At 40.4% G+C, this 288,358-nt stretch overlaps 10 protein-coding genes and 3 long non-coding RNA genes across 14 annotated transcripts; 11 read left to right on the top strand and 2 right to left on the bottom strand.

Annotated features, from left to right (window-relative positions):
* Positions 1 to 4,859: 4,859 nt before the first annotated feature.
* Positions 4,860 to 28,945, bottom strand: LOC145438294 (uncharacterized). 2 transcript variants are annotated; one of them, XM_080315685.1, is made up of 24 exons: positions 28,408 to 28,943; positions 27,884 to 28,064; positions 27,566 to 27,795; positions 26,964 to 27,143; positions 25,929 to 26,033; positions 18,361 to 18,544; positions 18,157 to 18,301; positions 16,241 to 16,336; positions 16,027 to 16,178; positions 15,324 to 15,430; positions 14,930 to 15,089; positions 14,310 to 14,495; positions 14,112 to 14,240; positions 13,855 to 13,986; positions 11,580 to 11,795; positions 10,310 to 10,559; positions 9,039 to 9,628; positions 7,722 to 7,943; positions 6,883 to 7,112; positions 6,502 to 6,674; positions 6,081 to 6,356; positions 5,885 to 6,011; positions 5,238 to 5,342; positions 4,860 to 5,161 (listed from the first exon to the last, which is right to left on the bottom strand). In XM_080315685.1, exons 1-24 carry the CDS (start codon positions 28,597 to 28,599, stop codon positions 4,985 to 4,987), a joined length of 4,545 nt encoding a protein of 1,514 aa, XP_080171811.1. In that variant the 5' UTR covers positions 28,600 to 28,943; the 3' UTR covers positions 4,860 to 4,984. The 2 variants fall into 2 exon arrangements, with proteins under 2 accessions (XP_080171811.1, XP_080171812.1); XM_080315686.1 differs by lacking the exon at positions 5,885 to 6,011 and having other exon boundaries at positions 5,025 to 5,161; positions 28,408 to 28,945.
* Positions 28,946 to 36,515: 7,570 nt separating this feature from the next.
* Positions 36,516 to 40,244, top strand: LOC145438301 (uncharacterized). The gene is made up of 6 exons (XM_080315694.1): positions 36,516 to 36,672; positions 36,734 to 36,856; positions 37,016 to 37,265; positions 37,794 to 37,995; positions 38,151 to 38,289; positions 39,053 to 40,244. The coding sequence occupies exons 1-6, from the start codon at positions 36,522 to 36,524 to the stop codon at positions 40,129 to 40,131; spliced, it is 1,944 nt and encodes a 647-aa protein (XP_080171820.1). The 5' UTR covers positions 36,516 to 36,521; the 3' UTR covers positions 40,132 to 40,244.
* Positions 40,245 to 52,272: 12,028 nt separating this feature from the next.
* Positions 52,273 to 56,759, top strand: LOC145438341 (uncharacterized). Its single transcript, XR_013914918.1, has 2 exons — positions 52,273 to 53,590; positions 56,512 to 56,759. It is a non-coding gene; the product is annotated as an uncharacterized LOC145438341 (long non-coding RNA).
* Positions 56,760 to 59,148: 2,389 nt separating this feature from the next.
* LOC145438332 (uncharacterized) lies at positions 59,149 to 60,818 on the top strand. The gene is made up of 3 exons (XM_080315730.1): positions 59,149 to 59,705; positions 59,764 to 59,883; positions 60,400 to 60,818. The coding sequence occupies exons 1-3, from the start codon at positions 59,639 to 59,641 to the stop codon at positions 60,639 to 60,641; spliced, it is 429 nt and encodes a 142-aa protein (XP_080171856.1). The 5' UTR covers positions 59,149 to 59,638; the 3' UTR covers positions 60,642 to 60,818.
* Positions 60,819 to 93,145: 32,327 nt separating this feature from the next.
* LOC145438315 (uncharacterized) lies at positions 93,146 to 241,018 on the top strand. The gene is made up of 9 exons (XM_080315711.1): positions 93,146 to 93,253; positions 224,302 to 224,497; positions 226,191 to 226,315; positions 226,804 to 226,981; positions 227,044 to 227,177; positions 237,821 to 237,988; positions 239,087 to 239,257; positions 240,129 to 240,244; positions 240,938 to 241,018. The coding sequence occupies exons 1-9, from the start codon at positions 93,193 to 93,195 to the stop codon at positions 241,016 to 241,018; spliced, it is 1,230 nt and encodes a 409-aa protein (XP_080171837.1). The 5' UTR covers positions 93,146 to 93,192.
* LOC145437963 (uncharacterized) lies at positions 113,834 to 126,351 on the top strand. Its single transcript, XM_080315333.1, has 9 exons — positions 113,834 to 113,838; positions 113,935 to 114,057; positions 114,120 to 114,253; positions 122,310 to 122,354; positions 122,412 to 122,534; positions 122,693 to 122,942; positions 123,537 to 123,738; positions 123,860 to 123,998; positions 125,161 to 126,351. Exons 1-9 carry the CDS (start codon positions 113,834 to 113,836, stop codon positions 126,237 to 126,239), a joined length of 2,100 nt encoding a protein of 699 aa, XP_080171459.1. The 3' UTR covers positions 126,240 to 126,351.
* On the top strand, positions 140,402 to 147,538 carry LOC145438305 (uncharacterized). Its single transcript, XM_080315697.1, has 6 exons — positions 140,402 to 140,517; positions 140,576 to 140,695; positions 141,229 to 141,466; positions 145,044 to 145,245; positions 145,898 to 146,036; positions 146,160 to 147,538. The coding sequence occupies exons 1-6, from the start codon at positions 140,451 to 140,453 to the stop codon at positions 147,221 to 147,223; spliced, it is 1,830 nt and encodes a 609-aa protein (XP_080171823.1). The 5' UTR covers positions 140,402 to 140,450; the 3' UTR covers positions 147,224 to 147,538.
* On the top strand, positions 156,801 to 162,494 carry LOC145438299 (uncharacterized). Its single transcript, XM_080315692.1, has 7 exons — positions 156,801 to 156,952; positions 157,017 to 157,136; positions 159,247 to 159,381; positions 159,513 to 159,744; positions 159,806 to 160,007; positions 160,249 to 160,387; positions 161,315 to 162,494. Exons 1-7 carry the CDS (start codon positions 156,886 to 156,888, stop codon positions 162,385 to 162,387), a joined length of 1,968 nt encoding a protein of 655 aa, XP_080171818.1. The 5' UTR covers positions 156,801 to 156,885; the 3' UTR covers positions 162,388 to 162,494.
* On the top strand, positions 171,758 to 187,655 carry LOC145438297 (uncharacterized). Its single transcript, XM_080315690.1, has 10 exons — positions 171,758 to 171,879; positions 171,945 to 172,064; positions 172,533 to 172,632; positions 172,707 to 172,909; positions 176,125 to 176,244; positions 181,054 to 181,182; positions 181,312 to 181,498; positions 181,555 to 181,756; positions 184,138 to 184,276; positions 186,394 to 187,655. Exons 1-10 carry the CDS (start codon positions 171,813 to 171,815, stop codon positions 187,452 to 187,454), a joined length of 2,328 nt encoding a protein of 775 aa, XP_080171816.1. The 5' UTR covers positions 171,758 to 171,812; the 3' UTR covers positions 187,455 to 187,655.
* On the top strand, positions 192,143 to 195,916 carry LOC145438304 (uncharacterized). The gene is made up of 6 exons (XM_080315696.1): positions 192,143 to 192,295; positions 192,357 to 192,479; positions 192,639 to 192,888; positions 193,479 to 193,680; positions 193,835 to 193,973; positions 194,739 to 195,916. The coding sequence occupies exons 1-6, from the start codon at positions 192,232 to 192,234 to the stop codon at positions 195,800 to 195,802; spliced, it is 1,842 nt and encodes a 613-aa protein (XP_080171822.1). The 5' UTR covers positions 192,143 to 192,231; the 3' UTR covers positions 195,803 to 195,916.
* A 19,950-nt stretch (positions 241,019 to 260,968) lies between the features above and the next one.
* On the top strand, positions 260,969 to 261,260 carry LOC145438023 (uncharacterized). Its single transcript, XR_013914791.1, has 2 exons — positions 260,969 to 261,051; positions 261,118 to 261,260. It is a non-coding gene; the product is annotated as an uncharacterized LOC145438023 (long non-coding RNA).
* Positions 261,261 to 267,115: 5,855 nt separating this feature from the next.
* LOC145438022 (uncharacterized) lies at positions 267,116 to 272,730 on the top strand. The gene is made up of 5 exons (XM_080315385.1): positions 267,116 to 267,128; positions 267,430 to 267,679; positions 268,482 to 268,705; positions 268,829 to 268,966; positions 271,664 to 272,730. The coding sequence occupies exons 1-5, from the start codon at positions 267,116 to 267,118 to the stop codon at positions 272,728 to 272,730; spliced, it is 1,692 nt and encodes a 563-aa protein (XP_080171511.1).
* A 4,182-nt stretch (positions 272,731 to 276,912) lies between these two features.
* On the bottom strand, positions 276,913 to 277,880 carry LOC145438336 (uncharacterized). Its single transcript, XR_013914912.1, has 2 exons — positions 277,620 to 277,880; positions 276,913 to 277,135 (listed from the first exon to the last, which is right to left on the bottom strand). It is a non-coding gene; the product is annotated as an uncharacterized LOC145438336 (long non-coding RNA).
* Positions 277,881 to 288,358: the final 10,478 nt, after the last annotated feature.

Genomic DNA, 288,358 nt, shown 5'->3' with positions numbered 1-288,358 from the left:
ACGATTAAAGCGTCAGTATAGGATACTTCAGCATTGAGACATTATGTCGCCCGAATCGTCGCTAGGTATCATGTACAATCTGTACATTATTGTAGGCTATCATTTCATTGAAGGATAGGGTTGGAATTAGCATTATGACGTCACGTGACGTCATGAGGTTCACGTTCGTGTTCACACAGAACCTTTCAAAAAGGTTCGCGTTCACACGAACCTGAACCTTTCAGAGGTTCACACCATCCCTAGTGCGTACCCTGTCATGCAGGGTTCAAATTCGAACAGAAGTCATATTCGCTGTCATCTTGGGCTATTAGACATCACAAAATGCAAACCATTGACTGCTATAAATCGCCGTTGACATAACAGCGTAACTGTTGGCCCAAATGTCTGTCCACCTTCTGTACCACCTTCCATTCTATGTATTATGATTCACTGCTCACAGTAAGGAACCAATTACAGCTCTACTGGAGACTAAAGTATCTAAGGCAGTGGTTATCAACTGCCGGCCTGTGTATACCGGTGTCGGCCCGTGGAAAGTTTCCTGCCGGTTCGCCAGATATATTACAAATTTCTATCTCCATTCCAAAATGCAAGAAGTTGTAAGCTTGTCCATTGATTAGAGAAATAAGACATCAAATTGTAAATTGATTTGATGTTTGGAATGTATTTTTCTGTACGGTGTCATAAAAGAGAGTTCATGGTCTACTTTGGCCGTACGCTACGTCACAGCCGTGCAGGCGTTATACGAAACAGTTCAAAAGTAGCCTACTACACGGTTTGGGTTAGTTATATGTGAAAGCTACGAAAGAAACTTGGACCTTCAGAAGGTACAATTAAGCGACGCTTTACGGTATATTAGACTCTCTAGAGGCTATTGCAAACAGTAAAGTCATATTTCTTTTCTTATGTGTATATGCAGTAAATGCGACACTTCAGTGATCGCATTGAAGTTTCTGCAACGCGTAGCTCGCAACGTATTGTTAAAGAGCATAAACTTTATTTCTATTGTTCCGTGGGGTTAATTTTGAATTTTGAAGGTACACCGGCCCGCAATATTTATTTGAGGGTTTTGCGGATCCGCGAGGTCACAAAGGTTGGAAACCACTGATTTAAAGTAAAGAGAAGAAATGAAACTGCACTCACCGAACTGCTACTATGAATGAGTTCGAGGACTCACGTGGCCAATCTTTCAATTCGAGAACAAAAATTATATTCGTTCATCGTCACAATTACTAATCAACGGGACGTTGAACAAAAGCGTATTTATATTCGCAATCATTCGTCAAAATGCGGCTCGGCTCGCTTTTTGCTGTATGGCAGGCGTTGGCAATTATTCTTCCAGGCGCGGCAAATTATGCAGAAAATAACATTGGCGGGCGCCTCAAAAAGATTAAACTATACTCTATAGCTTGAGATGTGTGAATTATGTTGCTAACACAAGCTGCTAAATGGATGTGTTAATATTACCTAATAACGAGAACGCAAGGATCTATTTACAAAGAAATATTCATGCTTTGCCAATGTTTAAAACAATGATAAATATGAAACACAATTATGTTTTAATCATAATAACTCCCAGACAGCACTTTACTCTATAAAGACACAACAAAATGTATTTAGAATGTTACAAAGCTGGCCTTGGTCGCTGCATCCCGATCTGTGCATGGCTTGGTAAAATAGCCTCAATTGTTGTTTTTTCTAGTTTTGTTAGATTCGGGCTGTCGCTGCCTCTGCCTAGTGTCTGTATTCCACTGATTATTATTCATCATAATGTTCACTCACATTATACCCGGACACCTACTCACTTTAATCTAGCAAGACTGGTTTACCTCTGACTTCAGTAAAACATATTTAGTGATCCAAATCTTCTTGAAATTTTTTGACATGCCCGTTCATCGTTCATCGGTGACTAATGACCGCGAATTACATGTACTGATTGACTTGATACACAGATTAAATTTAAAGAACAGACCTTGTACTTAATGGAATGATGGAAACATACAAGGTTGGAATGAACTACTATGTATTGGAACAATGACTAGTCATTTTTGACTCTAACTGTTACGGCAGGCTTCGCCATATTGGTGTTATTTTGAATCTGGATTACGCATACGACATACGTAGGGTATAATACAAAAATAAACAGGATTGAATCCTATCACATTTTCGGTTCAGGTTATGTAGCAGGGATGAGCAAACTGCGGCTCGCGAGCCGCATGCGGCTCTATGCCTTTGATTGCGGCTCTTTGGTGATTGTACAAGGCACATGCCTTGTGAGAGATTCAACCAGCTAATAAGTAGATTCCTTCTCCTACGTACTAACACGTTGTTTCACGTTGTTTCTTTCCTTATGGTTTACGTAAGACTTGTAGATTTAGGAGAAGGTGACACTTCACGGTCAGTAATGTATAAGGGGTAATAATTTACAATTGAAGTCTCGAAACGACTTCACAAACGTTTCACCTGCAACAGTGGATGCCTGGTAATCAATCAATGATAAATCATTGTGTTAAACAATGGGCTTGATAATTAATTACTCAAGCGCAGGTGACAATCATTTTCGGGTAAGCAATGGTGAATACGTCTCTTCTCTTCCATATGTATTGCAAAGGATTGCGATAACTGCAGACTTTGACCTGGAAAATGTCGTCGAAATTGACGAGCTGGAATTTTCTGAAATTCACATCAGCACTTGAAGAAACTGCCCGCACTGCTTAAACGTCCTTTGCGCCCAGGTGGGGGGCACCGTATCACCACACAATAAATTAACATAGTTCGATAGCCTACATTCCATTGTAACGTCATAAATTACTGTTTTTGATATGTTGCTATCGCATGAACCAAGTCTGCACACGCCTGTTATATATAGCCTATGGTTTTTGTCCACTCATTAATTCCAGGCAATTCCGCAGGTCGGATTAACTATTATTAAATATAGGCCCGGTGTAAAATGACCAATGCAGTCATGAATACCACAAACAGCAAGACGCAATTTAGCAACTGGTCGGACGTAAGTAACTGAAACCGATGTTGCTCAAGACAGGCGTATCATCACAAATCATATGCGTGAGTTGAAAGTGTGTCTTGGCCTCCAGGGAGCCCTTTATGTGCGACCCATGAAATTTTGCGTCCCAGTGTAATTGGAAATATATGGCGGCAGATCTAAGTTTTCATACGACTGGATGGTGTGTGCCGTATATACTACACGGTATAGCCTAGCCTACATACCGAAAGTATCACAATGCAACAATGGCGAATCGCCTCCACATGCCTGAAATCGACTCGATTGCAGCACAAAAAATCGAAGGCCAGTTCACGAAGGACTGTGATGTCTTAGATATGATACGATGACTTGATACGTGATTTCAATATGAATAGCCTACATCTTAAGCCCAGTACATGATAGGCATCCGGATTAGTGATAGGGTTCTTTTCGAATACTGAGTTGAAGCTACGGGGACATCTTAGAAAAATATATAATGATAACTTATACCTTTGCAGACATAGAAGAACAGAAGTCGTGCCTTCTACAATGAGATTTTAATAGGAGCTTACCGTAATGATAAAATATTGGCGATTACGCGCACCGCTTGGAAATCAATTAACAATAGAGTTAAGGACCTACCTAAAAACCTTCATGTATAATGACTAAACAAAAGATCAATGTTGCTGCTTATAAAAAAGATTTATGATAATATCGACTGCGCGGTGTGGTTGTATCGGCGCAAAGGTTACTTTGAATATTCGTATAGAAGCGCTGGAATCTAAAATGAAACATCACAGTATACTTGAGCAATTATTGCTTGCGAAGGTGTTGCAGGCAGCAGAAATCAATAAGTTGCAATGTCGAGCGCCCGTGCGCTGCATACATGAAGAATGGTACGGTCAATGAAGAACGTAGTCAATGTGTAACTGCATGCTCAAATAATATTTTCTGGCGGTTGTGAAATCGTCGACCACAGAAGTTTGTATCCTTCAACATTTGCAATTGCCGGTTTATATGACAAGCAATGAAAACGCCAGAATGTGTAAGCGAATGTTGCACGTCAGCAATTTGGGCTGCCGGGTGGACGCGACATGGCTTCGATCGGCCTTTCAAACAGTTGGAATTGTGAAGAATGTCACGATCGAGCGAGACCAGCACTTGCCCGAACTACGAAACAACGCCCTCGTCCTATTTATCAGCAGTCCCTGCGTTGAACTTTCGTTGATCCGAGTCCGCGACTTCAGGATGTTTGGAAAAACGCTATAACGAGTGAGCTTGGAACCGCAATAAAACCTCCGTATAGAAAAGCACGGAGATTCAAGCGATAGATATTTCGCGACAGTTTCGAAGAAGAAGGAAATGAGAAGAAAACATTGCGTCCTGTTCATTTTATCGAAAACGTTGCTTCGGCGATGCTAGGACAATGTGTAGTGTTTGTCTTGCAACAACTTCCGCAGCGCGGAAACTGCTCCTTGAACTTTTAAGATCGCGGCGTTATACATTGTGGTATAGTATCTGGAATGATACGTTGTTTTTCTTAAAATATATAAGCGTATATGCATGGTTTGTATACTATATACTGTTTTTCAATAAAATATTATTTTACCTTCTGTCTACGAGCCCGCGTGAGCCTGATATTATGGGAAACCCGATGACATTGTAATCGGAAGTCTTTCAAAATTACTTACAACTTACTGTATGCTGCAGAAAATGGCTTGTAAATCTCGACGTTTGTCACGGTTTGGCCGAGGCTTAACAGAAAGGCATTGTACGCAAACATGCAGCCAAAACACTGCACTCTTCGCCTAACACTCATTTCATCATGCATGTGAACATTGCAGAGATGAACTATGTGGTAATTGTAATAGCGTTTCATTTAACAATGAAAAGACAGATTTTCCTCGATCCTTGAATACATTGTGGTTATGTACAATGCAATCTACAACATCACTGGCAGCACTAGACGAATCACGAAACATATCATTCCAAAAGCTAATATCATCAAGTGACGGACCGGACTGTTATAGGTCCTGCGGATACCATGCGATCTGTTCCGAAATAGTCATCTTGAGCCGCAGCAATTGAAATCAGCGGCTCATCCCAAACGGTGGAAAATAGAATTGGGTATTGCTTGAATTCAGCGTTGGTTATCTTCATTCCATTCACCAGAGTAGATTGCTTTCAAGAAAAAGGTGGTGTATATAACCATCGTTATAAGTAATAAGCGCTCGTAATAGATGATTGGTAGTAGCACCTTATTTATAATTTCTGAGTGAACGGCTCTTTTGCTTCGCGACGTCGGCTGTTGCGTGCAGTCAGGCACGCATTCGCGAGCGTTCTGTTTTTGACATATTTCCACCTGTGATAAAATACGTAAAAGTAAACCCCACATGGGAAACATGATTTTAATCGACACATGTCTAATAAATTCTATACTATAGCCGTATAAGACTGTATGAAAATACCCTAGTGATGGTGAAGCAATGTTCAGGTTGAGGATAGCGTATTTAACGTCGACAAAAGCATAGTTGGATATCTATTGGTACGGTGAACGGCAAATAATTAACTGAACTGCAGAGTGACTGTATGGATGGTACTAAGATAGGAAACTATTAGCAAAATGATCGAGCTTTAATCAAGCCTGCTGTTATATCCGATTGCCTCGTACCAACAACAATGATTTGCGAGAGCATACCCCATATAATTTGAGATTTGGGATTCGGATCACACAAACTAAGAGAAATTACGTTTTCCCTTGTATATCAGCATACACAGTCTGACTATATATGCACTCAAATATGTCAATGTGACAATGTTCTATAACATAAAACGCCGTAAAACCTTTATCTTGAAAATATAATGTGCTATAAACTGAACAGAACCGCGTGGGATTAGACTTACAGTGCAATGTAAGTACAAGCTGTCCGTGGAAGTGCTTTTTTGACTCCACCCGAATATTCTAAGCGACAATCTTCCCGATTCGCTTTCTCCATTCGATATGACTTTGACAAATGGGCTGGTAGGACATCTTTAGTTTGAAACGGATATATGTTCAATATCTTACAGGACTTCGGAGTGATATTGAGATATCTCTTACCTGTCTTTCAACAAATACAATATCGGAACGTGTAGACCTTGTTTGTCACGTTTTTTGTCCGGTGCAGTCACGAAACACGTTTTCATAACGAGTTTAGCGCCGGTTTCCACCCCAACATTCGCATCCACCAAAGTCACTGACAGATAAACAATCTGCCCTTCCGCCAATTGTAAAAAGTTACCGAGCGTGCGGCGTAGAGGCTGGGAGAAATTGGGATCTCGGTAAAGGTTTATTTCCGCGTTGAAGTCCTTTGTTCCATATTTGATACCGACTGACCTAAAATAGGTAGCTCTTTATCAAATAAATATAGAGAGGCTATACAGTTGGTGATTTTCGAACCATAGTGCAGAATTTCTACTACTTTTGCGATGTGCCAATACATAAAAACTAGCCATACATGAGAAACGCAGTCAAATTATACCTTTTGAATGTGGAGACTTTGAGAGGTGTTTCGTTCGCTGCGCTCATTGCAGTTTCCGTGGACGTGGTTTCGTAAATGCAAGTGAATTCGAGAATTATCACTCTTGCTCGTATATTACCATTTTCCGCGACCCATTCAATACGGTTTTTTATTCGTATGTCATCTTCAGTGATCTGTCATTCAAAATGAAAAATCCAAATATTGCTTTCTTGAGAGCGCAAATGCGTGGAATTGATAGGCGGGACCATCAACTTTTCGGTCGAATATATATTTATGTACGCCGGTTGGCAGGGAATTCATATGATGAGACAGTTCGTAGCATGAGATTTTTTTATAATTTATAAAGTAACCATTATAAAAACTATACAATTATATTCTTACCGTCATATCCGCGCCGCATAAGCGATCCAGCGGCGCCGGGATGGTTAATTTGAATACGGTAACGTTATTTCCTGGCTGTCTCAAATAGGTCGAAGAACCACATTCGGGCGTGCCGGTGTATCCTGACAGTGCTACGTATTTACTTCTCGCAATCAGCATTTCGTCAGTGAGTGCTCTTCCATCAAATTCAATATCAATTTTGTCTTTTTCACACTTTATTGAAGGGCCCTCTGACAAAATAACATTGGAAACTAGATAATGCCACAGGATTGCGGTTAGATCGCTCATGGTAAGTCTGATAACAAAATGGTCCAAGTATCTAGGCTACGTGTCGTCACTCAACGTTTGACTATCAGTGACTATCAGTGATTAGAAATATACTTTGTGCTACATGAAGCGTTTAAAGACAACATCTCATTATGCGTATATATTCACCGTAGCTATACAATCAAGTTTATATGTAAAATACCATACATAAAATACTAATATTTTGCATTTTGTGGCAATGGTGCTTCGACTACTTAGGCCATTTTACACCAGGACGATAGACTTTCTTATGACCCGCTGATCCTTAGCGCAGGTCACTTCCGTCAGGAATAAGCCTTTTCAAGTCACAGTTTACACATGTTCTTAATTTTCCACAATCCTAATGCGTAAAAACAATAGCTCCAAATCTTTACATCAATCTATCATAACAATGAGTGATCACTGATTATATTAAATACGGAAACACTTCCTCGCAATCACTCTAATATAATGACAGTATAAGCTACAAAAAGCAGACATTATTCTTCCGCAACTATATTTCACGAAATCAATGACATCGTGTCGTATCGTACCGTAATCGCAACGCTTCCCAATCCATCCTTCCTGACACTCACAGCGGTACAATCTCGACAGGTAGGGTGCGTACCGACACCTGCCACTGTTGTTGCAAGGCTTGATTTCGCACTGCGGAACGCAATCGGCAACATTACACGTTTCAACTGCATTACTCGATCCTTGGCATGTTTCAGCGATATCGCCTTCGCACACTCTGGACCGATTCCAGATTCCATCACCTGAAGTTAAATGAGCTTGAAATCTCGAAGATGTGCAGATTGTGCACGTAACGACCGAACGGCTGTTTAAAATAACTTTTATTCCGGATTCCAGCAATTCACTGATTAAATTGTAATGTTGCCCTAAAAAACGCTGCACACCAAATTTGGTTCAATTCTAACAAGTATAACCCGCCGTAGAGCCAATAATTTCTTTTTAATTTATCAGAAAAATCAAAAATAAATTCAACTTTTTCTGTCGACCCCATGAAGTTGTTAAGTTGTCTTCAAAGATTTTCGTTAATAATTCTCCGGTTATCCTTGATTGGTGGATAATCCGAGAACTATCAACGAAAAACTCAAATAACTCCGTTTCTACTGGTTGGAATTGAGTCAAATTTGTTTTGCATCGTCTTTGAGGACAACTCAACAATTTCATGGGGTCGACAGACACATCTGAATTTTTTTTAAATTTTCTCTGATAAATTAAAATTTTTAATTGGCTCTGCGCCGGCTTATATTGGCCAGAAGTGAACCAAATTTGGTGTGCAGCGTTTTTCGGGTAACCTGACAATTTGATCAGTGAATGGCTTAAATCCGGAAAAAAGATATTTTTGAACAGCCCTAGTGTGCAGTCATTATTCCTGCCCGAGCGTAATATTGTTTGGCAGAGGCTTACGCGCAATCGGGCATATCCACTAACAGCAGTACCAAGTAGGGTTACCATATGTCCTCGTTGAGGCGGATTTGGCATTCTTCTTTAAGAATCGAAATCGAACTCAATTTTTCTTTCTTTGCTCAATAAATCAGTATTTCTTGTTAAAAATTCCATATTAACCGTTTTTTTCGTCCGATATTAAAGTTTTGTAATTTGTAATCTTTTCCGGATCTCAAATTATGATAACCCTAGTACCAAGTGATGGATGCGGACCTCTCGGTAATTAAATTAAATCAAATCTATTATCGTTGATTTGCAAATTCAAAGTGCCAAAATGGTCAATTCTTCCGCTAGTCGTTACTAGCCGTTAACCAGCAACAATCATCTATTTGTACTTTCAAATTTGTACTAAGACCTACCTCGATACATGGGTGCATCCGTTAAGCATTTATACCTACCGCACGAGGTTGAACACATTCCCCAAGATGACCAGGAGCTCCAGACTCCGCACGTTCCGAAGCTGCATACTCTATGCTCCAACGGTTCGCCAGTAGCAAGGCAATCTTCCGGAAAATCCCCATGACATGTCCGTAATCTTTTCTGGCGGCCAGTGTTGCAGGTAGTCGAGCATGCTCCCCACGTGCTCCAATCTTTCCAGTAGGAACAGATACCCTTCGTACAATATGCGGTATGCTCTCTGACAAATTGCCCGTGGCCGTGGGTAATGGAAACATTTATGTTCGATTCTGAGTGGTCATTATAAGTAGCAGATTGTGCGTTACAAGATGTTAATGTAGCTGCGGAACAAGTTTGAACCCTCTTCATGTTTCCATCACCACAGGTGTTGGAGCATTGAGACCATGTAGACCACTCTAACCATGTGGGACACTCTTTAAAACTTGAACACGCCTTTACTTCACTGGCGTGCTCTTGGTGACATTGTTCAGGAAAATCTCCACCACAATCTCTAGATCTTTTCCTGATTCCGTTGCTGCCACACGATACCGTACAGGCACTCCAGTGGCTCCATTCCTGCCAGAACGCGCAACTAAACAACATATATTAGAAGTCTTGTAAATGTGAAAAAGGTTTTTTCGATGCGAAATGAAACATGAATATTATGAAGCTAATAATATACAATTTCCTAGCGTTCCAGTTCCAATCACACAAAGCAGTAGATTATGTATTATGTGTGACATGAAACTCAGCACTGTTCAAACGGCGGAATGCGTTACCGTAGTACAGCAAAGTCCTCCCTATTAGCAATGTCAGACGATATTACTTTCCATTCCAAATACAGATAATCACAAATTGAATGAAGACAATAGTCAAGCTCACGTATAGCTAGGAGAAATATCGATGCGCTGAAGCAAAGCTCGTCATTTTGAATCAAGATAAAGTTCCAATTCATATATCAGGAGACTAATTATAGGATAGGTCTGACACTAAAGAAAATTATCTGAATGATGAGAGGGGATATCACAGAACTATACACCCTGTACAGTGTTTACAGACTATACCCGATGTACCATTGGGTCTTAACCGGTGTGGAAACTGTAATGTGATAGATATTTGTTTTCGTTACTCAGCGAATATGTGGGGTTCGCTGAAGGCTGCAGATTAGTGGAAGGGTTTGCCAGATTTGTAAAAAAAAACATTGCTTCACGCTCTACCTATATACACACTCTTATTCTACAGTCAGATTAAAAGGCAATCAATTCACGCTTACCTTCCAAGACTGCAAGGTTGCGTTTCACTGCTTGGTTCGTCACCCGGACAGTTGAAATCACCGACACACTGTCTTGTTCGTATTCTATTTCCACTATCACATGTTTTATCGCACGAGCCCCACATCGTCCACTGTCCCCATGTCGGACATTTACCTCTGGAGCACAACCGGATCTCCGTTCTTAGATCCGGTAAGGTAGAACAGTCGTCGCTATAGTCATTCAGGCATTTCCGTTCCCGCCTTCGTATGCCTGAATGAACACGGGTAGAGTGTTCATGACTAGGGCTGGGCACAACGATTCGAGTACTCGAATCTGAATCGAGTATTAATTTTAATGATTCGAGTCGAGTAGTAAAAGACGATTTTTTCGAGTACTGAAATTATGCGGTCCTCGACACTGGAAGTTAATTTGTCAATGAGAAGTATAGTTTCGAAACTAACTTTCACTGCTGAAGCCTTGAAACCTTAATTGGCGGTATCGTAGAATACAAAACATATGGTACAAAGCTACGAAGGTTACTGGACGCATTTCCGAAGTCATGATTATCCCCCAACTTTTTCACCAAGTGAAATGAAATCGGTACGGTATGGTCGAAAAAATACCAAAGTATCATTTACGAGATGGATAACAGGCATTATATTCTTTGTGGTGGCATAAACGGTACATATTTGAACTTTGACGTATTACATTATGTTATGACGTCATAATGGGTGATACTCGATTACTCGACTCGACTCGAAGCATATTACGTGATTCAGAATCGAATCACTCAGGTACTCGATTTTGCCCAGCCCTATTCATGACCCGGTATTATTGTGTATATGTGCTAGTTCATTTGCGATGATTTGTCGTAGCTATTGTGTTGAGTATGCTACCTGCAGTCAGAAATGTGTTTGATGCAATAGGGGAAGTATAGATAATGTTGTTATGATGTATTTGGGGCATATGATTATTTCACTGCTATGGACCCTAACGACTTGTATGTCTAACCTTTTTTTTGCTGCCGTGTTAAAGTAGGAATACGTAGGCATTGACATCTTTTGTGATTGAATGATATCTCTTCCGACCTGTATAGTGATTTTACTGAAATCTCGCCATTATACAGGTCCGGTAAGTGGGAACTATGATCTTGGAGCACCGACGGCGATAAGGTATAGCACTGCATATTCTCTTGCGGAAAAAAAGTTATTAAAAGTTTCTTAAAAATTGTTCGGCAAAACCAATCTTTGTCTGTTTGGGTCTGTTAGAACTGGCACCTACAGGGCCTACCTTCATTACAAGTTGTTGAGCACGGCGACCAGACAGTCCATCCTCCCCAGGTTGGACACGGCCCTAAATCACACAATGTGCTCTCTTCGTCTGCTCCCCGACAAGCTACCGACCCTGGTTTGTCCCCGTCACAGAATCGGCTCCTATGCTTCGCACCTTTTCCACAAGTCACAGAGCACGAATACCATGTCGACCAATGTGACCAACCTCGCCACTCTGAAATCAAAGCTAATGATTGGAGTAGAGATGACTTCCACAGGTTCTATAAATTACTGCAAAGGCGGAATCTCTCATTTGTGATGTTGGTGACTTTCGGTTGATCTCATCATTTAAATTGTCCTGCAACTGGTTCAGATGTGGGCGTATATAGTAGCTTACTTTCCTATTCGATGATTTATTATAATTATTTATTTAGGTAGGAACATATGATTATTTAATATTAAATTATTTTGCATGACAACGAAAACCCTAGCCTAGCCTGACTGTAATCACATTTATAACAAGGCACAATACACGAATAGTGGGGTTCCCAATAGTAAGCATTTTACCCTACATGCCTACATTGTTCCAATTTTCACATAACACCTATATTCAGGCCGTGTTATTTTTGGCATTTCAGGAGCCAGATGCCAAAACTGCCAAAATTAAAAATTTGAAAATGCCAAAAATAAGCAATTTTTGGCATATGCCAAAAATAGCACGGCCTGCCAAATAGTGTATTTCGTTCATGGTGTTGTGTTAACAGGACCGCGTTACAAGCGAGAAGAGCGTTTGTGAAAGGCAGGTTTCTTAATCTGAGTCCAGCCCACCCATTAGGGGTGAAAGCATGGTGTCCTAAATGGTGTGGGCACAGCGAGATTGAACGGCTGACTGCATTTGGTTTACGTCATACTTTCTATTTGTCCAAAGGCAATTTTAAGACCATATTTGGCCGGCTTGTCGAGCGCTAAATTTGATAAAACGGGTATCAATGAGAAGCTGCCGCTGTACTGATTATTTAAATATAAATTATATTCTGCTCATGGAACTGGAACCCCCAAAATCAACCACGATTTTTGCATTGTGATCGAGTTGAACATTGTGACGCAACAAACTGTCTGGCTATTTCTGAGCTGCATAGTCTCGTTTTGCCAGACAGTCTTGTTGCGTCAATGTTCTTAAACAAGCTAACCTTCCCAGGACTCTTCCATGTGAGTTGGTAATATTAAAGCCACCTGAAGTGACAAAGGTCCTCCGAAAATATATCGGTAGACTAAAGGAGAAATGATAGTCGGGCTACTAAATAGAATGTGTTGAGAGACAACATAGGAAACTCCTGGAAAAGGATCGGGAAGAAAATTCTTTCCGCGATGAGATCGATGGCACTGGCGAAGTCATCTCTTTTCATGATGCATGGAAGCCGGTTAGGCCCTCCAAAGATTTTGAAGCTCTGAAAATCTTTTGTGGATGACTGGCAACATTCTTTCCCTCAACGGCTATTGTTGAAGCCGATATTTCCCAGATTCTCTGGGCGAGAAATGAATTTAGGAGAAACTTAACTGACCTGAGTTTGGAAGCACTGTTACAGTGCAAACGATTTAAGTCTATTCAACAGCTGTAACAATCAGCTGTGGAGCGTGTTTGTTAGGCTTTTCTCTTTTTGTTTTGCTTCTTGGCACCGATTCCGATGGATACTGCACATTTTGTGGTTTCGTTTGATATTATTAACCTATGAAATCGTTAGTTTTTTTTTCTTCTTATTGTTTGTTGGCACTGATTATCCGTGGATGCTGCACATTCTGTGGTGTCTTTTGACAAACTAGCCCAAATAAAGCGTTTTTGTGACTAATTCGAGGCTGAAACTATCTATTTAGAGGACGATGCCAAAACTGCCAAAAATAAAAATCGAAAAATGCCAAAAATAAGTTATTTTTGGCAGTTTTGGCATATGCCAAAAATAACACGGCCTGCCTATATTCCTCCATGCATCAAACGGCCGAGGTCCAGTAAGGCGGTACTGCAAAATATTCGGTCGAGCTAAAAGAGATTGGACGTCAAGTTCTCCTGAATATATCATTGTATATTTATCCATCTGTTCCTGCGAATTACAGTCTCTAAGTAAAATGCTACCACGGTCGGGCAACTCAGAAGGATTTCGATTCATAAAGTGCTATACACGCGAAAACAATCATCAATCGCATCTTAAGTTCAAAGATTAGAAAATCCATATAAAGCGGACATTTATAACAAATGTTTATTATCCTCCTTGCAAGAGTAGATTTTACTAGAAAAATACCTGAACATTCCATTCGCCAATCCTCCAAACGCGCCTCCCATCCTACTTCGTCATGATGCGATTTGGTGCTTGTTTTCAGGACATAAAAAGGAAATTCATCTCTGTACTCCAGAGCGTATCCCCAACAAACACCTTTTACACGAAAACAATCGCATTGTGTAGTTACCCATTGACTAAAATATTTTAGTAAGGATTCCTCCTGATCCACACCAATCTCTGTAGAACGTATTTATCAGCGAAAACATACAGGAACCTACTTCTGAGCAGTTTGCACTTTTCCTCAGCTTCGCGCCTTGAATAACCAAACTGTATCTCCTGGTTTACATAGAGATATCCGATCAAATTCTTGTCAGGCGTAAGCTTCGTGAACTCGCATACTACGGGTACTAACGACGATTCAAGTAAACGTGAATATTTAATTTATTGTGTAATTCTTCCCATTATGAATACCTTACCTTTGCATTTTTTCGTATTGCAATCAGACACTTGAATATTATCCCCGGTACATTTAGGTGTCTTTTCTTTATTGTGTAAGCAAGTTCTAATTCGAGATTTGATGCCGCCGCCACAGCTAATGCTACACATCGACCAACCGCTCCATAAACTCCACTGTCGTCCCTGCCTTGCCGTTATCGGAGATACTGTCACAAATTATCTTCATATCATTATTACAATCGTTAACATTAATAGTTGAGCAGACCATGCACTAATAAATACTGTATGGGAATAGGTTTGACTGTAGACTGGTATGGGACTGACGTTATGGGAATACCCACTGAAATAAAGCCATGAGTAAAGAGAGTCCAACCGCTATATAAAATTTCATAAATGAACGCAATAACAAAATAAGATTAATTTACGCGGCAACGGGATATTCTCAATAAATATTCTTGCGTATCGATCGATACCAATTGTTGAGAACACCCATCGGAGGAAACGACTAACTTATAATGCCTAAAATGGACATCGAATGACCGGGTCAACAACTAATCATCATGATTATTAATTTCAATAATGTTTAAAATGGGATTCGTAACTTAACGCTCACGTAAACTAGACTATTCATTTAGCTGACCTCGATGGAAAACGATAGATGCTGACATTGGCTCTGCAGACACCCACCCGACTGATCCGTCTGGGAGAGTTCGAAACGAATCGTCTCGATTGCCCCATTTGAGACAGTCACCGGAGCATTCGAAAGATTTGTTATAGACAGCTACACTTGATAATGGACCCTGAAAGAGTAATTACATTTATGGACTGAAACTCTGGGCGGTCAATATAAAATAGATTAATATGCTCTCTTCGTATTGAAATAATTAACCTGGTTATTTCGGGCTCACACTCGTCAACGCTAATCGTCAGCAACTAGTAGAGAATATGAGAACATTGTGTCAAACTTGAAAATGGCATTCTACATGTATATGTATCAGGTCTGCTACTTTTTATCAGCTATATCCAAACCTTACCTCAATCACCCTTCCGAACGTATCAATTGTTGCGATGAAGTACAGATTCAGTTTGACGTTGTGCCACCCTATAAGGTATCTTTCTCTGGCCCTTTGCTGAGGTCCGTCTGAGACAAGATTGTAATGGACGATTTGTCTCGAATACCATTATTTCTTGAAATATTTCAGCTAAACAACTTGAGTCACGTATAGGATTGCTGAACATTGTCAGCCAAATCGCCGAAAAAAGGCAGATTAAAACGCCAAGTATCACCCTATTGAATTATATCAAAAAAACTGCACTGTAAATAAAAATGGAATATTTAGCCGATTCCACAACAACGTATACATGCAAATCTTGTAAACGGGACCTTTTTTTGCACAAAATTATTCGTTCCGGTCCATTTCAGCGCATGTAAACGAGTCAAATACATGAATTGTCATGGTGATATCACGGGGGAGTGTTTCTGTTTTCGTGTAACACAGCATAATGAAAGCGACAAATAACGTGGTGCGCGTAAAGAGAACTCACTGACTAAACCCATGAAATAAACATCCCTTCGGATCGCTGTAATGTAAAGCAAATATATTTACACATTGTCTCCACCCATGTATTTACAGTGTATTCTGACAGGCCTACATATTTTGGAATATTATCGAATCGAATTGCTGTAATCCTTGGTGTGGGAGCTCAATACCAGTGCTGAATATATTATTTGGATACCTGGGTAAAACCTTGCAATCACAGGGTCCCTTTCATGCTTCCCATTAGTCTCTGTTATCCAAACGACATCATCAAACGATTGGTCGCCAGTTATATCGTCTCGCTCATTGTAAATGCTGATTATACCGACGCCTTTCCCATCACAGCATTTACTGAAAGCAACTAGTATCAGGAACTGCTTAAGAGGGAATAGTATCGCACAGTAAACACTCACAAATCCATTGCGTTGAATATCAACTGCCAACCGTACTGCGAAGGTGCGATCTGACCTATTTGCGCCGAAGTATACCCGTAGCCGCTAGCTTTAGCTCTAGAAAACAATTCATAGGTTTCGTTAGGACAGCTTATAAATACACACACGCACACATACACACATCCTGCTGTATAAGTTCTATCAGATTATAGATCCGTTCAATCAGTCATTCATTCATTCATTCATTCATTCCATTGAAGCAGTTGAACAGGCATTTTGTAGCCAATATTGTGCATTACGGGAAGATAATGTACATGTGCCTATATAGGAGTGGTCGGGAACCTATTGTTCGCGAGCCATATATGGCTCTTTTGAGTATAAGATATGACTCTTTGCCAAATATTTATTTTTGTATTGTATTGATCAATATTGCAACGACTTGTTGGTAAATTTTCATCACGGCCAAAATAATTATTCACGTAGAAGTATAGAATGTCTTTGAGAGGTAAAGACAATGTCGTGTTCAGGTTTAGGGGCTCGGACCCCCTCTTTTCAAAAACATCAAATTTAAGTTACTGTCACGCGGCGGTCTCTATCACTCGCGAATTCTATGAACCCGACTCGAAATCAGGAATTGTGCGATATACGTTGATTAATCAAATAGCATAGCAGACACGGCGCCGCCCATTTCAAAACGCAGTTTTCAAATACGCATTTTCTTCTTGATCTGCGTCGCGAAATGAACTGTTGTGAATGTGACAATTACAAATTCGAATTTCAAACAAGAACTGTTGTGAATGTGACAATTACAAATTCGAATTACAAACAACGCCATAGCTATCCACGTTCTTGATCGATGAGTATAGCTCTGTGTAGTACCGGTGATAAAAATGTAGGCGTGTAGCGCAACGTTATGTTACCGCCGAATACTTTGAGAATTCGATAAGTATTTAGATTTCCGTAATCAATGTGACAGTCATATTCGATGAATATCAGTTATAATCAATGTTCCCTCTAAGCTGCACACGTACGCAAATGCGCATTGCTGCCACGGTCTCTGCGCACAGAAAATGTAAGTTGCGCACAAAAAATCCGAAGTGATGACCTTTTTTTCAGTCGTTGCTGTCCAAGGGTCTGCGCAGCGTGTTGGTGAGTGTGCGAAGACTCGTCAAAAATTAGAGGGAACATTAGTTATAACATATTCTAAGCTACATATGAATTGCGTTATCAAGGGTGAGGCTTGGCCCATCCGTTCTATACCTCTCGTTTCGACCTTTATTTCCCAACAATAAATACCCCATTTTACAGAGAAAATATGGGGCACACGAGTAATCCCGTGTAGTGAGTTCGAATGAGTGGTACCATGACGTCATGAATTTTCAATTGTGACGTAACAGTTGAATGGCATATATGGCTCTTTGGGAGCTGTATATAGCTACCATGGATGAAAGTCATCACTGAGAAGTCAATTAAACAACATCACCTCTATACGGTGATGCAGAAAACATACACGACCTCACAATATACATTATTATTTCCCTTTTTCTCTGAGCATGGAGCATGAATGCTCTCTAACCCTGGCTATACTCTGGTTTAGCGTAAACTTAGTAGAACAAGCATTTTTGCTTGAAAATTGGTTTCGAAAATTTTAGCTTGATTCGGATCCGATTTGTTCTTTTGACTTTTACGAATCCAGCGTAGACGTATAGGTTTGATCCTGTAATTTTTGTGCAAAGTTTGACCGCACATCATTGAATCGCAGGATCTTGACTTCATCCCGTCATCTCTAACGCATAATTCAGACATGGCATCTTCATGCCGATAGTAACGGGAACTCATTGAAAATCAAATCGCATTATATAGAGTGGTCCATCAGTCACTAATATTCCACAAGCTTATTACCTGTAGCGATATAATACATGTTGCATGTAACTCACTCAAACAGTAACGTGCCGTCGTTCGGATCACCTGTTGCGACGCCGTTCGGGAACAAATCAGACGCGCAAATTCTGAAGAACTGATTGTCAATCGGATGTACATCAATGAGTCCCCCAAGAGAGTGAGAGCATCCCCATCGAAATCCTATAATACACAAAGTAAAATATATTCTGCACATATACTAACTACTGTCACACATTTACCATTACGTACGAATTCTTGACCGTCGAGTTTGAACGAATGTATCACCAGTTCTCCTCGTTCGTTCACAAACGACAGCTGTTCACCGTACGTACCGTTTGCGAAGTTGGAAGTTCCGTAGATAGAAAAATACACTGCGAAGTATCCTTCGCCATACGTTAACCTAAAATCACCCACGTTCCTCTCCTGGTAACGGAAACAGAACTATTACGGATACAAGTAAAGAAGCTGTTGTCAGAATTACGGTATTGGACAAAAATATACTTGATATCGACGCGTCGGTATATTACCAATTCCCTGAGAGAATCCAACTTTTACAGCAGTGTTGGGGTATGTTATTGTTGCAACGTTATATTTTCTCCATCTCTATACAAATCATGTTATAAACAAGTGACTATTTAACAACATGATCCCCAAGTAGCCTACCACAGTGCTCTTCAACCTTTTCCGACGTGGTAAAGCCTTTTAACGTTTGCTCAAAACTCGTACACCCCTGTTTATATAAAACACCAAGTCGGTAATGAGCCTAATCACCACAAGGATTAGCAAGCTACAGGAACCGCTAAATACTAACCAGGGCTCGAGATTATAGCACTATCTAACATATCGATAAAGCGTAACGCCACATGCCTGTTCTGTCACATTTAAATACATGTGTTGTACATGTTTCTTATCAAAATTTTCTTGGCCAAGGGGTTGCATTATAAGACTACTCGCAATCTTGTGGCGTTTGTAATTGATGAAAATGATTATATAACGAACGAATTTGTGGCCCACGGTCATACAAATACAAAATACTGCAATACAAAATAATGCCAGACATTTAATGCGATCGTTGCTGCTGTATTTCGTATGCCAGCTGCGCGAAATTAGGCAGTATAGCCTTTTTTCGAGTGCCCCTCTTATAAGCATATCAACATTCTTGATGTAATTTCTTTTTTCGATTTCATTTGAACAAGTGCACAAAATCGTAGGTCGCAACGATATGTCGTAGGCATGCGAACAAGAATCGTAATCGCTTTTTGACTCAGATTTTGATACACCGGAATTTTAAGAAGTGATACCCAGAAATCAGTGTATAGCTTTTGAACTGTTTGAGCTTTGCCTTTTGAACCAAATCTAATCATAGTTCAATAAGTTTACCGGTCAAGTTTCCCATATCCAACCTTTCATTTATGAACAGTTGCACGATCCACAATAAAGAGTCAAGATCAGTTTAATCGTCCTCTGGAAAATAGGCTTCAAAATTCTGCTACAGCACGTCGAGATGCTGATGTACGGTCGAATTTACTTTTGATTCAAGGCTAGGGTTTTCGGTTTCCCAATTACTGTTCTTGATGAAATTGTTCAAGCATTTAAAATCTGTATAATCACATTGTAAAACATTGTTCTGCCATTACTTCAACTTACAATTAAAAGCTTGAACTTTGCTGGCAACCTCAAAAACATCAAATCCTCTGCCTTGCATATATAAATTAAACTGATTGGTGCTCTCTAATATTTCAGTTAAATAGGACAGATTTGCAAGCCAAAAAATATCTTCAAATTTAGCAGCCATCACATGCCCTTCTTGAACCAGAAAAAAATGCACCTTTTTCCGCAGTTGACCTTTCCTCTTGATAACCAGCGTACCTCGGTATGGTATAACAACCTTATTACTTCTTTTCCCATGTATTTGCACAGATCTGAAAACATTCTATGTGTCTTGAAATGTGAACGAATAAAATTTACAATTTTGACGACATCATAAAGAACAATCTCCAGAGGACATCTCGTCTTATTTTCTTGGTTTAATTTCTTTACTACAAGTGCCTCGCAATGTATCATGCAGTGATTTGACACACAATCAGGTGCGACTTGTTTAATTTTCTGAACAACTCCATTCGTACGACCTTGCATGGCTACTGCTTCATCAGTGGTGACTGATCTACACTTTTTCCAATCGAGAGCATGTTCCTCAGCGAATTTATTCAACGTACCAAAGATGGCTTGAGCTGTGGTACGAACTCCAACTTTTACACAGCACAAAAATGCTCGACAATAGTTTTGGCTTCTGCATCAGCGAACCTACAATATACAATCAATTGCGCTTCATCTGAAATATCTGTCGTTTCATCAAGCTGTATGCCATAAGTAGTGGCATTCTTAAGCTTTATAACTAGTTGTTTCAGCAAATCCTGCGAAATATCATCGCTTCTCCGTTCAACTGTAGTGTCTGATATTGGAACGGCTCTTACTTTTCTGAGAGCTTTTTCATCCCATGCAAATGGTCAGCTGCGATTTCACGATAAGGAACAACCACAGACTCCAATTCTGTGTATTGAATAGCATATTGAAGTTCAGTACCTCCAAGAAGCACTTCAACTCTGTGTATGGCCGCTTTTTCTTCAGTAGAACATGGGTCACTTTTAGGGAAACGACTACTAATTCTTTTTCCACTTGTTTTCGAAGCAAGAAACTTGCTTCCGCTGATGACGCAGAGATTCCTCAAAAAATACATTTGATTTGTTTTGGGGAATAAGATGTTGTGTTTTTAAATGTTTGTTTAGATGCACCGGGGCCAGGTTACTATTACGGAAGACGACAGGACAAAACAGACAGCGTGCTGAAGGATAACGGTTCAGCATTTCTTTTTTTGTGCGATAAAATCCATACCTGATGTAATCATCACTCTATTTGCGTTTCTTGGCGGAACCGGACATTTTCTTTCGAATGGTTTTCGTTGAATCAGAGCTCTGCTGCTGCAAGTTGCTGTTGATACTTTCAGGACATGGTTCTGCATTTTCTCAGCATATGTTTTCCCAACATTCTCTGGCTTGCGTGATTCAATAGAATTTTCACTTTCACTTACACTGGACTTCGTGAAGAACTTACGTATGTCCATTTAGATTTAAATTACGGCAAACAACCACGTGAAAACGGTAACTTGTAATCTCTTTCAAATTTACCAATATAGTTAAGTACACGCCCAAACGATGACAATACATGGATCAGACAATATTACTCGTGTTGGAGAACTGACATATTTATATATAATGTCCACTTTCGCACGCTATGATAAGCGCACAGCGAGTTCCGCAGCGCTGTCAATTCGCGGGTTCGAGATCTCTAGGTAATACGCAACGTATTCACTATTCGCCAATGCCCTGGCCCAGGCATCGGTGGATGTCAATCACTCCATTTCGCGAACAATTAAGTACACTGCCTCCGCGACGGCGGATTATTTTCACGAATCAAAATTTGCAAGTCAGGCAATTTAAGATGATACAGATATTTCCCATCTTTTGCTATCTCGACCCTTGACACACCTATTCTGATCTCTATGTTTTAGTAACAGCTCAAATCAAGTACATGATTCAGAGCCTGTTCGCAGCCAGTTAAGACGCCCGCTACGCAAATTGGAATTTATTTCGTGTCAGCCCAAAGACAGCATGACATTACGAATGCTAATCAACCTACATTAACGGTATTGGGGAGAGCGCAGGTAAAGCTCCCTGCTGCAGAAGCGATAATAGCAGGCGCATCGGCCTACTGCGTATCAGGCCTGCTCCACACACAGTCGATAGTAGCACACGGGCTGCAAGAGATGTCAGTAACCTCAGATCGTATGCCGCTATACACAGTCGATTGTCGCTAATTTGCATCAATAATAACAAAATACTAAATTGCGAATGTATGGCGGAATATTGGACATATAATCGGCATTTCAAAAGAATAGGGTTTCGATTTCAACATGGAAGCTATTTCGACGGTGGCTGGCTACGCCACTTCATTTATGCGCATTGCGGTATTTAATAACGTCAGGTTGGAAGTACCGATTCAAGAAGTCTCAGCTATCGCGGCGGTTTCCTCAAGAATAACTAAAAGACAAATCGCTAGCTGAACACACGTTAACTGCATCCTTTCCAACTTTAAAAGGAACCATTGGTTCATTGCAGACGGCCAAATGAATAAAAGAAATATTTGCTTATGACATCACAATCTAGCGATGTACAGTATTACCATAGTGTCCTATATGGTGTCGACACAAGCAAATCGCACGGTTCAATGAAATTGTATCACGTCACAGTTTCCATTTGGCTACAGGCAATTTGACGGTGATTTTTGACCGGCTTGCCGAGCATTAAATTTGATGAATCGGGTATCAATCGAAAGCTGACTCTGCACTGATTACGAAAATATAAATTTTATTCCGCTCGCGGCCCTGGAACCCCCACAATCAGCCCCCGATTATTCATTGTCGAGTAGATTGACAGTGTGACGCAACAATGCTGTCTGGCGAAACGAGAGACTATTAGATTATTATGATATCGATTGCCTTAGCCCGCTTGTTGCGTAGGGCTCCAGAGACACGTCGCGCTGTTGATGGCGGGTGTTGATACTTTCTATAGTCGCTTTTATGGTTAAGTGTGAGCAAGGAGCATTGAGCATGAGCATACATTACAAGCTTTTATTTGATCCGTATGGGTAGGACTTGGTCCGCGAATGCAGCAGGTAAAATGTTGATTGTTGAATAAAGTTTAACAGGAGTGTCGAATTAAACTGGTATCGCTGTTCGGATTCAATCCGTTACTAGAAAGCTTGCGGGCCATACCTGCCAAATGATTCCAAAATGTTACCACCAAATTCATACCTTTGTTTTCACTGGAATATATCTGATATCACTATAAACGTTGACGTTGGAATTTGGTTTAGCATTTTTCGATCACCAAATAGTTTTTTTTGAATGCCGGGGACCTTTTGCGTCAAAACTAATACAGTGGTATCACAGATATTTGAATTATATTCATTCTGTAGCCTTTATATATATTCCTAATGTAACTTACGTAAAACGGATTTGCTGTATTTTTTTCGCATCTGTGAATAACTGAATGTCCATTGTCCATTCGGCCCAACATAGTTTGCACTTTTTCGCCTTCTCGGAATTTGGCAAGGTCACCGACGTGGTGCTTATGGGGACTAGAGTGAAAACTCAACACTGTAGTTGTATTACTACAATATGATATATTTACATTATCTAAATTTGCTGTCTTGAGTGAATCTTATTACTTGAAAGTATATTTTTCTTACTAGAAATATCTCTAACAGCTGAAGGATTGCGCGAAAATTGGTAGGGACCAAATACATTCTGTGGACCCAGTTCTACCATTACAAGTCAAGGAAAGACTGGTGTGTGCTCGCTTTTAGCGAAGCGCATAGAAAAAGTATCAACAGCGCCACATATCTCTGGAGCCCTACGCAACAAGCGGGCTAAGGCAATCGATATCATAATAATCTGACATATGCAATGTAGACTACTTAGACGTAGCCTACATATCTCTATCAGCTGAAGGATATTGCGCGAAAATTGGTAGGGCCCTAATACATTCCGTGGACCCAGTTCTACCCTTACAAGACAAGGAAAGGCTGGTGTGTGCTCGCTTGTACCGAAACGCACAGAAAAAGTATCAACAGCGCAGCGTTTCTCTGTGGCGCGGTTGCACATTGCTATTGCCGCGACGTCAGCTGATCCCACTCTCGCCGCTCGGCCGCATCCTTGCTCTTGAGCTAGTCTCTCGTTTCGCCATACATCATTGTTGCGTCACACTGCCAATCTACTCGACAATGAATAATTTGGGGCAGATTGTGGGGGTTCCAGGGCCATGAGTGGAATAAAATTTATATATTCGCAAGCAGTACAGCGTCAGCTTTCGATTGATACCCGATTCATCAAATTTAATGCTCGGCAAGTCGGTCAAAAATCACCGTCAAATTGCCTGTAGCCAAATGGAAACTGTGACGTGATACAATTTCATTGAACCGTGCGATTTGCTTGTGTCGACACCATATAGGACACTATGGTATTACCCTTGAGAATGAATACTTTGTTGCGCCGATAGCAGACGATATATATAAACGTAAGACCTTGATAGCTTTCTCACTCTATCGCAAACCAACTGACTCTGGTAAGATTTTAAACTACCATAGTTTCCGTCCGTTACACTGCAAAAAAGGAATAGTCTACAGTAAAGCCCTTCGAATTCACAAAATCTGTTCGAAGGAAGAGGATAAAAATGATCATCTGGAAGTTTTGAGACACGAACTGACCAAATCTGGCTACGACCAGCTAATAAAGAATCAAATAAAAAGGGCCCTCAATGTGCCACGTGAAGAACTCCTTGACTGCAGTCGGAATAACAACGAGAAAGCACGCGATCGCAGAGTGCCGCTGGTCACTACTTATTTTCCGGGAGCAGAAAAGATCCGTAAGATTTTGCGAAAACATCAGCGAAAACTTGATAATGACCCAAAATGCAATGAAGTGTTCCCGAGAAGGCCTATTTTAGCCATTCGGCAACCACGCAACTTGCGTAACATTTTAGTTAATAGCAGACTGCCCCGGTCAAAACAAAAAAACAGCGTGGAAAATTGTGGACAATCGTCATGCAAGACGTGTGCTATTCTCGATAAGAATACCGTGATCACAAGACGACATGCCAAGCACAACACCAAAGGCCATTTCACTTGCAAATCAAGTCATTTGATATACTTGATTCGCTGCCGGAAAGGATGTACCAATGCGTGGTACGTTGGGGAGACCAGTCAACCTCTCCATAAGAGAGTAAATGGACATCGACATGACATCTCGAAAGTCAATAAATCGAAGCCTGTCAGTGAACATTTTACTTCGGCTGGACATTCGGAGAACGACATAATAATCAACGTATTGGTCGGAAACATTGAAGACTCTACCCTACGCAAGGCTACTGAACAAAAATATATTGACAAATTTGATACATTCCGACAAGGGCTCAATATAGATAAAGGGTGCATGTCTCACTACACCATGTAATACTTCACTTGTCACCTTTCTGCATGTGTATTATACTACAAACAGATTATATCGTAGCCAATTTTGAGGAGTACAGCTTACTTTATGCGTTTCTAACATATACTAGATCTTAGTGCCTATGACGTCATAAAGTACACAACTTTGAAATCTGGAAAGTTCTTACCCACTATGATGTCACAATATGTATATGTTCAAATTCAAAATCTTTTTGCGTTGCTCTTTTTGCGTTACTTTCGCTTTAACACCTGATGAAGGAGCAGAGCTCCGAAAGCTCGTGTAACTAATAAAGTTATATTCATACAAGTGGACGTTAAATAGGGTGTGAAAGCTATCAAGGTCTTACCTTGAGAATGAATACGTTGTTGGGCCGATAGCAGACGGTATATATAAACATAAGACCTTGATAGCTTCTACACCCTGTTTAACGTCCACTTGTATGAATATATCTTTATTATATTATTTATTATATTACTTGAGAATGAGATAAACATCGTACAATATTGTTCATGAACCAGCGCGTCAACCTGTACTGACCCATAAACCTGCATTTGTGATAGCTAGTCATCGGCTGATTGTAATGCAGATGTGGTACACTCCTGTACACCCCATCCGAGTGGTACACCCTTTGCAAATTCTGGTACACCCTCGGCCTAGGGTGTACGAAACACCCGGTTGAAGAGCACTGGCCTACCATACGACGTTTTCCATTGCTATGTCGAAAACGAGATTTTTACTCACCGGCACTCCAATTGCTGAATGAATTTCCGTGACCCATTCCACACTCGAATCGTTCCGATACATCTGCAGGTACATTCGTCTTTTCTGTACGATTTCATCAGGAACCTACGAGCAGTTTTTAAATTACTGTAATTTAACGATTGTGCATATAAAGTATGCATCGCTGCTGAACAGAGTGGACTGCAATTATCCAAATTATTAGCGCTAGAGCGGTAGTTCCCAACCGTTTTAGTCTCATAGCCCACTTACCAAGCTCGACACAAATTTTCGCCCCCACATTTACGGATTCGAAATAGAGGACATGCAAACGGAAAATTTATTCACCGAACTCTGATCGCTGGTGAATTGACTAAGACAATTAGGATCATATTTCTGAGACAGTGCTAAGAAAACCAGTTTCCACGACTATTTTCTGTTTGGTTGACCTTATTTTTCATTCAATTTTCGCGTCATATGCCGAATAAGCCGTCCTCACTTGCATGTTTGGCCGTGTTAATTACCTATATCTCACTGGACGTTCCAACAATTTGGCCTCCTACCGCCCCCTATCGCCCCTTTGATATTTTCGTCACCTTGTTTCTCAAAATCACCCACGTTGGAAACCACGGTGCTAGAGGATCGGGTACCGAAAGAGAATGACCATTGTTTTTCAATGTCGCACTGAAATTGCAAATCTGCGAACTGAGTTATAGAAAGTGGTTCTTTTATGCAGGCACGACTTTCCCTTATAACGGTGCGATCGGGGAGCTCATAGTAAAACCTTAATTTAATATTCAAAATCAAATATACCGCGGCAATTAATGCAACAAGATGGTGCGAACGACACTTTAGGCCCTCCGAGAATGTCAATCTTCAGAATAGTAACGCCACAATACGTTGCGACTGCGATCTTGTGCCAATCATTTTTTGCCTATATATATTTTTATGTGACTGTAGTCTTGTTTGAGAAAGTAGTAATGCCGTGACAGAGTAGGATACAAATGCAAACGAAAATCTTACAGGTATTCAGCAACCAGCATAGATACCTATACTTACATACACCGCGACAGCAAACTTGCCATCGTGAAATCCGTAGATCCCGGCGACCTGGCCGTGCTGGTCCGCAATTTTTGGATACAAGACACCGGATATTTGCAGTGATCCATTTAAAAGCAGTAACGTACCGTGTCCTTGATCGTTGGTAAATCCAACAATCAGCCTGTCCGTGGCCACAGCCTGCAAATGTAATTGTTGATACTTTCGCAGGCTTGCTTGAATTGGTGTGGACCAACGACTGCCACACCAAAGAATTTATAATCAAACGATCTGCAGGAAATGAAAGCTCCGATATCTTTGATACCAGATGCTAAGCTATGTCTAGCGAAGTATGTGTGGTACAAATAAGCTGGAACATCGGTGAAGCATTCTTTTTCTGCATCCTTGGTCATGTCCAGATTGAGGCAATGAGAGTAGAGGCAAACCAACGTAGAAATTCCAAAGAATGTTAGCTTAACGTACGTATACAATAATCAATCATTGATTTTATCCATGATTTAGCAATCGACACTCGACAGTCTTTCATGATCCACGAAATGGAATATCACGCACAGTTTAAGAAGCCCTGATAGGCAGCCCATATATATCCCCGATATACTTACATGGAGATATGTTCTTGGCGAAATAAAGCAATCGCTATAGGTACACCAACTCCGCAGTCTACCTTCCACTGATTTTCTATGCGGCAGTGCTATGCGCCGCGCAGATATTGCGTAATTATGATGCAAGCGTTCAACTCTATTCCTCGGCAATGCAGTCGAGACTTTAGACTTCCCTCCTCCAAATATATCGTTATAGTTTCCCTCAATTGTTCCCGATTCTCGCAAACTCTCTGTAAATTAAATAGTGATCGCATTTTGACTTTTAAGTTTTGACAGCGTTGGATTTTCACACCACAGATACAGCAATGAAGGGCGTACCTTCAAATACCGGTTGATAGTATGCACCCTGTCCTGTGAACTCCGTATTTGTGTATGATTTGCCATTGGCACACACTCTCATCCATAGGTAATCAGATCGCTTACTTCTTTTTTCGACAGCTAGCAGGAGATTTGGATGAGGCGCTATATAATTCCCCTTCCCATTCGCATGAATGATAATCTACGAAATATAATAAGACCATAGCATCACTATTTTACCAAAGTGCAACCGCTGTCTGTCGAGTCTCAGTTATAAAAAGATCATCACGAGAGCTTCATTTTATGGTCGCGAGGTGGCAATATAGCGCAAATTTTTGATGAAAAATATTGTTTCAACCGGCAAAATGAGTATCACGAAGAAATATGGTTTAGGAATAGTCCTACATAGTGAGTGATGGTCCGGATCGTTGATATTTAGCTTATAATCGTCACCTTTTTGTGCATCAGAGACAGCCCACATTTCTGAGCAATTAAAGAAAGTCAACACCTAAAATACTTTGTAACGATGCACCTACGACAATTACCTTGCAGTCGTAAAGATCTTCACATATCTTCTTAGCCACAGTAGTACTTCCGACTACCTTAATCAAGGCGCTGCGGTTGAATGAGGGTATCAGACCTGTCCCGGGATACTTTAACCATTTACAGTGTTCTAAACGCGCTGCCGTGGTCAGGATGCAACCCAACGTAGCTACATTTAAAATTCGACTTATCATTCTCAATCGACATGTACAATTGTACTATGTACATGCACCGTAACAGTCAATGTATGAGATGGGTATTTAATAAACGAATGTATTCACAACCGTTCGTAATAGCTTTGGTCAGTCCGTGGCGCCTGAGGGGTGAATTATCGACATATTAATGGGATCTTGTTGATAATACAATGCGCAACATCTTTTACAAGGGTAATCTACGAACAAAGGGCATAATTACGGTTAGTATAAATATAGTAGAATGAAATCATTCTAGAAATTAATGCGAGATGGTAGTCAAAATCAATGTCATGCCAGAAGTTACACCAGAATATTTTATAGTCCTATAATAATTGCGACGGTCATAGCCTCTGTGACTTGATCTTATGTTCGTTACATTGTTGTTATTGTGAATACGGTTGTTTATTAAACAAAATATTTGTTGCTTGTCGCATATTGTCTCTTCATACCACTGCCAATGTGAATGCTCATGAATGATCATATGCTCAATCAAGAGGAATAGAAGTCAACCGCACTTTATGAATCCGGCGCAAAAACTCGTGTGCAATTATTATCCGTCAGGTGTTGGTGAAGAGCTGAATACATTCTTCGCAATTCAAATCCGTGGGCGCGTACGTGAAACTAACCACTAACCAGTGCCGCTTATACTTTGACGGTGCAGAAAGTAGTAATTAGTTGACTCGCAGCCGAAAAAAAAAAGTGGAGAGAGAAGCAAAAGCTTGATCAACTGTAACTGCACAAGAAAGTTATAACATGAATCATGAATTTTGATAATGTCGCAAGGATAAAACTAGTTTGAAGCCGAATATACAGACAAAAACATCCGATTGTAAATGCTACATTTAGAGTAGTCTGGTGACGATTGATATCATACGTGCATATGTTGCATTGACTCAAAATATCTTATAGAAAAACGGATATTTTTGCACCAGCAAATATTTTGCTCAACCCGATGTTTTCGCTTTAATCCGATATAAAATACGTGACATAGTACGTGACTTGTTTTTATGAACACCGTGACCTCATCAAGTGCTCAAAATTACATTCCATCCCCTACGGGCAGGCCGCTCTGCTTTCTGAGTACTTTCTCTTATCCGCACTTCGTTATTAGTCGAGATTGAACCCGGTAATTAGCATGACTGTGCAGTCGTGACACAATGCAGTTAAATGTAACACCGTGGATTAACGTACTGCATCGTGCGAGCGTGCGTACGTATTTCGCTTTTTTAATCGTAAATAACTCTGTTTGGCGAGTTCCTGAACGATGGAGTTTATTTCTGAAATTAAAACTTATTCGGCATTGCTCGCTTTTCGCGAGTTTATGGAAACTTGTATAGATCAGCGATCTTCATCAAAAGATCGTAAGCAGATTTTCGATATGGATATGGATAGTTTCGTATGCAATTGCGATTCGCTGGGTTTCCAGAACGCACATACTGTATTCTCCAACTCACACACACTAAGTTGGGATGGATACTGGCATTGTGTTGTTTACGAGAGATGTTGCGATGGCGTGCGTCTTTGTATGTGTGCCTTTCAACTGCATTTAATTACACATCGTCCTACAAAAAGTGTGTATATTCACATCCCTGTACCAGAATTAAGCTTCGACTTGCACCCCGGTATAAATAAAACACAATATTACAATCCATATGATGCTTGCACGTATATGGTCGTAGGAAGGTATGCAGTATGCATGTAGGTATATATGTAGGATTTTTAACTGCAACATAATTTTGAGTTAAGTTCTGTCTCCGTGTGCCATCTTTTGGGTATGAAGACGCAGTATTTTCGTTAAGAGTGTACGAATCGACATGTTACACCATGCTGAATATATATACTTTACTCATATCGAAGACTTTATCGAAGTATATGCTACTCAACTGTATGCGTTGAAGTGTGACTGCAATGCTGCATTCATGTACAATAAATGATTATTTATCAGTTCAGACAGAAGATTTAGTGAAACAGGATGAAATTTATGCAGATGACACAAAAGCATCTTTAAGAAAACCCTTTAGATTCGATGCTGTACACCAAGATTGTAATAGTGTAGCTGTATTTTATGCAAAATCAGTGTTCTAACTTCTAAAATGGAATGTGACAGTTGAATTAAGGGAGTGTGATGCAAATATACTGAAATAACAGTGATAATGCACCCACTTACGAGAAAAAAGTAAAGTAAGTCATGGAGTATAAAGACACCGCATAATCAAGAACTATACCCCGACTATTCGTAGACCAATAGACTACATTTGGTTGGGGGATCTACAATTTCAATTCTTTATTCGCACGGATCCGAATTCATCAAAATATGGTTCCGCGAGTCACACACTAGACAAAGTGTATGTGTACGCAAGTCACAAGTATCGTTTCACAATCAGCAATAAACCAGCATGTATTAAATTCTGTTCAAATTTTCATCTGGTTGAGGTGAATTAGTATCAGACAGGCGAGTGACATGTAGGATGTATAGGATACCAGATGACGCAACGTTATCGATATAAAATTATACAGCCCCCGGGTCGACGTTTGACATGATTCCGCTATTTCTGTACCTAATTTGACAAATGAACATTCATGACCAACACAATGTCGCGACTAGTAATATCTTGTTCATCACTCCAAAGTAGCAGGGTCATCGTGACGGCGCTGTGAAACTGACTTTTTCGTCTCAAACAACACCTATCGAAACTCACAAGACAGGTGGTAAAAAATTAGGATCTAAGTGTCGTTTTGTATCTGATATCTCGTAACAGCTAAATGAGAATATTTAAGCTAAAAATAGTCTTTTACAGAGTTTCTTAACCTTCCTTCTCACGGATACATAAACATATTCGAAGAGGCTACGGAACCATCGTCCCCAAATATCGAGGTATTCGAGACAGATGTACGGCTTAGTATCACATAAATCGTAATTGGTAATGATGATATAGGAATAAGACTTTTTTATGTTTGTCCTTGATGTTTTTGCGGCACATACATCGATTCTTGTATCTTATAGCAATGGATGATATACATACACACGATCTGTGCATATATGCATGTGCATATTCCACTGTAAAAGTGAGATGTAAAATTAGTCTACAAGCCTTTTTAAGTCTTGCACCACCCCATCCATACTTCCCAGTAAGTTCTCAGCCTCATGCGGGGATTAGGTCTTTGGTCTGACCCGGCCGGGATTGAACCCACGACCTATATGTCAATAAAGTCTCATGGTATGCATGCAAGTTATCAATGCTTTTAAAAATATGGGTCTTGCACGTCAGACTTCGGCATCAAATCAAATTCCGTAGAAGCGGGCAATAATTTTATGATCTAGCCGTAATATGTTATTATTTTTTCAACGTGGGCCACCTATACTAACCAACGCGGTGCAGCGACGCTTACTGAACAGGGTTTCAAGTATTTTATTCATCCATGTATCATGGGGAAAGAAACATGAAGTGTTTTGAATGTTTAATCATCCCGAAAGCATCCTTCTGACAGCATGAAAGTCAGCAGAATATCCCCCTAGTCAAGGAGGATTTTTAGAATCTTATCGGGTGTGGCATTTGCACGATACCACTCGAGTTCAAGTTTTAAAACTTTCAAGTTCGGTATTAGGACTTATTGATAAAATATTGTCTGGTAGCACGCAACGATATTAATGGTAATGTCATATCCTCAAAACGTCCTTTGGCATTCCATATATTTGCCGAGGAATGCAAGCGGTATATTTTTAAAACTGAGGGAATTTTCGGCTCCGTTGGCTCTTTTCAATAAGTGTTTCTCATGAGCATTCACAATAACCGTATCGAAAATTTGATACGAACTTCATTGTGGCGAACACTTGTCATATTTCCACGGCTGTTCTTAGTTGATGAATCGCGGTTTGTGATACTTACCAGTCCGGCAAAACAATTACCGTATTCCTACCGCATATGCTTCAATAGAACTAGCGTTCGACATCGGCTTATGACACTCTAAGATCTCAAACCAAATTGGTATTCCCGAAAGAAACTTGATCTGAAAGAACACATGATTCATCCTGTTTTCATATCGATCAGAACGATAATTAAAGTCAAAGGTGACGTATCATCTTGCCACAATCGCCACCCGATACGCGTAAGATAATGTCGTCGCATTTGCAATAATAGCCGTCAATAAACTGATAACTGTTGTTGAGGTTTTGTGAATCACAGGAAATAAACAATTTTTTGCCGGCATGGTGTTTGGAGAAAATGTCCTCGTCACAGTTTGCAGACTTGAAATATATTTTTCTCTCTGTGAATAACTCAATGAACACATTGTCTGTGTATCTGATTCAACATCCGTCCAACTTTATATACATTACATATTTCAGACTGATATCGTAGTGCATTTCATATACTCCGCAAATAAATATTCAATAGACACGAAGAATGACCCAATCCCCCTTTCGCGATTTCTGGTTCATTGCAAGCAAGATATATACGAATTAACGGAAGAGTTGTATTGACCGCTAGATCTCCTAGTTGAACAAGTGAGTGACAATGGTAATTTTTCAAATTGTAAATGACTATAGGGTGAATAGCATCACGTCGTGCATTCGATGTAGGCCTATTAAGGGAGTGGTTTTAAGCTAACTTAACGTCGAGATTTGGTCGTAATTTATCGTTGAATTTTCGTGTAAACAACGGTCAGCGTTAATCTTCTTGTGGCACGATTATCAACGCGATCTCGGTGTAGATAAAAGCAACCGGTTTAGAGAAACCGAGATCTGTCGTCACAGTATTTTTCAGCCGCTGCTCCCAAATCTTGAAATCATACAAAATGTGAATCACCGTATTGCTTGTGATGCGGCGCGGATTGTCAATATTTCTGAGAAAGTGCGGCACAGGTCGTGATAATGAATTGCTTTTCTTGAAGTCTCGGCAGCGCCGATAAAATCGCCTCAAGTCAAGACGTTTACGAGCAAGCGACGTCTGCGATTTCAATGCTATGTTATTTTCACGATCTGCGGTGAACCCGCACGTTAATTATTGGTATCACGCTTCGATGCAAACTCTCGTCATGTCCAAACCGTTACAAGTACCTGCTAAAGGTTAATTAAACTTGAAAAACATGCCTATAGCGTACAAGATACACAGATTTTGAGGTAAAAACCATCTGAAATGAAGATTGCGCCTAACCAGGTATAGTGACTTTCATCAGGGATAATTCGATTATATTTGCAAACACACAACGCCATTCGTAACTGTGCTCCATAAATCGCTAAACTACATCATCCACACAAAATCCACGGGTATATTTGAATTGTCATTTCATCAAATCCGATTCGAACAGGCCTAAATCCGGTTACTTTTTACGGATTTCTTCCCAGAAACGGAACTGCCTCAACCACTTCTCCAAATGTGTCACGATTTTCGGAACTGAATACGAATGAGACGAATACACGAGTTAGATCAAGCGGCGTTGTTCAAGATGTAATCTCACATCCGAGTGTATGGATATGTGATAACCGCAATATGACATCACGCTTGTTTATTGGTGCGGATTTCAGTATACATTACGACCTTTTTTGTTGCATCTCAAGAAGTTACACAGAACTAAAACGCAAATTTGAAGGCTCGAAAACGCAAGCTTGTTATTTGATATTTAGCATGTGAGTTACGGTCAGTCGGACAAGCTTGAATGTAATTACGTGTGGAAACTTAGTTTTCAAATAAATACGCAGAATTGCTGCTATCTCGCATTGCGGAGAGTTGCGAAGCCTTGATATGATACAGTACGACCTTCCATGTATGACGTCAATTATTGGTACATGCCATCGTGAATCCTTTGCGACATAATTGGTATAATGTCAAGTGATTGCCTCGGTCAAAGTTGTAGCAATAAAAGATTGACATCTGTGGATGAAACGCAATAGGCAGAAGTATGAGACGTAATTTCTCACTATGTATAGGTTATACCGTAAAGTTATGTAATGTAAAATACTTGAATAAGACCAAAGATTATTTCACTCACCCAGATTCCGTAATGGCCATGCACGGACGAAGCGTGGTCTATCTTTGCGGCAATGACTACGGAAAAAACGTATTTGCCTCAGGAGAATTTGTAGAACAAGTGATTCGCAAAGCATAGATTATTTGTATCATCACAAGATTTCCGAAAGGAGTCGCCATCAGCTAGGCCAGAGGTCTCAGACACGCGGCCCGCGATACCATTTTGTGCGGCCCGCGACGGCATTTTGGATTTCGAAGCAGTCGACAATATTTAACTACCATTTATTTTTTATTTTGAGAACTTAAAATTCGCTCTAAAACGACTCCAGAAGCCAGAAACTACTCATCAAACTTCACTATTACATCACTTTCAAAAGTTACGACGCATTGGCAGATTGCCTATTACGTGACATTACTTGTTTCTGATGGTTAAACATGACCCGTTGATGATTCGTATCGAAAATTGTGATTTGGACTTGGGCGCGACCTTTTGTAGAATTACTCGAACTCGGACTCAATAGGTGATAAAATATAAATGACTCGAGTTGAGTCGTGTCAAAAGATACCATCAGAGAAGTACTGTTGTGACGCGGAACGCCGTGACTTGGTACAACCACGGACGCAACAAGCTATCAATCTGGTATGGAAAATAGTAAATTATCAGAAGGTAGTAGCTTGCGTTTCGCAGCTTATTTAGATATATAGGCAGGTCGGTATGACAACCATTGGCATGATGTTGCCCTCTTGATGTATAGTTGGTTACATCTGGGTCATCTTGGGTATCTTTATCCATGTTATTATCGCCAATTAAATGTGGCGAGTATATAAAGTAGTCGTAGTCCACGCTTCACAGCTGTAACACAAATGGATTCTTCGGCGATTGGACATTTCTATTGCTATGGCATAGTAATCATTATATTCAAGTTGTTATTGATCTGTTGAAATATTTGAAGGTAAATCTAACGCTGATTTAATTTGACTTTGGTAATGACATTATCAACAGCCTAGTTATTAGGACTTCAGGAGTATATTCGAGACCCGGATTAGGCTGTGCTGCTCCAATGCTCTGATATCAGATCATTCTACCTATAATTGCGGCACGTCAAATGTCCACCAGTTGCAAAATTATAACGCGACAGCTTTTACGATGTCCTGTTGCATTTTTACTCTCGCACGGTGACTACAGCTAATTATTTTGACAAACTATGCCAAGTACAGCAACAATATTATTCAAATATCTAAAAATGTTATTTCTTTCGTGACAAGCGTGAATTCACAATAGTAAATCACATTTTTACGATGCGTGTGGAATGTCAGTCAGCGAGGTCCCGTCAAATAAGGGCTGCTTGGAAATACATTGAATTCCCCTACTATTGGTGGTGCGGCCCACGGCGCCATCAAATTGTAGGAAATTGGCCCGCGAGCAAATTTGAGTTTGAGACCTCTGAGCTAGGCCAAGTCACGAATTAATAAATATATACCGCATTTATTTCGTACGAATAAGCGGCGTATAAGATGATTGGAACAGTTTAGGAAATCCCATTTTTGATACCGAGCAGAAGACTTAATCGTTTTCTGGCCCAACCCGTTTTAGTACCCGATTGTGCATTGCAGTCTTAATGACTTATACAAGATACGGTGAAGTCAGCAAATACACTTGTACGTCAACGGCAAAGAAACACGCTACTGAAGGGCTCTGATGTGGCATTTCAAAAATCATTATTATCTCGGTGTCATTTAGTCTTAGGTGTTGTTCAAATAAGAATACAATGTTCGCAGTTTCAATCCGAAGATCAAGTCGAAACTGAGGGAAATCTCAGAACGAATCGAATATGCCTGTGACGTTCCGTACATCGATCTCTGAAACAATGAATCATCGACGCCGTATTTTGGTAAAACTCGACCGAAAAGACGAGTTTCGAGGAGAGGAAAATGTGCCCTCGGGTTGTGTGATAAATGTATAAAATGGCTTGCTGCCGAATATTCGACATCATACGAAGATATCAGTCGTATTCGAGATATAGAAGAGATAGAGCGGCAACTATGAAATCACTGATAGTGCTGCTGCTAGGCGTCGCGTTCGCCAGCGCTCAAAATTGCAAAAACGGTGAGATCATAATCTACCATTTCGCGTCATCGAATTGTATCGTGACTACATTTTGATTTAGTGATAAGGGCCAACACTGTGGAGTGCGTGGTAACCAACGACTCTGTTTCGTACGAAATTGGCGTGGACGAATGCTTTGACCACAAAGATTGCTGTGTTCTCGACGGCGAATGCGTAGTGATACGTAAGTTGAACATAGTATATCGCAGATAGTCGAAATGGCTATAACGCAGCGATAGAAGCCTACTCATCATAGCTCACGAGCATTTCGAGAGTGGCGGTGTCTGGCACTGATGCATGCATCGCATCGACGGAAGTGTTAACTTCCATTTATTTTACGCAGCTAAAGATACCAAAGCACCTGACCAAAAGGTGGGGCAGGCGAGAAACCAATTCTTTAGTTCTGCTGTAAAGGCCCAACTGCAAGCAGAAGATGAAGCTGACGTACAGTCCAGATCGTTGGGATTCCCGCCTGGACTTCCCGGGATTCCGTCCAATTGCTATCCCCCGGCCCCATTCCCGGCCAATTGCAAAATCAGTAAGAACGAGCCTTATATACTCGAACCGCCTGTGGATATTCCATATTGCGTAAGGTGAGTCTGGGGTTACCACATCCTACTTTTATGTATCTGGTTTATCCTAATGTTAAACCTATTTTCCTATTCATCGTGAATATCGGTTGATAGTTGTAATATCTCACACCCCGTTAGCTACGTTATAAGTCATTCATATTCATTTATCTATACTCACGTAATACAAGATAACATCGTCTATAGGGTACATCATTGCGATCAATGATGTGAACATTAAGTTTGCCCAACTTGTCAAGAAATACTATTTAATATTTCTATTATGATCAATTCACTTGAAATGGCGTTAAATAATAAAAATATACAGCAACATTTGCCACTTGAAAATGTAAACTGCAATGCGCTGAGCACAGAAATTCACAAATAACGTAAGTTGACGAAACTTCAAGGCTGGCTGCCCCAAATTTTATGACTAATCAGTTTCCTCGGTGCGCGTTCAGTACAGCGTTGTTCGTTGTCGTAATTGTGGTAATTGTGGTAATTCGTTGTGTCTGTTATATTGACTCATTCACCAATGGAACTCGTTTTCAGAATCCCATGTAGAAGCCCGAACAACGCGCCCTACGACAAAAACCTGAAACTGTGCGGGTCCCAAGCGGGATGTTACTTCGACCAGGCGTTGTTCGAATATCGTGAAGCGTTCGGACCGAGCGTCCTTCCTGGTGTACCGGTTTGTCATCTGGCGATCCGAAACAAATTTTTCCAGCAGAAATCCATCGATGTAAAAGCGAAGGTATGCACTTAAACAGCTCATCGTAAAACTCCACCCAGCATGCGCCGGAGAACGAATATTTATGCGATTTTCAGAATATTTTGGTTTCCACAATTCAAATTTGAGTTTATTATCTATCTCTATATTTTCACATTTTTCTTTTTCTAATATTTCAGTATGGCTCATGGAATCCCTATTTCACGAACTGTCTCTTGACGCAATTCGACGAGGAAATCCGACCAGGACCGAAAGGATGCGAGTTGCTTCCGATACTCGACGCATTCTACGTGACTCCAAAAATGGCCGGATGGAAGAGTGAGTGTGAATTCTCAATAATGTCTGTCTTTGAGGATGAGTTACTGTGTTAATAGTGAAGCAAAAATGCAGCGCGTGAAATAGTTCCATTCAAGAATCCGTCATGGAGATATTAAATGCAATGAGAGTTTATAATGAATAACCTTAAAATTTATGTCTATGATAGAAATAATTTCACCAATAGCTAAAGTACAATAACGGAATATATAGGACAAACTGTCAGAAATGAGCGGATTTTGCTTTCACAATTCAAAAATAAAAGCTAATAAAGGATTAAATGCAAATCCCACACCATGCAGAAATTTATCGTGGCCGTAGGAGAGTCTAATCCCACATCCAGTCTTAATGTATTCCTAATTCTATATCAATATCCAAACGCTTCAAATCAGTTTTCTGTGACTTCAAATATGAGCTTATCTGCGCTATCACGTTCGGCTAATAGCTTCAGGAGTGCTTCGAATCAGCAACGATAATATTCCACTCTCTTAATGAAATATTTAAGACTTTAACATTATTATCGAGGTGAAGTTGTCCTGCATTACCACGCGGCAAATTTATCCGCATGAAATATCTTTGATGATTACCAGTAAATCAGAAAAAGAAAAGGTAGTGCCTCTGAATTGCTGTGAGCTGGTTCGTTATATGAGCTTGAAATATAATATATGAAATATATGCTAAGCGATAAATCAAACTGCCTACATCTACATAGTCAAATTATCAAGCCTTTCACAAACAAACCTGTAATCATACATATTTTATTTAGCGATCAACAGCTACGAATGCGCTCTCATCGATGGATGCTGGAGACCAGGAAGAGGCTGCTTCTACCCGGTCGATATCTCACAAGTACGAGTCAAGTCCGGACAGAGAGAGATCACATTCCAGAGGAACGAAATTATCTACGGAAGACCGAGATGCCAAGTGTTCGACACCAGCTCGCCATTGAACATTCTGAAGAGCTATCATCGGTGCCTCAGCTCTGGGTGCACAGTCGATTCGTCAGTCACCAACTTGTATTACAACCATTTGTTCGCCATTGGATCCGGCATGACGAGCGACAATCACTGGAAATTTTGGGGCGACGTGGAACGGGGTCACGTCGGAGCTTACAACATTGAAGCTGTTCTCGGAGAGTACGGAGACGGTGCCCCACCTTCAACAGGACCCACAAGTCCTCCAACAGCTCCACCAACAGACCCATCTGACCCATTCGCTGGCGATCTTTTCGGTTTCCCTGGTGGTGCGGGCAGCGGTCCTTTCGGTCTACCACCTGCAAGTGGTGGTCCATCGCTGCCTTTCGCCCCTCCACCCCAAGTTGATAACACCGGCTGCGGACCTCATTTCGCCCAATATGGAGGCCGACCGTGCGAACCACCCAAATTTGCAGTTGGAAAACCGAGCAAGCACTGTCCCTACAAGCCCTTCTTCGTCCCACGCTTCCCGAAACTCACCGGTAAATTCGACGGGTGCTGCGACATCAACTTGTGCTACCTGCCAAAGTCGGAGATTTCTAAGATGCACTCCGGACCATCGCATTACTACACCGAATGGAGTTTGTACTCCGAATGCTCTGCGACATGCGGACCGGGAGAACAAAAGAGATACAGAAGATGCATCAGCGAAGAGAAAGGCAAGTGCACGAAGAAACTCGTCGAAACTAAGCCATGCTTCAAGCAATGCTCCGAGTGGACCAACTGGAGTCGGTACACACCGTGTCCGAATAGTTGTTATCCAGGCGGCATTCAGAGCAGGACCAGAAAATGTCTCCCACCTGGCGGCCACTGCCCGGGTAGCGGAGAAGAAACCCGAGAATGCAACAGACAAACGCCATGCTGGGGATAAAGCCGTAGTTAAAACACACCATTCGTACGTGATTTTATGGCCCTTTTCGGGACCGATTTTAATGCGTTTTTTTTATAAGTAGAACATTTGAAATAAAAGTGCAATTACAAATATCTTGGGAGCTAACGACTGCAAAAAGTATCGACAGGCCGCGTTTAATTAAATATTGTGAACTAACTAAGGCTCACTGACACTAGTTTTTATACCACGTGAGGTGGCCTGAAATCAGAGTTGCACAACTATAGAAATATTCAGTTGCTCCAGAGTAAATCAGAATCAGAATTATAGCTACACAGTCTTTTCTTTTATAAATTAGATGAGAATTGTAGAATAGCCGAATTCGTAAAAACTTGGTAATTCAATTAAATCTCAAATTTGAGGGAAAAGCAACAAAAATCAAGTTCGGTATATATCCATTTAGAGTTCATTTTCTTAAGCACAAAAATGAAAAATGGCTTGGTTGTCACTGCACATTACAGTTATTCTTAATAATTTGGGCAAAACCAGAATATTGATTAAAAGTTAGATTGGATCATACAAACATTTTTAAAATTGGATAACCGGCGTTTGGCTCTAATTAAACTAATTGGACTACTATAGAGTTAAATAGTTGTCCAAGTTTGCCTCTACGCTGACCAATTGCTTCGCACGTAAAATGTCGAGCAAAGTTTAGTATGATCGGTCCGATTCGCTCATCGCAGTATAAACGTATGTTTTAATGGGTATCGGAATTCACAATGAAGATGAGTGTAATGATCTTGACCAGGGCCGTCCGTCTTCATACTAGACGACGCATCATCTTTCACACTGTATATATATAGGTAGTAAACGGTGAATAATTTTGACTCACCTTTGAGCGGATTCAACTCAAATAACGTGGCATTAATTCAATCAGTTTTACGTCAATCACCTATTGTGAATTTGAAATAATCAGTTGAAATATATTAATATTCATTTATTTTAAAGCACAATTTTCGCCTGTGAACAATTTAGTGCAGTTCGCGAAAGGTTCCAGCAATGGTCTCCCGTAGTATGTTTATCTCATCTGCCCTAATATCATTCTTTAGTTGTTTTGATGTCTTGGTGGAATCTCTCCCCTTGCTAATCAACAAGATCATCAGGAAATATATCAAGACGACTGAAAAGGAAGTGAATTTTTATGCTCATATTTGTTCCACGTTTTTCATATGCAAATACGAATTTTTGGACCGACTGTTTGTAGTTATGTGCTTTGTAATCTTCTGTAAACTCCTTCCTGAGATGACATTGGAATCTTTCATCCGTAATAGAATCTGAAATCTATCAAAGATACCAGATTTAAGCGTCTCGTTCCAAAGGGATACTATAGCCGGGTATACCCACTTTGTTGAGTCCGCGTGAAATTATTCATTTACAAGTGAAAAGAAATAGGACGCATATGAGTATTTTAGTTAAGCTTTTCTAGGACAAATTTCATAGCTTTATACTCTTTAATCTTGGTAGAATGGTCAATTGATACAGGAGAATAAGCTTTTCCGTTGTGCAAAAGTACAATTTTTAGACTTGACAAACTGCTCTTTTGACATGTTAACATTGATAGAATGACTGAGAACGATATGAGGGTTCTTCATAGTCAATTATCTATTTAGGCTCGTTATAAAATTGGAAAAAACTATAATTTTCTTCTTATTAGGTGAAATATTCAAGGGTGAACACAGTGATTTGGTGCTTTTTAGGGGTATAAATATCTTCTGTCAAGAGCCAATCTGGCAAAACTAATGCTATATTCGTAATCAGCAACCTCGAAAACCCCAGAAATGGCTCTCCGATGTTCTGCCAAAAATATTTTTTTCATTTTATTGACCAGTGTAATTATCTATTGTAATTCATAATGCACCATACCACGATGACAATCCAAAGCTACGTCTCGAAATCGCAGCTGGCTGCTACTACAGAAGATCGGTCGCACGCGCCATATTTGTACAATTGATGTGACGCTTCAACACAGTGACCGTCTTTGCCCTTCTTACAGAAAAAATACTATAGGACTGACCAATGAGTAATTGTATCAGCAGGCGAGATCTGACATAAATTTTAGGATCTTAAAATTGAAGCATTCCTGTTGATAAGGATGATTTCATATCATTGAGACAGGGTTAAATTGTTGTATGCATTGTATTGTACGATGTACAATGTACATATTGTCCGCGCTGCATGTTCGACCTTTGTTGTTTACTGAACTGGCATTGGGAATATTCTCCATAAGTCTCCGCCATGACCGACGATTACTCATTTAGAAAGTGTTTCTGGTACATTTGGTAGGTTCAAGTTAACACTATCAATGTTTTGATACTTGGGTATGTTGTTAACCGATTCATCTCTCAATCTCCGCATGCCGATAATCGGAGCAGTATCGAAAATAGTATTGAGTAAATGCAGATTTACCGTGCCATGAAAATAACAACAGCGATTGCGGTTTGTTTGACGACCTCAGACACAGAACAGGTCCAAAAGGGTGCCGTTAATCACATATTGATTCGGAGAAACAAATTTGCTTTTCCTTACTTATTTCACCGCTCGCAAATCGTCAGGTAATCATTCAATGAATAATACATTTGACACGTCAACCCCCCTTTCCATCGGAATGCCGTGCAAGATGATCGGGGCCACCAGTTTTTCAATAGCAGGAAGTGAACCTTTGCTTTACGCCATATCGGGAATGCAATATACCAAGTTGTGATCTTGAAAAGTTTTCGCCTCTGGCGCTTTTTGTTAAGTGTTGACTCAATTTATCGTTGGGAAAACCATTGATAATTACAGGTCTTCATTGGTTGCTCTTGTCACCTCATTTCGGAGGATAGAACTGGATTATAGCCTACCCTATAACAGTGGCCGGGAACCTTTTTCGACCGAAGAGCCATATTGACCCAGTATTTCTAATTGTAACTCCCAAAGAGCTATACATGTCAATCAATAAATGCCAATGCGTCACAATGGAAAATTCGCGAGGTATTGGTAACAAGGATTCGTAGTGTGCGCCATATTTTCTTTCCACATGCGTAGGTGGAGCCAAACATTGTCACTACAGAAGTGTATACCCACTGCAGGGTGTGATACGTCAGTGACCTGGGGTGAGGCAGGCAAGTGAGGCAGTGCCCCAAATGTCGTCACGGATGAACGAGGGAAAATTGTGAAACCTTCAATGATTATATCATGTAACAAAATTTTGTAAAAGCTTTATTTGGCTAAAATTTTTTATTTATTGTGTTGTAGTTATCCAAACTTATTTCCAAAATACCAAAAAAAATTCTGAAGTATCTCCATTTTGAAGAAATGTCCATTTCTCTAATTTTTGGATTTACTCATAAATTCTCCGTATTAATCACAATAATTCTTTATTTGACGAAGAAAAACGCTAATGAAAAGGATAATATGAACATAGCTTACTCATGCATCAAGTATCAATGCAACACTTCAACTATGGTCAGAAGTGGCTTTGTTTGTGTGACTTGCGTCTGTGAAGTGAGAAGTCCACTTTTATTATGGACCCGAAATAACACCATGTAAAAAAATTTTGCAAAATTTTATTCGAGTAAAAAATTTTAGGCATTGTATTTTGCCAATTCAAACCAATCACTAAAATACAAAAATTTATTCCTAAGTTTCCCTATAGTCTTTGAGAAATGTCACATTTTCTGATTTCTCGTTTTACTAGAAATCACCCTATATAATAATCCGCATAATTCCTTATTGGACTTACAGACACACTAACAAAAAGACGTAGAATGCACAAACCTAGATTAAAAAAGGATGGAAACACTTCAAAAAATTTCCGAAGTTGTTTTGTTTCCATGATTTGGGTCTATGAACTGAGAAATTTGCTGGTATGAGGGACCGCAAATAATCCGCAATCATGATGCAACTCCACCACCCTCAATAACTTTTTTTCCAAATCATACATAACACGTTACTATGTTCCTCGCTTACATCACCCATATTTGAACTTGAAAAATCAAGGCGAAAGTACAGGTAATACGTTTTTAAAGACATGCCCCATTATATGTTTTAATATATCTCGATCATATTGCTTACTTGAGATTTATATTCATTGGTTCGTTCATTTCCAAGAACATTTTCTCCTACATCTCAAAATGTCTCGAACGCTCCTGCTTTACTCGCTGTCATTTTATTGTCGAGTGTTTTACAAAAGATTGCTAACATTCCCGCATAAGCAAGGAGAACCTGCCACAGAAAAATACCCCGAAAATCGTTTATGCCCTTTTCTCGGCGAAGGACAGCGACACGGTGAATGCAGCAAGTTCCCTAGTTTCAACCGTGGAGTCAGAATTTCTGCATCTGAGTCCCAACTAAATCATTACGTTTGTGTTGGTTCGGAATGTGTGGTTCTGGATTTATTTCTATATGAGAGATGTTGAATCCGTCATCAGAGTAATTTCTATATCTTCAAGCCCTGTCGAGTCTTCTGGAGCTTTTCTGACTGATAGTTTGGGCAGTGACAACTTACTGCAATACTGAATATGTGCTTAAGAGGAGATGGCATAGAACAATACGCAATGTCAAGTCATTTTGTAGTTATTCTGAACCCTGCAATGTAACCCATACCGAAATAACAGTCATCTGCAAGGTTTCAAATCTATCTTCAGAATCTTTAATAACAAATGACATTAAATAACGATATCCTCTTAGCCATCCATCCATATTTCATCGGCACGTTTCAAAGATTACATGAAATGCCCAGTTTTTTATCTTTGTTTCCAATTTTCATGTCAAATTAAAATTACTAAATAAAAAAAAATCTTACTTCTATCTATAGTACTATATACTTACCTTGTTTCAAACTGATATACATACCGCAGATATAGCAAAGACAGACAGCCGGAAGATGACGACATTTGAGATTTTGGCATTAATTATGAGATTATACTCACTAGATACACAATCAGTGCATTGATAAAACAAAACGAAAAGGAATTTGAGATTGCTTGCTTGCTAACTGAGATTGAGAAGACGATTTTTACTAACTGTTATGTTCCTGATCTTGTTTGAACAATAACTCAATAGGACGAGGTTGCAATATGAAATCAGTATATTGTACAGCAGAATAACTTTAAGACAGGCGACACGATCCTGAGTTCAGTTAAACGAAAGACCACGAGACAACAGAACACAGGGTATAAATACAAGCACGACACACGAGGAAATAATGATTGGCTGTAATTACTAATCCTATAGAAAGAAAGAGTTGTACGACACTAAAACGTAAATGCACGAACATAACAGTCCTCCCCTATAAGTTGAGAGGGTTGCCCACATTTACGTAGGTCTGTAGAAATCGGTTGGCTTTCTATGTCTACGAGGATAACGTCTACCCGACGTAGGAACAGGACTAGATCTAGAACAGGGGTTCTCAACCTGGGGGGCGCGGGAGGCTCTCAGAGAGGGGCGCGAGAAAATTTTGAGAATTTTGTCTATGTCTGTATAAATTGTGACTGAACATGTGTTTCACAACCATTCTGAAGAGACGATTATTGAAGATTAAACTCAATTCGTATTCCAGAAAGCTTGCCAAACTCAATCTCCAGCAGTCGCGCGCTCTATACGGAGTATAGGCTGAGTTCAACTTCATTTGAGCAAATTTTTGATATTCTCTGAAGATTTAGAGAAATTCCTACGTGCAAGTCATTCATTACTTTATAGCTTTGGCCGGAGACTAAATCTCTGTGCGCTAGGTAGCTGTTCTTGATAGCTCGCGAACTGCACTGCCTAAGACAGTCTTAGATGCAATATAGGTTGCCCGGTTTCGCCCTCAATTTGGCTATAAATCAACACAATTTAATTCATTTCGAAAACTGATCAAATTTAGCATGGCAGGACAGAACGACGCCGTGCTCTCTGTAGTCACTACCAGCATCAGGATTAGTCTCAGTGCAACCTACCTTGAAATTAATTGATGTCCTTTTCAATGTTTTTTTTATTTTCAAACAAGTTTGGGGAAGTTTGTCAGCAATGTAAAAGACTAAACAACTGGAATGCGGATTCAAAATTGGCGTAAGATATACCTTATGTATACTATCAGATCAGGGGTGGGCAGCCCGTACGGGCGCATGCGGCCGTAGAAGGGAATTTGTGCGGCCATCGACGCCTAATTCAATTAGTATGTGTTGGCAGCCGTGGACATGCAAATTGCAATTACGAATTCACTTGCGAATTTTCGAGATATTTTATTTAATCTTGAAATTTTCTTCGCGCTCCGCGCAATTCAACAAGACAGGAATGAGAATCCTTAAGAAATAACAATTCATGCGCGGCTCTGAAAAATTTTCGCGTTCCGCGCGACATTATGCACCCCCAGCAACTATTCATAACATTGCCACTCGCGATTACGGTGCGTACAATAGGCCGTTGTGAAAAGTAGAATAGTTTGGAGTTCACCGGGAATGGATATGGACAGTTTACCATAGGTATTTTGCGTCCAGATCGTTCATTGCGGCTATGCCCTGGAATGCGGCCTTAGGCTACATAAGTAATCGAAATGCGGCCATGAGTAGCAAGAAGGTTGCCCACCTCTGTATTAGATGATGTGCTCTTTTTGACATGACGATAAATGTAAGGGGGGGTCAGGGGGGCGCGATATTTTGAACATCGCCAAGAGGGGCGCGTGTCAAAAAAGGTTGAGAACCGCTGATCTAGAACGTTGTGCTCTATTTCTAACCAATGGTTGGTCAACTTGTGGTTGCCGAGGCTGAGCAACTTCCTGTGTGGCTGTATTATTGCCAGCTGAAATCAATCGTGGTTGGAGTTGGTTCTTATGCCTTCTCCAATACCCATGATCTGTTTTTATAATGTACACAACACGTCCCAGTATTTCCGTCACCACGCCAGCAACCCACTTTGGTCCGCGTCGGTAACTACGAGCGTAAACCGAGCAACCAATCTCGAAATGAGTGACTGATTGTCTAGGCGTAACTGGTTTCGATTTATCGAAGGGCGAGCACAAACTTAACAAATTGCGCGGCTGTCGACCATGTAAAATCTCGGCAGGCGTTTTCCAGTCTATGCCCGGGTGCGGTGGTGCGGTGAGAAGTGTTTGGAGCGCGAAGTTGAGATCTTTTCCCCCGTCGCAATTTTTTATCAATCCAGCTTTCAAAGTCTGTACGAATCGCTCCGCTTCCCCGTTCGAGGCAGGGTGAAAAGACGGTGATACGATATGGCTGATTGCCAAATTCGAACAAAACGTATCGAATTCATTCGATGTGAATTGCGGCCCGCCATCCGTAACAATTGTTATGGGCAAGCCTTCGATAGAAAAGACTTCCCTCAAAGCGTTTACTACACACAAGGTTGTGGTAGATCCGACATTCATTACTTTAACGAAAGGATATTTCGAATGCGCATCGACGATGACAAGAAACATTTTATTTTTATTGGACCTGCGAAATCCAAGTTAAACCGTTCAAAGCTTTCAGACGTTTTAGGCCATTCCCGATACTGACGATCAGGCGCTTTGATTACCTTACGGCAAGCGCCGCAACTCTTAACGAGATTTTCAATGTCTCGATTAATGGAAGGCCATGCGATGTAACGTCGAGCCATCTGCTTCATTTTCGCGATACCCCAATGTCCTTCGTGCAACAATGATAAGACTTGTGAGCAAAGAGACTGCGGAATTACTACGCGCTGAAAACCATCAATATTGAGCATGACTATGTCTTCGTGCAGAGAAAGCGAATGTTTGCGAGTCGAAAACCAAGGAAAATCATCAATGTGCGACGTGCGTCTTTGGATTCCAATAACCATGAGTGACAGATAATTTCACTAGTTTCATGGTTTTGTCCTTCAGCGTCGCGTCGCGAATTTCATTGCGAGTTAACGGTAAGCCATCGAATGCCATATTAATAGCGTGAACTATCTCCGCGTTTTCACGAATTTTCAGTTAGTCAAACTCAGGGTCTGGACCCTTTGGTAGGCGAGATAAACCGTCGGCGTTTCCGTGCTGATTAGTCGGTTTATGGCGAATGTCATATTGATAAGCCATGAGCGTTAGTGCCCATCGCTGTAAGCGTTGCGCTGTTATCACGGAAATTTTCTTGTCCGGCGAGAAAATAGCTGAAAGCGGTTTGTGATCCGTAACGAGCGTAAATTTCCTACCATACAAGAATTGACGAAATTTAGTGACTCCGTAAATCAAGGGTCGGCAACCTACGGCCCGCGGGCCGGATCCGGCCCGCCAAGCGAAATCGTCCGGCCCGCGACGAAATAATTAGTTACCACAAGAATACGGCCCGCCGTTTCGTAATGAGTTCCAATCTGCAGTGCAGCACTGCAGCACTGCTTGGTAAGAATGCGGCATTGCTACGATGTAAGTATCCTACGTCGTATTAGTCTATTGTTACGCCATAAAACTGATGCGAAGGCTGTTGATTAGTAGCCTATCTCGTACTAAAAGTAGGAGAAGGAGAATGTATGTAGACTGTAGAGTAGACTAGACCAGTGTTTATCAAGCGGGTGTATCGCGCAACCATAGGTATACCATACTTTTTAAGGGGTTGCCACTCTGATAGGATGCGACATTAAAGGTGCGGTTCCTCTGCTTCAAAAACGCTTGGAACATCTCAGGCGCAATGACAAAATCTCAAACTTTCCGTTTCATTTTAGATAACTAGCCGCCGTAGGTTAGTCATCTGCAGTTTAATTCACCAGAAGACATTGTACGCCAAGACAACAAACCTGAATAGTGTTTTGGACACAGTGGGGAAAGCTGATTTTGTCTCACAAACTTAATCACCGACAGTTAGCCTACCCCATATATTACTAGAAGCAGAGAATCAATATGGCGATGTCCTGTATATCTGACATGTTCGCACATTAAGTCGAGCAGCTATCCTTGCACGGGTGTATGAACTGAGAAACGAACAACTTTCCTTGAAAATACAAACATCGCCGACTCATAATCTTGTCATCGAAAATGGGTATCTAATCTTGCTTTCGTAGTACATTTAACGTCACATCTAACAAATTGACTTCAGGAGGAAATAACTGAATACATGAGATGTTGAGGCGCATTCGAAACAAAACAGCGACTCTGAGAATGTCAACAGTAAAAAGAAAATTATGCTCACTTTCCTATACTGGTGGAGAGTAAACCTAGTACCAGCACTATACATTTGTAACTGTGATACGAAATTTAATTAGACTGAATTTCCACATTTGTTTTGCCCTTTTTGTGATTTGTATGATTGAGATTGCAGCAATGTAGGGTACTAAATAGAGGTCGACCGATATTGATTTTTACAGACCGATACCGATACCGATATTTCGACGCTCACAAGGCCGATAACCGATATCATAGGCCGATATTAATATGGAAGGAGCAGAGAACTATTTCGCCAAAAATATTATATATTAGGCAAGGTGGCACTTGTTCATGCCACAGAAAGGTGAACAACAAACGAGAAAACTGAAATCGAAAAGACTTATTGCTCAATTGTGAACATTCGTTGAAATTTGGGATAACCCGAAAATCAAAACGTGATACAGAATTGCAGATCAGTTCAGAAAAGGTAGATTGTAGCTAGATATAAAATATCGGTCGCGATATCGGCCTAGATTGGCCGATACCGATATTCGAGAAAGTTCCAAATATCGGCGCCGATAATCGGCCAAGCCGATAATCGGTCGACCTCTAGTACTAAACCGACGTGAGCGTTGAATATAGTATAAAAAAAATTCCGGCCCGCCAAAAAGTTGTGCACTCGGAATTTGGCCCGTGACTAGCAAAAGGTTGCCGACCCCTGCCGTAAATGATTGACAGAGCTTCCTTCTCTATTTGAGAGTAGAATTTTTGCGAATCGGAAAGCGTTTTCGATGCGTGCGCGATCGGTCGCTCTTCGCCATTGTGCTCGATTGAGAGGACAGCGCCGATTCCGAATTGAAAAGCATCCGTTGACAAAATGAGATGCTTGTTTACATCATAATGAGCTAACTGCGTAGCGTCGATTACGTCGTTTTTGAGAGTGCAAAAAGCTGCGTTACAGTCCGTATTCCAAATTAATTTCGCGTCTTTTTGAAGAAGACGGTACAATCAGTGGTGGCCCTACGTACGGGGGCCCTGGGCGAGACTTACCGGGGGGGCCCTATAAGTATCTATCCGTAACCCCAGACCCCCTTTCGAATCGGGTATTATTATCGATCTTTCACCACCGCAAAGGTTTGCCCAGGTGCTGGATTCGGCCATGTCTATTTTGCATGTGTGCAAGGATAGACTACATCAAATCTAAGTAATTCTACCGCATGCAGAGACGTGATGATTATCGGGATACGGGACTTTTCTAACAAATGCAGTGATTTGATGATGATTGACACATCTGTACGGAATCATATTCTTGCTCGGTACACGGATTTCCATGTTTATTCGTCATTATCCTTGAAAAAAGCGCAAAATCCAAATAGGGGTGCCCTTCGACCAGGGGGGGGGGGGCGCGGGCGACCGCCCACCTCGCCCACCCCAAAAGCCACCACTGGGTACATTGCAGCGGCTTTATTCGTGACATTAGGAATAAACGCGCGATAATAATTGACATTGCCCAGGAATGCCTGTAGCTGGCGAACATCCTGAGGTTTAGGCGCAACTGTTTGATTGCTTCAACGGATTTGTTAGACGGGCGTTTGCCGTCCTTGTCAATTATGTGACCAAGATACTCGATACTACTTTTGAAAAATTCACATTTAGCGAAGTTGACGGTGAAACCGTATTCGGTGAGGCGCTCAAAGAGTAGCGATAAGTTGCGAAAATGATCGCGTTCATCAGTGCCAGTAACGATTATGTCATCGATAAAACTAGCAACACCGGGTAAGCCGGCGATCATGGCATCAATACAACGTTGAAAATTTTCGGGACTAGATGCGACTCCGAAACACATGCGTCGATAACGGAATAGACCGAATTGCGTGTTGATGACACACAAATTCTTCGCATCATCATCTAATTCTAGCTGAAAATAAGCATCGGCAAGATCAATTTTCGTAAAAATACAACCACGCTGTAACTTGTGAAAACTTTCATCTAAGGAGGGCAGGGGATGTTGATCTATCTGAATTAGTTGATTCAATGCTTTGGAGTCACCACAAATGCGTACTGATCCATTAGCTTTAGTGACGGCCACAATTGGTGCTGCCCAATCACTGTAATTGATTGGTTCGAGAATACCTTGATTGACTAATCTATCCAATTCGGTTTGAACAGCGATTTGCCTTGCGAAAGGCAAAGGACGTGGCGCAAAGGACGTGGCTTGTTAAATACGGGCTTGGCATTAGGCTTCAAGTGAATTGTCACCTTTGTCTTGGTGCATCGTCCAAATACATTTGAGAAAACGGAGGGGAATTTGGACTGAAAAGATACCAATTTGTCGTTCGAATCAGAAATGTCAATAGTATTACATGATTGCGATTTGACCATCTGCGAGGAAATTGCATCCAAAGCAGACGTTCCCTTAGTGGTCATGGAGAAAGCATCGCTCCAATCAAGACCAAAAATGTTTTGCCCACGGTGTTCGTCGAGAACTACCAATTTTAAGCCAACTCGAACTTCGGAACCCCCCTGCACGGCTACAGTGCAAATACCTTTCACTTTCAGTGGCTTGTCGCCGTACGCTATGAAAGAGCAATGGTATGCTGAGAGTTTCGGAGAGCCCAAAGTTTTGTACCCAGTCAATCCCACCATGGCGGAGGGTGCAACAGTGTCCCACTGTGTCGGCAACGGAATGCCGTTGATGCTGGAGTTGATCCAGAGCTGGTTTCCTACGCGTCGATATAGTTGATCGATGTCGAAGGAGAGTAGTGGCACTGAGCGGAAATTGACGGATGTGACCTGTTGCGTGATACTAGGTTTGGTAGACATGCACACAGGTTTGATATGACCTTTACGACCACATTTCTGACATACTGCATGTCGATATTGACAGTCTTTTCTCTGGTGATCGATGAAACAGCGGCTGCAGGATTTCAGTCTTTCCGGGAAGTTGTCTTGGATGGATTTGGAAGGTTTTTTCCCCTTCTGATAACTTCCCGTCATTTTATTGACGATGGAAGTATCTTTACCGTTACTCTCGCCCTGGATAACCCTATCAGTTTCTTGCGTTCTTACGTACACTCTTAGAAATATTCGTAGATTTACCCAAATTATACCGGTAAATTTGTCCCGTCAATTAGATTAACGGTAAATGCCCGTTAAATTAATATACGGGCACGTCAAAAGTAAATTTACTTGTTTTTAGAGGGTAAAAAAATTACAGATTAAATTCGTAGAAGCAATTTACGGGATAACCAGTATTTCAGATTTACTTTTGGATTTGTAAAAGTAATTTACTGGGTAATAAGTATTCCGGATTTACTTTTGCATTCGTACAAGCGATTTACTGGATAATCATTATTTGCAGCATTGCTATTGCGCTCACAATTCGATCATTTTACACGCTTACGGTCTTATGGACATATATATATGTGATTTTCGTCATTCATCATGTTTCAATCATCAAGCAAATTACGACATCGATGGCCGTGCTGAATGCTAATCGGTGAATGGTATCCGAACATTTGGGCATTGCAGATACCATCGTTTATATCGCTTTAGTATCCTTTGAGACATCAAGGTCTAGCAATAGTAGCATGCCAAGCGAATTTGGTACGTTATGTAGTTTTACTGCAGGTGGGATCTTTTGTGTAATTATCTGTTGGACCAGTTCTGCCACCATTGTAGACTCCTTAACGCATGTATGATACAAGCTATGTATCGAAACACTGGAGCTGGTGTTTAGCCGCCATGCTCCTTTGCCATTGCGACGAGAGTAGTATACGTCCTTTACCTTTTTTCTGCTAATGGCCTTATCAATTGTTTGATCATGAATTCGTAGCTGCTCGAGCGAACAATGCATTGTGACGTCATACATATTCCAGACATAACGGCGTCAGACGTCAGACATATCTGAGCCTGAGCACGTGCGGCTGAATGTTCCGAGATCGATATTATATCGACGCGATGTTTTCGTATTGGATAATAACAAGATGCGTTGCTGTAAGATATTGTTGGTTTCGAAGCCACAGCTTAACTCTAGCTTTAGAATATTGCAGGTGTTGGTAGCAGATATTGTAGGTATAGCAGTATCCGAGCTCAAATCTGGCAAGTTATTCTCAGTCCTGTTTCTGAAGACGCATGTGTTTTCGTTACAGTTTAGTGGTGAACAGAAGCTATGGCTTATAAGAATGTATTACATTTTCTGACATTGAGCTACACGAAAATGGAAGCGTTATGGCAATATGAATCATGACGTCGAATGCTTATGTGATAGAAAGGCATCATTTCGCCTCTGGCTTCTAGCACGGTACCGTGCGAAATACATTGGACGTGCGATGCAAAGTAGTATTGCCAGGAAAGTTTGCAATCACGCTGGAAAAGATGATTCAGGTACGAAGTCCTAGGCCAGGGGTATCAAACTCAACATGCGTCGCTGGACGAATTCAAACTTTCCAACCGCTCGCGGGCCGGATCAGTCAAATCATTCCAAAATGTTACGGTACATCAAGACGCCCGACCTTACTCTTCGCTTGAATAGTTTATATCAATCCTGTATACATTTTGGTATATTACATAACATTCACGATCATATCATATGGCATTTTGGCAAAAATTCAAAGATTGATCGTTTGAATTCAACCGCTAAAAAACTGACCCTAACGACGGAATAAGCTGACATATTTGTATGCTCCGTTTGTTTTATTCGTAATCTGCCGTTAACTCACCGTATGCGCTTTGAGGAACACAAGTGATTTAATTGTAAACGCAGACGTTAGAATTTGGCTCATTATTAATCGTCATTCGGGTTTCTCTGTCTGTCTGGGGCCTTTGAGTAGAAGTAATACAGCAGTGCGACTGTCAAACATATTTGAATTGTATTTTTATAACTATTATATTCTCCATGCGACCTGCATATAACAGTTTTTTTTTCACTTCACGAATAACTACTTTTTGGCTCATTTCTTCATAATAATATGAACTCAGTGTGCAATTTTTGGAGTTTTGGGAATTGGATGTCAGTATCACCAACTTGTTCCTGGTGATGACTAGAGTAAAACCATAACACCACTGTCGGATAATTATATCACCGCCTATATCGTCGCTGGAAAACCAAACTGTCCTATGTCCACTTTTGGTGATTTTGACTTTTTTGGTTTCTATTACTATTTGGACATAGGTCTTTCTTTTTAGCCGGGTTTCATGTTTCTAGGTAGTGTGGATCAATGGTCAAGGGGACATATACACATGGATTTTCAAGGCAAATTGAAAACCAAACTGGGTTATGTCCACATTATGCTTCTGTTGAAATTTAGATGTTACTCATATCGTGATGTTTTTACTGGATTCCTATCAAAATTTGTTGATTACAGCTTTACAGGGATATATTACGGTAATTCCCAGTACTTGTGGTTTAAAAGTGGCAGAATGAATCGAATTAGAATAAATTCAAGGGTGTCAGCGGAAGCCTGGCAATTCGATGAGAAAAACCAGTTGGACAATGACAGATGGTCTTATATGCATTTTGGAGATAATTGGAGGGATGCAAGAATACAAGGAACAGTTATAATAGCTTTGGGATCTAAATGGGAAGTGACAAGTTGTTTCTAGAAGAAATCGCAGATAGAAAAGGGGGAGTTGCAGTTGAGCCATCTTGTTCTGGTGGTGCTGTAAACAGAGGCAGTGACTCTGACTCTGAGGATCGATTGAATTAAGAAAGATGTGTTTCTGGTAGATGAGCCTTGTTCGTCAAAACAGACAGATGGTCTTATTGAAGGAGAGGAGGTATATTTGTGTCATCATTCTATTATTCCAAAAGACTGCGAAATTATAACTTCACAATAACTGATATCAATTCAAAGATAACGACATGCTTCCTATGGAATGAAACTGAGGCCAAATTAGGATCCTGTGAGGTTGCTACCGCAGTTTTTCTCCACTTGAATGACCATTGAATTACACAGGAAAGAAATCTGTTCATTTATTCTGTGACCGGTGCGGGGGGGCAAAATAATAACAGAACGGTTGTTTTAATATTATGCCATGCTTCCACTGTTTTTGAATTTGAGGAGATAACTTTAAATTTCATGGTAATTGGACATTCACAAAGTGAATATGACAATGCACACTCTGTCATCGAAAACGCCACCAGAGGAAAGTGCATATTTACCACAGAACAATGGGATACGGGCAATAGGAATAAAAATGGCATTCAAGAAGAATTTACCTGAAGTCAATGCCTTTAATTACAGTGACGTGATTGACTTCAAGTCACCACTGAGTTTTCCGCAGTATGCCTCAATTTGGCAGAGCAAATCCATCATTGATGCTGAGAAAAATGCCGGTGACAAAATTTACTGGTCAAAAGTGATGCAAATGAAATTTTTGAAGGGTTCCAATTCAACAGTTTTTGTCAAGTATAGTTACAGTGAGCCCTCGTTCCAAAAATTGCAGCTGTCCAGTTCAAGACCAGCAACTAGGTCAAATGCCACAGTTCTACCACTGCTGTATCAGGAGAGACCAAGGATTCCGGCAGACAAATACAAAGACTAGTCTAAACTCTGTGATAAGAATTTGCTTCCTCCACACTTGCATTCCTTTTACAAAACCCTTCCGGTGGCATGCACTAGTGAAGGGACTGACTGAGTTATTCAGTTTCTTTCATTAGTTTCATTTGTTGTGTTCCTGTTTCTTAGTTTGACATCATTATGCCATAAAATGCTGATAAAGTGCATTATTGACGCATTGATTGGTAATTTGAAGAGGAATTATGTCCAAGAAAATGCTACTTAGTTGAGGACTATTTGAGAACCAAAGTGGCCTATGTCCAAAATGGGGGCTGAAAGTGGGGGTTGCTCTTATTTTGAAAAACTAAAAATTATGCGATATCCCAGCTATATGGATATATATCAGTATCCCAGGAGCTCACTGCTGGGGTGTGGATGGTGTGAGCATGATAACTATGGGAAATCTTCTTTTTCGATTATCTCAGCTCGCTGTTTTGTGACATAGCGCAGTTTGGTTTTCCAGCGACGATATGATCTTGACATTTGTGGCCTTGCGGGAAGTATTTCTTACAGTAATACCTCAACATTTGTTAGAAAATGTGCTGGGTAATACAGGGGTTTTTCAAACTACTCAGAATTGCTTCGCAGGCCGCATGCGGCCTGCTGGCCTTATGTTCGACACCGCTATCCTAGGCCATCATCATTCGAGAAATTGACAAGAATATGAAAAGTCGCAGTATGTCATACTATAGCGTCTCAAAGTTTCCAAATTGTAGCTGTGTTGATGACAGCATAATCTTTGTTCAGATTATAGAAGAACCTACAAAAGAGCATGGCCCAAAGTACAGTCCTTCAACTGCTGCTGAAGTTTTGATGAAGCCCTCTTCATTCGGGCAGTTGCTGACTGATGATCTCCACAAGAAAGACTGGATTTTCGTCATTATCCACACTTACTTTTTTTTTACGTGTTCCCGCACCAAATAAACCTGATTCAAATTTACTGGTCTCAGGAACGTAAAACTGCTGCAAGGGACCAGACGAGTATATTGATATTACAGCAGATTTCTGTTACATTTAGTTACGGAAATTTTCCGTAAAATTTCCTACGGTCAGCATATGTAAAATCATATTACGGGGAGAGTTACATCGAATTTACTGGTCTCATCAGCGTAAAACTGCTGCACTGGACCAGACCAGTAACTTGGTATTACAGCCGTTTTCCGTTACGTCAGGTAACGGGAATTTTCCGTAAAAGTTTTAACAGTCAGTCTTTGTGAAAATAAATTACGGTCAATAATATTTACGGGAAAATATTTTTCAAATTTACCGGTCTCAGAGTCGTAAAACTGCTGCCAGGACCAGACCAGTAATTGGGCATAGAATATTTTTAACAGTGTATGTTGCGGCTACTTTGAGAACGTCGTCGAGGGATGGATTGGTTTGGGTTAGACAATGCCGTCTCACATTCGCGTGCGGCGTTTCTTTAATGATGAGATCGCGCATTAGCTGATCAACGTAGCTTTGATCACAGCCTTCTCTTGAGCATGTGAAGTTGCAATCCTTGGAGATACCCCGTAGAGTAGCGATCCAATCGGCGTATGACTGTCCCGGCTGCATTTTGCAATTGTAAAATTCGTACCTGGCAGCTTGCACATGAATTGAGTCCTTGAAGTGTGTAGACAACTTCTCAATCAACGCGTCGAAGGTTCGCGCACTGACATCAGCAGCACCAAACAAATTACGTAGGAGCGATTACGTTTCTGGTCCAACCCATGAGAGTAGACACGCTCTTTTTTTTCCATGTTGGAAATGCCGTAAATTGCTAGGTGATGGTTGAATCGTTGCAGATATTGGTCCCACTTCTCCTTTGATTTTATGAACGAATCAAACTTGGGAGCAGTAGCTTCAGATGTTGACGCACCGGGACTCAACCTCTGCGCTAATTGCGATATGGCTTCCTCAAGCTGCAGCTTTTGCTGTGCCATATCTTCTTTGTGCTGTGCGCGTTGTTGGTCCAAATCTTCTGTGCCGAGCATTTTGCAGCTCCAGCTCTTCTTTGCGCTGTGCTTTTTGATTTGCCATTGTTTCATGTAGGCTCGACATCATTGTCTGCTGCTTCTCGAGCAGCTTCAGTATACCTGAATCCATGCTTTATCTTCGTCGCAGAAATAACCATGAATCCGACTTCTGACACCATTTGTTATGTTCTTGATCTTGTTTGAACAATAACTCAATACGACGAGGTTGCAATATGAAATCAGTATATTGTACAGCAGAATAACTTTAAGACAGGCGACACGATCCAGAGTTCAGTTAAACGAAAGACCACGAGACAACAGAACACAGGGTATAAATATGCACGACACACGAGGAAATGATGATTGGCTGTAATTACTAATCCTATAGAAAGAAAGAGTTGTACGACACTAAAACGTAAATGCACGAACATAACCCTACCGACCAATTATCATGAATTCAATGATGAATCAATGTGACGTCACAGTTATTAGGTAATTAAATAAAGGAGCTTGAAAAACATGGTGCGGGAAGTTTCAAAAGCTTAAAATGACATTTTTAAACGACACTTGCGGCGAAAATGCCAGAAACATGTTTTATAGAGAAATATCGCATAGGAAATATCAAAAAATCGGCTCAACTAAATTTTTGTTACATGGTGTTATTGGCATTTTTCGTCGATGATTATGACTAATTAGATTTTATTGCAGAAATCACGGAATTTTCAGATTTATTCTTTGAAAATAAAGCGCGAAAGGAGACTTACGGCACAGACTGGCCAAACCTCACCTGTGATAGCCCAACTCTTCGTAAATACCTTAGAATTTATCATCGCTGATATTATTCAAATGAAATTGTCGCGCTTATTCCGAAAACCTAAATATTGATCGACTTCCAAAGTATTCGACGTAACATAACGCTACACACCTACAATGTATATAAGGTCCTTATATTTTGCGGCGGTTCTAGAAAGCTGCTTACGTTACCAATCAAGAACTTGGATAGCTATGGCGTTGTTTTTATTTTGAATTTGTAATTGGTAATGTCACTTCCAAGAAAGGTCATTTATCGGCGTGGATCAGGAAGACAATGTGCATTTGAAAACTGCATTGTCCTACAAGCGTCGCCATATGTCAAGGTATCTATCAAGGTATCGTGCAATCCAATATTTCGAGGCGCGCGATGGGAGATAGATCGAAATGATATGATAGTCGACATTCGCAACATGCTTCCGACATTATCCAAGATATCAGTCCGGAACTAATGAATCAAATAAACTATTTTCAATCGATCCAGGTCACTTGAACACCCCAAATTCGTCGTAAACGTTGGGATTGACTGTAAAAATATGTTTTCCGTCGGAATCGCTGTTCACCCATCAAATGGAGTATAAACTAAAATTTCAATGCAAAGCCATAACTTACACTTACTTCGTTATGACTGTAATTGATTACAGTCTGTTTTCAGTTCCACATCTATCTCATATACATTTAGGGGAACTATAGAATCTGGGATTTTTTGATTTTTTAAGCGTCCACATCTGGGTTTTTCCGAAATATCCCGCTCAACATTCGACGACAGTTACATCATTGGAAATATATGAATTCTAATGACAGATCACTTGATTGAGTCGAACCAATGTTGCAATGATCTCGCGTCATGACTGAATTTGAGCGAGGCTCGTCTGTCAATTTTCTTTTGAATCGACTTGACTCGAGTCATTAACTTGAATTGGAAATCATCGGTGTCGGTGTGGATTGAAAGCAACCGAAATGACGAGTTTCGATCCAAAACGTTGTTGAATTTGTCCTCGGGCAGTTCGAAACACGTACAATAAGCCAGGCCGCCGAATATTCGACATCAAATACGAATATATCAGTCTTACATGGCGAATTGAGTTATAGATTTATAGCTAACTATGAAGACATGGATTGTGCTGCTAATTTGTGTTGCAATCGCCAGCGCAAAAGAATGCAATATTGGCAGTGAGATGAGAGTCCACAATTTCGTAGCGCAAAATTATCTCTTAGCATTTCGATTTAGTGGCAAGCGCTGACATTCGGTGTTCGGTTACCATCGACTCCGTCTCGTACAATGTTGAGGCAGACGACTGTTACGAGCACGACGACTGCTGCATTCTCGACGGCCAATGCGTCGCGAAATGTGAGTTGAAAATAATGTATGTTTATACATATAATCGGAAATGTTCCGATCCGATGCACCAATGGAAACATAGTTATAGCTATTCACACTGTCAACAAAAACCGTGCATTTCGTGATGTTCCACCACAGCCTTAGGTGCAAATCAAGTAAACGGTACTTTCTGGTACGGAGTTATACTGTTTTACTATCACACTCCTTACAATGGATTAAACAGAGTCAATTACACCAATCCCTTGGGCAAACAGTACTTATTGTAAACCTGGGATATAGCTCTACATGGAAAGGTGTATTTGAATCTTTTACGGCCATTGGTAGGCGTGTGAACATGGCAATGACCTGCTTAGTACCCTCCTCTATTGTGGTATCTGGTGAATGCAACGTTTCCACTAATTTACGTACAGTGCGGTGTGTGATGGTACACGCGATGTAATCAGATTTTGAGGAGCCAATCACGCGCTGGTAAGCATAGGGTATCATGTTGAGGCAAGCCTTAATCTGCATTTATTCCATTCGCAGTCAGAGTTGCGGAAGTACCAACAAACCATATTGAGCGGGCGAAAGGCGAATTCTACGAGTCAGCTATGACAATCTTGCGAGATGCCAATCAAGTGCCCCGGGTACTGCCCAGATTTCCTCCTGGACTTCCAGTTCTTTCCGTCTGCTATCCGCCGCATCCCTTCCCCATCGGCTGTCGCATCACAAGAAACGAGCCTTACGTTTTCGATCCACCTGTGGACGTCCCCTATTGCGTGAGGTAAACACAAGGTATATTATGAATTAGGTCATTTACAGGTCGAAGATTGGTGCAACCTATTGCGAAACAGGGTAAGCGAGTCGTATCATTGTTTTAGGGTTGAATGTCGTCAGCCCGAACAGTCTTTCATTATCGTGATGTTGAGTCCGTAAATTATAGTTTGATAGACCCTGTATATCAAAGCGTGTTGTCACATTAGGAGGTGGACCGTAACGAAGTAGTCAAATAGGTATTACCTATACTTGCACTACTTACACTAAAGTAGTTATGTTTATCGACTATTGCTTCCCATTGTACGTAACAGTTTTGACGAAAAACTGCTCACCTGTCACACTTTGGCCTTTGTAAAGTAGAAAGCAGTTTTGGTAATCGTTTGTGTCACTTTTCAGAGTGATATTATCATATTAATTGGTCGAAATAGTTCCTTTGAGTTCATAAAAGAATATAAATTTTCGAAATTTCCTCCATTTGTAGAGTCATCAGTACTTTGTGTTGTGGCGAAGATTCACTTCCTACAATAGCCCATCGCCTCCTTACTACTAAAAGTATGGGTCACCTCCACCTAAAACTACTTAAAAACAACTTACTCGGGTGATTTTCTGGTATATTATTATTTTCTACATCCGCTTGAAGCAGATTTGCAGGTGTTGGTACATTCAACTTTTGCCCGCATCTACTTATCAGCAAAAACTGACTACTTCGACCGTATCTCCTCACAATATCATACAATCCGCATGGTTCTATTATTTTCTTTAGCTCAAGACACGTTGTATATTGTACAACATGATTTAATGAGAAACGACCACGGGCGGTTGATCTATCGGGCCCCCCATCCAGTGGCATACTTGGATGTTCGGCATTAATGTAAGATACAACCAAGGGGCGCTCACTTTCTCCAGTCTGCGGGCCGGATGTGGGGGAATGAAGTACGTGGCGGGCCGGATCCCTGAATCAATATATTAAACGCGTAACTTTCCACCTATACAAGTATTAATCGTATTTAATGTAAAGTTTAGGTTTAAAGCATAGAGACGAAAACAGTATTTAATGAATATGTACTAACCTAATGTATTGCAATAGCTGTTGAAGTCAATCAGACATATGTGGTCGGTCAAGGTTGTATGTTGCGCGCCCCTAGCCCTAGTGTAATGTATATACGAACGAGGGCTTGGATATTTCCAAATTTACCAAGATATCAATACAGTACGGTTCATCACGCGCGTAAATGCCGGTAATGTAATCCTTTCCGTGTTGGCGAACTTAGGCGTAGGCTCCAGCATTCTCGCACTCCCATCACGCACACACGCTAAAGAATAATTACCTACAGTCACTATCATTTGACGTAATAATCAAATAGTGGGGAATTACGGCACACTTTGACCGTGGAACAAATTATCATGTACCATAGTTACGAAAATGATGCATCACCCTTTGGAGTCGAAGTCTGATAACCGGCAACACATATTCACCGGAGTCGGAGTTTGTTCAAAATTCCTGACTTCAACTACTTTAAAATCGAACCAAATGATCTTACATATTGATGAACGTGTCTTTGCCCTTGAACTAATTTATAACTTTTTTAAACTATAAGTCGACGGACCTTCAGAAACGTTTTTAAATTTAAATGTAGGCTGATCAACTTTGGCGATAATAATAACTAAAAACGTAATTACCCTATAATTTAAGGACTATGGATCGGAATGAGATTTAATTGTGCTGTCACTTTCAAGTTTCAACAACAATAATTCTAATTATATCAATCAGAAGATGTCTCCGAATTAAGAGTAACTGGCGAATGCGTTTATCGGTTAGCTGATGCTTTTGTGGTATGTATGTGCAGAGTGCATAGAAAGGAACAGAGTTATGGAGAAATAGGATATTTCCTTATATTGGCGAGTCATATGCTCTGTATGCCTTTTGAACAGGGCTGTGGAGTCGGAGTCGGAGTCGGAGTCTGGGTTATTTTCGCTTGGTGGAGTCGGAGTCGGAGTCGTGAGGAAAATACTGACTGGAGTCGGAGTCGGAGTTCGCGAGAATGACCCTGACTGCGACTCCGACTCCGACTCCAACTTCTCTATCATGAAAATATTTGCCTTCAAAGAATTTTCGATTGAATTTTTATGTACCACCAATCACTGTTATTAATAACCATACAGATCAGGTGCGGCCAGCCCGTGGCACGCAGGCCAAATTTAACACACGAGAAGGTTAGGTGTGGCCTGCGAGGTAATTCTCGAAATTATTTATGACATCAGGTACAATTGCAAGGCCAACCAAAATTTGATTAGCATGACCGCGAAATTTGATGATGACTAAAACGACAGTTCTGACGCATTGACGTATCCAGGGGCCAGTCACATTAATCCCAGATCTTCGTATATGACCATAAAGTAGAAAATTTCTTAGCAGATTTATTTTACTTGAAATTTTTGTCGGTACTTCGCATGATTCATTGTCACTAGATTTCTTGCATTCAGTATTTGAGCCCCTTCTGAAAATTATAAGTACATATTATTCACAGAATTGAGTCTATCTATATTCGCAATTAGGAGATAACGTGTCGTCCAACATGCGGCTTCGCTTGTGCTCTCGCAGCGAGATCGTCGACAAAACATTTGCACAAAATTATAAAGGCATGCTCACTGATACCGTCGATTTTGCTATGTCTAAACGTCGAATAATCCTGTCCTTGCCAATTGAGCCCAGTGGTATACAGATGCGACCCCCAATGTATGTTAGCAGCATATTTATTGATATTATTCAGTCAATATCTTGCAAAAAAAAATTCGCGCTTCGCGCGACCAAGGCCTGATTGCGCACTGCACAGTTGCATGACATATTGTCATCAATTTTAGAGCGTATTAATAGAAGTCTTGTTTGCAATGTTACCTAATTCGGTTCGCCTCCATCGGACGACTAAAAAAAGGTTATCAACATTCCAGTTGCCCGCGCAATGGTTAGTAAATCTCATGTGTCCCTTTGCCCGAAAAAGTTGCCCACCCCTGATATAGATAAAATTAGACATTGCTTGTAAATTACAACTCAGTTGCACAGGGGAAGAAAATCGCAATATGCGTTTTCGCGATACAGTCAAAATTGATGCAATTTTTGGAGTTATACCACTATACTGTGGCAGAGCAAATGCATCGGCTGGTTTTGTAAAATTGTAAAAATGATGTGAATATGACCAAACGATGCTTCCCACTTGACAAAATTAAGAATATTTGTAGTGTAGCTTAGCTGTTTGGGTCGAACAAATGATTAAGAAAGACTCCAAGTCCCAATCCTTGAATACTTGATTAAGTAGGCCTACATGTTGACTAGAGATAGGCCATGGTCTTTGACTGCTTAACTAAATTTCATTTATGACCAATGCTATTAGTAGTAAGAGTGTGTGTGCTTGTAATCAGGATAGTGTGCAATGACAAAATTAGTAAGTTCAATCTCTTTATTTGTTGCTGACTCATACACAAGGACTACACTTGGAATCGGAGTCGGAGTCGGTATATTGAAAATGTGTGGAGTCGGAGTCGGAGCCGGAGTCGGTGGTAAAATTTACCGACTCCACAGCCCTGCTTTTGAATATAAGAAATTGACGTGGTTTACAACATCAAAGCAGTCACTTCAAATATACTCAATAAGGTCACATTCTGTGGAATGCACACTCAAGAAGCGTCTTTGCTGGCAGCCCAAATGTATTCGATTGAACTATTCTCTTTTCGAACCCCTGCGACCAGTAGAGAAAATGGTTTGTCATGCGCAGAAGCGCTAAAGTTGAGTGGCCTGTGGCCCACGTCTTTGTTTTGTGATTTCGCTTATGGACAAGTAAATTTTTGCTGATCTCAAGTGAGGTAATAGTAGGGATTAGACACCAAAAATATTCAACTGAAAAATGTTCGCACTCCTTGCAAATTACATTCAGCTCGTAGTTATTTTTATGTGCATAGTCCGAATTTCATATTTGATAGGTATTTTGATAATATATAATGACCTTCCATGCCAGTGGATCTCAAACTTTTTTTAGACATGCCCCTTTCATGATGGTGAGAAATTTCGCACCCCTCAGATGCTTTCACGACCCCTCCCCAAGGGGGCGCGTCCCCCTGTTTGAGACCACTGTTCTATGCCTTCAAACTATGCATTGCGATTGCAAGCATTCTGGTTGCTGTTTTTTAATATTTTATTGATATGACAATGAGGGCGCGCGGTATTTTCCACTATGATATAGAGGCGTGTCTGAAAAAATGTGAGGCTTGAAGGAATTTTGGAGTCGCAGTTGGAGTTATAATATGAAAATATTTTGAATTGGAGTTGGAGTCGGTGGTTAAGCGAAGCGACTCCACAGCCCTGTCCGTGAACTGTATGACGAACGATCTATCTTGACCTAGTCCGTCGAGACTTGAGATATATCTTCAATCGAACTAAATTTATTTCACAGAAGCAGATAATCCGTTCTCACAGCAGCAAATACATTCAGCGTAGACAATACGAGTAAATTAACAGCAAAGGCTAGCGAACATACAAACGCATTTTATACACTTAACCCAACAATCAAACAATCATTGACCTAATCGCTAAATGAAAGGAACAGAAATACGAAATGAGAGTTCACAGGTCATAAGCAATTAAAGCTTCGGTAGACTCTTGAAGCAACATTATGGTGGAATTGTTACCTTTTACTTCTAATTGTACAAGATAGTTTTGACTTCTCTCTCCAGAGAAAGGGCAAGTCACTAGAATAAGACAAAATCATTTTCTGCTCGAATAAGAATCAAATAAAGGAAACTGGTTTCAGAATTCCGTGTAACAACTGGAACAACTTACCTTACGACAACAATTTCACATTGTGCGCATCCAAACCGGGATGTTACTTCGACCAGGCGTTGTTCGAATTTCGTGAAGCTTTTGGACCGAGCGTCCTTCCTGGAGTGCCGGTATGTCAACTGGCGATCCGCAACAAATATTTCCAGCGGATATCAGTCGACGTAGAAGATCAGGTAAATACTAATAAGTTTACTATTGAAATTAAATCTGGAATTAGGCACGGCGCCACTGGCTAAACTTCCAGCGGATTTTCTTTTACTTCATATTCTTTTTCGATTACATTTATACATAGCCTCTAGGACAGAGGTCTCAAACTCAAATGTGCTCGCGGGCCAGTTTTCCAGTTTTGACGACGCCGCGGGCCGCAGCATTATAGGGATTTTCTATGTCTTTCCAAGTAGGCCTTTTTTGGCGGGAATGAATTGTCCTATTGAAAGTGAACCGATCCAGCAGACTGACAGTAGACACACATCGTCAAAATGTGATTTACTCTTGTATCAATTTAGGCCTGGCACGAAAAGAATCATCAATTTATACCTATTTGAATAGAATTGTTGTTGTACTTGATATGTAATAATTATAAGATATAGACACCATATGGGCGGACAAATGTATGATGCCATCATAAAAGCTATCGGGTTTTAATTTTGCAGCTACTATGAATATTTTGAATTTACCAGATTGATAATAGAGACTGATCTGATATCAAAACATTTTTAGGTTGAGCATTGTAATTCCAATCCAGGATTCGGGTATACTTCTGATAAGTAGGCTATTAATCTCATGGCCAAATATCTTCAAATATAGGAGAAGAAAAAATATAAATATAATATAAATATATTAATGAATGTGTCCTGATTGAAATGTCGGACCGCCGAACGGCCCATTGTTGTTACATCGTTGGAGCGTACCACTAAGGTACTCGGTACCTTTAAGTGGCCTTAATACCATGGTTTAGCGACCAAAGATGTAACTAACAGATTGCCAATGGTTGCCATAACTACTTGCTTAGTTACGAAATACCAAGCTGCGACCTTGATCTATTACTATTCCCCTGATACGCGATTAGTTTGTTGCGTCCATGGTTCTAGCCAATTCACGGCTTTCTGAGTCACTCCGAGTCCACTCGAGTCATTTTCATTTTGCCATCGAGTTAGCCCGAGTCTGAGTAATGCTAAGAAAGGTAGCGTCCAAGTCCAAATTTCAGTCACGAATCGTTTATAAGGGTCAGGTTTCGTCATCATTAATTGGAAATGTGGCGAAATATTGAATCTTCCAATGCATGGTCGCGTTTGCAATTGATGTGATTGTGAAGTTTGATGAATTGTTTCAGGCTTTCGGAGCAATTCAAGAGGGAATTTTCACTCTATAACCTGAAAAGATATATATGAAACTCATATATTGTCAAATTAATAGAAATCTAAAATGTCGTCGCGGGCCGCAAAAAATGCTCTGGCGGGCCGCGTGTTTGAGACCTCTGTTCTAGGATATTTCAGTTATCATTTCAGTCATTTCCCATTTCAATATGGCTCTTGGAATCCATATTTCACGAATTGCCTCCTGAGAAGTTACGACGCAGATATCCGTAAAGAACCGAGCGGATGCGAACTCCTTCCCATTCTTGAATCTCTTTATGTGACGCCAAAAATGGCGGGATGGAGAAGTGCGTATCGTGATTTCTATGATTACTAGAGCAACGTGAACAATGAAGTTATATTCACTGAACATGAGCAAGCACCATAGGGCAGGGCAAAATCGAGTACCTGAGTGATTCGATTCTGAATCACGTAATATGCTTCGAGTCGGCTCGAGTAATCGAATGTCACTCATAATGACGTCATAACAGAACGTAATGGTGAAAGTTCAAATAGGTACATTTTATGCCACCACAAAAAATATAATACCTGTTTTCTGACACAATAAAGATACTTTGGTATTTTTCCGACCATACCGATTTTATTGCACTTGGTGACAATGTTGTCGAACCATCATGACTTCGGAAATCTGCTAGTTCCAGAAGCGTTCGTAGCATTTGTACTATATTTCGTATCCCACGATACGACCAATCAAGGTTTTAAGGTTTCAGCTATGAAAATTACTGTCTAAACTATAATTCTCGTTGATAAATTAACTTCCAGTTGCGAGGAGCATATAATTTCAGTACTCGATAAAAATCGTCTTTTACTACTCGACTCGAATAATCACAATTATTACTCGATTCAGATTAGATTACTCGAATCATTACGCCCGGCCCTACATACAAGCATTAATGGAATAAACATGGAATTGTACATTTTCTGTTTTAATGATCAACAGCTACGATTGCGCTCTCATCGAAGGATGCTGGAGGCAAGTAGAAGGTTGCTTCTATCCAGCAGATTTCTCTCGAGTGCATGTCAAAGCGTCTCATAGAGAAATCACATTCCTAAGGAATAGAATCGTGTACGAAAACCGATATGTCAAGTGTTTGACGCAAGCTCGCCCTTGAACATTTTGAAAAGTTACCGAAGATGTCTTAGCTCCGGTTGCACAGTCAACACATCCGTCACCAACTTGTAATACAACCATCTTTACTCCCTTGGAGAGGGCATGAAGAGCGAGAATCATTGGAAATTCTGAACCGACGTGGAGCGCGGTCACATTGGAGCTTACAACATTGAAGATGTTCTCGGAGAGTACGGATACGATGGTATCACACCTCCTGAAATAACCACACCTTATCCACCATTTACACTTACAGGCTCTATGACTGGCTCTATATTCGGTTTCCCTCCTTTTGTGGATCGTGAAGCTGTACTTGGCAAACCTGTCGTGGGTTCTACACTTCCTTTCCCACCCGCGCCACAAGTTGACAACAGCCTCTGTGGATTTGCTTTCAAACAATATGGAGGCCGACCATGTCAGCCCGCCAAGATAGACATACGAAGGTCAAGCAAAAACTGCCCCTACTAACCCCTTCTCATTCCACGATTCCGTAAGCTCACCGGTAAATTTGATGGATGCTGTGATATCAACTTGTATTATTTGAAAAGGGCAGACATTTTGAAAGATCGCTTCCGACCTTCGCGGTACTACACCGAATGGAGCCTGTTTTCCGAATGCTCAGTGACCTGCGGGATCTGAAAACAAAAGAGATACAGAAGATGCATCGGCGCAGACAGAAGACAATACATGAGGCGTCCTGTCGATATCAAGCCTTACTTCACTCGATGCCCCCCTTGGACCACTTGGAGTCAGTACACACCGTGCTCGAATAGTTGTTATCTAGGTGGCTTTCAAACAAGAAGCAGAATATGTCTTTCTCCCGGCGGACATTGCACCAGTAGAGGCGAAAAAACCGAAAATGCAACAGGCAAAAACCATGCTGGGGATGAAGCCGAACCGAAAATAAGCTGTTCATAATCAATTGTAGTGTCTATTTCATGACCGATCTGAGCTTGAATAATAGGAATATTTTAAATAAATGTACAATTGCAGACATATCGACCAGCGTCGTTTAACCAAATAGGCCTACCAAAGAGTAAAATTCTTCGACTTGCTAGTGGACTGATATACTAGTTTTTAATTCAACCCATTACTCACAATACATTTCCTTCGTCATGCGCATCCAACTGAACAGAGCTTAGAAGGTCGAGCAGTGATTCCTAAACTTCTCTACCCGAGCACCATTTTAAGCATTTACAAAGTTATTTGGTTGAAACACGGTCTGAAACTGGAAAAGTCCGGAATAGTCTTTTTTCACCCTGACAGAAGCCACGAACATTAAATTTACTGCCACGACGATTGATATATCGTGAACAGAATACGATGATATAAGTGAATTAGACTGACGGGTAGATAGCCATGATAACCATTATTTGGATGAAAATAACGCCAAGATAAATAATTATTTATTCAGATTCTTGCAGCTGATACAATGAGAGACCTATAAACATGCAGTGATCTGTATCTATTCCAGCTTGCTACAAAATCCTGCTCCGTGTTGGAATGGTAAGCGTATTTACTACCTGTTGCAAGCGTTAGCAACACAAATGACGAATGGAAATACACCAGCGCAAAGCCTATGTATGTGTAGGGTGTTGGTGTACTTTTCATAACTCCGTATGTCACAGAAACGTTTTCCAGAATCTCAACGAAGTCGCAACATTTTTAAACCATCCTAAAATTAGTCCTCATTTACTTAACTAATCTGAACGTGACCTGGTGCGAGGACTTTATGGGCCAAAACAGCTGCAAAACATATATTCTCATGTACCAATTGGTCATTCGTGACAGGGGAGTATGGGACTATTTAAATTTGTTATTCACCAACTTAACTACAATTTCAAGTTCGGCTCATCTCTGTTGATCTCTGTTGAAATGGCAAATTTTCTGTTTTTCTGTTGGCCCAGCAAAGTGGATAATCTAGGTACAAACTTCAAATATATCTGCATACGATTTCGGGGACTCTTCTTGATTGTCCTTACATTCGAATACGGATGAAATATTCTAATTTCGTACAAATATAATTGATCCCACTGCATCTTAATCCTTGCTTCCCTCCTTAAAACAGTGATTTTGAACCTTTTTATCTTCGCTGACACCTTTTGGATAGTCACGGACCCCCTCGGACCCCACAAGTTTTAGTTCAAATTTAGCTCAATTATCGCGCAACCGTCATCTGACGTCTGCAAATATGACCAGTAGGCTAGTAATAAATAGAAATAAAATTACTTCTCTTTAAATCAATGGTTCTCAATTTGTTTTAGACACCCCCCCCCCCAATTTTATGATGATGAAAAGTGTCGCGCTCTTTTTAACGTCATATCACAAAATGCAACCAGAGTGCTAGCAGTCAGAACCGTTAGCTTGATGGCAAGGTAGGTTATGACTAGGGTTGCATTTCTACCAACCTGTGTTTAAAACACTTTGTTTAAAACATGTTTTAAACAATATTTTAAACAAATGCATTTTTGGAAAAAAAAAGTTTTTTTTCTTTTCAAACGTTGTCTAATTATGTCATAACTGAGTAAATGCATCCTGAAACATATGCAGTATGAGCCTACAATCGATTTGCACCTAAAATAGTCGACGTATACGATATGGGATGACTGGAACTATAGAGATTGTAGGATGGAGCGACGACTCATTGTTCTCAGTTTAGATCCGTCACGCTTGACTTTGCGTAGTAAAATTCCGTTCGCGAAAGTCCGATTGTCCTATTTTACATGTAAAAGTATAGGCAATTTCGGAAATGGACGAATTTGACCGCCGAAAAAGGATGGAAATATTTGAGGTAGACGTTCAAAATTTTGCATGTTACGAGGAAGCATCAATATGTTCTCACTAAAAAAAATTCACAACTTTCCTCAACCCAGAACACGTCTGAAATCAATTTCCCGCAATACCTTATTCAACGATAAGTTCTCCGCGGCCGACTATATGTTCGAATCCCGTAAACTCGTAGGTAGACAATGCTATAATTGATAAGGCTTTATGCGGTAATAATTGAGTGGCCGTTCACCGCCGATGATACCGGTACAGAACTGCCCAAACTATTTTCTGTGCATACGCAAACGATGAAAAAACGGATAGCCTACCCACGGAAAGCGATTGAAAAAGAGCAAAGAAAAATTATCACGTCCGAAAGATCAATATCGTACACTGTTTCATCGGGCATTAGGCCGAGGTGGATGTTACATTGAAAGATTGTTCTTATTCGTTTTGACATCTTCCTTTCTGTTCACTAGGCTACATCGCATTGCCTTATATCCCGTTGTGCATTTCGCGTCTTACGCAGAAAAAATTATAAAACCGTCCCTGCAAGTATGGTCAACAACTACGCTATCCCTGGATGTATCTATGTGAATAATCCGCGTATCAATACGTCGCTGGAGACGTAAATTAGCAGCTGTCTCAACTTCAACCGAATTAACAGCTAGAGCAATTTACAATAGAGCCGAGATCTGCGAGAATCATTTTGAGGAGTCTGATATCATTCAACTGAACACCAGAAAACAACTCAAAATGGGAGCTCTGCCTAAGCTAAATTTATTGCCTGAAAGATGTAGCATATTCAAAAAGGTATGCGTGGTATCTCTCACTCAGATGAAGACACCAACGCACCAAACGATTCCAATTGGTATGTTTATTCATATAAAAAGAAACGAAGATCTGTTTTCCAGGGAAAGAGTTGCCAGTGACAGAGAGGCACAAACATATTCCAGATTTGGTTCAATCAGCTACGAATTTGAACAGCAAAATTTGGGGTATAGCAGGCCTAATGGTTTGATATCATACAAGTAGATATGCCATCAGTATTAATGTCACAGAACACAGCATTCAAGCGCCTGACAAGTGGAACAACAATATTTATATCCAATTCCTCAAGCCGTGGCCCAAACTTAGAAATAGAATGACGATTGTGGTAAGCAATCTTCAAAATGTCAATTACTCGGTCGATGTCAATTTGCTCAGTTGGTGACGGGAGTTTATGCACTTTCCCATGCTTCTTGAGTTCCCTCACGGTGGGGAATATGCCACATACGCCACAACTGATTCCACTTCACTCATCCATTCCTTCAGAGCATTGGGAAATTCCTCCTGGTCAATTGATTCCCAATCCTCCCACTATGAATATTCGGCCATAACTATCACGTTTTATAGGTTATAAAGGAATCAAAACGTCTGTGCAAGCATAACATTCAGAACTTTATTTCCGTTGCGCTACTCAAATAATAATTACAATACCGGCTCGGTACAAGAAGATGGCTCACTGGTTCTAGTCTAGATAATATCACAGCAATGTCCGCTAACAGATATAATAGAAGGAGGCAACAGCTATCTAGCCTATAGGATCAACAACATTGAATGCGGTAATAATGACTTCTATTTTCTCGTCGGCAAGTTAAAATACATGGCAGATTCACGAAACTAAACGCAAGTCCTTCACGCAAGTATCCTAGATCAGCCTACACTTATACGACCATATTAAGACATCGAATTTGTATGACATTCCTCTATAACTATTCAACCTCCTATATGCCGACCCATTCCATCGACAAATATGCGTTATTATCAACAACTTCTCCAACTTTCACCATCTGAATTCCACGAGGGATTGATAGTCGTGCTCGTAACAATGGGTTGTTCACTACGCAAAGCGGAGCGTGAACGATCTAAAGGGAGTTGAAAATTATTGCGCGCAGTGTAAATAGTGCATTTTAATTATTATGAGTATTTCTGTGTGAATATGCAGTAATACTATTACAATGTCAAATATTAAAAGTAATACCTGCAATAATACCATAAATATCCTTTTTAACAAGATAGGTACTGCAAAATCACGCCAACAAAATATGTCGCGGATGAATATCAATTGGGCATTTAAATCAGTCGTCACTCCATCCTATAATCTCTATACTGGAACCCTCGAAATCGTCGTCGCTTCAAGAGTTCTTCCATGTAGCTATAGATAGATCATTGGTACGGAATGTGTGTTCTGATAATGATGACCACCTACTGAAAAATTGCTGCATAACGATATAGTCCTGGTTAAGGATATTTTAGGTCAGTTTATGAAAGTGATCGGAAACCTTTTTCGTCGAAGGAGCCATATTTACACTAAATTTTTAATTGTCAATTTCAATCCACTGTGACGCCACAATTAAATTTTTGTAACGTCATGGAAATTAAAGAAAAACAAGAACGAACATGTTTTAAACGAGGGCCTTGTTTTGAACAGGTTTGTTTCAAATTGATTTCTGTTTTAAATGCAACCCTAGCTATGACAGAATTCCTAAATTTGAAATTTAGTCTTTACACAGAGCAACAACTATGATTTGAAGATAAAAAGTGTGGAGCGCTAAAGAAAACTCCAGTTGACCGCAGCATCGTGCCTCCCTTCAGAACTTCTGCTTCAAAGTAACATCATACTATGAAGAAATACTTCAGGAATTTCTATTTGAAACGACTGTTCACGAATATGCTCAGACTGACAACTTCAAATCCAAAATATTTTGCAAACATTTCGAAGTCGCCTTGATTGATCTACTGCTCCCATTTTTTATTTATTTTTTGAACAAACTTCAGCAGAACATACATAAATGGCGATAAGTTTGTAATATTGTATCAGTAGGTTATTGGGAATTGTACAATTAAAATGAGTTTGCATGGTATGATGTGTCATCTCGGACGGCCAAGCAGTTGTCGCAATTTACATAATTTTAAAATAAAAATTAGGTCAATAATAATTTTGCGGGGATTCGCGGACCCCCGGATTAGAGCCACTGCTTCAAAGGATGTAATAGTAAATTTTTTAAGAAATCACCAGGCAACCAGCTATAGACATACAAACAGTAGATCCAGAATTCTTATCTGCATATTGAAAACTTGGAGCAATGAATGAGCATCCAAGTTAACTTCCTGTTCAGTCATCTTGATATATTCCCTGGCCATCTTGTGGCAGCAAGAGGAAAGGTTCCACAAAGGCAGATGTTGTTGTTGTATAAGTTTGATATTGGTGCACGAATGTGATGCTTTTTGCAACAGATCTATGATGGCGTACCTGAAACGATCGGACATTACGTCACTCACTGCACCAAATATGAAGGACCTCGACAGTATCTGCGGGACCAAATAAAGGACTTCGCTTCTTTCCGCTTGGAAACCTTATTGGTCAATCCTCTCACCATCGGCACTCTGATAGAATATGCTTTACTAACTGGTCGAGAGTTATAAAGATATAAAACGATGCCAGGCAGATGTGATGAGCATGTGATGACAGAATGAAGGGTTAAAACCAAGTGACAACATTACGAGTCGAGTCATAAGTCAATATCACTTTTATAGTTTTGACTCGAGTCAAGTCGAGTCATTTTCCATTCAAATCTTGGAGTCCAAGTCAGCTATAAAGGGTCGAGTCCGAGTCACAGTGTTTTGACGCGAGTCCGAGTCCATTTCATTAGGTTCACTGGTCAGTTTTGAGTTTAATTCTGGTTCAACCAACTTTTTCAACTCTGATCGAGCGATATGGAATGGCCCGCATTCATGATATGGTAATTGTCGTCAGTCGTAACAGTTTCCGGCCCTATTTTCTAAATATCAGGACTGATAAACGAAGTCCAACAATACGGTAACTTTACTATTCTTAGAAGTTACAATGAAATGTCTGTTTTGGCACTTGGTTCGACTACAAGTCGAGTCAATACAAAAATTGACTCGAGTCGATTCATTTTGCGCATTTGAAAAAATGACTCGAGTCAAGTCGATACACTCGCGCAAATCGCGTAAGAAACAAGAGTTTTTATGTAAACATAGATTTTATCCGTTAAGGTGTTCAACTAGGATACATCGAATGACCCAAAAATGGAATGGTGTTGGTGTATATGAATTAAAAGAGTCTCCAGCAGAAATAACAAGTGGATTGCATTTCTGAATATTATAATACGATTGGGTTCATCTAGCGAAAATATGAGATTTTGATTAAAATAGCCCCATGGACTTTCTTAGAAAACAGGGCCATTTTGAAAAAACGATGACCATGTTAGGATTTATTGCCCTTCAGAACCCCCAAAACAAGTTATACTTTGACCGCCTAAAATATGTGTTGACCATTATCAGAGAATTCGGTTGAAGAGATATACAATTTGCGAGTTATAACTGCTGAGCCAACGTAGATGCCTAGGATTCCAATCATTTGATATAGTACGCATCGACTATATATATAGTGCAAGTCGTCCGAAGATTCGTGATGCATTTCTCTTTCCAAAAACACTCAAAGAATTATAACATAATTGTACAAATTTAGATAAAATAAAACACTTTATTGCAATAAAACTTGTTTAAAGTATTGTTTGGAACAGGGTTCTTATAGTTTGGGTAACGACGGCACCAGAGCGATATTTTAAATTTTATATATATGTAATATTTGTTGAACTTTGTACATTTCGAAGTCACTGTGTTAGATACTATTGCCATTAAGCGAGACACGTAAAAAATCGTTACTACATTATGAATTTATCAAAAGAATATGCCGAACTTTGTGGTACACAAATTAGTATGAATTCATGATAAGATTTTTACAAGATTTGTTACTCTGGGAAACACAATTTGATCTGAGAATCAATGCAAAATGAATGGTTTATAGGCATTTTTCATCGGAGGATAAGTTTATGCTTCTCAAACAAGTTCAGATCAAACACGTTGCATAAGATATTACAATAATAAAACGACATACCTCCTTACACAAAGTTGATGTACAACAAGTTCAGAATATTATTAGAGTCCACATATTTGTAATATACTCGGTATTTCGGAACGATATTGCAAAAGCTGTAGCAAATGGATGCAGCTGCTTATCTAGAAAACTTTAAAGGTTGCGTTTTCGCTGATTGTATATATACAGATATGATCTTGACATTGAAAAAAATCCCATTACATCAACATGAGCAGTTTCCCCGTCTAATCGATTTCGTGCTGAACATGCTCGTTAAAACAACCATTTGCGAGAAAATGTTTTCAGGTATGCGAGACGGAAATAAGACCCTTAGAAGAAAATCGCGAAATTAAACATTATAGATGTTTGCCAACATGCCTGTCGACCACGGATGATAAGTCCGATATCGTTCAAATATCACCCAACACTCTCTCTCCCATATTCCTGAACTGCGAAAATTGAGATGCTGATAAGCCTATATGCGTATTTCCTTTCCTTCTCTCGCAGTAGCATATCGTACTGTCAATCTCAAATAAGCATAGTGCTTCAGCACTTGCTTAAATGCATGCTTATGTTTTTAGACTATTTCCACTTATTCGTAGTATTTCATTTCGCAAAATGCAAACATAAATGCAAAGCTATATGGAACCGGGAATATCTCGATTCATAAACAGGAAGTCATTACAAAATCTTCCGAGCCAATCTGGAGGTGAAATTACCATCAGTCCCACCAAGACGCAGCGAAGCTACGTTGTTTCGACTACGCACCGGTCACTGCAGACTCAATGCACATCTCCACCACATTGGCTGCTCGGAATCACCATTGTGCGAGCATTGCGGCGAATTAGAAACGGTCGAACACTATATTATGACCTGCTCACATCTGACTGAGATAAGAAGAAAGCTACAACGTATTGCGCAGACAAAGAACGTACCTTTCCAGCTATATAACCTTTTAATGGACAGCAACATTATTGCCGATCTACTGGACTTCATACGAGAGTCAAAGCGTCGCATTTAGCTTCGTACTCATCTTGTATTTTCGTGACATTTCATGCTATCATTTTGATCAAAATGTCCAAATCGCCGTGGTGCTAAAAGCCTTCGATGCGAAAAGCACCACTAAATGTTTTTATACATAATAAGAAAAAAAGGTGGTCGAGGACTACAAGAAATTGAACAAACCTTCAAAACAGAAATCATCGGCTTGTCACAGTACATCAACAACAGCGATAACATTTACTGCAAACTCATTGCACAGGAAGACAAACAGCGCAAAACAAAATCTCTGAGCTATCGTCACGACAAGTACGCCAGAGAAGTCAACTTGGAAACAGCTAACCTGTACACTGCAGAAAACACTGTTGCTAAACCCACAACAATAGCAAAAGCAGCACGAGTCCGATACAAAAATGCAACGCTGAAAATGAGAGAAACGATATGGGAGTCGATGCCTCTTCATGGACAGCACAAGAAGTTAACTTCACAGCCCCATGTAGACGAGCTTTCATGGACCTGGCTATCCAGCTCTGGCCTGAAACCGGCAAGCGAAGGATTCATTTTCGCAGCACAAGACCAATCGCTTCCTACAAAATACTATCGCAAAAGAATTCTGAAGCAAAACACGGACGGCAAATGCAGAATGTGCCACAACCAAAATGAAACTGTAGCACATCTCGTGTCCGGCTGTGGTGCACTTGCAGCTACCGAATACACATGGAGACACAATAGGATTGGTCACTACATTCATCTTGAATTATGCAAACATTTTAACATCACCACTTCGACAAAAAATTGGTACGATTACAGCCCAGCACCAGTGACAGAAAACGAACAAGTAAAAATTCTGTGGGATGTACCAGTTATAACTGACCGCGAAATCAGGAGCAACCGCCCGGATATAATCGTCAAACTAAAAAAGAAAAGAGAATGCTTATTCATTGAACTGGCTGTCCCAGCTGATCACAACCTACTGCAAAAAGAATCAGAAAAATACTCCAAATACGCAGACCTCAAAATGGAATGTGAGAAAATGTGGCGATGCAAAATAAACATTGTACCGATAGTCATTGGTGCTACAGGGGTCGTGAGCAAAAAACTCATGAGACATATCCAACAAATTCCGGGTAACGTTCGATTCGACATGATCCAAAAGATCACATTATTGGGCACTGTGCACATTCTTCGGAAGGCCTTGAATGCACCACTGGACTAAAATTACGCTTGTGAATCACAGCATAATTTCTGTAATTTCGATTCTTCATCTTCAATCATCTCTACCTCTGCTCTGTAACCCTTGCCAATTCTTCATCTGCTGCAATTCTGTAATCTGACTTCTCCGTGTATTGCATAGGAATAACAATTCGAATGTATTACTGAAATTTTAAAAATTTACTCCAATCTCGCCATTTTCCTTTGGGGGCAGGTTGCTCCCCGGATTATGTGTGTATCTACCAGTTTTACTGTGAATAAAGAATATAATAATAATTTTCGCAAAACTAATTACATGTTTCGCTTTGAATGTTGAAAAGTAGAAAGCACTTTTTGGACTGATTTTGCATCACTTTCATGTGTGAAGATTTCTTAGGAGCCACTCAGGCCCTGTATCGTGTTAACTAAGTATATATTAGGGAATTGCACCTTTCCGCAGTGTCCTTAATCATTGTACGTTAATTTACGGGATAACCACCTCTGATCCAACGCTTAAAGTATGCAACCCCTCCACCAGCGAATTTCTGAAATTACTTGCTTGAGTAACTTCTAAGTCTTCATTTTCGACTTCCACTTGAAATAATTTTGACATGTCTGATACATCACTACTTTTACTTGTAATCCAGAATAAAGCTTCTACTTCTACTTGAATATCAATGCTGACTACTTGGACCTATCTGCAGATAAGCAGTGACCATAAACAAGTATGCTGAGAAAGTACAAGGACTCGATCAAGAGAGTGAATTTCGTTGGAGTTGTCCCAATGGCGGCCTACGAATTTCAACTTTCCTTCAATGCGGTCCTACACTGATCTCAATTTATCACTAATAAAGCAGCACTACATCATACCAGACTGCGAGCCTTAAGTGACTGATTCACATATGGTGCGAACCGAAGAGTGGAAAAGTGTCGAGGCTAATTCATCATCTTCTGTCTCTTCTCATATAACTCATCATTCGAATATGACGTATCAAAAAAGGAATGTCAAATTCAACTGAAAACCTTTTCGTACATTTATAACTATATTGAATTCAGTTGAGACGAACAAGAAAGTTTTGCAACAACTGAGAATTTAGATACATCAATTGAATTTCCAATAGCAGCACATCACATTTTTATATTTCAATAATATATATCGCTCAAAGCTTCTTTGGTGACTATCATAAAGCGTAGAGGTTAGCACGCCAGAAAATTAATATATTCAACGAATCAAAATGATATCATTCCCCTGTGATGTTTTATAGTCACCAGTGTTGGGATCAAGTCACTACCTACGAGTCACGAGTCTTTTCCAGTCATTGCACATTTTGACTCGAGTCAAGTCAAGTCAATCAGTTTTCGAAGGTGACTCGAGTCAAGTCAAGTCACTCGATTTTTGGAGGTGACTCGAATCAAGTCGAGTCAAGTCCAGTCAAGTCACGAGTCAAGTCACAATTCGAGTTAAGTTGCCTTTTCGAAGTATGAGGCATGATTGCGTCATTGCATTTTGCTAGCTATCTGAAATACGGATTGAGTGGCCTTTGATTCTGAGCCGATGAACGAATATAGAGTTAAATATACATTTATACATGCAAGAAGGCGCTGCATCGCTCACATATACGCAGAGCTGCTGAACTACGCAAGTAATTGCATAGCCTCAGTTTATAGTTGCGGCCAAAATAGAGAATAGACAAACGAATTGAAAAGATGCATTGCATTACCCATTTACAAATTTATATAATACAATTCGAGCCTGCTCCAATCGTTGAGGTTGAGGACTATATAAACTATATTCGAATTGAATTTCAATAAAACAAGAGGTTTGGTTAAGGTAAGAACAGAGAACAGAAATAGACATTTTGCTATTAAATTACTTTACTACGACAACGTAAACTGTAAGTTTCGATCGCTTCGTTTGCGGTCAATTTATTTGTGAGAGAACAATGGAGGCTCGGTAAAACGCACGATCACGGGTTACACAAGCGTTTCGCGAAAAATCCGACCATATGCAAGATACATTGATTTTTATCGATACCGATTACTTGATGACTTGAAATTGATTCGTGGATTTGGTCCGAGTCACGAGTCAATCCACATTTCTGATACGCTGATTCAAGTCAAGTCAAGTCATTTTAGGAAAGTGACTCGAGTCAAATCAAGTCATACGAAAAAGGTGACTCGAGTCTGACTCGAGTCAAGTCATGATTCGAATCATCCCAACACTGATAGTCACAACTCACAATACTGTATTCTGGACGTTTGGTTAAAAAAAGTTCTTATCATTACGCCTATATACAGGGATGGCAGAACTGCGGCTCTCTGCCAAAAGATTATATCATGTATTATTAATATGTGTTGTATTCGTAATGTTTCTTGCCTTGTCGTGGGGCTAACATTCAAAAATTTACGTGTTTGCGGTTATACAAGATAAGATTTGATCAATTTAGCTCTCGAATCGGGTTCATATAAGTGTTTCACGCTGGTGGTGCACAGTGATCAAAAATGAACTTAATAAATCACCACGGTAACGTAGGTCACGTTCAACTCTAGCGGGGCACGTCTTTTACATTCATATTCCACTCTAATACTAGCAATAACTGCAGAGTTTAGCCAAGAAAATGTATTTGAGAATGAACGCATGAGCATGAACATCGTACTTTTAAAATATAATGGTAGACAGAGTTTGCATTCTGTGATAATTATGGTAACTTGTGTCTTAGCGGTCAGGCGTCGCTCAATCATTGCAAACTATAGTATGGACCACAGAGAGTTTAGAAAAGATGAACTTGCTCAACAATAGAGTAAATCAGTAAATAATATGATTACCACACCCGTGAGTAGTTAGTATGATCGGTCGTGACTTGGTGATTTTTGCATGGGGCTCTTATGGGTGCGGTGATGATTCGTTTGAAAACACGTGGTGGTGATTCGTACTTTCAGACTTCCCTCTGGGCGGTGATTCGTAATCGGTTCTTATGGACGCAGCGGTGTGTCGTACTGTCAGGTAAAGGCTGCCTGCGTTGGTGTGTCGTATTGAAACTCGTGATGGTGACTCTCAAGGTATAGGCTGCGGTAAGAAGTGGTGTTGGATATCAAGTATAGAAAGAGTGACGCCATTACTTCGTATACATACTCAAAATTATTATATATGACCGGTCCGAGTTAATCCCAACGTTTACGGTGATTGTGACATCAACAATAACAGCGCACGCAAACTAACTCTTCAAAAAGGTGTGAAATAGATTACAAATCCCGCGATCGCTACACAAAATAATGTCCCAGACATAACCATCTTTCGTGACTTGGTGTTGCAGGCATGCCGTTCGCCCACAAGGTAATATTTTGGTAATTAGTTTGTCGCAGAACCGTCACTGACGGTGATTCGAAAACCAACAATTTGACACTTTCTGGTGGTCGCTATATGTTTTGACACTTCAGAACAGTGGTTGACTTTAGTTGCGTAATAAGAATCATGAGAATATTCAATCAATGTGTTAATTTGTCGACTTGAAATGAAACTCACTACACAACTCAAGTTGATTCGTATCTGAATGTTTTGATTCGGTACCACTCTAATCCTTTGAGAAATCTTTTTAACGCGATCTGTTGAATCGAACGTAACCTGTAATCATCTAACTAAACTACTGAAAGTCGATGTCAATTTGTATGATGTTCACTGAATGCATACTAGAACTATTTGTTCATCCCATCAAAATCATCGGTTACCCGCATGCAATAACAATGTGCTGTTGTACATCGACATGTATGTTTTCGGAATTGGCGGATAAAGTGGTTTCCGATATGTCCGTGATGTCCGGGTTCGTTCTTTGGATTTTTCAGAGTCAAAATGTCTTTAGTGTGAGATTCATTTTTCATAAGTCGGGTGCATGCCGGTTCATACTAAGACCGTGTTACGTCCAAATATGGCTGCTTGCCTGTCTCCAAGTCATCTGTACCCACATTGAATGTACAGAGTCGTCGCATGATGAGACTTGAGAACATGAATTTGTTTTCCATGATGTTTGCAAACCGACGCATTGTATGTACACCTCGTTTACGCGAATACTTGCGTGGGAAAACAATCGTGAAGTATGTGTGGATGGTGTATTAGTATTTTTTTCGTGGAAATAAAACACGGGGTGTAACATGTTTACTTGAATATTGTTCGTTGGGTCATGAGTGAATATCCGGATCCGGTCCACACACTTTCTCATATTAGTGATCCGGTTTCAGCTGACTGGAGCGACATGTATTGGCCAATAAAGACGCAATATATAGTAAACATACCTGAGGAAACTCACAAGTAGGTCAAAATTGTTAGCGCGATGGGGAACATAAATTCAACCGTTTTCCGAACACCACTATCCGTGTACCAACCAGTTACCAAAGTCGAGAAGGTGTTTTATTCAGACATTTTAACTCTGGAAAATCCAAAGAACGAACCCGGACCAAAGAACGAACCCGGACATCACGGACATATCGGAAACCACTTTATTCGCCAATTCCGAAAACATACATGTCGATGTACAACAGCACATTGTTATTGCATGCGGGTAGCCGATGATTTTGATGGGATGCACCAGAACAAGTGAATATGTGATTACACAAATGTATCGGAGTCGTTCTTGGTGTATATTTTGTCGCTATCCGTTGTAACAATATACAAAAATATCAAATTGTCGGGTGTGGTTGTCAGTTTTCAAAACGAAAATGGTATTGTTACTCAGGGAAAAATTATATTTCCAAGTGAAAATGGTTTGTTACTCAGGGAAAAAATATATTTCCAAGTGAAAATGGTTTGTTACTCAAGGAAAAAATACATTTCCAAGTGAAAAGGGCTTGTTACTCAGGGAAAAAATATATTTCCAAGTAAAAAGGGCTTGTTACTCGGGGAAAATATATTTCCAAGTGAAAATGGTCTGTTACTCAGGAAAAAAATATATTTCTAAACGAAAAGGGTTTGTTACTCAGCTAAAATATATATTTCCAAACGAATATGGTTTTGTTACTCTAGGAAACGATAGACCCCCAAGTGAAAATGCAGGGTTGTAACCAAGTCACATTGTTCCGAGTCACGAGTCAATCTTACTTTTGTGGTTTTGACTCGAGTCAAGTCGAGTCATCTTCAATTCATCACCGAGTCGAGTCCGAGTCCAAGTCACCGTTTAAAGGCTCAAGTCCTAGTCATAGTGTTATGACTCGAGTCGAGTCCAAGTCACAGTATTGAAGTCATGTTCAACTCATGTTTTCAATCCTGAATTAGCTTATAGATTATAGTGAATCAACGAATTCATTCTACATGCTATCTGATATACAACCAACGAATTCACGTCTAGATACCAGCTGATGGAGAATCAACAGATGCATGTTTATGTAGACGTACAGTTTTTCTTTCACATTATCAGGTGGTTGACTAAAAAAGGTCAGCTTTCCTGCTCAGCTCCCGAAATAGCCGCCGGAGCGTTACTAATATGAGAGGAAATTTTGGATTAACTACAAATTGAGATTTTCGAATTTTACCGGCCATCTCATGATATTTGTGTAAAAATATGATTCATGGCAAATTTGGCTCAATTCCAACTAGAAAAAGCGAATTTATTAGAGTGGAATATTTTGGATATGAAAAAATAGTCGGCTTACTACTAGCATTTAATTATATTATATGAAATAATTTCTCATCAAAAACACTCCCTTTATTTTCAAAAATAAAATTTTTTCCTATCGCATCATTAATTCTACTTTTAAAAATTAAGCCAGATTCGGTATTTTCTTTATGCAACATAACAATTTTACCAAGTAGCCACGCAGTAAAATAAATAAGAAGTTTTTTGAACAACCCTATTGTACAAACATCACACAACATCAGCCATTCATTATCACTCACGTGCACAATGCACATACCTAACAAAACTTCAAAGGGATGGAGTGTGTTGTGTGTTTTCACTGACAGCAGATCAAATCAATGATGAGTTACAATTCAAAAATGGAAAGGAGATCCTCATATATGTTATAGCGACATGGCCTTAGAATAAATCCACATCCACTGAAACACGTTCCACTGGTACACTAGATACAGGAATTGACAAGCATTTTTGAACCACATTGAAGAGCATTGGATACTCATTATTTCGGGACGCCCAATAATGCAAAGAACCATCGCCTTCAAATCTACACATGAGCTTATCAGCCTCTTCCAAGGACTGAGTCATTTCATTGCATCTAATTGAACTTTGCGGCGATTGTTTGCTTGTATAATTGAAAAGTCTCGAGAACTTTGATTGCGGAGGATCTATTACCTCTTCATCTGTGCAATGCATTGCTACTATATGTGCCATTTTCTGTTGTTTTTACGGCGACATATCTGATATCAGACGAGTGCAACGAAAGCACTGGCGACCAATAGCGATATCGGCAGAATTCGTCAAATGCGTTGATCTAGCCAGTACGACTCGCAAATTTCTTCATCTTCAAGTCATATAAAATATGCGTAGTCAATGACTTGGGTCGAGTCATGCGTAATGACTCGAGTACAAGTCGAGTCAATCAAAGTATTGACTCGAGTCGAGTCGAGTCATTTTCCCTTTTCAAGAAAATGACTCGAGTCAAGTCGAGTCACCAAAAATTCGTGACTCGAGTCTGACTCGAGTCGAGTCATGACTCGAGTCATTACAACCCTGTGAAAATGTATTGTTACTCTGGGTAAACGATAGATCTCCAAAGGACAATGGTATTTTTACTCAGGTAACGGCGGACCTCCAAGTGAAAATGGTAATTTTACGCAGGTAATTGTCAGTTGTCCAAACGAAAATGGTTTTTTACTTGGGTAGGTATCGTGTGTTCAACGTTGGTAGTGTGATTGGTCTGGTTAAACGTAGTTGTCGAGTTGTACAATATACTTGTCGTGAGTATACAATTACGAAGGGGAGGAAAATGAAAATTACCACTGTAAGAAGGTTGTTGTATGTTGATTTGATTCGTCGGGCCAGTAACCCTATCATTCGCATATGACAAACAAAATCGTTACCTTGAATACATGTAACTGACTCGCTCGGTCTCGACCAATGCAAAATAGATGGTTGGTTTTAAAACCGTAACCGATACCGCGTGTAAGTCGATGAGATTTTTACCTCCGTGCATTCAGTCATGTCGAGTCCATTTGAATACGGGTCCACAGGTACGAAACACACACACTAACACCGTAAACAGAAGACGATGATTTTGATACACATTAATAAACAGATTTTATCAAGTACATGTTCAACCAAATCGGAATTACGATGTTGTAGAAAGTAAATAATTTTATTGAGTTGTGTGTTTGATGAAAGTGATTGGTTACAAGTATGTGTTGGGGAAAGAAAATTTATTTTTCTGTGTGTGACAGTTTGGGGTAAAATGAAAATAGAGTCGTGGTTTTAATTGAATTGCGCTGCTTAAATGTACGCTTCGACATGGAGACTTGACGCTGAACAACAATTCGATTCACAAAACATATTCGTTGTATGATTTGTCACTGGTGTGCAAAGGGTTAGGAACATTTTTGTATGATATTATCTTCTAGCTGTTTTGTTGTCAGGATATTCATGTGATGACTCAGCACTTTTCGTTAGCAAAGTGGATTAATTTGTGTGAAAGATGTAAGCACCGTGACTAGAAAACATATGTACTCTGTTGTTGGAGTAGCTGATTCATTGCTATGACATTGACAGAACCTTCGGTAAGTGACTATGCTTTTCTTTCAAGAAAGTGTACGTGCTTTCGTTTTAATAAATTTGTGTAAACTAAACTCGGATGGATACCGCAATTGTGTTGGACTTACACACGGTATTCACATACTGTACACATACAAAATTTTGTGTAAACAACTCTGATGGTTCTGTAAGTACTAGTTCTGTGTTGAACTATTTGAATATTAAGATACATGAACATCCATTCAGACAATATAGTTCTTGTGATATCGACACAGTTTGAAAGCGTAGTTGGCCATTAGTATCGTGATATAAAAATATCGAGTGACGTCGAATATTTTTGTGACGTAAATATCCTTCGTATACCTTTGGTAAGAAATGAGTTGTGTGGGATAATCATACACGGCCTACAAAAGTAAAACTTGTTGCGTTTGATTGTATACTTTTTTATCGATATATTTGTGATGTTGAAAGACGGATGAGTTTACATTTAAATATAGTAAGCGGAACAACTCAAGTAATAAATTTTACTCGTTTGAAAATATCGATAAATGGAGTGGCAGTATCAATACGAGTGGTATATTATTTTTCGTGATATGCAACCAATCTTCTAAGCATAACTTTTCAAAAATTCGTCATGTCATTAAGAAGTCGGTTGTTACGAACTCGAAACAAATGTACTTCGATTATCACGACAAAGGGAATTAAGATCAACGGAGTATTTCGAAGTGGTATGTTCAGCAATCACTAAATGACAAAAATATCAAACTGTGCATACAACTCGGTTAGGTAAACGATACAGTTACAAGTTGGATGTAATCTTGATTTACCGATGGAAGCTTGATGATGTAAAGCTCAACCCATCCAGTGTGTTTATTGCAAAGTATTTGACACAAACAAAATATTGAATAAAGACCCACACCTCGGTTTCATTACCAAGTGAGTGAAAATTGTTTTCTGCTTGGGTGGATATGATTTGTATTTAAAAAACGATCTACACCGATTAAGCGACGCTGTTTAATATCCGATGAGTCAGTGAAATTTCTTAGGGTTTGATTTAGCTAGTTATATGCCGGCGATTCAATCACATACAAGTAAGGTCTTTTAGTGACTGAGTAATGTGATGACATTTACTTTGACGAATGACAATGGGAAAAATTCCAATTTCTCTGATCGTGTGCGTTGCACAAATAGTTCTAGTATGCATTCAGTGAACATCATACAAATTGACATCGACTTTCAGTAGTTTAGTTAGATGAATACAATTATTTTGGAGGTTCGAATCGATATCACTACTATGAAAAACAATACAAACACATTTTTGTAGATTTCAGTGTAGCACATATTGTGATTGTTATGAGTTTTGTATTAACCAAGGTCGGTTGAATAGGATCCATCCAGTAAAGATATTCCAAATTGCTTCCCTGCTGATCAAAGTCTTAGAGTGTGACCTCGTAATGTTTTACATTTCACGCATTCGACAGAGAGTGTGAACAGAGTTTAACACGGATTGAATGACACCGCCGCGGAGTCCAAAGTGATATTTTCGTACTGTGTAATGTGCGTATGTTTCAATTCGATGTCGCAGATTCCGACAATAAAGTATTGCACCGGTTGTTAATCAGCAAACGGAATTGTTGTTTCGTCTTTAGTCTTGGTTACTGGAAACAATTACATTTGTAAAATATTTTCTGATATCCGCGATACGCAGAGTGATTTGTAACAAGGTGGAATAATTTTTCAATCAATAACATTCCGCACACGCATGGTTTTACAACTCAATATGTTAATAACAATGGTACTAAAAAGTTTGTTGCTGTCATAATAACCTTTACCACAACGCCGGGTCTAATTAACGCGAATAATTTAATAATCAAGTCATGATCGACTATTACATATGTCAAATCAATGTGTCATTCCTTTTGTTTACAGCATGATAACTTTCAATATAACGCCAGCCTTCGACGGTAAGAAATGAATTCTCAACTGCATTGGTCAGACTTTCAAATCTCGTATACTTAAACATATTATGTTAATCTCAAATCATGTGCACCGAGTAGTAATTACTTTTGTCTTACAAAATATATCGAGCAGTAATTAATCACTTTGTCTTGCAGAATATACCGCATAGTAATTCCTTTATATTACAGGATAGTAACGATTTCAAGTTGAATAAAAAAGGCGCATCGTCGGAATATGAATACAGCCGAACTTGTTACGGATTTTAGGTTGTAGTGGTTGTATGTACTCGCGTAATCTTGTTTACTTTTCATACGGATACTGTTGAGTTGGTCTGGTAAGTTACAAACGGAATGAATTGACAGGGTTTTTGTATTTTACTCTTTTGCGTATGGCAAGATGTTAAAATGTTGAGATGTCATAGGGATAGCATTTCTGAAACTCTCTTTGACACACATAAAGCCGGATCGTGAATAGAGTTGTAATGTTTCATTACTTGTTTCAAATCAATGTGCGTATAATCTCGAAATGTGACTGGGTGAAAGTTGATAGTCATGTTTGTCAATCCTATTTCAATTTACACTAAACCAAAGTCAAAATATTTCATTTTGAGTGATCTCAATGTACCTATAGAACATCTCGCTAATGGATTCCGACGCCGTACTAAAACATTCTTAATAATAAGGATTCGAGGATTTTCATGATAGAGTTGATAAGTGATAAGATATGTGTATTTGTTAAGAGTTTGATTTCAAGTTGACAAATTAACAAAATGATTGAATATTTTCGGTAAAGAGATAATTGGTATTGATTCTATAGGTGAGAAAATAGCGGCGCAGAATGTGTGAATAATCCGATGCGGCTGAATGTTCAGGTTACGTTCGATTCAACAGATCGCGTTAAAAAGATTTCTTAAAGGATTAGAGTGGTACCGAATCAAAACATTCAGATACGAATTAACTTGAGTTGTGTAGTGAGTTTCATTTCAAGTCGACAAATTAACACATTGATTGAATATTCTCATGATTGCTACCACGCAACTAAAGTCAACCACTGTTCTGAAGTGCCAAAACATATAGCGACCGCCAGAAAGTGTCCAATTGTTGGTTTTCGAATCACCGTCTGCGACTGTTCTGCGACCAACTAATTACCGAAATATTATCTTGTGAGCGATCAGCATGCCTGTAACACCAAGTAACGAAAGATGGTTATGTCTGGGACATTATCTCGTCAGCGATCGCGGGATTTGTAATCTATTTCACACCTTTTTGAAGTGTTAGTTTGCGTGCTCTGTTATTGTTGGTATTGGAATCGCCGTCTACGACGGCTCTGGGAAAAACTAGCTACCACTATATTTCTATGTGAGTGAGTAATTCCTACCTCTGTAACGCCAAACCATGAGAGATTTTGCAAACTATTTCACACCTTTTTGCTGAAAGTACGACATGCCACCACAGCCTATACCTGAAAGTACGACATGCCACCGCGGCCATACGAATAACGACATAATGATGTCACAATCACCGTAAACGTTGGGATTAACTCGAATCGGTCATATATAATAATTTTGAAAACAAATACCAAGTAATGGCGTCACTCTTTCTATACTTTATATTCAACACCACCTCATGACCGCAGCCTCTACCTTAAGAGTCACCAAAACGAGTTTTCAATACCGAATCACCGCCACATAGGGGGTCTAAAAGTACGACACACCGCCGCGTCCATAAGACCCCATTACGAATCACCGCCGAGAGGGAGGTCTGAAAGTACGAATCACCACCACGGGGTTTCAAACGAATCACCGCCGCACCCACCCCACCCACCCCCATCACCAAGTCACGACCGATCATACTAACTACTCCTGTGTCTAGCTAGACTTAAATAAATGAAAACTTCGCTATAGTAACGAAACAAATTCTAAATGGACGTTAGATACATATATCTGCGAATGACAAATTGGATTGTAGTGTACAAACCATCGACTGCTGAATGCCAAGGCACGAAATTGAGGTTATGGGTGGTGAATTGGTCGGTTGGTCAACGTGGGGAAGGCGTGGTATATACGCAAATTACGCATGCATTTGCAAAATAGTGAAACGAACAAGGATCTGGCTTGGCCAGGAAAGCCGTCTTGGCGATGAGGACAAATCATATAAAACTGTATTGGAATATGTTCGTGTGCATAATTTTAATATCGGTTTTTATGTGACGTATGCTATATTGGTCACCTATATAGTAGGGTATGGAATCAGTTTCTTTATAAAAGAGTATCACAAAATGTATGCCATTTTCTTGGGCTTCGTTTTTATTTTTCCAGCGAGAGAGAAAGAGAGTTCGGTTTTATTTTAGTAACCGCGACAAGCTTCGACAATGGAGATGCAATAGAACCAATATATAGGTTTTGCGTCTGCACCACCATTTCCCCCTCCATGCTACCGATCATAAAGTTGGACACTCTGCCGTTACGCGATATCGTAATTGCCAACCCGCCCCCATAAAATCATGCGATGATTGGCATAGGTCATAAGCTAATTCGAAAATGACTCAGCTTCTTCTTCGACTCTTGAAATGACCAAGATCCGGTCCGAAAAACTCCGATACCATTCCTAGTAGACTACCATAAACAGTAGATGGTATGCTTCAGGTTACGTATTGAAAATTGCAACAGAAGTAACATTGCAATAAAAACTCACAGGTTTGTATTGGATATATCGGGGCCTACGATATTCAATATCGTAGGCCCCGGATATATTCTATATAGTGACTTGTGATTGGTGGTTAGAACAGTCATGCTCATCAATAGCATCAATAGCGATTCTGACTATATCAAAAAGTACGAATCTGACTCCGATCCGACTCTCGCCATATCAGAAATATATGACTCAATCTCTGATCTGATATCCTGTCCGGATTCGATAGATGCCCCACACGAGTGCATATATACAATGTAAGATCAGATTTCAATATCGGACATTTGCTTATTTCGTGAACTGGTGTAAACTCAGGCTATTTAATTCATTATTTTGTAAAAGCCCATCAAATATATTACCATCTCCCTACGTTGAAATTAATCTTGCAATCAGAAGTATTATATTTTATCGCTATAGGTGGTCTGTGGTAATATCATATAAATATAATAACATATTTGCTGTCAAGTCTTTACTCGCGTGCGAATTGGTGTTTGCCACCATGGTGGCTTATCGCGAAATGTCGTGAACGAGATAGACCAAAGCACGAGGACATTTTTCCTTATGATAGCATATCTTCATTAAAAAGAAATACAATAAACATGGAGTCAGATCTCTGATATTGAAATGGTTTCACGATAGCATCGCATCAGTAAATCCATAAAAATTCGAGACAGTTAAAAGCTCTCATTGCCTATTCCTGGCCACGACTCTGCCATCCAATCAGACACAGGCAATGATAGCGATACATCATGTGGCTCGGACGAGGCATATTCGAAGATGAAATACATCCACGGTGAAACAAGCCGAGTTTCAATCCGATGATGATAATCATGATAAAGCAAAATTAACATTGGTCCAGCAGGCACTGGCGCTACAGGGGGACCGTAAGCGAAACACATGACGGAAAGTTCGACTCGACATGATCCAAAAGATACCTTTATTGGGAACTTTATATATTCTTAGGAAGACCTTGAATTTACCATTGGCCTAATTTTCACTTGTACTAGAAAATCACAACAAACTTTCTGTAATTTCGATTCTTCATTTTCTATCATCTCTACCTTTGCAACCCTGACCAATTCATTATCTACCGCAATTATGTAATATGACCCCTTCATGTATTCCATAGGAATAACAATTTGCCTTTATTACTGAAATTTTAAACGTTTACTCCAATCTCGGTGATTCTTTAGGTGGCAGGTTACACCCTGGATTATATGGGTATTTACCAGGCTTATTGTGAATAAGCAATATATTAACACCGCAATTCTGTAATCTGACCTCTTCTTATACTGCATAGGAATAACAATTTCACTCTATAATTGAAATTTTAAAAGTTTTCCTAAATATTGTCATTTTTCTTGAGTGGCAGGTTGCTCTGCAGATTGTGTGTGTATTTATTAGGGATGGTGTGAACGCGAGGTTCACGTTCGCGTTTTGTGTGTGAACCTCAGACATTTAGAGGTTCACGTTCACAAACGAACCTTGGTAGGTTCTGCAGTGTGAACTTTTTTCATACATTACAATTTTGTAACATCTTTGGTTGAAATTTATTGCATTCGAACTGCTGGTCACTATATGCATGGCGCTGGCAGCATAACCAAAATCAACACCAAATGAGCATGCACCTTGACAATCTCAAAAATTTTACTTCCCTTGTTACAAAAGTTTGCTCGAATATTAAGTGACTCTCTGCCGTGAGCTTGACTCCCAATCACACAGCACCAAGAGCGAAATATACTGCATGTAGGCCTAGGTATAGTTAGCGAATGATGAATATTCAACCAATCAATGAATTTGATATCGTTGTCTGATGTAAAAAATCTAGCAGGCGTACAGGGTCAATCTTGATTTCACGTGTTTATTGTATCATAAAAACCAAATGCGGGCGATTACGGTGTTGGCTACTGCGATGTAACTTGTTAAATTGTGAAATATCGGTAGAAAGTGTAGAAATCCGTTTTACACTCTGCTCAATATCAACGTAGCAAAACTCAGACGCCGAATACATTGTCCGGTCTGGCCTGGAGCGTTAACGCGTAAGCTTATATTCCCTTGCAAGTCCTCGTCGAAATTTCTGGCAAAGCGATGGAAGATATCAACTTTATGAAATTATTATATCATTTGATTGCCCCGGTTGATACATTTGGAGACGTTTAAGACGTCTATATGTACTTCAGCAGTGTGACATTATGTGGCCCGAGTCGTCGCCAGGTATCGTGTACAATGAACATTAATGTAGGCTATCACATCACTTAAATGTAGGATTGGAATTAGCAATATGACGTCACGTGACGTCATGAGGTTCAAGTTCGCGTTCACACGAAACCTATCAAAAAGGTTCGCGTTCACACGAACCTCAACCTTTCAGAGGTTCACACCATCCCTAGTATTTATCAGTTTTACTGTGAATCAACAATTTAATATTTGGGCAGGAATGTATATAGATCTAGAGATAAAGAGTTTTTGGTGGATCTAATAAACCATTTCATTGTGGTGTATGGCAACTCTTCAAATTAAACTTCTTCGAGACGTTTCAGGGTGACAACCGTTTCAGGGTGACAGCCGAGTAATTGCCATGGAATCAATGGCGCCATCGCGGCGCTGAAACGCGGTGCATATTCAGATTTGTGCTGAGATTTCTTAGGATCCATCAATATCTTCCAACTTCTGTATATATACATGCCACAAAGTAATGATTGCCCAAATGTCATGATTTTAATCACATTGAGTTATGGTACATGACAATGCATTGTAGGCTACGTCAAACGGATTTGCATAACATCATAACAGCCTAAAGCATCATGTATATCGATAAGCCTAATGCATCAAGTTTGCAATTTCATCGTGGCTTCCTGTGTGTATGGTAAAGATAACCATCAAAATGTCACGAGGTTCACTATGCATCACTTGCCAATCATAGTTGAATTCTACCATGGCATATTTAGATAAACTTGTAGCTTGTTCTCTCTCATAAGCTGCAAATACTTCGACGAGATAACTACATCCATGAAGAACCACATAGCGACGTGGATACTGTTGTTAATTGTCGACCATGATACGGCACAAGGTAATGCTAAAGTTATGTTTATAGAATAGTTTGGAATTTATGTTGTTGGGATTATCGAGTTTTTGAGTATAGGACGTCAACCGCAAATAATTTGTATTATATCTATAGTACACTGCAATATCGTTGAAGCCACTGGAGTCTCACTCTTTCAAATATTTCTCGCTCATTTTAAAATTATAATGATGTAACATTAGCGCTCTAAGGCCGTTTTGTTTCATTTTGATATTGTTGTATAATTGTTTCTTTGGGTTTATGCACATGATAGCAACCGTCACTATACCACAGTTCGTAAAGTAGGCATGGAAATTGTTGAGATCTGGTTTATAATGTTGGAAGAATGTTGTCCATGCAACGTCATCTTAACAATTATGATTGTGAACACTAGAGTCGACTATCCTGGATGGCAAATGATAAATGGAGCAAAATAATTATGAAATATACTACGCCGAAACTAAAGGGTTCTGTTAAAGCTGTATGTTATTCTAAATTATAGTATTAGTAAATTGATACTTGTATAATAATGATAGTAATGTACATATGATTTATATCATTTTGCGTAGACCTTATTGGGTGAATGACAATTCCAAGTCAATGTGGCCCCTAGGACAGTGTTTCCGCAACTTACGTTTAAAATGTCCCCCACAGGGCAACGAACCAGGCACTAATCGCCCCTAAATCCCAAACCACGTCAAAAGTTATTTTGTTTATTACTCGCACAAACGACGTTACTGCTTATGGGTTTTTAGTTTGATACAATTCGTACGCAGCAGTACGATACAAGTTATGTCGAAATCACATCTCTTTGGAAATCCAGGAAAGACATGATCGAGCGAGCAACGCAATTTACCTTCAAAGCAGTATTACTTCCTTGTGTTCCTTGAGCCAATATTTCTGTTTGTTGATTGATTGGTTGTTTGGTTAGAAAACTTCAATTTTGACAGTTTTCATAAGATATCTGTGACGGGTGTTACCAAGGGAATTCATTTCCCGCTCGGATTCTAATACGCTAATTAGTCAAATAAAACAAGAGTGTACGCTACTTTCTGCCTTACTAAATTTATTTTGGCAAACACTAAATACCACATGTTAAAGCTAAGCTTTTGTTTTAGCTTTTGTTTTATTATGTCATGTGAGCTATCACATGACGAATCAGAATTTGGGAAACGTCTTAGGCTTTTGGAAACATGATAAATATAGAGCATATGCAACAATAACTCATTGGCATATAATTAATTTCTTAGGAAAAGAGTATAATATTTTCAATGACGCAGAATAGTCAAGTTAAATACATGTTTATAACGTATATCAAATATGTATCTGTGACAATGCCGAAATACTTGCGGTTGTCTTCATTTACCACAACTTTATGTGAATCTTTCCCATATTCATTGTTTAAACCTGATGCATTGGTTGTGACACAACCTTTACCAAACTTGATCATGAGTTACATGTTTTACTGGAAGAAGTATCGTGTATAATATTGTATATTTAATTGCAACACAATCCCATATACGCTATGGAATCATTTACACATGCAGGTGCGATACACATTCAGATTGCAAGCTATATTCTACAGGTTGTACTCCCCATGGGTCCAGACGTAAACGGGATTTAACGGCGCAGGACGTTCCACCTAAATTGTCAGAGTTTTTCAATACGTGTCTTGGCGAGACAGGCGCAAAAGAACTTTTCAACTCTTTGCAGAGCAACGTTGATTTTGCCATACGCGACTCACAATGGTACCTAGACACTTCAGATTCTGGTTATAGGTACGTATGAGTTATGTTTCACCTGATGATTAATTCTGAATGCTCATAGTTGAGTATAAGAATCGGTTGTGATTAGGTATACTGTGAACCACTGAAAGATTCTGGTTCGTGTAAACGCGAACCTTTCTGAAAAGTTCTATGTGAGTATGCCAACGTGAACACCAACCTATGACGCAATGTCACGCCATATTGCTTATTGCAAGTGGCAAGCCAAATGATTTGACCCACACGAAATATTATAATCATGTTTGTTGCAAAATGTGAGACTGAAGTGTTAGAAATAGAAAATCAGGACAGCCCCGGCCCGGGACTCGAACCCATCACATATGATTTTGATAGCAGGCCGGCATGCTACAACACGGTCAAATACGGCATACAGTCATTTCTAAACCAATATGTTCAACTTCTCACGCGTCGTGTTTCTTAGATGGTGCAGTGCTTACATTGCGCAGTGCTCACCTATACCGACCCTCTAGAACAGTGGTTCCCAACCTTTTTCGACTCATCGCCCCCTTTTGAAGCTCCACGCCGATCATCGCCCCCCAAATATTGGGAACCGATAAATGGGCATACAAACTGGGATCACCGGCGAGTTGACTTATAAAAAAGGCCGCATTTTCGGTTCGACCTCGACATTACACTTTGACAGCTAAATTTTCGTGAGTTGACTAAAAAAAAGGTCATTTCTCCAACTTGACTCCAATCAGGACCGTAATAGCACTTCGTCACCCCCCAAAAAAACATTGGTCTTGGGCCCCCATAGGGTGATAAACCAAACCCCAGACCCCCCTCAGCCAGTGGGCTTTTTGTCGCTACATATCAGCCATACCCTATTTCATGTACTGTTTGGTGAGTCACCGTATTTCGCCTAAACGCGCGAAGCGCGACAAATTTATATAATTCATGTTTGAATCGGTCAATATTCTCGGGAATTGCATAATGCATATACATTGATGTCAATTTTTTATCCTCTCTCTGCTCAAGTAATCAGATTTACCGGTAGAGATGAGTGTGGTGTGTTGGAAAAAGTACGACCCCTAAATAATAATTAAACATCTTCGGGCGGACCCTTTGTTATATTGATATCGTTACATGATGCTATTTCGTGACTTCCTATATCTGCTATGTCAGAAGATATGTAAATCGCCAAAACGTACCAAACTAAAAGACGCACATGATTTCAAATTGGTATTTATTTACTGGCAAATAAATTTTCCCTGCGCGATGACATTTGTCCTGTAGGGTTCAGATCGCCAGGACAGGAACATTCGACGCCAGCCATTGAGGCGCCTATGGACAATTAGACATATATGTATATATATCGAATTTTTCGGTCAGCACAAGGGCATTCCTTTTCGGCCAAGGTCTATTCGCTGCTGATCGTTCTGGCACACTTCTCGGAATCGCATGTTGCATCACATGGCCTACAACTTCATATGTTTTGGTGCGTCGTGGCGCAGTAATGGCCGACGCCGAAGTCTCCCATTTCCAAAAATCATGCGTATTTTTGTTGGCTGACGGGTACCCTAAAATAAATATATATGACAATATTAAATCGCGCCAAGCGCGGAAAATTTTTTGAAAAAGTTACATGAAATTATAAAAAAATATTCTATAATTTATGTTAATTCACGAAATAATTTTAGGCCCTCTTCGAGTTCGCCCCCTCCCACCCCCAATAGGGGGTTTGGGGTGCGTGCGGCAGTTACGGTCCTGACTCCAATATAGACGTTTTAACGCTTCATCGCCCACCTATCGCCCCCGTCGTCCGTTTCGCCCCCCTATCGCCCCTTTCGTTATTTTCGCCCCCCCCCCCCAGACCGCCAAATCGCCCACGTTGGGAACCACTGCTCTAGAATGATTTAAATCTAATGAGTACAGTTTATGCGCTTATATTCTTATGGATGTGTAGATGAGTATTATTGTACCATACCAATTTGTTTCAAGTTCTCTAGTCTTCGTATTCAGTCCTCTATTTTGGCTGATAATCACAGACTGCAGCATGTAACTATACAGTTACTCACGTATTTTATTAGTACTTCTACGTGTGCGTGTGCGATACAACGCCTTTTTCATGTATATTTAACTTCATATTCGTTATTTGATTCAAGATAATGCTAATCAATCTATATTACACACACAGCTGGCAAAATGTTATGACTTTGAATCATCACTCATACTTCGAAAATTCAATTTCACTTGAATTGTGACTTGACTAGTGACTTGACTTGACTTAACTCGAGTCAAGATCTGCAATGACTCGAGATGACTCGTGACTCGAAAGTAGCGACTTGATCCCAACACTGATATACACTACGGGAATTCATTTCACTTATGTCATAAAATCACGACTAAAAAGCATAATTTTAGAGTATTATGCAACATGGATGCCAGAGGAAAACGATCGAAGTTCGGTAGTTGTTGAAAATAAGACAAAATAAGGATGCACGTCGAAAACAATGACATTTCTTGAAAAATAAGGACGGTATGGCAACCCTGGCTATAGGGCATGCACGAAGAGGACACAAATGATACACAAATTATTTATGTTGGCATAGAGTAGGTTGACGCATAGTGATGACGGTGGACTCAAAAACAGACAAATGAAATGAATTACGACCCTTCGCAAATATACAAAACATATCCCCATGGTAGTTTGCAGCACAGGTTGGAATTTCCAGCAATTGTTTATATTACTCGTCGACAATTGATGTAGGCTTACGCTGTGTCGTAGGCTATAGATGTGTAGGTGGGTTGTGTAGGTAGAATATTGTTTTATCAAATAGTTCCTATCTTCTGAGGTTTCACATTATATCACAGGGGTGGGAAGACCTGCTTCGTGCCAGTGCCGTATATAAAAAAAATCATAGTTTCAAAAGAGTCACAGCTCAAAAATTCAAAGATACGAATTTATTCCGTCATAATAAAATGTAGGCTATTGAATGAAGTTTATCATTGTTTTGTGATACGTTGCGTCCCCACCAATTGGATCCGTGGTGTTTAAAATCAGGTTGATATGACGTCAAAACAGTGTGGAGCAGTTCATTCAAGTGCTGTTGCGCATTTAAGGAAGAATTCAGTTCGGAAATTTTATTACTCCGGAAATATGTCCTCGTTTGCCTCATGGAAAAGTTTTGGTGTTTGGTTTTGTATAATGACGTTCCAAGTTACTATATAGCTATGTAATTATTGAGCGAATCTTGACAGATGAGTTATCCAGCGGCTTACCTCCATGATCACTGAATGCAAACTTTTACGCCCATTCTGTTTTAAAAGTTATATTTGTAGTCTTTGTAATACAGATGGAGGAGCCGTATTCAGCGTTGTTTGCCCGAAAATCACAGTGATCTGCGCTTATCGCGATTAATTTTTGAAGTTCATTGTTGAACACAATAATGTATCATTCATTGATGACCATATACACCCTTGTTGCGGGTGGAACGTTTATGTGAACTCGATTAGTGAGTTCAATCGCAAAGTTTTAACCCTGTGGTGTAACCTTCCCAAAAATTTTACAAACATTAACCATAATGAGAGATACAATACGAATACAATGTGTGTTAATACGTGATAGAATGCTGTTCTACTTATATATGCGAGCCATGCAACGCCCCGTTGAAGGTCTAACAGTGGCTCGTAACCTTTTTCACCGTGTGGACCGGTAAAATTAAAAAATATATATATTTGGCAGATCGGTGAACTTTTAAAAATTGAAATTAACACAAAAGGTAAAGTTTGCAACCGTTTTTTTCAAGTTTATGGTGCTAGAGAATGACATTTTGATGGTTTTGATCGTAATTCATTATGTTAAAGATGGACTCCATGTGATTTTACGGTAGCGAGTCTGCTGAGTTGAGGTATCAAATTGTCCTGCACGGAGAAGCGTGCCACAACCGAGAACACCTTGGTCTTGAACTCTAACAGGGTTATAAACCATACCCCACAGTTGGATGGATGCTTTCACCAGTACTTGTGAGCACATTCATTCTACTCAGGGCAGGCAAAGAGTCTATTCAACCTAATCGCGTGAAGATCGAAGATTTTCTATAGTTCATGACTGAATCGGTCAATAATATTGATAATTACATGTATATTGCTATAATTTTTTTTCCTTCCGGAATTATCTGATTTTCCGGTAGAGATGAGTGAGGTGTCGGATTGAAAAATTTAGGGCACGGTAATTAAACATATTCGGGCATACCTGATGGTATAATTACTTCGCTGCTCGTCATTATTTCGTGACCTCCTGTCTGTTATGTATTTAATAGATAGTGAAATCGCCCAAGCGGACCAGACCAAAAGACGCTCACGATTCCAGATTGGTATTTCTTCGCTGTTAAATAACTTTTCTTTGTGTTATGGCCTTTGTTCTGTGCGGTACAAATTGCCAGGACATCGAGAGTCGTCGCCAGCCATTTAGGCGCCTGTGAACAATTACAAATATACATATCGAAGTTTTCGATCAACGAAGGGCAGTCTTTTTCGGCCGAAGTTTCCTCGCTGCCGAATTTTTTGGCACACTTTTCGGAGTCCCATGTTAGCCTAAACTTATTATGTGTTGTTGCGTCGTGGCGCGGTTTGTTTGTTCATTTTGAGGTGTTTGTCGTCTACTAACTACTAAGGTCATTTACACCAGGCCGATATTCTTCATTATTTTCCGTAACTGCCGTCTTATAGCACGGCCCACCTCTAGGCTTTTTGTGAGACACCGCTTATGCGGATGAGGTGGCGAGGAGGAGCCGTCGTGGCGCGGTAATGGCTGACGCCGAATGCCTATTATTTTTTAAATCATGCGTATTTGTTGGATAAGGGGCATCCAATTAGCAAGGTATTTAGTGATAATAAATCAAGCAAAGCGAGAAAAAAAAATTGAAAAAAGCTGTATAAAGTTTCAAAAGATAACTCAATAATTTTGGTTCATTCACGAAATAAATTTAGGCCCGTTCAAGCTAGCCCCCGCTACAATTGGGGGTTTTGGGTGCAGTAGTTACAGTCCCACATAGGTTGAATGAATCGAAGACGAATGATTGCACAAACTGCGTGATTGAGCGAGTCAGCTTTTACCTGTCGCTCGCATGTCGTCAAATGACACGACTTGAACTTCAAGTCAAATCGAACATGTTACCAAACGGAGTTCTGAATCAGTTTAAATTTAATGGTCAATTTATTTCATCAACGGACAAGCAGTCTATAAAATATTGCATCTTGAAATTAAGGTAGAAAATTGTACTGTACCTGGCGGACCGGCAGGAAAGTCGTTGCGGACCGGCGGCACTGTGTTATAGCAATCAATCACTCAATGATAGTCACTTTAACGAAGCCTCCATTGTTAAATCACACGTAAATTGACCGCAGACGCAGTGATAGGAGCTTACAGCTTACGTTGTCGTGAACCAGTAGTAAAGTAACCTAATAGGTAATAGCTATGTGTCTCTGTTCTACAAACTGATCACAGTACCGAGTGCTCATAAAACCAAACTTTTCGTATGATTTAAATCGTACAAATATCGTTTATACGTTCATATCACTCATAAATAATTGGAGTAGGCTTAAATTGTATACCAGGGATGTGTCGGTGGGTAGGATAGAGCAGTGCTCTTCAACCTTTTTCGTCGTGGTACACCCTTTTAACTTTTATTCGAAACTCGTACACCCCTGAGGCCTGACCACATAACACGCTGATTCCGTAGTAAGCCTAACCCAGGGGTGTTCAACCTTTTCGCTAATCACGGACTTTTTCGATTCGCGAGCCGAAGGCAGACAAAAAATGTTGCCATCATGTTGAGCTGCCGAAGGCAGCGAAATATAAAATAAGGCGCAGTATATGAATTCTGTAGTGCAGGAGTGGCTAATCTTTTTGCTATTCACGGCTGCATTTCGAGTAGTCATGTAGGCCTAGCCTACGGCCGCATTTTAGAACATAGTTCGTAATGAACAAACTGGACGCCAAATACCCATTTAAAACTGTCGATGTCCATTTTCAGTGAGCTCCAGACCAACGTATTTATTTATATCGGCTTACGAAACGCACCGAAATAGCGAGTGGTCAGGTGATGATCAGCTTCCTGATCACGTCATAGTCGCGCCAAACGCGAAATTTTTTCGGATTCACGTATGAACTTTGTCATTAATTAATGTAGTTTCACATATTACTATCAAACGTTTATCCTTTCCCGGCCAATGTGATCAGATCCCCAGGCAAAGTTGATGGTGGTTGTGTTTTCGAAAATTTGAGGCAAGTAATAAATGATGATGTATCTTCGGGTGGACCAATTGTAATAAGTCACTTTGTTGCATGCTGTTATTTCTTGACCTCCCATCAGGATTTGCGATATATTGGAAAGATATCGAAATCACCCAAACGAAACATGGAAGCAAATTTCTTTCGTGAGGAAGACACGATTCCAAGTTGGTATTCCTACATGTGGCTCATCTTTTTTCGTTGCTGTTCACATCTGTACTGTCGTGCTCAGGTTGACAAGGAAGCTACTATACTAAAATCGAAAATGAAGTCGTGTTGAATCACGCGCTGCGCGAAGAAAATTTCAAAGTTAATCAAAATCTCCTAAAAATTTGGAAGTAAATTCGTAAATTCAATTTTCAAGTCGACGGCCACCAACACATACTAATTGAAATACGTTTCCGCGGCCGCACAAATTTCCTTCTACGGACGCAGGTTGGCCACCCCTGCTGTAGTGGATCCCGCATTTCGATTTTATGTGGTCAAATATTTAAAACGGAATTTTGTTAGGTAGCAATCCCAATGTTTTACGACTAGATCTCATCTCCGTAGGCCATCATTGGTGGGATTGGCCATACCTACGACGAAGACTTTTTACCACCACGACGACGGTTTTAAAAAAACTCAAAATCAGCCCCACCTGAACTAATAACTCCCTTCGGTCGAAAAAAATAAACGGAATCTACTCGAGTACCACCTGGAAGACATTCGCGTACCACAGGTTGGGAACCACTAGCCTAGGCGATGTGAAGAGGAGGCATGCACACTGAATGAAATGTAAAAGAAGACAGTATTGAAAAAAGCAAGCGACAAAATTGGGGTGGCATGTCATGGAAGGCGAGATGGATAGGTCTTGGTCCGGTTATCTTGAGGATGGACTAGTATTCATTTAGTAGTAATTGCTTGTATTACGACTTGAATGTGGACATGCTCGTCGACTGTCGGATGGTTGGCAGGATACTGTTCCACACGTCAGGTCCGGCATATTTGATAGAGCGATGATCTTTTCGGTCGATCATATGATATTAGGACAACGTGGACCCGCGTGTGTTGTACTTGTGCGCTTTTGATTCCGAGGTAAAGAAGTCATCGACAGATTCGGCGCAATGACCGCAGTGGAACTGATACATAAACTTGGCGATTTCTAGTTTCCGCATATCTTCCATGTTTAGGATACTGTCAAATATTCATAGATTCTTTGTCCACGTGATCAGACAAACGAATAGAGCTGATGTAGGGGTGTCTTCGAAAATTTTGGGCACAGAATTACTGATGATGCATATTCCGATTTTTACAAGTCACTTTGTTGCATGTTGTTATTTTTTACGTCCCATTAAGATTGTAGGCATGGTCGAAATATATATTGGAATCTCCCGAACGTATCAGAACAAACCTTTATTCGTGAAACGCACACGATTCTATCTTGATATTTCTATATGGGGTGCATCATTTTACTCTGTGTTTTGGTTATGTGGGGTGTGGCGCAGAATGCACCATTATATTAAAAACGAAAAATCACCCTGAATCGCACCAAGCGTGAATAATATTTTCAAGTTAAATCAAATCTCTCAAAGATTTAGGAACCAATTAGTTCATTCAAATTGCATATTGACGGCCGTCAACACACGCTTATTTGATTATACTATGTGTAGAGGGCCGCATAATTATTGTTAAACGGCTGCATGCGACCGTACCCCTGCAGGATGCCACCTCTGGCAAGTTGAATTATGGATGAACAAGGCTGCAACGTATTAGGAAGACACACTAATCAGGGCTCCAGGTTACCGGACCACTAGGGTGGAGTGAAAATGACTTTTTTTAAATCGAAAAAAGGGGGTTCTTAAATCCCGGCAAATGACCCGAAACTTCAATAAATATTGAATTCAAGAGATTGCCCCCATTTTCCAGCCGGCAACCCCCCAGTTTCTGCGCGCGAGGGGATAAAATTGCATATCTCAGCAAGCGCTGGTCGTAGAGTTATGTTATATAGCTCAAAAGCTGCAGAAACATCATGTTTACATAAGTCATACGAAGAAAGTTTTCTCTATTCTGAACACAAAACTAGTTATAGCGTCAAAACAGTAAAATTGAGGACAAACGGCGGGAGTAACTACATACCCATGTGTGTTGGGGTTGCGGGGAGCCCATCCTGGTGACGTGAGGTACCAGTCGTTTGCAACCGACGTGAATACAAGGTTACAATAAGAAGATCCTTGCCCAACAGGGATATTCGGCGGGTTGCCGTCAGCGGGCCGGGGAGCGCCGCTGACGAAGCCCGATTGGTTGATATTTATTTTCATTCGGATGCAGTGGGAATCTGGCTGAGCCGAACGACTACATAGATTGCCAATGACTCATATTACATGCTTCTGCAACAGATTGTGCATCTAAGTTTCATTTTCGCCAAAATAACACGAATATTATAATCTATCGAAAATATACATCGCAAAGCCACGGATATTTGTTCAGCAATAGTCATCCAGAGCAAATTATGACTGTTGGTTCGTGCTTGAAACCTCGTCCGTCAACCCCGGGATTGGAAAAAATGGTAAAGTTGTACATAAAACTTTTATCATAAAACATTATACTGTCTCGATCGCACGGTTAATGCAGGAGCAAATTATCAGGGTTTTAATGTTTCTTTCGAGTCATGACTAGACTTGACCCGAGTCATTTACTAAAGGAAAAATAGTTGAATCAAATTGAGTTACTCCGTGTATTGACCACAGTTGGATCAATTGTAAATTGTAATTTATAATTGAGCTGAGGTATTTAATTACATTTTTTCATGTAATTGTAATTGTAATTGAAGCATTTCTGTTTTGTGTAATTGTAATTGTAATTTGATGAACATTTTGCTCAATTACAAATTCAATTACAGTGTACTGGAAACCTGACAATCACAACTTAAAATAATAAATCAATCATTTATTCGCCACACCAGTGAGAATGCGGTACGGACCAGGATGACGACGAGGGGCCGCAGGGCCTTAAGGCCTTAGTACAGAGTCGTCATATGTAATAATGCCTAATTACATTGGTGTTCTATGCGTGCCGCGTTATAACTAGATAATTCATCCATGCTAAACTGTTTCCCATACTTCAGTAGCAACGCGGAAAATTTGTGAATTACAATATAGGCTAAACCAGTGGTTGTCAAACTGGCGGGCGTGCCCACCTTGGGCGGCGTGAAAGCATCTGAAGGGGGGCGCGAAGCTCCGGTAAACTGAAATTTGTTCCGGGCTTGGCGCGATTAACTTCCATTACATAGTTACTGCTCTGTGTATAGTCGGAATTTCATATTGGAGAATTCTTTCATCAACAGTCATAACCTTCGATACCATCAAACTATCTGTAAGGATTGCTAACATTCTGATGTCATTGTGTGATATGACGATAAGGGGGACACGAAATATTTCACTGTCAGAAAGGGGGGCGTGTCTATAAAAATTAGAGAACCAGTGGGCTAAACTAAATCTTGATATTTCAAAAATGGACCAACAGCAAATAAAATCTTCTGAAACCTGTGCTGAACCCTTTCCTACACCACGGTCAGAGTTTTATTTTTAAATCTCTGACCAGTGCCGAGGCTTGTTGCAACAATAGCAAAAAGAAATTCAAGTTTCCAACCAAGTCTTCATGAAACTTGATCACGCATTTGTTGAGATTTTATCCCAATTTTACCTCCAATCTTGGCCAAATTTACTGGGGCCAGAACTTTTCGCCCCCTAATGTTCATCAAATGCAATCTAGCAGTTTCCGAGCAGGTGAAAATGTAAATGCGAACCAAAATGTTGTAATTCGTAGTTATCGGGAGGTTCTTTCCTTTTGCATTTATTTTAATTTTACACATCTTATCGGTATCATCCTTATCGCTGACGCCTTACCAATTACATTTGATTATCCTCACTCAGCTCTGAATAGCCTAATCGTTTGATTACATTTCATTGACTGTCCTGTAACCTATTCGCTGTTGGTCGATCAAACGTTTGGTTGTTAGCAGTCGCCTAAACATTTTTCTGTGTTTGTAGTTTTCAGTACTCATGATTAGGATTAGTTCGAATACGTTCGGGTTCTTTTTAAATAAACGGTATTCTACATATCATGAATGAAACATGAATACTGAATAACTTGGGATTGTTGCTAATTACGTCGCTACGGCTGTCAAAGAACATTTCTCTACCGTATCAATCACATGTTCCACAGTAATTGTAATTGTAATTGTAAAAAATTACATGCTTAACAGTAATTCTAATTCTAATTGTAATTTGACCTTTTTAGCACTGAGTAATTGTAATTGAACTGAATTATTGTAATTGATCCAACTCTGGTATTGACTCGAGGTACATATGGTACACAGGGCCCTCACGATTAACAGTAACGGTAAATTGGATTTCGATATAAATAATATAAAATATATTTTTCATGCCAATGACTATCCAGAGCACATTGTCAAAGTAACTAATCAACGTAAAATGCAAGATTTTAACGAAGAAAAGCCGTTTGGGCCGAGACGTTGCCTAGTTTATTTGCATCTGCCGTGGATTTGCACAGTTTGTACGAGGTTCGAAAAACAAATTAGATCCTCCGTGAGTCATCGTTTGTCACAAGTGGAACCCCGTGTCATATTTACAACGAATTCTTTGCTACCCGCAACGTGCAAGGATGTGCTACCTGCTATTGATCAGACTATTAAAATTTACCAATATACGTGGCGATGCGACAGTCGATATGTGAGTCGCACGCCTCAGCGTTTGCAACAAAGAATTCGTCAAAACGTTCCACGTCAAATTAGAAAATTGCTGGATAATGACTTATCTTCTTCATCATCACAATCTCTGGTTATCATGCGTGAATATGATCAACTAACAGTATACTGCCATCGAAGGGCACATTTTGAAACACCCCAAGTGTGCCAAACGTTGTAATAGTAATCAGTTTTCCATAGTTGGTCGTGGTTGTTCTCAAATCTACGATTAAAAAGCTGCAAAAGCCGATCCTCTGCCGCCAGAAGCAGCATCTGTATTATACCTTGGGAATATTTCATTAGTCTTGTGTTGTCATTTGGCTATTTTACAGCCGAATTTGTGTCTGTTATACCGTACAGTGCGTTTTTATGTGCCGTTCGCGACTCCGTACTCTTGTCATTATTACGTCACATCAACAAAATCGCTTCTATATTTGGAATTTGATTAACCGCATTTACTGACGTTCGCTCCTGATGAGAGTTAGTCGAAAAACTTCAATTGACAGTGACCGCTATGGAACTGATGCATAATCTTCTGTTTAGAGCACCAAATCTTTTGAGTGGCGGTTTATCAGTTGCACATGCAGACCCCCTTTCGGACTTGGCAATGACACCGAGAATCCGATGTTCCAATTTTTGCTTGAAACCCCTTCCCCTAATCCCTAGAATTGTATGGAAATTTCTGAACATATTTCCGTTGAATATTGAAATCCTCATTCAATATGATACATTCAGGTGATTTTCTACCAGAAGCAGACCATAGTTAGGTTGCTTCGCGATCGTGACTTCAGTAACCAAATCCAAGATGACTATTACTTGGTGCGATTCGGGTTGATAAAAATTTGGTTCAAATAATTCCTCCGATTACTCCGATTTCAACTAAAACCAACTGAAACTAAATCTGAAACTTGATTTCGTTTGCATTTCTTGTATTGGGTCGAGAAGCAGAGAGCTGACTAAGCTCGATGCAATGTATACAATATGTACAATTGGACAGCTATAGTAAAACGAAGGCCACCATTTCGAATTGATATAGATGGTCAATTAATCATTGATACACAGCGGAAGCTATCAGTATTGGATTGACTCTCTACCACGGCTGCTAAAGGATGATTTAATTCTCTACCCTGCAACGGAAGCATGCATTTGTCGGTGGTATCGAGAAGAGAACGGCGGAGATTGTCCAGGTACACATGCCTAATTCCTATCATACTCCTTATAAATCATCGTCTTTTATTGACAAAGAGCGGTTATGTTTGAGTTTGATATAGAATCGTTGGCCTAGCGCTGCAAATTCCAATCTAGCACAAAAGTGCAAAATTTGGTAGATTTCCTATGCATTTTCTTTCTCAGCTATCTTAAGTGAAATGAGTAAGTGGCATCTACCTACACGTACAGCAGGGGCGGGCAACTTCTCCAGCCGGCGGGCCGGATATAGGAAAATTTAGTACTTGAAGGGCCGGATTGCTGAATCGATACATTATTCGCCCGTTTATCCACATATACACGGAATAAATCGTATTTACTAAATGTATCTTAACGACAGCAATGTCACTTCAAAGCCAATTCCCGCCGATAATGACGAAGACGATGTGGATTTGAGAATCATAGTGTCCTATATGGTGTGGACACAAGCAGGGCCGTAACAGCACTTCGTCAGGCCACCCCCCCCCCCAAAAAAAAAACGTTGGTCTTGGGCCCCCATAGGGTAATAAACCCCCTTTGGCTATCCGCTTTTTTACGCTATTTCACATCTGCATTGGGTGTCCGTTTAGTTAGTCAGCTTTTCCCCTAGACGCGTGAAGCGCGAAAAATTTCAGTAAATCATGATTGAATCGGGCAATATGATCGGGAATTACATATTGCTATCAATTTTGATCCTCTCTCTGCTCACGTAATCAGATTTACCGATAGAGCTGAGCGAGGTCTGTTTTAAAACGTAGGACCGCCCAATAATAATTAGACATCTTCGGGCGTTGGCAGGAACGAAACAACACTTCGTCAGCCCCCGCCTCCCCCCCCATAAAAACTTGGATTTGGGGTTCTCATAGGGTGATAAACCGACCCCCTCATCACAGTGTTCGCTTTTGCCATGAAATTAGCTTCACTGTTTAGTGAGCCAGCTCGAAGCGCGAAAATTTTCGATAATTCATGATACAATCGGTCAATAAGAATGTGAATTGCATATATATTGCTATCAATATCTTGTCCTCTCTGCTCACGTTATCAGATTTACCGGAAACTGTAGGGCCCGTAAATAATAATTAAACATCTTCGGGCGGGCGGACCTGTTGGTATGACTTCGTTACATGATTTTATTTCGTGACCTCCTGTCTGCTATATCAAATATATAGAATCGCTCAAACGTAATATACTAAAAGACGCACACGATTTCAAATTGGTATTTCTTCACTCGCATATATTTTTTTCCTGCTGGATGGTATTTGTCTTATGAGGTTCAGATTGCCAAGAAAAGAATATATGGCGCCAGTCATTTAGGCGTCTATGGACAATTAAACCTATTATTTTGTATATATAACGAAGTTTTCGGTCTGCGTAAGGGCGGTCCGTTTCGGCCAAGCTTTTCGCGCTGCCGATCGTTCTGGCACACTTCTTGGAGTCGCAAGTGATAAGTCCTAAATCGTTATATATCTTGGTGCGTAGTGGCGTGTTAATGGCCAACGCCGATATGTCCATTCCTATAAATCTTGCCTGTTTTTTCTTGGGGGAAGAGTACCAAATAATCAACTTTAAATCGCGCATAAAAATTGCATAAATTTTCAAAAAATACTCTATAATTTATGCTAATTCACGAAATAATTTGGGGCCCCCTTCGAGCTCGCCCCCCCCCCAATTGGGGGGTTTGGGGTGCGGCAGTTACGGTGCTGGACACAAGCAAATCTCACAGTTCAGTGAAATTCGTCTAAGTCACACTTTCCACTTGGCTAAAGGCAATTTGACGGTAGTTTGTGACCAGCTGGCCGAGCGCGAAATTTGATAAAAGGGGTATCAATCGAAAGCTACCGCGCGGTCTTGATTGCGAAAATATAAATTTTATTCTGCTCGTGGCCCTGGAACGTAAGGAACACAAACCGCAAGCGTATTGGCCATTGTTGAGCAACCGATTGAGAATTCACTCTCAGTCTAGTGCGGCACTTGCTCCTGAGCTGCTCAGACGGTTGCGCAACAATGGCCAATACGCTTGCGGTTTGGGCTGCTCTCACCTGCTCTCAGACGGCATGGTTGCGTCACAATGCCAAACTCCGTTATAATCCAACATTCGAGTCTGATTTTGGGAGGTTCCAGGGCCACGAGCATAATAAAATTTATATTTTCGCAATCAGCACCGAGGTAGCTTTCGATTGATAGCCGTTTTATCAAATTTAATGCTCGGCAAGCCGGTCAAAGGTTACCGTCAAATTGCCTTTAGCCAAATGGATAGTGTGACGTAGAACAACAACACTGAGCCGTGAGATTTGCTCGTGTCCACACCACACAGGATACTATGGTAGAATCCTTAATTAAGATTTCAAATTCGACAAGCCCGGTACCCCAAATTTACCAAGATATGAATTCATCAGGGCTGAGTACATGGTAAATGCCGATAATGCAACTCTTCTCGCTTCGACGAACTTACGCGTAAGCTTCTCGCACGCTGCGCACACACGTATATAATTACTTACAGTAACTAATATTTGACGTTTATTCAAGTAGTGGGGAATCTCGGCAGACTGGGGCCACGGGCCACATTAGCAGGTATGGCGGAAAACTGTCCGCGGGCCGGATCCGGCCCGCGGGCCGTATGTTGCCCGCCCCTGACGTACAGTATAGTCCAGAGGCCTCAAACTCAAATGTGCTCGCGGGCCAATTTCCTAATTTGTGATGACACGCGGGCCGCAGCATCAATAAATAGGGGTATTCAATCTATAATATCCAACTAGGCCTTATTTAACGGCACCTTGCAGACAGGCATTCCACAACCATCAAGAAAATGCAATTTACTATTATACTATTCACGCTTGGCACGAACAAATCACATTTTCAAATATTTGAATAAAATATTTTTTGTGCCGGGCATAATTTGTTAGAAATAATGAGTTTAGACATCATGCGAGAGGACGCATGATGATATCGTAAAAGCTGTCGAGTTGTAATATTGCAGCTATTGGACTTTGAAATGCCACAATTTTATGTAGAATATTTTAGAATTCACCAAAGATTGATCTGATATCAAAGCATGTGAGCGGTGTAGCCTAATCGGGGTTTCTGATATACTCGTGATAAGTATAGGCTATTGTTACTGTCATTGCCAAAGTCAAATTAACCAAATTAAACCAGCGTTCAACCAAGTTTTCTTCGATTAATATTGCAACAGATCAATAACAACTTAAATATAATCATCATTGTTCCATGGTAATAGCATTGTTTCTTAACCGTTTTAGCGATCGTACCCCTTGTACTTTCAATTAGATTTCCAGTGTCCCCTGTCGATTTTCAACACAATTTCTGATGGGACCTTTAAGATAACAATCAGAAAGCCCAGCGTAGCGCGAAGAATATTTTCCAGTTGAATAAATTAGCCCAGAAAGTATTCCCCAGCTTATAGGCCAATTTCCACAATGCATCTGGTACCCCCTGTGGTTTTTTGTACCACAAAGGGGATACGGACCCCTGGAATAGAAATGACTAATCGCGGAAGAATTCATTGGTGTTGCAGCTGTGGAGCGTACCTCTACCTTACTCGCAGCCGATAATAACATGGACAGAGAGCACAAACAACATCCAGGATGTAAATATACCTCACGGGGGCCACAGAATGCAAATGGTTTCCATACAGACCTGATTAGATTTCTATATTCTATATACCCTACGCAACGCAAGCTAAGGGTTTTGATTTATTACTATTCCCCACGACAGCTTCCTAGATTTTTGCGTCTGTAGGATTGCCAAGTCACTATTCCGAGAGTCAAGTACTTCTCTGATTTTAACGTTCGACCCTACTCAACTCGAGTCACTTTTAGTTTATCACTCAGTCAATCCCAAATCGAGTAATTTGACGAAAGGTCGCACCACACAAAATCACAATTTTCAGTCACGAATCATCAACGGTTCATGTTTTGTCATCATGAACCTGAAATGTGACGTGGATAGCGATCTTCAACTGCATAGTAGATTTCAGGAAGCGATGTGATAGTGAAGTTTGTTTAGATTTCAGGTTTTTGTAGAAGTTTTAGAGTGAACTTTAAGTTCTCAAATCTAAAAAAAGATATATGACATTAGAATATATTGTCGAATACTTGAAATTGAAAAATGCCTTCGCGGGCCGCACAAAATGTTCTCGAGGGCCGCATGCGGCCCGCGGGCCGCGTGTTTGAGACCTCTGGTATAGTCAATGAATAACTGGAATGATTCTTCTCGACCTAATTGCTCAAATGACTACCAAAACCATTTTCAATATACGGGATAGAAAGCATTGATCTTGGCAATCGTGCATGCATTCCCATATAACAGTGGTCGGGAACCTATGGCTCTTTTGGGTATAAGATATGGCTCTTTGCCAAATATTTATTTTTGTACAAAATTGATCAATATCGCAGCGACTTGTTGGTAATTCTCATCACGGCCGAAATAACTATTCTTGTGGCAGTATAAACATGTCTTTGAGAGGTAAAGACAATGCCGTCTTCAGGTTTAGGGGCTCGGACCCCCTCTCTTCAAAATCATTAAATTTAAGTTATTGTCACGCCGGCCGCCAATATCACTCGCAAAGTCCATGCGCCAGTATTGTTTGTAATGTACTGGAGCCGAATCTCGGCACCTGTTAATTGGCACGCTAATGATTAGTTCTCTGATTGCGCCGTTAATTTAGTTGCCTGACATAACGACTACTCGTGCTGTTAAGATGTCTCTTCTGTAATAAACGGTTATCGTGTGTCGACATCGTTTCGTGGTGCAACAGGGAGTGCAGGCTCTGTATCCTGGCGTGGTGGCAGCGATGGGATTCGAACCCACGCCATCGAAATGACTACTGACGCAAACCTCCTGGCGATGTATCCGAATCGAAATCATGAATTGTGCGATACGTTGAGTCGAAGAGCACAGCAGATATGGCGCCGCTCATTTCAAAACGCAGTTTTCAAATACACATTGTCTTCCTGACCTACGGCGCGAAATGAACTGTTGTGGATGTGACATTCACAATTACAAACTCGAATTACAGACAACGCCATAGCTATCCACGTTCCGTTTTCTCCACGTTCTGTGTAGTATAAAATTTATGCGTGTAGCGCAACGTTATGTTACCGCCGAATACTTTGAGAATGGAGAAGTCGATAAGTATTTAGGGCGGAGATAATAAAGTTGGATTAGCAATGAAAGTCGATTATCGCGTTCGTCAGGATTTATCAACCCAGGATCGCAGCGCATAAAGTTAGTGTTAATCTCTTGATTTATCAAACCGGAACAAACTATAGATAACTTGTTATCTATAAAAACTGCGTACCATTCCTACGCACAAATATTTCCTATAATGACCAGGCCGATGGTCTCCTAGGTAATAGCTTCACTAATTATGTACCCGCCATTGCAGAGCGGTACCAATATTCTATACTCCATTTCTCAGCTGTACCGAACGAATTGGACACGACCTTCATTTCGCGATGATGATAATTCGACATACAGTGGCAGTGTCGCTGTCAGCAGGCTGCTGTTTCATTAAAAAAATTGACAACTGATGGCCTTTAACGAGTTTTCGTATTATGATGCAACAGATAACGCCACTTGATTGAAAACTCGGGACACCTCGACTAACCATCGGGCGTAACCTTCCAACTTGATGAGTCGCGATTAGCAGTATTTAATCAAACGATTAGCAATATTCCGGATCAGCTACAGTGGTTCCCAACGTGGGCGATATCGCCCCCCAGGGGGCGATTTGGCGGGCTAGGGAGGCGAAAATGACGAAGGGGCGACAGGGGGGCGAAAATGGACAAAGGGGGCGACGGGGGGAGAAAATAGCGAAGGGAGCGATAGGGGGGCTATGACGCGTCAAAACGGCTGACCTTTTTATTTTTAGTCAACCCACGGAAATTTAGTTACAAAAGTGTGTCGAATTAGACATCGAGCCGAAAATTTGACCTTTGTTTTTAGTCAACCCGCCGGTGATTACAGTTTGTATGCCCAATTTTCGGTACACAAAATTTGGGGGGCGATGATCGATGTTCACCTTGAAAAGGGGGCGACGGGTCGAAAAAGGTTGGGAACCACTGAGCTAGAACTTTATTATCTCCGCCTGAGATGCGTCCCGATTAGCAGTTTTTAATCACATGATTATCATTCTCCCGGGTCAGCCGACTTTATTATCTCCGCCCCTGGATTTTCGGAATCAGTGTGACAGTCACATTCGATTAATATCAGTTATTTTAAATTCTAAGCTACTTATACAAGGAATTGCGTTATCCTTGGTGGAGGCTTGGTCCGTCTGCGTCTTACCTCTCGTTTCGAGCTTTATTTTGGAACAATAAATACCAGTTTTTACAAAGAAAATGTGGCGCACACGAGGAATCCCATGTAGTGAGTTCGAATTAGTGCTACCATGACGTCACGAATTTCCAATTGTGACGTAACAGTTGATTGGCATGTATGGCTCTCTGGAAGTTGAGATGGAAAAAAATAGGGCCAATATGGCTCTTCTGGCAAAAAAGGTTCCCGACCACTGCCATATAATGTATATAAAATTTTACATACAGGCTTATATCCAGCGAGAGGTGAATAATTTACAGAAGTATAAATAACTGTCACACGTGTGGTGTTCCACGAAAATCATGAAGTGGATGACATAAATTATATTTCTCTTTCAAAAATGTACAGTGGGCAGAAGAAGAAAACGTGCTATTGAACCGACATTCAATCCGTTCAAATCCAGTCACTCATCAAAAAGCTGCATTGACGTCGCATCACAGCAGTTTCTGGATCAATATCCATCGCTCGCTAATATTAGCAGTGAAAGTATTTACAAGTTCTTGGTTGATCACTACACAGAGGAAAGGTAAAACCAGTTAAATACATATGATAGTTTATTGACTTATATTTGTGTCTGTAACGATTAAGGAGCGGCTCTGTACATCATCGCACACGACGTGCCCAATCGAGTTTTCCACCCCGGAGAAGAAACATCGATGAACTCTTTTCGGTGGCAACCAGGAAAGACGGACCTTTATGGGCTTCATATCAGAGCTGTCAAGGTAGCCTATTCATGAGAAGATATGTAATAAATTTCGCAGGGTAAATTGAAGGATGTACTCAAGAAGGCCTAATGTGAATTAGCCGAAAAAGCTCCTTTGAAATATAGATTTGGATGGATTTGCAATCATTGTGTCTCACATCCGGGTGACACCGAACTCGAAACCTGGTTTCAGTTAATTTTTTTTTCTACCAGCGTCACGGCGTTTGGGTCATTGAAAACCAGTTTATTGTATACTATACTTGCAATTGATTTCTACTGCGCGTCATATAATCTAATATATGTTTTGATTTTGTTCAATCCGATTTGATGGTGCGGCGTTGAAGTGTTGCTATGTAGGCCCTATTGTGATTTGTGAAGCAGCAAACTTGACATCGGTCCCAAGCTTGTTCACGGCGGTTCATCATTTTTTGCGTTCTTTGCCTTCCCGGGTATTTGCTCTATCAGGGGCCGAAAACGTTTATGACGCGGTATAACGTGAGCGTCTTTCTGGTTTTGCGTGAGCAGTGTCTAGATACAGAAGGTGTAAATAAAACAGTTAAATCATTAGTCATAAACAAGGTGGTTTTGCCAAATTATGCAGAAGATAAACGTTATGTACATTTCGTTTGACAATAGGCTATGCATATTACTTAACCGTCCTGCTATTTCCAATTAATATCGAGATCAGTTGCCATGACGTATCATCGCCTCGCAATCTTTTGCGATACGTCCGGAATTTCCCGGACATGTCCGGAATTTCACCGTTAAAACTGGCGTCCGGGAGGAAATTCTATAATATGCCTAAATGTCCGGAATTTCGAAGGCTTGACGTACGGGCATAATCTTTTCGTAAATCAACATAAGAGTATTATTATTGGGAACATTTATGCTAAATGGTATTTTTCTTCGCGCTGCGCGCGATTTACTGTAACTGCATTTATTGCTTTTGATATGGAGACTAACACCCTCGCAAAAACTGCAAAGAAACATAACTAAAAATAACCTTCATTCACTGAAATAAGCCTAATTGTAATCGCAATTGTATGAGAACGGTGTATTCCTAGAGGTGGTTAAGGCCGTTTAAATGGTTTATTAAAAGATAGTGGTTCCAAACGTGGGTTCGTTTGCCAAGGTTTCGTGAAGATGTTGAACGTAATCAGCTTCGAAAATAGCCCGTGAGTAAGTCCGGGCAAAGGTGTTGACTTCTTTCAGTAATCAGCTCGTCCAATTTTGATCTGGGCCACGGAATATTTCAAACTATATAGTAATATATGGAAGAACAAATTTTATTGACATATTTCATTCAAAAAATTTAACGACCAGATGCATATTGCAAGCCCCCCAGAAGTTGCATCGATTACCATATGGTGGGCTCAAAATCATTGTTTATTTGGACGGAAAGGGGCTGAAAAATGTGGTTCTGTCCTGGTTATATAACACAGAGCCACAGCACACAACTCCTAAACCGGATCGTGACCACCTCTGGTCTATGAGCAAAGCTTTGCTAGTGTGACGTCATATTGACAGACAATGTGCCCATAACTCATTTTGAAATCCACTAGTGGGCGCTAAAGAGTGTCCGGAATTTGGCTCACAGAAATATGGTTACCCTCAGTCTTCTATATACTCAATGTATGCACGGTAGTGCGGAGCGGATCGACAAATTCTCTGGTCCGGCTCCGATCCAGTTGTTCAATTCTCCGGCCCGGCTCCGATCCGGCTCCAGCCGTATCAGGAAAATGTACTGATCCGGCTCCAATCCGGCTCCGGCCGAAAAGGAAAAAGTCCGGCCAGAAATCCGGCCCTACACGGTACGGGGGTTCCGTCAATTGATAAATATGCATCGATTTTGTGCGCACTGGCTTGCCGGTGACTTGCGTGTGGTTGGGTGACAGTTATTTAGTTATAAAAGTCATGCTTAGCCATAAAGATTCTGGCCGTGTCAAAAAAGCAGTGATCCGGCTCCGATCCGGCTCCGGCCGTAACAGAAAAAGTAGTGATCTGGCTCCGACCGGTGCGGCCAAAATTGTAAAAATCCGGCCGGATATCCAACCCGGTTCCGGTCCATGCTCCGCACTAATGCACGGGTATAATTCACCAGTTATTTTTACAACTCCTAAATTCAAAGTAAATTGAATACTGCTTTCAAAATTACGTTCATGATACACGTTTATTAAAACTCGAAGAACTTTTCGGGTGCCACTTATCAAGACCTATACTGGCACGTTAACGTTGTGCAATTAATGCACGTCTTGCTATCAAGCACATTTTCTTGCTCCTGTGTAATGTTACATTTGCTACAGCAATTCTATCATCTGTGTCTCACGCTTGCATTACTGTTTTACACAATTTACACTACCTGTTGCTATATGTCCTGCTATATTCAATAATGTTATTCATAAATTCGACATTATTGCGTCATAATTCTCCATTGGTTTGGAATTCAACTCTGTTTTATTTACTTTATCGTGCCGGCGGCTTTTGAAATGTGGCACGCGAAAAGTTCTTCTTCGAGTTACAATGAACATTTATCATGAACGAAGTAGCCTTCAAATTTTGTACCACCAACCAGTTATGCAAATTAATTCGAGGAGTCAAAATAATGTCATTCCCGGACATCATTCCCGGTCCGCACACGAAACGGAAGCTTTCAGTATTTAACTTACTATTTCGTTCCAGAGCCTTCGTGTCCAATAGGTCACCATTGGAGCGCGTGGTTTGATATAGACGATCCCTCGGGGACTGGAGACTGGGAAACGCTCGGAGAGCTGAGGTAAATTATTGAACAATCAGTTATTCCTCGCTCTTGTATAGCGCCTTGCGCAGGCTGCGCGGCAGGGTGACACGCAAATCTGTCACACTGCTCTCCAATACCGCTATAAATGATTTTTATGGTTTAACGAATTTAAGTGTTGTGTCTACTGCAATAGTTCTTAGCCTGAGTTACTCTACCACACAGCGGCATCAACGGCAATGATGTTGCAGACGAACTTGCGCGTACTATCGCCGCTTTTGCATTTGATAGTCAGGAAGCACCTGATATTACCTGTAGGCCTACTTATGTCAATTACGAAGTACGCAAATACGTTCGGACTGTGTGGCAGACCGAATACCGAGATACATAGACAAGAAACCACGACAAACGTTTCCATCAAACCGTACAACGACCTTTCCTTCAATGCACAGTTCTCGCTTTTGTGAAAGGATAATATTTCGTCTCAGCTCCGGCTATTACCACCTGAAAGTACATTGATTTAGAATAGGCTACATTGTGCGACCTATCACTCGTACACGAGGATGTGGATCATCCCCCTAGCGTGCCCAAAATACGATTGGCACCGAGCATACTTAAATTGATTTTTGCTCGAACTTGAACGTAGAATTTATCATATATAACCTTCTCGTGAGACCAGAACTACTATCCCTGTCGTTGAGTTCGTACTGGCCAGCAATATACGATAATTTAGGCAATTTACAGGTAACTGACTTGTGATACGAAATTTTGCCGTTGCGCACCGGTCCGTTAAGTTGATAAGCGCCACATTGTCTTATTTTATTTTCACAATTAACATTAACAACAATTAATAATATTAATAATAGCATAGGTTCCCTGATCGAGAGTTACGGGTTCCTTGGAGGTCAAGACACACACACCACTTATGAATATGATTTTTGATAACACGCCCATGAAGGGTTGTAGGCAATTATACGCGCGATCAGTGGCCGAAAGATCACTGCTGTGTGGGTACGGCGTATGCAGTGGGGGACGTAGGGGAGGTTGAAGCTAGAAATCGGAACCCCGTTCTTCTGAAATTTGGATTGTATATTCAACATGTACATTTTTCATGCTCATTTGCAATGGAGCAATTGCATGGTATCACGCTGTTGCGTTTCGACGACACATAGCAATCACAATTTCGAGGTGAAGCCTCGCATTTCTGAAATGAAACAGCAAAAGTCACTGATTTGATTCTTCATAATGTTTTTGTTTTGTGTGAAATAAAATTGTAATGAATTTCTCGTTTTTTATCGCTCCGTTGCTGCACTGTTCATTTTGTTTACCATAAATACGTATAGGAATGTTTATAATGCATCAGATGTGTATTGTGGTGGACCTTTGTTTTTGTGACTCATCGCACATTTGGGGTTACCCGGGGTAGTCAAGTTTGTTAACGCTCTGTTGCTGCACTATTCATTCTGTACCTGTATCATGCAGGAATGTTTATAATGCATCAGATGTGTTAGTGAATCATTGTTTTTGTGACTCATCGTAAATTTGGGATTTCTCGGATTAGTCAAGGTTAAGAATCATCGGTCTACTGTATTCGGATGCCGCGGTTCAGTATATACTAGTAACTATAGAAGGCTGCGTTCGCACGGTTAACAATATTATTTCTTTTCAAAGAGAGGACTATCCAGATTCCATCTGCGGGAAGCCGAAATACAGTGAAGCCCGCCTCGTCCGTAATCAGGCCTCGTGGTATACCGCCGAAGAAATTGTCCAGAAAAGCCCCGAGGAAGGGCTCATTTGCATAAACGTTGAGCAGGCGGATCAACACTGTCAAGATTACGAAGTTCGATTCTGCTGTCCTGATGGTATATTATGTTTCGATATTTTAAAAGAGCAACAGACGTGCGAAGAATGATGTCCAAATAGATATCAAATGTGTATATAGACCAGTGGTCCTCACCCGGGGTGTGCGCGAGTCTCTTTCAGCTGGTCCGCGAAACATCTAAATTTGCAACATGATTGATGACCCAATTTAGGATTATCATACAAAATAGTTTTGTCTAACTGCTGCTAGAAACGTCGTGCCAAGATCAGAGGAATTGCAGTTTGAAATGAAATCATGCTTCTGTGAAAACTCATTTTAACTGCTCGTGATCTGTTTACCGGCAAGATTGAGTACTGCAAGATCGTCGTTGCCGTAGTCCGTTGCCGGGTAAGACGATAAACCTGAACCTAATACTGGTTTCATCGTCTTCTCCGCCAGGCGCTCCGCTCTATGGGATAGCGTGAAGAGGAAAATGGTGATGCCGTGAACCTCTGAAAGGTTCAGGTTCGTTAAAACGCGAATCTTTTTGAAAGATTCTGTGTGAACGCGAACGTTACCCTCAAGACGTAACGTGACGTCATATTGCTAATTCCAACCCTACACTTCCGTGAAGTGAGAGCCTTAATCAATGTACACGACAGCCGACGACGACTCGGGCCACATAATGCCACAATGCTGAAGTAAATATTGCTGTTTTAAACGTCGCCAAATGTACCAACTGTGGCAATCAAATTATATGATAGTCTCATAAAATCAATATCTTCCGTCGCTTTGCTAACAATTTCTACGAGGACTTGCAAGGGATATAAGCAGGGTTGCCATCGACATAGACCCAAAAATATGACAATCGAAGAAATAGATTGGCATTAAAAAGCGTTTTTCTAAGGCTGTACACCAAGTTCAGACAAAATATTTTTTTGAGCATATGGGGCAAGAACTCCAGTAACAATGCTTGTAGTCTTGGTCCTGGCTGAAGCAAACTTCTTTGCGATATTGGAATCGGCGAATATTGTTTTGAACAATTGCGATGTGCAATCGTTGGTGCGGAACGATTGCTGGTGTTTGATAGTATGGAATGCCCAGATACCCTCAGCAGCAGCTGCTTTGCAGTCTGTGATCGTTCATGCTGATCGACTTGTGCAAAAATTATTCATCGACTGGCTCGAATTAATTATTATGACACACTTCCTGTGTTTTTTGGTATTAATGTGAGTTGAAATAGCGGTCTTTCCCATGGCCTCCAGGTAATGTCACAATTAAAGATATCGCAATGTGCGAAATACTCGCGCCCTTCAAGCTCCGTTTGATGCATTTCTATTCTCTCTCATAATCGTCACGAAAAACGTTTTTATGCTTGCTCATTATTATTAGCTAAAACTAGTATGTGCAATATAATTTAGAATAAATTTATCAATGGCTTATATAGCTTAACTACTTTTTAACCAAAGGGTCGTCTGCACTGCGCCTTTTTTCACTATGCAATAAATGCTGCCTTCCCCACTACCTATTCTGCTGTAGACTATACAGCAGAAACCGGTTACTGCTGTTTACTGCTAAAATGACGTCCGCTGCGATAGCTTGGTACAGAGGAAACTGCTATGCCACCCACTATGCCCTAGCTATCTCACCAGACGCCACTGGACGCCACGGGAGTTCCTTTCATTTATGTTGTCATAAAATCTTGACGCAAAAGTATAATTTTAGAATATTATGCAACACAGATACCAGAGAAAACCGATCGAAGTTCTGTATAGTTGTTGAAAATAAGACAAAATATGGACGCAAGTCGAAAATAAGGACATTTCTTAGAAATAAGGACGGTCGAGTTTTCTAAGACCTGACTCTTCAAAATACGGACAAATCTTAGAAATAAGGACGATATGGCAACCCTAAGCTTACGCCTTAACGGTCTAGGCCAGACCGGACAATGTATTCGATTTCTGAGAATTGCTACGTGGATATTAGGTGGAGTGTAAAACGTGTTTTTATACTGGCTACCGATATTATTCCATTACCAAGGTATACAGCAGTAGCCAATGCTCCAATCACACGGATTCAGTTTTAATGATACAATAGACATATGAAGTCAAAATTGACCCCCTACGCCTCCTAGATATTTTGCGCCTGTTAGATTTGTTACATCTCACAATGACATCAATCTCATTGATTGATAGGATAAATATCATTCGGTGACTACATGTCGTGTATGTCGCTCTTCATGTTGTGTGATTGCATCTCACAGCAGAGAGTCACTAGATATTCACAACCAGCATCATGCATAGAGTGGATCGCAGTTGAAATGCAATATATTTCAACCAAAGATGTGATGTAATATATGAAAAAGGTTCACAATGCAGAACCTACCAAGGTTCGTTTGTGAACGTGAACCTCTAAATTTCTGAGGTTCACACACAGAACGCGAACTTAAACCTCACATTCACAACATCCCTATATAACACGGCTGATTCACATCTTAATCCTCAAATGATCTCGTTGCTGCAGACGAAAATAAATCGGACCTCTTTCTCCATTTAGTCAACGAATATGCCATTGATAAAAACATATGCAAACATATTGTACATGTGTACAATATATGCCATGATGGGATTTGTAGAAAAGACAAAATTGTGGAATAGGACGGTCAAACAGGGTAACTTCGCAACGTTTGCAAAAATTTCGCAACAAGTCATAGGATTTGCAACGTCGTTTAAAAGATATGCGTTCCCTGATCTATCCATTAAATCGAAGAAAATAAAAAGTCGAGCTTGAACATCGACATTCGAATTTACAGATTGGTTTGTAATGTTTTGGTGATAGTTGGCCTTCCCTTATTTGCAAAATGTATAGTTTGTGCGTCACTTAAGATGTATTGGCGACCCATATAGATATGTAGGCTTGTACCATAAAGAATATATATGGAAATGTCATAGCAACATTTAGTCAAACCGTGGAATGATCATAAAACCCGACAAAATGGATTTTAAGATTCAACTACAAATGAAAATTCTCTCTTTGAGCAGTGTACCATCAAACTTTGTAGGCCTACATCAATCGACTTTGATAAACCGATTAATAGAACTGCTGAAATGTGACGAATCCATGTCCTTCATAAGTTAGTGTATGATGAAAAAATGGGGCTGAACGCAGATGCAATTTCCAATTGACATGTAAAGCAATGAGTAAGATATTGGATTGGTTATTAAAACCTTTCATTGAGGTCACATTGCATAAAGGTGCGTACACAGCAGTGAGACCAATGAGTGGCGAGTGTGAGCCCGACCGAGGACGATTCCAAAATTACTTCAGTTCAGTAGTGGTGGATGTCTACCTAGGCTCCTGCTCTCCATCTGATGCGCACAAAACAATAGGTGTCTTATAAAATCCTAGAAGTGACCGCGATAAAAAAACGGCGGATACGTTATCAATATAAATAATATAGGCCTGGTGTTATATGATCAATATAGTCGAAACATCATGAATACGAAAAACAGCAATAAACTCGTTCCTTCCATTATTCAGCTTCGAATAAACAATTTTCCAGGAGCGAAGAATGCAGTTCCGGACGTAAGACAACATACAATTTCGTATCAAAAATTGTATCGTGACTACATTTTCATTTAGTGATAAGGACCAATACTGTGGAGTGCGTGGTAACCCATGACTCTGTTTCGTACGAAGTTGGCGTGGACGAATGCTCTGACCACAAAGATTGCTGTGTTCTCGACGGCGAATGCGTAGTGATACGTAAGTTGAACATATATATAGCTCATAGTCGAAATGGCTGTAATGCAGCAATAGAAGCCTACTCATCACTGCTCACGAGCATTTCGTGAGTGACAGTATCTGGCACTGATACATGCATTATGTCGACGAAAGTGTTAACTTCCATTTATGTTACGCAGCCAAAGATACCAAAGCACCAGACCAAAAGGTGGGGCAGGCGAGAAACACTTTCTATCGTTCTGCTGTAAAGGCCCAACTGGAAGCAGAAGATGAAGCTGAAGTACAGTCCAGATCGTTGGGATTCCCACCTGGACTTCCCGGGATTCCAACCGCTTGCTATCCACCGGCTCCATTCCCGGCCAACTGTAAAATCAGCAGGAACGAGCCGTACATACTCGAACCGCCTGTCGATATTCCATATTGCGTAAGGTGAGTCTGGTGGCTACCGTATCCTACTTTTATGTATCTGGTTTATCCTAATGTTAAACTTATTTTCCTATTCATGGTGAATATCGGTTGACGGTTGCGATATCTCACACCCGTTAGCTACGTTATAAGTCATTCATATTCATTTATCTATACTCACGTAATACAAGATAACATCATCTATAGGGTACATCATTGCGATCAATGATGTGAACATTAATTTGGCCCAACTTGTCAAGAAATACTATTTAATATTTATATTATGATTGATTCGCATGAAATGGCGTGAAATAAATGAAGATACGCATCAACAAGTGCCACAAATTAATATACTTGAAAATGTAAACTGCAATGCGTTGAGCACAGAAATTCACAAAAAATGATAGTTAGCGAAATTACCAGGGTGTCTGCCCCCAGATTTGAGGACTAATCAGTTTCCTCGGTGCGCGTTCAGTACAGCCTAGTATGTTGCGGGGATTGTAGTGTTTGCTATTTCATGATTTGCTCTTTTTATGGTCTGTGGCGTTAAGGAGTGTACATTAAGTCTGTCCAAGTGTCTGTGGTAATGACTCACTAACCAATGGAACTCGTTTTCAGAATCCGATGTAGCCGCCTGAACAACGCGGCTTTCGACAAAAACCTCAAATTGTGTGGGTCTCAAGCGGGATGTTACTTCGACACGGCGTTGTTTGAATATCGTGAAGCTTTTGGACCGAGCGTCCTTCCTGGTGTACCGGTTTGTCATCTGGCGATCCGAAACAATTTTTTTCAGAAGAAATCCATCGATGTAAAAGCGAAGGTATGCACCTAAACAGCTCATCGTAAAACTCCATCCAGCATGCACCGGAGAACGAAAATTTATGAGCTTTCCAGAATATTCTGGTTTGAGTTTGTGATCCATCTCTCTTCTAATATTTCAGTATGGCTCATGGAATCCATATTTCACAAACTGTCTCTTGACGCAATTCGACGGAGAAATCCGACCAGGACCGAAAGGATGCGAGTTGCTTCCGATACTCGACGCATTCTACTTGACTCCAAAAATGGCCGGATGGAAGAGTGAGTGTGATTTCTTAATAATGTTTGACTTTGAGGATAAGTTACTGTGTTAATAGTGTAGCAAAAAAGGCAACCCGTGAAATTGTTCCATACATGAATTTGTCATGGAGATAATAAACGCAATGGAAGTTTATATTGATTAACCTTAAATTTATGTCTATGATGAAAATAATTTCTCCTACAGCCAAAGTAAAATAACGGAATATATGGGACAGACTGTCAGAAATGAGCGGATTTTGCGATCCAAATCCGAAATAAAAACTGATGAAAGATTAAGTGCAAATTCCACACCATTCGGAAATTTTTAGTAGATGCATGGATATTTAATAACATTATAAATTAATGTGAGAGTCTAATCCCACATCCAGTCTTGAGTTATTCCTAATTCTATACCAATATCCAAACGCTTCAAATCAGTTTTCTGTGACTTCAAATATGAGCTTATCTGCGCTATCTATCCACGCACGTTCGGCTAATGGCTTCAAAAATGCTTCGAATCAACAGGCATGGTATTCCACTCTCTTCCTGAAATATTCAGGCCTTTGCCATTATTATTGTGGTGAAGTTGTCCTGCATTACCACCCGGCAAATTTTATCCGCGTGAAATATCTCTGATGATTAACAGTAAATCAGAAAAAGGTAGTTACTCTGAATTGCTGTGTGCTGGTTCGCTATATGAGCTCGAAGTATGATATCTGAAATATCTACTAAACGATAAATCAAACTGCTTAAATGTAGGCTACATAGTCAAATTATCAAGCTTTTCGCAAACAAACCCGTAATCATACATGTTTGTTTTATTGACACTCATAATTGGCGCTGTCAACATCTTGGTTATATGCGCCCGCAGAGTAAATTTCATACACATACTCATACACAGACACATATTTCAGTACACTTGTCTCGAGTAATATGCTGCCATCTTTCAAGAGTTCGGCTCTCTCTTTCTCTGAGCTCTTCAATGCGCTGTATTTACAGCGGGTTCGGCGATGAGGAGGCCACATAAACCTCCGACACATAGAAACATGGCAGATCCGAGACTCAAACCACCAACCATTGGTGTCGTGGCTGCAGTGTTTAACCAATCAAACTGCTTAAATGTACATGGTCAAATTTGCAAGCTTTTCACAAACAAACCTGTAATCATACATGATTCATTTAGCGATCAATAGCTACGAATGCGCTCTCATCGACGGATGCTGGAGGCCAGGAAGAGGATGCTTCTACCCGGTCGATATCTCACAAGTGCGAGTCAAGTCCGGACAGAGAGAGATCACATTCCAGAAGAACGAAATTATCTACGGAAGACCGAGATGTCAAGTGTTCGACACCAGCTCGCCATTGAACATTCTGAAGAGCTATCATCGGTGCCTCAGCTCCGGGTGTACAGTCGATTCGTCAGTTATCAACTTGTATTACAACCATCTGTTCTCCATTGGATCCGGCATGACGAGCGAGAATCACTGGAAATTCTGGGGCGATGTGGAACGAGGTCACGTTAGAGCTTACAACATTGAAACTGTTCTCGGAGAGTACGGATACGGTGCCCCACCTCCTACAGGAGCCACTGCTCCTCCACCACCAACTCCATCATCAGACCCATTCGCTGGCGATCTTTTCGGTTTCCCTGGTGGTGTCAGCAGTGGTCCTTTCGGTCTCCCGCCGTCAAGTGGTGGTCCGTCGCTGCCTTTCGCTCCTCCACCCCAAGTTGCTAGCACCGGCTGTGGACCTGCTTTCGCTCAATACGGAGGCCGACCGTGCGAACCACCCAAATTCGCCGTTGGAAAACCGAGCAAGCACTGTCCTTACAAACCGTTCTTCGTTCCGCGTTTCCCAAAACTTACAGGTAAATTCGACGGGTGCTGCGACATCAACTTATGCTACTTGCCTAAGTCGGAAATATCGAAAATGCACTCCGGGCCGTCTCATTACTACACCGAATGGAGCTTGTACTCCGAATGCTCTGCGACATGCGGACCGGGAGAACAAAAGAGATACAGAAGATGCATAAGCGAAGAGAAGGGCAAGTGCACGAAGAAACTCGTCGAAACTAAGCCATGCTTCAAGCAATGCTCAACGTGGGGCATCTGGAGTGGGTACACACCGTGCCCGAATAGTTGTTATCCAGGCGGTATCCAGACCAGGACCAGAAAATGCCTTCCACCTGGCGGCCACTGCCCGGGTAGCGCGGAACAAACCCGAGAATGCAACAGACAAAAGCCATGCCTTCAATGGGGATGAAGCCGTAACCGAAACACACCATTCGTACTCGATTTTAAGGCCCGTTTCGGGACCGATGTTAATGCGTTTTTTTATAAGTAGAACATTTGAAATAAAAGTGCAATTTCAAATATTTTGGGGGTTAACGACTGCAAAAAGTGTCGACAGGCCGCGTTTGATTAAATATTGAGAACTACCCAGGCTCACTGACACTAGTTTTTATACCACGTGAGGGGGCCTGAAATCAGAGTTGCACTACTACAGAAATATTCAGTTGTTCCAAAGTAGATCAGAATTAAAATTTTAGCTACACAGTCTTTTTTTTACATAAATTAGATCAGAATTATAGAATAGCTGAATTCGCAAATACTTAGTAATTGAATTAAATCTAGAATTTGAGGGAAAGCAACAAAAATCAGTATATATCCAAATAGAGTTCATTCTCATAAGCACAAGAATGAAAAATGGCTTGGTCATCACTACATAGTACAGTTATTCTTAATAATTTGTGCAAAACCAGAAAATCGATTATAATTTAGATTGGATCATACAAACATTTACCAAATTGGATAACCGGCGTTTGGCTCTAATTAAACTAATTAGACTGCTATAGAGTTAAATAGTTGTCCAAGTCTGCCTCTACGCTGACCAATTGCTTCGCACGCAAAATGCCGAGCAAAGTTTAGTTTGATCGGTCCGACTCGCTCATCGCAGTATCCTCGTATGTTTTATTGGGTATCGGAATTCACAATGAAGATAAGCGTAATGATCCTGATCAGGGCCGTCCATCTTCATACTAGACGACGCATCATCTTTCATACTGCATATATATAGGTGGTAAACGGTGTAACAATTTTGATTAACCCTTGATCGGATTAAAGGTAGAGTTCTATGAAACTCAAATAACGTGGCATTAATTCAATCAGTTTTACGTCAATCACCTGTTGTGAATTTGAAATAATCAGTTGGAATATAATATTATTCAATTTTTTTAAAACACAATTATTTTTGTACAATTTTCGTCTGTAAGCAATTTAGTGCAGTTCGCGAAAGGTTCCAGCAATTGTCTCCCATAGTATGTTCATCTCATCTGCCCTAATATCCTTTTTTTGTTGTTTTGATGTCTTGGTGTAAACTCTCCCCTTGCTAATCAACAAGATCATCAGGAAATATATCAAGGCGACTGAACAGGAAGTGAACTTTTATGCTCATCTTTGTTCGAAGTTTTTCATATGCAAATACGAAGTTTTGGATCAACTGTTTGTAGTTATATGCTTTGTGATCTTCTAAAAAGTTTTATTTACATCTTAGGATAAATTCCATGCAGCAAACTCCTTCCTGATATGACATTGGAATCTTCCATCCGTAATAGAATCTGAAATCTATCAAAGATACCAGATTTAAGCGTCTCGTTTGATAGAGATACTATAGCCAGGTATACCCACTTTGTTGAGTCCGCGTGAAATTATTCATTTACAAGTGAAAAGAAATGAGACGCATATCAGTATTTTAGTTAAGCTTTTCTAGGACAAATTTCATAGCTTTATACTCTTTAATCTTCGTAGAATGGTCAATTGATACAGGAGAATATGCATTTCCGTTGTGCAAAAGTACAATTTTTAGACTTGACAAACTGCTCTTTTGACATGTTAACATTGACAGAATGACTGAGAACGATATGAGGGTTCTTCATAGTCAATTATCTATTTAGGCTCATTATAAAATTGGAAAAAACTATAATTTTCTTCTGATTAGGTGAAATATTCAAGGGTAAACACCGTGATTTGGAGCTTTTTAGGGGTATAAATATCTTCTGTACAAGACCAATCTGGCAAAACTAATGCTATATTCGTAATCAGCAAACTCGAAAACCCCAGAAATGGCTCTCCGATGTTCTGCCAAATAATTTATTTTTTTTCATCTTATTGACCAGTGTAATTATCCATTGTAATTCATAATGCACCATACCACGATGACAATCCAATGTTACGTCACGAAATCGCAGCTGGCTGCTACTACATAGGATCGGTCGCACGCGCGATATTTGTACAATTGATGTGACGCTTCAACACCGTGACCGTGTTTGCCTTTCTTACAGAAAAAATACTACAGGACTGACTAATGAGTAATTGTATCAGCAGGAGAGATCTGCCATAAATTTTAGTATTTTGAAATAGAGGCATTCCTGTTGATAAGGATGATTTCATATCATTGAGACAGGGTTAAATTGGTGTATGCATTGTCTTGTACAATGCACATATTGTCCGCGCTGCATGTTCGACCTTTGTTGTTTACTGAACTGGCATTGGGAATATTCTTGAACTATAATAGCCAACCATAAGTCTCCGCCATGAGCGACGATTACTCATTTTGAAAGTGTTTCTGGTACATTTGTTAGGTTCAAGTTAACACTATCAATGTTTTGATACTTGGGTATATTGTTAACCGATTCATCTCTCAATCTCCGCATGCCGACGATCGGAGCAGTATTGAAAATAGTATTGAGTAGATGCAGATTTACTGTGGCATGAAAATAACAACAGCGATTGCGGTTTGTTTAACGACCTCAGACACAGAACAGGTCCAAACGGGCGCCGTTAATCACATATTGATTCGGAGAAGCAAATTTGCTTGTCCTTACTTATTTCACCGCTCGCAAATCGTCAGGTAATCATTCAATGAATAATAAATTTGACACTTCAACCCCCCTTTCCATCGGAATGCCGTGCAAGATGATTGGGACCACCAGTTTTTCAACAGCAGGAAGTGAACCATTGCTTTACGCCATATCGGGAATGCAATATACCAAGTTGTGATCTTGAAATGTTTTCGCCTCTGGCGCTTTTTGGTAAGTGTTGACTCAATTTATCGTTGGGAAAACCATTGATAATTACAGGTCTTCATTGGTTGCTCTTGTCGCCTCATTTCGGAGGATGGAACTGGATTATAGCCTACCCTATAACAGTGGCCGGGAACCTTTTTCGACCACAGAGTCATATTGACCCAATATTTCCAATTGTAACTCCCAAAGAGCGATACATGTCAATCAAGAAATGCCAATGCGTCACAATTGAAACCTCGCGACGTATTGGTAGCAAGGATTCGTAGTGTGCGCCATATTTTTCTTTCCACGTGCGTATGTGGAGCCAAACATTGTCACTACAGAAGTACATAACCACTGCAGGGTGTGACACGTCAGTGACCTGGGGTTAGGGCAGGCAAGTGAGGCAGTGCCCCACATGTCGTCATGGATGAACGAGGGAAAATTGTGAAACCTTCAATGATTACACCATGTAACAAAATTTTGCAAAAGTTTTATTTGGCTAAATTCAGTTCGCTCTGACCGCCGTGGAGTGCGGACGTATCTAGCAATCTTCCGAGATCATTAGTTGTAATCAACGACAGCATCACGCGTAATGGAGGAAAGTGAGGATGTCGAACGCATGGAAGCGATTGCTAACACAGCGAAACGTAAAGCATCGACTAAAGACGATGAATCAGGAACTAAGTCACCACCGGCGAAGACGAGACTTATTGAAGAAGTCAGTGGATCCAGTCTACAGTCTACAGCTAATTCTCAAACACCCGCAGACGAACAACGCGACCTGAACGTTATCCTGAATTGTTCGAAAAGGAAGATGTCTCACTGGCACCCAACTATAGTGCATGAAGCTATATACTCTGCAATTGGAAACTACGAAGGGATCCGGCCTCTTCCGTCGGGGGATTTGCTGATCAACTGCTTCAATGAACAACAGGTGAAAAAATTGCTTGATATAGACGTGTTAACTCACCCCAAATCCCCGATACCAGTAACAACGTCACGTTATAAGAATAGGAAGCACGCATCCAGGGCAGTTATTAACGGAGTACCCTCTGACCTCTCCGAATATGAAATAGTAGAGTTTTTGAGCAGCTATGGGGTAACATTCGCGAAACGTTTGAAGAGAAGAACTGATAAAGGACTCGAAGATACCATGAGCGTGCTAATTTGCTTTAGTCTACCAGACCCGCCTAGCCTCGTAATTATTGGCTACCTGCGATTTAGAACGAAACTCTTCAACCCACCACCGTTGCGATGCCATAACTGTAATCGATTTGGTCATACAAAAAAGTACTGTGGAGGCAAAACAACCTGTTCGAGATGCGGAAGTCGTGACCACGATTATAAAGACTGTAACTGCGATAAGAAATGTATCAATTGTGGTGGGAACCATAGCTCTGCATATACAGGATGCCCCATATTTAAAAGAGAGTTTGAGATCCAAAAAATTCGGGAGCAACAGCATGTAGACTACCCTACCGCAAAAGCGAAGGTAACAGTTCCTCCACCGAACGTACCTACTCCCAGACGACCAACGTACAGCCAAGTGTTGTCCCTCCCTGAAAACATCCAGGCAACTAATCAAATAAGGATATACCCCGAAAGTGCTGAGCCACCAGCAAACAGGGAGAAGTCACCATCCATGTCCACACGCACCTACCGCCCCAAGCCACCAACATACCCAGTTCCCAACGACTGTAACATTCAACTACAAGACACGAGTTCCCTCCCGCCCTACGACCCACAGCCCGAAGACAATGGAGCATCCTCCATCTTGTCTTTGATCTCATCCACCCATCCACTAATATTCTTTGCGTATCTGACTGAAATAATTGCCTTGACCATAGCAGCATGCCGCGCCAACGAAGAGGTAGACGTATCGAACCTTGTCTCACTTGCAACACAAAAATGGCTTAGCCTTCCCCTTGATAGCGAGGCGCTGAAAGGACTCATTTCATCGTACGAAAATCAGCGTATTCAATGAAAAAGGACTCAAAATTATACAGTGGAACTGCCGAGGCATTTATAGGAAGCTACACGAATTCAAAAGATACCTATCCCAGTTACCAGAGCGACCACACGTAATACTTTTACAGGAGACACATTTGATAGCCGACTACGAACCAAGGTTCCACGGATATAATATAGTACGGCGCGACAACACTGTTCGCAGTGGAGGCCTAGCAACTATCATATGCAACAACTTAAACTTCCACCAAGTTAGAATTGCGAGCCCACGAGGAGTTGAAACACTGTGTGTAGAAATAAACGGCATCAGTATTTGCAATGTGTACTGTCATCCGGATTACGCAGTAGGTCATAGCTCATTTGAATTTATGCAGAAGCTCACCAATAAATCCCTAATATTCGGAGATTTTAATGCCCACCATTGGTCCTGGGGATCTGACTCCACCAACAGACGAGGGCGCATACTTCATGAAATTATGGACAATTACCCTTTAATTGCCTTGAACGTAACAAACCCCACCCACATTAACATCGCAACAAACGCAATACGAAGATGGTCACTGATTGATCTCTCGATTGCTTCGACTGATATCGCGAACAGGTGCACTGTCAGCGTTACGAACGACCTGATTGACAGTGACCACGCCGTTATTCACATATCCTACTCGATGCGGATCGTTAATTCTGGACAACGTCCACCTAGATGGAATATGAACAAAGCAGATTGGGAGACATTTACGCGAAATACTGAAATGTCCTACCCGATACAGTATAATTTTGCGAACATTAATGAGGCTTGTGATAACTTCACACAGAAAATATTCCAGGCGGCTAGTATATCTATCCCAATGAAACGTAATCATAAAAAGAACCCAGTTCCCTGGTGGAATGAAGAATGCGATCGGGCCGTCAGAAGGAAGAAAGCTGCTTTCCTAAAGATGAAACGTACTTTCGGCGTCAAACATATTATTGAGTTCAAACGTCTTCGCTCACTCTGTCGGAGAACAATACTGGAAGCAAAAAAGTCATCATGGATAGCGTTCTGCGAATCACTCGGCAATAAGGCGAACCTCCGGCAGGTCTGGAATATTGCACGATCCATATCCGGAAAACGAACAACTGGCGCAATCCCTGATCTACAAGTGGGTACAAGTACTGTAAAGTCAGAGAAGGAAAAAGCAGATGCAATAGCCCAAGCTTTCGAAAGCGTTAGTAGTAACTCTCAACTTTCAGAGGAACTCAGACTTAGGAGACAACAGCTAAACATCAGACATTTAATCAATGACGATAGCAACCACCAATTTGACTGTCCCTTCTCGATAAATGAGTTAACTAAAGCCATCAAATCCAAAAAAAGCTCTTCTCCTGGCAATGATATGATCAACTATACTATGTTTAAGCACTTACCAACTTCTGGCTTGACAAGCATGTTAGACATTATAAACCAGTCTTGGAACTCTGGACAAGTCCCTCGGACTTGGAAACAATCCACAGTAGTTCCTATATTGAAGGGAAATAAAGACCCATCCCTTACAAATTCATACCGCCCAATCGCCCTAACGAGTCATTTCAGTAAAGTCATGGAATCTATGATCGCTCATCGTCTTTCTTGGTTTTTGGAAACCAACGATTTACTTCATACCTCTCAATGTGGATTTCGACGTGGTCGGAGGTGTCTCGATCATGTAATCGCTCTGCATGATGAAGTCTACAAAGCAATTCACAACGGACGTTCCACAATCGCAGTGTTCATCGACATTAAAAAAGCCTACGACACGGTTTGGCGACAAGCAGTTATTCACAAACTATTTCTATTAGGAGTCCGAGGTAAGATCTTGAATTGGTTGAACCAGTTTCTCACTGACAGGTCGTTTAGAGTACGGCTCGGTACTACACTATCAGAATCGTTTATTACGGAAAACGGAATCGCCCAGGGAAGCGTCCTCAGTCCTTCACTCTTCGCGGTAATGATTAACGACCTCCCCGCCACTGTGACTTCACACTGCCGATTATACGCCGACGACATTGCATTATGGCAAAGTGACCCGAACATTGAAGCTATCGCTTCTGAGATACAGATGTCTCTAGAATCAGTACACCGATGGTGTAGGAATTGGGGATTTGAAATCGCAAGTCAAAAAACTGTCGCAATGCTTTTCACCCGGAAAAGGAAAGTAATTCTCCCCAATCTACGTATGGGAGATCACGTGGTCACATTTGCGGATACTTACAAATACCTTGGAATAATATTTGACAAAAGACTAAACTATAAGTATCATATTGACTACATAGCTCAAAAGTGCGAAAAACGGATTAATTTCCTGAAACTGATGTCTGGAACGAAATGGGGGGCTTCGAAACATGTACTTCTAACTTTATACAGAACTCTAGTAAAATCCGTGATCGATTATGGAATGGAGGCCTATTTCTTCGCGCCTGTGACGTACTTGAAGAAAATCACGGTAATCACTAATAAGGCATTACGGGTGTGCTGTGGTGCGATGAAAAGCACTCCGATATGGTCGATAGAAGCGTCGTGCAACGAGATGCCAATACACCTAAGACACCAGTTTCTTTGTTTGAAATACCGATATGAAACTTTAACTAAGTCGAACCACCCAAACTCTGAATTACTCCAGACAACGTGGGAAGACACATACTGCCTATTGAGAAACAGATATTGTACGTTCAACTTCTTAACAAGATCGAACCCACTCGACGACCAGTGTATTCGCGGCAAGGAACTCGTTCGAGCAGCGCCTTGGACAATCGGTGATTTACAGGTTGATTTGTCATTATCACGAATTATCAATCGTCACTCATTCCGATACATTGTGGACGTAGCCTATACTGAACTAATGGGCTCATACCCAAACCATTTACATGTTTTCACAGACGGATCGAAGACCACGGATGCCACTGGTTATGCGATATTCGTAAAAGAGCGGAATGTGACAATATCCCACAAATGCCAAGGAGCTCTGTCGTCATTCTCAGTAGAATCATATGCCATATTATCCGCTCTTCATTGGATCGAAACGAATAACGTTAGCCGAGCTGCTGTTCTCAGCGATTGCCTTAGTGCACTGGACTGTATAGCTAATTATCGAACAGATGGGCCTTTTATCGTTAATCAAATCGTTAATGTCCTCAACAGGTTGACGAGTGAAGGAAAATTAATCACGCTCATATGGATTCCGGGCCACGCAGGAATTCCCGGCAATGAAGTAGCCGATCGTCTGGCCAAGGAGGCGACATCGTCACACCGTGCCATCACAATTCATGACATCCCTATAGACGATGCAAAGAAAATCGCTTTACATAAATGCAAAGCTATTTGGAACCGGGAATATCTCGATTCAGAAACAGGAAGTCATTACAAAATCTTCCGACCAAATCTGGAGGTGAAATTACCATCAGTCCCACCAAGACGCAGCGAAGCTACGTTGTTTCGACTACGCACCGGTCACTGCGGACTCAATGCACATCTCCACCACATTGGCTGCTCGGAATCACCATTGTGCGAGCATTGCGGCGAATTAGAAACGGTCGAACACTATATTATGACCTGCTCACTTCTGACTGAGATAAGAAGAAAGCTACAACATATCGCGCAGACAAAGAACGTACCTTTCCAGCTATATAACCTTTTAACGGACAGCAACATTATTGCCGATCTACTGGACTTCATACGAGAGTCAAAGCGTCGCATTTAGCTACGTACTCATCTTGTATTTTCGTGACATTTCATGCTATCATTTTGATCAAAATGTCTAAATCGCCGTGGTGCAAAAAGCCTTCGATGCGAAAAGCACCACTAAATGTTTTTATACATAATAATAATAATAATAATTTGGCTAAATTTTTTTATTTATTGTGTTTTAGTAATCCAAAATAATTTCCAAAATACCAAAAATAAATCTGAAGTGTCCCCATTTCAAAGAAATGCCCATTCCTCTAATTTTTGGATTTACTCTTGATTTCTCCGTATTAATCACTATAAATATTTATTTGACGAAGGAAAACGCCAATGAAAAAAATAATATGAACAATTGAACATAGCTTACTCATACATCAAGTATCAATGCAACATTTCAACAATGGTCAGAAGTGGCTTTTGTTTGTGTGACTTGCGTCTGTGAAGTGAGAAGTCTACTTTTAATATGGATTCGAAATAACACCATGTAAAAAAAAATTTGCAAAATTTTAGTTGAGTAAAAAAATTTAGGCATTGTATTTTTCCAATTCAAACCAATCACTAAAATACAAAAATTTCTTCTTAAGTGTTCCTATAGTCTTTGAGAAATGTCATATTTTCTGATTACTCGTTTTACTAAAAATTACCCTATAATAATCCGCATAATTCCTTATTGGACTTACAGACACACTAACAAAAAGAAGGAGAATGCACAAATCTAGATTATAAAAGGATGGAAACACTTCAAAAAATTTCCGAAGCTGCTTTGTTTCCATGATTTGAGTCTATGAACTGAGAAATTTTTTCTGGTATGAGGGACCGCAAATAATCCACAATCATGATGCAACTCCACCACCCTCAATAACTTTTTTTCCAAATCATACATAACACGTTGCTACAGGGGTTCTCAACCCGCGGCCCGCGGGTCGCATGCGGCCCGCAGACGATTATTTTGCGGCCCGCGACATATTTCATTATGAACGCAATTGCTGCTGGCACAGTATTGTTATGGAAGACCGATGAGTCATATTTATCGAAGAGAGAGAGAGAGAGAGATATGGTATTGTTTTTCGCCTGCACCATCGAGATGCTTTGTCGACGGAGATGCGATACGGCCTTTAAAGTAAGGTCATCTAGTCTGCACCCCCGTTTTTTTCTCCTCCATGTTATCCGTGATTGTTGAGCGCCTAGCAGGATAGCCGCGGATACCAGTTTTCGAGTCTTTGGTTGTAACGAAGCGTAGAAGCTTAAAATGATACCACGATAGTTTCTTTTGGAGTTATACATATCGCCTGATCTTAGGTAAAGCGTTGCTAGCTAGGTGTCAAGCCCAGCAATCCATGTGTCGAGGCATTGTTAAAATTGCCGACGACGTTACAGACGCATTGTTCAAAATCCCTTAGAATATCGCTAAACTCAAGAATCTGCTAGAGAAGGTGTGACTTCAATAAAACTTCAAAGTACTGTGCGAATATTCGCTGTTTCTATAACTTAGCAGCAAGGCCAACAGGCCCAACACAATATCACCTGACAAATTTCGAAGCTACAGTTGTCTGATTCAACCGTCTCCAGAAGAGTAACAGCAGTCTCAGTCGATTTTTTTATCGCATGTTCTGAAACACGTTGCCACGTATAGACTACTTCAGCCTCTAGTGTTGGACGAATCCACCGACTTCACACACGCTGCATAGCTAATTATCCAGCTGCGTTTTATCAGATTGGTCATGGACATATTTTCAGAGGAAATGCTGTTGGGACAAACGTGCGAAGGGAATCAGTGAAAAACATAAATAACTTGACAAAGCTGACTTGTGTAACTATTGGTGTAGGGCTCAAGCCATGGAAGGAAATGAGATGGGTTGGGTTGATTGGTTTGCTCAGAAATGACCCTGCACACCAGATTTCTTCTCGTATCACTGAGAGCTCAAAGTGATAATGGCCTCTGCAACGAATAAGTTTCCCTAATTTTATACTTGCTCGCTCAGGCATTGAAACAGAGAGTTTGATTCTCTGATGCACACTCCATGAAGGGATTTACTTGCGCCGGTGAAAGATAGATTTTCTCACAAAAAAAAAGCAACTGCAAACTTACGAACGCTGTCCATTAATGCTTTAGAATGCATAAAAATGTACTAAATTACCGTAGAAGACTGGTAAATAGACTACAGTATAGCCTAAATTTAATAGTAGCCCACAAATACATGGTGATAATGTTATGCGGCCCGCGGCGTCTTTTGCTGTTAAAATGCGGCCCGTTATACGAGGGAAGTTGAGACCCCCTGCGTTACTATGTTCCTCGCTTACATCACCGATATTTGAACTTGAAAAATCAAGGCGAAAGTACAGGTAATCAGTGTTGGTATCAAGTCACTGCCTTCGAGTCACGAGTCATTTCGAGTCATAGCACATTTTGACTCGAGTCAAGTCAAGTCACTCGATTTTTGGAGGTGACTCGAGTCAAGTCGAGTCAAGTCAAGTCAAGTCACGAGTCAAGTCACAGTTCAAGTTAAGTTGCCTTTTTGAAGTATGAAGCATGATTACATCATTGCATTTCGCTAGCTGTCTGAATTACAGATTGATTGGTCATTGATTCTGCACCGTTGAACGAATGTACAGTTAAATATACACGCAATAAGGCGATGTATCGCTGACATATACGTAGAACTGTTAAACTACATAAGTAATTGCATGACCTCAGTTTATAGTTGCCAGCCTTATAGAGAATAGAGAAACGAATTGATAAGATGCAATACATTACCCATTTATACATATTGCTATGATACACTTCGAGTCTGAGCCAATGGTTGAGGAGTATATAAACTATGTCCGATTTCAATTTCAATAAAACAAGAGGTTTGGATAAGGTAAGAACAGAGGGCAGAAATATAAATTTTCTATTAAATCACTTTACTACTAGTTTTCGACAACGTAAGCTGTAAGTTTTGATCAATTCGTTTGTGGTCAATTTATTTGTGAGAGAACAATGGAGGCTCAGTAAAACGCACGATCATTGAATGATTGGTCGCTCTCACGGGTTACACCGGTGTTTCGCGAACAATCCGAACATACGCAGGATAGTGATTTTTATCGACACTGGTTGGTTGATGACTTGAAATTGACTCGTGAATTTCGCTCCGAGTCACGAGTCAATCCATATTTCTGATACGTCGAGTCAAGTCAAGTCAAGTCATTTTAGCAAAGTGACTCGAGTCATGTCAAGTCATACGAAAATGGTGACTCGAGTCTGTTTCAGGTCAAGTCATGACTCGAGTTTTCCCAACACTGCAGGTAATGCGTTTTTAAAGACATGCCCCAGCACTATATTTTTTCATATATCTCGATCATATTGCTTACTTGAGATTAATATTCATTGGTTCGTTCATTTCCAAGAAAATTTTCAACTACATCTCAAAATGTCTCGAGCGCTCCTGCTCCACTCGCTGTCATTTTATTGTCGAGTGCTTCAAAAAAGATTGCTAACATTCCCGCATAAGCAAGGAGAACCTGCCACAGAAAAATACCCTGAAAATCGTTTATGCCCTTTTCTCGGCGAAGGACAGCGACACGGTGAATGCAGCAAGTTCCCTAGTTTCAACCGTGGAGTCAAAATTTCTGCATCAGAGTCCCAACTAAATCATTACGTTTGTGTTGGTTCAGAATGTGTGGTTCTGGATTTATATCTATATGAGAGATGTTGAATCCGTCATCAGAGTAATTTCTATATCTTCAAGCCCTGTCGAGTCTTCTGGAGCTTTTTTGACTGATAGTTTGGGCAGTGACAACTCACTTCAATACTGAACATGAGCTTAAGAGGAGATGGCATAGAAGGATATGCAATATCAAGTCATTTTGTAGTTATTCTGAACCTTGCAATGTAACCCATACCGAAATAACAGTCATCTGCAAGGTTTCAAATCTATCTTCAGAATCTTTAATAACAAATGACATTAAATGCTGATCTCCGCTTAGCCATCCATCCATATTTCATCGGCACGTTTCGAAGATTACATGAAATGCTCAGTTTTTATCTTTGTTTCCAATTTTCATGTCAAATTAAAATCACTAAATATAAATAAACCTTACTTCTATCTATAATATTATATACTGAACTGATATACATACCGCAGATATAGCAAAAACAGAAGCCGAAAGATTACATTTGAGATTTTGACATTAATTATGAGATTATACTCACTAGATACACAATCAGTGCATTGATAGAACAAAACGAAAAGGAATTTGAGATTGATTGCTTGCTAGCTAACTGAGATTGAGAAGACGATTTTTACCAACAACCAGTTATCATGATTTCAATTATGGATCAATGTGACGTCACAGTTATTAGGTAGTTCAATTAAGGGGCTTGAAAAACATGGTGCAGGAAGTTTCAAAAGCTTAAAATGACATTTTTAAACGACACTTGCGGCGAAAATGCCAGAAACATGTTTTATAGAGGAATATCGCATAGGAAATATCAAAAAATCAGCTCAACTAAATTTTTGTTACATGGTGTTATTGGCATTTTTCGTCGATGATTATGACTAATTAGATTTTATTGCAGAAATCACGGAATTTTCAGATTTATTTTTGAAAATAAAGCGCGAAAGGAGACTTACGGCACGGAGTGGCCAAACCTCACCTGTGATAGCCCAACTCTCAGTAAATACCTTAGAATTTATCATCGCTGATATTATTCAAATGAAATTGTCGCGCTTATTCCGAAAACCTAAATATTGATCGACTTCTAAAGTTTCGACGTAACATAACGCTACACACCTACATTTTACGGCGGTTCTAGAAAGCTGCTTACGTTACCAATCAAGAACTTGGATAGCTATGTCGTTGTTTTCATTTTGAATTTGTAATTGGTAATGCCAAGAAAGGTCATTTATCGGCGTAAATCAGGAAGACAATGTGCATTTGAAAACTGCATTGTCCTACAAGCGTCGCGATATGTCAAGGTATCAATCAAGGTATCGTGCAATCCAATATTTCGAGGCGCGGGATGGGAGATAGATCGAATTGATATGATAGTCGACTTTCGCAACATGCTTCCGACATTATCCAAGATATCAGTCCGGAACTAATGAATCAAATAAACTATTTTCAATCGATCCAGGTCACTTGAACACCCCAAATTCGTCGTAAACGTTGGGATTGACTCTAAAAATATGCTTTCCGTCGAAATCGCTGTTCACCCATCAAATGCAGTATAAACTAAAATTTCAATGCAAGGCCATAACTTACACTTACTTCGTTATGACTGTAATTGATTACAGTCAGTTTTCAGTTCCACATCTATCCCATATACATTTAGGAGAACTATATAGAATCTGGGATTTTTTGATTTTTTAAGCGTCCACATCTGGGTTTTTCCGAAATATCCCGCTAAACATTCGACGACAGTTACATCATTGGAAATATATGAATTCTAATGATCGATCACTTGATTGAGTCGAACCAATGTTGCAATGACCTCGCGTCATGACTGAATTTGAGCGAGGTTCGTCTGTCAATTTTCTTTTGAATCGACTTGACTCGAGTCATTAACTTGAATTGGAAATCATCGGTGTCGGTGTGGATTGAAAGCAGCCGAAATGACGAGTTTCGATCAAAAACGTTGTTGAATTTGCCCTCGGGTAGTTCGAAACACATACAATAAGCCGGACCGCCGAATATTCAACATCAAATACGAATATATCAGTCTTACATGGCGAATTGAGTTATAGATTTATAGCTAACTATGAAGACAAGGATTGTGCTGCTAATTTGTGTTGCAATCGCCACCGCAGAAAAATGCATTATTGGCAGTGAGATGAGAGCTCACAATTTCGTAACGCAAAATTATCTCATAGCATTTCGATTTAGTGACAAGCGCTGACATTCGGTGTTCGGTTACCATCGACTCCGTCTCGTACAATGTTGACGCAGACGACTGTTTCGAGCACGACGACTGCTGCATTCTCGACGGCCAATGCGTCGCGAAATGTGAGTTGAAAATAATGTATGTTTATACATATAATCGGAAATGTTCCCATCCGATTCACGAATGGAAACATAGTTATAGCTATTCACACTGTCAACAAAAACCGTGCATTTCGTGATGTTTCACCTCAGCCTTAGGTGCAAATCAAGTAAACGGTACTTTCTGGTACGGAGTTATACTGTTTTACTATAACACTCCTTACAATGGATTAAACAGAGTCAATTACACCAATCCCTTGGGCAAACAGTACTTATTGTAAACCTGGGATATAGCTCTACATGGAAAGGTGTATTTGAATCTTTTACGGCCATTGGTAGGCGTGGCGATGACCTGCTAGGCGTGGCATGGCGATGACCTGCTAAGTACCATCCTCTATTGTGGTATCTGGTGAATGCAACGTTTCCACTAATTTACGTACAGTGCAGTGTGTGATGGTACACCCGATGTAATCAGATTTTGAGGAGCCAATCACGCGCTGGTAAGCATAGGATATCATGTTGAGGCAAGCCTTAATCTGCATTTATTCCATTCGCAGTCAGAGTTGCGGAAGTACCAACAAACCATATTGAGCAGGCGAAAGGCGAATTCTACGAGTCAGCTATGACAATCTTGCGAGATGCCAATCAAGTGCCCCGGGTGCTGCCCAGATTTCCTCCTGGACTTCCAGTTCTTTCCGTCTGCTATCCGCCGCATTCCTTCCCCATCGGCTGTCGCATCACAAGAAACGAGCCTTACGTTTTCGATCCACCTGTGGACGTCCCCTATTGCGTGAGGTAAACACAAGGTATATTATGAGTTAGGTCATTTACAGGTCGGAGATTGGTGCAACCTATTGCGAAACAGGGTAAGCGAGTCGTATCATTGTTTTAGGGTTGAATGTCGTCAGCCCGAACAGTCTTTCATTACCGCGATGTTGAGTCTGTAATTTATAGTTTGATAGTCACTGTATATCAGAGCGTGTTGTTACATTAGGAGGTGGACCGTAACGAAGTAGTCAAATGGGTATTACCTATACTTGCACTACTTACACTGAAGAGGTTATGTTTATCGACTATTGCTTCCCATTGTACGTAACAGTTTTGACGGAAAACTGCTTGCTTGTCCCACATTGTCCTTTGTAAAGTAGAAAGCATTTTTGGTATTCGTTTGTGTCACTTTTCAGAGTGATATTATCATATTAATTGGTCGAAATAGTTCCTCTGAGTTCATAGAAGAATACAAATTTTCGAAATTTGCTCTATTTGTAGAGTCATCAGTACTTTGTATTGTTGCGAAGATTCACTTCCTACAATAGCCCACCGCCTCCTTACTACTAAAGGTATGGGTCACCTCCATCAAAACTACTTTATAAAAACAACTTACTCGAGTAATTTTCTAGTATATTATTATTTTCTATTACGTCCGCTTGAAGCAGATTTTCAAGTGTTTGTAAATGTAACTTATGCCTGCATCTTAGACAGCAAAACTGACTACTTCGAGCGTCTCTGCTCAAAATATCATACAATCCGTATGGTTCTATGATTTTCTTTAGCTCAAGACACGTTGTATATTCTACGATGTGATTTACTGAGAAACGACCACGAGTGGTTGATCTATCAGGCATCCATCCATGCTGCGGCCTACTTGTATGGTCGGTATTAATGTAAGATAAAACCCTTAAGCGGGCAACTTTTCCAGTCCAGTCCATTTTAAATTTGAAACATAGAGACCACAAACAGTATTTAATGAATATATACTAACTTAATATATTTCAATAGCTGCTGAAGTCAATCAGGCATATGTAGTTGATTAAAGTTGTATGTTGCGGGTCCCTAGCTCTAGTATAGGCTAACGTGTATGCGAATGAGGGCTTAGGATTTTTCCAAATTTATCAAGATATCAATTCAGTACGATTCAGTACATGCGTAAATGCCGGTAATGCAATGTTTTTCGTGTTGGCGAACTTATGCGTGACGTCCACTCTTGCAATCCAATCACACACAGACGCTAAAGAATAATTACCTATAGTCACTATTATTTGACGTAATAATCAAGTAGTGAGGGATTGCGGCACCATTTGACCGTGCGCCAAATTATCATGTACGGCCGGAAACTCTCTGCGAGCCGCTCAAAATCAGGTAGTGAGCCGTATGTTGCCCATCCCTGATATAATCTACAGTTAAATAGTATACTTATATTGAAATGAGCCCGAATACGATATGATTGTCGATTTACAGTGGTCCAATTATCTACTAGTTACTGACAATTACCCCTGACGAGTGTCAGCCGAAAATATTCAGGTACATTTCCGTATGAATATACTATTCAATTGTATATTGAATTTTTGTACCTCCAAGTAGCTCTTAATGTAACATGTAGTATTCATGTACGTTTTTGTCGCTTCCTAGTTCGTTCTTCTACCCTAATACGCTCCTACCCTTTAATCGCCCTCTGCTAGGTACTTCCTTGTGATTTTCGTGGAGACTCGATATGAACGGCGACGCGGGCTAGATGGTATCCAGATAAACCCACAAGTTTTTGAATCCACTTTATTAGCTACCTCTAAAGTCGTAAACCCGCCAACGCTACAAGACATCACCTATAACACAAATGACTCATATACTCAATAAGGCCAATGAGTTGAAGTTTATTAAGAATTATCGTAGTCGAATCGAAGTTGAAGTTAAGGGAATGATGCATCACCCTTTGGAGTCGAAGTCTGATTACCGGCATCACATATTGACCGGCGTCGCTCGACTTTAAACTACTTTAAAATCGAACCAAATGATCTTACATATTGCCGAACGTGTCTTTGCACTGGAAGAAATTCATAACTTTTTAAAGCTATAAGTCTACCGACCTTAAGAAACGATTTTCAAATTTTAATATCGGCTGATCAACTTTGGCGATAATAAGAACTAAACACGTAAATATCCTATACTTTAAGGACTGCGGGTCTTTAACTAAGAATGCGTTTAATTTGTGTTGTCACGTCCAAGTTTCAACAACAATAAATAAATCAATCAGGACATATCTCCGAATTAGGAGTAACTGGCGAATGCGTACAACTTTTAGTTGATGTTTTTGTGGTATATGTCTGTGCTGAGTCCATACAAAGGGTCAAGATTATGGAGAAATAGGTTGTGTCCTTAGATTGGCGACTCAAAAGCCATGTATGCCTTTTAAATCTAAGAAATAAGGATTTGAATTGAAGTGGCTTACAACATCGAAGTAGTCACTCCGAGTACACAAAATAAGGACCCATTTTGCGGAATGCCAATCTTAAGAAGCGTATTTTAAGGCAGCCCAAATGTACTTGATTGAACCATTCTCTTTTTGAGTGGCCTGCGGCCCACGACTTTGGTCTGTGATTTAGCTTATGGACAGGTACATTTTTACTGATCCCAAGTGTGGTTATAGTAGAGATTAAACACCAAAATTGCTAATATATATATGTTTCGTGCTACTATTGCACATTTTCAACAATTTTGAGAACATATTCTACTGAAAAATCACCAACGGGTGCGGGCTCGTGTCCGACCTAGATCGACTTCAAAATTCCTATACCTAAGTGTTGGAGGTCTATCTATGCTCCTCCACGCCATCTCATCCGCGTAAGCGGTGTCTTACAGAAAGCCTAGAAGTGGGCCGTGCTATAAGTCGGCAGTTACGGAAAACATGAAGAAGATCTTCCTGGTACAAATGACCATAGTTGTCAAAAAGTGCCATGAATACCACAAAAAAATGTTCACACTCCTCACGAATTACCTCAAGCTCGTAGTTATTTCTATGTGTATGGTCCGAATTTCATATTTAAAAAAACTATTTTATTGGTACAGAATGACCTTCCACGCCAGTGGTTCTCAAACCGTTTTCAGACACGCCCTCTTTTATGATAGCAAGAAATTTAGCATCCAAGATGCTTTCACGCCCCCTCCCCTAAAGGGGCACGTCCCCCTATTTGAGACCATTGTTTTGTGCCTTCAAACTGTGCATTGGGATAGCAATCATCCTGTTTGCTGTTTTAAATATTTTATTGACATGACAATGAGGGCGGCGGTATTTTCCACAATCATAAAAAGGCGTTTTTCAGAAATTTTCAGACTTGAAGGAATTTGGGAGTCGCAGTTGAGGTTATAGTATGAAAATATTTGGAGTTAGAGTTGGAGTCAGCGGTTAAGCGAACTGACTCCACAGCCCTGTTCATGAACTTCAAAAGTAACATTATGATTGAATTGCTATCTTTTACTTTTAATTGTACAAGTTGGTTATGACTCACCTCTCCAAAGAAAGTGCAAGTCTCTAAAGTCTAGAACAAGACAAAATTATTTTCTACCCGAAGAAGAATCAAATAAAGAAACTCGGTTTCAGAATTCCGTGTAACAACTGGAACAACTCACCTTACGACAAAAATTTCACACTGTGTGCATCCAAACCGGGATGTTACTTCGACCAGGCGTTGTTCGAATTTCGTGAAGCTTTTGGACTTAGCGTCCTTCCCGGCGTACCGGTATGTCAACTGGCGATCCGAAACAATCATTTCCAGCGGATATCCGTCGACGTGGTAGCTCAGGTACCAATTAGTTTAATATTGAATACAAATCTGGAATTAGGTATACGGCGGATTCTCTTTATATAATCTTCCGACTACATTTATACATAGCCTAGAACAGGGGCGGGCAGCTTCTTCTGTCGGCAAACCTAATATGGGGAAATGAGGTGCTTGACGGGCCATATTACAGAATATATACATTATTCTCGAATTTATCCACCTATACAAGGAATAAATCTTATTAAATGTAAACTTCAGGTTTAAAGCATAGACTAAAAACCGTATTTAATGAATTTATTACCTATAGCTGTTGAAGTCAATCATAGATTTGTAGTCGGTCAGAGTTGTCAACAAGTTCTTTGAAATCTGACTGTATGTCATATGAAGAAACCCTCAGTAAAGACTGCACTTGAACATCAGTTATATTGAAACGAAGCATTGTCTCGTTATTTTTCATGGTCGTAGTACAGAGTCAGTCATTTCATGGCTATATTTCTCAGGTTGGCAAACTTGGATTTAATTTGTGACGCATAAAATATGTCAATACTTTCAAAATAGAATTTCACTTTCAGGGTAGAAACTCTCTGCTGGCCGGATCCGGCCCTGGGGCCGTATGTTGATCGTCCCTAGCTCAGGATATTTCCGTTGTCATTCCATTCATTTTCCATTTCAGCATGGCTCTTGGAATCCATATTTGACGAATTGCCTCCTGAGACGTTTCGACGTAGATATCCGTAAAGAACCGAGCGGATGCGAACTCCTTCCCGTTCTTGGCGCTCTTTCTGTGACGCCAAAAATGGCGGGATGGAAAAGTGAGTTCCGGGATATCTATGATTAGGATAGTCGAGCAACGCGAACAATGAAGTACTATTCACTGAACATGCACCATGCAAGTATTAATGGAATAAACATGTAATTGTACATTTTCTGCTTAGCGATCAACAGTTACGAGTGCGCTCTGATCGAAGGATGCTGGAGGAAACGAGAGGGATGCTTCTATCCAGCGGATTTCTCTCGAGTGCATGTCAAAGCGTCTCATAGAGAAATCACATTCCTAAGGAATGAGATCGTGTACGGAAGACCGAAATGTCAAGTGTTTGACACAAGCTCACCCTTGAACGTTTTGAAAAGTTATCATAGATGCCTCAGCTCTGGATGCACCGTTGACACATCCGTCACCAAATTGTATTACAACCATCTTTACTCCCTTGGAGAGGGCATGAAGAGCGAGAATCATTGGAAATTCTGGATTGACGTAAAGCGCGGTCACATTGGAGCTTACAACATTGAAGATGTTCTGGGAGAGTACAGATACCATGGTGTTACACCCGCTGAAGCAACCACATCTTATCCGTCATCCACATTTACAGGCTCCTTGACTGGCTCTATATTTGGTTTCCCTCCTTTTGTTGATGGTGAAGCGGTGCTTGGAAAACCTGTCGGAGGTTCTGCACTACCTTTCCCACCCCCGTCACAATTTGACAACAGCCACTGTGGACCTGCTTTCAGGCAAAATGGTGGCCGACCATGCCAACCCGCCAGGATAGAGCTACGAGAGTCAAGCAGACACTGCCCCTACAAACCCCTTCTCTTTCCACGATTCCTTAAGCTCACCGGTAAATTCGATGGATGCTGTGATATCAATTTATGTTATTTAAAAAAGGCAGACATTTTGAAAGCTCGCTCCCGACCTTCGCGTTACTACACCGAATGGAGCATGTTTTCCGAATGCTCAGTGTCCTGCGGGCTCGGAGAACAAAAGAGATACAGAAGATGCATCAGCGGAGACAGGAGTAAATGTACCGAGAATCTTGTCCATGTCAAGCCATGCTTTACTCGATGCTCTTCTTGGGCCACTTGGAGTCGGTACACACCGTGCTCAAAAAGTTGTTATCCAGGTGGAATTCAAACAAGGAGCAGAGAATGTCTTTCTCCCGAGGGACACTGCGCCGGTAGCGGTGAAGAAACCCGAGTATGCAACAAGCAGAAGCCATGTTGAGGATAAAGCCGTACCGAGAACATGCCATCCATAATGCATTGTAATTTTGGGGCAATAGTATATGAGCTTCTTTTATAGGAGTATATTTCAAATAAAAGAACAATTGCGAATCCATTTGTGTCGTTCGATAGAAGGCAAATAAACAGCTGGCTTGCGAAATTGACAAATTCTTGATTATTACTGCTGCCACCGAGAAATTATCTTATTATACAGACAGGCACATGGGAAGGTGGGCAAAAGGAATTTTCCAATGCTGATACGAAAAATACGATTGAAACAGCGGGAAATAGAAGCAATCGATCCGGATTATTTGGAATTGCTACAAGCTGGTTCGAGAATTTAATAGGCAATATATTATCATCCGCGGGGAAAGGGTTGATAGGGTATTCATCAATGATACTTAAGTATGGCTAGTTATGTTCGAACATTTGTGTATACATTAATGTAGTCAGGGAAGCTAAAGATCTCAAGTGTCGCTGTCCAAATTTTCAAAGCAATGACTGTGACCCCGTCATATCTGCGAATTGCACAATGACAATTTTGTATTATTGGACTTTGAGAAACCACCGTATTTCGTCGTTAAAGTGATTATCCACATACAGACACATTGCTACGTAAAAGTAGTGTGTGAGATTAGCATTGTGGCGTCAAGGATCTGAAAAGTTTGTGTTCACAGCGAACCGGTTATTAACATTTGCGTTGAGAAGAAGCAGAAACAAAACCAACTGTAGGGCATCGCATGTATCCATGATGAATTACCTTTACTACATCAGCCAAAATTTGATAACAATCGGTTCTGAAATTGACTTCCTACTAAAATATATATGGAGACTGTACAAGGAACACGAAACATTTTACAAAGTAAATGCTTTCCAAAATCTCGCCATTATTCAGTTGCGTAAAATCGGCGTGGACGAAGATTCCTATCTTTTCTATCCATTCTCAGCTGCGCCAATAAATCGAGGATGTCTATATTTCTATATGCACAGGTTAATGTGAGAAATCATGATAAATATATTAAGTTACGGAAACGTTGTATATTTAACCGGTATCTCGGAAAATTCATGGAAATAGTATAAATTTGTTATTATTTACACAAACTTCGGCTCTGTTTAATTAAATATCAATTCAAACGAAAAGCCCAGATACTACGATTTTCAACTACTTGCCCTAAACATACATTGATGAAATCCATTATGACATATGTCATATTATTTGAATTATAGTGCAAGATTTCTGGGACGAAATAGCTCCAAAACCTATATTGTGATGACTGTAGAAATGTAATTGCTTTTTATCAGGGGTCACTAGCACTCGACCCGTGGGGCACATGTGGCCCTTGACATACTTATTACCATTAGGATGTGATGGCGGCCATCAACATGTAAATTAAATTTACGAATTGACTCCCTAAAGAATGAGAGGTTTTAAATATTCTTGAATTTTTCATTGCACTAGGTGCGGTTCAATGCGAGTTGATTTTCGATTTTAATATAGTAGTGTCCTTCGTAATCTGATCCCCACAGTACAGATGCGAACAGTAGAGGAAATTGATGCGCCCCATAAAGAAATACCGATTTGTAATCGTGTTCTCCTCATCACGAAGAAAATTTTCTTCTGGTAGGCCTACGGATGGGAGAATCCAATATCTTTCCACTATACTGACAATAATAAATAACAGCATGCCACAAAGGAGATTATTAACAATTGGCCCAACCACAAATGAAGCACAGCATTAATAACTTCCCTAAATTTTCGATGGCACCTCCTGCATCAACTTTACGCGTGACTTTGATCACATGGGCTGACAAAGGATAAATATCTGATAGTAATATGTCAAACTATAATAATATTATTGACGAAATTCACTCTAGAATATGAAAATTGTTCGCGCTTTGCGCGACTACACAACGAATTCATGCGCATTACCATTGGCCATTCACGATTTCGGTGCGCGTAGTAAGCCGATATCACTAAATAGATTAGTCCGGAATACGCCGGCAATGGACATGAACAGTATAACGTGGATATTTCGCCTCCAGTTAGTTCATTACGACTATGCACTAGAATGCGGCCGTAGCCAACATAAGTAATCGAAATGCGGCAGTAAATAGCAAAAAGGTTGGCCACATCTGCTTTAGTTGCTGAAGAGTGCTGTCAGGTATCGTGCGCAGGTCATAGTTCAAAATCGGATGAAAGTGACGATAATGATTTTGTTGTAGGCTATTTCTATTTCTTCAATAACGTATTATTTCTTTTGCGGTAACTATGCCCGTCGCCCATGTTAGAAAGAACGGAGTTGTAGTGACGTAGAGTTATCAAAACGTGACTGTTGAACTATGCGTTTCCTATTTTATCTCGACATTGACAACATGCTGCCCGCGGCCTTCAAGAATTTTGAAAAGTGGCCCGGGACACGTTCTGAGTTATCAAACCCTCCTTTTTATAATGAATTGATTTAGTAATAAGTCACGAATTCATGCACTTAACGCCTTATAGTTGAGGTATTCGATACAATCAAATCGAAAAGTAATAACAATCAATGTGCGAAACGACAGCATAAAAATAATTATTTGCAAATAGCGAACAAAAGAAATTACAGTATCATTTCTATTGATAGAGAATACTGTGAAAGGAAAAAATAGTTGCATTACGCCTATCCACAGCTATTTACTATCAACTATAAGATATCGTGTGGAAATGTGTGAAAATTTTGACCACTCAAAGAGATTTTTATCACTACTTCATATCTGTTCCTGTGGTGTTTTCAAATGTTGACGATACTAACAATCAACGGAATGCTTGTCACCTATGGTCCATAGTACATTGCACATAGGATATAATATTCATACAATACGTGCGTTGGCAAAATCAAAGTCCAACATATAGACAAGTGGTCTGCAACCTATGGCTCGCGAGCCATATATGACTCTGTGGGGTATAAGATATGGTTCTTTCACATATTTTTCATTGTGTACCTGATTTTCTCGATATTGCAGCAACTTTTCATAACGGACAGATAATTACTCTCGTGGTAGCATAGACATGGACTCGGAAGGTCAAGAAAGTGTCCTCTCCAGGGTTCAGGGCTGATTAATATCGGTTCTTAATATAATTTCTGAGCTGTTTACGATTAATTGTGCTGTTACAGGATGATTAGTAGCCTACGAATTTTTACAGAGAAAATATGGCGCCCACGAAAAATCCCATGTAGAGAGTTTGAATTAGTATTACCATGACGTCACGACTTATTCAAATGTGACGTAACAATTGATTGACATGTTTAGCCCTTTGGGAGTTAAAACAGAAAACATTGGGGCAACATGGCTCTACAGAAAAAATGGTTCCCGATATAGACCAAGTCAAGCTTCAAGCCATGCTTCGCGTGGACCACCTGGTGTCGGTACACACTGCGCTCGAATCGTTGCTATGCAGGCGGCATCCAGACCAGGATCGGAAAATGTCTTCCATCCGGCGGCCACTGCCAGAGTAACGGCGGAGAAATCCGAGAATTCAACATACAAAAGCCTTGCTGGGGATAAAGCCGCAACTAATACACAACATTCGTACTTGATTTCAAGACCCGTTTCGGGACCGATAATAATGCGTTTGTTATAAGCAGAACATATGAAATAAAAGTGCAATTGCAAATATCTGGAGTGTGACGACAGCAAGAAGTATCGACATGCCGCGTTTAATTAAATATTGAGAACTACCTAATGATTGCAGATATGAGTTTTTATACCACGTAAGGTGACCTAAAATCAGAATTGCACAACTATAGAAAATATTCAGCTGTTTCAAAGTAGATCAGAATCAGAATTAGAATTAGAAATAGTTAAACAGTTTTTTTTATAAATTGGAACGAAATTAGAATAACCGAATAATTTCCAAAAACTTGGAAATTGAATTAAGTCTTGAATTCGAGATGGCGAGACAACAAAAATTAGGTTCAGATTATATCCAATCAGAGTTCATTCTTATAAGTACATAAACCAAAAATGTCTGTACACCAATCCTGTCACATTATCACTGTACTGTACAGCTCTTCTGCATAATTTGAGCATAACCCGAATTTCGATGGGATCATACAAGCATCTCACAGATTGGATAACCGGCGTTTGGCTCAAATATTCTTGTTAGTCAACTAGAAAATGCAATGGTTGTCCAAGTCTGCCTCTACGCTGACCTATTGCTTCGCACATAAAAGCCTGAACAAAGCTTAGCATTTTCGGTTTGATGCGCTGATCGCAGTAACAACTTATATTCTATCGGGAATCCGACTTCATCATGGAGATGACAGTAAGGATCTTGAACACGGCCTCTTATCTTCATACTAGACGACGCTACATCATTCGCACTATTGATATATGGCCGTAAATGGTGTTTCAATTTGGATTCGCCCTAGAGCGGGCTTCAAATAAGAATAAGATTCAAGACCGGGTTCTATCGAAGTAATAGAAAATATATCATACGCCCCATATATATTGCAATGCGCAGATATACACCAAGGGCATTCGAAATTGATCCCTATCCTTCGGAAAGCAGTGACTGCCATTGATATTTGGGTTACGTGAAGTTAATCTATCGCATTGAAACAAGCAAATTCTCCTATCGCGGATAGTTACCTACTATGACGTAATACTGACCACAGTCGATATCAGGGGTCGGTCGACTTTTTCGTCGATGGATCCACATGGGCCACGTATTACACTGGTCAACACATATTTTTAGGCGGACAAAGTAAGAGTGATTTTGGGGGATTTCAAGGGCAGTGATTCCGAATATGGCCTTTGTTTTTTCAAATTGGCTCTAGTTTTGGAGATAACTCACCAGGCTTTATTTTGGACTGAAATCTAATATTTTCGCGATATGGGCTGAATAAAACATCGGTTTGGTTAAAGATCCACAATGGAAATAGAGGCTAAGGTACGCAAACTTAATAAACTTTCAGATTCTAATCACTATTTCAGCTTGCTACTGTGGACTTATGTCAGTTCAGGTATTGCGACTATAGAAACATAAGCAGTTGCTAACGAATGCCAATGTGCCCCTAGAAAGTTCATTTTATACTATCGCATGACGCCGGAGATTCACTCTCTTTTGTTTCCGTTTTTTTTTCGGTATGTTTTGTATGATATCCTCTTCTGTTTGGTCTTCGGTTTCTCGGGGTCTTTCTTCGAGTCTTTTCTTTAGGGATTCCTACATCCAGTTGGTGTTTACTTCCGACCCGTCGTTGATTTTCCTGTTTCTGGCTTGTCAGACCATCTGTTTGTAAATCGAAATCAATTTAATAAACGAATTGATATTACTTCTCTTCGTAGATTCATTTCTTTTCATGCATATCGGCACTTTTCTTCTTATCGTTTGCCACATCACTCCATATCTCTAGGAATAGGCGGATTATTGGGCAGCAGTGACTGGAGGATATTGATTTCTGAGAATCCGAATCCATCCGACAGCTATAGTTTCTGAGGAGCTATCCGTCCGAATCCGAACAATCTCATCCAAATATTCATGCGAATCCGAAAAATATCGTCCAGAATCCGGAAATCCGAATGGAATAACTTTTTCGAAAAATCCCAATTGTATGCAGCTGAGCTAATATACATTTAGGGCGGAGCCTTAAAAAGGCTAATCATAGAGTTGGCTGAATTATATTTGCTTGGACCTTTGACAGACAAACTTTAGAATTCTACCAGTCTTATCACAAGGGGTACAATGTCCGTTTTGGGTGTCGACCTGACGAATTTTTCTTTCGCCTTGGAATCAAAAGTCACGTCTGGTCAAAACTTTTAAAAAATATCCGAAACAATGTTACATCTATCCAAAAAATATCCGGAATAAAGTTATAACTAACCGAAAATATCCGAAACAAAATCTGCACTAGAATCCGATCCAGCTGTGTCAAAATTGCGCAAAATCCGTCCCGGATCCGTCCGATGTTCATCACTGTTGGATAGGATGCTCTACATTTTACAAAAAGGTGCGCATGAGTTTCTGAATGAACATCGCAAAACGCGCAATGCGCAGTTCTTGCGGCTAACCTGGCATACATCCTGTCTCTTGTTGGGAGAAGGTTGGGGACAATATCCCAGTTGAGCCGCCGCTGCTGTTGCGTGAGGCATTTGTTCCGGATATATCTCCAACTGGGACCGTCCATATCTCTGACTTCACTGGCGTGGTTCTTTTCCATCGTGTGTTTATATATTCTCTTGTTCTTGGCTTTGTTTTCTTGTCCTATGTGGTGCTTCTTCAGGGTTGCATTTGTCTCTTCCCACTGCGAGAACGGTTTAAACTATGTGATCTTATGTTATTTAAAGGAACTTTTTGATACCGTTGAGTAGGATGACGAACTGGTGTTCTAGTCGCCTTTCTCAGTCATCGTTTGGTGGTTTCCCGTCTTTTTTACGAATTTGGTGTCTTGTTTGACGCTAGACCATTTCTGTTGTGTTAAAGTACACTTTTTTAGGCTTGACAAACTGCTTTTTGACAAACAAAGATCTCACATCAGGTAATGTTAATGTTGATGGAATAACTTAGGACGACATGAAGGTTCTTCATAGCTAATTATCTATTTATGTGCAGTCTAAAAGTAAAAAAAAAAGTACGATTTACTTCTTACCAAGTGAAATATTCAGCGGTAAATACAGTCATTTTGGGCTTTTTTAGGGGTATAACTATCTTCTAAACTGAAGCCCAATCTGTCAAAACTAATGTGATATTCGTAGTCAGCAACCTTGATAACCCCAGAAACGACTCCTAGTTATTATGTTTAAAAAAAACATTTTGTTGACCAGTGTAATTCAATAACCGTTGCAATTCATAATGAGTTATACCGCGATGGCGATCAAATGTTACGTTATGTAATCGCAGTTCACTGAAATGATCCGTCGTATTCGCCATATTTGCAAAATTTATCTCATGCTATAACACAGTCATCGAAATGGTGTTATTACAGAAAAAAACTGTTTGGACTGAAAAATGAGTAATTGTATCAGATGACAATGTTTGAGAGAAATTTTAGGACTTCGAAAAACAGGAGTTTCTATTGAAAAGGATGATTTCATATTATTAAGACATGGCTAAATTTTTGGATGCATTTATATTACGTATGGTCTACGCTGCATGGTTAACTTTCGTTGTTTACTGAACTGGCTTGGGAATATTCTGGAACTATATAGTATCTAACCCTAAATTCTCCGCCATGGGCGACGATTAGGCCTATCCATTCTGAAAGTGTTCTGGTTTCTTTGGTACGTTCAAGTTGACACTATCAATGTTTTGATACTTAGGTACAGTGACAACTGATTCCTTGCTCAATGTCCGCATGACGACGATCGTAGCTGTCTCGAATATAGTGCCGTGTAAATGCAGATTTACCGTGGCATGAAGTTGTAAAATGAAAAGAAACAGATGTTGCAGGTTGTTTAAAGATCTCATCTCAGACACAGGATGGGCCCGATAGGGTGCCATTAATCACATTAAATGCCGTACAGGCTGAATTTGACCACTAGTTATTCAATAGCAGCAAGCTAACCTTGACTTTATGTAATACGGAATGCAATATGCCAAGCTGTGATCATGAAAAGTTTTCGCCTCTGGCGCTTTTTAATAAGAATTGACTCAATTTATCGTTGACAAACCATTGATAATTGCAGGTTTCCAGTGGTTGCTCTTGTCGCCAACATTCCGGATGTTCTGGAACGGGACAAATATTCAAGAGTCACTTGGCATCCCAGTGGATTCCTATCATTCATTCCCGTCAGTGACCTGAGCTGCTGCCATCCGCACTACGCATCGCACTCCTGGATTTTGACTCTGTCATTACTAATATGAGAACTACTTTGGCATTGGCGTGATGCGACGGATTTTTATGAAATAGTGTCTGCCTCTGTCATGTCACAGAAAGACATGTTCACCGGGAAACAATTGGAATCGTTGTCTGCATTATTATTATCACTCAAATCATTTTGTTGTGATGCAATAACATGTGCGGGTGGTTAGATCAGGTGTTGAACTGAATAAATTAATTTTGTTATGTGTAATTACTTCCAACAGGTCTACTCAGAGACAGTCAGGGTTGTAATGACCCAAGTCATGACTCGACTCGATTCTGATTCGAGTCACGATTTTCCGATGACTCGACTTGACTCCAGTCATTTTCCCAAAATACGGAAATGACTCCACTCGGCTCGAGGCAATGTGTGTATTGACTCGACTTGCACGCGAGCCATTGCGCGTGACTCGAACCAAGTCATATGACTCGAGGTTCACGACACAATTATAAAAATGTTGCTCTACTCTTTGAAAAATAAACATTATTGAGGCAATTCGATGACTATTCTTATTTTTGCGAACATATATACGTTTGAAACCAGGCTACATAGCATTGTTGACAACATACTCGTAGTTCGTCATCAATTCCACGGAGTATCTCTCGAGAGCCAGCTTTTGATATCAGTCAAATCAAAGAAGATATGTTCATATGGTCATCGAGGTACATCACTGAAAAACTCGGATTGCTTGTGTATCATGATTTAGGATTTGAAATAAGACAGCCATTGTCGTGGCAACGGCGATTTAACAATCAAGACATTTCTTATAGCAATGAGCAGTTCTTCTGCAGAAAGAATGCATGATTCGTTGCTTACAAATGGACTATAACCACCTGTCTAAAGATATGAAAAACAAATTCTGAGATGAGATATTGCAATGCAAGTTGAAGTCCAGGTCATGTGAGAACAGGTTTGGTGAAGTATTGTTGTGTTTATGAGACGTTTAACAAGCACAATGGAGCGTGAAACTAATCTTCGACACGGTGCAGCCCAATTGTGACGTAGGAATTATACCCTACTCATCGGCAATGCCATGAGTAGTTCCGTAATAACAGCCATGGTCACATGTCCTGATTTATCAGCTACAAAGCAGATAGATGGCCTTCAAGTCGCATATGCTTGCCTGCGTGCCTTGATTTATATATTTATGAAGTTATTTCCAGAATTACAAAAAGATTCGCGGTTTAAATGACCATTGTAGTCGGCAAACACGATGAATACCACAAATAACAACAACAATAACAACAACAACTTTCTGTCGGAATTGCTGTGTTTACCCACCAAATGGAGTATAAACCAAAATTTCAATATTTAAGACCGTAAGTTTTACGCTCACTTCATTATGGCTATAATTGATTACTGTCAGGCACCAGCTCCACATCTATCTCATAGACATTGAAGTGAAATATAGAATCTGGGATTTTTTGTTACCCGTTCACATCTGGGTTTTTCCGAAATATTCCGTTCAACATTCAAAGAAAGTTACGTCATGGAAAGTATATGGATTCTAATGACAGATAACTTGATGGACTCGAAGCAATGTTGCAATGACTCGTGTCATGACTGGATTGGAGCGAGGCTAGAGTGCCAATTTACTCGTGACTCGAATTGACTCGAGACATTATCTTTAATAGGAAGTCATCGGCGTCAGTGTGGATTGAAAGCAACCAATATGACGAGTTTCGATCCGGAATGTTGAAAAAATTGCCTTCCGTTTGTTCGAAACATGTACATATTGTATAAATAAGCCGGACCGCCGAATATTCGACACCAGATACGAATACATCAGTTTTATTTGCAGGATTGAGATACAAATAAACAAGTATGAAGACACGGATTGTGCTTCTCCTTTTTACAGCATTCGCCAGCGCAGAAGAATGCATTATCGGCCGTGAGATGAGAGCTCATAATTTCCTAATGTCAGATTGCCTCATCATAGCTATTTTTTGATTTAGAGGCAATCGCTGACATACAGTGTTCGGGTACTATGAACTCTGTCCGGTACAATGTCAGCGCGGAAGAATGTTCTAAACACAGAGATTGCTGCATTCTCGACGGCGAATGCGTTGCGAGACGTGAGTAGAGAATGATGTTTTATAAACAGGAAATATAAAACTGCACACTACGCATTGAGGAGTAACAACGAACAATATAGCTCATTGTATTTGTCGAATGATTTTGAGCGATATCGCAGTTCAATATAGCTTGCATTGATGCGCTAATAACAGTAATTTCGTTGAACTCGGCTTGGTCCCTAACAACAGTCCTATCAAATGCTCAAATATTAAATGTTTGTTTGATTTATTCATAACATGGGCGCCTATCAACTCCTTTGGTCATTTGCGCCCGCACAGTAATTTCATTAAGTTCAATGTATTTCGAGGTCTTTTCGTCAGATATCTGACGACTTCCATTCACGAGCTCTCCCACCATTGGTCTCTCTCGGTTTTCGAGCGTCCGTAACTTGTCTCTTTGCTGCCGATTTTTGGCTCGTCTCACCTTCATTCTGGGATTTTTCATACACTGCAATCGCAGTAAGGTTGGCGATGAGGAGCCTAGATAAGCCTCGACACATAGACGTTTTCCGAACAGGGATTCGAACCACTGCCATAGGTGTTGTGACGCTGGTGCTTGACCAACTGAACCTCTCGCTTCTTCAAATATTAAATGAATTCTAAACGAACATTTAGTAAGGTGGTTCCCATCTTTTCTAGACATCGCCTCTTATCAATCTTGAAACATATTTTCGCCCCCCCCCCCCACCCATATTTACTGATCCGAAAAAAATGACATATAATTGGGAAATTCATTCACATAACTCTGATCGGTGGTGAATTTACTAAAAAAGGTCCTTTTACGAGGTGGGGCGATTCTGCTGTCCTAGTGGTATGTTGTTCCAATGTCTTTGAAGAGCAACAGCGGTACGAAAGATGAAACAATGACTTCCATTGTCTATTAACTATTTGTGCAGTCGAAAGTGACATTATGTCATTTAGTGTAGCGCATATTTCCTTTCCGAAGACTAGTGTAGGCCTGATTGTCGATTCATGACACCACTGCGTATATAATATTGGGGAGAGAAAGTTTCCATGACATAGTGCGATCGAAAACACTTCGATCGCTTTCTATAGCAAGAAGAATAACTCAATCGTCTCACTCAGTTAATTTGTTGATAATTGCAAGCTATGGCAAAGCCTTCTTCGCACACAGTCATCTCCTGCGTACTTGTTTGTTATAGCTACGGGTTCTGTGACAGAGATCATCGGAATTATTGGGAGCAAAGTTAATTTGGGTCGACGTATTAGCGTTTTCGCTTCTATCTCCAAGAAAATGAAACTGCCGATCATTCCCATCATTCCCACTGCAGGGCTGGCATCGCGCTGTTACTTGGTTTTAATGATTAGAGTTATTAATGACTTAATAATGGCCGGGCTATTGGTAATTTGGCAATCAGTTTGCACAGTCGATTTGTTCATCTCAGACGGCCATGCTGTTGATGTGAGTCCTGAGGTTTTAGCAGTTTTGAAGCGAAACTGACCTGCGATTTCTCTAATAAAAAATACAAATAAGGTTGTCAATCAATTTGCAAATTTATTGGTTTCGTGAACCCCCTTTGAATAGTTAGCGGATCCTAGGTTGAGAATCACTGCAATAACTGGTGACAATGTCTAACTATATGTTACAGGGGCTTAGATACAAATTAATCTGTGCAATGAGCAAACCAAATCGCATAATAGAATCTACTCATCGCAATCGAATGCGTAAAATAATGTTTGTCACGGTCTGTGGTTTGTAAAACCTCTTTTTCATAACGCCCCGAAGCCCACATTGTCAACACAACACCTTGACCCTAACCACCCAAATAGAGGAACCGACATGGGATCTGGGAGGGCTTCTTGGCTTTGGTGACCAGTAATCCCAATTTCTAGAATCGTATGATTGAGAAGTGTACACGGAGACGACCTCCGATGTGCTGTGAGTATTGCTAAGATTTTGCAGAAGACAGTTGCAGAAGACACCCAGTTGTATCCATCACATTAAATTGAGTTTTCTTGCTATTCATTGGTGCTGTGATATAGGCCTACTAATTCCACTAGTAACTAATAAATCGCGGCAAAAGCTGAGAACCCATTGTTTATGGTGGATTGAGCGAAAAACTACAAATATGTATATGCTCGTTTCCAGGAAGGCCTAATCCAGGATGTTGGGATATTGACGAAAAAGGGAACCCATTCCAAGTAATCAGTCAGTCGGACTGCAATCAACAAGAATACAGCGACCGCTGCTGCTTTCGGAATGGCACCTGCGAAGCGTGTAATGGTGAGCCGTCTTATCATTTAACAGAAGCACATCAAATGTAATGTGAAGTGTTTCGCGAGTAGGGTATTCAGAGATGATAAACACAGCATTAAGATATGAGCGAACTGCGGTGAATTGCTACGAATTTTCAGCCATCGAAGAAGAAGATGTAGAAGGCATGACCGAGGAACTTTACTACAACGGAACTAGCACGATCAGGGCATCATATTCCGCATGGACCGCATCACTGCACTGGCTCATTTCGTACGTACCGAGTCCCCCACCCGAGTGCCTGCCGCCGGTTCCGTTCCCAAGTAACTGCCAGCCACGGCGAAACGAATACTTCGTTTTGGAACCGCCAGTTGATGTTCCATATTGTCTGAGGTATGTTCCTAGATCGGTGTGTATTTGTATTCAGCTGTTAATGCCAGTGCAATCTCTTTAGAATCCCATGTAAGGCAAATGGCAACGAAAAATTTGAGACGAGTCAGAGAGCGTGCAGTATGCAGCCAGGCTGTTATTTCGATGTCGCTCTGTTTGAATTGAGACATGCCTTCGGTCAGAGCCTCTTGCCCGATGTTCCAGTCTGTCATTTAGCTATTCGGAATGAGGTCTTCCAGAACAACGCGAAGACAGTCGTTGCTGAAGTAAATATATATATATATATAGCCCACGTTTTGTATGAAATATTTCCAGAGCATATCCGTCTGCTTGAAAGGTCAGGTAAGTACAGAAAAGATTAATTTTAGAAATTCAAACTAAAATTAGACACATCGCTGTCCGGGAAAAGCGCAATTGGCACACATCTTCTATATTAGCCTATTGCTCGATAACATTTATACACATATCGACTACGTCAAATCTCATTAGTTTCATTTCCCGTTTTAGTATGGCTCCTGGAATCCCTATTTAACGAATTGTCTTTTGACGATGATCGACGATGATATCAGAAAAGGCGAGACCGGATGCGAACTCCTTACCAACCTCGACGCTCTCTATGTCACACCAAAAATGGCGGGGTGGAAAAGTGAGTTTCGTTAACCAACACTGACACACAAACTCGCATGAACATTGAACACCTTATGGACAAAAATAATACTTCACAATAAATTGTGATGTTTGGAGATCAGAGAGCACGAACTCATTGGCATCCGAACCGTGTGACGACGACAGCAACGCGCAAGAATTCTACAATGTTTATCATTCTTTATAAATTTAACAATGCAGGAAAGGAGAAGAATATGACTTTTAACGCGCCAGAACTTAGCAAGATAGTGTAATGGTTATGCGTCGGCTTCTCGGGCGGTAGGTCATAGGTTCGATCCCCGGCCGGGTCATACCAAAGACTTGAAAATTGGTATCCGCAGCTATCCTGCTAGGCGCTCAGCAATCACGGATAGCATGGAGGAGAAAAAAAACGGGGGCGCAGACTAGATGACCTCATGGGGCCGTATCGCAACTCCGTCGTCAAAGCATCTCGATGGTGCAGGCGAAAAAGAATACCATCTCTCTCTCTCTCTATTCAAGCACATTCAGTATATCTATCACACAGACCAATCCAGTTCTTGCTTTAATTGTACGTTATACTCCGTGCCGAGAATATTTCTGGACGAAAGTGGGCCGTGCTAAATGGCGGTAATTCAATAATCACAGTGAAGAAGTTCGGTCCACTGTGTCGTTGAAACACCATGAATACTAAAACAACAACAGCAACAAGACCGTATTTGTTCTCATTTGAAATTAGTCGATATTCAACATATTTCCAGCTGCAACTATCTGACTTGCAAACTTGAATATTCATGCGATAGATCTCGATATCAGGAGTACGTCAGAATAAATTGGATTCATATTTATGATATAATCGCTAATAGTGATATGGAGCAACACGAATATGCACCTTAAAATTATATGGCAATGTTGGAATAAACACGTAATCGTGAATATCTTGTTTTAGCGATAAACAGCTATGAATGCGCTCTGATCGGTGGATGCTGGTGGAGAGGAAGGGGATGCTTCTACCCACCCGATTTCTCGCGAGTGCGAGTCAAGGAACCTCAAAGAGAAGCCACAATCCCGAGGAATGAGAATATCTACGGAATACCGAGATGTCAAGTGTTTGACCCGAGCTCGTCCTTGAACATTTTGAAAAGTTACCACAAATGCCTCAGTTCCGGGTGCACAGTCGATTCTTCAGTCACAAATCGATATTACAACGATCTTTACTACCTTGGGATGAGTATGACAAGCGAAAATCACTGGAAATACTGGGACGACGTGGAACGCGGTCACGTTGGCGCTTATAACATTCAAGCCGTTCTCGGAGAGTACGGTTACGGTGAACTACCTCCCACCACAACTATACCACCTCTACCAACCACAACGCTAGACCCATTCGATTCGATATTTCCTCTTCCTCCTTCTGTGGATGATGGTGAAGAAGGACTTAATCCTTTCGGTGCTTCATGGTTCCATCTGTACCCCCAACCTCAAGTTGACAACAGCGACTGTGGGCCTGCTTTCAAACAAGATGGAGGCCGACCCTGCGAACCCTCCAGGATAGATGTCGGAAAAACCAGCAGGTACTCCAAGCCGTGTCCCTACATACCAATCCTAGTACCACGATTTCGGAAGCTCTCAGGTAAATTCGACGGGTGCTGCGATGTCGACTTGTGTTATTTGCCTAAGAAAGAAATTCCGGAAGCGCGCACCCGACCTTCGCATTATTACACCGAATGGAGCATGTACTCCAAATGCTCAGCGACCTGCGGTCTCGGAGAACAAAAGAGATACAGACGATGCATAAGCGGAGATCGGAGTAAATGTACCGAGAATCTTGTCCATGTCAAGCCATGCTTTACTCGATGCTCCTCTTGGACCCCTTGGAGTCGGTACACACCGTGCTCGAAAAGTTGTAATCCAGGTGGAATTCAGACAAGGAGCAGAGAATGTCTTTCTTCCGAGGGATATTGCGCCGGTAGTGGTAAAGAAACCAGAGTATGCAACAAGCAGAAATCATGTCGAGGATAACGTCGTACCGATTACGCACCGTTAAAAATGCATCGTAATTTCGGAGCAATAGTATGTGAGCTTCTGAGGAGGACTATATATCAAATAAGAGAACAATTGCGAATCGATTTGTGTCGTTCGATAAAAGGCAGATAAACAGCTGGCTTCAGAAATCGACAATATCATTTTATTTCTGCTACCACCGAGAAATTATCTTATTATACAGACCGGCACATGGGAAGGTGGGCAAGGGGAGTTTTCCATTGCTCAAACGAAATATATGATTAAAATGGCGTGAGTTAGAAGCAATCAATCCGGATTATTGCGAATTTCGACAAGCGGGTACGAGAATTTATTAGGCTATTTCTCAATGATACTAAAATACGAATTGCGTTGTTCGAACATTTGCATATACAATAATGTTGTCATAGGGGAACTAAAAATCTCAGGTGTCGTCATCCAAATTTTGAAATCAATGACTGCGACCTCATCGTGCTTTCGAGTGGCACAATAAGAATCTTATATTATAGCGCTTTAGCAAACCGTACTTCGTCGGTAAAGTAATTGTACATGTACACATCCCTACGGAGAAATACTGTGTGAAATTAGCATTGTGGCGTTAATTAACTGAAAGGCTTGTGTTCACAGCGAAGCCTTTATTAAAATTTGCGTTGCAGATACGACAAACCATAAGCAATTGTTGGACTTCACATGTATCTATTCCTTATAACCTTTACTGCAAGAAGACCAGCAGCCAAAATTTGATTTCTATCCTTTCTGAATTTAACTTCCTGGTAGAATATATATGGAGTTTACATCAAAGAACACGAAACATTGTGCAGCGTAAATGCTTTCCGCAATCTCGCTTTTATTTAGTCACGAAAAATCAGCGTATACGCAGAGTCGTGTCGTGGCGTATCATAATGTTTGTAATCCAGTCACACGTGAATGTGGAAGCCTAATAAATATATTCAGTTACGGAAACGTTGTATATTTCAACAGTATCTCGAAAAATTCAAAGAAATATTAGAAAATTGTTATGAGAAAATATGTTGGCTTCGTTTAATGAAACATACAATTAAACGATAATCTCAGATAATATGGTTTCTATACTATTTGCTTAAAACACGCATAGCTGAAATCCATGGTGACATATAACATATTTTTATTTGTTCAGCCTATAGCACAAGATTGCTGGGACTCCAAAACATAGACTGTGCTGACTAGACGAATGTAATTGCTTTTCAAAATGAACTGATTGAATAATATCTCGCGAATGTATATCAGTGTTGGGATCAAGTCACTACCTTCGAGTCACAAGTCATTTCGAGTCATTGCACATTTTGACTCGAGTCAAGTCAAGTCAATCGATTTTCGAAGGTGACTCGAGTCAAGTCAAGTCACTCGATTTTTGGAGGTGACTCGAGTCAAGTCGAGTCAAGTCACGAGTCAAGTCACATTTCAAGTCAAGTTGCCTTAACGAAGTATGAGGTATGCTATGTCATAGCATTTTGCTAGTTGTCTGAAAAACAGATTGAATGGTCATTGATTTTGAACCGATGAACGAATATAGAATTAAATATAGACGCAAGAAGGCGCTTCATCGCTCACATATGAGTAGAACTGCTAAACTACGTATGTATAATAATTATACTATAATTGCATAGCCTCAGTTTATAGTCACCGGCCAAAATAGGGAATGAGAAACGAATTGATTAGATGCAATACATCACCCATTTACAAATTGATATGATACAATTCGAGCCTGCGCCAACGGTTGAGGACGATCTAAACTATATTGGAATTCAATTTCAATAAAACAAGAAGTTTGGTTCAGGTAACGACGGAGAACAGAAATATACATTTTGCTAAAAAATTACGTTACTATACTAGTCTATGACAACGTAAGCTGTAGGCTTCGATCACTTCGCTTGCGGTCAATATATTTGTGAGAGGAGGCTCAGTAAAACGCACGATCATTGAATGATTGGTCGCTCTCTCGGGTTACACCAGCGTTTCGCGAATGATCCGAACAAATGCAAGATACAGTGATTTTTATCGAGACCGATTATTATAATTATACTTGATGACTTGAAATTGACTCGTGAATTTTGCTCCGAGTCACGAGTCAATCCACATTTCTGATGCGCCGAGTCAAGTCAAGTCAAGTCATTTTAGCCTAGTGACTCGAGTCAAGTCAAGTCATTCGAAAAAGGTGACTCGAGTCTGACTCGAGTCAAGTCATGACTCGAGTCATCCCAACACTGATGTATATAGAATATACTAGGCTTACCATATTTTGGAAATCTAAAAAGAGGACACTTTAAACCGGAGAATAATTCTCAAAAACCGGTGAATTTTTCCCACTTTGTGATAGGTTGACTAAAAAATAAAAAAGTCATCTTTTTGTTCAGAGCTGCTACAATCACCGTTTTTTTTGCTCCGAAATACGCGCCGGAGCGTCACTTCTGTGCTAATTAACGGCATATCACTCTTGCTCTAAATCTGACCTAAATGTTCAAAAAAGAGGACAAAATCTCAAAAAAGAGGACAAAAGGGCGTCCTCCGAGGATACTTTCAAAACGTCAAAGAAGAGGACAAATCCTCTTAAAAGAGGACGTATGGTAACCCTAGACTATACTTAACGTTGTATTGTTGTGATATGCGGTGCAATCAAATCAGAAAATATTTATTTGCAAATAGTGAACAAAAGCAAATACATTATCACTTCTATTGATAGCGAATATTGCGAAAGGACAATAGTTACGTAATGCCTATCCGTAGCTATTTACGATCAACTATAAGATATCGTGTCGAAAATGCGCGAAGATTTCACCACGCAAAGGAATTTTTATCACTTTTTGCTCTATGTCGTTTTGGCTCCTACATATCTGTTCCTGTGATAGTTAGAAATGTTGACGGTACTAACCATGATTGGAATCATTTTCACCTATGGGTTATAGATAAAGTCGTGGTTCAAGCAATGTTCCACGTGGACCGCTTGGATTCGGTACACACTGTGCTCGAATAGTTGTTATCCAGGCTGCATCCAGACCAGGACCAGAAAATGTCTTCCATCTGGCGGCCACTGCCAGGGTAGAAATGCGAGAATTCATCATAGACAAGCCTTGCTGCGGATTAAGCCAAAAACAAAACACACCATTCGTACTTGATTTTAAGGTCCGTTACGGGAACAATGTTAATGCTGATCGCAGTATGAGCGTACATTTTATCGTGAATCAGAATTAACCATGAAGACGAGCGTGTAATGGTCTTGAGGACGGCCTTCCGTTTTCATACCAGACGACGCATCATCATTCGCACTAAATATATACGACCATAAACGTCGTTTCTATTCGGATTAGCCCTTGAGATCGGAGCAGTTTCGAAAATATCATCGTGTAAATGCAGGTATATCGTGGCATGAAGTTGGAAAATGAAAAGAAACAGCGATTGCAGTTTGTTTAAAGACCTCAAACACAGAATAGGCCCGATAGGGTGCCATTAATCACATATTGGTTCAGAGAAACAACATTACTTGTCGCTGCTTATTTCGCGGTTCACAAATCGTCAGTTTTGCATTCACGGAATAATACATATGACGGGCCAAACCCCATTAACATCGGAATGCCATGAAAGCTGAATTGGACCAGTAGTTATTCAATAGCAGAAAGCTATGACCAGGGCTTTCGAGCCGGAGCCGGAGCAAGGAGCCGGAGCCCAGGAGCCGCGCATTTTCAACATGTCCTGAATTAATATCCAATCATCATCTACCAATCTACCAACAATGTGCTTTCAGAATCCCCGCCGATAGAAGACTCCTTGAACACCTAATCAGCAAACTGCTGCTGTCGTGATCATTGAAGCATAGCCGATGAGACAATCAAGAGACGTGGTTATGTGATTAGTAGTCTTCTCGCCGTTCTATGGTCGGTGGCATACCCATTCTTGGGCAGCTTTGCCCAAAATCTTAACGACTTTCTCTGAGTTTCTTTCTGGTTCATTTTTTTAAAATATGCTATAGAATGAGACACTAATACGTAGCATTTCAAAGATTTTTCACATTTTGGGCAACCCTAAGGTTCATACATAGGCGCCAAACATGGGTAGGCTGGATATGCCGAGCTGGCTCCGGCCACTATTGGTATTCGTCACACCCGCAATTTCGTTATCAGCACAAATCCGATGACCAATTGTGTGATTCGGAAAATCGCCATGATTACAATTGGGGCTGCATTGAAAACAAACTGTGTTTTAAACCACTTTGTTTGAAACATGTTTTAAACAGTGTTTTTTAAAAAAATGCCTTTAAAAAATGGTGTTGTTTTAAGTCGTAAAATTATGCCATAATTGTGTGAATACTTTCCAAAAACATGTTGTATGAGCCTACGGACAATTACGACGCGATATAGCCGACGTATATCGATATGGGATGATGGAAACCCTGCAAACATTCAACATTAACAGTACAGATATTTCGTCAAAGGAGCAATATTTACCCTATATATATACCCAATCATTGTCAATGTCGTTTCACTATGACGTCACAATTGAATATTGGTTACGTCATGGCTTTAAAAAAACAAAAACAAAAACAATAAAAACAGGTTTTAAATTAGGGACTTGTTATAAACATGTTTGTTTTAAATTGATTTTTGTTTTAAATGCAACCCTAATCACAATGTATGTCACAAAACGCATATGAGAGCTGAGCAATTCAACTAATTAGTAATGAGACGAATATATTACCGACGCCAGCGGATAAAAAACGCCGAGAATCACAGTGTCCTTTATCAATGGGATGAGCAAATGTACGTTCTTCGTTGATGACTTTTTAATCGTAGCGCGACATTGAACGGTGTATTATTGTGTATGCTTACGAATTGAAATTCTTTCCAACGCATGATCGTTTACTCCAGTAACAATATGCGAACGTAAACAGGAAAATGCATCGAAGCAGGCCAGAACGCCATTATAGTTCGCATACTATTGTGACGATGCGAGCTAGTCAATGCGATGTCGGAATCCCCCCCTTCTGATGTTAGATCTAAGAGGACTATTAGTGATTGCACGCGCGATTTTCAATTTGTCATAATCAATTTTGTGACTGATATACTGGTATTCTTGAATTGTCGCGCAATGTCATTGTGAGCTTGTAATTTAATTCGTCACTGACTTCAATAGTGCACGGCGTTGAATAAAGTTGTCAAATATTGATGCAACACCAGATTCTCAGTGGCATTAAGTCTGAGTTTATTCGATTCGTTTGAAAGGAAACCTCCTTTATTCCATTAGACGTAACCAGCGACGGACGGGCTGGTGTATAGAGCGCACAAATATCGAATTTCCAACAATTGGGTATTCGGTAGAAAGTAGATTTCTGCTGATAAGGTCGCGGCATGCGCTCATTTTTGCAGTTACACTTGAAAAAATCGCACCATTACCAGATTAAATTGGACTGTATGCCTTGATATTAACAAGCGCAGTGTCTGTGTGAAGACACCACGTCACTGTGTCAATGCTGCACAACGTGTACATCGGTGGTTCCCAACCTTTTTGTCTTCACGGACCCTTTTTTACCGCCGCGGACCCCGCGAACCCCCTGAAGTTTTTGTTCGAAACTAGCTCAATTATCTAAAAACCGTCATCTGTCTCGTTTTTAGTGTCAAGTAATAAGCAGCCACACAATGACATTTCTTCAAATTAACATCACACTACATGTAGTAATTTGGTAGACGTTTACTATTTCAAAACTGATTTACAGCTGTATTTATTCTCTTGAAAATCCGCGTCTTCGATTGGATATGAACGAGTACCGAAAATCCATTTCCACAAAGATATATTGGTAGCGAATGTAATATTATCGCGTAACGTTTCCGACGACAGCTTTTCGTGTGAGCTTTTATGAACTTATCACGCCCAGCCTGGTAATTTCTATCTAGAAGAGTATCTCATCTTGAAGTTATTTAATGGTTATGTCACAAGTTTTGGATGTTTATCTTGGCTCCTCCTCGCAATCTCATCCGTGCAAGCGGTGCCTTATTAAATGCCGAGAAGTGAGCCGTGCTACAAGTCGTCAGTTACAGAATAAAACTGAAGAATATCAGCCTGGTGTAAATGACTACAGTGGTCGACAAACACCATGAATTCCACAAAACAAACAAACCATGAATACCACAAAAAAGAAACGGGAGAAAAGGGATTTCGTGGCGAGGTTCCAATTGCTTCATTGGGACAGATTAGGAAAAAAGATCAGGAATTTCGACTTTATACACCTGTTGAATAATTTGCTGAGACTGTCAACTCCAAATTCTAAATGATATCTCCAACATTTCATTTTTCCACAAACCCCAACAAAACATCCCTAAACAGCAATATGTTTGCATCGGCAGGCTATTGGTAATTTGACAATTGAAATGAGTTTGCACAGTCGCATATTTGATCGCAGACGAACATTTCGATGATGTGATTCCTTAAGTTCTAGCAATTACGAAGCGAAACTGTCACATGCTTTTCCTAATTCAAAATAAAACAAGAATTAGGTTTACAATCACGTTACAAATTCATAGGTTTCGAGGACCCCCTGAAAATGCCTCACGGAGCCCAGGGGTCCGCGGAACCCCAGTTTAGAACCACAGGCGTCCATAGCAATGACATGGAATTAAGTGTAAGGAGCGATCTCGTACGGCTATGACGTCATCGACACACGACACGAAGTTAGTTTCCCGGAGCCGGAGCTGGAGCCGGAGCAGTGGTATCCATGAGTTCCGGAGCTGAAGCCGGAGCTCATTTATGATAGAAGAGAGCTCACGAGTTGGAGCTGCAGCAGTTAAGAATTTACGACTGCTCCAAAGCCCTGGCTATAACCTTAGGTTTACGTAATAGGGAATACAAAATACCAAGTTGTGATCATGAAAAGTTATCGCCTCAGGTGCTTTTTAATGAGAATATCGACTTAATATATTGTTGGTAAAACCATTGATAATTACAGTTCTCCATTGTTTGCTTTTGTCGCCTCATTTCCGATGTTTTGGAACGTGAAAAGCATTCAAGAGCCACTTGGCAGCCCAGTGATTCCCTTCATTTGTTGCCGTCAGTGACCTGAGCTTCTACATGGCGTCTGACTATACCTAGCATTTCATGAAAAAATGACTTTCACTTTCACGTCACAAAAAGACATGTACACCGGGCAACTCATTTGAATCGTCGTCTGTATTATTAATATCTTACCAATCATTTTGTTGTGTTGCAATAACATGTGCGGATGGTTAGATCAGGTGTTGATCTAACTAATTTAAGTTTGTTATGTATATTTACTAGGGCAAGTTTTTGCAACTTTTGCAACTTTTTTTACAGCTTCCGACAGCTTCCTAAATACTCAGAAGTTATGTAGTATGGTCTTTTATGCTGTTTTCAGGAAAGATATATTGCAACTTTTCTCCATTTTTTCATGCAACATTTTGCAACTGTTTTTCAATTTTTCATGCAACTTATTGCAAGTGTTTTTGCATTTTTCATGCAACTAACATTTTAGTGGAAATATTTGGCACTCTATGTAAATAGATCACTTGAGTATTTCACTATCGTCTAAATTTGAGGTCCGTTCCGTTTTGGCGTACATTCAGACTAGACCGCCCTGATTATTTTAAGGAACTTGTCCATCGATGCAAATTTATACTGCAACTTTTGTGAATAAAAAGTGCAGCTTTCTACGGATTTGACTGCAACAAAAACTTGCCCTTATAATTACTCCGCAAGAGGCCATGCAGAGACAGTTAAGACACCGTGGCAACTTCGTCTAAGGGGACAGTTTGCCAGTGGTTCCCAAACTTTGTTGGCTTGTGACACACCAGAAAAAATTAAAAGCTCGCGGCACCCTCATAAAAAAGTTGTTCACATCTTCGAAAAATAAACATTATGGAGGTAATCCGAAGGGTATTCTTATTTTTACGAACATATACACATACACGTCTGAAACCAGGTTACGTAGCATTGTTAGGGACATACCGTCATTTCGTCGTCAACTCCACACAGTCTCTCTCGAGCGCAGCTTTTGATATCAGTCAAATCAAAGAAGCGACGTTCACAGAGCCACCGAGATACAGATGCCTGTAAACTCGAATTACTTGTGTACCAATCATGACGTAGGATTTGAAATGAGACAACCATTGTTGTGGCAACAGCGTTTTAACCAGCGGGACATTTCGTAAATCCATGAGATGTTCTTCTGCAGAAAGATTGCTTGATTCAATGCCTACAAATGGACGAACCACCTATAGGATCTAAAGTTATCGAAAACAAATTCTGAGATGTGATATTCCAATGCAAGTTGATGTCCAGGTGGTGTGACAACAGGTTTTGTGGAGTATTTTTGTGTTTATGAGATGCTTCACGAGGACAATGGACCGTAAAACGAATCTTTTACTATAGATAACTAACCTACCTACGTAGGTTAGTTATCTATACTTCGACATAGTGTAGCCCAATTGTGACGTGTCATTATCCTATAATCATCACCGATGCCAGGATTGCTTCCGTTATAACTGTAAATCGTCACATGTGCTTAGTTATCAGCTACAAAGCAGATATACCGTTAGTAAGTCGCATATGCTTGCATGCGTGCCTTGATGTATATATTTATGAAGTTATTTCCATAATTACAAAAAGATTCGCGGTGTAAATGACCATTGTAGTCGGCAAATACTATGAATACCACAAGCAACAACAGCAACAACTTTCTGTCGGAATTGCTGTGTTTACCCATCCAATAGAGTATAAACTAAAATTTCAATATGGAAGGCCGTAAGTTATACACTCACTAGTTTTGTTTTTGTGGTATTCATGGTGTTTGTCGACTATATTATGGTCATTTACACCAGGCCAATTTTTTCTTCATTTTTATTCCGTAGCTACCGACTTGTAGCACGGCCCACTTCTAGGCTTTTATAAGTCATTCACTTCGTTATGACTGTAACTGATTACTGTCAGGTTCCAGCTCCAAACCTATCTCGTAGACATTTGATTGAAATATAGAATCTCGGGTTTTCTGTTAACCGTTCACATCTGGGTTTTTCCGAAATATCCCGTTCAACATTCAAAATAAGTTACGTCATGGGAAGTATATGGATTGTAATGACAGATCTCTTGATGGCCTCGAAGCAATGTCGCGATGACTCGTGTCATGACTGGATTGGAACGAGGCTAGAGTGCCAATTTTCTCGTGACTCGACTTGACTCGAGTCATTATCTTGTAAAGGAAATCATCGTTGTCAGTGTGAATTGAAAGCAACCAAAATTACGAGTTTCGATCCGAAATATTGAAGAAATTGCCCTCGGGTTGTCCGATGCATTTACACATTGTATAAATAAGCTGGACCGCCGAATATTCGACACCAGGTACGAATATATTAGTTTTACTTGCAGGATTGAGTAACAAATAAAAAAGTATGAAGACACGGATTGTGCTTCTGATTTGTGCCGCATTCGCCAGAGCAGAAGAATGCATTATCGGCCGTGAGATGAGAATTCGTGATTTCGTATCGTCAGATTACCTGATCATAGCCATTTTTTTGATTTAGAGGGAATAGCTGAAATTCAATGTTCGGTTACTATGGACTCTGTCACGCACTATGCTAGCGTGGAAGAATGTTCTGAACACAAAGATTGCTGCATTCTCGACGGCGAATGCGTTGCGAGACGTGAGTAGAAAATGATATTTCATATACAGGGTATAAAACTCTACACGACGCATGGATGAAGTACAACTAACAATATAGCGTGGCCAACCGATACCGTTGAATATGTGGAATGATTGCGAGCGAAATCGCAGATCAAAATAGCTTGAATTGATGCGCCACTAACAGTAATTTCGTTAACCTCGGCTTGGTCCCTAAAATATTGCCTGCAAATGCTCGAATATTGAATGAATTGTAAAGGAACATCCAGTCTTTTTATACGCGAGTTATGTTCATTCATTAGGAATTTATATTAAATCCCACATTTCAATGAGGATCGAGGAAAGCCGTACATTTGAAACTCCATTATAGAAAAAATACATCGATCGCGGACATCATGTCGATGTGTCTCCAACCAATGTCTCCAATGTCTTCAATGTCTCCCATGTTCCCAACCGGACTGAATTCTGAATTAGGGAGCATAATTTTCAGTTGCAGAGCCTTCGTGCCCAATAGGTCACCATTGGGGACCGTGGAGTGATAGAGACGATCCTTCAGGAAGTGGTGACTGGGAAACGCTAGGAGATCTGAGGTAAATTATCGCACAACCAAGTATTCACCGCTCTCGTAGTCCATGACATAAAGCTATATTCTTCCTCTTCAAAGACATGAAAATCCTGGCTACTTCTGCGAGAAGCCAAAAAATATGGAGGCCCGCCTCGTCCGTAATCAGTCCCATTGGAAAACCGCCCGAGAAATCGTTCGTGCAAGCCCCGATATAGGGCTCGTATGCAAAAACGAGGAGCAGCCGGATAAACGATGTCAAGATTATGAAGTTCGATTCTGCTGTCCCGGTGCGAGAAAAAGAAGTACGAAAGATGAAACAATCATGTCCAATGTCTTTTAACTATTCCTACAGTCAAAAGTGGCACTGTCATGTCATTCCATGTAGCCTAAATGTCCTTTTCAGAGAGCCGTGGCGTTCTGATTGTCGATTCATGACGCTATGAGACATAATATAGGGGCAGAAGGTTCCCATGACACAGTGCGATCAGAAACACTTCGATAGTTTTTAACAAGAACGACTCTATCGTCTCACTATGTTAATTTGTTGATAATAATTGCAAGCTGGCAAAACTTTCTTCGCGCACAATACCACCTGCCTATACTTGTTTGTTATAGTTATGGGATCAGTAACAGATAGTTTGTAAATTGTGGGAGCAAAGTAAATTTGTGTCGACGTATAAACGTTCTCTTTCTTACCTCCGAGATTATGGAACTGCCTATCATTCCTAGGGCTGGCATCGTGCTATTACTGGGTTCTATTGGCTCGAATTCATTAATGACTTAATATTCTCGAGACTCGAATTGGCTTGAGTCATTTTCTTGAATTTGTTAAAGGACTCTACTAAACTTGAGTCACATTTTGGATACACTAGACGTGTACCCGAGTCCTTGCTCGTGACTCGGCCAGGTCATGTATGTGACATGAAAACGAACCTGATTATTTCCGGCTGGCCTTATAATCTGGGGAAGGGGTGGCCGTATAGACACGTAATTCAATTAGCATGTGTTGGCGGCCGTCAACAGGCAAATTTGATTTACGAATTGATTCCCGAATTCTGGAGAGATTTTAATTAATCTGTTCCACGCGTTTGGTGCGATTCAATTCGATTAGTAGCGTCCCTTGCAATATGAGCCCCACACTACAGATTCGAACAGTAGATGAACATGATGCGCCCCATATAGAAACACCAACTTGGAAACGTGTGAAAGAAATTGCTTTCTGGTACGTTTTGGCGATTCCGATATCTTTCCACATACAGACAATCTCGATGGGGAGATCAGGAAATAACAGCAACAAAGTGACTAACAACAATTGGCCCACCCGAAGATGCATCATCATTTATAACTTGCCCTAAATTTTCGAAAACACCTCATCAACTCTACCGGTAAAGATAAAAATTTGATAGTAATACGTGAAACTATATTAATATTAATGACGATATTCATTCGTGAATCTTAAAACATTTTCGCGCTTCGCGCAACGACAACGAGCCCCAGTAACTATTCATAACATGACCAAGACCGCTCGCGATTTCGGTGCGTATAGCAAGCCGATATAAAAAAAGCTGAATAGTCCAACATGGACAATTTAACATGGGTATATGGCGTCCAGTTGGCTCATTTCGGATACGCCTTGAATATGGCCGTAGGCTACACAAGTAATCGAAATGGGGCCGTGAATAGAAAAAAGGTTTACCCCGCATGGTCTTGGGTAATCGTCTGCTACTAATAAAGGATTTAAAAGAACGGAACAATGCGGTATACGCGGTATACCAGCAATACGATAGTTGATAAAACTATGTTCATTTCTACTAGTTGCTGACGATTATGCGTCAGGAGTGCGATCTTGATGTATTTGGTTTATATCAATGTAAATTGAGTTGTTATCAACGAAAAATAAAGTTTTGATATTTTCCTCGCGCCGTGGGAGCCTTGAAACCCCGATTGTGAATCGGTAATCCAGAACAAGTCACATATTGTTACAAATGTTTGTTAAAATGACATTGCTGTCAGAGTGATCGACCTGGGCGATTGTCCCAAAGCGGTTTGAAGCAACCATGGCTTAGAAGTACAAAATTACTTTTGATTGCGCGTAACTGTCATTGTATTACTTATGACCGCAAAGGGATGCTTTTTCAACCACCCACATCCAGGATATTATGAATGTGAAAGTGTCATGATATAGCGTTACCATATTTCAAGATCCGAAAAATAGGACATTTTTCAAAAATTCTGAAAGCGTCAGCACCGGAAAAGCAAACTAGTGATTTTGAAAACTTTTCGATTGGTTTTATACTATGTTGACTAAATAAGTCGTCATTTCGGCACGACTGCCGAATTTCCCGTTTTTTTACGATAATATGTGGTGTTGACTAAAGAAAAGGTCATCACTTTGAATCGACTCCCGTTTTACCCGATTCCTTTACGGAATTCTTACGCTCGCTGCGTCGGATTCCAGTTTTTGGTCACATTTTATTACTTTTTCTAGAAAAGAGAATAAATTCCTTGAAAGAAGACGTGTAGGCGTTCTCTGTGGACACTTTCCATTTATTGAAAAAAGAGGACAAATCCTCTAGTAAGAGGACTCGTGGTAACCCTAAATAATATGTACAATTCGAGTACCTGACTTGAATCGATGCTTTATAGTCGATTCAGGATCGAATCACACGGTTCCTCGATTCCGCCCAGCGCTAATCAAAGTTGTCGCGTGATCAGGTGAAGTGGTAGAAGATTCCTGGATCAAATAGCTCCCGAACAAAGGTGTTGGATGATTAGAAGCTTTGCTTCGTGTTTGTCTTCCAATCCGCGTTCCGCATCGGCATATAGACCACGGGTGTCCGATCTATACGACATCGCCCCCGTAAAGACACTAGCGCAGTGGTTCCCAACCTTTCTCGACCCATCGCCACTTTATCAATCTCGATACATAATTTCGCCCCCCTATATGTAGGGATCCGAGAAAAAGGACATATAGTCGGTAAATTTATTCATCTAACTCTGATCGCATATGAGTTTTTTCCCGAGGTGGCAGTTGCTCAGAAAACCGGTTCCCGCGTCTACTGTGCGTTGAGTTGACCTTTTTTCACGTCATATGCAGTGCATTTTTGACCGTCTTGATTAACTATATCCCACTGGACGTTCTAGCATTTTCGCCCCCTATCGCCCCCAGTCAGTCCTTTGGTATTTTCGCCCCCTTGTTTCTCAAAATCGTTCACTGGGGGCGATATCGCCCACGATGGAGACCACTGCACTGACCTGTTATTAAATTCATGACTGGAGGAAAAGTGTCAAACATGCAATGACATCATAGTCCTCACAAGTACACAATAGCCAAATACACTTGTATTACTCCATGCCCATAAAGCAAACAAATGAAGCATGTATATGTGTGAGTATGTGTGTGTGTATGTGTGTTGTTTGATTGCGTTGATGTAGGATTTGTTATTATTATCGCCATTAGATTAATATATATAACAGTCTACAACGCTCATCTTATCAAAATGGTGAATCATTTTAGGTCCTTGTACGTCGAATCCATGCCGCAATGGCGGAACATGCGTCGAAGTGTCCTCGGGACGACCCGGATTTGTATGCGTTTACAAGGGGAATCGCTGCAAGCCGAGGGGATGGAAACTTGGTACGACAAAATGCTACCCATTCATTTCAATATTTCATAATGTTTGCGGCATCTTATGTACAAATTATTAGCTTCTTACACCACATCAGTGCCTTCAGTCACAGCACTGATACTCTGCAAATGTTTTCTCAATGTTTACATAACCACCAGTGTGGTTGAATAAATTAAATTATTCCACCGACTACCGAAATATAGACGCTGTACTGTATTCCACATTTACAAACCTGCGAAGCAGCGGTACGGCACATACTCGTCTCGCAATGTTCGAGCTTCAAGTTATATGGAACCGGAAGTGGGCCGACTCCGTTATCTATATGATGACATAGTGTATTATGCGATCACTTGTGAATCGTTGCCACATTACCGGTATTACCCTACATCAGGGGTGGGCAATTATTTTCCGCCACGGGCCAAATGAGAAAAATAAATACATTGGCGGGCCAACTGAAAAAAAATAGCTATATTCTCCAGTGCATTTTAATTTTATTTCGAAATAACATTGGTAATCAATGCTGCTCAGTGAATGTGTTGATATTAGGTAATGAGAAAGTGACGGTTAATTTAAAAAACATCTATCAGCTGTAATGGTTCGAAGCAATGCTAAACGTGATTCATTTTATCTCTCTTTAAACCCCTATCTACCTTCTTCTATTAAGACTCTAAAACATTGGTTCTCAAACTTTTTTAGGCATGCCTCCCTTTATGATAGTGAACAATTTCGCGCCCACTTATCATGATATCACAAAATATTAAAAAGTGCAACCAGAACGCTAGCAATTCCAACGTTTGATGACATGTAAGATTATGGTTGTTGATGAGAGTATTGTGAAATATCGAATCGGACAATATACAGAGCAACAACTATTAGTCGGGGTTATACCGCGCGGAGCGCGAAAATTTTTTTCAATAAATGTCCGCTTCGCGCCACCTTTCTGGTGCTTTCACGTCTCCCAGTTCGAGAGCCACTGCACTGAAATGTATATGCAATAGCACAAAGCTTATTTTCTTGGTCGCTGCCTTCCGAGCTGTGTGTAGGTTACATAGCAGTGGCGTGCTGTCAAATCAGGAAGTGCCTCACCTGTCGTCAGGGCGAATAAGTGAAAATTGTGAAAACCCTCCATGAGTCGTTGATTATTGATATTTTATATCGATGTTCATAAATAACTAAATTTGAACATTTTTTCACACAACATCATCAATTTGCATAATTATTATTCAAAAATACAGCGCGAAAGGAAAGTTGCGGCACAGGTGAGGCACGGACGGTTCGTGCCTCACCTGCGACAATGCAATTAATCATAAATGGCTCGGAATTCATAACAACTGGTATCAATCAAATGCTATCGTCACACTGATTCCGAAAATCCAAATATTAACAGTGTCAGACCACCGGAACCCCCTCAAAATCGCCAAGGAAGGTGACATTCGGCTTTATTACAAACAATGCCATCGCAGAGAAACAATAGCCAGGTGAGGCACAAACGAATTTGCCTCATGCCCTATTCGCTAACAATTGGACAATCGCAGGACAGTGAAACGCGCTATCGATATCGGAATACAACAGTCTTGACCAGTGGTTCCCAACCTTGTTCGACTCATCACCCCCTTTTCAAGCTCAACGCCGATCATCGCCCGCCAGATTTTGTGAACCGAAATATCAGTATACGATCTGTAGTCATCGGCGGGTTGACTAAAAAAAAAAAAAAAAAAGGTCATTTCTCCGAATTGACTCCAATATAGCCGTTTTAACGCGTCATCGCCCCCTATCGCCCCCTTCGCTATTTTCGCCCCCTGTCGCCCCCTTTGTCCATGTTCACCCCCCTATCGCCCCCTTCGTGATTTTCGCCCCTAGGCCGCCAAATCGCCCCCTGGGGGGGCGATATCGCCCACGTTGGGAACCACTGGTCTTGACTGTCTTGTAGGAATTATATAGTAGCGACGGCCAATACGTAATGCGGAGCAAATACATTCCCATAATTAGGTAACTGTTATTTATTTTCCGTTAAATTGTGGTATGTGATAGCTACTTGCATAGGCTGCATCGTCGTTGCTTTATGCTTCGAACAATTTATACCGGTACTTGAAGAGATAGTAAGTATTATCCGTCTAAACATGCCCATTTAGCACAATAGCGACCAGTCCTATACATGTATTGTATAATGTGGAATTGCAACCGCTATCAGTGTGCATTGTGCAAAGAAAATGCTCTCTATACCCGCTGCTGTTGTTCTTCTTCACATTTTGGATCTCTTTATCAGGTAAGCTACTTGACGTGCGCGTGTGTTTTTGTATGTGTGTGTCTGGGGGGGGGGGTCCGTGCCTCACCAGTCATGAACCTCACCGCACGTAACTGGCTTGTAGTATTTCTGAACTTCGCCCTCCCTTGACCGAGTGTTTCGTGCTTTTATCATAAGACTGACTTAATAATGAAAATCCTTTATCTCGGCGACATGATCGGCACAAACTGAAAGGATAGGTTTACCCCAGACTCCATAGTATGCGAATATTTAGTGCTCTAAATTCTAAACCTACACCTTTTTTGAATTTCAGTTTTCAGCTTTTTTTTAAATCCTCTATGGGTGATAGATATGATGAGTCATATAGTAATTGCGAGCACTGATTACCTTGTTTTACGAATTAGGGATTTGGAAACATATCACGTCACAAATTGAAACACATACCGTATAATGCGTAATGTGACAATGTCAACAAGGAAGGTTTGAACTAAACCATATGGAAAGAGTGATTTCTTGTGACTTCAATTGCTACTCATACTTTGCCACATTGCCTTTATTTTGAATCTGGATTACGCATGCCAGGAATACGTAGGCAGCGTAATCGTGGCATATTAATGAACAGGCTTCAAAGTAAACGAATTTCCAGTTCATTTGATACAGGCTATGGTTTCAGTCATACAAAAAGCAAGTTTTATGTTTTGAATTCCAAGCAACCTTTCGCGGGCGGCATGGAATAGCTTCGCGGGCCGCACTTTGCCCAGGTCTGCCCTACATAGTACACATCTCGAGCCTTCTTTGTCTCCTATTAACAAGTCACACATAGCCTATACCCAATATGTTGTAAAAGTTTTTTCTTAACTCTCAGCCCCCAATGGTATTTTTATAGTTAATCTCAGATTCTTGTGCAGTAATTCATACTTGTGTGTTGAAGTTTGCTTATGTTAACAAAATGACATTATATCCTAACTCACAGCAACACTAAGGATTTGTTACAGTTTAGAGATTTCCGGTAACACCCGTCAATGTAATTATTAGGGATGGTGTGAACCTCTGAAAGGTTCAGGTTCGTGTGAACGCGAACCTTCTTGAAAGGTTCTGTGTGAACACGAACGTGAACCTCATGACGTCACGTGACGTCATATTACTAATTCCAACCCTATCTTTCAATGAAGTGATAGCCTATATTAATATACAATTATATACACGATACTTAGCGACGACTCGTGCCACATAATGGCACAATGCCAAAGTACATATTGGCGTTTTAAACGTCGCCAAATGTATCAACTGAGGCAATTAAAGGATATAATACTCCCATAAAATCATTCTTCCGTCGCTTTGCCAACAATTTCGACGAGGACTTACCGGGGAATATAAGCTTACGCCTCAACGGTCTAGACCAGACCGGACAATGGATTCGGCGTCTGAGTATCGGTACATTGATATTGAGCTGAGTGTAAAACGGCTTTCTATACTTGCTTTAAATATTATCGCATTAACAAGTTATACACTATACAGCAGTAGCCAACACCTCAATTGCACGGATTTAGTTTTAATGATACAGTAAAGATATGGAGTCAAGATTGACCCCGTACGCCTGCAAGATTATGTTTCATCAGAAAACGATATCAATCTCGTTGATTGGTTGAATAAGAATCATTCGCTGACCACGTATTTCGCTCATGATGTTGTGTGATTGCGGGTCAAACTCACAACAGAGAGTGACTAAATGTTCAGAAACGGAAAGCTGGATATTTCGAGCAAACTTTTGTAACAAAGCAAGTAAAACTTTTGAAATTGTCAAGGTGCATGCTCGTTTGGTGTTGATTTTTAATGCTGCCAGCACCATACATAGAGTTTGTAATATTGTAATATATGAAAAAGGTTTACAGTGCAGAACCTACCAAGGTTCTGTTGCGAACGCGAACCTCTAAATTTCCGAGGTTCACACACAGAACGCGAACGTGAACCTCACGTTCACACCATCCCTAGTAATTATATGCTTCTAACTTTTGACTGAATCGAACGTAGTGTTTTGAGTTTCCACCAGTGATTTAATGATCTTCCCGACAAGTACGGAGTTTCCCACTGCAAATAACTGGGGGTAATAATTGTAGGGCTGTTAACAAGTATGCATAATAGTATCGATTCATCAGAATCGAATGCGGAGGATAATGTTTGTCCCATCGTGAGCTTTGTAAAACCCTTTTTTATGACGCCAAGAAGCCCAGCCTGTCACAACGGCACATTGAGCCGAGCCACCCAAAAAAGAGGAACAGCCATGGGAGTGTGAGTAAGGCTTCTCGGCCTTGATGACCATTAATTCCAAGATCTTGATTCGTATAATTGATCATGGGCACGATCTCTGTTGTGCTGTAAGTAATGTAGACTAACTTTCGCAGAAGAAATAGTTTCATCTAGGCCTATGTTTCTTGTTATTCATTGAGGCTATATAGTAATAAAAATGATAACCAATAAATAGCGGTAAAGTTGGGAACCCATGGTTTACGACGCAGTGAGCGAACAACCCCGAATATGTAGCACAATGATGCTTATTTATGTTCGCATCCAGGTAATCCGGGATGTTGGGATATTGACGAAAAAGGGAACGGATTCCAAGTGACCAGTCAGTCGGACTGTAATCAGAAAAAATACAACGACCGCTGCTGCTTTCGGAATGCCACTTGCGAAGCGTGCAATGGTGAGCATTCTTATCATTTGACATACAGACACCATGTCTAATGGGAACTGCTGGTATTTAGAAATGATAGATTCACCATTAAGAAATGAGCAAACTACTGTAATTGGTCACATTACAATATGTTTTCAGTCGTCGTCGAAGAAGATGTATGTGACACGATAGCGGAACATTACAACAACACCAACGATGTGATCAGCACATATGATTTACCGTGGTATGTATGCATGCCGCCGGTTACGTTCGCAGACAACTGCCGGCCCAAATTAAACGAGCCCTACGTCTTGATATCACCAGTTGATGTCCCATATTGTGCGAGGTATGATCTTATGATATTTGTATTCAGCAGGTAATGTCAATATAATCTCTCGTTAGAATCCCGTGCAAAGTCCACGGCAACCGACCACTTGAAACGAGCCAGAGAGCGTGCAGTATGGAGCCAGGCTGCTACTTTGATATCGATCTGTTTGAATTGAGACAGAACTTCGGCCCGAGCATTCTGCCCGACGTTCCAGTTTGTCATTTAGCAATTAGGAATGAGCTCTTCCGGAATAACGCAAATACATTTGTTGCAAAAGTAATTATATTCTATACATATCTTTCGTCTTGTAACAAATTTTTCCTGAAGATATCCGTCGACAAGTATTTGAGTATCACACATTATTGAAATTACAACTGTCTAAATGACATGGGCAATTCAAATATGTAAGCCTATCCCTTATGTGACCACAAAAATATATTGCCAATTCTACAGCGATGGCTTGGACTAGGACTTGACTCTGCAGTGACTTGAAAATGACTCGACTTGACTCGAGAGTCAAAACCGTGAAGGTGAGATTGATTTTTGACTCAGAACCTTGTGACCTGGTTGCAACCCTGCCCAAGCCCTACTCAACATGCTCGGAATGGATTAATGGCGATTCTATAGCGACCCATTACTGTCAATGAGGTTGGACTTTTTCAACTATTGCAGTGGTCGCGAACCTATGGCTCGCGAGCCATATATGGCTCTTTTGGGTATAAGATATGACTCTTCGGGAAATTTTTATTTTTCTAACTAATTTATCAGTATTGCAGCAACTTGTTACTAAATTTTCATGACGGCGAGAATGATTATGCTCGTGGCTGCATGAACATGTCTTTGAGAGCTCAAGACAGTGGGGTGTCCAGGATAGGGGCTAAAACCGCCCTCTTTTCAAAATCCCCAAATTGCTGTCTCAGTGGCGGCTAACACCGGTCGTGAATTCGATCTACCCATCATCGTGCGCCTAGAAATCGTGGATTGCACGATACTCGTCAGATGATATCTGGAATTTGTATATATAATTTCCTCAATTTTTTCTAGTTAATTCAATTTATACCAGTGGCGCATTGAACTTTTATTCTTTCGATCGTTCGGTTGTTCTTTCTTACTTTAACAACAACAACAATTTGACACAGTACGGTAGAATGATTATTCTTACATTCAATAGTATGATTATTAAGTTTCAATCCAAATTTAGGGAGGTGTTCGCAGAATTAATAATTTGTCTATAGAGGGGCCCGTGAAAACGGAAAATTTGGGAGCCATTGGCTTGTAGTGATATGAAGCAACACGCAACATGTCTTTGAGAGCTAAAGACAGTGGGGTGTCCAGGATAGGGGCTAGAACCGCCCTCTTTTCAAAATCCCCAAATTGCTGCCTCAGTGGCGGCTAACACAGGTCGTGAATTCGATCTACCCATCATCGTGCGCCTAGAAATCGTGGATTGCACGATACCTTGATTGACGAAAGAGAGTAGCAGACGTGACGACACTTGTAGGACTATACAGCTTTCTAATATACATTGTCTTCCCGATCTACGTTGAGAAGTAGAATTGCAAATTCAAATTCAAAACAACGCCACAGCTATTATCCATTTTCTTGATGGGCGAGCAGCTTTCTAGCACCGTTGTAAATGTAGGTGTCTAACTCTACGTTACGTTAGGACGTATGTTTTAGAAGTTGATAAATACTTGGATTTCCAGAATCAGCGCGACAATTACATCTCATAAATATCAGTAATTATAAATTCTAAGGTATTTACGATGAGTAGTGCTGTCACAGGTGAGGCTTGGCTCGTCTGTGCCTCATCTGAGCCTTAGCTCTCCTTTCGCGTTTTATTTTCGAACAATCAATATGAAAATACCGTTATCTTGGGAATAAAAATGTTCAAAATCTATTCATTCATAAACATCAATAGAAGATAGCTATGACCATTGAAGGGTTCACAATTTTCCTTCCCCCCTGAGGACATTCGAAGCACTGCCTCACTTGCCTCCCCTAACCCCACGTCACTGATGTATCACACGGTGGGTATATACTGCCGCAGGAACCACGTTTGACTCTACCTGCACATGTGGGCAGAGAAATATGACGCGCACTACGAATCCCATATATTAGTGCGCTAGCAATACGCCACGGATGTTTAATTGTGACGTAACAGTTGTTTGACATGTACGGCTCTTTTGGAGTAACAATTGAAAATATTGGGCCAATATGGCTCTTCGGTCGATAAAGGTTCCCGACCACTGAACTATGGGATAGTGGTTCCTGGCCGCGCATTATTGAGTTCATGCGATATGCTGCATTGCTTCGATTGGAATGGTCGTCATTCATCCAATGTTCTTTTATTGTTTATATCATGAGAAAAAAACAAGAAAATAAAAAAGAATCATGATTTTAAATATTGCTACGATTAAAAGAGATTCCGATCAGAAGCAAAATTATTTTTATCATCAGCATACTTGAAAGCTTAAGTTACTACCGAAGAGCTGATTTTAGAAATTCAAACTGAAATTATAGGCACATCGGTATCGAGGAATCGCTCACGACGTGCGAATTAGCGCGTGTGTTCTCTATACATTATATTAATGCTCGATAACATTTATGCATATATCGACTACGTCAATTCACATTCGTTTCATTTCTCGATTTAGTATGGCTACTGGAATCCCTATTACACGAATTGTCTCTTGACGATCATCGACGAAGATCTCAGAAAAGGAGCCGCCGGATGCGAACTCCTTCCCAACCTCGACGCTCTCTATGTCACGCCAAAAATGGCGGGGTGGAAAAGTGAGTATCATTCAACAACACTGACACACAAACTCACATGAACACCTTGGATGAAAAATAAGAATTCACGATAAAAAGCGATGTTTGGAAATCAGAGAGCATGGACTCATTGACGGAGCTGGGCAGAATCCAGTACCTGAGTGATTCGATTCTGAATCACGTAAAATGGCTCGAGTCGACTTTTCGAGTATCACTCATTATGACGTCATAGAAGAATGTCATATGTCAAAGATCAAATGAGTACTTTTTATGTCACCACAAGCAATATGATGCCTGGTATCCATCACATTAGAGATAGTTTGGTGTTTTTTCGACCATACGGGTTTCATTGCACTTTGTGACAATGTAGTGGAATGATCATTACTTCGAGAATGTGTTATTTTCAGTTAAGTTCGTAGCTTTGTACTATGGCTCGCGTGCTGCGATACGGCCAATCAAGGTTTCAAGGCTTCACCAGGGGGAAATTGTATCGAAACTATAATTCTCGTTGATGAATTAACTTGCAGTGGCGAGGAGTGTATAATTTTAGTACTCGAAAAAATCGACTTTTACTACTCGCATCGAATCATTAAAATTATTTTTCGATTCAGATTCGAGTACTCGAATCATTGTGCCCAGCCCGACTCATTGGAGTCCTAACAGCGACAGCAACGCGCGGGATTCTACGATATTTATCATTCTTATAAATTTACAACGCAGAAAAAGAGTATAAATTGACCTATAACTTGCCAAAACTTAGTCATGCACATATTCAGTATATCTGCCACTAGGGATGGTGTGAACGTGAGGTTCACGTTCGGATTCTGTGTGCGAACCTCGGGAATTTAGAGGTTCACGTTCACAAACGAACCTTTGTAGGTTCTGCACTGTGTACCTTTTTCATATATTACAATTTTCCACGCCATTATAGCATCTCTGGCTGAAATTCATTGCATTTCAACTGCAGGCCACTCCATGCATGGCACTGGCCGCATAAAAACAATCAACACTAAACGAGCATGCAACTTGACCATATCCAAAATTTAACATGCTTTGTTACAAAAGTTTGCTTGAAATATCCAGCTTTCCGTTTGTGAATATTTAGCGACTCTCTGCTGCGAGCTTGACCCGCAGTCACACAATAGCAAGAGCGAAATACGCCGCAGTCAGCTAATGATGCTTATTCAACCAATCAATGAAATTCATATAATGAATACATCGAAGTCTAATGTAAAAAATCTAGCACGAGTACGGGGTCCATCTCGATTTGATATGTTTAATGTATCATAGAAAACAAATCCGTGTGATTGGGTTGTTGGCTACTCCTGTATAACTTGATAATGGGATAATTTCGGTAGGAAGCAACCAACCCTTTTAACACTCTGCTCAATATCGATGTAGCAATACTCGGACGCCGAATACATATCCCGGCCTTACCTAGACCGTTAAGGTGTAAGCTGATATTTCCTTCCAAGTCCTCGTCGAAATTGTTGGCAAAGCGACAAAAGATATTGATTTTATGGGATTATTATATCATTTGATTGCTCCAGTTGATATATTTGGCGATATTTAAAAAGTCAGTATATACTTCAGCATGGTCGCATAATGTGGCCCGAGTCGTTCATCTCTTTAAAAGTTTATATCCCTGATTTAAATTGCTTGGCTAAGGGCGACTGTTTCCTAACGGAGCGAGCGGGGCGCAACTCCCGCTAAAAAAAACTCTGGCCCTCTTCTCCTACTCTGCGGAAGTAGCGGGTTGGTCGTCACTCGTCAGCTGATATCTCGAATTTATTTATATAATTTTCCCATTTTTTTTCTAGTTAATTCAATTTATACCAGTGGTGTATTCCACTTTTATTCTTACGATCGTTCGGTTGTTCTTTCTTACTTTAACAACAACTACAATTTGACACAGTATCGATAGAATGATTATTCTTACATTCAATAGTATAATTATTAAGTTTCCAACCAAATTTAGGCAGGAGTCCGCAGAATTATTAATTTCTCTAGAGGGGCCCGTGACAAGGGAAAGGTTAGGAGCCATTGGCTTATAGTGATATGAAGCAACACGCAGCATGCACCATCAAATTATATCGTATTGTTGGAATAAACACATAAGCGTGAATGTATTGTTTTAGCAATAAACAGCTACGAATGCGCGCTCATCGATGGATGCTGGAGAACAGGAAAAGGATGCTTCTACCCACCCGATTTCTCACGACGGAGAGTCAAGGCGGCCCAACGAGAAATCACATTCCCGAAGAATGAGAACATCTACGGAAGACCGAAATGTCAAGTGTTTGACCCACGGTCACCATTGAACATTTTGAAAAGTTACCATAAATGCCTCAGTTCCGGATGCACAGTCGATTCTTCAGTCACAAACCGATATTACAACCATCTTTACGACCTTGGGATGAGCATGACAACCGAAAATCACTGGAAATACTGGGACGACGTGGAACGCGGTCACGTTGGCGCTTATAACATTGAAGCTGTTCTCGGAGAGTACGGCTACGGTGAACTACGTACTACCACAACCATACCTCCCCTACCAACCAAAACGTTAGACCCATTCGGTTTTCCTTCTACGGGTAGTGGTGAAGGTGGACATAACTATCATTTCGGTGCTTCATCGCTCCATCTCTACCCTAAACCACAAGTTGACAACAGTGACTGTGGGCCTGCTTTCAAACAAGACGGAGGCCGACCCTGTGAACCCCCCAGGATTGATGTCGGAAAAACCAGCAGGCACTCCGAACCTTGTCCTTACAGACCAATCCTAGTACCACGATTTCCAACGCTCTCTGGTAAATTCGACGGGTGCTGCGATGTCGACTTGTGTTATTTGCCTAAGGAAGAAATTCCGAAAGCGCGTACCCGACCTTCGCATTACTACACCGAATGGAGCATGTACTCCGAATGCTCAGTGACCTGCGGTCTTGGAGAACAAAAGAGTTACAGAAGATGCATCAGCGGAGATAGGAGTAAATGCACTCAGAATCTTGTCAATATCAAGCCGTGCTTCACTTGGTGCTCCTCTTGGACCACTTGGAGTCGGTACACGCCGTGCTCGAAAAGTTGTTATCCAGGTGGAATTCAAACAAGGAGAAGAGAATGCCTTTCTCCTGAGGGACATTGCGCCGGTAGCGGTAAAGAAACCCGAGTATGCAACAAGCAGAAGTCATGTCGAGGATAAAGTCGTTTGACAACGCACCATCCATAGTACATTCTAATTTCGGAACAACGACATATGAGCTTCCTTTATAGGAGTATAATTCAAATAGAAGAACAATTGCGAATCCATTTGTGTCGTTCGAAAGAAGGCAAATAAACAGCTGGCTTGTGCAATCGACAAATTCGTTTTTATTATTGCTACCCCAGATAAATTATCGTAATCTACAGACAGGATCATGGAAAGGGGGGCAAAGGGAATTTGTCAATGCTCAAACGAAAAAATATGATAAAACTAGCGGGAGAGAGAAGCAATCAATCAGGATTCGTTGGAATTTCGACAATCGGGTACAAGCATTTAATAGGCTTTCTCTCAATGATACTAAAATATGAATAGGTATGTTCGAACATTTTGGAGATACATCAATTTAGTCAGGGGAGCTATAAACATCTCAAGTGTCGCTATCCAAATTTTGAAAGCAATGACTGTGACCCCATCATATTTGCGAATAGCACTATAACAATCGTATATTAATGCGCTTTAGGAAACCACCGTACTTCGTCGCTTAAGTAATTGTACATGTGCAGACGCATAGCTACGGAAAAGCAGTGTGTGAGATTAGCATTGTGGCGTTAAGGATCTGAAAGGTTTGTGTTCACAGCGCACCCGGTATAAAATTTTGCGTTGAAACGAAATTTTATAACAATCGCTTCTGAAATTTACTTCCTAATAGAATATATATTGAGGCAGCGTAAAGAAAACGAAACATTGTGCAGCGTAAATGCTTTCCGCAATCTCGCTATTATTTAGTCGCGAAAAATCAGCGTAGACGCAGACGCATCCTGATGTTCGCAATCCATTCACAGGTGCGACAATGAATCGACGATGTATACCTTTCTATGCACAGGTGACCGTGAGAAATCATGATCAATATATCAAGTTACGGGAACGTTGTGTATATAACCAGTATTTCGGAAAATTCGAGGAAACATTAAAAAAATTGTTATTATTAATATACAGTTTGTCCTTGTTTAATTAAATATAAATTAAAACGAAAATCCCAGATAATACGGTAAACTGGCTATTTACCATCAACTGTAAGATATCGTGTGGAAAATGTGTGACGTTTTTACATCGCAAATGGATTTTTATCACTTGTTGCTCTCAGTCGTTTTGACTCCTTCATATCTGTTCCTGTGGTGTTTTTAAATGTTGACGATGATAACAATGAACGGAATGCTTGTCACCTATGGACTATAAACCAAGTCATGCTTCAAGCAATGGACAGCCTCGAGTGGGTACACACCCTGCTCGAATATAGTTGTTATCCAGGCGGCATCCAAACCAGGACCAGCAAATGTGTTCCACCTGGCGGCCACAGCCGCGAAGAAACCGGAGAATTCAACAGACAAAGGCCTTGTTAGGGATGAAGCCGCAACCCAAACACATCATTCGTATTTTATTTTAAGGCCCGTTTCGGGACCTATGTCAATACGTTTTTTAAAAGTAGAACATTGGAAATAAAAGTGCAATCGAAAATATCTGGAGTGTGACGACTGCAAGAAGTATCGACAAGCCACGTTTAATTAAATATTGAGAACTACCTAAGGCTCGCTGATACGAGTTTTTATACCAAGTAAGGTGGCGTAAGATCAGAATTGCACAACTGGAAAATAGCCAGCTGTTCTATAGTAGATCAGATTTAAAATTACAGCTGCACAGTTATTTTTTTGCTAAATTAGATTAGAATTAGAATAACCGAATTCGCATAAACTTGGAAATTGAATTAAATCTAGAATTTGAGAGAAAGACAACAAAAATCAAGTTCAGTTTATATCCAATTAGAGCTCATACCCATAAGTACATGAATGAAAAATATCTTTACACCAGGACTGACTCGTTTATCACTGCACAGTACAGATCGTCTGAATAATTTGAAAAAAAAAACGGAAAATCGATTAGACTTTAGATGGGATCTTACAAACATTTCATAAATCAAATAACCGGCGTTTGGCTCTAATTAGTCTGATTAGAGAGCTAGAATTAATTAGTTCACCAATTCCATTTCTATGCTGACCTAATGCTTCGCATATAAAAGCCTGAACAAAGCTTAACATGTTCGGTCCGATCCGCTGGTCGCATTATAAACGTATGTTTTAATGCGAATCCGAATTAACCATGAAGATGAGCGTAATGGTCTTGAGCACGGCCTTCCATCTTCACAGTAGACGACGCACAATCATCTGCACTATATGGGCCTACATACGGCCGTATACGGTGTCACAATTCGGATTAGTAGTTGAGCGGTGATCAAATATGAATAAGATGCAAGGCCGAGTTCTATTGAAGTAGGAGAAAAATGCCTATACGCCCCATATCTGTTGAAGCATGAACATATACATCCTAGGTGAATAAGATACAGTATTGATCCCTATCCTTCGGAAAGCTATGACTGCAATGGAAATGTAGCTAACATTAAAATAATCTATGGCGATGAAGCAATCTTATTTTTCAATCGCGGACACTTACCGACTATAATGCAATACTGACCATGCACAGTCCATTGCAGAACCTTTTTTGTTAATATAGCCATATTGACCATTACACTATCCAACGTAATTCATAATGAGCCATACCACGATGACAATCAACCGTTGAGCCACAATTGAAGATTCATGATGTTATAGCATCAAGAAACCGCAGTTCACTATATATATATATACATTATGCTATAACTAGGGCAAGTTTTAGTTGCAGTCAAATCCGTGGAAAGAAGCATTTATGTTTCACAAAAGTTGCACTAAGAAGATGCATTTCAGGACATGTACAATTATTAGGGTATGGGATTCTCGAATCGATCTGTATCCAAGGCACTGTACTAAAACTCAGTGTTGACGACTTCAACAAAATCAATAGCTTGACAAATGGACCCAGTGAAAATATTATTTTCGGCGGTAGCGTGAATATACGTCAAATCAGAAAGGACCTCAAATATGAGCGACAGTGAAACAATCAAGCGATCTATTTACATACAGTGCCAAATATTTCCAGTAAAAAGTTAGTTGCATGTAGAATCAACAAAAAAAACTTGCAAAAAATTGCATGAAAAATCGAAAAAGGTGCAAAACGTTGCAATATAGAATTCTTCCAAACAGCTTGAAAGAACATGCTACAAAACTTATGAGTGTTTACTGTTTAGGAAGCTACCTGAAGCTGTAAAAAAATGTTGCAAAAGCTTGCGCTAGTTGTAACACAGTCATCGCATTTTCCCTATTACAGAGAAAATACTATTTGGACTGAAAAATGATTAAATATATCAGCAGGCAATATTTGAACGAAATTTTAGGATTTACAAGAAGAGGGGTTGCTGTTGAAAATGATGTCATATTACTTGAGACATTGTTAAACAATTGTATGTATTGTATTGTATTATATATATTGTTCGCCATATATATTTCCTCTGATCCCTGTTTACTGAAACAGCATTGGGAATATTCAGAATATGTAGTAGCTAACCACTGCGGTGTGGGAGCATGTGTCTTTCGTTGAACATGTCGTCCTTAGTTAGGGTTGCCTTACGTCTGGAATTTCCCAGACATGGATTTTCTGATGCATCCCAAGACGAAAGTACACAGAACTTAAAAGCAAATTTGAAAGCTCGAAAATACAAGTTTGTTATCTGACATTTAGCATGTGACTTACGGTCGAACAAGCTTGAATGTAATTACGTGTAGAAACAAAGATTTGAAAAAATGCGCTGATTTGTTGTATATCGGATTGCGGTGAGTCTTGGTATAATAAGGAAGGACCTTTCATGTATTACGTCACTTAAGATATGCGCCATCGCGAACCCTTTGCGACAAAGTCAGTTTAATGTCAAGTGCTTGCGTCGGTCAAAGTCGTGGCAATAAAAATTCACATCTGTTGACGAAACGCAATGGGCAGAAGTATGAGACGTAATTTCTCACTATAGGTTATGCCTATATACACCTTATGGTTATGTAATGTAAAATACTTGAATAAGACAAAAGATGATTTCACTAGCCCAGTTCCAGCAATGCCCGTGCATGGAAAAAGCGTGGTCTGTCTTTGCGGCAATGACTACGATAAAAACGTATTTGCCTCAGGAGAATCCGCAGAACAAGTAATTGGCGAAGCGTATACTATTTGTATCATCGCAGACTTTCCGAAGGGGATCGCTATAAGCGAGGCCAAGTCACGAATTAATATATAGATATCGCATTTATTACCCACGAAAAAATGGCGCATCAGAAGAGTGGAACAGTCTAAGAAATATCATTTTTGGTAGCGAGCAGAAGTCATTATCGTTTTCTGATCCAACTCATATTAGTACCCGATTGTGCATTACAATCTTACAGACACATACAAGCTATGACGACGACGCAAAACATCTTTGTATGTTCACGGCGAAGAAACACGCTATAGCAAAGAGCTCTGATGTTGCATTGCAAAATTCATTATTTCCCGGACTAATTTACTCTTTGTATGTGGTTAAATACGAATCAAAGTTTGCAGTTTCAATCGGTATATCAAGTCGAAACCGAAGGAAATCTCAGAGGGAATCGAATATGCCTGTGACGTTCCGTACATCGATCTCCGAAACAATGAATCATCGACGCCGTATTTTGGTAAAACTCGACCGAAAAGACGAGTTTCGACCAGAGGAAATTGTGCCCTCGGGTTGTGTGATAAATGTATAAAATGGCATGCTGTCGAATATTCGACATCATACGAAGATATCAGTCGTTATTTAAGATATAGAACAGATAGAGCGGCAACTATGAAAACACTGATTGTGCTGCTGCTAGGCGTCGCGTTCGCCAGCGCTCAAAATTGCCATAATGGTGAGATCATAATTTACCATTTCGCATCATCGAATTCTATCGTGAATACATTTTGATTTAGTGATAAGGACCAATACTGTGGAGTGCGTGGTAACCAACGGCTCTGTTTCGTACGAAGTTGGCGTGGACGAATGCTCTGACCACAAAGATTGCTGTGTTCTCGACGGCGAATGCGTAGTGATACGTAAGTTGAACATAATATATAGCACATAGTCGAAATTGCTGTAATGCAGCAATAGAAGCCTACTCATCATAGCTCACGAGCATTTCGAGAGTGACGGTATCTGGCACTGATGCATGCGTCGTGTCGACGGAAGTGTTACTTTCCATTTATTTTACGCAGCCAAAGATACCAAAGCACCAGACCAAAAGGTGGGGCAGGCGAGAAACACTTTCTATCGTTCTGCTGTGAAGGCCCAACTGCAAGCAGAAGATGAAGCTGAAGTACAGTCCAGATCGTTGGGATTCCCACCTGGACTTCCCGGGATCCCAACCGCTTGCTATCCACCGGCTCCATTCCCCGCCAACTGTAAAATCAGCAGGAACGAGCCATACATACTCGAACCGCCTGTCGATATTCCATATTGCGTAAGGTGAGTCTGGTGGTTACCTTATCCTACTTTTACGTATCTGGTTTATCCTAATGTTAAACATATTTTCATGCTGAATATCGATTGATGGCTGCGATATCTTACAATCCGTTAGTCACATTATAAATCATTCATATTCATTTATCTATACTCACGTAATACAAGATAATATCATCTATAGCGTACATCCTTGCGATGAATTATATAAACATTAATTTTGCTCAACTTGTCAAGAAATACTATTTAATATTTCTATTATGATGGACTCGCTTGAAATAGCATGAAATAATAACGATACACATCAGCAACAAGTGCCAAAAACGAATATACCAAAAATATAAACGGCAACGCGTTGAGCACAGAAATTCACAAAAACATGTGAGTTGATGAAATTTCAATGTGGGCTGCCCCAGATTTGATGACTAATCAGTTACCTAGGTGCACGTTTAGTACAGCCTTGTTCGTTGCGGAGATTGTAGTGTTTTCTAATCCATGATTTGCTATTTTTATGGCCTGTGGCGTTAAGGAGTGTACAATGAGTATGTCAATGTTTCTGTCGTAATGACTCACTAAGCAACGGAACTCGTTTTCAGAATCCCATGTAGAAGCCCGAACAACGCGCCCTACGACAAAAACCTCAAACTGTGCGGGTCCCAAGCGGGATGTTACTTCGACCAGGCGTTGTTCGAATATCGTGAAGCTTTCGGACCGAGCGTCCTTCCTGGTGTACCGGTTTGTCATCTGGCGATCCGAAATAAATTTTTCCAGCAGAAATCCATCGATGTAAAAGCGAAGGTATGCACCTAAACAGTTCATCGTAAAACTCCACCCAGCATTCGCCGGAGAACGGAAATTTATTACCTTTCAATAATATTCTGTTTCCACAATTCAAATTTGAGTTTATCATCGATCTCTATATTTTTCAAATTTATTTCTTCTGATATTTCAGTATGGCTCATGGAATCCCTATTTCACAAACTGTCTCTTGACGCAATTCGACGGGGAAATCCGACCAGGACCGAAAGGATGCGAGTTGCTTCCTATACTCGACGCATTCTACGTGACACCAAAAATGGCCGGATGGAAGAGTGAGTGTGAATTCTCGATAATGTTTGTCTTTGAGGATGAGTTAGCTTACTGTGTTAATGGTGAAGCAAAAAAGGCAACCCGTGAAATTGTTCCATTGAAGAATCCGTCATGGAGATATTAAACGCAATTGAAGTTTACAGTGAATAACCTTAAATTTATGTATATTAGAAATAATTTCACCAATAGCTACAGTACAATACGGAATATATAGGACATACTGTCAGAAATGAGCGGGTTTTGCGATCCAAATCTAAACTAAAAGCTATTAAAGGATTGAGTGCTAATCCCACACCATGCGGAAATTTAACGTAGCCGCGTGAGAGTCTAATCCCACATCCAGTCTTGAAGTACACCTAATTCTACATCAATATCCAAACGCTTCAAATGAGTGTTCTGTGACTCCAAATATGTGCGTATCTGCGCTATCACGTTCGGCTAGTAGCTTCAGGAATGCTTCGAATCAGCAACCATAATATTCCACTCTCTTCCTGAAATATTCAAGACTTTCCCATCATTATCGTGGTGAGGTTGTCCTGCATTACCACGCGGCAAATTTTATCCGCATGAAATATCTCTGATGATTACCAGTAAATCAAATAAAGAAAAGGTAGTGCCTCTGAATTGCGGTGTGCTGGTTCGCTATATGAGCTCGAAATATAATATCTGAAATATATGCTAAGCGATCAATCAAACTGCCTAAATCTACACAGTCAAATTAACAAGCCTTTTACAAACAGACCTGTAATCATACATGTTTTATTTAGCGATCAACAGCTACGAATGCGCGCTCATCGACGGATGCTGGAGGCCGGGAAGAGGATGCTACTACCCGGTCGATATCTCACAAGTACGAGTCAAGTCCGGACAGAGAGAGATCACATTCCAGAGGAACGAAATTATCTACGGAAGACCGAGATGCCAAGTGTTCGACACCAGCTCGCCATTGAACATTCTGAAGAGCTATCATCGGTGCCTCAGCTCTGGGTGCACAGTCGATTCGTCAGTCACCAACTTGTATTACAACCATCTGTTCTCCATTGGATCCGGCATGACGAGCGAAAATCACTGGAAATTCTGGGGCGACGTGGAACGAGGTCACGTTGGAGCTTACAACATTGAAGCTGTTCTGGGAGAGTACGGCTACGGTGGTCCATCTCCTCCTTCAACAACAGCACCTCCTCCACCACCCACGCCGTCGGACCCATTCGCTGGCGATCTTTTCAATTTCGGCGGTAGTGGTCCTTTCGGTGCCCCACCTTCAAGTGGTGGTTCCTCGCTGCCTTTTGCCCCTCCACCCCAAGTTGATAACTCCGGCTGCGGACCTCATTTCGCCCAATATGGAGGCCGACCGTGCGAGCCACCCAAATTTGCAGTTGGAAAACCGAGCAAGCACTGTCCCTACAAACCCTTCTTCGTCCCACGCTTCCCGAAACTCACCGGTAAATTCGACGGGTGCTGCGACATCAACTTGTGCTACCTGCCAAAGTCGGAGATTTCTAAAATGCACTCCGGACCATCGCATTACTACACCGAATGGAGCTTGTACTCCGAATGCTCTGCGACATGCGGACCAGGAGAACAGAAGAGATACAGAAGATGCATCAGCGAAGAAAAGGGCAAGTGCACGAAGAAACTCGTCGAAACTAAGCCCTGCTTCAAGCAATGCTCCGAGTGGACCAAGTGGAGTCGGTACACACCGTGTCCGAATAGTTGTTATCCAGGCGGCATTCAGAGCAGAACCAGAAAATGTCTCCCACCTGGCGGCCACTGCCCGGGTAGCGGCGAAGAAACCCGAGAATGCAACAGACAAACGCCATGCTGGGGATAAAGCCGTAGTTAAAACACACCATTCGTACGTGATTTTATGGCCCTTTTCGGGACCGATGTTAATGCGTTTTTTTTTATAAGTAGAACATTTGAAATATAAGTGCAATTACAAATATCTTGGGAGTTAACGACAGCAAAAAGTATCGACAGGCCGCGTTTAATTAAATATTGTGAACTAACTAAAGCTCACTGACACTAGTTTTTATACCACGTGAGGTGGCCTGAAATCAGAGTTGCACAACTATAGAAATATTCAGTTGCTCCAGAGTAAATCAGAATTAGAATTATAGCTACACAGTCTTTTTATTTTATAAATTAGATGAGAATTGTAGAATAGCCGAATTCGTAAAAACTTGGTAATTTAATTAAATTTTCAAATTTGAGGGAAAGGCAACAAAAATCAAGTTCAGTATATATCCATTTAGAGTTCATTTTCTTAAGCACAAAAATGAAAAAGGGCTTGGTTATCACTGCACATTACAGTTATTCTTAATAATTTGGGCAAAACCAGAATATTGATTAAAAGTTAGATTGGATCATACAAACATTTTTAAACTTGGATAACCGGCGTTTGGCTCTAATTAATCTAATTAGACAACTATAGAATTAAATCGTTGTCCGAGTCTGCCTCTACGCTAACCAATTGCTTCGCACGTAAAATCCCGAGCAAAGCTTGGTATGATCGGACCGATTCGCTGATCGCAGTATAAACGTATGTTTTTGACGTGAATCGAAATCCTCAATGAAGATGAGCGTAATCATCTTGACCAGGACCGTCCATCTTCATACTAGACGACGCATCATCTTTCACGCTGTATGTATCTGTATATGGTAGTAAACGGTGTAACAGTTCTGATTCATCCTTGAGCGGACTTCAAATAAGAATAAGATTCGGGGCATAGTTCTATGAAAGTATAAAGTGGGAAAATGTATATATTGGAATACGAAATTATACATCCTACGTGCATTCGAAATTGATCCCTATCCTTCGGAAAGCAATGCCAGCCATAGAAATCGAAGTAACATAAAATTATTCTGTCGCATTGAAGCAATCTCATTCTCCCATCGCGGATAATTACCGACTATGATGCGATACTGACCACAGTCTATTTTAGGAGTCGGGAACCTTTTTCATCGATAGATCCATATGGGCTATATATTGTAATGATAATTATCCATTGTAATTCATATTGCGCCATACCACGATGGTAATCAAATGTTACGTCACGAAATCGCAGCTGGCGGCTGCTACTACATAGGATCTGTCGTACGCGCCATATTTGTACGATTGATATGATGCTGTAACACAGTGATCGTGATTGCCCTTCTTACAGAAAAAATAAACACTACTTGGACTGACAAATGAGTTATTGTATCCGCAGGCAAAATCTGACATAAATTTTAGGATTTTAAAAAAGAGGCGTTCCTCTTCCTAAGGATGATTTGATATTTTTGAGACAGCGTTAAATTGTTTTATGTATTGTATTGTACAAATACATATTGTCCGCGTTACATGTTCGACCTTTGTTGTTCACTGAAATGGCATTGGGAATATTCTGGAACTATAGTAGCCAATCATAAGTCCCCGCCATGAGCGACGATTACTGATTTTGGAAGTGTTCTTGTACCTTTGGTACGTTCAAGTTAACACTATCAATGTTTTGAAACTTTGGTATATTGTTAACCGACTCTTCTCTCAATGTCAGCATGCCGATGATCTTAGCAGTTTTGAAAATAGTGTCGAGAAAATGCAGATTTACCGTGGCATGAAAAAACAGCGAAACAGTTTGTCTAAAGACCTTGGACACCGAATAAGCTCAAACGTGTGCCGTTAATCACATATTGATTCGGAGAAACAAATTTACTCGTCCTTGCTTATTTCACGGCTCGCAAATCATTAGTTAATAGCCCATGAATAATACATTTAACCGGTCAACCCCCCTTTGCATCGGAACGCCGTGCAAGCTGATTGGGACCACTATATAGTTATCCAATAGCAGCAAGTTAACCTTAGCTTAACGTAAGACGGAATGCAATATACCAAGTTGTGATCATGAAAAGTTTTCGCCTCTCGCGTTTTTTTTTAAATAAGAATTGCCTCAATTCATCGTTGAGAGAACCATTGATAATTACAGGTCTTCATTGGTTGCTCCTGTCGCCTCATTTCGGATGTCTTGGAGCGTGAAAAACATTCAGTGATTCCCATTTATCCGTTCCCGGTAGGGACCTGAGCTACTGGCGTCTGATTACACAACGGTTGGATTGCGACCCAATACTAAAATGAGAAGATACTTGACGTGATGGCCTTGGGGTGATGCGACGGAGTTTCCTCAAATATTAACTGTTACTGTCATTTTGCAGAAATACCTGTTCATCGGGCAAATTATTTGGAATCGTGGTTTACAATTTAATATCACTCCGTTCATTTTCTTGTGTTGCAATAACATGTGCTGGTGGTGAGATCTGGTGTTGATCTAACTAATTAAATTTTTTGACGTGTGGGTTACAAGTTGTGACACACTAGAAAAATCATAAAACGCTCGCGGCACACTTACAAAAAACTTGCTCTGCTCTTTGAAGAAAAAAATCATTAGTAAGTTAATGCAATGGCCGCTCTTGATTACTGTCAGTTTCAAGATCCACATCGATCTCATAGACATTTGAGTGAAAGAATCTGGGATTTGTTGATTTTTTCAGCGTTCACATTTGGGTTTTTCCGAAATATTCCGCTCAACATTCAACGAAAGTTACATCATTGGAAATACATGGATTCTAATGACAGACCACTTGATTGAGTCGAACCAATGTTGCAATGACTCGGGTCTTGACTGGATTCGAGCGAGGCTCGCCTGGCAATTTTCTTGTGAATCGACTTGACTCGAGTCATTATCTTGAATTGGAAATCATCAGTGTCAGTTTGGATTGAAGGCAAGCAAAACGACGAGTTTCGCTCCAACACGTTGATAAATTTGCTGCCCTCGGGTGGTTCGAAACACGTACAATAAGCCGAAACGCCGAATATTCGACAACAGATACGAATATATCAGTTTTACCTGACGAATTGAGTTATAGACATATAACTACGAATACACGGATTGTACTGCTAATTTGTGTTGCAATTGCCAGCGCAGAAGTATGCATTATTGGCAGCGAGATGAGAGTTTATAATTTCGTATCGTAAGATTATCTTATAGCTACATTTTGATTTAGTAGCACACGCTTCCATTCAGTGTGCGGCTACCATCGACTCCGTCTCGTACAATGTTGACGCAGACAAATGTTTTAAGCACGACGACTGCTGCATTCTCGACGGCCAATGCGTTGCGAAAAGTCAGTTTAAAACAATACTTTTACACATAATTCACAATGTTCCGATGCACAATTAGAAACCTAATTATAGTTAGTCACACTGTCGACGAAAACCTTGTATTTCGTGACGTTCCACCATAGCCTTGGGTGCAAATCAAGTAAGCGATACTTTCTGCTACGGAGTTATACTGCCACACTCCTTACAACGGGTTAAAGAGAGTCAAACACACCAATCACTAGGACAATCAGTACCCACTCAAAACATGGGATATATCTCCATATTTGAATGGTGTATTTGAATCTTTTCCAACCATTGGAATGCATGTGAAAATGGCGATGACCTGATTAGCAGCTTACTCTATTGTGGTATCTGGTAAATGCAACTTTTCTACCCATATACGTACGGTGCAGTGTCTGAATATACGCGCGATGTAATCAGTTTTTGAGGAGCCAATCAAGCGCTAGTAAGCATAGGATGTCATGTCGAGGCAAGCCGTAATCTGCATTTACTCCATTCAGGGATATCAGGGATATCTGTTTAGATATCCCTGACTCCATTCGCAATGCGGATTGCGGAAGTCCCAACAAACCTAAATATTGGGCGGGCGAAAGGCGAATTCTACGAGTCAGCTACGACAGTCTTGCGGGATGCCAATCAAGTAGCCAGGGTATAGTGCAGTTCTTTGGGATTTCTTCCGGGACTTGGCGTTCGTTTCGTTTGCTATCCGCCGCATCCCTTCCACGCCTTCTGTTTCATCACAAGAAATGAGCCTTACGTTCTCGATCCACCTGTTGACGTCCCCTATTGCGTGAGGTAAACACATGGAGAGAGAGAAAGAGAGAGTCTTTATTTTCATCCAACCAAAATACATAACAAACGGCAGTGATGGTGGTACAGAAAATATGCATGCACAGTATTTGGTATTAGATAGGAATGATCAATAAGACCGTGAAGGTCATCTAGTCTGATCACACCAGCATCAAACAGGTACACTTGACTCTGAACAGTCTGGCTGTAAAAAATGTTTAGTTAAAAAAGGAAATTAGAAGAAAAATTAAACGATGGTAGCAAATGATCAATGAAGCAATGTCTGGGCGAGGTAGGGCAACAGTGTTAGTAGTATAACGACAGGAGGTGATCAAGTAGGTCTTTTTTGAATCTATTATGAGGCAATTAACGGATATGTGGTGGTAATGCATTCCAGATGATAGGTCCCGAGTAGTCGATAGATCTCTTAGTTAGGTTGCTATTGGGTATTACGTTTTAGGTAGTCACAGCGCGGAGATTGGTGCAACCAAAACATGATAAGCGAGTCGTATCATTGTTCTAGTGCTGAATGTCGTCAGCCCGAACAGTTATTCCTTATTGCGACCTAGAGTAGCCTATTCGTCAATTATAGTATAATAGTCACAGTATCTCAGAGCATGTTGTCACGATAGGAGGTGGTCCGTAACGAAGTATAGTCAAGTAGATAGCCTATTGCCTATACTTGCACTACTTACACTAAAGTGCTTATGTTTTTCGAATATACTTCCGATTCTGCTTAACAGTTTTGTCGCAACATTGCATACCTTTTACACTTTGGCTTTTGTAAAGTAGAAAGCGTTTTCGGTATTCGCTTGTGTCACTTTTCTAAGTGAAATTATCATATCAACTGGGCGAGATACTTCCCCTGTGTTGATAGAAGTATAGGCTATATAGGCCTATTTTCGAAATTTGCTATATTTGCAGAGTCATCAGTACTTTGTGTTATCGCACAATAAGTTTACTGTTGAAATTTAATCTGGATAATTAGGCACGGCGCCACCGGCTAAACTTTCTGCGGATTCTCTTTTACTTTATATTATTTTTTGATTACATTTATACATAGCCTCTGGGATATTTCAGTTATCATTCCATTCATTTCACATTTCAGTATGGATCTTGGAATCCATATTTCACGAACTGCCCCCTGAGACTTTTCGACGCAGATATCCGTAAAAAAACGAGCGGATGCGAACTCCTTCCCATTCTTAACGATCTTCATGTGACGCCAAAAATGACGGGATGGAAAAGTGGGCATAGTGATTTCTATGATTAGGCTACCCGATCAACGTGAACAATGCACCATACAAGTAATACTGGAATAAACATGCAATTACTGAACCTTTTCTGCTTTAGCGATCGAAGGATGCTGGAGGCATGGAGAAAGATGCTTCTGTCCTGCCGATTTCGCTCGAGTGCATGTCAAAGCGTCTCATAAAGAAATCATGTTCCTAATGAATGAGATCGTGTACGGAAGACCGAAATGTCAGGTGTTTGATGCAAGCTCGCCCATGACCGTTTTGAAAAGTTACCACAGATGCCTCAGCTCCGGATGCACAGTTGACACATCCGTCACCAACTTGTATTACAACCATCTTTACTCCCTTGGAGAGGGCATGAAAAGCGAGAATGATTGGAAATTCTGGGCCGACGTGGAGCGCGGTCGCATTGGAGCTTACAACATTGAAGATGTTCTCGGAGAATACGGATACGATGGTGTCACACCCCCTGAAACAACCACATCTTATCCATCCTCCTCACTTACAGACACCTTGACAGGCTCTACACTTGGTTCCCTATTTTTGTTGGTGGTGAAGATGTAGGCCTACTTGGCAAGCCTGTCTGGGGCTCGACAATGCCTTTCCGATCCCCGTCACAAGTTGACAACAGTCGCTGTGGACCTGCTTTCAAACAATATGGAGGCTGACCATGACAACCCGCCAAGATAAACGTATACGAGGGTCAAGCAAACACTGCCCTTAAAAACCCCTTCTCGTTCCACGATTCCTTAAGCTCACCGGTAAATTTGATGGATGCTGTGATATCAACTTGTGTTATCTGAAAACGGCAGAAATTTTGAAAGCTCGATCCCGACCTTCGCGTTACTACTGCGAATGGTGCATGCTTTCCGAATGCTCAGTGACCTGCGGAATCGGAAAACAAAAGAGATACAGAAGATGCATCGCCGGAGACAGAAGACAATGCACGAGGCGTCTTGTCGATATCAAGCCTTACTTCACTCGATGCCCCCCTTGGACCACTTGGAGTCAGTACACACCGTGTTCGAATAGTTTTTATCCAGTGGGCTTCCAAACAAGAAGCAGAAAATGTCTTTCTCCCGGCGGACATTGCACCAGTAGAGGCGAAGAAACCCGAGAATGCAACAGGCAAAAACCATGCTGGGGATGAAGCCGAACCGAAAATAAGCTGTTCATAATCAATTGTAAGGTCTATTTCATGATCGATCTGAACTTAAATAATAGGAATATTTGAAATAAATGTACAATTGCAAACATATCGTCCAGCGTCGTTTAACCAAATAGGCCTACCAAGGAGTAAAATTCTTCAGACTTGCTTGTGGACTGATATACTAGTTTTTAATTCAACCCATTGCTCAAAATACATTTCCTTCGTCATGCGCATCCAACTGAACAGAACTTAGAAAGTCGAGCAGTGATTCCTGAACTTCTCTACCCGAGTGCCATTTTAAGCATTTCCAAAGTTATTTGGTTGGAACACGGTCTGAAACTGGAAAAGTCCGGGATAGTCTTTTATCACCCTGACAGAAGCCATGAGCCTTAAATTTACTACCACGACGATTGATATATCGTGAACAGAATACGATGATATAAGTGAATTAGACTGACGGGTAGATAGCCATGATAACCATTAATTGGATGAAAATAACGCCAAGATAAATAATTATTTATTCACATTCTTGCAGCTGATACAATGTGAGACCTTAAAACATTCAGTGATCTGTATCTTTTCTAGCTTGCTACAAAATTTCTGCTCTGTGTTGGGACGGTAAGCGTATTTACTACCTGTTGCAAGCGTTAGCAACACAAATGACGAGTGGAAATACTCCAGCGCAAGAGCCTATGTATGTGTAGGGTGTTGGTGTACTTTTCATAACTCCGTATGTCACAGAAACGTTTTCGAGAATCTCAACGAAGTCGCAACATTTTTAAACCATCCTAAAATTAGTCCTCATTTACTTAACCAATCTGCACGTGACCTGGTGCGAGAACTTTATTGGCCAAAACAGCTGACAAATATATATTCTCATGTACCAATTGTTCATTCATGACAGGGAAGTATGGGACTATTTAAATTTGTTATTCACAAACTTAACTACATTATTCATGTTCGGCTCATCTCTGTTGATCTCTGTTGAAATCGTAAATTTTCAGTTGGCCCAGAAAAGTGGTAATCTAGGTACAAGTTCAAATATATCTGCATACGATTCCGGGGACTCTTTTTGACGGTCCTTGCATTCGAATACGGATGAAATATTCTAATTTCGTTCGAATAGAAATGATCCCACTGCATGTTATTATTTCCTTCACACCAAGCAGTGGTTCCGAACCTTTTTATCTTCACTGACACCTTTTAGAGGACCGAGGACCCCGCAAATTTTAGTACAAATTTAGCTCAACTATCGCGCAACCGTCATATGACGTCTGCAAATAATAACAGTAAGCTAATGATAAATGGCAACATTTTTTTTAACGTCGTCTAATCATGTCATAATTGTGTAAATACGTCCGAAAAAACATATAGTAAGAGCCTACGGACGATTTGCACATAAAATAGTCGACGTATACAATATGGGGTGGCTGGAACTTTCGAAATCGTCGTCGCTTCAACAGTTTTGGCATGTAGATATAGATCATTGGTACCGAATGGGTGTTCTGATGATGATGACCGCCGACCGTAAAATGCTGCATAACGATGTAGTCCTGGTTAAAGATATTTTTGGTCTGTTCATAAAGTGATCCAAAACCTTTTTCGTCAAAGGAGTCAGATTTACCCTACATTTTCAATTGTCAATTTCAATCCACTGTGACGCCACGATTGAACATTGCTGACGTCATGGCTAAAAGAAGAACAATAAAAACAGGTTTGAAACAAGGCCTTTTTTAAAAATGTTTGTTTTAAATTAATTTTTGTTTCAAATGCAACCCTAGTTATGACTGTCTATGATAAAATTCTTAAATATGAAATTTGGACTTTACATGGAACAATAACTGAATAGTTTCTAGGAGGTCAGAACTTCAATATACAATCGAATAGTATATTCATATTGAAATGAACCCGAATATCTTCGGCTGACACTCGTCAGGGGTAATCGTCAGCAACTAGTGGAGAATTCAAAAGAACACCGTATATCAACAATCGTATCACAGAATATGACGTCACCAGCATGAAATGTCGAATACGAGAGCGTATAGTACATTGAACGCTCTCGTATTCGACATTTCATGCTGGTGACGTCATATTTTGTGATACGATTGCTGATAATTATGGCATAATTTTGAAACGTAAAAAAACATGTTTTAAACAACGTGATTTAAACGATCACTTGTTTTGAATGCAACCCTAGACACTGCGCTTTAAAAATGATGTGGTCTCAAAATGAAGCACAGATCGTAAAAAATTAATTGACCGCAGCCATTTTCTTCAGAAAGTCACCGTAATGGAGCTTCAGTCAAATGAAATTTGGATAGGCCCCTTCTTCTCCAGCTGCAGCCGCTGCACGTCATTTCTTAACCCGTTGCGAAATTTACGGCGCGATATCTTCACCGTCGCATTTGCTCGATGCACATCATATAGTTGTCAACCTATATTATGAAGGAATTAGGTCTTACACGGCACAACTTGAAAATTACATCTCTATGAATAGTTTTGCATCAATGTACAACTATAAAGACATCTCAGTAACAGTCAACCGATAAATATAATAGAACCAAGACAAGTTTTAGACACAAATCCTCCTGACTGAACTTTGAGCGCCGATACCGTACGCCTACTTACTGTCACTAAACCACCGTGGCGTGTAAGACGTAATTCCTTCATAATATCGGCTGAAAACTATCGGATGGGCAAAGTGCAGTGCTAAAAAGAACGTTGTTCAATATTTGCCATAGCTGGTTGGCTAAAACCTTCTATATTCATATACCCGGTCGTCGAATAGTTAGTACGGAATAGTCCCATCGTTGCAATCTGACTATAGACAGTAGTACAAATGCGACCCACATTGGAATATAATGCACCCTAATTTGGAATCGTGTGCGCCAGGCATGTTTCATAGAGCTGCGTTGCGCATAACTGTTGTCTGCGCGTTTTCTATATGTCATACATACTTCTCAAAATGTAGCATACTCATCTCCAAAATGCTCGTTTTTGATGTGTGAGTCTTGCTTCGCAAGATGCCATACATACTCAAATTTGGGTCGCGGTTCTAAAATGTTGAAGGACCACTAAGTTCAAAACAAATTTTAAACGATGTGTTGTAAACATCTATTATTGTAAATGCAAACTAGCTTTTTCCGTCCCCATCCCCGTACACGGGAAAAGATAAATATCAAAACCTATTGCAGAGTTTATAAATTTGATGTGAAAATCAATGCGAAAAGAATGGTTTAGATCAGGGGTCGCCAACTCAAAACGGGTCGCGGGCCACTTTTCAAATTTCGTAGAGGCCGCGGGCCGCATGAATTCGATATCGATGAAAAATAGGCAACAACGTTCTAAAACTCTACGTCAGTACAACGGTGAGCTACCTAACATAGGCGATGGGCATATTGACCAGCAAAGGAATGATATTTTATTAAAGGAATACAAATACAACAAAAAATCATTATCATAAATTTCATTTTATTGTGAGCTGTGAGCTGTGCACGATACCTGGAAACGATTTTCAGCGACTAAGGAATCGATATTGGGACTAGGGAGATACGTGACTAGCTGAAAGACCATCTTCACGTAAAGCTTGATCTTGTGGGGAAGCCCTAAGCCAGTGGTTCTCAAACTTTTTTAGACACGCCCCCCTTTATGATACTGAAAATCGTCATATCACAAAATGTAACCAGAATGCTAGCAATCCCAACGGCTAGGTTGATGGCATGAAAGGCTATGATTATTGATAAGAAAATTCTAGAAGATGATTTCCGGACTATACATAGAGCAATAACTAAGAATTAGAGGTAAATCGCGCAAGCGCGAAAAATTTTTCAGTTGAGTGCATCTCCGCCTGCCCTTCAGATGCTTTTGCGCCCCCACAAGGGGCACGCGCTCCCCAGTTTGGAAACCCTAAGCCGTTTTCTAAGCGTCTCGGTCCTGGCAGTGCTTGGCCATTGAAAGTCAAGAGAGTATGCACTGCACATTCGTATCAGCTGATTCTCCCTCGATGGAATGTTGTTGCCAGCTCCACGGCCGTTTTAGCTAAAAGTGACGAATAGTGATATTGGGCACAAGAGAATAGCTATTTTGAAACAACAACAACAACAACAAGATGCTGAAACTGCAGTCAATTTCAGCATTTCAAATTGATTTTCTCAGCTTTCTTCCGAAATCTCAAATCAGGTCGCGGGCCGCAGAATATGACTTGGCGGGCCGCATGCGGCCCGCGGGCCGCGTGTTGGTGACCCCTGGTTTAGATGCATTTTTCATTGCGTGGATAAGTTTATGCTTCCCAAACAAGTTCAGGTCAGACACATTGCATGGGATATTCCAATAATGGAACAACATACCTCCATAGACAAAGTTTATGTGCCATAAATGCAAGATATTAATGGAGTCCACATATTTGTAATACACGGTATGTCGGAACGATAATACCAAAGCATTAGCAAATGCATGCAGCTGCATATCTTATAGATAACTTTAAAGGTGGCGTTTTCAATGATCGTATGTATACAGATATGATCTTGACATTTATAAAAATCCTGCTGCATCAACATGAGCAGTGGTGGCTTTTGGGGTCGCCCACCCCTCAGGTCGAAGGGCCCCCCTCCTTGGTTTTCGTGCTTTTTTCAAGGGTTGTAGCGAATAGATGTGGAAATCCTTGTACCAATCAAGAAGATGATTCTGTTCAGATGAGTCAGTCATCAAATCTCCGCATTTGTTATTAAAGTCCCATATCACGACAATCATGAAGTAACTGTATGCCCGTTAAGTTGGTAGGCTAAAGGGGGGTCTGGGGGCGGAGCCCCCCCATAAGCTGCGATTGCATACTTATAGGGGGCACCCCGGAAGTCCCGCCCAGCCCCCCCCCCCCCCCACCCAATTGTAGGGCCATCACTGAACATGAGCAGTTTCCCCATCTAATCGATTTTGCGCTGAACACGTTCGTTAACACAACCATTTGCGAAACATGCCTGCATGCCTGTCGACCACGGATAATAAGTCCGACATTGTTTAAATATCACGCAACAGTCGCTAACATATTCCTGAACTGCGAATATTGAGATGCTGATTAGCCTGTATATGTATTTCCTTCAGTAGGAGTATAGCATGTCGTACTGTGAGTCTCAAACAAACATGGTGTTCAGTACTTCCTCGCAGTGCTGCAGTAATTGCGCAAATGCATGATTATGTTATTCGACTGTTTCCACTTCTTCGTAACATTTCTTTTCGCAAAACTATTTATATGTTTCGCTTTTAATTTTGAAAAATAGAAAGTAGTTTTGGGCTGATTTTGCATCACTTTTATGTGTGAAGATTTCATAGAAGCCACTTGGACCCTATATCTTGGTAACTGAGCATATATTTGGAAATTGCACCTTTCCGTATTGTTATACGTTATTTACTGAATTAAATTTGAAAATTCGTTAGTAGCCTCCTTTGAGCCACTGCTGAAAGTAGGCAACTCCTTCACCAATGAATTTCGCCGGAGTTTTCCCGATGGCAGCTTACGAATTTCAACTTTCCTTTAGTACGGTCCTACCCTGATCTACATTTATCACTAACGAAGCAGCAGTATCTCATATAGGCTACCCGACTGCGAGCCTTAAATGACTGATTCACATATAGTGCGAACCAAAGAGTGGAAAAGTATCGAGGCTGATTATCATCTTTTGTCTCTCCACTTATAGCTTCTCATTTCAATATGACTCATCGAAAAACGAATATCAAATTTCAACTGAAAGCCCTTTCATTATATTTATAACAATTGAGTTCGGTTGAGAAGATCAAGAAAGTTTTGTGACTACGGAAAATTTAGATACATCAGTTTAATTTCCGTCAGCAGCACATCACATTTTGATATTTCCATACTTTATCTCGCTCAAAGCTTCTTTGGTGACTATCAGCAAGAGTAAAAGCTGCACGCCATAGAATTAGTATAGGCCTGTTCACCGACTCCAAATAAAATCATTCCCGTGTGATGTCATAGTCACAACTCACGATACTGTATTCTGAACGCTTGGTTTATGAAAAGTTATTGATGCCATGCGTATAACATGGGTTCTTATCAATACGCTATACGGGGATGACAGAACTGCAGCTCTCTGCCGAAAGGTTATATCATGTATTAGCAATATATATTGTATTCGTCATGTTTCTTGCCTTGTCGTTTGGCAAACATTCGGAAAATTTACGTGTTTGCGTTTATACAATATGAGATTTGAGCTATTTAGCTCTCGAATTGAATTCATATACGCGTTTCACGCTCGACAATGGCGCGGTAGAGTAGGTCACGTTCAATTCCTGGCTGACAATGAGGCACGTCCCTTACATTCGCATTCTACTCTAATACTAGCAATAACTGCAGAGTTTAGCCAAGAAAATGTATTTCAGAAAAAGCGCATGATCACGAACATCGTAGTTTGAAAACATCATGGTAGGCAGAGCTTGCATTCACTGATAATCATGGTAACTTGTGTCTTAGCGGTCAGGCTCCGCTCAATCATTACAAAACTATAATATAGAGTAGAGCAGGGGTGTCAAACTCAACTGAAGATGCGGGCCGGATTCAACACTTCAGATCACTCGCGGGCCGCACCAAAATTCCTCAATTCAAAAATACTTCAAAATCCATGATCTTATTTATCATTTGAATACTTCATGAACCAGCGTACACAATAGTATAATATACGGATCATTAGGGGTTCTATTCTAGCTGCACCTTTTATGAGCAAACAATGGAATTGGCAAAAATACGATGATTGGGCGGCTGAAGCCGATAAAACAGTGGCTAACGATGATATAAGTTGGCATACTTCTATGAGGTATAAAAGGTCAAATGTTATCCTGGATCGCTGGCTTTCTTTCGATCCCACAACACACCAAAACATATAAGCAGTTTCGGCCAACACGCAACTCCACGGGATGTGATACCAAAGAAATACCTTGGCCGAAACTTAGGGTATTTTATTGTCAATAGCCGCGCTGAGTGGGCGGGACTAATAACTCCTGTCCTTCCAATCTGGTCCCACAATGCAAATGTCACCCGGCGCATCCACAAAGGAATAAAGCCATGACAATTTGTGTGTGCGTCTCACAAAAGATATTCTTTTAGTCTGCTACGTTTGGGCGAGTACAATATCTTGTGATTATACAACGGACTGGAGGTCGCGAATTAACAACATACAGTAATTATAACAACATACCAGATGCTATGAATATGAATTACGTGCCCCAGCTTTACAGGTAAATCTGACACTCGGGGCTCAGAGAGGTTATAAATGAATAGTAATATAATGCAATTACCAATATTATTAACGAAATTCACTTTTGAAAGTTGACCAACGGTTGAACAGGGGAATTGCTGTTTTGGCTGAATTGCTGATTCTAGCTACAACCCACGCTAACATGTCAGGCTATATAAGCGGATGGTTATGGCGGCAGGTCCATATGCTAAGTAACGAACTGTGAAATAACGATTGAGGCCCGTTTCAAGTAGTTATATGAGAATAAGATATGGTTAACATAAAAATTCCGCCTTCAACTTAATGCATATACAGCGAGCTGCTGTTACGAGAAACGGCTAAGCACGGCTAGGTTATGATATATATCAGCAGCTGTTTATTTGTAATGCTTCGTTGTGGAAACTGCAATGTCTTATTCGACGAGTACAAAATTCCGAATCTTCGTCAGGGGCACGTGCGTACGTAGGCCTCCTGCTCGCCAAGCAGCAATGGCAAACTGCGTTTAACTAAGCACAACTAAACATTAATACATAAGTTACTATTTGAAACTATAGGCAGAGTGGTGATCAATATCCTGCTGCGAGGTAGCGGCTTCTGTAGTGTATTGATAACCTGATATACTCCACGGGAGGTGTTCTTACAATCACACTACAATGTCCATCGCATGTCTGTTTACTATATATGGATACTTGTTACGCAATGACGAGCGGAGCTAATACTTCTGACGTAATAATGAGTCAGTGGCGTTTTAAAACAGACGTTTGTGCTAACGCTAACGTGGTATATTATCTCATTCTTGTTCACGAATATTCAGTTTATGTCATAGTCCTTGTACAAACAAAAAGTAATCGTTCATTCACAAACAAATCGATTAGATATGGGAAGTAGTCGATTACGATTACGATTACTTCGGATTTTTTTCGAATGTAATCGATTGCGATTACGATTACTTCAAAATGCTGTAATCGTCGTAATCGATTACGATTACTAATCGCGATTACCCCATGTCTGGTCGTATGCATTGTGAGGAACGCAAAAGATTTAACTGTAAACGCGGGCGTTGGAATTTGCTTCATATTATTATATCGCGATTCGGGTTTCTCTCGAGGCCCGAGACCTCTATTATATTTTCCATGTAACCTGCATATCAGGGTTCTTGGCATTTTCGCTTTTGTGAATTACTAGTTTTTGGGAAGTGAAATGAACTCGCACTTTCTTGCCTTCTCGGAACTGGGTGTATATGTCAGCGACCTGCTCTTAATGGTGACTAGAAACCACAACACAGCAGCCAGGTGGTTATAATGTGGCATATAAACAGTCTCGGCATGTGCTATCTCGAAGAACTATAGTGGAAGTACTTCTTACTAAAAATCTCAACATTTGTTAGAAATGTGCTGGATAATACACGCATTTTTCAATGTAATCAGACCTCGTGGGCCGGATGGAATCACCTGGCGGATGCGGCCCGCGGGCCGTATGTTTGACACCCCTGGACGAGAGAGACTCAAGAAGAGATGACCTTGTTCAACAACATAGATCGACAGTTTTCCACAAACTTCATATCGATATATACAAACTTTGCGAACATAAATTAAGCTTGTATTCGCTATTTCACCTCTCAAAAATTAGTAAGTTTTGAGAGTGCTTAAATGGCGACATTGCACTTCCTAATGTCCATCAATAGGTTGGGCTTTTCAGCAAATAATGTGAATACTATATTTGGGTTATAGGCTAGACTTCTCCGCAATAGTAACGAAACACTTTCTGAATGACATACATCCGCGAATGACAAATTCGTTGGTATACGTACACTATCTGTACAAACCATTGACTGTTGCATGTCAAGACACGAAATTGATTTAATTACATGTAAATTGGGCGGTTGGTCACCGTGGAGAAAGCGCACATGAGCATGCAATGGCAAAATAGTGAAATGAAGAAGGATCTGCATTGGCCCGACATTCTGTCTTGGCGATGCAGAAGAAACTGTATATCGAGAGAAGTTCGTTTGCATAATTTTATTATCAGTTTCAATAGAATGCAGGCTACAGTGGTTATTCATATAGTAGGTCATGGTATTGGTTTATTTCTAAAAGATTATCACAAAATATACGGAATTTACGAAACGAATATGGTGCACTTGAGAATAGTAATAATTTTTCCAGCGATATATATATATATAGAGAGAGAGAGATCGGTTTTATTATCGTCAGCGCGACGAGCTTCGGTAATGGAGATGAAATAGTAAAGCTATACAGGTTATCGGGTCAGCACCACCATATTCCCCCTTTATTCTATCATGTAATGCCTAGCACCTAGCGGATACTACAGGTCAAATCTTTGGTCTGACCAGACCGAGTAGGGCCCACGACCTACTGTGTTGAATCGGATTCGAATTTTTGTTCACCAATAGTATGTTTTCTGAAGCCAAGTCATGTGGAGGGTAAGCCTCTCGGTGTACTGTACGATTGTGCGTCGATTATCGGTATTTGAAGGGTGTCTTTATTTTGTGCTAGGAAACTTATGAAACTTATGAAAACTTATGAAACTTATGGGAACTTATGAAACTTATGAAAACTTATGAAAACTTATGAAAACTTATGAAACTTATGAAAACTTATGAAAACTTATGAGACTTATGAAAACTTATGTAACTTATGAAAACTTATGAAAACTAATGAAACTTATGGAAACTTATGAAGATGAAGAGCTCTTGGATGAAGAGCCGTTCAACATACAATTTAAGAATATCTTCCTATTGAAATGAACCCGATTATTTTCGGCTGAAACACGTCAGGGGTAATCGTCAGTAGCTAGTAGAGAATTGAAAAGAACACTGTAAAGCAACAATCGCAATGACATAATGTATACAAGCCAATAAATAATCAATCAATTTTAGTTGAAACCGTCCAGATATGTCGTACCTTATTGTCATCGCATACGTGCTGTGTCGATGTTTGATATGAACGCATGGCATCCCGCACTTCAATGCTACTTAGCCTATTTCATAGCGTAATGGTGAGAATTCAGTATGCATACACCCGCTTCATCTTATACCATAAACCTGACTGGAAAGAAAATTTATTACCGTGAATTGTACTTTCACCTTTAATTTGTTTTAATTTATTTCGAATGCCAAGTGAAAACCGTGGGCGTTGTCAGTGTGAAGTAGGATAACTCGGAAAATTTTCACGACCAGTTGTGGAAATTGAGATAAGTTCAGTTCATAACATAACAAGTCAGAGCTATTTGTCATAAGCACGAGAATGGCAAATGTCCGTACAGCAACCTCGGTTCGTTTCGGACTATACAGTTCAGTAGTATTTTCCGGAAAACCAGAAGTAGATTAGATTCAAAATTGTAAAGCATTGAAAAATATCAGAAATAAATTAGAGATTACTAGCATTTCGCTCCAAGTAGACAATTATGTCGGAATCAGGGTATCTGGTAGTCTCCTAAATTAACATTGCCACTTATGAAAACTTATGAAAACTTATGAAACTTATGAAACTTATGAAAACTTATGAAACTTATGAAAACTTATGAAACTTATGGAAACTTATGAAACTTATGGAAACTTATGAAAAGTTCTGAAAACTTATGAAACTTATGAAACTTATGGAAACTTATGAAACTTACGGAAACTTATGTAATTTATGAATATTATGGAAACTTATAATTCAGATTCGAATTTTATTGTGAGACCATTGTCTCGGTATTCGATTCCAAATAGGGATTTTTAAATCGTGATTGCAATAATGGCAATCCAGATTTACATAGACCAGTGGTTGTCAAAATTTTCAACCTCGCGGCACCCTCTGTAATTGGAAAATAGTCAGCAGAACCCTAGCACAGTCGTTACCGACCTTTTTTGGCTGACACCACACTGTAAACTAGAGGAAGATTTGACAGCACCGATAGACACACGGAGGTGATCTCTGACGAAGCTATTTTACCTATTTGGTGACCGCGAGTCGGCTTTGCCTTCTTGTACTATACGTATACGTAACGAAGTGCCAGCACGCCTAGCAGGAGAATGGGGACTGTTCTGATTGCAATATGAATTTATAAACTTGAACATCGACGACACTTCATTTCGTCGACTATTATTTCCAAGATACCAATTCAGCGTCAATCAACAAACGCGACTGTGTCGCAATCTTCATATGCTAACGCGTGACCCAATTTGATTGCCACGCGGGGAAAGTTCAAGATTGTGCAATGTGCACAATATCTCAGATGCGCTGGTAGACGTCTCATTGTTTTGATGTACTCTCTGTTCTTCACAACAGATTAAATAAAAATGCTAACTCTCCGGACGAAGCTTTAATTCTTCCACAATTACGAACAATGTTTATGTAAATGGCAATGTTAATTTAGGAGACTACCAGATACCCTGATTCCGACATAATTGTCTACTTGGAGCGAAATGCTAGTAATCTCTAATTTATTTCTGATATTTTTCAATGCTTTACAATTTTGAATCTAATCTACTTCTGGTTTTCCGGAAAATACTGCTGAACTGTATAGTCCGAAACGAACCGAGGTTGCTGTACGGACATTTGCCATTCTCGTGCTTATGACAAATAGCTCTGTCCTCTCCTCACCCGGTGACCTGTGGTGTGCCCCAGGGCTCAGTACTTGGACCGGTCCTTTTCACCTTATATGTCAACGACATTTTTGAAACCTCCTCATTGAACACCACACTGTTCGCTGATGATACTCACCTCCTCTCTTCCGCATCTTCGACGGCACAGCTGGATGCCCTGACTGGTGACCAAATGCCCAAAGTCCATGAGTGGACGGCCCAGAACAACCTTTGCATAAACGCCTCGAAATCGCAATTGCTGACAGTCAATTCAAAAAATAACCTAACCGTTAATATCGCTGGTCAGCCCGTTTCCAACACAGATAATGCCAAATATCTCGGAGTTTTACTGGACTCGAACATGTCCTGGAAGAGTCATATTCAGTCCCTAGAAACTAAATTATCACCGAAGTGCGGCCTGTTCTACAGCCTTGGGCGCTTCATGCCAGCATGGGTTCTCCTGATACTCTTTAAATCCTTAATCCAATCGAAGTTACATTATGGCATCCTCTGTTGGGGGGCTGCCAGTAAAACTGCACTCAAGCCACTGCAGAAACTACAGCATAAAGTACTCCGAATCATAGCTAGGGCCCCAAAGGGGCCTGGCTGCCCATCCAATAAGTCGCTGCTGAAGAGATTCGGCGTCCTAAACATAGAAGATATGCGGAAACTAGAAATCGCCAAGTTTATGTATCAGTTTCACTGCGGTCGTTGCCCCGAATATTTCAATGACTTCTTTACCTCTGAATCAAAAGCGCACAAGTACAACACACGCGCGTCCACATCGTCCAAATATCATATGATCGACCGAAAAGATCATCGCTCCATCAAATATGCCGGACCTGATGTGTGGAACAGTATCCCGCCGGCCATCCGACAGTCGACGAGCATGTCCACATTCAAGTCGAAATACAAGCAATTACTACTAAATAAATACAGTCCATCCTCAAGATTACCGGACCACGACTGACCTATCGATCTCGCTTCCCATGACATGCCGCCCTATTTCTTGTCGCTTTCTTTTTCTATACTGTATTCTTTACTTTCATTCAGTGTGCATGCCTCCTCTTTACTACGCCTAGGCCAAGGTGGGTGTCCGATTCCATTGACAAATCCAAGTCGCTTCGACATCTTCCTGTCTATTCAGTGTATCGCATTTTTTGTGATGTATTGAAGTGATAAAATTGCTAATAAACCAATGATGATGATGATGATGACTTGTTATATTATGAACTGAACTTATCTCAATTTCCACAACTGGTCGTGAAAATTTTCCGAGTTATCCTACTTCACACTGACAACGCCCACGGTTTTCACTTGGCATTCGAAATAAATTAAAACAAATTAAAGGTGAAAGTATAATTCACGGTAATAAATTTTCTTTCCAGTCAGGTTTATGGTATAAGATGAAGCGGGTGTATGCATACTGAATTCTCACCATTACGCTATGAAATAGGCTAAGTAGCATTGAAGTGCGGGATGCCATGCGTTCATATCAAACATCGACACAGCACGTATGCGATGACAATAAGGTACGACATATCTGGACGGTTTCAACTAAAAGTTTTCATAAGTTTCATAAGTTTCATAAGTTTTCATAAGTTTTCATAAGTTTCATAAGTTTCCTAGCACAAAATAAAGGCACCCGTATTTGAATACGCATCTGGTGTCTCAATGTCATCGATTGCCGAATATTGCGTCGATGCAGACCCAAATGGTTGGATCCAAGATATTTTCCACTCTTGGCATAGCGAGCGCATATCACAACCTTGAAGTGACCGAGTCAAGCCGTCATTTGACAGCGTTTTATTCAAAGGAAATAGGAAAAGCTCTGTAAAATGTATGTCCATTCGGTTTTTGATCAAGTGGGGATCAGTGGTTCAAGTTAGCGTATGAATTGCTTGGTGACATTCCTAATACTTTTCGGTATTGTGATGATATTGATGTAGCAACGCCTATCGAGAAGTCTCATTTGGAGACGTTGCGTGTGATTTTTTGACGGTTGAAGAGTAGAAAATATTTCTTTGTCTATCGAGAAGTGTAAGTTCGAAGCAAAGTCATGCAGTTCAATTTTTGGGTTTTTTGATTGACAAGGATGGCATCAGACCAGATCCCAAACGAATTGAGGCGATTGTGAAATTTCCAGTGACTATTCGTGAACTATTGAACTATTCGTGAGGTCAGGCGGATGATCAGCATGGCAAATTATTATTCGAGAAGCATCAAGAATTGCTCATAAATTATGCAACCCTTGTATGATTCGTTGAAGGGTACAAACGCTCGGAGTAAATTAAAGTGGAACGAAAAAGCGCAGAATTTATTTGAGCAGATTAAAGCAGCTTTGATAGACGCAGCGAGATTGTCTTCTCCGACATTCTAAGGTCCTATACAGCTTGCGAAAGATGCGAGTCAAGTTGCCTTGGGGGCCGTGATAAATGAGAAGCAGAACGGGACGTATGTAACTTTAGCTGCATGGATGGCGCCACAAAGAATGCTGGCGAAATCATTGATTAGATGACCCAGTTATACAGCCGATCGAGAGAAGCTGTTATCACCAAGGAGTTGATTGAAATTATATCGGGAATGACAGCTCTTTAATATCGATATCTCATCTGAAAAAACAATAGCAGGTTTGTGGTCAACACAGGTGTGTATTGGCGACTACTGATAGGTATAAAGTCATGCTAATCAATAGCATCAATAGTGATTCAAAAAGTACAAACCCGACTACGATCCGACTCCGGACACATCAGAAAAATATGACTCCAACTCTGATCAAGCTCCAGCCCGAAAAGGAAAAAATCCCGGTCGGATATTCTGCCCGGATGTGGTACATATCCCACTCCACTGCATATAGAAAACGTTAGAACGAAATTCAATACCCGATTGTCACAGAAAAAAAAGGTACACTCCCAAGTTTCGTTTTATGGTACTGCATGGGTGAAGCAACAGGGCGATGCCTAACATTTGCTTATTTTGTGAACTGATGAAAACTAACGTCATATAATTTATTATTTTGTAAAAAACCATCAAATATTTATATCTCATAGATACGTTGGAATGTATCTTGCAATCAGAAATATTACATTTTTACCGGTATAGATGGTCTCTGGTAAAATCAAGTGAATATATTAATATATTTGCTGTCAAGTCCTTGCTCGCGTGCAAATAGTGTTTACCACCAAGGTGGCTTATCGCGACATATCGTAAACGAGATGTACCAAAGCATGAGAATAATTTTCCTATAGATAGCGTATCTATATTATAAAGAAATATATTAAACATGAAGTCAGATCTCCGATACCGAAATGATTCCACGATAGCATCACATTGTTAAATCCATAAAATTTGAGAAAGGTAAAAGCTCTAATTGCCCGTTCAAGGCCACAACTCCAACCAACCAACAAGGCTGGGTGTAGAATAGTCACTACTTTTTTATGTTTGCGGTATCCATGGTGTTTTTCGAGTACAATGGTCTTTTCACCTGGCCGATATTGTTTTTCTTGTTATGATTAACTATTTGCCGACTTGTATCACGGCCAAATTCGAGGCTTTTTAAGGCATCGCTCAAGCATTATGCGAATAAGATGGCGATGAGGAATGTGGATAAACATTTAGAAAAGGATTCTGGAGTCGACTATACGGTCGTACTCGAACCCGCAACCTATTGTTGTTGGAGCTGTGGATCATACCATTACGTAAATTCGCCACTTTCGCTATCACGTGTCATCTATATATTCATTCCTACATTAGCCTAGGTCAGTGGTCGGGAACCTATGGCTCGCGAGCCATATATGGCTCTTTTGGGTATAAGATATGGCTCTTTGAGAAATTTTTAATGTTGCATTTAATTTATCAATATTGTGGCATCTTATAAGTAACTTTTCATGACGGCGACAATAATTTTTCTCGTCGCAGCATAAACATGTCTTTTAGAGGTCAAGACGGTGGGGCATCCAGGGATAGGGGCTCGTACCGCCCTCATTTCAACATTCAAAAATATATGTTGCAGTCGCACCGGCGACAAACACCACCCGCGAATTCGATCTTACCAACATCGCGACCCTAGAAATCTTGGATTGCTCGATGCATTGATTGAAAGAGAATAGCAGATATGGCGACACTTGTGGGACAATGCAGTTTTAAAATGGCCTGGAAGTGCCTTGGAAGTGACATTCACAATTATAAATTCAAATTAAAAACAGGGCCATAGCTTTCTCTTTTTTTGATTGGTTGGCTTTATCGCAGCGCCGTAAAATTATAGGTGTGTAACGCAACACTCATCCCTGACAACATCTAGGGCACGGCTTCCTGCCTCCTTTCTCCTGCCTGGGCAGAAAGAATGTAGTGCACACTACGAATCTCATATATTAGTGCTACCAATACGTCACGGATATTTAATTGTGACGTAACAGTTGATTGACATGTATGGCTCTTTGGGAGTTACAATTGAAAATATCGGGCCAATATGGCTCTTCGGTCGAAAAAGGTTCCCGACCACTGGCCTAGGTATTACAAATGAATACAAGTAAACCACGAGTATTGCTGTCCGCGGTAATAGTGGATATCGAAATTATTGTGATCATGAAAGATTTGGACATTGCATGTAAATGCTAGGATAAGAGTTCCCTAAATGTGAAATATCATGTGAACTCTGTAGCTTTCGGTATATGTAATTAGCTCGCGAAAGGAGAAAACATCGCTGCACAGTGCACAGGCCCAGGCAATAATAGTGATACGTCATGTGGCTCCAATGAAACATGGTCGAAGACAAACTATATCCACGCTAAAACAAACCGGGGTTACTTTCGGTGATAATAATCATAATATTGCAAAATACACATTGCAGGGGAGACCGGGGACAAATGTAACTAGAGGAAAATGCTACAATCGACCTCACCACTAGTAGGGTGGAGAAATCTCCTTGAAATGTTGAGTGCGCATGCGGTAGTAATGTCTCCTAACATACCTGGAGTTACGTTGAGCTACGACGCGAAATCCCGGAATAATTTGAAAAAACTAAAGTTTGGACACTTCGTTAATGTTTTCTGGTCTGAAATAATTTGTTCAGAAGAATATTATCTCGAGTGGTAACAACTGAATATATGTAGCTGGAACAATGTTTACCGTCAGGAAAACTAGGACTTGCATCGCCGGGAAGGTACCATACCGAGACATTAATCATGGTCGAGCGTGTCAGGGGCAATTGTTACACTCTGTTACTTTTGCCACGCTAGAATATCTTTTCAATGTTGAATATCATTGTTCATATGTTGGTATACCCATTTATCTACTGCAGATAAATCTTGCAACAGCCAGAAGTTCAATACTAGAACTGATACTACCCTGCCATACCGAATCTAACATGATCATCTGTCGTAACTGCCATACAGAAGTGGTGATGTGAATCCTAGGGTTCGGTTATTTTCGTGATTATACCAAACTTTCCTATGTTGATCGACTTTTGGTGTGTCGACCCTCAATGGTCACTTAAGAACTTGTCCATGAATGAATCCTCATCCTATGACTTTGAGCAAGACCCAATTACATTTTGTTATTTGGTGTGAACAGTTTATTTTAATTTTGTACAGAACATAAGAATACGATTAGCTTTGACGCCGCACAATGTTGTGTCCTCGTTTTTGCTGCACTATAATCGGCCCATTCAACCAAGATATTTCTGCCAGGTCGGTTTCGCACCTTCGCAGGTGACGAATGCCCAACCCAATATGCACGCGAATGTGTTACTTGTATACTTTGAGCTCATGAAGAAGGCACGCAGGGTGATACTGTATTCAGATGCCAAAAATGCGATGGGGCGTAGCCTGGAAGCGTTCAAACTTCTCATTCAGTATTATGGTGAATAAGGAAGATAATATTAATAGTGCAGTTCTGAAGCCTGGCCTCTTCATATATTGCATAGGAATAACAATTTGACTCTATAACCGAAATCTCATATGTTTTCTTAACTATTGTCATTTTTCCTTAGGCGGAGGTGGTCAAAGTATTCACCATCGCTACTCAAGTAGAAGTAGAAGTAGAAGTAACACCTGAATTTCTACTCAAGTAGAAGTACGAGTGTCGGTTCACAAGTAAGTATTTAAGTAGGTATTTCACGCCTATTTTTGCCTAAAAACTGAAAACTGTCAAGTAGAAGTAGTAGTCTAAAATCAAAACTATTTAATAAGTAGTGCGAGGAATCAAAATCTACTCCAAGTACTTCAAAACGTAGTACTTCGTTACTGACCACCTCTGTCCTTAGGTGGCAGGTTGCTCTACGGATTGTGTGTGAATTTACCAGTTGAACTGCGACTCAATAATATAATAATTGGGAAGGTATGTATATAGATCTAGAGATAAAGAGCTGTTTGTGAACCTAATAAACCATTTCATTGTGGTGTATGGCAACTCTTCAAATTAAACTTCTTCGAGACTTTTCAGGGTGACAACCGTTTCAGGCTGACAACCGAGTAAGTGCCATGGAATCAATGGCGCCACCGCGGCGCTGAAACGTGGTGTATAGTCAGATTTGTGCTGAGATTTCTTGGGATCGATAAATATCTTCCAACTTTTGTATATATACAAACATGTACCAAAACAAAGGCTGCCGAAATATCCTGATTTTAATCACATGGAGTTATGGTACATGACAATGCATTGTAAGCTTCGTCAAACGGATTTGCATAACATCATAACAGCCTAAAGCATCATCTATATCGATAAGCCTGATGCATCAAGTTTGCAATTTCATCGCGGCTTCCTGTGTGTATGATAATGATAACCATCAAAATATCACGAGGTTCACTCTGCATCCTTTACCAATCATAGTTAAATTCGACCATGGCATATTTAGATAAACTTGTAGCTTGTTCTCTCTCATAAGCTGCAAGTCTTTCGACGAGATAACTGCATCTGCATCCATGAAGAACCACATAACGACTTGGATGCTGTTGTTAATTATCGGCCATTATGCGGTGCAAGGTAATGCTGAAGTTATTTATATAGGATAGTTTGAAATTTAAGTTGCGGTGATTATCGTGCTCTTGAGTATTGTACGTTAACAGCAAATAATTTTTATTATGTCCATAGTGAACTGCAATATCGTACAAGCAACTGGAGTCCCACTCTTTCGAATACCTTTCGCTAATTTTAAAATTATAATTGTATAACAATAGCGCTGTTAGGTTGCTTAGTTTCATTTTTTCATAGTTGTATAATTCATGCTTTGGATTAATGCATATGCTACCAACGGCCACTACCAGAGTTGGTGAGATAGCGAAGTGATATAATCCACGGTTGCAACACCAATGCGTTGCGGGTTCGAGACCGACCGAGGTCGACTTAAGAATTCTTACCTAAGTGTTGGAGGTTTATCTAGGCTCCTCCTCACCACCTCATCCGCGAAAGCGGTGTCTTACAAAAAGCCTGGAAGTGGGCCGTGCTACAAGTAGGATTGCATTTAAAACAAACGGTGTTTTAAAACACTTTGCTTTAGACATGTTTTAAACAGTGTTTTAAATAAATGCCTTTTTGAAAAAAATTGTGTTTTTTTAAGTTGTAAAATTATGCTATAATTGTGTAATTACTTTCGGAAAAACCTGTTGTATGAGCCTACGGACAATTACCACCCGATATAGCCGACGTATATCGATATGGGATGGTTGGAACCCGAAAAATGGTCGGTTCAACATCAATAGTACAGATATCTCGTCAAAGGAGCCATAGTTACCCTATATTTTCAATTGTCAATGACAATCCACTATGACGTCACAATTGAATATTGGTGACGTCATGGCTTTAAAAAACTAAAATAAAAAAACAAAAACAATATAAAACATGTTTTAAATAAAGTCCTTGTTTTAAACATGTTTGTTTTAAATTGATTTTTGTTTTAAATGCAACCCTATAGCCTAGCTTCAGGTCGGCAGCTACGAAATAAAAAATAAGGAGTATCGGCCTGGTGTAAATGACCATTGCAGTCGACAAATACCATGAATAACCCCACAAAGGTCACTATTCCAGTTGCGAGAGTAGGCATGGATATTGTAGAGATCTTATTTATGATGTTAGAGGAAGGTTGTACATGCAAAGTCACATCAACACAGGGGTGGGCAAACCTTTCAACTCGTGAGCCGCATTCAACATCTGAATTGATTCGCGGGCCGCACTATAGGTAAATCGTAAATATATGCCGAAAGCTTATATTCTATTATTTAAAGCAGTGATTCTTAAACCATTTTGAGTGCGACCCAAATCCGAGTTTTAGTGGCATCTCGCGACCCAAGCCTCACCCATCAAATAGTATGCATATATAACTATGCTACATTTTACGGGCACGTATGCGATATAGAGAACGCGCCAACAGCAGTCGTATTCCGCAATGCAGCTCTATGGAACATGTCTGACTCATGCGATTTTAAATTAGAGTGTTTTATTTGACCACGGGTCGCATTTGTACTGACTTTCTACTCAAACTATTTGGTAGCAACCATTTCGACGATCGAACATATTAATATCCATGGTATAAGCCAACCAGTGACTGTCATTTTGGTTTTATCGCCGGCAATTTTTGGTACCCTACTTCACCTATCGATATGCTGGCCAAAACATAATGTCTTCATGTGTCCTGGCGCGGTAGGGATTGGCCTCGCAAGTCCTCTCTCTCATCGTCCCGCACCCGATCGTTGCATACCTTTACTCTGAAGCATCCTAACGCTCCCCAGCAGTGTCGGACAAATCTTGTGGTGGATTCAAACCTATACAAAAGTCGGCACATTTGTATGATCAAGCCAAGTTGTTGTGATGACTTTCCTACGCGTCTCGCCGATTGAGAGAATTCTTTTATTCGTCAACCATGACATATAGTGTTGGCATTTTCCACAAACATTCACGTCCAATAGTACACATTTTTTTAAATATTTTCCCAACTATATTCTACACCAGGGGCGGGCAACTTCTCCACCCGGTGGGCCGGATAGGGGTACATGAATTGTCGCAGATTATTCTCATCGGGCGAAAACATTCTTGATAATTACTTCATACAAGACCCCTGCAACCCCACGGCGTCGGGCAATTCTGGTCTATCTGTAATACTGTATTCTCACAATCAACATACGTACGTAGAGACACTAAATCGCGCCCAGCGCGCGAAGTTTTTTAGTTTTAATCCATCTGCCCGGAAATATTCTACTATTTATGGATATTACGAATATTCTCGAAAAAAGTGGGTATGGCATGGCCCCATTCGCCCCTGGCTACGCCAATGTGGTGGACATCAGTTGTATTCGAACGTCGCTTTGTCTTGCTAATGATGATGGTCGAAAATGTTTGCGCCCAAATGCCTATAGACGGCGACGCGGGCCACATCATCACGTAAGACCACAAACTGTCGGCGGACCGCACAAAATCCCGTCGCGGGCCGTATGTTGCATGCTCCTGTTCTACACGGTATAGACTGGGAGACCCGATACGACCGAAGTCTTCTAGGCCGGAGTCACCCAAGCATATTTGGCAGTAGTATTAATAATATGATTCAATTTCTTCTCTCAGTCGAGTAGCACAGCAAAGAGTAACGAAATAAACCAAAGTAAATAAAAGACAGTAACACTAGTGAACGACGGTTATCATTGTTAACAGTGTGATCACAAAAAAGCAATTTGACCATGTACTGTACACAGTGGCAATATTATTGTAACATACAAAATGAAACAAAGCAACAGTCAGAACAACATCACTGTGGTCATGAGATATGTTCTTCTAAGTACTTCGATGAGATAAATTTGCAATAGCGAGCTTTAAATTTATGATAAGGAAGAGTACGGTGGATAGTTGGTACGTGGTTCCAAAATTTCACACCTATATGAGATAGGGAATATCTTGACAGTCTTGATGATTTCAATTTGACAAACAGAGACTGATTCTGTGAGAATCTCGTGTTATAATGGTGAATTGAATTGGAGCATTGAAAAAAGTAGTCGAAATAGTCAGATAATGGTCTTTTATTATATTGTTTCATGATTTTTACAATTTAAAATTCATACAAGTCCGAGACCTTGAGAATGCACAATTTCCAAAATTCAGGACCATTTACACATGCAGCAGTGATACATAGTGAGATTGCAATGTTTGATATATGTATTCTACAGGTTGTACTCCCCATGCAAGCAGACGTAAACGCGATTTATCGGCGCTAGAAGTTCCAAGGCGATTGTCGGACTTTTTCCTAACGTGTCTCACACCCAAAGCAGAGGGTATTTTCGAATCTCTACTGAGTAACATTGATTATGTCATACGTGACACAAACTGGTACAATGAAGTTTCGTCCTCCGAAGATCAGTATAAGTATGTGATATGCTTTTCGTGCTGCTTCATTCTGAACGATCATACTTTAGCGAGAACTACTAGGGATCATCGCTGATTGATCGAGCATTCGAAAGTGAAACTTCTAAATAACGTCGTATTTGCTTTGACTACAAGTGAAAAAAATTATTGATTATGTTGATTACACTGGTCGATATGATTTTTGTTTTTTTGGCCAAAATGATGACTTCGAAGTTAATTTTCGTACGCTGATAACGAAAATGAAGTCACTTTTTTCCTATCATGTCAAGATATTTTATAATCTGTGATCTAAAATTTTGCATTCCAGTGCTAAAACGTTCTGTGACATCTTCATTGCTGTTGGGTAGGGCTGCTCAAAAATAACTTTTTTTCCTGAATCTTGCTGGTTACTTGATTAAATCGTTAGGTTGCCTTAAAAAACGACGCACACCAAATTTGAATTCATTCCGACAAATATTCGCGGTTTACGTAGAGTTTGAAAATTTTGGATTTGCCCAAAAACGCAAAAAAAAATTTTTCTCAAATTTTTCTGCCAACCCCATGAAATTGTTGGGCTGTCTTCAAAAACTATGCAAAACAAATTTGACTCAATTCCAAGCCGTAGAAGCGGAGTTAATCCAGTTTTTCGGTGATAATTCTTGGATTATCCACCAATCAAGGATAATCCCAGAATTAGCGTATAAAACCACAATTTGTGGTAACTGATATTTGGCCGTCAATATCCCAAATTTCGCTCTCAAGATAATTAAATTTTGGGTTGACTTTGCAAGTTCGCGATAAATTATTTTGCAATGGCAATCTCTTTCTTTAATAATATAACTAATTTCGAAAATTACCTCGTGGGTCACGATTCGCCGCTCCTGGCGTAGATGCTGAATTGCAAATCTTGAGGGCTGGCTAGTATTGATTCAGTAGAAATTGCTCGTATTTCGATTTGAATGTGGACATGCTCGACAACCGTCGGATAGCCGGCGAGATGACGTTCCCCACTACAGGCACGGCATTCTAAATCAATGCGTTTTCTTGTATTCCTTCCTGATCATATGGTAGGTGTTCTTTGAGGACGCGTGCTTGTTGCAGTATTGCGCCTTGGATTCCGAGGTGAAATAGTCGTTGAAATTTGTGGGACTGTAGCCGCAATGGAACTGACACATAATCTTTGCAACATCTAGCTTTCTTATATCTTCTATGTTCAGAACGCCAAGTGTTTTGAGTAGCGGTTTATAAGCTGCACAGCCAGGCCCGCTTTCGGCCTTGGCAATGATGCGGAGAATCCGATGTTCTATTTTCTGTCTGAAACCCCCACTCGCAATCCCTAGAATTGTAAGGAATTTCCAGAACAGATTTTCATTGGATATAAAAATCATCATTCAATACGATACATTCAGGTGATTTTCTAGCATAAGCAGACCAGTTACGTGACTTGGTCGCGATCGTGATTTGAGTAACTGAATCCAAGGTGACCATTACTTGAAGCGATTCGGGTCGACAAAGATTTGGTTCAAATAATTCCTATATAAGTACTCCGATTTCACCTAAAACTGAAGCTTGATTTTGCCTGCCTTTTCTTTATTGGATCGAGATGCAAAGAGTTGAGTAAGCTTGATGCAAAGTTTCTAATATTGACAGCTATAGTAAATCGAAGGCCGCCATTCCGAATTTATATAAATGGTCATTGGTCATTGATACACAGCAAAGACTATACGTATTGGATTAACTCTCTACCACGGCTGCTAAAGGATGATTCAATTCTTTACTCTGCAACGGAAGAATGCATCTGTCGGTGGGATCGAGAAGAGAACGGTGGAGATTGTCCAGGTAGGCATGCCTGATGCCTATCATATTCATTATAAAACTTCGTCGTTTATCGACAAAGAGCGGTTATGTTTGAGTTTTATTTAGAATCGTTCGCATAGCGCTGCAAATTCCAATCTAGCACGAAAGTAGAAAATTTGGTACATTTCCTGTGCATAGTCTTTCTCAGCTATCTTGAGTGAAAGAATTAAGTGTCATGGACACGTACACGTCGTACAGTAATCAATGAGTAGCAGGAATGATTCTTCCCGAGATAATCGCTCAAACGACTGTCAAAATTATTTTCAAAATACCGGATGGAAAGCATATGATTTTGGCAATCGTGCATGCATTCGTGTATAATGTATATAAAATTATACATACAGGCTTATACCCGCCGAGAGGAGTATAATTTACGGACAGTACAAATAACTGTTACTGTTACTGTGGTATTCCGAGAAAATTATGAAGTGGATGACATAAAATTATATTTCTCTTTCAAAAATGGACAGAGGTCAAGAGAAGAAAACGGGCTATTGAGCATACATCTAATCCGTTCAAATCCAGTCAGTCATCAAAAAGCTGCATTGACGTCGCATCACAGAAGTTTCTGAATCAATATCCATCGCTCGTTAATATTAGTAGTGACAGTATTTACCAGTTCTTGGTCGATCACTACACAGATGAACGGTAATACAAATTAGATACATATGATAGTTTATTGACTTATATTTGTGTCTGTTACAACTAAGGAGCGACACTGTACAACATCGCACACGACGGGCCGAATCAAGTGTTCCGCCCCGAAGAAGAAACATCGATGAAATCTTTTCGGTGGCAACCAGGAAAGACGGGCCGTTATGGGCTTCATATCAGAGCTGTCAAGGTAGCCTATATTCATGAGTAGTTACGCAGTAAATTTTGCATGGCGAGTTGAAGGATATATTAAAGTAATGGGAATTAGCCAGAAAGGCTCCGTTGAAATATAGATTTGGAAAATGGACGGCTCGTTTCTTGCATTCATTGAGTAGTGACTCAAATCCGGGTGACAACGAACTCAAACCGGATTTCAATTCATTTTTTTTTGCTATCAGCAGCACGGTGTTTAAATCAGTGAAAACCAGTTTGTTGTATACTATACTTGCGTTTCATTTCTGTTGAGCGACATCTAATCTGATATATGTTGTGCTTCTGCTCCTATCCGACTCCGACTTGGTGGTGCGCTGGTGAAATGTTGCTAAGTATTGTGATTTGTGTTCCCAGAGCCCTCATGATTAGCTTCAAAGGTAAATTATTTGGGGAATTAGAGTGGATTAGATCCATTCTATTGAAAAATGGCTATCCTGATAATGTTATAGACTTCGCCATTGGGGAAAAAATGCGTAGATTCAGGTAACCGATAATTTTGGACCAATCAGATGTCCAATCCCGCATATCCATCTTCCTCGGCTCGGCTCCGTTTCAAATAGATTTACCAACTGAATTCGAACGAACGAGTGTTGAATCTTGTTATAACACTGTGAATGCAGGAATTGTTTACACAACCAAAACAATTGATATCGTTTTCTGATATGAAATAATCTAGTATAGGCGTACAGGGTAGTCTATATCTTGACTTCATATGTTAACTGTATCGCAGAAACCAAATCTGTGCGATTGGGGTGTTGGCTACAGCTGTATACCTTGTTGGTTGGTTGGTTGAATAAGGGAAAATTGGTGCACCGACTACGAAGTCATTTCGCACCATGACTCAAGGGCCCATAATAAAGTCCACATTGTCAAGCAATCAGATGACTCGCCCGGTGGCATTTACAAATTCCACTACTTTTATAAACATTCTGGGGTCAGATAATAAATTGTCCAGTACAAAACATATGCCTAATTGGTCGGCGGCTCTTTTAAGTAAAGTTCGGTGGTCGTCGTATCTGCTGCACTGGATCAAGAAGTGTTCGACCGATTCCTCCGAGTAACAAATTTCACATAGTCCATCATCATGGCACCCAATACGGTACAGGTGTCCGTTGAGTTTGCAACGGCCTGTCTGAAGTCTAAATAGCGTTGTACTATATTGTTTATCCAGCTTATTCATTTCCTTGGTGCTTTCTTTGTCTTTAGCGAAGCGTCGATAGTGCAAACCAATCTCTGCCGCACTGAACTCGGAGGTCCACCACCTTTTGGATTGCTCGTTTATGATTGTCTTGCATTCCGATAGTGTTATATTCAGACTTTCTTCGTCGTTGACTCCTACTTCGCCCCCGGCGGCCTCCTTTGCGAGGGTGTCTGCGACGTGATTGAAACCGACGCCTTCGTGACCTGGAATCCATATAAGAGCAATATTAATTTCTCTCTTGAAGAGATCTAAGCATACATCGAATATTTTAGAAATTAAATGATGAGTCGAGGAACGGTGCTGTATCGCGTCCAAAGCGCTTAGACTATCCGAAAGAATGGCTATACTATTATGACTTGGCGGCTCGCATTGGCCGGAAACCCATTCCAGAGCTTTGTAGATAGCGAACAACTCTGCTGTAAATATAGATGTTGTTTTGGGGATTCGAAATTTCGAGGAAATGTTCAAAAGATTGACATGAAAACTACTGCCACATCCGCTGTCCATTTGGGAGCCATCAGTATATATTTTTAAATATAAGTCATAGTTGGTTTCTACGTAGTCTTGACACTCACGTCCGAACGGTGAGTTAGGATGATGATAAGCCAAACTTCGAAGACATGTATCAACTTTTACCGGTAGGTCAATCCATGGTGGATGGGAAATTGGGCTGGAAACCGCAATGTCAAGTCCCCTTATGCTTGGTATTTGAGTGTACATATTAAAAGTAGTAAACTTGATCGAATCTGGGAAAATTTCGTGCCAAGAGTTCTCGCATAGTGGCCGACATGGATGCGCTGGGTGAGATTGGACGTAGCACTTGTATATTAAGCAAGCTCTGCGGTGGCGAATGTGAATCGGTAATTCATTCGTTGTATGTTGGAGTGTACAAATCGGGGTGCTTTTCATTGCCCCGCAACAAATTCTCAAGGCGGCGTTTTGTATCCACTGGATACGGTTTGAATTGTATTTCGGGCTAAACATATATGCCTCAAAGCCATACTCGATCACTGACCGTATAAGTACTCTATAAATCGTTATTAAACATTCCTTGGACGCTCCCCAAGTGGTGCCACCTAGGAAACGTAGCAAATTCAATCGCGCAACGCATTTCTCTGCAACTACATTGGTGTGCGCTTTATAGGATAATCGTTTATCGAATACGACCCCGAGATATTTAAATTTGTTACTGATAGGCATGGTTATCCCATCTATTTTCAGTCGGATATCTGGTAATTTGCGTTTTTTGGTGAATATCATAGAGGAGCATTTATTTGCATTTATTCGAAATCCCCATTTTTTACACCAATCTGACAACTTCTCCAATGACGCCTGGAGTGAAGTGGCAACGTGTTCGATATTGAGACCAGTATCCCACAAACATATATCATCTGCGAATATATTGATGCTTGATTCAATTTGATCAGGTAGATCGTTCATCATGAGGTTGTACATGACCGGGCTTAAAACGCTGCCCTGAGGGAGACCGTTTTCTAGCGGAAATATGTCTGAATAAGAAGACCCCACGCGAACCTGAAATTTTCTATTCGATAAGAACGACCTCAACCAGTCTAGTATGTTTCCTCGCAAGCCCTGACCGTGTAGCTTGTGGATTAGTCCATTAATCCAAACCATGTCATACGCTTTCTCTAAGTCTATGAACACAGCTATTGTTGATCGCTGGTTCCAAATGGACTTGTAGACATCGTCATGTAGACTCATGATACAATCTTTTGCTGAACGTCTACTTCGAAACCCGCTCAGCGCGGGATGGAGTAATTTTTTGCTATCAAGCCACCATTTCAATCTGTTATTGATCATTCGTTCGACACTCTTACATAAATTGCGCGTGAGGGAAATGGGCCTGTACGAGGAAACGGATTCTTTCGGTTTACCAGGCTTGGGAATTGGTACAACGATAGCGTGCTTCAAAGATTGTGGGCATTTGCCGGTTCTCCAGGTTTCGTTTATGATGCCGATCAGTACGGATAAGCAATCTTCAGGCAGGTTTGCAAGCATTTGCTGACATACTCTGTCGATACCAGGGGCTGTGTTCTTTCGTGTTTTGAGAACATTCTTCAGTTCGGTCATTGTGAGTTCTGAATTGATATCGACCGGTGACAAGCTACTTTGCACAGCAGCCTTTGCTTCGTTATCGCGGAAGGATTTCTCAATCGAGAGGCGTTGGTTTTGAAATGTCGGATCGTAGTTTTCATCGCTGCTAACAGAGCGAAATTGATTTGCTAGGATGTTTGCGATATTTAGGTCTCCTGTAACCGTAGCTCCGTTGTGCGACAACACGCTGATATGGCTCCAAGTTTTGTAACCATTCATAGATTTGGCTATTCTCCATACTTTGGATAGTTTGCAATTTTTATCAAGGGAGTTGCAAAATGACCGCCAAAATGTTTTCTTAGTCTCCAATATTCTTTTCCTGGCCTCTGCCCTGTGCCTTTTGAATAAGATTATTGCGTCTTCCCGGAATGTGAGCTTCATTTTTTTGAAGGCAGCTTTCTTCAGCCTGATTGCCCGCGAGCAGGCATCGTTCCACCACGGCATCATGGGCTTCTTCCCGGGCTTTGTTGTCGGGATACAGTTTTCGGCTGTGGAGATGAGTATTCTGGTGAAATCTTCCACCGTCAGCGAGTTCTGGGCTGATCTTTCAAGTTCTTGGTTGCACAGAACGGCGAATTTTGCCAGTTGGCACGTTTCAGAGCCCACGATTCAACATGACATTCAGGGGTCCGGTCGGTAGTTGTGTCGATTTCATTATTTATGATATAATGATCGCTGCCCAGCAGGCTGTCAGTGACCGTAGTAGAAATTCGGTGGGCAATGTCTGGAGTGGCCAGCGTCAGGTCAAGTATGCTATACCGTTGCGTCGCGTTAAGGGAAAAGTTCACTCGGGTTGGGACGTCAGTGTTCAGCGCAACCAAATCAAAACGATCCATTGCCGCGTTGAGGTGACGACCATGAGAATTTGTGCGAATGCTCTTAAACATCGGATGATGAGCGTTGAAATCACCAAGATAAATGCATTTATTACTGTGTTGCGCGAAGATACGGTAGAATAAATCTCGTGATATAGTTCTTCCTGGGGGTACGTAAACGTTGTATATGCGTGTCCCTTCTACCTCTATTGCTAACACTTCAATTGGCGAGAAACCGTGGAGAGGTATTTCAACGAAGTTAATCATATTGCTGATGAAGAAGCACACACCTCCACCATTAACGTCTCTATATTTTCTTACGAGGGAGTAGCCATGTATAACAGGCACGTATTTGGATACTAGGTGAGATTCTTGGATGGCTATAATGTCGGGTTTCCCAACCGAGTTTGTCAATAAGTGTTTCAATTCGTGTAGCTTGTGATATATACCACGACAATTCCATTGAAAAATGGATAAAGGTTTCATGAAGGTGGCGATTTATTTCCCGGAGAATGTTCGTCGACTATATTGTGAGGTGGAAGAGAATCGTGGTGCGTCGCTTTCGTAAGATCCAACACGTCATCGGGTTGCGATTGTGTGGTGGGAAACCTAGTCAATTCTGAAGCGGGGAATCCGAAAATCCCTTCTGCTGATTTGGCGACTATTGCCTCTATGTCGAGTTGTTTACCTTGATTGAAATCTAGTAAAGTATTCTTCATAACATCTGCGATGAATTTGAAGAAGCTAGTTTTTGATATAGTGATCGTATCGGATTGTATTGTGGCAACTGGTTCTTGCACAGCGGGAGCCGGTCGCATGCATGTTGAGAGTGCAACAGCTGGAAGTATCGTTTGATCCGCATAATGTGGGAGGTTATTGCTAGGCAATGGAGGAAATTCCTGTGGAGAGTGTATGTTTACTGTGGCCGTTCGCGTCTGTATAATTTTATTCGCCTCCCAATAATTAACCTTTTCGTTCGCCATAATGGCGTTGACTTGTACCTCATGTCTGTAGCGTCTGCATCCTGTGTAGCCCGCCGAGTGTGCTTCACCGCAGTTTACGCAGCGGTATGCATTCTGACATGCCGAGTACTCATGTCTGCCACCACATCTAGTGCATCGTTGTGTATTCCTACAGTGTTTTACCCGGTGACCGAATCGGCTGCATTTGAAACATCGAACTGGAAGTGGCTTATAGATTCTCGTGCTAAATCGCAAGAAGCCTATCTGAACGACCGTTGGAAGTATTGTCGATGCAAAGCAAAGTAGAACCGAGTGGCTCGGGTTAAGTCCAGTACTCGAACGATATTTGAATCGTCTCACAAACGTGATTTGATGATCCATCAATGATTGCCTAATTTCCTCGTCTGACAGATCAAGAGGGACATCTGTAATTACACCTCTAGTCTCTTGCTGACGCGTGACAAACAACTCCGCTCGTACTTCTATTGGCGCTTTAGAATTCCCTAGATTGTTGCAAGCAAGCAACTTTGCAACCTGACTTTGATTCGCGCATTTGACACATAAGTCTCCTGAAGGGAGCACTCGCACATCTTCATAAGATCCCCCGATTGTCGCTCGTAAGTTGCGGTTTATTGTTATAGGGTTATATTGGCGAATTGACTTGTTAATGCCTTTAATCACTACGGACTGGTTTGGCAGTGGACAATAATCTTCAGGCGGTTTATCCTTAGACGAAGGGCCAACTAGTTCGCTATCCGCGCTGCGCTTTGTTGACGACGCTCCACCCGACATCGGGCGGATGGTATTGCTACCCTACTACACTATCGAAGAATGATATCTATATGTAAACGCTAACTAACAGTCTTTTAAGAAGGCAGACCTTCGACCTTCCTGTCTGACGAAGCACACACCTTGCTATCTATCTTGCCTGTACGAGCTAACCCGCGTAGAAGAGCTCCGCTCACGACGGCGGTCAGACATCGAATGTATATACCTTGTTAATGGGATAATATCGGTAGCAAATATAGAAACCCGTAGAGTGATGCCAGTGTTTAAAAAAACTAATTTCCAACTACCGACCAATATCTGTTTTGCCAAATCTTGCCACGGTTTTCGAGAGACTGATTGACTGCCAACTCGAATTTTTTTTTAATTGAATGTAGTACTGTCTCCGACTCAGCATGGATTCAGATCAAACGACAACACCAACCATGCAATACTATCAATTGTAACGGACTATTACCGAACCATCAATCAATAAAATAGTGGCTGCAGCATTTCTATCGACCTGCGCAAAGCTTTCGACACAGTTAACCACAGAATCTTTTGATACAAGCTAGAACACTATGGAATCATGGGTATTGCAGCAACTCTACTTGAAAACTACCTGACAAACCTGCAAACAATTTGGTGAACTGGGGACATTGAGATCGACTACCAGACAGTGTTGGGATCAAGTCACTAATTTCGAGTCACGAGTCATTTCGAGTCATTGCACATTTTGAATCGAGTCAAGTCAAGTCAATCGATTTTCGAAGGTGACTCAAGTCAAGTCAAGTCACCCGATTTTTGGAGGTGACTCGAGTCAAGTCGAGTCAAGTCAAGTCAAGTCACGAGTCAAGTCACAATTCAAGTCAAGTTGTCTTTTCGAAGTATGAGGCATGCTTACGTCATCGCGTTTTGCTAGCTGTCTGAAATACAGATTGAGTGGTCATTAATTCTGGACCTATGAACGAATATAGAGTTGAATGTACACGCAATCAGGCGCTTTATGCCTCAACTATACGTAGAAATGCTAAACTCTACGTAAGTAATTGCATAGCCTCGGATTATAGTTACCAGCCAAAATAGAGAATAGAGAAACGAATTGATAAGATGCCATACATTACCCATTTACAGAATAATATTAATAGAATTCTGGCGCCTGCGCCAATGGTTGAGGACTATATAAACTATATTGGAATTCAATTTCAATAAAACAAGGCTTGGTTAAGTTAGGAACAGAGAACAGAAATATATATACATTTTGCTATTAGATTACTTTACTATACAAGTTTACGACAGCGTAAGCTTCGATCACTTCGTTTGCGATCAATTTATCTGCGAGAGAACAATGGAGGCACAGTAAAACGCACGATCACGATAATTGAATGATTGGTCGCTTTCACGGGTTACACCAGCGTTTCGCGTACGATCTGTACCTATACAAGATAAAATGATTTTTATCGACATCGATTGCTTGATGACTCGAAATTGACTCGTGAATTTGGCTCCGAGTCACGAGTCAATCCACATTTCTGATATGCCGAGTCAAGTCAGGTCAAGTCATTTTCGCAAAGTGACTCGAGTCTGACTCGAGTCAAGTCATGACTCGAGTCATCCCAACACTGCTACCAGATATATAACTTGTGGAGTGCCACAAGGCTCAGTCCTTGGACCGACTTTTTCACCATTTTTATAAGCGACATTGGTAATGCATCTTTATTCCACACAACCGCATCGGCTAATCATACTCACCTCATTATAACCGCCAACACGGTCGATGATTTGCATGCATCTGCCAGTACCGAACTCCTAAAAGTGTTGAGATGACTGCTAGCAAACAAACTAAGTTTGAATGAATAAAAGACCGAGATGCTCCTTTTAAATAAAGCCAATCATAATATCACTGTAAACATCAATCATAAATAAATCTCCATATGTGACCCGGCAAAATATCTCGGTGTCACCATTGATGCCAAAATGTCTTGGAAGCAGCATATTGAATGAACAGGATCAAAACTAGCTCGGTGTGTGGGAAAAATGACCCGTCTGCAATCTTCGGTTTCTAGATCAATACTCTACGAACCATCTACATCTCTCATTTCTACTGTCACCTGCAATGTGGAATCGCAGTATAGGGGAAATGCATGCACAACATTTTTGTGAAGAATGTGAGCCCCGCAAAACCGTGCGATGCGGTTGATCTCATCTATAACTTCACGTACCAAATTATTGCCTTACTGCCTTAAGCATCGAATTTTGAGAGTTGACGAACTATATCGCTTCGAAGTATCAAAATTTATTCACAAATATTTTTTCAATAGTTTGCCATCGGTTTTTGATGACTTTTTCATACCGGTGAAAAATGACCTCTCCTATTACACGAGATCCTCGTCAGAGGGAAATATCTACTTATCCCCACCCAATAGCAATCTAATCAAGATATCAATCGACTATTCGGGACCTATTATCTGGAATGCATTACCACCACATATTCGTGAATTGCCATATAATAGATTCAAAAAAGACCTACTTAATCACCTCTCGTCGTAATACTAACACTGTTGTCCTGCCTCGCCCAGACATTGCTTCAATGATCATTTGCTACCATCGTTTGATTTTTCTTTTTCTTTTCCTTATTTAACTGACATTTTTAACAGCCAAACTGTATAGAGCAAATGTACCTGTTTGATGCGGGCGTGATCATACTAGTTGACCCTCAAGGTCGTCTCAATAATTCCTATCTAATACCGAATACTTTCCATGCACATTTTCTGTACCACCATTGTTGCCGTCTGTTGTTGTGTATTTTGGTTGGATGAAAATAAAGACTCTCTCTCTCTCCCCCACTCTGCTCAGTAGTAATACTCAGACGCCGAATACATTGTCAGGTCTGGCCTAGAACGTTAAGACGTAAGCTTATATTCCCTGGCAAGTCCTCGTCGAAGTTGTTTGCAGACCGACGCAAGATATTGATTTTATTGGAATATTATATCATTTGATTGCCTCAGTTAATACATTTAGCGACGTACGTACGTCAGCATTGTGGCATTATATGGTCGTCGCTAGATATCGTTTACATTAATACAGGCTATCACTTGATTAAAACTAGGCTTACCATACGTCCTCTTTTAAGAGGATTTATCCTCTTTTTTGACTTTTTTGAAAGTGTCCTCGGAGGACTCCCTTTTGTCCTCTTTTTTGAGATTTCGTCCTGTTCTTTGAAAATTTAGGTCAGATTTAGAGCAAATTGTGAGTGATATGCCGCAAATTAGCACAGAAGTGACGCTCCGGCGGGTATTTCGGAGTGAAAAACGGTGATTTTAGCTCTGAGCGAAAAGATGACCTTTTTTTTAGTCATCCACCTGGCAATGTGGGGAGAAAAACGGTATTTTGAGTTCTGAGCGAATAAGATGATTATTTTTTGGTCAACCGATCACAAAGTGGGAAAAATTGACCGTTTTTTGAAAATTCTACTCCGGTTTTGCAAGTTGCAAATTTCTGAAAAAGTGTCCTCTTTTTAGATTTCCAAAATATGGTAAGCCTATTGAAACAGCGTTGGAAATAGCAATATGACGTCCCGTGACGTCATTAGGTTCACGTTGGCGTTCACACAGAACCTTTCAAGAAGGTTCGCGTTCACACGAACCCGAACCTTTCAGGGGTTCACCCGCCATGTATAGTCCTACATGTGTCCATGTATAGTTCTCCCGCCATGTATAGTCCTACGTAAGTACCGTAATATTCATCAGTAGAAATTATAAATTTTTCAGCTTTTCCGAATTAAATAAGAATTAGAACTATATAGCAGCACGGTTTGTTTTAATGAGATTTGCATTGGATTTATCGAATGTGTGAAAACTTGAAAATTGAATCAAGATCAGTTCGTATTAAATCAGAGTACTTTCTCATAACAACGGAATAGAAAATGCCAGTACAACAAACATGGCTCGTTTCTCAATAATCATTATACAGTTATCTCGTAGCATTTTCAGGAAAACCAGAATTTTTATTCGAACAAAAATTACTGCATAGAATCATTTCGCAAATTAGATTAGAATTAGATTAAAGTTATTTCGCTCTAATTAGTCTTTACAACTAGAATGCTCTAGTTTTCCAAGTATGCTATAATCGCGACAGTTTTAAAATAAGAAAATGAGTTAAATGAATAGATAATATTGATTTAAAACTATCGCGATCATAGCAGACTTGGACAACTAGACTAGATCATTCTAGTTGTCTAAAAACTAATTAGAGCAGTGGTTCTCAACCTGGGAGGCGCGCCCCCTTTTGGGTACGTGAAGGCATTTGAAGGGGAGCGCGAAGAAGGGGTCAACTGAAAAAACAAAATTTCGCGCTCTGCACGATTTACCGCCAATTCGCGCGTGCTTCTCTCTCTATATATATAGCGGATTTCATATTTTTTTCTAATTCTCTCATCAACAGTCATAACCTTCCATGTCATCGAACAATTTGTTGGGGTTGCTAGCATCCTGGTTGGATTGTGCGATATGAAGATAAGGGGGGCGCGAAATTTTTCACTATCATAATGGGGGCGTGTCTAAAAAAGGTTTGAGAACCACTGAATTAGAGCGAAATGACTGTAATCTAATTCTAATCTAGCGAAATAATTCTACCTACAAACGGCCAATAGCATTAGGAAAGTATCGTATTACGATACTGCAAGACGGATACTATACAGTGGTTACACCGCTGTTTCGCATACGAGAACTCACGAGTTCAACTCCAACTGTCTTCCCTGCAGCTCCTTCAGGCTCGTGGACCACATGGAGAGATAGAACAAGTTGCGGAGAGTGTGGCTCATACAGAGTAAAAATACAGCGAAGATCCTGCAACACTCCGGGAGGAGATCCGGCTACCAATTGCCAAGGGCAATCAAAAAGAGTTGTGCCGTGCCCTGCTCTTTCTTGCAGTAAGTTCAGATATACATGAAACGGATTTCACACTAACATTCGTGACTTTGCCATGGTTTCGCCACAATCATCTCTACTGCTTTAAACTAATACAAACGGACAACATTGAAATCGTAATTTTATAATATTCTGACACTAGTAGACAGCCACCGTAGGTTTAGAAGACAGGGCTACTCGAAGTCGCTTCGACTCTTTCCTGTCTTTTCATTGCACCGTCATCTTGAAGTGCTTCGAATAGATGAAATAATAATCAACCGATGATGACCGTAGTAGCTCAATGGTTACTTGGAATATTCAAATATTTCCCTTTATTTTGACCACGAGGATAAAGATGCCCTATACACGCCATGCAAACAAATTGTACTGTGAATATTTTGTAGCGCTTTGTGTCAATTATGAAGGTCGATCACGACTTGACAGAAATGTCGGTCGTTCCTATGAGCATGAGCACTGAGCAGCCTTGTGTCACGTGCTTCTCGATGCTGAACTGCGGCTAGCTTAGGTTTCGAGGTTCCAACGGTGTCTAAACAATATTGAAATTATATTTTATTGATATAATACTCGTACGGTAACTGTGATACAGGAGTATATATGTAGGTGTTGGTAGCCAAGGGGGCGCGCCCCCTTTTGGGTGCGTGAAGGCATCTGAAGGAGAGCGCGTAGAAGGAGTCAACTCAAAAAAAATTTCACGCTCTGCACGATTTAGCGCCAATTCGCGTGTGTTTCTCTCTATATATAGCGAATTTCGTATTTTTTTAATTCTCTCATCGACAGTCATATCCTTCAATGTCATCATACAATCTGTTGGGGTTGCTAGCATCCCTGTTGGATTTTTTGATATGAAGATACGGGGGGCGTGAAATTTTTCACTGTCATAAGGGATGCGTGTCTAAAAAAAGGTTGAGAATCACTGAATTAGACCAAAATGACTGTAATGCAATTCTAATCCAATTTGCGAAATTATTCTACCTACAAACGGCCAAACGCATTACGAAATTATCATATTATGATACTACAAGACGGATACTATGCAGTGGTTACACCGCTGTTTCGCATACGAGAAGTCACGAGTTCAACTCCAACTGTCTCCCCTGCAGCTCCTTCAGGCTCGTGGACCGCATGGACAGATGAAACAATTTGCGGCGGAGAGTGCGGCTCATACAGAGTCAAAACACAGCAAAGACTCTGCAAAACTCCGGGAGGAGCTGCAGCTACCGATTGCCAAGGGCAGTCAAATAGAGTCGTAGCGTGCCCTGCTGTTCCTTGCAGTAAGTTCAGACATACATGAAACGGATATCACAATAATATTCGTGGCTTTGCCATCGTATCGTCACTATCATCTTCACTGCTTTAAACCAATACAAAGGACAACGTTGAACTCGGAAATTATAATATTCGGACACTACTATAGACATCCACAGTAGGTTTAAAGGACTAGGCTACTGCAAGTTGTTTCGACCTTCCCTGTCCTTTCATTGTATCGCTATTTTGTGGTGATTTGAATGGATGAAATAATAATAATATACCTATGATGACTGCCGTAGCACAGTGGTTACTTAAATATTCAAATATTGCCATTTATTTTGGCCACGAGTATACAGATGCCCGTTACACGTCATTCATGCTAACAAACTGTACTGTGAATATTTTGTAGCCCTTTGTGAACATTGTGAAGGTCGATCACGACTAGACCGAAATGTCGTTTTTTTTCATGAGCATTGAGCATGAGCATTGAGCATGAGCATTGAGCATGAGCATTGAGCAGCCTTGTGTCACATATTTCCCGATGCTGAACTACGGCTAGCTGAGGTTTCGAGGTTCCAACGGTGTCAATACTATATTGAAACTATATTATTCTCGATATAATACTCCTACTGTGATATAGGAGTATATAAGTTGGCGTTGGTAGCTAAGTTTGCTTCCATTGCCGTTCTCGCTTGCAGTCTTCTAGTAGCCATTTCGAAAATGATGACTTCTACTTATGCTTGCATCCGCAATCACGCCTTATTCATTTGTAAATTAGATGTCATTTGTCACGCAACAGTTATCGAAACACTGAATACTTTCCCCGCATGGCGTGAGGATACATGCCTAAATTCCACGCACCTAAATTCCTTTAACGTCATACTGCGTTTTCAGCACTACGATACGAATGGTCTGGCTGGACGCAGGCAAATTGTCAATACAGCGGCTCATCTTGCATGAGAAAACGAATTAGATATTGTTACACCCTGAGCAATGGCGTATATACAGAGGTATGATGTGAATATAGTTTAAGTTGCCGTTTGTATCACTACGCATGCTTCGACTTGAAATGGTGCAGCAGAGTTGGAAAACCAGACAATGATCAACTTTTCTAAACTACAATAGAATTAGAATTACGGAATTCGAAACAGTTCAGTTCAAATCAATTGCGAGTTTATTCTTATATGCATGCGAATGGTAGATGTCGGTACACCAAGCTTGGCTCGTTTCGCACTGTACCGTTCTCCTGTAACATTTGAGAGAAAAAAAAGAAATTAGATTAGAATTAGAATTAGCGCATACTCACATTTAGCAAATTATACTACCGGCATTTTACTATAATTAGGCTTATTAGAAAAGAGTTATCTAGCGTCGCACTCGTCGATCCTCTCCCCTGACTAGGCCAAACGCTGAAAGATCTCAGCCCCGTCAAATGCTAGACTGCGACGCCATTTCCTTTGGCAAAGTCGCAACTCACAATATCTCATCACGGCCATGCTAAATATGACAAAATTAAAAAAATTTGACACATATTTCATAGTATTTTGATATTTTGGCACGCTGCATACGAAGGGTTAACGGCCCCTGTCGTAGCATTTCAGCTTGACTACCCCCGTCGCTCCAGATCCATATGACTTTATTAGGGACATTGGGTGTACGACGTTCGTCGCATCCTGACCTGACAGCTGACATATCTGTTTTAGGTTTACCCCCAGAGCAGCTGCGATTTAGCGAGAGAAAAAACAGAAACCTGTCAATTTTGGGAGTGTTTTACTCAGAGATAAAGCAATGATATATATACAATGATTGGAAACTGCCACGCCCCTTAACGCTATAAGATGGTTTCCCGGCGAAATCAGTCCGTCGCGGGATATGCTTGAGTACAGGAACGGGATTGCGTATGTCGACTGTGGTGGGGTGCTGCGATCGGCCTTGCTGGCATACTAATTCACTGATTTTCCCCAATCGGTTTAGTTTTTGTTGGTTTCTTGAGCATAGTGAGGCAGTGCTGCATAATAGGATGTAATACAACTTTTAACAATGCACATTTATCAAAGTACAGACTAGCTGCGAGGTATTTTAGCATCAGTTGCAACCATGCATTTACGACACAGCCTAAAGAATTTATAGATACTGTGGGTGAGCGTCAATATAGATGTACAGAACCTGGAAGGATTGTTGAAAGAGGATTTGAAATTTTTCTGGCAGCATTTACGTCACCTGATTTTTTAAAAGAGAAGGGTTGATTACGATAATTGTGTGAGCAACTAAGTTGTTTTAGATAGTATATATTGTAATATTGTGAGGCCGAATTCACCAAGGGCCGAGTTCACTGGCAACCATAGTATCAGTATAGCGATTGTACCTTCATAATATAATATAATATCGAAACTAACATTGTACTGATTGGTAAAATGCTAACAGATATAACTTTTTACCGGGTCAGGCCGTTGAATTCACATTCCACATCAATGATGAGAATCGGCATTGTTCCAAACAATATTCCATCGGCAAAACAATGCACTAGAATGATATTGAGGATAATCACTCCATAGTTGGTATTGTGCACATCGACCTGGCGTGATATGTCGTACTACTCTCAATAGTTGAATCTTTCACACCGCGGTGTCCGAAAGCGTAGCTACCAATGCCCATTTATTAAAAATATACCTGGTAAACGTTTTGGCACTTTGATATGAACTACCCGTTGTGAAGTGTTCCCCATGCATTGCCTGTAAACCTTGAAAATTAACATGGAGTACTCGTTAAGATTGATAGCTGGAAGGATTCTACAAAATAGATGATTTATGCATTTGTGTACGTCTATGGTTTTTTTATGTATAACCTTCATAACTTTTCGCCATTTGCATCACGCTTTATGACCTGAGCATGAGCATCAACTTGCATTGTATGTGCTGCTACCCAGGTTATTTTTCCAGCAATGTAACTCCACAATCATCCAATGCCAAATCTCTCTCTTGAATATGCACATTGCTCATATACATTGCATATGCGGCAGTACGGAAAATACTTGACGGATTGAATAAATAACTTGATTTCAATAGTAGTTGACTGGCAAAACTGTGACATAACAAATTCCCATTCTGTAAATGTCTAATGCATAAATTTTTTACAGGATCGTTAACATTTTTTTATAAATTATAGTCCATTCTAACTTTCAAGAAAAGATTGTTCGTGTATTGAAACAGCCGCAAAGCAACCCACAGTCGCGAGGAAATTGAAAAGGATTCAGGGATCCTAATAAAAGTGCAAATCATTATCTTATGGGATTTCGGCACGCCAGGCCGTCGATGAGAAGCAACCATTTCATGTTCCACTTTGCTTCAGACATTGAGATATTTCCAAAGATTGTAGTCAATATGAATGTTACTTTGACGAATGGTGCCGGATTGGATTGATACTCATTGGATCGATTGATGCAGAGAAAAATAGTCTTGCTGAAAGACTATGCATATTATTCGAGTACGATAGAGGTGAAGAGATGGACACTACAATGCAACCTGTGGATAATTTCGTGTGCCTTGTGAATATGACAACCAAGTTCAGCTACAACTGCCATTTAAGCCATATTGCATTCCAGATAATATTTCTTCACTTGTACTAGCTGGAAAAAGATATGCCGCTACTGCAAAACTGGAGATATTCTTATGCCCCAGAAACAGCAACGAAATTCGTGAGCAGGAAAGCTTATCAAAGAGACAAGAAAACAACATCAATGATAAATTTGATACGGACATTTTTGCCAATCCATCGAGCAGACTACCTCATTATCACCAAGAGATTGAGTCTTGATCCGTTATTGGAATCATTTTTATTCTGATCAGGAAATCCGGCCGCACCTGCGATATGGTAATTTTCAAAGAATAATTGATTTCTAAAGAGGCTTGAAACATACTAGTGTTCAAATGCCATGGTACTTGATGCTTGAATGCCCTCCGATGTTCAACGTCATGTGAGATCGCTGCTCTACCATCTAACTGCTGTCCTGATATTGTCATTAAGAGAGGATAAGAAAGCTCGAAAAAATAACATTTGAGAATATATATTTTTGTTACGTGACAAGAAACATTAACGTTATCAACTACTAGGCACAGTTATTCGATTGTTCGTAATAGCACAGCACAGTTTCATAAATTACGACAAAAATAGATGCAGACAGTACATTTATCGAATGGCTTAAACATAGGTATATCTGATATTGTAATTTGCATAAATATGAAAATCCCTTTTTGCTACATATTCACTTGACTTAAATGCTTTCCGTTAACTAGGATTTTGGTTCTTGTTATTCTGAATTTAGATGACAACAAGTCTGACATGATAACAAAAGTTGTTTATGCAGTTTTCAAGTGTTATAGTAAATGAAATACCCATACCCCGTATAAACTTCTCAATGATATTATGGTGTTGGTATCCTCATTGAAATTTAGACACGACTAGTATCAGAGCATTAAGGAGTCCATGAAGAGGTGAGGTATTTAAGCTGTTCAAAATCCTGCTTCTGTAATACCCATGCGATGACACATTGTTATGATTCTCGGATTCGATCAACTTCTTCCATGATCACCTGGACCGTTGAGGGAATAGATGGTGATGTGTAAGTTCGGAGATTTGTTGAGTGAAGGGGATTGTTGGATAGCCTCTATTCCGTCCCATTCTTCGAAGTCACCATCTCGCAAGTCAGCTATGATTGTAAGAGTTGACAGACAAACTGGACTGGACATGGACAACATTACAATTTAATGACTATACAAAGTATATGCTGTGAACAATCATTTATAGATCATTGGCTGTGTACAAGTCCATCAAACCTGACATGGACAATGGCAGGAACTTCCTACCTATTGTGGGTCGCTCTTGCGCACACATACACTTATAAGATATACCATCATATCATGGTAAATTGTACTCATGAAGTACCGTAGTTTAAAAAAGCAGTGTTGGGATCAAGTCACTACCTTCGAGTCACGAGTCATCTCGAGTCATTGCACATTTTGACTCGAGTCAAGTCAAGTCAATCGATTTTCGAAAGTGACTCGAGTCAAGTCAAGTCACTCGATTTTTGGATGTGACTCGAGTCAAGTCAAGTCAAGTCAAGTCGAGTCACGAGTCAAGTCACAATTCAAGTCAAATTGAATTTTCGAAGTATCAGGGACGATTCAAAGTCATTACATTTTGCTAGCTGTGAGAAAGGCAGAATAATTTGCCATTTATCTTGCATCAAATAACGAATATAAAGTTTTATATGCTTGCAAGAAGGCGCTGTGCCCATCACGCACACGTATAACCGCAAATAAAACTACGTGACTAACTGTATAGCTATGCTACCGTCTGTTAATATCAGCCAATAGGATCGAATACGAAGCCTCGAGAATTTGTAACAAATTGATATGGTGCAATACACTACCATCTACACATCCGTGAGAAAACAAACGCATCAACTATATTCGCCAGATTTAAATCATAAAAGAGGGTTGGTAATGGTGATCACTAGGCAATGTTAGCACACGTTGCTATTATATTCTTATTCTTCTTCTTCTTCTTCTACTACTGCTACTACTACGACAACGTAACCTGTGATCATTTCGCTTGTGATCAATGTATTTGTGATGCAATAATGGAGGATAATTCAAACGTACATTCAGTGAATGCCTGGTTACTTTCACAAGTGACACGAGCGTATCGCGAACAATACGAACATACAAAAAAAACAGTGATTTATTTGATACCGTTTATACTTGATGACTTGAAATTGACTCGTAAATTTTGCTCCGAGTCACGAGTCAATCCGTATTTTTGTAGCGCCGAGTCAAGTCAAGTCAAGTCATTTCTGCAAAGTGACTCGAGTCAAGTCAAGTCATACGAAAAAGTTGACTCGAGTCTGACTCGAGTCAAGTCATGACTCGAGTCATCCCAACACTGTGAAAAAGTAGGTTAAGACCAGGTTTTGCAGACGTTTCTTAGTCAATTGGATATTGAAATCTACTTGTTGAAGCAGAAAATGAACGGTCTGAAAAGTACACGAGTAGTATGAAGAAATGAGTTAGACTTTACTTTGTATACATCTGTTAGTCAATTGTATACTGTATCTAAAAGCTGCTGACGATTACTCCTGATATGTATCAAACAAAAATATTTTTATTTTTATTCATTTGTATATATGAGCATTCGGATCACAAGATGAATGTCCGTAACAAAGGAATAATGACTATTATTACTTCAAAAACGTGATGCTTTTTGCGATATCCTCAAGTAGGTTTTGCCAACTTTCACAACTTCAGAAGGCCTGACTCCAGAGTCAGTTTTAGAACCTGCCTGAATTGACTTGAAAAAATTAGAAATGACTTCGTGACTTGATTAAAAATTTGTAATGACTTGAAGATAGTGACCTGATCCCAACTCTAGCTCGTACTATGAAGTATCCACCTTTATTTGATACTGCGAGACCACCTCCGATCACAATGTTCATCACGTAGGCACACTGGTACATCAGTTTCGTCTGAATATTAAGCCATGCTACTGGTATTGGCCAAAACCTGTACAGTATGCACACAATTCACGTGCAAAAGAGGTCTCGATAAAAAACTTTTCACTACGTTAACGCCAGTTCCTGAAGAAAGATTGCTGGCGAACCGTTTGTTTACATCGATTTCATTCCTGTAGTGAAGCATGACTCGCGACGCGCTCAAACGCAGAGCTCACTGGAGTTTCCAATCATTGTATATATATCATTGGATAAAGTCACCGAGGTCATGTTGCGGGGCGTCTCTATCATCGACATCTACAATTTTAGTCAAGTTCTTTCTTTAGGTTGGAATTTCGCGTATTTCAGTCGCATCCTGATATCGAATTTTAGTGAAGTAAGGTCACTATGATCGCATTTTCACCGTCCAGTATTTGCTTGGTAAAAATAAAACTTGACAATGCAAATATACTCGTGCAACGTGCGGTTGTGATGTCAGAAGCGCAGAAAGATAAACATAGAAACAAAGGCAGCCTGAGCCTTACAACGATATCACGTGCCCCGCCAATGTACAGTCGTGACCGTAATTAAGGGCACAAGTGGTCATAGTAGGCCATTTTGCTACTATTTCTACAGAAAGAGGCTACCAGTTCCAAGAAAGGTGTCTGCACCAAGCCGTCGCAACATACAGCGGCGTAGATATTGAAATATTTAGCCTATGCTACATCATAGTGGTCGCGGCCACGGAGTTATATGAACAATTGAACATGAACATCCAACATTGAATAGTATGCGAGCTCTTTCGCATCATCCCCAGGATTGAGATTCTCATTATTTAAGTGACGCTTATGATGGGAAACGCACTTGGAGAATCTGAGACAAACGTTCCCCAGTAGCCTAATTAAAGACGGCATTGTATTTTCGGAGCAATAGCATATAAGCTTCTATCATGGAAGTATATTTTAAATAAAAGAACAATTGCGAAATATTTGTGTCGTTCGATAGGTGGCAAATAAACAGCTGGCTTGCGAAATCGACAATATCATTTTCATTACTGCTACCACCGAGAAATTATATTATTATACAGACATCAGGTACATGGGAAGGTGGGCAAAGGAAATTTTCCAATGCGCAAACGAATTTCGGCGAGCGGGTAGAGTTTGATAGACTATTTCTCAGAGATTCTAAAATACGAATAGTTATGTTCGAACATTTGCATATACATCAGGGGTGGGCAACTTCTCCAGTCGGCGGGCCGGGTATAGGAAAATTAAGTACTTGGCGGGACGGATTGCAGAATTGATACATTATTCGCCCATTTATCCACATATACAAGGTGTAAATCAGGGGTCGCCAACTCAAAATGGGTCGCGGGACACTATTCAAAATTCGTAGCGGCCGCAGGCCGCATGAATTCAGTATCGATATCAAATAGGCAACCACGTTTTGAAACTCTACGTCAGTACAACGCTGTGCTACCTAACATAGGCGATGGGAATTGTGACCACATTAGAAATAATATTTTATTAAAGGAATACAAATACAACAAAAATCACTATCATCAATTTCATTTTATTTTGAACTCTGCGCTGTGCATGATACCCGGAAACGTTACTAGCTGAAAGACCATCTCCACGTAAGCTTGATCTTATGGGGAAGCCCTGAGCCAGTGGTTTCAAACTTTTTTTAGACTCGCCCTCCTTACTGAAAAATTTCGCGCGCCACGTATCGTCAGATCACAAAATAAAACCAGAATGCTAACAATTCCAACGGATAAATTGATGGCATGGACGGTTATGACTGTTGGTTAGAGAAATGTATGATATGAATTCCGAATTTCACACAGGGCAATAACCATGTATAAAAAAATTCAGTTGACCGCAGGTCCACCCTTCTTCAGATGCTTTCACGCCCCCAGTTTGAGAACTACTGCCATTAGCCGTTTTATTAGCGTCTCGGTTATGGCAGTCTTTAAGCCACTGCACGTCAAGGCAATATATGCCCATGCTCATTCATATCATGTGATTCTCCCTCGATGGAATGCTATTGCCATCACCAAAGCCGTTTTAGCTTGTGACGAATAGTGATGTTGGGCACATGAGAATAGCTTATTTTGAAACGACAACAAAAATATATTGAACCTGTGATCAATTTCAGCACTTCAAAATGGTTTTCTTAGCTTTCTTCCGAAATCTCACATGTCGCGGGCCGCAAAAGTTGACCTTGCGGGCCGCATCCGGCCCGCGGGCCACGTGTTGGTTACACCTGGTGTAAATCGTATGTATTGAATGTATTTCAATGACAGCAATGTCACTTCTAAGCCATTTCTCGCCGATAATGACGAAGACAATGTGGATTTGAGAACAGCATTGTCATACAGGCGCCGCCATGTCTGCTTCTCTTTGATCAATCAACACATGGTACAATCACTAATTAAAATTTCAAGGCGTTCGATAACCGCGGTACCCCAAATTTACCAAGGTATCAATTCATTAGGGATGAGTAGGTGACAAGATAGCGTCGTTGTTCAACTTTGTGGCCTATTTTATATCGATATTGAATTCATGCGGACCGCGGCTTCGACCCGTTTTGAGTTCGCGACCCCTGGCATAAGCGGTGTCTTACAAAAGCCTAGAAGTGTGTCGTCTTACTAGTCGGCGGCTACGGAATCAAATATAAGAAATATCGACCTGGTGTAAATGACCATTGTAGTCGACAAACACCTTGATTACCACAAACGATATTAAGATTGAGTGTATCGTAAATGCCGATAATGCAAGTGTTCCCGCTTTGACGAACTTAAGCGTAAGCTCCACTCCCGCACGCGGCGCAGTGCGCATACATGCAGATAATAACATAAAGTCACAAAAATTTGACGTAGTGAGTTGGGTTACCATACGTCCTCCTTTAGGAGGATTTGTCCTCCTTTTTTGAGATTTTGAAAGTGTCCTCGGAGGACGCCTAAATGTCCTACTTTTTGAGATTTTGTCCTTTTTTTTTAGGAATTTTGGTCAAATTTAAAGCAAAATTTGACTGAGATGCCGTAAATCATCACCGAAGTGACGCTCCGGCGGGTATTTCGGGAGCCCAGCGAAAGTTGACCTTTTATTAGTCAACCGACTGCGAAGTGGTCGAAATATACCACTTGTTCAGGATTTTCCACCGGTATTCTGTGTTTGAAAATTTTGAAAAAGTGTCCTCCTTTCCCGATTCCAAAATATGGTAACCCATAGTAAGCAAGTAGTGGGGAATCTCGGCAGACTGTAGCCGCGGGTCACATTATCATAAGACGGAAAACTGTCCGCGGGCCGGACAAAATCCCTTCGCGGGCCCTATGTTGCCCGCCCGTTATATACATTAATGTGGTCATGGGAGTTTAAGATCTCGAGTTTCGCTTTGGAAATTTTGAAAACAATGACTGTGACCCCATCATATTTTCGAATAGCGCTATTACAATCTTATTATTGCGCTTTAGAAAGCCACCGTACTTCGTCGGTAAACTAATTTTGCATTAGGGTTATTCAAAAATAATTTTTTTCCGGATTCTAGTCATTCACACATCAAACTGCCAGGTTACCCTAAAAACGCTGCACACCAAATTCGGTTCTATTCTAACGAGTTTGGGCCGCCGCAGAGCCAATTTAAATTTTTAATTTATTAGGAGAAATTAAAAAAAAAAAAGATTTTCATATTTTTCTGTCAACCCCGTAAAATTGTTGAGTTGTCTTCAAAGACTATGCAAAACAACTTTTCTATCAATTCCAACTAGTAGAAGCGGAGTTATTTGAGTTTTTCAATGATCCTTCTCGGATTATCCTTGAAATAATCCAATTGAACGTAATTTGGTGTGCAGCGTTATTTATGGGAACCTGACAATTTAATCACTGAATGGCTGGAATCCGGGAAAAACAAGTTATTTCTGAATAAACCTATGTACATATACACATACCCACGAAAAACTAGTGTGTGAAATAAGCATTGTGGCGTTAAGGAACTGACATGTTTGTGTTCCCAGCGAACCCTTTATTAAAATTGGCGTTGAAAAGAAGCAGTACCAGAGTCCATAACCAATTGTAGGGCTTCGCATGTACCTACCATCTATGGTGTAGAACCTTTCTGCAAGAAGACTAGCAGCAAAAATTTGACAAGAATCGTTTCTGAAATTGTTTTCCTGATGGAATATATTTAGGCTGCATAAAGAACATGAAACATTAAACAACGTAAATACATTCCGCAATCTCACGATTATTTAGTCGTGAAAATTGAGAGTATAGACGCAGAGTCGTATCGTGACTTATCATAATGTTTGCAATCAATTCTCAGGAGCGACAATGAGTGGAAGATATCTGTACTTCGATATGCACAGGTGAACGTGAGAAATCATGATAAGCACATGAAGCTACGAAAACGTTGAATATTTAACCAGTATCTTCGAAAATTCCAGAAATATTAGAAAATTGTAATGAGCGTAGTGGTGAGGGTCGGTGCCATCCAAGAAAGCGGCTCGGGTACGATTCCAGCAGTCGGAGGTTATTCTGGGCTCCTAGTTCCGAGTGTCGTTGTCTTTACGGCGACAAAAAGCCCGAAAAAAAAGACCCGATACAGGAAGAAAAAGATCAAGAAATAGCTTCTAAAAAGGACCGACGAAGAAAGAATAACATTGAAGAAGACTGTGACATCGGACTATGTCGAGGTGGATGCCAGCTCAAGTATTCCAGCTGGTTAGTCGTTCGGCTTCCCCCTGTCTGTTCATTATATCGCATTGTGTGTCTTTTTCGCATTGTACACTGTGTGTGGGTCTTGGGCAGATAAAAATATAATTTGAAGATTGGTTAAGCACGCAGATTTTAGATTTTTATCAATTGTTGCTCAGAGTCGTTTCGACTCCTTCATATCTGCTCCTGTTGTGTTTACAAATATTGACGATACTAACAATAAATGGAATGCTTCACACCGTCCCCGAATAAATGTTATCCAGGCAGCATCGAGGCCAGGACCAAAAATGTCTTCCATTTGGCGGCCACTTCCAGGGTAGGGGCTAAGAAACCCGAAAATTGAACAGACAAAAGCCTTGCTGGGGATAAAGCCTTAACCAAAACACACCATTCGTTTCTTATTTTAGGACTCGTTTAGGTACCGGTGATAATGCAATTTTATAACGAGAACATTTTAAAGAAAAGTGCAATTGCAAATATCTGGAGTGTGACGACTGCAAGAAGTATCGACAAGCCGCGTTTAATTAAATATTGGGAACTGGCTAAGGCTCGCTGATACGAGTTTTTATAGTGAATAAGCAGGTGGCCTAAAATCAGAATTGCACAATCAAAAAATATCCGCATGTTCCAAAGTATATCAGATTTCGAGTTATAGCTACATAGTTATTTCATAAATTATATTATAATTAGACTGACTGAGTTCGCAAAAACTTGGAAATCGAATTAAATGTCGAACTTGAAACACAGACAACAAAAATTAAGTTCAGTTTATATCTAATTAGAGCTCATTCTTATAAGTAAATCAATTAAAAAAGTCTGTGCACAAAGACTCGCTCGTTTATCACTGTAGAGTAAACAGTTCTTCTGAATAATTTGAGCGAAACCGAAAAATCGATTGGAATTTAGATTGGATCATACAAACATTTCATAAATTGGATGACCGGCGTTTGGCTCTAATTATTCTAATTCAGGGGCGGCCAACCCGTGACCCGCGGGCTAAATGTGGCCCGCGAGAAGATTTTGAGTGGCCCGCGAGATAATTCTCGAAATTAGGTACAATATCACATAATAAATTATCCGGGTCATTTATTGTGAACTTCTAAGGCCAACCAAAATTGATTAGCCTGACCACGAAATTTGGGGCATTGATGACTAAAATATCACTTCCGACGCATTGGCGAAGCCATGGGCCAGATACATTTTTCGTAGATCTTCGTATATGACGATAAAGTAGAATAATACGCGGCAGATTTATTTGACTTGATATTTTTCTTTGCACTTCGTGTGATTTATAGTCACTCATTTTTTTTCTTTTAGTAGTCCTCTTGAAAATGCGGCTAATTTACTGTGTGGCGAGATGGGGTGATCTAGAGCTACAACACCAATGGTTGCTACCGAGGTCGACTCCAGAATTCCTACCTAAGTGTAACAGGTTCGCTAATAAGCGTTGCCTTGTAAAAGCCTAGAAGTGGGCCGTGCTGCATGTAGGTAAATATGGAATCAAATACAAAGAAGGTCGGTGAGGTGTAAATGACCAATGTAGTCGAAATACCATAAATATCAAACAAACAAAAAAGCGACATTATCTAACCTAGTAGTTTCTCAATTTGAAAGAAAAACATCACTTGCTTGACTGCTTGAAATTGTTTTCGGAAGGAGCTTCACGGTCACAGATGAATGTCTCACGGATCCCAGTATATGAAATACTGATCTATAGCCACCAAGAGTTTTGTCGCAATCACACGACGACTATATTTGACCACTGCTAATCCCAACAAAAATATGTAATCTATGTGTTGTGTTTGTTGAAACAATTTTTGGTGTTTACGAAAATTAACTTCATATACCGCCTATTACAAAGTTGAACTTCTTGTATATTATATAATGATGTCTTGTAATGCATGGTAATTTATGAATTGTCAAGAAATGGTGTGAATCATGATTTAGAACAATGGTTCTCAAAATTTTTTAAACACGCCCCCTATATGATATTTAAAAATTTCGCCCCCCACCCCCTTATCGCCACATCACAAAATGCAACCAGAATGCCAGCAATCCCAACGGATAGTTTGATTGCATGGAAGGGTACGATTGCTGATGAGATAATTGTAAAATATGTAATTCGGACTTTACCCATAGTAAGAACTGTGAATTGGAGGAAAATCGCGCGGAGCGCGAACAATTTTTTCCATTGACCACAGCTTTGCACCCCCCCCCCCCCCCCCCCCAGTTTGAGAACCACTAATTTCGAAAGTATCAAGAAGATCAAATGATCAATTCGCGAAGAGTTCATAATCATTTGAGAATCATCTCCAGCATCCCCTCTCCTATATCACCGAGGCTACATTTGGCATATTGTGCAGTGTGCATTAGGGTTGTCCATAATTTGAAAAATCTCAAAAAAGATGCGTATCCATGTCTCATTCTGTAGATTATTGATAAAAAAAAAACGTCAATGAACCCGCAATAAGCTGATAGGAAAGTCGTTAACATTTGTCTAAATGCGTTTGAAAGTAGCTGCCGTAGAGTGGGCGTGTTAGCGACCATAGAACGGCGAGAAGACTAAGTAATCACGAACCCACGTCTCCTGATTGGTTAATCAGGTATTGTTGAATGATCACGGCCACAGCGGCTTGCTGATTATGTGCTTCTACTAGTTCAAGAAGTTCGCGAACGCCAATGATTCTGTAAGCGCATTGTACGTTGGTGATTTATTAACAAAATGAGACATCTGGTCATTGAATGTGTTAAAACTAGGTAACGTTAGGCTTAGAGCAACAATAACCTCAAACAGGCATGGCAGAGGTGAGACAGCGAATGATTGTGAACTTATAGAACTAAGTATAGATCCAAGAAATACCTATCTGATATGCTTCAGATAACGCCAAGTGGTCCTGCTTTTCTGGGTGCAGGTACGGCATATCAGACATCGCCAAAATGGTGCAGCATAATATGTGAGATGGATGCTGGGCACAATCCTGTAGGTTATGCTCAGAAGATATGTGGGCCGACCAGGTAGCTTACTTTGGATTTCTGGAGAAGAGTGTAACTACCACACCGCTCAATTCATCCTTTTCATGTCCATTAGGGTTGTTCAAAATTTGGAAAATGTTTGGAATTCTGCGTGTCCATCGCTTATTCTGTAGATTATTGTTAAAAAACAATAATGGGCTTGAAAGAAGCTCGCAGGAAAGCCGCTAACATTTGTCTAAATGCGTTTGAAAGTAGCCGTCGGCGAGTGGGCGGGGAATCGATGAAGTGGGCGGGCAAAGAGAAGCCATTAATCCTGATTGGTTGAAGCCGGTAATAATAAGCTAATGATTGGCTGAAAGACCGACTTTGTGAACACTGCTGGTAACGATTTTTGCGTGCTGTTGTGCAGTCGTTTCTGTTGGTGGCATTACAGACATGATATATTGCCTTTGTTAATGTTGTCACCAAGAGTCCATAGTACAACATCGCAACCGCCCAAGTTAATATCTACCTGCAGAAAGTGCTATGTATTGCACAGGTGCTCTCGCTAGTTGAGATACGAATAAACTAGATGCATGCATATTGCTACCTTTCCAAAAGTTACTGACAGTGAGTGAAACTCAAAAATTTACCACCAGGAGTCAACATCTCAGTAGTACTTGTTATGACTGGTCAACGTCTCACCCATAAACAAACGCATATTACACTTTTTATTCACAATTGAATGAAGGCGAAAAGCACTATTTACAAAAGACATTAAAAAAGTACGTTGCAGATCAGTGTTGCATTGTCAGGCACAAGTTGCAGATTACAGGCTTTTGATTAGAGTTGACTTCCTGCTGTCTCCAACTGTCTTCCTATGCTGTTCCACAGCTTGAAGCAGACTGTCTCTTTGTTGTTCATTGTCAGTTAAGATTGCAGCATAGTCTGTGCTTAGCTTTACACCTCGTTCTGCGGCATCATTAGCGACTTTGACAGAACTGATGTAGGAGCTCATTCTGGTGTAGGAATCTGATAAGTCCCAAACATCAACCGGTTGAACTAGCCACGCCCCAGAGCATTCAAAAACATCAAATATGTACCACGACTGTGGCCCAATAAAATCAGACAAAGTAGTGTCCTTGTTGATGCGTACAGTTGCATTCAACGAGGGCGGGCCTCTCCTGAAACTTGAAGTTCGCTCTACCTGTAGGAGCGTCTTTGCCATATTTTCTCGGGTTTCATTGCTTTCACTCGGCGAAAACAAGGCATATACAGCGGTTTCCTCCACGATATACCAGTCATGCTTTAAAAGCTTTTGTGAAGCAGCTTTGGAAACTTGTTCATCATGTTCCTTGTAACTCAACATGTCCTGGATGAATCTCAAGTCATTACCGGCTGCATCACGACCGATGCTGGAAGCAAACCTGGCAGGGATATAGAAGAGAACTAAAAATAAATTGAAGCGATGCAGCAGTTCCACCTCTTTAGATTTGTAATGTAACTGATCAGCCCAATGAACATCTTCTGAGCATACAGAATTGTGCCCATCCACCTTGCATGGTGTGTTGCACCAGGTTTGTGATGATGTATATCTCCATCTGCACCGAGAAGAGCAAGAGCATTAGTCACACATTGTTTGTAGTCATCCCGTGTGAAGAAATGTTTTATGGCGAGTAGTAGCTCGAAGTTCTCAACTGTCATTGCTGCTCGTTCTTTAAAGCATATAGGAATAGTCAGAGTCTTGAATTGCTGTTATCTGTCAAGACTGCTCCAGCTCTTCTTAAGGTGGGCAAACCATGTGTTCTCTGGTCCGGTTGTTGCTTTTCCAAATAAACATTTCCAGACGTCTTTGACTACTAGCTCATACACATGGTGCCGACACGCATGGTAAAAAACCTTCTTTCCTAGAAGGTCCTCAAGGATCTTCGCTGCACCCTTCTTCCAGCCGCTGTTGCTTGCTGTGGTGTCAAAAACCAAAGCTGTTACAGCATCTTGTATATCCCACTTTTTAATTATGTCGAAAGTAGTTTCAGCTTGTGTCTGACCTGCCGCATTTAGTATCTTCTGAATTCCAAGTAGTTTTTCTTCCGAGTATTGAGGTTGACAAGATAGAACAATTGACTAAGCTTCATATCGATTTCCTAATCTATCCTCTGTGAGCTTTCCATCCCAATGAATGGCAACATGCTGTGGTCTATTTTCGGCAAATTTTTCCAAAATGTCCTGAGATATTTCCAGGCGATTTGTTTCCCTGGCTCTCTTCGTTGAAGATCTTGACAGGGAGAACATGGCTATATCTCCTCCACAAGCCTTAATAAATGCTCCCATCAGCATCGTTGCATCGTTGTCAGTTACTTGCAATCGATCCAGAGCTTGGGAAACATGCGTATTTTTCATAATATTTTTAGGTGCCATCAGTTTAATGGATTGGGTCGAGGTGCCAAGTCCAACATCAGCATCATAGTCAAAACTTGAACTCAAACTGTCACCCTCTTTTGAAGATGACGATGATGCTAAAACAACATAGTCACAACTTGAGTCGTGTGAAACGTTTTCAACAGTTTGATCTGCAATGGCTGCTGTTTTCTTTTTGAGGTCTTTAGCCAGAATTTTGTCTCTTCCCAACATTATTGACTGGCGAGATTGCCGTTGATCTTCATAAAATGCAATGTCTTCAAGCTTTCTTTCGTGTGATAGATAAATGTCATTTTTTATTGTTGTTATATGGCATCTCTACTTCCAATATCCCACAGCTTGTCCAAATCATCAGTGAATTTTCTCGTTTTACCCTTGGGATCACTTTCCTGTTTCGGATTCTTCTTCAGATCACGCCATCTTTCGTGCAGGTTTTGAAGTGATCGCACCACATGTGATTTCTGCATTGTCGCAATTCTCGCCATTTTCCACACTGTCATTACATCATCCACCACCACAGTACATAGTTCATGAGTAGGGGTTGACTGAGGACAATGCTCTTTCAGATGCAGCAAGTAACTCATTACTTCTCGTATAGTAGGTAATCTCGAGCCACAGATGTAATCGCAAGTATATCCGACCAAGTACTGCTCAGATTTGGATCTTGTTCTTCGCTGCGGCATGTGTGCAATCTTTCGCCGTTTTGCCTCTGCCATGACTGCACTATTGTTGCTCCAAAGCATAAACTACTGCTATCGACTGTGAAGCATTCAAAGAACACGTGTTACAGTACTACTAATGACTCATCAACACACAACGCGCTTGTACAGAACCACAACCGCTACTAACAGACTCTACCTCAGCAAAACAGAATTTCAATTTAGTAAAGCGAAGCTTCCGAATCCGAGTCAGCTGTTGCTGTAATCAGTGAAGCTTAGCCGATTACCCAATCAAGAACCGTGGTTTCGTGATTGCCCGCCTCTGCTGTCGGTTGCCCGCCCACTCTTCAACAACGACTTTCAAACGCATTTACACAAATGTTAGCGACTTTCCTGGGAGCTTCTTTCAAGCCCATTATTGTTTTTTAACAATAATCTAAAGAATAAGCGATGGACACGCAGAATTCCAAACATTTTCCAAATTTTGAACAACCCTAATGTCCATGTCTGGTTTGATTCAAGCATTAGTCGTTATGCAGCCGGTAATTATCTGAGATTCATTAGAGACATGCTAAGCAATGCAAGCAAACTGTCTTTTTTCTCGTCCTACCAGCATATAGTCTGTGCTTATCTTTAGACCTCCTTGCCCGGCATCATTGAGGACTTTGACAGCACTTGCGGGTATGATCCATTGTGCTGCAAGAATCTGACAAGTGCCAAGCATAAATGACAGATTCATCCAGCCCTTACAGCATTCAAGACTTCAATTATATACCACGACAAAAGCCTAATAAGATCAGACAAAGTAGTGTCAATGTCAACCTTTATATTTGTATTCAATTATGGTACATCCCCTCTGAAACTAGAAATTCGTTTGCCACCTGCATAAGCGTCTTTGCACTATTTTTCCGCGTGTTTTTGTGCTTTCCATCAATGAAATCAAGGCATACAGGCTACAACGGTTACCTTCGCAATAAGCAATCCAGCCATGCGTTTGAAGATATTGTGAAGCAGCTGTTCTTAGTTAATCATGTATATCGCAACTCAACATGTTCTGAATTAATCCTAAATCATTAGTTGTGGACCAACCTACAATGCACTTGCAATCACCGCCGTCAGCCGCCTCCTTGACCAGCTGATCAACAAGCCGCCAACGTCGTGATCATTGACGATTAGTAGATTAGCTAATGAAACGCCGTGATTTCGTGATTACTAGTCTGCTTGCCGTTCTATGGTCGCTGACACGCCCACTCTACGGCAGCTACTTTCAAACGCATTTAGACAAATGTTAACGACTTTCCTGTGGGCTTATTGCAGGTTCATTGACGTTTTTTTAACTATAATCTATAGAATGAGACATGGATACGCATAAATTTTGAGATGTTCCAAATTATGGACAACCCTAGTGTACATGAATGTTCACTTCGATCTTTTTGTGCGATCTTGGTCTTATTTAGTCGGCATGTTAAATGTGCACAATTTACAATGGACGTGCATTTTCCCGATATTCGCAATCCTGTTTTAGCCGCGATATAATCGATAGACAACATCGATATTTCTATGCACCCTTGAACGATGTGAGGGAAAGCTAATTGATAAAAAATATTTTAGAAGTGGCTATTCAAAACTAGATTAACGTCGGAGATTACAACTGTAATTACGGAATGCCATAATATTGTTAAGGGTAATTTAAAGAAATAGCAATTAAAACCAACCGCATAGAAATTATAGCACAGTATATAATCTGGTCCAGAATGGCTTCAAAGCATATATAATGAGGTGAGGTCTCGTGTGCGATTGTCTCGTCCTCTACATTTAGTTGACCAATTATTATTTGATTACCTGTCAACTCCGTTCTATATTGACTCGCTCGTAAGCTCTCTTGGTGGCCCCTCGATGATCAACAGACCACTTCGTTGCAGCTTCATCTTGCAATCATAAAGCTTATTGGCCTTTATTCTATGAACTATACAACTTACACGTCTCATTTGTTTTGAAATTGACACTGCAAACAATTTTTTTTATGTATCTGTGTGTTTCTGAAGTTTATGCTATTTTGTTGACTGTTTTGTTATTTTGCGACGATGAATAAATTTCGCTCTCTCTTTCTCTCTCTCTCTCTCTCTAGTAGTGTTGCGTATAGTGCTCGTTTTCAGGTAATAAAAGCCTTGGTTACTCTGCGAAACAAAGTTCATCACATATAGTATATGATAAATCTTTCATGAATCCTTTTATACTTCTTGCCGTGAAGTTTTGGTATATCCGGTGGAATCATGCGCATCTATGCACGATGAGGTCAGATTTCCGGGCTTAGAGAAAACGTTGTAATAACGCAGTGATTACTGACATTTGATAAATATTTCATTTATTGATCCACACAATTCCGTGGTCATTATAACGCAGGGCGAATGTCTTTGTGATGTTCAACTTGTGCAGTCTTACTCCAGAAGATTACTTGTATGATTGGCTGCGTAGATCTTCCTCTCCACGGACTACGCGGGTGAACGGCTCGTCAGCTGACGTGCTACAGGGTCTGTCTGCTACACACGTATACCAAAATCAGACGGACAACTTTCTTCGCTCTGTTTCCACCACTTGTAACTTTTATTGAGCCAATTGTACCAAAGTGAATATGTCGAATTGAATGAATATATCCGGATCGAATATATGAATTAAAATTTACGTACGTATTTCACTGTACACATATTATATCACATAACATGTCCTGTCGAGTTGTCATTTTCTGTATATCGTTTCGAGATACTATATGTGATAATACGGAGTTTCCAATCTATTTCATTTCCTGTCGTGTTTCAAGACATTCCACTGACTTTATTCTATATTTGTTATCACCAAAATAATAACTAAGCTATATACTGTTGCTTTACCAAAGCATACATTGTTTATATCCCAATAACAGTAACCAAATGCCGTCATAGTGCAAGAGACTAAAATCGATCTACCTTTTATTTTTCGGATCCGTGTGATGCATGCTTAGATCACCACTGTCCGCAAATCAGTCCAACATCTGCGAGTTGCGATCATTTTCTGACGCCACATACGTCGTTGTCTTCATTATTGTCTCCGTTCTGGCGTATTGATCGTCTCTAATGCACAATCTCGCTTCATTCCCTCCTGGCAATAAAGTCCTCGTCCGTTTCCTCGTTGTGCGAATGTCGGGTTCGATATATTTTCATCTTTCTCGTCGTTCGATTTGGGCCAGTGTATCCGAACCTTTTTCGACTCATCGTCCCCTTATCAAGCTTGACACAAATTTTCAACCCCCCTCATATTTACGGATCCGAAAAACGGGGCACATAAACGGGGAATATATTCACCAATCTCTGAACACTGTCGGGTTGACTATAAAAGAAAGGTCATTTTTTCGAGTGGGTGCTTGGAAAACCGGTTTCCGCGTCTACTTTGTTGTTGGCCTTTTTTTCAGTCAACTTTCGCGTCACATTCAGAATAAGCCTTCTTCACGTGCATTATTTGGCCCTGTTAATTATATATATCTCACTGAACGTTCCCCCCATCGCCCCCAAATCCCCCCATTTGGGTATTTCCGCCTCCTTGTTTCTCAAAATCGCTCATGGGGGGGGGCGATATCGCCAACATTGGAAACCACTGATTAAGTGGGAGCTTCATATTGATATCCGTCGTCCGCTGTCTGTTAATTGGTTGCTCGGACGATCTTGATTGAATGTCATGGTGACAATATAACGCAGGGCAAATGTCTTTTATGTGATGTTAAACTTGTTTAATCTGACTCAAGAAGGTTACTTGTAGGATTCGCTGCGTGGATCTTACTTTCGACAGACCGGCGTCTACGAGGATGAACGGCTTGTCAGCTGACGTGCTACAGAGTCTGTCTGTTACACATGTATGCAGGTGCACGTATGCCAAAATCACACGGACAACTTTCTTTGATCTGTCTCCACCACTTGTAACTTTTATAGAGCCAATCGTGCCACATCGAGCCAATGTCGAATTGATTGAATATATTGGAATCGAATCCATGAATTAATATTTACATTGTATCACACAGATATATATATACACGTATTTTAACATACACATATTATATCACATAACATGTCCTGTCGAGTTATCATTTCCTGTATATCGTTTCGAGATACTATAGTTGATAACACGGCGTTACCAACATATTTCATTTGCTGTCAGGTATCAAGATATACTACTGAAGTAATTCTGTATTTATTGTTACCAAAATATTTACCAAGATATATACCATTATAGCCATTTTGTCTGAACGTTGGGACGTATATACCCGGTCCAACGAAACGTTTGATATATATTCCACGGCTCGGATTTCAGTGGATTTCATGTATTATAAAACAGTCAGATGAGACACCGCAGGAATATAAGCTAGCACATAAGCTAATGAAAATGCGCCTGGAGGAATGTTATGGAAATATAAGAGACAGAATGCTAGATAATGGTTTTCGCTGAAAGACAGTAAACTATAGCTTAGAGAGGTTGTAAAGTAAGCGCGATGAAAGAATTTATTGTTTTCGTGCTGGTCGTACGCAATGCCTTCACCAATTCCGAATCTTGTGTTCCCGCAAGTAAGACGAAATCTTCCGAAGTCGTTCTTGGTTTCCATGATGTGACGTCAATGATTTTTCTTACAGTGGTCAATGGCAACGAGATTGAGAAATGCGTAATTTTCAAACGGAGCTCGATTTATGAGATCAAAGTCTCCGAATGTGCAGACTATCAGGAGTATTGCTGCATTTATAATGAAGAATGCGTCAGGAAAAGTAGAATATTTTAAAACTCATTTTATGCCGTGTTAATTTCAGTCGGATTAAAAAAGAATCAAAGCTGAACTAAACCGCATACTTACTATTACGTAATAGACGTGCTCCGATGCTACTGAAATTGTTTCCCGCCATGAATCAAATCGGGCCCTCCACCGTCAATGGTGATGATACGGAGCTCGCCCTCATATCGTAGCATTTGGGAAAGGGTAGAACTAAACAAACACTCATCACTCTGGTAATTGGGTTGTGATGTTGATTGAGGTTTGGCCGAAGGTGCTGTCTTTCTTCCAGTCACATCCATCAGAATCAGAACCGGGCGGAACAGTGACATTATAAAGATTGATGACATTTTATGTTTCTTTTCGTAGTGACAATTTTGCCAAATGTACGACATCTATGGCCGTTTCACACTACCATAGACCGATATTGTTTAATATGATTTCTGATAAGGCAACTTATAGCAAGGCCCACTTTCTCCCCACACATTTTGTAAGATACATTTCGTGTAGCTCAGTGGTTCCCAACCTTTTTCGACTCATCGCCCCCTTTTCATGCTCAACGCCGATCATCGCCCCCCAGATTTTGTGAACCGAAAAATCGGTATACAATCTGTAATCATCGGCGGGTTGACTAAAAAAAGGTCATTTCTCCGACTCCGCCGTTTTAACGCGTCATCGCCCTTCCTATCGCCCCCTATCGCCCCCTTCGTCATTTTCGCCCCCTAGGCCGCCAAATCGCCCAATGGGGGGCGATATCGCCCACGTTGGGAACCACTGGTGTAGTTGGTAGGGCGCTGATGAGCATATATAGCCCTCCAACGACACTTAGTTCTGTGGTTGATCCCGGCCCCGCGAGGCCGCGACACATTTGTGTTGCGGCAGTACAATATACGAATACGTTACTTAGCGTAACTTGACACCGTCGGGATTCTTTATCGTGGTTTCAATCCCTTGCCGTGTCAGACCGGAAACTTGAACCTAAAACTGGTATCCCAACTGTCCCACCATACGCTCCGCAATTCAGGATATCATTGAGAGGTGAATGCTGGTGCGGTCTCGATAACTCATAACATGGCACCTTCACATCTCCACCGTCAAATGATATCAATGCTGCACACTAAAATAAATCTGATCTCTTCCTCTATTTAGTCAATGGATATGTCATTGATACAAGGATATATATATTTACAGAAACGTTCCTAGGGAAATAATTACAAGAGAAATACGATTTTTCATGAAAATTATTCATGCGAAACACATTCAGTTTGTTTCATAGCTGCGAAGGGCCGCGCGCATGCGCTTCGAAAGCGGTGGGTGGCCGACACTTGATGTTTCTGTTGAATCGAAGAAAATAATAAGTCGAGTTTGAACATCGAGGTTCGAATTTATAGATTGATCTGATACGTTTTGGTGATCGTTGACCTTCCCTTATTTGCGCAATGTTTGTGATTCATCCAAGCTACGACGTATTGCCGACCCATACAGTTGTGTAGGCTTGAACCATAAAGAACATTATGTGAAACTATCGTGGCAACATTAAGTCAAACCGTGAAATGATCGTAAAACCCGAGAAAATGGGTTCTAAGATTCAACCCCAAATGGAAACTCTCTCTTTGAGTTGTGTGCCAGCAAGCTCGTAATCAACTTTGCTAGGTCGATCAACAGAAAGACAGGTATGTGACATATCCATGTCCTGCATAAGTTAGTGTCTGATCAATGGGATCTGGACTGAAGCGCGGGTATATAATTTCCAACTGGGACGTATAGTAATGACTAATGAGTAAAATGTTCGATTGCTTATTTAAATTTTCTTGGTGGTCAGATAGCATGCGGCGCGTAAGCAGCGGCTACACCAGGGGTGGGCAAACTTTTGAGCTCGCGGGCCGCCTTCATCATCTAAATCCATTCGCGGGTCGCACTATATAAAATTGAGATTATAAACCAAAACGCAATATTGGTATTTGATAATATAGTGAGGACATGGAGTTAATATATGTGCGTATTTAAAACAAACCAAACATTGCTTTGATGATATCGTACAGCCTCAGAAACAGTGGCGAGATTTCATCAGCTGGTCGACCTCAATAACCAATTTGTCAAAACTATAGAGATGAAAGTCGCTTGTCCTGATTCTCAGAACAGGATTGAAATTTAAATCTGTGAGCAGCGATCTGTTCATAAATTTACTAATTCCACTTTTGGTTCAGTTCCAGGACACACAATGCTGACAGCATCACAGCCTAACCATGATAGCTTCAAACGCACTTCTACTATGTGTAGATAAAATATAAATACCCCAATTCTACGCATACCGAGAACGAATCTACCTGAGACACGCGCGAGTCGTTTTTTATAAGCACATCAATGAGATAATTAAATTGCAGTGGCCAGTCTGACATCCCACTCGTGATCCGAATTATGTCAATCTCGTTTAGGATTTCTGTGATGTTTAGCAGTTAAAACCTTTCAAACTGCGTGGGCTTTGAGATCGGGCTGTCGCGCCAGAAATAGAACATAAAAATTAATATAGGAAGTATTGACCTTAGAACATTGGTTCTCAAGCTTTTTAAGACACTCCCCCCCCCCTTTATGATGGTGAAACATTTCGCGCCCCCTTATCGTCATATCAAAAAACGCAACCAGATGCTAGCAAGTTTGATGGTATGGAAGGTTACGACTGTAAAAGGGAGATTTTTAACTATGCAATTCAGACTAAATAAAGAGCAATAATTTTTTTCAGTTGAGCTCAGCTTCGCACGCCCTTCAGATGCCTTAACACCCCCAAGGGGTGCGTGCACCCCAGTTTGGGAACCATTGTCTTAAAATTTTCGTGGTGGAAATACCGAGAAAAATTTAATCAAGTCCCTATATTAATTCGATATTGAGTATGTAGTTAAGCAATATTTTCAAAAAGTTTCTTTAGACTCTCGCGGGCCGCACAGAACGGTGTTGCGGGCCCAGTGATGAGCATCGGAGCGGAGTCGGAGTGGATTAGGAGCGGAGTTTTGCCGATTTTGTGACAGTCGGAGCGGAGTCGGAGTCTACTACAGATATTTTTTCGGAGAATGTCGGAGTATTGTAACTTTTGTCTCCGATATCTTTGGATAGCTCTGACCAGAATACACTATTGATTATGATTACAAACCAAAACGCAGACAGTTGACACCTTGTAAAGTTGTAATATGACGGGTAACATGCAAAAATGATTGCCAAGTGCATAAAAATTAGCCATCTGCACTGCAATTGGGGGCTGGAGAGTAAACAATACTATGAGTCAACCACATTATCACATGTACCATGTGTACCATGTACCATGCTTGCCACTGTTTCGGATACTTGACGAGATTCATCGGAGTATCTCGGAGTCTGGGATTGAGCTCTTCGGAGTCGGAGGCAGTTTTCCTCGGACACTAAAGTTGTCGGAGGGATTCGGAGTCTCGAAAAGCACTATCCGCTCATATCTGTGCGGGCCGCAGTTCGCCCACCCCGGAGCTACTCCAATGATTTGCGAGTTCTAGTCCGACCGATGACGATTCCCGAATTCCCACAGAAGTGTTAGTGATCTATCCAGGCTCCTGCTCTCTATCTGTTGCGCACTAGCGGTGTCTTACAAAAGCCTAGAAGTGACCCGTGGTACAAGAAGACAGATACGTTATCAAAAATATAGGTCGAGAGTAAAATAAAAAATGTAGTCGAAATATCATGAATAGGCCTACTAAAAACAGCCACAAAATATTTATTTCCTTCTCATATTTAGCTTCGACTGAACGATTTACCAACTCCAGAGCATGCAGTTCCAGAGGTAAGTCAACCTGAGATTTCGTTACAAAAATTGTATCGTGACTATATTTTGATTCAGTGACAAGGGCATCTACTTTAGAGTGCTCGATTACTATTGAGTCTATTCCGTACGAAGTTAGCGTGGAAGACTGCCCAAAACACGAAGACTGCTGTGTACTCGACGGCGAATGCGTAGCAAAACGTGGGTTAGACAATATACAGAGTAGGGATGGTGTGAACGTGAGGTTCACGTTCATGTTCTGTGTGTGAACCTCTGAAAATTTGAGGTTCGCGTTCACAACAGAACCTTGGTAGGTTCTGCACTGTGAACCTTTTTCATATATTGCAATTTTCACTTCATTATAACATCTTTGGTTCAAATTTATTGACTTTCAACTGCGGTCCACTCTATGCATGGGGCTGGCAGCATAAACATTCCACACTAAACAAGCATGCCCTTGACAATCTCAAAAATTTACTAGTATTGTTACAAAAGTTTGCTCGAAATATCCAGCCTTGCGTTTGTGCATATTTAGTGTCCCTGTGCTGTGAGCTTGACCCGCAATCACATGACATCAAGAGCGAAATACACTGTATTTTGTCAGCAAATGATCCTTATTCAACCAATCATTGAGGTTGATATCGTCTTCTGATGTAAAAATCTAGCAGGCGTACGGGGTCAATCTTGACTACATATGTATACTGTATGATAAAAACCAAATCCGTTCGACTTGGGTGTTGGCTATACTGCTGTATAACTTGTTAATCGGTAGCAAGTATATAGAAACCCATTTTACACTCTGCTCAATATCCATGTGGCAATACTCAGACGCCGAATACATTGTCCGCTCAGGTCGAAATTGTTGGCAAAGCGACGCAAGATACTGATTTTATGAGATTATTATATCATTTGATTGCCCCAATTGATACATTTGGTTACGTTTCAAACGTAAATATGTATTTAAGTACTGAGCTATTATGTGGCCCCGAGTCGTCGCTCGGTATCGTGTACAGTAGATTAATATAGGCAATCACCTAATAGAAATATGGGGTTTAAATTAGCAATATGACGTCAGGTGACGTCATGAGGTTCACGTTCGTGTTCACACAGAACCTTTCAAAAAGGTTCACGTTCACACGAACCTGAACCTTTCAGAGGTTCACACCATCCCTAATACAGAGTACTTCGAAAATTATCGAAATGGCTTGAATCCGGCGAGAGAAGCCTGTTTATCATACCTCTCGAGCACATGGAAAATTATTCACTAATTTCAAGAGTGCGACACATGATGCTAACTGGCATTTGTACATGCATCGTGTAGACCAGTCGTTCTTAACCTTGTCTCCAGCGCCCACTCTGGTAGCAATTTGGATTTTGGAGGGGGCGGTAACACTCAGGGGGCGATATAGGGGGATCTGCGACGCTATGAGGGCGACAGAAAATAATGGCGTGGCATTATAGATAGTGTAATATTACCCTACACAAAGTCCTTTAACATAACTATAGATTTTGTTGCTGTTGCTGTTGTATGTGGGGTTAACGGCGCTGGACTGCAAATGTCTTATGCACCAGACCACTTCGAAAATAATATATCCGCAAAAATTAGATTGATCGGATGACCAATACGAATTCAATACCCTTCCAAATATACAGTTCTGCATCCCTGAGATCTAGCTTGCATATTTACTCTTGACAAAATTCATCAAATAGCCCATTTTTCATTTCGCTTCGCGCGAAATATATTGTTGCTGTATGTGGTAGCCTATATCCACAAATGCTGTAAATACTGTAATTCGTGCAAACTGTGGGTTTTATATTTCATGTGCAGAATTTCAGAATGCAATCTCTGCCTTAACACAGTTCCATCACGCTAGATAGGAGTTTGCCCGACAAAATGGTTCCAACTAGACATTGTATCTTGCAGCACATTGCGGATCGAAATCCAGGCACATGGTGGTATATCACCTTTGAAAATGAGAGCCATTTGTACCGTAGACATGATTTGAAGCATACCTAAAACAAAATATCATTGTCTTCGTGAGCTTCGAAATCTAATCGCCAGTATTTTTCCCTCGTACCATAAAGAATGATTCTGTTAAGTAATGTGACCCACAACCTCATATTTACGTTCATATGGACTGCTTCGTTTTGAGTACATGCGGATTGAAGTTTAGATCTGGGTGCAGTATTGGTAAACCGTTACTTAATTGAGTGGTAGTCTGGGGTCATTCAAGCGCGAAATATTTCCAACAGTCAGGTCCAAATCCAGCATGACCAATCGGACCCCGAGAATATGCGGGGCACCAGACCATGAAAATTTCTGAACGGGGGCGCTGGAAGAACCAAGGTTAAGTAGTACTGGTGTGGACGGAAGAGGTAATTTCCATTCGTTTGACACAGCCAAAGATACTAAGGCACCAGAGCAAAAGGTAAGGCGGGCGAGAAACCAATTCTTTCGATCTGCTGTAACGAGCCAACTGGGAGCAGAAGTTGAAGCAAAGGCACAGTCCAGATCGTTGGGATTCTTGTCTGGACTTTCCGGTATTCCATCCGGTTGTTATCCGCCGGCTCCATTCCCGGCCAACTGTAAGATCAGTAGGAACGAGCCTTACATACTCAAGCCGCCTGTGGACGTGCCATATTGCGTAAGGTGAGATTTCATTAATAATAGTCAGGCCAGGAGGCAGGTTGAAACATAAGCTTGCGTATTAGGCCTATTTCACAATTCTATACCTTGGCAAACTGTAGTCGTATCCACAGAGATCCAAAACGATGTGAGTTGCATTGCTCTATGATGACTAACCAGCTCTTTCAGTTTACGATTATTGTGTAGCATTGTCCATTGAGGCGTTAATAGTAGTTGCCAGAGACTAGCGGATTTGGAATTTCTATGTCCTAATCCAATCCAAATCCGAAACCTCCAATCCTAATCCAACTCCTAATCCATAACTTTTGTATATTCAAATCCATGTCCAATCCTAATGTGATTCTAACTTGGAAATTCAGTAAAAATGCTAATTTATGCAAGGAGGAATTGGAAATTTTTCTTTTACAACCAACAATTCTCTTGATTTAAGATAACTTAGCATAGGGCTGCACCTATCATGTTCATTAAAACGGAGTGTACCATAGTGTAGTGTACCATAAGTGCATTGATACCTGATCTGAATTAAGTTTGTCGCCATTCGCCACACGACATATCAATCTCCTAGAAAATCGGTCAATCCAATCCAAATCCTAATCCATTCAGCACAAATCTATATTCCTAATCCAATCCAAATCCGACAAGATTTCACAAATCCTGTTTTTTTCAAATCCTAATCCTAATCCATGCTCATCTCTGGTAAATACCACTTCATGTTTCGGCATGTTGTTCTTGATCGTGGCGTTACGAATCTAACAATGAATCTTTCGGTGTGCCTGGTTGACTGACATACGAAAGTCGTTTTCAGAATACCGTGTAGCCATCAGAACAACAAGCCCTTCGACAAAAACCTCAAACTGTGCGGATCCCAAGCGGGTTGTTACTTCGACCAGTCGTTGTTTGAATATCGTGAAGCTTTCGGACAGAGCGTTCTTCCTGGATTACCGGTTTGTCAACTGGCGATCCGAAACAAATTTTTCCAACAGAAATCCACCGACGTAAAAGCGAGGGTGAGCACTGTAAAAGTGAATTGTAAATATCCACCGGTGCGCCAATTGGTGGCTAGATTTATACTTTTAGATTTACATAAATCACATCGATTTACATTACTCATTTATTTCTACTTTTTCTCATGCCCTTCGTCTGGTATTTCAGTATGGCTCATGGATCCTTACTTCACAAACTGCCTTTTGACGCGATTTGACGAAGGAATCCGAAGAGGACCAAGCGGATGCGAGTTGCTTCCGCTGCTCGACGCGTTCAATGTGACTCCGAAAATGGCCGGATGGAAGAGTAAGTGCTATAACGCTACTTCGTCAAGATGTAGGCCCTCAGATCAGGAATATGGTCCGAATACAGTACCTAGGAAATGTGTAGGCCTAGACATCATAGCTGAACGTTTCCTCATCATTAAATCACGTAGTAATGCTACGAGTGAGCATGACAAACCATTCCCTTGTCTCATGGGTGGATACTTATCAATAACACTGGTCAACACGGCAGACAAAGTAAGAGTGGTTTTATGGATTCTGAAGGGCACTGATTCGGAATATGGCCTTGATTTTTTCTAATGAACTCTGGTTTTGTAGATAACTATGGGGCTATTTGGACTAAAATCTAATATTCCCGCTGTATTGGCTAGGGAGGCCTACTATATACCTTTTAAGCAGGATTTGTTAGAATTCTTAGGAAATGTAAATATAGTCCACCGGGGCGCTTAAATATACTCTTATATGCATGTCGTCAGTTGCTTATACTTTCAACTACACTTTCAAGCGAGAGGTACTAGACAGCGATGACTAGAAAAAAAAAAGTCAAACCCATCAATACACTCGTACATACCGGGTTTCTCCGACCTGGAAGAACTCCTTCTGTAGACACAGACTTGGATTTGATAAATGACGACTGCAAGGCACCCAAATGAAATTTTGAATGGCATCTCCCGATAACACGAAATCTGTCTTCTCGGTAAGTTTTCGCGCCAACGGGATTATCTAACAAATGTTTACCAATGGCCAGGCTTAATTTTGGCATTTTCCGGATTTTATTTTTGGCAGTTTTGACATTGGCAGGAATTCGTATTTGTATACTCGAATTAACGATGTAAAACACTGTATACTTTAATCTTTCATATCAAACGAAAGCCCCAAAACGTGCGGTAGGCCTATCCACTTTGCGCAATCAAAACACCAAGAGTACAAACCGAATTGATAACGATGTTGGAGAGTCAATTCACCAAATACAAAACCGAGCGACTGCTTCTGCAATATCTAATCCGAATAGTTGATTCGATATGCGTGCATAATTACCTGCATTCACACAGATCGCAATACCACTTAATATAGCCTACCAATTCAAAATCGTTGCTGACACGTTTGAATCACTGCCCTTCATTTGCTAACCAATGGTTTAAAATCACGAGTGTCATCAATATTTAAAAATATCGAACGGGCAAACAAAAAAAATAGTAAAGGACTGAATGTTTGCAAGCCTGTGTATGGTACGCCTTGATGGGGGTTCCTTGGCGACTGAGGCAATTTGCACTGTGTAAGTGTGCACGCGCATGTTCAATTGTTCATTGATGAAACTATATCCCTGTTGTCAAACGGGACACAGTCTGTCAGTGATTGCACCAGATGCAGACATTTTTATTAACGAGTTGAAAGTAAATGGAGTTATATATACGTATTGGCCTAAATGCAGCATGGGTCGTGCGTGTCGGTTACATGTGGTAACAAAATGCACGAGCGGTGACGGCCGGATAATGCCTAGTCACTGAGCTGCATCCCTAATTGCTGTATATCATTTACTACCCGGGTTGATCAATCCACATTAAATCGTAAATCCTGATTTCAATACTTAACTACTTGGCCTCGACCGAAGATTCGCATTACATAGATCCGTTGGACGGTAGACCGCGGCTTTCCGAAGGGTTCAAGGACCTCAATTGAGGAATTTAGCGTTTCAAACTTGTTTTGTCACTTCATGTAGGCTCATTTCAATACTTGTTGACATTTCTATCTAAAACTTTCATGGAAATCAATATTTTCAGAAAGCCTTATTTATGGCAGTTTTGGCATTTGGTTCCCGAAATGCCAAAAATAACACGGCCGGCCAATGGAAGAATTTATAGCTTTTACCTGTTCTGAATCATGCTTCAGGGGATAAGTCAAGGGTTAGCCTTTCTCCGAGTGATTTGACAATAGTGTTCGATTAGGATGATGAGTGATAAGAGGGAAGAGATATGATCAAAAGATGGAAGGCATGACATTCGCAAATCCGCCATTGAGTTATTTAGGCGCTTGAATTTTATAATGAATATCACATAACCTCAGGAATTCTAGCTATGATGAAAAGTTTTTGATTCAACTGATACTTCAGTCCAATGACGGAACATATCTACCATTGCTGAGCGGATTTGAGAACGACACCAAATCCAAAATCAGTTTTGGTAAAAAGTCAACTGGGTGACGGGTGAAAATTACTAGAATTCATTCTCCGAATTAACAGCCGAAGTCAAAGTAATCGCAATTCCATACAGGTGTCGAATCCACCAAAGCTCCATCAATTATGTTATCATTTCCATAGTTCATTCCGATTCGCAGCTCCAAACCACATGGCCGAACCAACAATAGCAATATTCATCTCATTTCTGAAATATTCAAGGTATTTACATTTATATGGTGAAGGAGTTGAACTCCTCCACCACACGCCAACTACTATATTTATTAAATATCTTTGTCAGAAAGGCTACTCGGAACAGTAGGTAGACCCGTTGAACTGCGGTGTTTCTTCGCAATATGAGGTGAAGTTTTAATACTTGAGTTTTGATCTCACGGTAAATCAAACTGCTTAAAGAGACATATATACGAAAAACCTGAAACTGAAGAGCTACATACAGGACAGAACTTCAATGTACAATTAATCAATATATATATATTGAATATATTATTCGATTGTAAACCTGTAACTAGATATGTTTTGCTTTAGCGATCAATAGCTACGAATGCACTCTCATCGATGGATGCTGGAGACCAGGAAGAGGCTGCTTCTACCCGGTCGACATTTTACAAGTACAAGTCGAGTCCGGACAGAGGGAGATCACATTTCAGAAAAACGAAATCATCTACGGAAGACCGGTTTGTCAATTGTTCGACACGAGCTCGCCATTGAACATTCTGAAAAGCTATCATCGTTGCCTCAGCTCCGGGTGTACAATCGATTCTTCCGTCACCAACTTGTATTACAACCATCTGTTCTCCGTTGGATCCGGCCTGACGAGCGAGAATCACTGGAAATTCTGGGGTGATGTGGAACGCGGTCACGTTGGAGCTTATAACATTGAAGATGTTCTCGTGGAGTATGGGTACGTTGCCCTACCTCCTAAAACAATCCCATCTTCTCCACCATCCCAACCATCAGACCCATTTGCCGGCGATCTTTTCCATTTTACCGGAGGTGTTGCGAGTTGTCCTTCCGGCGAACAACAGCAAACTGGCGGTTCATCAGGACCTTTCTCCCCTCCGCCCCTAGTTAATAGCAGAGGCTGCGGACATTCATTCAAACCATATGGAGGCCGACCATGCGAACCCACCTCTATTGTCGTTCAACAAACCGGCAAGTACTGCCCCTACAAAACCTTCTTCGTTCCACGATTCCCGAAACTCACCGGTAAGTTTGACGGATGCTGTGACATCAACTTGTGCTACTTGCCAAAGGCAAAGATTCCAAAAATGCACTCCGGACCAGCGCATTACTACACCGAATGGAGCCGGTACTCTGAATGCTCAACTACGTGCGGACGAGGAGAACAGAAGAGACACAGAAGGTGCATCACCGACAACATGAGTAAATGCACCAGTAAACTTGTCGATGTCCACCCATGCAACACTCAATCCTTCACTTCGATTTCTTGGAGTCAGTACACGCCGTGCCCGAATAGTTGTTATCCCGGTGGCATCCAGACTAGGACAAGAAAATGCACCGGCTGCAATTGCGGCGTTGGCAGCAGTGAAGAAACCCGAGAATGCAACAGACAAACCCCATGCTTGGGATAATGTCGTTACGAAAATGGACTATTCGCAATGAATTTTAAAGCTCATTTCGAATGTAAAGTCAGTCATTTTCTATGGTTAGGCAAGACAATATCTAAAATAAAAGTGCAATTGCTAGCATATCTCGTTACGGCAGTTAAATATATTACCAGTCCTTGACTAATTACACAGAGAGGACGATTAGAATCGTGCGGTTCGCAGGTAGGCTCTTTTGCGAGAGTTTCATACCCCCGAAACAGCCTACGGTGTGTTGTCCTTCACTGTCACATCCAATTTTTGAACGTTTCTTGACATGTAGACCAGCCATTCACCAACATTTTATGCATTTGTAAATTGTTTGGTAATTGTTTAGTAATTGTTTAACAATTTTGAAACCACCTGAAGGTGAATTCTTTACCGCAGGCTTGGCAGTTGTGTTCCGCAAGATTGACGCCATGCCGTCTGAAGTTCCGCACACGAAATATCTTTATATGCGTGAATTATACTGGGTATTTTGCCGAGCTGTTAAAGATGGACTGAATCTATAATAAATCACTTCAAGTGCGATTTTATTTTGGTTTATAAATTTCATCAAAAATATTCTTGCAGAAGATACTTTGTAACGGCTATGAACTTTTCGGAGATTTGTATCTATTCTGGTTTGCCAGATAGTTTTTCGGTGTGAGACCGTTACATTTGTATGGCGGGCGCTGCAAGTCAAATTAACCGTCACCACGAATGGCAATTCACCAGTGAGCTGATCCTTGCAGACGTGAGGCCAAAATGAAATAATTCACAATTTAATAGAGGTTGATGGAGTATCCCTGCATACAGAACAAACGCACCATTTCTTAGTCAGCGCAGGCCTATGTATTTTCATAGCTGTATACATTCCCGTCGCCAGGGTTGCATTTAAACAAAGGTGTAATAAAATACTTTGATTAAATCATGTTTTAAACAGAAATTCGGTGAAATTATTGATGAAATCGAGAACCCGTAGACGTATGAATGAAAAGCCATCGACGTTTACTTACGGTGATAATTGCTGCAGCCCTCGGTGGCCAGGCTTTAAAGATTTTTTTTTATATCGAACCTCCTGTCGTTTCGATAGCGTCTTCAATCGATTTACGAAGGGGAAAAGTTTAGAAATCCATCTTTTGCGCGGGATGACCTATCTATGGGTACGATTAACGGGAATGTGGGAAAGGTCAGGCAAATATTGTTCCATGCAAATATATCTGGAATACGAAACAAATTCAAGCATTCCATGCAGTGCACCCTCGCGCACGATTGCATGATATAACTTCAAAGGTTAGTATAAGTGTTGACACAGAAGTCCAGGGCTGTGGAGTCGGTAAATTTTACCACCGACTCCGGCTCCGACTCCGACTCCACACATTTTCAATATACCGACTCTGACTCCGACTCCGACTCCTGAGTCTTCGAACGTACCGACTCCGACTCCGACTCCGACTCCTGGGTCTTTAAACGTACCGACTCCGACTCCCGACTCCGACTCCGACTCCAGCAATATTACCAATTTACTTCGAAAATGATATGCCACATTGTCGGTTGAATGACTATCATACAACCATTAAACATATTCAAACATATGAATAACGGTGGCATGCTAAATTGTTTCATTGTGGAACAGCTCGAATTATCCACTATGCAATTAACACGAAAGAAAGATTTGCTAAATATCCTTCCCTTTTCAAGTTTTTATAACGTGGACTCTCTAATATCCTGAAATGTACGAATCATTCAAATATGGCAGATATCCAATAATGTATGATAAAATGTAGATAAAAAGACCAAGTGTAGCTCTTGTGTATGAGGTAGCAACTAATAAAAGAGATTGAACTTACTAATTTTGTCATTGCACACTATCCTGATTACAAGCACACACACTCTAACTACTAATAGACATTGGTCATAAAATAGAATTTAGTTAGGTAGTCAAAGACCATAGCTTGTGTCTAGTCTACACGTACTTAATCAAGTATTCAAGGATTGGGACTTGCAGTCTTTCCTAATCATTTGTCAGCTAAGCTACACTACAAATATTTTTCATTTTGTCAAGCGGGAAGCATCGTTTGGTCATATTTACATCATTTTTACAATTTTACAAAACCAGCCGATGCGTTTGCTCTGTCACAGTATCATGGTATAATTCCAAGAATTGCATCAACTTCGACTGCATCGCGAAAACGCATTTTGCGATTTTCTTCCCCTGTGCAACCGAGTTGTAATTAATGTAGTAAGTAATGTCTAATTTTATCTATATCAGGGGTGGGCAACTTTGTCGGCCAAAGGGAAACATGAGATTTACGAACCATTGCGCGGGCAACTGGAATGTTGATAACCTTGATAGGAGCAAACCGAATTAGGTAACATTGCAAACAATAGTTACGCTCTAAAATTGATAAAATGTCATGCAACTGTGCAGTGCGCAATCAGACCCTTGTCGCGCGAAGGGCGAAATTTTTCTGCAATATAATGCCTGAATTATATCAATAAATATGTTGCTAACATACATTGGGGGTCGCATTTGTATACCACTGGGCTCATTTGGCAAGGACAGGATTATTCGATGTTTAGAAATAGCAAAATCGACGGTATCAGTGAACATGCCTCTATCATTTTGTGCAAATGTTTTGTCGACGATCTCGCTGCGAGTGCACAAGCGAAGCCGTATCTCCTTTTTGCGAATATAGTTAGACTCAATTCTGTGAATAATATGTATTTATAATTTTCAGAAGGGGGCTCAAATAGGCCTACTGAATGCAAGAAATCTAGTGACAATGAATCACCCGAAGTACCGAGAAAAATTTCAAGTCAAATAAATCAGCTATGAAACATTCTACTTTATGGTCATATACGAAGATCTGGGATAAATGTGGCTGGCCCCTGGTTACGTCAATGCGTCAGAACTGTTGTTTTAGTCATCATCAAATTTCGCGGTCATGCTAATCAAATTTTGGTTGGCCTTGCAATTGTACCTGATGTCATAAATAATTTCGAGAATTACCTCACAGGCCACACCTAACCTTCTCGTGTGCCAAATTTGGCCTGCGTGCCATGGGCTTGCCGCACGTGATCTGTATGGTTATTAATAACAGTGATTGGTGGTACATAAAAATTATATTGAAAATTCTTTGAAAGCAAATGTTTTTGGAGTCGGAGTCGGAGTCGAAGTCAGGGTCATTCTCACAAACTCCGACTCCGACTCCAGTCAGTATTTTCCCACCGACTCCGACTCCGACTCCAGCTATTATAGTTTTCACGACTCCGACTCCGACTCCATCAAGCGAAAATTACCCAGACTCCGACTCCGACTCCACCGACTACGACTCCGACTCCACAGCCCTACACAGAACACAACAAAACATGGTTTAAGCATGTCTGTTTTAAAAATTGGTGTTCGTTTTAAATGCAGCCCTCCCATCGCAATGCATGGTCACGTCAAGACCTATTGTCACAACATAGATGGACGTGGGGCTGTAATTCAAACAAATTCAAACACATTTTTGTTTTAAATGAAAGACTAGACGTGACACCGAATGAGAAATGAATCATTTGTGTAGGCATTATGGGTTAGTTTGTGTTTACCCGCATGTTCAAATCGACGAAATACTTTGCATGGCCTATTCCAACCGTCATTGACATTTTCTCAATATCAAACGTCAACTACTAATATATTGCTAATCTGCGAATAGGTGCGATGCTAAGTAGCATATATAAGCCAATCGAAGAATATCGTTCTTTGAGTATCGAAGGAGCAGACGTGTTCGGTAAAGAATTACTTGTATACTTTTCCGGGGTCCTGAACTACACACACAAAAAAATTTACCTTGATTTACCGCGAAATGTCTGGAAGCAGGGTGGCCAGCCACTTGGCAGTAATATAACATTACCGTCACTCAATGTAAATTCAACTTACAACCGTCCGGTAATCTAACTTTACATGCCAGACTGTAATGTTACAGTCACCTCTGGTATATTCAATCTACATTCTCTTCTGTGTACATTTACCACCGAGACTGTAATTTTACCGCCTTACCTACCTACCTACCTATACCTATACCTACCTACAACCCTACATGCTGTCCTTGTAAATCAGATTACATGCCAGCTTGTAAATTCACGTCTCAGCCTACATCCATACCTATCCCAAAGCAACGCGATGCCAAAATACCGCAAAAGTTTCTTCACGCCCTCAAGACGACATTAGGACAACTGTATATTCATTCATGATTCACGATGAAAAAGTATTGCTGCTGGAGGTATAATTCTTGTTTAGGAGGCATGCAAATATAGCACGAGTGGTCCCAAGAAAAGGTGAATTAATTCCAACGCCGGATAAACTTCCAATCGTTTCTTTTTCTCGTCTTCATTCCTTCTGTGTGACTGGTATCTTGCAGTTCCACTAAAAATAATTCATGCGTAAGTCGCTATACTAAGCCAAGTTGCTAACCTAGACATGACTTATAAAGACTAAGACAAATAGGCTAACAAAAATATAACAAGTTTTGAAGTACCGGTACTGGTACATTGTGAGTTGACGACTCCTCATTTAACATGATATAGCAGAGATTCATGACTTAAATGATCAATGTATTGAAAGAAAAGGTGCCTCATTTAATGCGGCATGTGAGCCAAACATATCGAGCAGTGGATGAAAACATATCTAAGCTATGACCCGATAAATGTCAATAACAAGCTAACAGTTTCAACTACTCCGCGGCAGAGTATGTGGTGTCGCAGGTCATTATACAAGTCGACTAATATCCCAAAATAGAACTGAGAATGGGGCGACTGAAATATTTAAATCATGAAACCAAAGTCATCCGGGTGGTGTGCACAGTCGTAGATATTCACGGTAACTAATACTATACAGTAGGCTACTGTACCTTTTACGATGCGCATCCCATTCATCAGTCCTGACAATCTTCAACGAAAGTCTCTACTTTCTTCAATCACAAGTCACAAGCTTCGCACCGTCAGCCTTTGCAAGCCCAAAGCTCAATATTAATGGCCGACCAGTCGGCTACTCGGCTCGACACGCAGACGACTTTGAAATAAGTGATATTCATCCGCTCACATATGCCACCAATAATGTTTACTGTCCACGTTATAATGTTCAATCCAGGTTGGTTTTTCAAACAGAAACATCTATCATCACCTATAGTCCCTTTCTTTTGCAATTTCGTATATATTGATATTTATTGCTCCACGTGTGGTTCCCTACTTACTTACCTAACCAGACGCTATTTGTGATGTCACAGTTGACTGTTAATTGTTTACTACGAATCTCAGAATAACCTGCAACGCGCAACATAAGGTAACCTATTATAGGTCGCCGTGTCCGCCATTAAGAAATGGTCAACTGAGCCTGCTGCTGTGCTGATATTTCTAGTTTCAGGAATAAGATTATATATCCTAAACTGATTTTTGTAACTCATTAGCCCTATCTGTTACAACAAATCTAACCGCCGAGACCGACCGTGTAGCCATAGCCTTATAATATAATGTATATGGTGTAACTACATTGTCAGTTTACTTATACTACTTGCAAAATTGTAAGGTCATGATTTAAAACTACTTCCTCTTAACAACGATGCCGGCAAAAGTACCTGTTTTTGGCGCTTTTGTTTTGGAAATTATAAAGAAATTTTGGTGTAAGTTATCACTTGAAGGTGTTTTGTCATGTATATAAGTATAAATTCACGGCGTTACTTCTACTTCTTCTTGATTATCAACGCTGACTACTTTGACCATAACTGCAAATAAGCAGAGACCTAAGTGTTGGATGTTTATCTAGGCTCCTCCCCGCCATCTCACCCGTGTGAGCGGTGTCTTATAAAAATTCTAGAAGTGAACTGTGCTGCAAGTCGGCAGCTACGGAATAATATTGAAGAAAATTGGTCTGGTACAAATGACCATAGTAGTAGACAAACCCCATGAATACTCCAAACTAACAACTAGCACATACCATCAAAAAGGGTACAAATAAGGTTTTAGATCTTGTATGTATCGTTATATGTTCCATTCTATGTCTATCCATTCGATATCGGCGAATTCTTAACTATTCTTCAATGCGGCCCACGATGTTCGCGGTCATGTATAGGAGTGTTGGAATCCTCTGACCACTAATTACGTGTCGACTGGATACTCATTTTTTCTGTGAACATTGTTCCAGCGCCATGCTGTATCTCACATGACTATGTAGTTTGAACTTTGTCGTATATCGCACCATGTAAGAGAGCTTGCAAAGCTCGTGTATGATATAACGCTTTGCAATCTACATAATTATTATATAAAACGTCTGCAACAACTGTCCTGTATGCATCGTTGAGCTTTCAGATATAGATCTAACACTGGATCGTTGTGTCCGCGTTGCTGGTGAGTTGAGCACATCGCGAATTGTACCTTTAAGGATTCAGACTTGATCATCCCGCAGCCATTCCACTACACACGCTATCAAACTCCCCCTATGCACATTTGTCATCGAAAAAGTGGTGCCACGTCATACTTGTGCCGGGTAAGGGTTGGATCCAAAGACATGGAAAAACTATAGACTCCTGAAATAATTTCTTAATTCAATGTTTCCCATCGAAAAGATGAAACACAAAGTCACTCGGATGTCTTTTTCATACATTTGAAATCATATATAATTCTTGTAAGATCTGACACGGGGTAATCGTGATTGGTAATCGTAAACGCAATCGATGACATTCGAAAAAATCTGAAGTTGTCGTAACCATAATAGATCATTTCATATATTTGATTGATATCTGTGTAAAAGAACGATTGCTTTTTACTTTCACTAAGATCATACATGACATTAAAAATTCCTTAATAGGGAAAAGTGAGTTATTATATCAGTTTACTGATAGCAGAAACGTCGGATTTTCAAACTCCGCTGATCATTATTTCTTCGCAAGTATTAGCTTTGCTCGTCATTGCAAAACAATTATCCACGCGTTGTAAATATATATTCGAAGAACTTCTTGGACGTACAGAACTTCAATATACAATTGAATAGTATATTCATATTGAAATAAACACGAATATTTTCAGCTGACACTCGTCAGGGGTAATCGTCAGCAACTAGTAGAGAATTGGAAAGAACATTGTATATCAACAATCTTATTTCAAAATATGACGTCACCAGCATGGGATTTCGAATAAGTGAGCGTTCATTGTACTATTTTCAGATGGTACACGAACTCCTTTTGTTGACACAGCCCCGGCTGGTGTATTTTGATAAAAGTCGAGTCCAAGGCCCACAAATGGAAGTGTCATATTTGACGTCATATTTTGAGATACGATTGTTGATATACGATGTTCTTTCCAATTCTCTACTGCTTGCTGACGATTACCCCTGACGTGTGTCAACCGAAAATATTTGGGTTTATTTCAATATGAATATACCATTCGATTACATGTTCGAAGTAGTAGTATGAATGACGCCATGTAATATGTCAAGTTATCAATACACACGATATACCACTACCTCACAAGAGGAGGATTAATATCACCACTATGCCTGGTTTCAAACATTAAAGTAATTGATGTTGGTTATGTTTCGTTGTACGAAGTTTGGACGTTGCTGGTTGTGAGATGCATAGGTATGCTTCACCAAGCAAATATCTGAAATTTTGTACTCGTCCAATAAAATAAGACGATTTCCACAACGGAGAATATAAACTGTTGCTATGTCGTTATTCGTAACGCCGGTTCGCAATATCTGTGGATTGTAGGCCATAGGCATACCTTTGATTAACAACGAGAAGCAATATTCAGTATGTAGGAATTTTATATCCGCTTTATCTTATTTCATATTTTCATATTATCATGCGACCCTTATTGAAACGGGCAAGAGTCTTTTTTATTTTTTATTTAACATTTGAATTTGTCGCCATAGACCTCCGCTTATACAGCAGGTTAGCATGTGTTGTTGCTAGAATGAAAATCGTCGGGGGCGGGAAATCGCTGGCTACAAAGTTTAGCAATTGATATATTCGGACCTAGCAAGCAAATAGCGTCGCATTTCACAAGAAAATAGTTCTCTCATAAGGCCTTCTCATCGCAGGCATTATATTTTGTTCCAATATGCCTTCAAGACTCTCAATTTAAGATGCAAAATAAATGTAATCATAGTCGCAATCGTAATCGCGTGATTCAGAAGTACTTGTGACCGAAATCGGTCCGAAATCCCCATGTCTGGTTGGGACAATATTTATATAGCCAACTTCAGCTCCATTGAAATTAGCAGCAAACCACATTTTCTTATTGCCAAATGTATCTCGCTAAAAATTTTTCGACTGACTTTCGCCAAGAGAAAGAATTAGTACATGGGAGACATCATAACCAAATTTTAGAATTGAATCCTGTACCTTATATGCCACATAATTCGAAACGACATTGCTTTGGGCCTATAATAACTCGTAATCGAGAGCGGTGATTCCAAAACTGTTTGCCGCAGCAAACTCTTATTCCGCCACATAGTATTTTCCCAATTTTGGTAAATAAATATAGTAATGTTCAATGTAAGACACGCAGATAGAGAGATATGAATATGAGACTTAAAAGTGTACTGACTGCTTCGATAGATGAGCGCATGTTCCGATGAAACCAATCATGGGACTACTGATAAATTAAGAGAATTGCACTTGACACTTGGACGATATATGTTAGTTTTGGAAATTAAAATCATTCATTTCATTTCCCATGTAATCTACAAACCGACCCGAACGCATGATAAACTGGTATATAATCTTTTCGTGAAAATCTTTTAGCTGCAGTTCGAGAACGGTGACTTTTTCAAGAAAATGAGTGCTTTCAAAATGTTTGTCACATCACTTACAACTTGAATTTGAGACCACATCATATTTAAAGCCCATTACCACTTTAATATTTGTTTTATGTCGACCACATCCTTTTTACTCGCGGCCAACCGGAGCAGCAGAATTGGCAAGCCGGTATTAAGCCAATTAGCACAGCATGTTCCGATAGGGATAAAAAAGTATCTTAATTGATACCATGATATCATGACTTCAATCGACATGTATGACGATTTATCAGATGATTCTTCCGCGAAATCCTTTAGATACAGGACAGGGATCAAAAGAAATCGAACCCCAAATCTCAACTGTAAGCTGCAGCTTATAACGTAATATAAGTAATATAAGTCGTACATTGTACCTTAATGCATATAATGTGTATATCTGAAGTAATCTCGCGTGCAATTGACATTTTGTTTGCATATGCTCTGGATTATCGCTAAAGCATCTTAATTTCAATCACATCGAACTCATGTAATGTATCTGGCATGCGTCCCCGATTGTCATATCGACATTTTAAACACACGATACGCATAATGGATCAAATTTGCGAAGGTACTGTGACTTCCTGCCGGTACGATAAGGATCAAAAATGCCCGAAGCTTTTCCATGCTGCAGCTGTCAATCATTGTCGAAATCGAATGCACCTCATGACCAGTGTGCCACAGTATTGGAGTGATTGTTTTCTCTCCTACATCGTACAGGCATTTCGATCTACGGAATATGGATAAGTGCATTGCAGTTTTCCTGCTGATGCTGATTTCCGAACTGCATGTGACCCAAGGTAATGTTCGTAGTTTATTACAAAGTATAGAATTATTCTTGTCTCTGGTCGCAAGGTAAAATATTCATTTGTTTTGGCACGACTATATTCAAGGGATCAAGTATACTTGAAAAAGAAATCTCGATTTACTGGTGACCGCACACCACTATATTTATAAAACAATGTATATGGGATCGTTATTATTAGGCATCGCATAAGTTTGAATGGCCTCGTATCATTCGTTCAGTATTAGCCTACCCGGTCAGTACCAGCTTTTCCAATCTCTGGCGTGCCAATATTGTCTGACAAATCTCTTTATCGCATATTCGAAACATTCCGTGACTAGGGCTGGGCAAAATCGAGTACTTGAGTGATTCGATTCTGAATCACGCAATATGCTTCGAGTCGAGTCGAGTAATCGAGTATCACTCATTATGACGTCATAACAGAATGTAATACGTCAAAGTTCAAATATGTACCGTTTATGCCACCAAAAAGAATATGATTGCTGTTATCCATCTCATAAACGATAATTTGGTATTTTTTCAACCTTACCGATTTCATTCGACTTGGTGACAATGTTGTGGATAATCATGACTTCGGAAATGTGCTACGTCCGGTAACCTTCGTAGCTTTGTACTATATGTTTCGTATGTTCAGTACTCGAAAATATCGTCTTTTACTACTCGACTCGAATCATTAAAATTATTACTCGATTCAGATTCGAGTACTCGAATCATTGTGCCCAGCCCTATCCGTGACGTGTACAGGCGCGATACGGAAATTTATCGCGTTGATGGCATTGAAACTATCCGCGATGCAACTTAATCAGGTTACGGTCGGTAAATGTCTTTGCAATTCGGTATAAAGATGAGTTGCAATCCTTTCTCGTAAGACATATAGCAATATCAGTTTATAGCAACGTACAAGCGGTGATCGTAGCTCTAATATGGGTGTTTGTTTAGAGTAATTAGTAATAATATTAATAAGATGGCGCAAAAGATATTGGGAGCAATGCATATTGGGAACTATGCATATTCTACGGAAGACCTTAGACACACAATTGGACTAATTCGCATTTGGACTAAAAATCATACCATAATTAACCTAATTTCGACTCTTCATACCCAATTATCTCCACCTCAAGAACAGTGGTTCCCAACCGGTGGGGAATATACACATTTGTCAAACATTATATAAAGGATAGTCTTCATATTTGCGGAGACACAGGCGTGATTACCGTTACCAGTTAACGGCTCTGGAATGTATGTATTCAAAATTACATTGCGTGTTGTTCACAAAAACTTATCTTAACTCTGGATAACAAATGATTGCGTCACAAACGCATCCAGCACGACCAGTATGAGGTGAAATAATTCTTTCGCTAAATTTTTAGGATCACGGCCTTACCGTTATCGTTTAACAATGCGTTTTATGTTGCAGTTGTAGGCGATTGTCTCGCGTACCGGTGTTGTTGTATGTCATCTGTACTCAAACAAGCAAATAACTGCTCCGTAATGACAAAAGATCAAATAAAATACGACGATAGTTTTGGTTTGGGGAATGATGACTCGGAATAAGTCTGAAGTGGGGAGTGAAAACAAAAATGGTTGGGAACCACTGCTCTAGAACCACGTCTCTTACCAATTCTTGATTTACCGCTATTCCAAAATCTAACTCTTCATGACTTTGACATTACGGAAATTTCAAAAGTTTTCAATTCCATGTAGGGATCCTCCAGCTTATATCAAATTATCTGACGTACTAGATGATTCCAAGCGTAAAAATAAAACGGTTTCATTTACACATATATTCCAAGTACAGTAGTCACTTTCTGCAATTTGGATTTTGAAAAGGAGAAATATTTTTTCGGATAAGTTTGCATCCCTTTTATATGCAAAACTGCCACGGGAACCGCGTATAATAGCGTTTATATGACGGTAACTGAATATATCTCCGCATTCCACAACTATTACTCATTTTACGTGATTCGCGAAGCTATATCGCACAATCTTGAATGTAGCTACTTCCAATTAGCTGCTAAAGGTATGTGACCCCTCGGCTAAGTTTACATTTTGAACAATTATTACTCGAGTACTACTGGGATCCTAATTGTATACTTCTACTTGAAGTACTTTTTACAGGTCTTGGAAATAGCAACTAATACTTGTGAATGAGTAGAAATTGATGGTGTAACTTCTAATTAACCAGAATTGTTGACTAATTTGATCACCTCTGGTTTTTCAGATGATAGATATATTCATTATAAAAAGAACTGATGCAAATCAAAAACCGCCTCGAAATGTTGACGTAGAATCAGAACTGCTGGAACTTTTTCATCATGCACATGACAAACACAAAGTCATGAAATCATTTAAAAAAGCTAACGAGAAACTAATCAATGCTGATCTTTAGCCCTGTCATTCCAGGTGCAAATAAAACGAAACTATTTCACGTAACCATACCTTGCTGTCTCAAGAGAAAGTTTTGCATATTTTGATTTCTACGCATGATCCATAGTCACGATCACTGTACTTTAGTGTTTTCAAAGACATCCTCAATGTTTTCTTACGTATAATTGAGTGTTTAGATTTTCCTACTGGAATCGATGCATGTTTAATTCCATTGCGACAAACGACAAGCAGATGGTACGTACAAGTTTAGGCGGTTTGGCTATTTGAGAAGGTGTCTCTGTCTTCTAATGTTTCGAAGCAAGTTTATATGATCACAAATTTGGGTCGTTAGCACAACCCGCATAATTTTCTTTTTGACAGAGATGTTATGTTTATCGCCGACAATATTTACGTTTTTCTAAAAATCAGGATTGATGTTTAAAAGAGCATTGGCCGATGAATTCTGCAGGGCCGATGTTCAACGATAAATATAGTAACTAAAATCCAGCCGCCATTCCCGATTTACAATCCAAGCGCGGCTTATAAAGATCATAACTATATAATGAGCTACTAAAGAAATAAACGAATGCGTCCGTTCACGTATATTTACGTAATTCGACAAGAGGTTCGTGCTTGAATAAAGAATAAGGATTAGAGTCCGGAATTCCTACTTAATTGTTGGAGGTTTATCTAGTCCTCTCCAAACCATCTCATCCGTGTAAGCGGTGTGTTATAAAAGCCTAGAAGTGGACCATGCTGCAAGCCGGCATCTACGGAATAGGAATGAAGAAAATTTGCCTGGTGTAAATGACAATAGTAGTCGACAAATACCATGAATATCACAAAAAAAACACTCGATTGAAATTTACTGTGTTACAGTTAAAAACCGGTTTCTATATCACTTCTATATCACTTCATAAACAAGTTATACCGTAGCCAACACCCCCAATTGGACAGATTTGGATTTTTATGATACAATAAACATGCCGTACCACATCAAAGCGAGTTAGATCCCGAACGCCTGCTACATTTTTACATTAGACAACCATTCATTCTTCATATCAATTTCGGCGATTTTTCAATAATTGATTGGTTAAATAAGCACAATTCGCATGCAGTGCATTTCGTTCATGATATTGTGCGATTGCGGGTCAAGGTCACAGCAGATTGTCACTAAATATTCACAAACGGAAAACTGAATATTTCAAGCAAAAATTTACCAACAAAGCGAATGAATTTGTAAAATTGGTAAGGTGTATGATCGTTTAGTGCTGAGTGTGTTTCATACTGCCAAAGCCATGGAGATAGTGGTATGATGTTTAACTGAAGAAAATTTCAACCAAAGATGTTATAATGACTAGTAAAATCATAATATATTAAAAAGGTTCACAGTACACGTGACCTCGATGTACCAGCCAAGTATAGAACTCACAGAGGTGGTCAGTGACAAAGTACTTTTAGATTTCGAACTACTGCAAGTAGATTTAGCCTTCTCACACTCTGGTTATCATTTTAAACTACTTCTACTTGACAGTTTCCAGTACATTGAGTAAAACCAGGCCTAGAATATCACGTTTTTGCGTACTTGGTAATGGCGACGTCTAACTCTACTTGAGCAAAAATTTACGACGTTACTTCTACTTCTACTTGAATACTTACCTTGACTACTTTAACCTCCTCTGAGAATTACAGAACAATAGAATATTATTCATCTCTATAGTCAATAGTTAATTTGTCCACTGCTGGAATCCAGTCAAACTCAATTTGAAATCAAGAACAGTCAATGAGTCGTTCTTAGCGCATAACAAGTGAGGGAACGACAGAAACCTTACGGCGAACCCATAAGATGGTAGACCTATGCGGAATATGTATATCCACGTATAATGCAGTCTCGTGATCAATGACAAATGCTCATGTAAAAATGCCATATATTTTAATGTAAACTTGCCCGAAAAATACCGAGGTACTATACTGATGAGTATTTATATATCAATCCTATTAACATCTGCAATATATTTTATCTCAGGTTGTAGCACGATGGGTTCTCGTAGGAGAAAGCGAAGCAGCTCCTGGGATCCAACTGCTCCTGATGTTGATAAAAACTTGTCCGATTTCTTTGGAAGTTGTCAGAAGCTTAAAGACGCGGCCTTGGAGAAGTTTGATTCCATACAAAGTGTGGTTGACTACGTTTTGCGTGATTCAAACTGGTATCGCGACATTTCATCATCATTTTGCACGTATGTACAATGTGCAGTGAATGGCCGTGTTGTTGATAATCCACTCCATATTTAGGATGTAAAATTCAATATAAATGACGCACAATCTTTACGATTACCCATATTTTAATTAATATAGTGATCACTTAAAGCAGTGATTCTCAAGCTTTTTTGGACACGCCCCCTTTTATGATAATGAAAGAATTTTCGACTCCCTATCGTCGTATCACAAAATACAACGAGAATGCTGACAATCCCAACGGAAAGTTTGATGGCATGGGAGGTTATGACTGTTCATGAGAGAGTTCTCAAATATGAAAATTCGGACTATAAACACAGCAATAACTATGGATTAGAGAAAAATGATTATTTTCAGTTGATCGTTGGTTGACGCCTCCTTCAGATGCTTTCACGCCCCAAAGGGGAACGCGTGCCCCAGTTTGAATACCACTGACTTAAAGCTGTAATGCAGCAGGCTATTCGATACAACTTCTCGGCGTTGTTCTTTCGTCCATATTTGCTTTATAATAGTGGGGTGACAATGCATGAACACTGCTGAAACAGGACGCCGCGGTAATAAAAAGATAAGGACCATTGTTCGAAAGCAAAATTGTCATTTACATATAAAGATTCGGTCGAATTCTTTTGCTATGGAACTTGACACCCCTTGGATTTAATTTTCCGAACCAATGCATAGCTTTCTTTACCTTCCGCATAACCCAGTTTCAAGCTTTTATACAGGCAATGAGAGCGTATTAGTGATTGTCAAGTTTATGTCATACGTTAAATGAGACTCCGGTCTGACTCAAGTCACATCATGATTCGAGTCATCCAAACAAGGGTACGTGATACTCGATTACTATATCGCCGAATATACATCGCACAATGAATAGAATTTTACCAGAATGACGTAAATAACCAAATTTACCAATATCTGTCGGCATCTGCAAGGTTTACGACCACAAACGTCGAGCGGATTAAGCCTCTCTAAAAATATCGATCACTTAAGATCCGGCAAACAACGTTATGATGGTCGACGCATCCGCAGGCCTACTATACCCTGAAAAGTTTTTATTAGAGTGATTACAAAGATATTATTCATTTAGATCACCATCGAAAATCGTCAGATGATATTTTAATTTTCCCATGACACACACGCAATGTACAATGCGATATACAAGACACACAATGCGATGTAATGAACAAGATACGCGGTGCTGAATCTTAAAATCGCTTCCACCTCGACCTAGTGTCCGATGTCACAGTCTCCATCGATGTTATCATTTCTTCGTCGGTCCTTTTTAGAAGCTATTTCTTGCTCCTTCTCTTTCATTATATGGTCTATTTTCTACACACGAACCATTTTGATGATGACATGAGCTTTTGTTGATTTCAATGGTTTTTCATATATACAATTACTGATACAATCCC

This window comes from Botryllus schlosseri, chromosome 4, assembly GCF_051294905.1.
Source record: "Botryllus schlosseri isolate E-star chromosome 4, Bs_hap1, whole genome shotgun sequence".
In the NCBI taxonomy this organism is placed as follows: Eukaryota; Metazoa; Chordata; class Ascidiacea; order Stolidobranchia; family Styelidae; genus Botryllus; species Botryllus schlosseri.
Note: the sequence above shows the minus strand (reverse complement) of the source record. Positions and strands in the feature narration are given on the sequence as shown.

Bases quoted from the DNA above. Each gene is read 5' to 3' on its own strand.
- LOC145438294 (XM_080315685.1), bottom strand. From the start codon at position 28,599: ATGATAAGTCGAATTTTAAATGTAGCTACGTTGGGTTGCATCCTGACC. The intron at 13,987-14,111 runs GTAGGTTCCTGT...TTCGTGTAAAAG, and splicing joins AAAGTGCAAACTGCTCAGAA to GTGTTTGTTGGGGATACGCT. The intron at 6,012-6,080 runs GTAAGAGATATC...TTCAAACTAAAG, and splicing joins TTGTATTTGTTGAAAGACAG to ATGTCCTACCAGCCCATTTG.
- LOC145438301 (XM_080315694.1), top strand. From the start codon at position 36,522: ATGTATAAAATGGCTTGCTGCCGAATATTCGACATCATACGAAGATAT. The intron at 36,673-36,733 runs GTGAGATCATAA...ATTTTGATTTAG, and splicing joins CGCTCAAAATTGCAAAAACG to TGATAAGGGCCAACACTGTG. The intron at 37,266-37,793 runs GTGAGTCTGGGG...ACTCGTTTTCAG, and splicing joins GATATTCCATATTGCGTAAG to AATCCCATGTAGAAGCCCGA.
- LOC145438332 (XM_080315730.1), top strand. From the start codon at position 59,639: ATGAAGACATGGATTGTGCTGCTAATTTGTGTTGCAATCGCCAGCGCA. The intron at 59,706-59,763 runs GTGAGATGAGAG...ATTTCGATTTAG, and splicing joins AAAAGAATGCAATATTGGCA to TGGCAAGCGCTGACATTCGG. The intron at 59,884-60,399 runs GTGAGTTGAAAA...TTCCATTCGCAG, and splicing joins CGGCCAATGCGTCGCGAAAT to TCAGAGTTGCGGAAGTACCA.
- LOC145438315 (XM_080315711.1), top strand. From the start codon at position 93,193: ATGAAGAACCACATAGCGACGTGGATACTGTTGTTAATTGTCGACCAT. The intron at 227,178-237,820 runs GTAGCCTATATT...TCTTCCCTGCAG, and splicing joins TTCATATCAGAGCTGTCAAG to CTCCTTCAGGCTCGTGGACC. The intron at 237,989-239,086 runs GTAAGTTCAGAT...TCTCCCCTGCAG, and splicing joins GTGCCCTGCTCTTTCTTGCA to CTCCTTCAGGCTCGTGGACC.
- LOC145437963 (XM_080315333.1), top strand. The intron at 114,254-122,309 runs GTAGCCTATTCA...TCCATTATTCAG, and splicing joins TTCATATCAGAGCTGTCAAG to CTTCGAATAAACAATTTTCC. The intron at 122,535-122,692 runs GTAAGTTGAACA...TATGTTACGCAG, and splicing joins CGGCGAATGCGTAGTGATAC to CCAAAGATACCAAAGCACCA.
- LOC145438305 (XM_080315697.1), top strand. From the start codon at position 140,451: ATGAAGACAAGGATTGTGCTGCTAATTTGTGTTGCAATCGCCACCGCA. The intron at 140,518-140,575 runs GTGAGATGAGAG...ATTTCGATTTAG, and splicing joins AGAAAAATGCATTATTGGCA to TGACAAGCGCTGACATTCGG. The intron at 141,467-145,043 runs GTAAACACAAGG...ACTCGGTTTCAG, and splicing joins GACGTCCCCTATTGCGTGAG to AATTCCGTGTAACAACTGGA.
- LOC145438299 (XM_080315692.1), top strand. From the start codon at position 156,886: ATGAAGACACGGATTGTGCTTCTCCTTTTTACAGCATTCGCCAGCGCA. The intron at 156,953-157,016 runs GTGAGATGAGAG...TTTTTGATTTAG, and splicing joins AGAAGAATGCATTATCGGCC to AGGCAATCGCTGACATACAG. The intron at 157,137-159,246 runs GTGAGTAGAGAA...GCTCGTTTCCAG, and splicing joins CGGCGAATGCGTTGCGAGAC to GAAGGCCTAATCCAGGATGT.
- LOC145438297 (XM_080315690.1), top strand. From the start codon at position 171,813: ATGAAGACACGGATTGTGCTTCTGATTTGTGCCGCATTCGCCAGAGCA. The intron at 172,065-172,532 runs GTGAGTAGAAAA...CATAATTTTCAG, and splicing joins CGGCGAATGCGTTGCGAGAC to TTGCAGAGCCTTCGTGCCCA. The intron at 181,499-181,554 runs GTATGATCTTAT...ATCTCTCGTTAG, and splicing joins GATGTCCCATATTGTGCGAG to AATCCCGTGCAAAGTCCACG.
- LOC145438304 (XM_080315696.1), top strand. From the start codon at position 192,232: ATGAAAACACTGATTGTGCTGCTGCTAGGCGTCGCGTTCGCCAGCGCT. The intron at 193,681-193,834 runs GTATGCACCTAA...CTGATATTTCAG, and splicing joins CCATCGATGTAAAAGCGAAG to TATGGCTCATGGAATCCCTA. The intron at 193,974-194,738 runs GTGAGTGTGAAT...TGTTTTATTTAG, and splicing joins AAAAATGGCCGGATGGAAGA to CGATCAACAGCTACGAATGC.
- LOC145438022 (XM_080315385.1), top strand. The intron at 267,680-268,481 runs GTGAGATTTCAT...AGTCGTTTTCAG, and splicing joins GACGTGCCATATTGCGTAAG to AATACCGTGTAGCCATCAGA. The intron at 268,967-271,663 runs GTAAGTGCTATA...GTTTTGCTTTAG, and splicing joins GAAAATGGCCGGATGGAAGA to CGATCAATAGCTACGAATGC.